Source organism: Mesoplodon mirus (assembly GCF_964341445.2).
Source record: "Mesoplodon mirus genome assembly, chromosome: 7".
In the NCBI taxonomy this organism is placed as follows: Eukaryota; Metazoa; Chordata; class Mammalia; order Artiodactyla; family Ziphiidae; genus Mesoplodon; species Mesoplodon mirus.
The window spans coordinates 8,308,835-8,587,355 of NC_138983.1; the positions used below are offsets into that span (position 1 = coordinate 8,308,835).

A 278,521-nucleotide genomic window follows, 5' to 3' on the forward strand; every position below is an offset into this window, starting at 1 on the left:
TGCTATTTTGGTGCTGCTGCTCTTTAGGTGGGGAGCAAAATGTCAAGGGCTGCATTTGGAGTCAACTCTGAGGCTGTAAATCCTGCAGCAGATGAGAGACTGAAGGGGTCACCACGTGCAACCAGATTCTCTGCAGAACAAATTCCCAGTTTTAAAGTTCTCCCAGGAGTTCCCTAGTGTCCAAGTGGTTAGAATTCCGGGCTTTCACTGCCGTGGCTCGGTTTCAATCCTTGGTCAGTTGGGGAACTGAGATCCCTCAAGCTTGGCCAAAAAAAAAAAAAAAAAAAAAAAAAGTTCTCCCAATATCAGAAAAAAGAAAACAGCTGGAACTCAGGAAGCTTAGCATGGGAGTGAGGAGTTAGGAGTGGGGGTTAGGGGAAGGTTGCAGCTCAGAATTCTGGCATCTGCAGAACATGGAATTTTTGTTTTTATAAGAACTTTCAGTGTTGGAGTGGGAACTTAAGACAACCTGAGTTTCCTTCTCCATGTGAGAGTGAAGTTCCATTCCATGTTCCGAGAAATCCCTAAAGAATATTTTCATTTCCCACTTAACTGAGTGATTCCAACTTTGAGCTACCTGTTACCACAGAGTCTGAGTCCTGATTAGCAGGAAAAGTGTGTGTGGGGGGAAATAAAGTGCCATAGAGTTCTGCTCAATTCAGTGAACTCGTACAGAGCCAGGAACTGTGCCAGATACTTCAAGGAATAAAACGATGGTAATTATTATCCAATAATTACTTATCAGAGAGCCCAGAGCCCAGTCCGGGAGCTCGCCATCCACAGGCCCTCCCGGGGTGCTCTCAGCCAGTCTCGTGGCTATAAACACAATCCCGGATGACTCCCACATTAGCTTCGGCTCAGATCTCACTCCCAAGTTCCAGACTTGTCTACCCAGCTGCCTCCTCGATATCTCCATTTGGATGGCAAATGGACTTCCCAACGTGTTCGAATCAGAGCTGATAATCTCCCCTGAAGCTGTTTCTCCCTTGACTTCCCTCTCATCAGTGGCCTCGCTATTCTTGGGCTGGTTCAGGCTGAAAACTTTGGAGGCATCCTTGACTTTCACAGCCACATCCAGTTCATCAGCAAATTTTGTCAGCTGGACACGGGCCCTTCTGCAAGTCCCCAGCCATTTCTTGGCTTTGGGAAGGGGAATGGAGTGTTGGCTCCCTGAGCTGGTAGGTGGCCAGAGGCAGAAGGGACCCCCGGCCTGGGCTCCCAGGCCATATCGAGGCCTCCCACGCTACATACCGCTTCCAGAGGGCAGGGCCTGTGATTTGTTCACTGCCATGTGCACTCAGGGCCTGGGACCTAGTCCATGCTTGTAAGAGTTTGGTGAATGAGCCAATGGATCTGATCATCCTTCTACTCCCCCATGGGACCTGCAGCCCCTCCCAGGGAGGCTCTCTGGCCTTCTTCCCTCCAGGCTTCCTTGGTCCCTATTCTCCTTACCCTTCTCTGGGCCAAACGGTTGAGTCCCTTCAGATTCAAACATCTCAATCCCACTGTTTCTAATATCTGTTTCTTGAGAAATACCAAGTAGTGCAAAGTGTGAGCATGGGGAAACAGGCCCTCTCACGTCCTATTGATGGGAAGTTACACTTAGTAACATCTATTTAAAATACAAAAAGCAATTCCACGCTTACAGGTTTATCCCACCTGGGTCCAGCCTGGTGGCACAAGGATGTATACTGCAGCCCTGTCTGTGACAGCAAAAGGAATAGCACCCAACTACATGTGCATCCATGGAGGATCCTGGGAAACACGATGTTGCTGCCAGAGGACAATATTAGTGAGTGTTCAAAAGAACCCGGTAGAGGGCTTCCCTGGTGGCGCAGTGGTTGAGAATCTGCCTGCCAATGCAGGGGACACGGGTTCGAGCCCTGGTCTGGGAAGATCCCACATGCGGCGGAGCAACTAGGCCTGTGAGCCACAACTACTGAGCCTGCGCATCTGGAGCTTGTGCTCCGCAACAAGAGAGGCTGCGACAGTGAGTGGCCCGCGCACCGCGATGAGGAGTGGCCCCCGCTCGCCGCAACTAGAGAAAGCCCACACACAGAAATGAAGACCCAACACAGCCCAAAATATAAATAAATAAATAAATAAAATTTAAAAAAAGAAAGCAAGGATGTTTAAAAAAAAAAAAAAAAAAAAGAACCCGGTAGATACTGACATGGAAACATGCCCACGATAGACTGCAGAATGACGAAAGTCACGCGGCAGTGTGTATGGCGAACCTTACTTTTGGCAAACAAATGTGTGTATCTTTCTATATGATTCTATATATGCATGGGAAAAGTCTAGACAGATATATAGCTAACTGCTAAAGTTGTTGCTTCTGTGGTTTGGGAATGGGGAGGGGTGCTGCATTCATTTGCTGGGGTTGCCATAACTAAGTACCACAGATTTGATCCGGTGACTTGCACCACAGAAATGAATTTTCCCACAGTTCTGGAAGTCCAAGATTAAGGTGATGGTAGATCTGGTTTCTTCTGAGGGCTCTCCCCTTGGCCTGCAGATGGCTACCTTCTCACTGTTTCCTCACATGGTCTTTCCTCTATGCAAGCACTCATCCCCAGTGTCTGTGTATCCAACTTTCCTCTTCTTTTTTTTTTTTTTTTGGTGTGGCCACACCACGTGGCTTGCGGGATCTCGGTTCCCTGACCAAGGATTGAACATGGGCCACGGCAGTGAAAGCCCGGCGTCCTAACCACTAGGCCACCAGGGACCTCCCAAACTTTCCTCTTCTTATAAGGACACCAATCAGATTGGATCAGGGCCCACACTGAGGGCCTCGCTTTAATTTCATCACCCCTTTAAAGACTCTGTCTCCAAATACTGTCCCATTCTGAGGTATTGAGGGTTGGGAATTTAACATATGAATTTTGGGGGGGGAACATGATTCAGCCCATAACAGAGGCATTCACTTTCTATTATGTTGTTAAAATATGTTACAATGGGGACGTCCCTGGTGGTCCAGTGGTTAACACTCTGTGCTTCCACTGCAGGGGGCATGGGTTTGATCCCTGGTCAGGGAACTAAGATCCCACAGGCTGCACGGTGTGGTGTTGGGTGGGTGAGGGGGCAAAAAAATTTCTTGCACTGAACACTACATTTATTCGAGCTAAATGTCCCCAGAGCATCCACCTCCTTCCCAGGCTTTCTCTGAAGTCAGAGGAGGGGCAGCTAGTGACCTCTGCCAGCCCAGCCAGCTCCAGGGCCCTCTGAGGCCCTTCCCCTGAGGAAGCCAGTATGAGGCCCTCTGGATCACTGGCCAGGTCCTCAGACCCACCCTGAGAGGAAGCAGATGGAGGGGCCTCTACCATGCAGGCCTATGATTTATAGCTACATGTTCTGGACATTTAGTACCTTGTAACCCATCCTTCCCCTTCACACCTCTCAGTATAACAGCAATATGATATTAGCCAATGAAACAGATAGTAAAATGAAACAGGTAGGTGATAAAATATGAAGAGAGCGCTACAACCTGGGTGAAGGGAGGTGCAAAATTGTGATCACACAGCAAAGATGTTAGGGGGACCTGGGAGGTGCAGGGATTCCTCTACCTGAATGAGGCAGTAAAAAGAAGAAAGATGGCCAGGTAAAATGGGGTAGGGCTAAAACTTGAACGACTCAGGAAACAGTAATGCACTGGGCTTTAAAATCAAGCTCCTGAGGAGAGGAGTGCACTGCCTTGTGGGTCTCTTTAGATCTGGCAGTTATCCTGGGTCCTGCTCTGGTCTTAAAGACCAGAAGCTGGAAACCCTCACTGTACTGTGGTCCCGCACCTCACTGCATGTTCAGTCTTGCTGAGATGATGAATCTGCTCCTCTGCAGATTCTTTTGCAACCCTAAAAGGTGTGGAAGCCAGAAAAGCAAACCCAGAATCTTGCTACCAGTTTAGGAAGTTTTGTAATCATTGTGCTAATACCTGCATGTTTATTAAATATTTTGAAACATGCATCAATCCACCCTATTTGATTTGCAGTTTTAATTAGAAAGGAATGAACGGGGCTTCCCTGGTGGCGCAGTGGTTGGGAGTCCGCCTGCCGATGCAGGGGACGCGGGTTCGTGACCTGGTCCGGGAGGATCCCACATGCCGCGGAGCGGCTGGGCCCGTGAGCCATGGCCGCTGGGCCTGCGCGTGCGGAGCCTGTGCTCCGCAACGGGGGAGGCCGCGGCAGTGAGGTGCCCGCGTACCACAAAAAAAAAAAAAAAAAAAAAAGGAATGAATGGGAGACAGCCTGCCGTGATGACTGTAATAATGCCTCCCATCCCTGTATGCCTGCCCTTTGCCATGGGATTTGGCTGCTTCTATGAAGAAATAGAGTCTATTTCTCCACTTCTTGGATTCTGGGCTGGCCTTGTGACTTGCATTGAATGCCGTGACTGTGTGAATTCTGTGCAACACAATGTGGTGAAAGTGATGTAGTGTGACTTCCAAGTCAGGCCTCGAGGCATTTTGAAGCCTCTGCTGACATCCTCTTGGAGCAGGGCTTGAGAGCAGCATGCTGTGAAGATGCCCAGTCTGGCGCAGTGGAGGCCACATGGGGCAGAACCGAGGGGCCTCGCTGACAGCTAGCGCCAATTGCCAGCCACATGAGTAAGGCCGTCCTGGGCCCCCGCCCCAGTTGGTTTGTCAGATGGCTGTGGCCACAGGAGTGACCCAGGCAAGACCAGCAGATGAAACTTCCAGCTCATCCCAGCCTGAACTGCTGATGCAGAGGCCTGGTTGTTATTTTAAGCCAATGAGTTTTCAGTGGTTTATGAGGCAGCAAAAGATAACTGAGACACTATAAAAGGATCTAAGTTTGTAAACGGCGTTTGAATATTTAAGAGAACTGATTTACCATGTTTATAAGTTTATTAGTGTATAACAATTGCTAACTGATTAGAAAAAAATATGCTTGGCTTGGGAGGGGAGAATAAGGTGGGAGATGAAGGCATCTTTACCCCCTACTCCCTCCCTGCTTGTAAAGGAAAAAAACAAAAAAAGAAAAAAATATGCTTGTTATATGTGTAAGTCTCTTCTGCTGAGAGTTTGAGGCATTTAAGAGGACCAGCTATTTCAACTCTGTAAAATGTAGTTTAAAATCTATTAGGGAATTTAATTACCTAAGTTTGCAATTGGCATTCATTTTCAGAATTTAATCTGTTGAACCTGTGATTTAATTAAATATTCATCAAAGACTTAGTGAGAGTAATTGTTCTTATTTTTACACAAAAAATAGATTTATAAATAGAAAACTAGATTTGCAAGTTGCATTTGGATGTTTAAGAAAAGCTAGTTCTTTTAATTTATAAGTTTAATAAATACAGTATTAATTTAAATACGAGCAGCAGTAGGTAACTTTTCGCTGCATGAGAAAAACCCCTCTCCAACATTAAAAATCCTCAACAGAAAACAGCGGGTGTTACAGCCCCACCAGAAGATTTGGCATTCCACAGACTTCCATGCCTTTGCTTCTGCGGGTCCCTCGGCCTGGAATGCTCCTGACACACATAGACATCTGTGGTATCTGGCAAGATTTTACCTTTTCTAAAAGGTCCAGCTGAAACTCTGTGAAGAGGTCCTGCCTTGCCAAGTCAGAATCACACTTCTCTGCCTAGACCCATCCGTGTGTGGGGCCCAGGCCTCTCTTAGACCAGACCCTGGTAGGCTATTGTCTGGGACCTTCTCTATCCTGGCTGCCATGTGAGAACAGAGCTGAATCCCAGCAAAAAGAAACAGAAGGACTAGATCAGATGCTGAGGGTGTCCAGGGTGCTTCCATGGCCTGGCTCTGGGGGACATGGATTTCAGGCTCTGTGCAGAAGGCAGCCTCCTGATAGGCACTGATACTTTCTATGGCTGGGTCCCCTGCCTCTCCTTGTTTCTCCTCCCCAGACTTTGCCAGGAATGGTGTAATAAGCAGAATAATGCCCCCCAAAGGTGTCCACATCCTAGTCCTTGGAGCCTGTGCATATGTTACCTTACATGGCAAAGGGGAATTAAGGTTGATAATCAGCAGACTGTAAATGGGATCATCCTGGATCATCACCGGTGAGTTCAAGGTAATCACAAGGGGCCTTGAAAATGGAAGAGAGTCAGAGGGAAAGACCATCAGGGAAGACTGGTCAGTGAGATGGAACATTGCTGGCTTTGAAGATGGAGGAAGGGGCCCACAAGCCAAGGAATGTGGGTGGTGTCTGGAAGCTGGTGCTGACACCTTGATTTTTAGCCTAGTGAGACCGATGTCTGACTTGTATCCTACAGAACTTTAAGAAAATGAATTTTGTTTATTTATTTAAATTTATTTATTTATTTATTTTTTGGCTGCGTTGGGTCTCTGTTGCTGCGCATGGGCTTTTCTCTCGTTGCGGCGAGCGGGGGCTACTCTACGGTGCAGTGCGCGGCCTTCTCATTGGGTGGCTTCTCCTGTTGCAGAGCACAGGCTCTAGGCATGCGGGCTTCAGTAGTTGTGGCACTCAGGCTCAGTAGTTGTGGCTCACAGGCTCAGTAGTTGTGGCTTGCAGGCTCTAGAGCGCAGGGTCAGTAGTTGTGGCGCACAGGATTAGTTGCTCTGCGGCATGTGGAATCTTCCTGGACCAGGGCTCGAACCCATGTCCCCTGCATTGGCAGGCGGATTCTTAACCACTGTGCCACCAGGGAAGCCCTTGTTTATTCTTTAAGCTGCTATATTTATGGGGATTTGTTATAGCAACAACAGGAAGCTAATACACAGTGTCACCCACATACTTCATTGCCTGAATCAGTGACATCTGTGTAATCACTTACCAGACCACAGATAGGAACCAAACAACCTTGACCCAAGCCTGGACTCTGACCCCCATAGGCCATGTTGACCTCGGGCCAGTCCAGGCTTCTCATCTGTGCCCTGGGGCAGTGCTGCCTCACCAGGCTGTGGGGAGCACATAGTGAGTTAATGGAAGTAGAGCAAATGGGTGTAGAGGGCTTAGCTCAGCGCCAGCTGGTACCTAGTCCCCTGTGAATGGTTGCTGTCCTGGATGCAGTTGGCAAGGCCCTTCTTGCCCTGGTAAGTTATTGGAGAAGCGGCAAATGGTGAGGTGACCTTAGGCCTGGGGGCCTGACTACTGCATCCTGAACTCATCTCGCTGACCTTTTCGGGGAAAGGCGCAGGCCTCGTCGTTGGTGGTCCTGGAGTGTTGGGGGCCCTTGGCCCTTCCTTCCTGTCCCCTGGCTTCTGATCTACCCTCTCTGCCCAAAGGTCTCCCACTGATCCTCTCTTGGGCACCACAGTGGTGCCAGCTGCATCCACAGGAGGGTTCTGTGATCCTCCTCACAGCTCTGTGAAGAGTTATCACCACACTCAGCGCCAGAGAGGCCTGGAGCACAAGGCAGGTGTGCAACCAGTCAGACCTGAGAGCTGTCTTCCTAACATACAGCTCAAGAAGCAAGGTACAAGGGGCCAGTGTACCCGAGTAAGAACGAGCAAAGCTGGCGCTAAAACCTTCTCTGGAACCCTGGCTTCTTGTCCCAAGTTAAAAAAATATCCACTATGGCGAGTTCCCTGGCCGTCCAGTGGTTACGACTCTGCGCTTCACTGCTGTGGGCCTGGGGTTCAATCCCTGGTCGGGGAACTAAGATCCCGCAAGCCACGGGAGGCAGCCAAAAACAAACAAAATATCCAGTATCATATTTATCAAATAATGAAATGGTATAGAAAGACATTAAAATATTTATATTAAAATCCATCCTTATAGTCCTTGTAAAAAATTAGGAAAAATATAAAGAAAAAAATCACCCCAATTCTTCCACCGAGAAGGCCACTTGGAACTCTAATTTTCTGCCTTCAAATTACACGATTTCCACCTTTGCCTCCCTAGCTGCTCTAGATTCGGTTCCTGCCGCCGCCGGCTAAGAAGGAGCAGCGCAGCGGTCTGGGGAAAGTCGCCCAACCGGACGTACCCGTTCGCGCCACTCGTCACCTCCCCGCCGCCGGCGGGGACGCGCGGCTCCCGGGGACTGGGGGCGGGGTGGGTCCCGGGTGACCCGCAGGGAGCCGCGCTCGGCTCAGTACGCCCGGCCAGAGGGGCAGAGGCGGGGCCGGGGGCGGGAGGCACCTCCCACCAGGAAGTTGGCGGCGGCCGAGCCAGCCCCAAGAGGAGGCGCACGGCGGCCGCGCGACCCTGCGAGAGCTGGGCTCAGGCGCAGCGCGACCCCGCTGGCCGGGCGGGGCGCGCACGTGTGTATACGAGTGCGGGGGCCCGTCAGCGGGCCGGACTACAAGTTCCAGGGTGCCCAGCGGCGCGCCTGGGTTTTCTGGCCGCGCGGCCCGCTGGTTCCTGAGCAGGTCGCCGCGGGTTGGCACGCGTCACCTGGTTCCCGAGTAAATAAGGGAGAGACTCCCCGAGCACCGTAAATAGAGTCCAAGTGGGCGGGGAGCCGCCCCGCGCCGCCCGCTCATGTCTCTGCGGAGCCGAGTGTCCGGCCGCCTGGCACAGCTGCGCGCGGCGGGGCAGCTGCTCGGCGCCCGGCGCCCCTGGCCCGGCCCCTCGGCGGGTGCCAAGCGGACCCGCAGCACTGCGTGCGGTCCCCCGGCGTCCCTGGGCGCGTACGACCCGCGCGGGCGGACCCCAGCGGGAGTTGGGGCTTGGGGGGCGGCGGCGGTGGGGCGGAGAGCCGGGGTGCGCACCTGGGCCCCCCTGGCCATGGCGGCGAAGGTGGACCTGAGCACCTCCACCGACTGGAAGGAGGCAAAATGTAAGTGTAAGCAGAAGGGGGGCGCGAGGGGCGAGGGCGGCCCTACGTGGGCCTTCTCCGGCTGGACAGCACCCCACCAGCAGCCTCGTCCACCCCAGAGAAGTGGGGAAGTTAAGGTCCTGTGCCCCGGTATGGACCCTCATTAACAGCCACGCCCCCTATGTGCCCAGCCCCATAAACTACTTCACTGCCCCGACCAGGTTCAGGTCCCCAGTGGGGGGCAGTGTGAGGAGGGTGGCCTCACGCCATTGAAATGTGTTGCTGGGCACCCCCAGGGAGCATCCAAGACCTAGTACCTTAATCTGTTGTGCACGAGGGAAACTGAGGCCCAGTGCCAGAGCCAGTAGGCCAAGGTCACTTGGAGTTTGCTTCAGGATCTGACAGTAGGCTCTGAACTCCCCGGGTTTTGCATAGTGTGGTTTCTCAAGGGGTGGCATTTTATGCAGAGTGGCAGGGAATGGGCTGAGGGGACAGCTCTGGGGCTGGCATCCCACCTGGTGGGATCAGATAGCCACAAGGAGTGGCTTCCCTGAGCGGGCCGGTTCCACCTCCCCCCACGCCTACGGGGGGGGGCCTGCATCTCTAGGCACGTGGTTTGGTGCCCTTTTGCCCTTAACGTTGGCCTCTGGACACTTGTGAGCACTCTCTGCCTTATTCCTGGGGGACACAGGACAGAGGAGCTGCGGGGCAGGGCAGAGATGGGGCGTTGTGCCTATGAGAACAGTGACCCCCCACCGCCCCCTCCGCCCTCCCCCCACCCCCCATACACAGGAGTCAAGCCATTTCCTCCCGCTCTGGGGCAGAGCATGAGTCCTGGTGGGCATGAATCCCAGGGCTGGACTCTGGGCCCGAATAGAGCAGGGAAGGCAGGCAACCTGACCTGCAGAGCCCCAAATAGACCCGGCTGCCTGTCCAGCTGCCCCTGCCCTTCAGGACCTGCTCCCTGGGCTCTTGCGACCGTTCGGGCTGGATCCCCGTTCAAAAGAACAGGGATAGCAGCTCATTGGCTGGGCCCTTGTGGTTAAGTGGGTTCAGCCAATGGGGTTGGGAAGGCAGGCCTAGGGCTGGCTGTGGTTGGGGGCAAGGGGAAAGCATCCTCTTGGGGTTGGAGGTAGAGTTCAAGATGACTTAACCACTGTCATGAATTGCATTGCCTTCACTGGGATCTTAAAGCACCAGCAGGAAGCACTTGACTTTGCTCCGGGAACACAAGGAGTGCTTGTCAGCCCTTCAGCCCTGGCCCCAGAACACCGTTCAGGGTGGGGAGTGGGGGGCAGGCCCCCTGGTACGGGGACTGTCCCCACAGGGAGCCCTGCTTTCCCTTCTCTGTCAGAGAACAGTAACCCAGGGTGGTGGGAAAGAGAGCTGGGGAGGCCAGGGGCCCAGGCACCTGTGCTGGAGCTGCCACTTTTTCTAGGACCCAGCTCTCCGCCCCTCCCATTCCTGGGTGCCACTGAAAACTTCCAGACCTCATGAAGCTGATGGGTCAGGAATTCCCAGGCTGCTCTCTGCTAGGAGCTGGGATTTCCATTCATTCAGTTCATGTTTATCGAGTGCCTTCTATGTAGCCAGCACTGTTGTGCTGGGGAGACAGGCAAGGACCCTGCCCTCATGGAGCTTAGGGGGAAGAAAGAGTAGAGGATGTGATCAAGGCAATGAGACAATGCCAGGTAGAGGTCAGTGCTGCAAAGAAGCCGTGGCTGATGGGGCCGCCTGAGTGCCAGTGTCCAGTCAGGGGGCAGTGTGAGGAGGGTGGGCTTGCCCCAGGAACCCCAGCAGTAGGTGTGAAGCTGCCCGCCCCCCAGCAGCCGTTAGGTGGTAGTTTGTGGGGGTGAGACACAGAGACATCTCTGTGTCTTAGTTACCTATTGCTGCATAATAACAGATTACGCAGACACTTGGTGGCTTAAAACAGCAAACATTTATATTATCTCACAGTCTCTGAGGCTCAGGAAGCTGGGAGTAGCTTAGCTGGGTGGTCAGGCTCAGGGTTTCTCAGGAGGTTGGCGGGGACTTGGTTAGGGGTGGGGTGAGCCCTTCCCAGATGGCTCACTCCTGTGAGATGGCTGTTGCCCAAATGCCTCATCTGGCCCACATTCAAGGGGAGGGAAATTAGTTTCCACCTTTGTGAGGGAAGAGGATCAAAGAATTTGGGGCATATTTTTAAAACCGCCACACTAAGGAACTGCCTCAACTGGATTCTGCCTCTGATTGGGGTCCAAGCTTTGATCCTTTATTTATTTATTTATTTGGCCACGCTGCTCGGCTTGCAGGATCTCAGTTCTCCGACCAGGGATTGAACACGGGCCCCTAGCAGTGAAAGCGCCGAGTCCTAACCACTGGACGGCCAGGGAATTCCTACAATCAGTGTTCATTTACCTAAGTATACTGCTGTGTAACCACTACTTTGATCAATAGGTAGAACATTGCCATTGCCCCATGAGGTTCCTTTGAGCCCCTTTCCAATCAGTACCCCTTACTGCTAATCATTTTTCTATCTATTCATTTTGTTTCTTCTTGAACTTCATATCACCAGAGGCATACGCCGTGTCTGGTTCTTTTTACTAATGTCTCTGTGATTCGCCCACATTATTGGGTGTAACGACAGTTTGCTCTTTTTTATTGCTGTGTAATAGTCCATGGTGTGGATGTACTAGAGTTTAGTCTCCTGTTGATGGGCATTTGGTTTCCAGTTTGGGACTGTTGGGAATAAAGCTGTTGTGAATATCCTTGTACATGTCTTTGATGGACATGTGCTCATCTTTCTGTTGGGGGTATACCTACATAGGCCTCTAAATGCTTGTCTATGCCTGAGATGATCCTCTCTCAAAGACTGGCACATAGTAACCAAACTCACAAGAGACTGATGTATAGTTCAGAGGGTTGAAGTGCAGTTCACACTGGGGAAATGTAATAGCTCTGGGTCTGGAAACTCATGTGAACATGGGCAGGGCCTCCTCTCCCTGTGGAAAAGCCATATGGAAGCCAATTCATAGTCTTAAGTTTGTTCACCAGCAGGTGTTCTCAACTAGGGAGCTGGTTGAATGATTTTGGAAGCTGATCCCACTGCCCTGGGCAGGCTGGGCAAGCTTCCCTGCCAGGGGTGCGCCTACCCACTGAGGATGCCCTTCCCTGGGCGGTTGCTCAGTGTTCCAGTACAAATTCAGTGTTGAGTGCCTGCTCTGGGCCCCAGGTGCAGATGCCTCAGTCCATGGCCCAGCGAGTCCTCTGGACAGATAGCCAAATTCTGCCTGGGTTCTTTTTCCTGGGTTCAAGCTGACTGCCCACTTCTGTGGACCTGTTCTTTCTGTGGACCTATTCTTTCTCTAGGTAAGTAAATACCATCAGGCTGATCTTCCTGGCTAGGAGACATTCAGTCTTTTTGAGAGACCTCTGCAGTATTTGATTTCACTGGCCAGGGGTTAATTTCTATAATTTAATTCCCTCAGTTCTGGAGTGTCTCATTACCACCCACCCCCGCCAGGTTGTGCCTTTTCATCAGAAGATCGTGGAAACAGTCCTACTGTAAGGCAGTTGGGTGTGAGGGGACTTAAGTTCAGGCACTGGGGTATTTGGGGGCTTTGCCACCACAGGAGGGGCCTGGCCTCCAGGAGAAGGGCACAGATCCTCCTTCTGACCTGCGGTAGGGGCAGAGCTGTGTGCTGAAAAAGAGAACAGGCATTGGTGTCATCAGACGTGGCCAGCCCTGGCACCACTGCTTCCATGCTCCCTGAGCCTCAGTTTCCTCATCTGTAAGATGGTACCAACAGCACCCGATTTTGTAGGTTGTGCTGGGATCACATTAGAAACCATTCTGTACACAGTGGCCAAAGGGTCCCCAGCGCCCCCTCCCTTGTCACCCCCCAATGCCCCCCATCCCTTGTCGCCCCTCGGGTCTATCTCCTCTCTCTGCCCTGTGCTGGCCATGGGGACACTGGGCTTATATAAACTTGTCTTCCCCATGGTCTCAAATGCTAGAACCCTGACCCTCAGGTCCTGAGCCCTGTTTCCTCTCCCTTGTGGCTCAGGATACGGCTCATGTGTTCCAGCCTGTTTGCATGGGGCAGGGCAAAGACAGATTTCAACCCCTGTGGGATTTCATGCAGAGCGGATGATTTATCTGATTCGACTGCCGAACCAGAAAATTTCCCAGGCACACCTGGGAATTGGGTGGGCTTCTCCCACCTGTCTTCTGGGAAGCAGCCTTGGCACGTCCCGGTGCGGCCAGAAGCGAGGGGGTCTGGGAGAGCAGAAAAGCTCCAACGTGCCTCCTGCCGTCTCCCCTTTGCTCGTGTCAGAGGCTTTAGCGAGCCCGTGCTCTTGGGGGACAGTGAGAAGTGATTAATGCCCCCACCGCCATGTTCCCAGAGCCCAGCTGTTATCAGCCCTGCCCACCCACCCTTCTTCAGAAGAGGAGCCTCCCTCCGTGCCAGCCTGCCCTCACCTTTCCGAACACCGTCTTGTGAAGTGCCATAAAGACACTTCTTTAAACACATCATTGAATTCCCGTTCGCCCGGTGCACTTTATGGTTCTGACACAGCCTGCTTCCTCCAGCTCGGCTTTCGTGCCCGGGAGCCGCTGAAAGCTTCATCTGGGGTCAGACCTCTCCATCAAAATTTACTGCAAACATCCTTTTACAGCACCTGTCTCACTGAGCTGTGAAATACTCTCGCCTCTCCAAAAAGGAAAGAAAATTAAAACGTATGTTGTACATCTTTTATAAGAAAAATAAAACTCACTTGTGCTTTAAGTCGGCACCTGTCCTTCTGGCAGAGGGAGGTAGCGTGTGTTATAAATGCGTGGGGCATATGCCCACCGTAAGGGTCCTGCTTCTCCTCCTCCCAGAGCGAGTGAGGAGGGTCTGGGGCGGCCCCGCTGATGATAAAGCTGAGGCTGTGAAGAGAGCCCTCCGGTCCTCAGCTGGCTTCTCCTTCCCATAAATCAGAGAGCAGTGCAGCCTGTAGCTCCTTGGGGTCAGTCAGGCTGCAGCCTTGTTCTGGAGATGAGTGAGGACACGGCACCCCACACACTGGCCTCGAGAGGTGTGCGCTTGGGGACCACAGGCCGGAAGGGCAGGCCGACAGGTGTCCTCAAGGTTGGCACCTCGTCAACCGGTAGCTGAGCTGGAAGCTCTGATGGTCTTTCTTTGCCGTCTCCGGGAAGCAGAGTCGTGTTTTGGTCTTTGCTGGAGAGAGAGGACTGCGCGGGCTGTGGGTCACTCAGAGCAGACTTCGGGTACTGGGGAGGACAGTGCAGAACAGAGCCCTGGGCTGCGTCCCGCCCTGGCTTCCTTTTGCTTGCCTGTGGCCAGGGCGATTGCTCTACTGATTTTGTAAAGCAAGGTGGTGGCATCTGCCAGGTGGTGTCTGCTCGGGGACCTGAGCCATCTCTGGGCATCCCAGATTAGTTCCGTGGGGTGCCTGGGGCCTGCCCCAGCCAGAGGGACTCCGGTCTTGGGAGTCCTATGGGGTTGGTCTGGGCTCTGGCTGACCAGCCCCTCCAGTGTCACAGTATGGGCCTGCACTCTGGCCACAGGTCCAGCCAGCTCTGAGTACCGGCACTTGGACATGCCAAGGCCTTGGAGGGGGGCCTTTGGTCACAGTTGTGCAAGATGATAAATATGGGGACCCAAATAACTTAAAAAGCTCCTGAGCCTGCTTTGCCCCAAGTTGGAAAAATAATGTTTCCCCTCCCAAATTTTGTCTTGTTTTCGTTTGCTCTCTTTGGGCCTTCTTATTTCACACACAGGAAGGAGTGAGTATATCTGATGTGTATATTGCACTCGACAGCTTCCTCTGTGTTTTCGCAGCCAATCTTCTTGTTCACAGCAAGCTTGGGTGCCACGGAAGGCTGGCCTTGTCCTTATTCTAGAGATGAGAAAACTGAGGCTGAGAGGGTGAGCACCTTGCCCATGAACATGATGGTGGGAGGTCATGAGCCCAAACCTGGGGGGACCAAGGAGCAAGAGCGGAATCAAAACCCCAGCAGCGGCCGGGCCGTGGGCCAGCAAACGCCTCAGACAAGCCGGGGGAGGCTGCCAGAGCCTTGCTTTTGCTCTCCCATCCAGCTGTTCTAGATTTCTCTCCATTTCCCCACCCGAATGCTCTCTCCGACCTCAGGGCTTTTGCACGCGTTGTTCCCTCCTCCCGGAAGACCCTGTTCTGTTAGCAAACTTGCCCGCAACCTTCAGGTCTCAGCTCCTTGGTTCATTGAGTCATCCCACAGATGCCCAGGGACACTCACACATGCTTTATGCTGTGCCAGGTGCTGGGACTCCAACATAAACGTGACATATCCCCATATGGCCAAGGTCAAGCAAAGCACAGATGGTAGGGGAGGCAGCTGCTCTGGGAGGGGGAGGGCAGTGAGGAGGGAACTGTAAAGGAAGACCAGGCAGGAGGCACAGCAGGTACAAGGGCCCTGAGGCGGGAAACAGCTTGGCTGCTGGGGGAACTGAAAGGCTGAGGGGCTGTGGGCAGGGTGAAGTGCAGTGGGGAGGGTAGCACGGGAGGAGGTTGGGAAAGAGGCAGGCTCTCCAAGCCCTGGCAAGGACTTGGAGTTTGAACTGAGCTTCACACAGAGAGACAGCTTCTATCTGACTTCTGTCCCGAATATCTCTGGGCTGCTGTGTTAGGAACAGACCACAGGGTGGACACAGGGAGTCAGCTGGCGGGGGGGGGTGGGGGGAGGCGCTTCCACAGGGGTCTAGGGAGCAATCAATGACGGAGGCTTAGCCCTGGTGGGAGTAGCAGAAGGCATGGTGTCTGTGGTGTTGGGGGGATAAATCTAACAGCCTGCAGATGGATGGAAGAGGGAAGAAGAGGAAGGAAAGACCCTTGGTTTGGGGCCCCAGCAAAGTCTGGGGCCGTTCACTGAGAAGGAGGAAGGATAGAGAGGTCAGAAGTTCAGCTCTGCACACAGAGGATTTGGGGATGAGAGCAGGCTGTGGGCCTTGGGGAGCAGATGCTCGGAAGAGGTGAGGGGCTGGAGGTGCAGCCTTGGGATCATGAGCGTTTTCGAATGATGTGAAAACCCAGGGAGAGGGTGTAGATTAAGGAAAAGGGGAGGCAGCAAGGAGGCTGAAAAGGGGGGCCAGTGAGCAGCCTGGGATCGGAAGTTGGGGGTCCTGAGAAGAAAGAAGGGGTTGGGGGTGCTGAGCGTACAGGGGAAGCCAGGAAGGGCCACTGCATAAGGACAGGTGGCCAGTGTGGTGCCTCTGACCTTGGCCTTGATGGAGAGGTGGGGTCGGGGGGAGGAGGAAGTGGAGACAGCGCGTGTAGACAGTGGAGTGAGGCAGAGAAACTTGGCCACAGCTACAGCGTGTGGAATGCATGGTTGAGGGAGGGTTTTGTTTTAAAAGCCGGGGTACACCAGAAGGTGTTTGAGGGCAGGCAGGACAGTCCAGTGGAGGGGGAGCCTCAGGAGTGAGCCCTTGGGGAGGTGAGCTGGGCGGCCTCGGCTGGGAGGAAGGACCTTCGTGCCCAGTGACCTGAGGGAGGGAGAACGAGATATGGGCAGGTGTGGGGGGTGCTCCCGCCCTGGTGGGAGGGGGAGGCAGCCTCCACTGGATGGATGGCCGGGAGGACAAACAGAGGAGCCTTGGGAGAGGGAGAAGGGGGAGGGGGCACCCACTTCCAAAGGAGCAGCTGGAGTGGCCACCTGGGGAAGATGAAGAATTCAGAGGGAGCCTCTGCTTGGTTGGTAGGAGTTTCTTGAGCGATTTGCAGCTCCTGGGGCAGACCAGAGAAACTGGGGGTACCTCTTCCAGGAAGCTGTCCCAGACCTCACCTCGCCTCCCAGGTGTGGTGCATGGTGGGTGCTCAGTAAATATCTGTTAACTGACTGATCTGTATTCAGACTGCCAGGGAGAGGCAGACTCTGGATGGAGCCGAGCCTGTTCTTTGCTTGGTGGTACCGTCTGCCGGCAGCTGAGTGCTTTGTTTTGTGCCCAACTAAGCCTGTTCTGCTTCTTATTTAACGCGAGGGAGCTTTCTGTGCCCCCATTTTACAGAAGAAGACAAGCAAGGCTTGGAGAAGCGCTTCAGTTCCTTCAAATACCAGCACCATCCCCCCACCGCCACCCCCCCAACACACAAAGAAAGGAGCATTTAAAGTAGGAGCTCTTGGCCTGTTTCTCAGATCATGGGGAGGGCAGACCCTTGAGAAGGAGGCTGAGAAATGGGTTGAGCATCCAGGGACTCTAGTGACAGAGGGGACTATCCATGCTGGGTACCATCCACACTGCATACCCTTGCCTCTTAGAAAGAATGAGAATGGCACTGCTATGGGGGAATTCTTAATCTCTACCTGGTGGAAGCATTTTTAATCTGATTTGGGTGCCCCTGGGACGAGGTGCCCCTGTCTCCCCTCAGCATTGTTCTCCCCCTGTGCTTGCCGCCTGCCCCACACCCTGGATTGCACCCACCCAGAACCTCGAACATGCTGTTCCGGATGGTGGAACACCCTTCCCTACTCTGGCTACCTCTCAGTCCTCTTCCCAGTCTCTGCTAAGCCCCCCTGGACTGGGGTTCCGGCTACCTCCTCTCCCAGTCCCCGAGCGTCCCTTCCATAGCACTTGGAATTTGGATTGCTTGCTTGATTGGGTGAAGCCTGGTCAGCTTCTGTCTCCCCTGCTGCATTATAAATTCACGAGGGCCAGGACCACGTCTGCATTGCTGGGGGTTGGATCCCCAGCACCACGTGTAGGACCTGCGTGTGATGGGTGTTTAGGGAAGGGGGAGGGAAGTGGCTGCCGGAGAGTGTGGTTCTATCTTGATCTGGAGTTGATGTAAGCAGATTCAAGGTGTAACGAGCTTTTGGTAATAATTCCCTACAGTGTTGAGCTGGACTGTGAACGGGGCCCTTTCCAGGCTCCTCGGGCATCTTGAGGAGCAGAGGCTTGGATGGACTGACTTTGGCGGGGCAAAGGCACATGTGGGGGACCCACCTGTCTCTTGAATATCTGTCTGTCTCTGCCTTTCCACAGAAGGCTCCAGCAGGCGGACCCTACCTCTCCCCCTACCCCCTCTAATTGCCCTCCTACCTCTGCACATTTTCTGATGCTTTTTGGGTTCCTTGACTGTGGTCTTTCCTCTTTGTTGTCTCCCCCTCCCCTGGTGGTCACTGGGGGCTGCTCCATCTGGGGAGTGTGTGGTGGAGGAGGACAAGGCCGGGCTGAGAGCCAGGCTGCCCTGGTGGTCTCAGGCCGGCAGGGGGAGCCCACGAGCCGCGAGCCTGGACTGCTGCTCTGGAGAGAGGCTTCCCTGCCTGGGGCCACCCAAAGGGAAGACCAGGCCCAGCAGGGGAACCAGCCTGGGTGGACCCAGAATCTGTGAGTGGATGGGGGCCTGGCTTCCCACTCACTAGCTGTATGACCACGGGTGGCTTCCTGACCTTCCTGAGCCTGTTTCTTTATCTGTAAAATGGGGACAATTCCAGCCACTCCCTTGATTCATGACTCACCCCAGCGGGCATCTCTCCGCGGGGAGCCCTCTGCCAATGCAGGGGGTTTGTCACAAATGGGCACCAGACCCGCTTGGTCCTGTGGCTCTTTGAGGAGCATGGGTGTCCTGGTTCCCTGTGTCCTGCTGCCTACAAATAACGACGATGATGATGTAACTGATCGATGATGTAACTGATTCAGTGCCGCCGACCTGCCTGGTCTTAGCATGTATGAGTAAGCTTGAAATTAGTCTACAAGGGCTGTCTTGAAGATATTTGGGACCCAGAGGTGTGGACGCAACTGGAAAGTGGCAGAGTTGAATTCTGAACTCAGGTCTGTGGTGCCTGCAAGACACCCTCCACCTCCATGGGCCTCAATTTCCCCTCCTAGCAAAGAGGGCACAGCAAGATCTTCTAGGGGACCCTCCTTCCGTGCCCCTCCCCATGTGCTTGCGGGAAGGATGGGCATGCAGAGCTTCTTTGGATGAGGCGAGCATCCCCGTGAGGACAGGAGACCCGTGGGCGGTGGGGAGGCCCCCCGGACTGCTCCTCTCCCTGCCCGCCTGACTCTCGTGCCCACCCCCCACCCCCCGCCCCTGCAGCGTTTCTGAAGGGCCTGAGTGACAAGCAGCGGGAGGAGCATTACTTCTGCCGGGACTTCGTCCGGCTGAAGAAGATCCCGACGTGGAAGGAGGCGGCAAAAGGTAGGCCCTGCGCTGGGCGGCCCAGCTGTCTGGGTGGTGTGTGGCCCTTTCAGGCCCATATCTTGGGAGAATCATAAAGACAAGGCCAAGAGGGAGAATGGCGGCAGCATTTATGAGCGCTTGCTATGTGTGGGGCCCTTTGCAGTGTCACCTCATTTAATTACTAACACAGCCTGAGGCAGGTTCGGTTTTTATCCCCATTATACCGTTGGGAAACTGAGCCTTAGACCTGCAATCCCATGGCCGCTGGAGCTGGTATTTGCTGCTTGGTGTAGCGGCCTGCAGTGCGGCGTCCTGGTGAGCACGTAGGCCCTGCGAATTTCAGGCCTGGTAACCGGGAACCCAGGCCAAGTTACTTAACCCTCCTAGGCCTCAGTTACCTAGTGTGTAAAATGGGGATGGATGGCATTGATATTCTAGCTGTGTGCAACGTTGTGAAGATTCAAGGAGATGAGTGTGTGCTGCACACAGTAGGTGCTTAGTCAGTGTGGGCTGTCATTACCGTGTCATCAGTCCTCGCATGGCACATTGCCTCTGGAGGTGGAGGGCAGTTGATGGCGGCTTGCCTGACTGGTGGCCACTGGTGGGTCACTCTGCAGTGGGGACCTCTCTGTGACCCCACCCCCGGCCTCTGCTTGTTCCAGGGGTGACCGTGAAGGTGGAGGAGCCCAAGTACAAGAAGGACAAGCAGCTCAACGAGAAGATCTCCCTGTTCCGAGGCGATATCACCAAGCTGGAGGTGGACGCCATCGTCAACGCCGGTGAGTGAGGGCTTCTGGCCAGCCTGAGCCAGAGACCTGGGTGGCCACCTTGTCACTGTGCCAGGCACGCGTGGATGCCACCTGGCTCCAGTGAGGCTCGGGTGGCTGGGTGAGGGTGGCCTGCTGGCGCCACGGGAGCCCAGCGTGTCGGCAGCGTGGACTCCTCTGCCCTTGAAACCCTGACCTGCTGTGTCAGGGGCGCCTTGGATGAGCTGCCTTGAAGCTCTGAGACCCGTTAGCGGCTGGTAAGGGAGAGAGCTCTGCTGGAATTGCGCCGTACTGCCCTGCCAGGAAGGCGGTGGCCAGATGGGGTGGTCCGACCTTGGGGGCTGCAGATGCCCCTGACCACTGCTTTCCTTCCTCCGCCTCCTGTCCTCCCAGCCCCCCTTCTAACTGGGGTGGGCGAGGGAGCATGTTGGGGAGCATGTCAGAAGAAGGGTGGGGGCAGAGGCCCCTGCACCCCTGTCAGCTTCCTGCAACGGCTCTTGCTGGCTGGGCAGTTTATTGTGATGAGTTGAGGAGTCTGCTGTGTCTCTCCCCTCTTGGCAGAGGGAGGAAGGTGGCAGCTCTCCTCCCAGGCGGTGTTTGTCTGGCTGAGGTCAGGAGTGGTGTGTCAAGGGGTGGTCAAGCCCAGCAGGTGCTCAGGTGGTTCACAGGACAAGGGCGAGTGGGGGCCGAGTCCCCCACTGTGGTTGCCAAGTGTCACAGGACGGAGCCTCCTCCTTGGAGGAAGGTTCGCAGGCCTGGGCAGACCCCCTTGTCTTGGGTTCCGACTCACAGGGAAACTCCACTGTGCTAGCCCCTCCCCACCTGCGCAGTCTCAGGTGCTCCCAGGAGCGTCTCAAATCTCCTTCATCGCACCCTTGGGCTTGCAGCCATTGGCTGACCCCAGTGCTGGCCAGGGCGTGGAGTGGCCAAGTGACTCTGGGTCTTGGTGGTGCCCATGCTGGTCTTGCTAAGCGACTGGGCTTGAGAGACCAGGGGAGGGGTGGCCGCTCATCCGCTCTGGGCCCGCTTGTCTGTGATCTGGGTTGCATTTCCGGCAGTGGCATTGCTCTGCACGTCTCCCCACTGATGTTCGCAGAACTGTGTGGTCACAGGGGTGTTCCCTCCCCCCTCATTGCCTATTTCAGCGCACAGGTGACCAGTCACAGGTAAGGCAGGAGTTCTGACTCAGAGCAGGGGGTGGTGGGGTCCCCTTTGGATTTCTGCTGGTGCTTCCTCTGATGTGTTTCTCTTGGGCCACTAGGATGGTGGGTAGCAGCGAGGTCCCCATCTGGGGAGACACAGGACTAAGACAAGTCAAGTCACAGTGGCCCAGGAGAGAAGGGTATTCTTGCTGCCTGGACCCCAGAGGGATGGCCTGGGGTGGAAGGACCAAGCCTTGGGGCCCCGGCTGAGGGGACATTGCCACAGGCCTGCGAGGCTGCCCTACCTAGTGCCCTTGGCCCTGTCAGTCACTGGCAAGGGTGTGGGAGGCGCCCCGCTGGTACTTTTTTTTTTTCAATAAATTTATTTATTTTATTTATTTATTTTTGGCTGTGTTGGGTCTTCGTTGCTGCGCGCGGGCTTCCTCTAGTTGTGGCGAGCGGGGGCTACTCTTGTTGCAGTGAGCGTGCTTCTCATTGCAGTGGCTTCTCTTGTTGCGGAGCACAGGCTCTAGGCACGAGGGCTTCAGTAGTTGTGGTGCACGGGCTTAGTTGCTCCGTGGCATGTGGGATCCTCCCGGACCAGGGCTCGAACCTGTGTGCCCTGCATTGGCAGGTGGATTCTTAACCACTGTGCCACCAGGGAAGTCCCCCCGCTGGTACTTTTCTTCCTGAGCTGCAAAGTGGCCAGAGGGAAAAGTGGGGCATCTTATCACCTCCTTCACAGCCAGGTTGATGGTTGGCGGCCAGGAGGGGGGTGTGGGGACCGAGGCAGGGTGTGGGCAGGATGCAGATGGAGTGGTGTGGGGGCTCTGGAGCCTGCGCGCGGGGCTGCAGGCATGATTAATGGCTCTTCCTAAGTGCCCTTGTGCCCGGCCAGACTCTGAGTGCAGCAGCCCTGTCAGCCTCTCATGCTCTCAGGGAAGCCCTTTGGTCCTGGCTTCATTTGATTCGCCAGGGCTGGGCGTGGCAGTGTTTGCTGTGTCTTTCTAGGGACTCCCCTTCTCCATGTACCTGCCTGGGCTTGCATGATGGGAATGGTGGGAAACCCACCCACTGGATAGTTGGGGATATTAGGGTCTGATGCCCATGAACAGTGATGATCACGCAGCACCTGGCATGAACAGAGCCCTCGGCACCTACCGCTGTTGCCGGTGCTAGAACTGATGCCCGCAGAGCCACTGGACGTCAACCCTGGCCCAGGGATGCCAAAAGATCCTGGTACCTCCTACAGATGCGCAGCTATGCCTCCCCCTGCCTGCCTCAGTTTACTAAATACCTCCTGGTGTGTCTCCCCTGGATCTCCTTTGTTTCTAGAAAGAGTCTCATAGCAGGGAGGACCCAGAACCTGCCTGGAACCCCAAAAAACAGCTGAGGCGGGCCCTGGATCCAGAGCTCCCACACAGAGCCTGCATCCCCTGCGGACCCTCCCTGCAGGTTTTCCCAGCCCGGTGTTTGGGTGGCCTTGGCACTAATCAGACCTCGGGGGTCTTTGGTGGTTTTGGTACCCTTCAGCATCCTCCCTGGGCCCTCCCAACCATGGCCTGGGGCCTCCGCCCACCAGGGGGCAGCAGAGATTGCGGTTCCTGCGCGCAGCAGAGCCCGTAAATCAGCCTGTTTATTAGCGGAATAAAAGTCGCGGCCACGCGGGGCTTTTCAGGGCTGCATAAATCTGGTCTGTGCCTCGTGAAACCCACATGTGCTTAATTCATATGTAAAGTTTCAAGCAGGAAGAGAATACGTGTCCATTAAATTCTATTTGACTTGATTATAATCATTAGCCCTGAATAATTGCTTCTCAGCGCCGACCGGGGAGCCACCACAATGAGGAAAAGGAGCGAGCAATTATCTCGGGGTGGGAATTTTTTAATTTTTATTTTTGAAGTCAGGGGCAGTGTTGGTCCCGCCAGGGTCTGTGGCCCATGGGGAGTCGTGTGGGTCGGACAGGGCTGGGGGCTTGAGGTCCACTGTGGAGCTTCTGGATTTTCTCAGGACGGGGCGGGGGGCGGGGAGTCTCTCTTTGTCCCTGAGGCCAGATGGGGAAGGGTAGGGAAGATGCCATCGCTGCCTGGGCCTTGCTCCAGCTGCAGGGACCATGGAGGGGGAGGCCTGCAGGGGGCTGGGAAGGGCCTGTGCGAGAAAGGGATCAGCACCCCAGAACCCCTCCATCCTGAAGAGCTGTGGCTCGGGGGTGTCTCCAGCCACGCAGGCGCTCTTCCCATCCCTAGGGAGGACCCCGGGGGTCCTTGGAGAGGGCAGGGGCCGGGTGTCCTCCCTTCCTGCCCCCTTCACTTCTCCCCTCCCCGCAGAGTGACTCCACCCACAGCCTCGCTCAGGACTTTGGAAAATCAGACTCAGTTTCCCAACTGTTCCCCTGACATTTGAAGTCCAGGGCTGGTTTTTACCCCACTCTGTTGATATTTGATATGTGATTGGGGTGTATGTGCTATTATGTGCCTGTAATAGTGGATATGTGTGTGATTTGTTGTGTGTATAATATGATGTATGTTCTATGGTATGTGGAGGGGGGCTGGAACAGAGTAGAAGGATGTTTTCCTGGCCAGTGGCAGGGCATGAGGTCACAGGGGACAGGACCAAATCCCCTCAAACCCCCAGGGGCAGTGCAGGCCTCCCCGGGCCATCCTTGGTCTTGCCCCAGTGGCTGCCAGCCGAGGCCACTTGCTTGGGCAGAGTCTGGAGAGTCTCAGGCTCCTGCCATCTGTGCTGGCCGCGGCTCCTGCCCACGGGGGCACACTGCATCCATCTTAATTAAACTGGGCTGCCACGCTGGTGAGATAAGCCAGGAAGCCCCTGCAGCCCCCATTCTGGAGCAGGAGATTCTTTGGGGCAGCGCCTGCCTCTCCAGCTTGGCCCCACGTCTCCCAGGCTGTGTCTAGGGAGAGCCAGGCCTAGCATCTCCTCCAGAGAAACCTTGGGTCTGGGGAGGTGCCTCAGCTTCTGGAGTGTTTATGTCTTCTCTTTGCCACGGAATGGTGGGGACTATGGGGAGAGGCAGCATGACCTTGACAGGGTCCCTTCCATGCCCTTGAGTTTGCCAGCTTACCAAGCCTGTGCTTGTGGGCCCCTAGTTCCTGACAGACAGCTGAATCCCAGGCAGGAAAGGTCCTGGCACAAAGAAGGACCCCCATTCTTGGCCAGTCCAGGGTCCGGCTGCTGGCTTTGGCCTTCAGGGCATAACGGGACAGAGCAGGGATGAATGTGATGCTTTGTGCAAAGACAGAAGGAATATTAAACTGCAAAGCTGTCCCAGGCCACTGAGTCAAGGCCATGGGCATGCTGTGGCCTCCGGTCAGGCATCTCCAAACCTCTATTTCCCCATCTGAAAAATGGAGCATCGTTGGCCCCACCCCAGGGTTGGCACATAGTAAGCTCCTGTAAATTAGTATTGGAAAGTCAGCATGAGAGAAACTAAGTAGAATATAATGTGACAAAGCACTGGAAGTGAGGTCTGAACAGAGTGCCACGCGTTGCCTCAGGGACCAATTAATTCTGCAAGGAGGGCGCGGGAGGCGAGGAGGGTCAGGGGAGCCTTTGAGGGGACCCGGCATGCGGGCCGGGCCGTGCAGAACAGGTGGGGAGCCATGTTTCACAGCGACAAGCTGGCCTCACTGGGAGTTTTTCTAAGTTGCTTATTTATTTAAAATAAAGCATGAAGTGGTGCTCTGTTTCCTTAAGTCTTGGGGCTTTGAGTTGTGAAAATCTGCCAGCTGCTTCTATCACCCTCGTCTCCGCAAGCCAGCCAAAGCCCTTGCTTCATCCCTTCTGCTGCCAGGAGCCTGGCCCCCTGGCTGTCCCTGGGCCACCACTTGGAGTCAGTGATTTAGAGACCGCCTTGATGGACTAGCAAGCAGGGGGGCCGAGGGGCGCCGACTGCTTTGTGGGAAGTGATCTGACGCTGAACTGTCTCCGTAAATCGCTTTACCTGTCACTTCAGATTTAAAGGTGTTTACTGAGGCCGGGCCTCCACAGCTACCTTCAGCAGCAGCCTCTTCGCAGTGGGCAAGGAGGGTGGGCGGGAACCCGTGAGCCACGGAAGACTCCCTGGGCCCTGGCCCCTGGGGAGCACAGGCGAGACCGGCCACTCCCTCCATGCCGACCACTTGGCATCCCTGCAAAGCAGGCAGGACTCTGATCCCCATTTTCAGTGATCAAACTGAGGCTCAAGAAGGAGATAACATGCCCCAGCTCGGCAGGTGACTGAGTCAGAATTCAAACTCATGTGTAGCCTTTCATTCATTCGATCAGCAGGCGTACATGGCAGGCCTGCTGTGCACCAGGCATTGAGGTAGGTCCTGGGCTACGGAAGACTCAATCTCAACTCCCAAATGCAGAGTGAAAAATATGAATGGAAGGGACAGCAAAGTGCATGGGGGATGGGAAGCACACCTGCAAGGGTGGGAGGCAATCTGGAGGGCTGCTTGGAGGAGGCAGTACTTGAGCTGAGAAGTAAGGATCTGAGTTAGAAGTTGGACAAGGACATTCTAAGGGGAGAGAGGGAGAGCACTGGCAGGGAGGGTGAGGCGGGTGGGACTCAGGGGAAGCTCTGGGGGGCTTGGAATGAGCCGTGGTGGGTCCTGAGCTAAGGGTCTCCCTCTAGGTCTAGGCTGTATCCACACCCCATGCTACCTCTCCTAGCCTCCTGGTGTTATTATATCAGCCCCACGGTGTCAATGGGAAACTGAGGTTCAGAGACTTGAAGCAACTTACCTAAGGCCACACAGCTGAGAAGTAGTGGCACAGGTAGGGAAGGTTTGCCAGACTAAAGAGCCTCCAGGAAATCCCCACCCCCACGTTTTTTGTGGGTAGCTGGGAACACCTTCTCTTTGTTCCCTTTTCTTTTCTGGTTTAAAATTTTGGGTCCCCAGAGTGGGTCTGCTGTCATCTGTCCTCACTACAGGGAAACAGAGAAGCGGGATGGGGACTGGGTGGTCAGTGCAGAAAAGATGGGTCTGGGTTCATTGGCCCCATGAGGCCTTGTGGTGGGCTCCTGCTCCCGTGGCTGCTTGGTCGTCCTGTGCCCCAGTCCCTGCCCTGAGCACCCCACCAAGCCCTGCTTCTGGGTGGGGATAGTGTGTTACTGTGTGTTCCCTCTGGGCCAGGGGCTGCCCCCACACTGGACTTATCACCTCACTTCTGAGGCAGGCAATAATATTCCCCCAGTTTACAGATGAGGAGACTGAGGAACGTATGGGACCACCGTGCTGGGTACAAGGCCGAGCCAGGAATCAAACCCTCATCTTTCAAACCTGGGTTTGAGAGGGATGCCGTCACGTTTGCTTTTTCAGAAGTTCCCTCTGGGTCCAGTCTAGGGGTGGGGGGCTGAGTGGATTCGAGGCCAACAGGGAGGCCTGGGGTACAGGGTGGCTCCCTCCCCACATTAGAAAGCCTGGGACACCAAAGACTATGCCAAGGCCTGATTTCCACCACTGCAGGAGGAGGGAGGCTCATTTCCACAAGGTCAAGAAGCGGTTACATAAATTCATAAATGATGGATCCCTCCTGAATTATTGAGATTCCCTCAAGGGCTCACAGGGCCTGGGCCAGTGAGCCGAGCTCTGGCCGATGGGCAGGACTCGAGGATCCTGGAAGGTCCTTCTGCCCCAAGGTCTTCTCCCAAGTTTCCCTTTATTAGCCAGATTGTTCCTGTCCTTCCAGAGGGAACGTTGACAGTGGGCAATGGACCTTGGACCCAATGATCTTTTGTCCTGAGACTCAGTAAATGTTTGTTGAATGAATGAGTGATCAGATGTCCTTGAGAGTCGGTCAGACAGCAGGAAGGACTGGATGAACCAGTGATCGCCTCTGGGCTCCCTCCTTGTGCCCCAGCCCAGACCCCACGCGGGACTAAAGCATCATGCAGGAGAGGACAGTGGCAGACTGCTCCTTGTGTGGGCTGCTTGTGAGGTTCCTGGCTCAGTGTGAGGCTCAATGACCCAGTGCCTGCCGCCAAGGCATTTACAGTCTCGTAGGGAAGACAGGGGAGCATCTGAAGCCCAGAGAGGGACGGTGACCTGCTCAGGGTCACATAGCAGGGAAGTGGCAAAGCAGGCCTTCCTATCTCCCGGCACTGCCCTTTCTCCTGGGCCTTTTTCTCCCCATCACAACACACAAATGGTCAGGAAACGCAGGTAGGGCTCCGCTGCCCGCCACCCCCTGCTGAGGGGCCCTGAGCCCTTTCTGTCCAGCTCATCTCGTCCTTGAGGCTGCCAGCCTTCAGCACCCACACCAGTGTGCCGGCCTGTGTCCCTGACGTGCTCTCCACCCCAAGCACTGAGCTGAGGAGCCTGGAGCTTGTGGGAATGTGTGTGTTTTGAAATTAATGGGGACCATTAAATTGGCCAAGCATGAAAAGGGCTGGATCTGCAGCCCTTGGATCGCTCTCCAGTGCCTTGGCAAAGGGCTGCCCAGCCAGCTTCGGGCCTCCCCAGGAGGCTGTGTCTTGCTCGCCGTTTAATGCATGGGTACCCTGTGTCCCTAGGAGGTGAAGGGGGTCCGGCGCAGCATGTGAAAGCCATGGATGCCCCCCAGGAAATGGGGTCCCCTTCCCTCCCTCTCAACACAAAGCTCTGTGCAGACAGTGCCGTTTGTGGGGGTGTTGAGATGAATCTGCTCTCTCCAGACCCCTAGGGTGGGCTTACACACACACCAGAGCCTGGCTCTGGGGATTCCTGGGTGGGACCTGCCCTGGTCCCAACTTGGGGTGGCCTCTAAGACATAACATGACCTAAAAGAGAGTGAAAGTATCCAGCCCCCGCTTCCTCACCTCCCAATCTCCAGACAGCCCCACCCACTCTGGAGTCTCCATTACAGAACATTGAAATTGGGAGTTAGAGTCCTGGGTATGAGTCCTGGCTCCACTGTGCACCAGCTGTGTGGCCTCAGGCAAGCCCCTTCACCTTTCTGAGCCTCGGTTTTCTCGTCTCTAAAACGGGGATAAAAGTGCATTAGGGGGCTTCCCTGGTGGCGCAGTGGTTAAGAATCTGCTTGCCAATGCAGGGGACACAGGTTTGATCCCTGGTCCGGGAAGATCCCACATGCCGCAGAGCAACTAAGCCCGTGCACCACAACTACTGAGCCTGCACTCTGGAGCCCGTGAGCCACAACTACTGAGCCCACACACCGCAACTACTGAAGCCCGCGCACCTAGAGCCCATGCTCTGCAACAAGAGAAGCCACCGCAATGAGAAGCCCGCGCACCGCAATGAAGAGTAGCCCCTTTTCGCCGCAACTAGAGAGAGACTGCGCGCAGCAACGAAGACCCAGTGCAGCCAAAAAAAACAAAAGTGTGCATTAGGACCCATGTCCTGGGTCATTGTGAGTTTGTTTGTTTTTTAAATATTTATTTATTTATTTTGGCTGAAGTGCAGCACGCAGGATCTTCGTTGCTACATGTGGGAGATCTAGCTGCGGCGTGCGGGCTCTAGTTCCCTGACCAGGGATGGAACCCGGGCCCCCTGCATTGGGAGTATAGTCTTATTAATCACTGGACCACCGGGAACTCCCTCATCGTGAGTTTGAAAGGAGACGATTCGCTCAGCACGGCGACGTCTGGGATAGAGGAAACCCAAGAAATGCCAGCTCTGGGCCTCCTGCTGTTGCTGCTTCCCTGGGAGGGCAGCTCAGACCCGTGGAACCAGGACTGCTGTGCACCAGCCCTCAGTAGGGCTGGGTCAGGGGTTGTCGAGGGCACCGCCTTCCTGTCCTCCCTGTTGTGAGCTGAGCACTTGCTGGGCCCAGGGGAGGCCCTTCCTGACCCCTAGTCTTTTGGATTTGGGGTCTCTTGACCATGAGCATGCAGGGCAGGAGGGCTAGCCCCCCTCCCCTCTGTGGCAGGGCTGTCAGTGTCTGCTCTGCCTTCTGTCCGGAAAGGTGTGTGTATCACATGGGAACAGCCCAAGACAGGGGATGTTCCCTCTCCCCAGGGGGCCAGGAGGTGGGTGTTGACTGAAGCTCTCCTTCAGAGCTTGGCTGCCTCGCCTCAGCCTGAGCTGGCAGACCTGAAGCCACCTGTAGCCTCCAGCCCTCCCTTCCTCTCCCCTCCTCGGGGTCTTCTTGCATTTCAGAAGCTCACCTTTGGGGCTCATTTATTTATTTTGCAAATTATTTCTACTCATGTTTCCTCAGGCCCTGCTGGCAGCCGTGTTTCATGTGGATGCAGTGACTGCATCACGGGTTCCCTATCCCTGCAATCTTTTTTTTTTTTTTTTTGGCCACGCTGTGCAGCTTGTGGGATCTTGGTTCCCCATCCAGGGATCGAACCCACACCCTCGTCAGTGAACGTGAGGAGTCCTAACCACTGGACTACCACGGAATCTCCCCCCTGTAATCTTGACTGATGACTTATGGCAGGGGTGCAGCTGTCCTGGGGGGTCCTGGAGCCAGGCCTGGGCTGGAAGCCCCCCATGGGTGTGGCACAGGCTGGCCTCAGAGCCAGCTCACAAAACATTGATAGATTGATTGGGGTAAAATCCGGTTCCACTAGCTGCTTCTCTGGGCCTCAGTTTCCACACGTGCACCTTATGGGAGGATTAAGAGGAAAAAATGAGTTAGTGCCTGTAATGCCTTGCGCACTGGAGGGGCTCAGTAAATGATAAGTACTGTTCTTATTAGTGAAATGTCTCACTGCACCACCCACTAGACCGGAGCCCCTAGAGGGCAGGGGCAGGGTCCACTGACCCCTGGTCTCCATCCCTAGACAGGGCTGGCACATGGCCGGTGCCCATCCGTGGCGGGGGCCGTCCAAGAATGTCTGCACAGCAGTTCCCCAGGAGGGACACAAAAGGACAGGAACTAACAACTCATCTCTGCCGAGGACTGCTGGGTGAAATCAGGCTGCCCGGTGGGCACAGTGGCGGGAACTCCTGCTGCCTGCACATCGGGCAGGGGAGGGACCACAAATATTTATGTCCTTGTGGGAGTGTCAGGAGCCAGTGAGGACTTGGGAACGAGGAGCTTGGGCTGCAGCCTCCGGGGAGGACAGGTACTGGGTGTGGACCCGGGTTTGACAGTGAGCCCGGATGGCCCTGAGAGGGTGGCAGCGGGGGGTGGACATAGCTGGCTGGCATCACCTGCTTTGGTTCATTAAAACCCCATCAGCCGAACCCCACACCCAGCGGCAACAAGTGGTCCTGTACAGCGGTACCCACCCTCCTCCTTCCCCTCGCTCCCCTCTTCGGACATTGTAATTGCCATAAAAATAGGAGCTTAGCTGCGGTGGCTGCGTAGCATGTGGGAAGAGAGAGGCCCGGCTGTCAGCCATCCCCCTACCAGCAGGGCTCGAGTCTGTTTTATTATTGCCGCCTGGCTGTATTTCACGTAGGTTTAAACATCATCAAACGCCACATCCCTTTTGAAAAGCAAGAGCTACCTTGCTGAGGATGTTGAGGAGAAACAGGAACATTAAAATCTACGAAACAAATGGCCCAGAATTGACATTTGTGATGGGAGCCTTACAGCTCTGTCAAAGGAGCTAAGGCCTGCTTGGCAGCTGGCGGGGAACTTTCTGGTGAGGCTCACAGGTCATGCGAAGGTGGGGGCAGGTTGTGGCTGAAGCTTTGGGGTTTGGCAGGGAGGGGACCAGAGTGTTGGTGATGGAATTCTGTGGGTCACCTGACCACCTCTTGGCCTCCCCGGCCTTGACCTTGACTCAGCCTCATCTCCCTCCTAACAAGGCAGATGGGAGCCCCCTCTGGTGCGTAGAATAGGGTGCTGGGCTCTGGGGCTCAGGGGGTGGGAGTGGGGGCATGTTAGGGGCCAGGGCTGCTGTGGCCACTTAGGAGCTCTGTGACCTTGACCAGGATACACCTCCCCTCTGAGCCTCGGTTTTCTCTTCTGTAAACCTGGGAGAGTGCTGCCCCCTCCGAAGGTGGTTTGGAGGACGGAGATGCATGCAAATGCCTGGCAAGTCACTGGAACTCAATAAATGGTGACTGTTATCACTGAGCAAGTGGGCATTTGAGCTGGAATTGATTTTTTAAAAATGTTTAACCTACCTGTTTCCATTGAAAAACAGATATAATAAAACCGGGGAAGGATTAAAACAGGAATAAAAAGAAACAAGTGACAAGGAGGACGCTGACCTGGGCATCCAACAAGAATATGCCCAGTGCTCTTGGCCACACCTGGAACCCTTTGGCCTGGATGCTCTTTGCACATGCTTTCTGACCTGCTGGCCTCTTGCCTGGTTCCTGGGTCTGCTCAGACCTACCTCCTGCCTTGGGATGCTGGTGTCTGGCCTACTGAGGGACCATACCCTTGTATTTTATGCTCTTGGCGGCTGCTTGGGCAGCTTGGCTCCTGGCACTTACCTTGGCCCCACCCAGAAGACACCTCAAAGCGAGGCTATTGTAACAAGTCTATTGCAACTGAATATGACAAGTGGCCTTGAGCTTCCTGGCAGCCATAGCAAAAAGGGAAACAAGATTTTAGGTTCTGTACTCTACACTTGGAAATCCATTTATATTTCAGCTTAATGCCTCTTTCTCTTTCTTTCTACTCTGTGCCTTTTCCCTCCATTGTCTCCCTCTGTCACCCTTACCAGCTCTTCTTTATTACCCCTACAGATGCTTCATCCCTTGCTCCAGAGTGCCATCTCTAAGTGCTTTGCTCCGGGTGTGGGAGGCCCCTCTGCCCTCTCTTTTGTTGCTGTCCATTCCCTTGTCAGCGGCCTGGCCTCTGGGCCTCTTGCCTTGTGCAGGCCCACTGGGTCCGCCACTGTGATTTCTCTCAGATGAGCCAGTGACTAATAAGGGTTGCCCCCGGGGTGGGGGGCGGCAAAATCTCTCCCTTCTTAATATCGGAGTTTAAAAATGTGTCACCATCAATTTGAAGAAAAGACTTGTTCCTGCTGAGAAAAGCGGCCTAGAGATTCGTCTCGCCTTAGGCAGCTGCATAAATTCCAGAGTCACAGAGGCTCTCCATGCAAATGCCGCCTCTTAGCGCCACAGCCAGCCTGGAGAGGCCCTTGGAACCCACCCCAAGCTCCCATGGGCTGGCACCCCACCTCCCCACCTCTCGTGCTCCCACAGAGACTCTGGGGGCCCCTTTGTGGGGGGCGTCCTTGGTTAGAAGATACTTACTTCTCTCCACCTCTTTGTGGTTAAGCCGGAGGCTGAGCTTGCAGCTAATTCCATGTCGCGATGTGCTTTGATCCTGGAGGAGAAGGAGGAGGAAGGAGTGACTTCTGAGAGGGGGTCCCCACAGTCCCCAGGGGGAGGGGGTCCCTCCCTTATCCTTGTCTGTGGATCTGTTGGCTGCACAATGGATTTGCCCTGAGGGTGGGATTTTTAGGGCCTGGATGCCCTGTCCTCCGACCCTGTTTCATCCTTGTCTGGAAGTGACTGTTGGGGTCATTTTGACTATCCCCCTGTCTTCAGACAGGCCCCCTCCCCTCTGGCTGGCAGGCCTGCCCCTGGCACTTTGCCCTCAGACCTGGCCCAGCCTCCTGCCCCACAGACCCAGACCTTGGTCCCCTCCTCTTCCAGCAGTTCTCTGAGCCCAGGATAATCATCATAACAATGACCTGAGAGCTGGCTTTCAGTGTTCCTGCTTTTCAGGTTAGGAGCCGTGGTGCTGGGATATTAAGTGACTTGTCTCCAGACAGTCTGGAAGCTTGAACCAGATCCTGGGTACTTTCCCCTATGTCACATCACCTTTGAATGAATGAGTGAGTGAATGAATGAATGAATGAGGGGCAGTGGGCTCATGGCAACCACTCGTAGTTCTAGGTGTCTGGTGAGTGGGCATGGTGTCAGCCCAGGATGGGGGTATTTGGAGAGCTTGGGGAAGGTCAGGGAACCCCCCTTCTGTCATGCAGAGGTCATTGTGGCCACCTTTGTGGCGGCGTTGTTTGTCCTCCCGGGAGGTTCACCCAAGCATGGCGCAGAGCAGGGGGGTGACCTTGGCCGGCACCAGGTGGCCTGCAATCTGCAGTCTGACTCTTCTGCCAGGAGCTTAGTGGCGGGTGGGAGAGGGGTGGTCACAGGGTGCCAGTGAGCCCTCCCTGGTTTTGGGGAGCCAGTGCAGCTGGGCTCAGGGTAGTCGGAAGAGATAAGCGGGAAGTTTGCAGCCTCCCTGGCTGCCGCGGCCCTGTCAGAACACGTGCTGAGCGGTCATTTACCACCTGGTGCAGGGAGTTCTGTGGGCTGGTCCCCGCGTCTGCCACCCCAGCTTCTGAAAGGGCCCCACGAGGACTCTCGACAGCTATTACTCCGAGAAAGGAGGGTTGTTTTTTTGTTCCTGGCTCCCTAAATGTTATTGCCTTTATAAGCTTTGGAAATCAGTTTTATGGCCTGCACTCTTTGTCTGCTGAAATGTGGAAAGCACTGGAGGGGAATGAACCACAGGTTTGCTTCTAGCCCTGAAAGGTCAGATGGCTGAGGGTGAAGGGGCAGGGCTCACATGTGTCCTCCATGCCTGGGTCACTGTCATAGCTGGAAGGGGGACTGTCATAGCTGGAAAGGGGGGGCAGGGATGGTGCGCACCAGAGGGGGCCCTGGAATTCTGTTGGGAGGGTCAGCCTGAGGCTTTGGGACTTGCCTCTTTTGTCGGCTGGGTCCCGCTGAACTGGGCTGGGATGGTCATCCCTTCTTCCTGGATGCCCAGCTATACCAGCTGGCTCCCCTCAGGTGCCATCCGGGGCACCCTGCCAGCTACTGGCAGTGTAGACTTCTCAGTGCAGTAAAAAATAAGCCTGGGTTTTGCCAGCTGAGATGCAGGCCTGGCAGGGGCTCCCACCTGCAGAAGGTGCTTCATCTTTGAGCAGAGTTGGCCCCCTGGGAGCTGGGCAGGGTGTAGAGATGCAGTGGGAGCATTCAGAGGCCCACGCAAATCCTCCCCCCTTTCCTGGGCCTGAGGACCCTCAAGGGAGGCCCTGAAGGTCTGCCCCAGGCAAAGGCTGCTTCTCTACTTCTCTCTTGATATGCAAAGTACTCCTACAAATCAGTAAGAAAAGTGGGCAAAAGATATGGACAGGCAATTCCCGGTGGGAGAAAAACAAATGGCCAGTAAACAAGTGAAAAGACGCAGAACTTCGCCAGCAATCAGAAAAAGCCTAATCAAAATAAGAGACATCATTCCCATGGCTGGAGAAGAGGCAAAGGCTGGAAGTATTGATATGCACAGGCGTGGTGCTGGAAACAGGCCTTTGCTGGGCTCACCATTGCATTGCAGATCACACCAACCGGCACACAGTAGGTGCTTGGAAATACTTGCTTTATCCCAGAAAACACAAAGAACTCCTCCTTGCTCACAGGGAGTCTCCGCAGGGCCACTGCTGCCTTTGTGGCCCCTGGTTTGCCACACCCTCCGCTGGGGGTGCTCCTGGGGGGTTTGGCCTCATTCCCACCCTCAGCTCCCTGGCCCCAGGGATCCACACGCTTCCTTGGCTGTGGTCTTTCTGGGCCTGGCCTCTTGTGGGGTGGATGCCATTTCCTGCTGCTGGACAGTGCCTCTGGGTTTCAGCTGTCTCTGCAACCTCATGGCTGGTGCCTGGGCTGCACTGCACAACGGGAGTGGGGGGTGGTATTCATAGAGGCCACAATGGAAATGGGGGCCCCCAGAGTTGGGCAGCCCTGGCTGATATCATGGCCTCTTGCAGCACCCCAGGGAATCCTCGATTTAGGGAAGGTCTTGCCCTAATAGTGACCTTGGCTCCCCAGGCATCGTGACTGGCTCACCCTCATCGTCCAGCCCCAGAACCTCTCCTGCTGTTTCTGGTTCCCTCTCCTACCCTCTCCCATTCCAGCCCAACTAAATGATTTTGGGTCTCATAACTGCGTGTTCTCTCTCACCTCCTGGCCTTCGCTTGGGCTCTGCCCGCTGCCTGGAGCACCTTCTCCTCCCATTTCCACTTGGCTGACTCTGGTCAGGCGCCAGGCCCCGGCTTAGATGTCATTTCCTCCAGGCACCTGCCCTGACCTGGGTTAGGCATCCCTCCCACATGCCCCAGAGCACAGCCATTCATTCATTCAGCAGGTGCTGGGTGCTGAGGCTGCAAGGGCGGGCAAGGAAGATGTGGTCCAGGCAGCCAGGACACCCTGGGGAGCGACATGGTCACCTGCAGCACTTGGTCCTGGAGGCAGACCTGTCTGGAGGGTCAGGAAGGGGGAGCCCAGGGGAGCATCCCAGACAGGGGCCTGAGGTGGCGCCCTGGGGATGGCTCAGCTTCTTGCCCCGGGAGCAGGGAAGCCAGAGGGAGGCTGGGGTGGGTGGTGGCTGCTCGCGGAAGCCCAGTCGCCTTCTGCTGCCTGCCCCAAGAGGGCAGCCCTTATCTGTAGAGCCTAGCGTGGCCCGTCCACAGCAGAGCTGCCTTTGATGCAGAGCTCAAGGGGGAGAGTACAAGTCCTGCTTCAAAGGGCTTCAGTCCCGAGGAATCTGGGTCTCCAAGTCCTGGAATCATCCTGCCCCTCATGTGCCTTCCTAGGCAAAGCCGGCCAGCAGGAGAGCCCAGGCCTGGGGGAGACCTCAGCCTGGAACTTGGCTCCTGGGATCCCTGGCAGCCTCCTCTCTTGGCTCTGTCCTCCCTGTCCTTCTACTCCCAAGACCCAGCCTCCTGCCCACCTTCTCTTTCTGGACGCCCCCAGACTGAGGAGGACACAGTCTTCCTTCCTCCATTCAGAGAGTATGACATGACGAAGGCCTAATCCCTGCCTCTGAAAGACACTCAGTGTAGAGTGGGACTAGTGGGTACAGCACAGGGTGTAAGTGCCTAGTAGAGGAATCCAAGGTGCTGTGGGCCGGTCTGGGAAGGCTTCCTGGAGGAGACCTGCCTGGGGAGGCTTACTTCCCTGCAGCGATTTCTGGTGGGGGTGTACCTGTGCCGTTCCCTTCCGGTTCACAGACCCCAATCAGGCTGTCTCACTGGCCAGGACCTAGCTCCCATACTAACCTCTGTCACTGTGGCCTTGGGCAAGCGCCTTAGTCCTGGGCCTCAGTTTACTTGCTTGAAAACAGGGATGAGTGAGGATGGAATGCAGTGACAGGTGTCTGGTGCCTGGCACCATCGGGCTGCACTACCTCGCCTCTCACAGACGGGTGCCCCTTTAGGAAATCCCCCCTAATTATGAAGCACCAGATCTGGGCCATCACGTGAGAAGGAGGCACATTCATTAGTAGACTCAGGCACACAGCCCGGCCATGCCAAGCGTCTCTCCGTGCCAGCTTCCCGGGGATGAAGGCCTCACTGAGAGCACATCTCCTGTGTCTTCCTGGTGACAGGTTCCATCTGCTAGCCCCTGGGGAGCCACCATCCCTGGTGACGGCCCCTCAGCCCTTCACCCGGGCTTGTAATCTCAGCTCTAAGGGACTGCAATCCCTTTCTCTAGCCCACCACAACTAATCCATTTGCCAGGGCCCCCATCCAAGAGAAAGCTAATTAAAGAATTTCTGCTTTTGGCTCAGCCTGGACTTTGAAGACTCCCTTTGGTCTTCCTGGAGTATCTGAAAACAGGTGGAGAAAGGGGGCCTCAGAAATGGTGTCGGAGAAGCCCCTGGAGCCTCAGTAACAGGCTGAATCCCCCCAAAGCCAGCAGGCGTCAAACAGTCCTCCGCCCAGCGCTGCTGAGAAGGGGCTCAAGGCTTGTGACCCTGTGGGCCCCAGACCGCACGGCTCCCTGTCCCTGGCTTTCTGTGAATGTGAGGCTGTGCATCCCCCAAGAGGGTCAAGGCCGTGGAAGGTCAGGGCACGGGTCCCTCACTGCACGATCTGCAAAGCAGTGAGAAGCACTGTGGCGCCGAACCTTCTCGTCTGTGACGTGGAGGCCCTGCTTCAAGGGTGGCTGCAGTGGCTGGCATGGATCAGATGCCCAGTTGGGTGGGCTCACTTCCTCCCTGCCCCTCCCTCCAGTGCCCCCCATGCCAGCACTGTTTCTTTCAAGAGCTTGTTTGCCTTTTAGAGATTTTAATCAACCAACCGCAAATATTTATTCGACACTTACCAGCAATGTGTGCAGTCCATAGGGCAGGGTTCTTTGGGGTCTCGCTCACTGCTGTGTCGGGACCTGGCACACAGTAGGTGCTCAGTAAAGACTTGTTGATTGTGTGGTTGGTGGACAGGTCCTGAAAGAGGTAGCCTCTGCTCTCACAGAGCTTACACTATTGCTGCCTTCAGAAAACACCCGCAGGGTCTTTGGGGGATCACCGAGCCCCTAAATATGGGGTCGTGGGGGAATCTTAGAGCCGGTCCTCCTTGTCACTCTGAGCCAAGCCTGGTGTAACCCGGGAGAGAATCAGGGCATCTGCTGCCATGCCAGCCTCCACCCTCACCCCCTCCCAGGCCCCTGCTCCCCCATTTTCATCACAGTACTGGGGGTGCAGGGAGCATTTAGACCCGTAGTTCCCTGTGCAGGGACATCGGGCCTGCATCACGGAAATAAAAATGATAAAAACCTGCCACTGAATTCTGGGTGGCGGTAAATTACTTAACACCTGAAACAGGTTGAAATGTGGCCACTGTGGCTTTTAATAAGTCCAGCTCTGATGCCACGGCTTCCACAGGGAGCCGGCTGGTCTCTCCCCGAGGCATCATTTCATTGCATCCCAGGCTTGGCAGCAGTGCAAATAAGATTTCACTTCCTCTGTAAGTCTCCGAAGGGGGAGTGCCAGGTTTTCACTTGTGCTGTCAGTTAGCGGCTTGAGGGATCCTACTTCCTCTGCCTCTGGAGGAGAGGGTCCCTTGGAGGTGCCGGTACCGGACCTGGGGGTGGCAGGCCGTGCAAGAAGCAGGTGCTGACAAGAGGCCAAGGGGTGTGGAGGAGGGGAGGGGAGGCATCCAGTAGGTGGGCTGGGGGCGCCTGAGAGTGATGAGCAAGCTCCAACCACCCTTCTTTTTTTTTTTTAATTTATTTGGTTGCACTGGGTCTTAGTTGTGGCAGGCGGGCTCCTTAGTTGCAGCTCGCCAGCTCCTTAGTTGTGGCATGCAAACTCTTAGTTGCGGCATGCCTGTGGGATCTAGTTTCCCAACCAGGGATCGAATCCTGGCCCCCTGCATTGGGAGCGCCACCAGGGAAGTCCCCACCCAGCCCTTCTGAGGCAGCATTTTGGGGCTGGCTGGGGACCTCAGATCCCACCAGGGCTTTGTATGCAGGGTGCTAAGAACTGGCCTCGGAATTTGGGTGTGGGGTGGGACTTGGGGTGTTAGACCCTTCCCGGGTTTGATCGCTTCTTCAGGATGCTTGATGAGGGCAGGGACCCCTCCTAGGAAGCGGGGGCAGGAGGAGGGAAGCTTCTGGAACCTGGTGGTAGCCAGGTAAGAGCAGTGTCCAGGGACAGGGATGGCGGCCACCCACTCTTCATCCCACTTGAACTGGAACTTTTAGTCCTGAGCCTGACCGAACAGCAGGAGTTGGACACATGAATCAGGGGCGCTGGACTTTGGCGTGCTGCTTGTCTGCTGAGCAGCTATTCAGGGGACTTGCCCCATATATATCCGTAACCTCAGCAATATGTGGGTCCTGAGATTTCTTTGGGAAGGAAAGGGCTGGAAACTGCTTGGCTGGAGTGGAGGCTGTAGCAGGAAGAGTCCCGGGTGGGTGGGGAGACCACCCTGTCCCCCAGGGTCCATCTGAAGACATGCTAGGGAGACAGGGGCTCTTCATTGTCAGCCTGTTGCCTCCACCACCCAGAACTTGCACCCCCTTGAGGGGCCGGCCAGCTCTGCTTGCTCTCCTGTGAGGCTGGGCCTCACTACCGCTCAGATGGAGGGTCTTCTTTCCATTGACCTGAAATACAGGTCCTGGAACCTCCCCCGTGGTTCCTGGTGATTTCCTCCTGTGCGGCCCAACCCTGTCTGGGCCTCCAGCCCCCCGGGCCACTTATTAAAACCTAAGATGCCCCCATCCCCAGCCCTGTTCTCCAGAAGCCGAAAGCTCGGGTCAGCCTGAGAGCCCGTCTAGCAGGTTTCCGGAGCAGGCCGCAGACCTTGGGTGTGGTCACGGTGGCTTGGAGAACAGGCCCTGTTCTGACGTCTCTCCTCTCTGCAGACCTGGGGGCACTTGGCTGTTGCGGAGACACCTGGGCCTCCTTGGGAGAACTGCCCGCCAGCTCAGCACCTGTACCTGGGGGCTAGGGATGCTGGGTAAACCCTGGGGGCACCAGGGATGGGGCCTGCACTCCCCGGACGAGTGGGGGGGGGAAGCAGCGCTCTCACGGAGGCCCCGGCACACATCAGCAGCGTCAGTGCTGTCGCGGTGGGAAAAATGAGAGCGGTGAGCTGTCATCATGCATACGCTTCACAGAGGCACAGGGAGTGGGCGGTGGAGCCTGTGGGTCTCACCCAGTTCTGAGGGGCTCCAAGGCCCTGCCCGAGGAGCCCCCAGGACAGGCGCTAATCCAGTGGTTCCCAAATGCATGTGACCACGAACCCTTCCTGGGCAGAACTTCTGTTAGCTCTCGGGGCTCAGGAACACAGTCTGGGAAGCCAGCCCCCCCGCTCCGGCTTGAAGAGAGCGGCCGGGGCACCTGGTCTGTGGTGCTGCTGCTGCCAGTGTGTGGAGGGTCAGGTGAGCTGGGTCAGCCCCGTCCGAGGCTCCCCCTGCCTGGAGGGGTGGGAGGAGAAGTAGAGACTGCCTCACACCTGGGACGCCAGGGCTGCTGCTCTTGCAAAGTCGTCCTCCTTGGGCCCCGCATTGATAGATTGACCTGTTGGTTGATTGATTTGCTGGTGTTTATTGACTCACTCCCTCCATTCACGTTTCCGGTGCCTCCTGCGTGCCAGGCCGGTGCCCTCTGGGATCTGAAGGGGTGGAAGGCAAGACCTGCTGGCCAGGGGCCCTTAGTGAGCGAGGTGCTGGAACCAGTTACCTGTCCAGGTGAGAACCAGCAGGTGTGGCCCGGAGAGGGCAGCCTCTCCAGAGACAATGCCTGAGTTGAACCTTCAAGGGCCCTCAAGGGCACCCGGTGGAGAAGTCAGCACAGACCCAGAGCCCGCTTGGGTAGGCAGGGCCTGCTTGGGGAGTGAACTGTACTCGGTGTGGCCAGAGGTGGGGCCAGATGGGTCCTGTGCTTATGGGGGAAGCGGAGTCTTCCAGAGGGGGACAGAATCAGACTCGCCTTCGTGCCCCCTGCCTCAGAGCTTCTGGCAGGCCCTCTCCCTTTCTCTCCAAGTCCTTCTCATCTGAGGAAACACCCTCAGTGGAGACCTGGCTCCCAGAGTGCCTCCCCACCCTGATCTCGTCCATGAGCATCCTTCCTTCTCCCTCCATGAGGCTGGAAGGGTGCCCCAGGCCCAGCCCCAGCACATAGTAGGCCCTCAGTAAATATCTACTGACTGGCTGGCTGATCAGGTTCTAGAAAGGTGAGTGTCAGGTGAGGAAGAGCAGGCAGCCCTCCTGAGCACCCACTGTGCGCTGGGCCCTAGGAAGAGTTTGGGGAAACAGACTCGGTCCTTTCCCCGAAGCCTATGTGGCGAGCCGCCCTTTGGAATGATCTCTGGGCTGCTCCTGCCTCCAGGGGGCCGGCAGTGAGGACCAAGAGAAGATGGGAGTGCGAGGGGCACCTGTGGGGTCAGAGCACCCCGTGTCACCCCAGCCAGGCCACCTGCCACCAAGGCACATCCAGAAATAACTTTGCTTCCTTGGGATATAAGGAAAAGCTCATTAACTCGTATCCAGATGTGAAATCAGATCTAAGGCAGAAGTAATGAGCTCTTATTTTATATGTTAAATTTGGCAGAAACTGCTATTGTTCTCACGGAAAATAATTTTTTTCCTTTTCCCCCTCTTTGGAGTGTGAGATATCAAGCTAGGCCTGGAGAGTTGTGAATGTGGTGGGTGCGTCTAGGGGATGAGGGGTGTCAGAGGTGGCGGGACCCAGGCAAGCGGAGGAAGAGCCGTGTCCCCAGCACCCGTATGGTGCCAGTCTTATCTGGGTGCCCACATGGTTGCCGGAGCCTCTTATGAGATAATCCATGGCTCTGATTAATACATCTCCACATGGAAACCCTCTTGGAGTCTGCCTTTAGCTGGCAGGCGCCTTCCCCGGGGCCCGTGGGATGGGGCCAGAAGTCCCTTCTCCATCATGCAGCAGAATCATTATTTTGGTTCCCATGGTGCCCAGGGAATATACTAACCCAGAGCTTCCATCCCTCCCAGCCACCACCTCTGTGCCAGTGGACCCTGACAGCGGGGCTGACCCTCAGGGCAAAGCCTGGGGAGGGGGTGTGGGCAGCCAAGACCACGTGGGTGACAGACACCGGCCCCTGGCACGCTGGGCCGCCGAGCTGAGAGTCAGCAGCCGAGAGGACTGTAAAAGTTAAATCTTTCTATTTATTTCAAGAAAGGACAAGGAAAGTGGACTTGGACATTTCATATGAAAACAGACAAACAGAAAATAGGACCAAATAGTTCATCACATTCATCTCAACACTGAAGTTTCAAGGCACCTACAAGAAGGAGGCCCAAGGGCAGTTCTCAGTGCACTTTGGTTTGTGTTGTTGTCGTGGTGGGTGTCTGTGTGTCTGGTGCTGAGATTGGGAGGGAAGCGGGCAGGCCTGGGGCCAGGCCAAGTCAACCAGCCAGGTGTCAGATGGCAGCAGCGGAACTCCCATCACTCAGACCCCCGAGGTTGCTTTGCCCTTCAGAGAAAAAGGAAGAAGACAAGGAGCGGGTGGCCAGATGGCCCCACTGGGCAGATTCTGCAGGTAGGAAAGGGCAGGGGCTCAAGGAAAACCAGGGGTGCCCCTAGCAAGGGTCCCTCCGTTGGCAGAAGGGACCTTGTTCACAGCCCCGTCCTCCCCATGCCATTGGCTGGCCAGGCATCCACCTTCTGCAGCAGACCTTCCATTCACCAGGGTCTGGCTCAGGACCCCTCCCTGCTCTCTTCCTCCCCAGGCGCCAGGGATGGACTCTGCTGAGCACAGCACTGGGTGGCCCCTGAGCGAGTGAGCGCTTTAGCACTCCACGCCTCACCAGATACAGTAACCTTTGAACACTGGGAAGGGGAGTTGCTGTTGGTGGCTGTTAAAAACATTTGCTCCGCAGGGCTTACGCATGGGGTTTCTTCTAGTTTACTTTTCTCTTTTGCCTCTCCGTTCACACCCGCCTTGTGACATTCATAATTAGGGGGCGTCCGCTCCAGCCAGCAGAGTCACACAACTGCACTGTCTCTCTGGCTCGCAGCCCCGCAGCTGTCCCCAACCTTCAACCCCGTCTGCCCGTTTCTCTCCCTCTCAGATGGCAAACCTCTAAACACTGGGAGCTTCTGCTTCCTCCCCACGGCTCTCAGCATCTCTTCAGGAGCTGGATGCCAGGTGGGCATCTCAGCTGAGGCCGCTGGCCTGCAGGCAGGTGGTGTTCTGGGTCGGGTAAAAATATCTAAGCCAGTTTCAGAGTTTTGTGTGTGTCTTCCTCCTGGGTACGCAGAACCTTTTGAAAACGGGACCAGCCAGAGGTGAGTGGTTTCTGGGACCCTCTGCAAGCATGTCCTTTGCACAGGGCAGGTGAGAGGCGCCCTGGACATTGGCTCCTGGGAGATGAGCAAGTGGCAGTCCCATGTCTGCTGTGGCTTTGATTGTTGGCTCGTGTGGCATTTGTTTTCCTCCGTCTTGAGGAGAAAGCCTGGTTAGTTCCTCCAGGTGGGCGGCTCGGGTGCGAGGACTCTCAACAGAAGCGTCAGACACGGGGGGGTGGGGCACCCAGTTCTCTGCCCGCCTCGTCACCCACCTGAGGCTTGGCTCGGAGAGGGGGAACCGGGTCACCCCCGCTGGCGGCCAGATCTCACCAAGTGGCTGGATTTCCCCATCAGGCTCACAGCTGGTGATCGCGGGTCCGAGGGAGGGTGGAGTGAGATGCTTCAGGGAGAAGGAGCCCCTCGTGGGGCCAGGCTGCCAGCGGGGTGGGTGCAGGATGAGAGGAAGGCCGCTGCCAACATACCCGCCTGGGCCCTTTGCACTGAGCCCCAGGGACAAGAGAGGAGGGAGGAAGAGATGAGTGACACCCCTGTGTGCCCCACGCCATGCTGGGCCTCAGTGACCCGGCGCGGAGGAGCGCAGGGACCTGGCATCTTGCCCGAGTGGCCGTCAACCCTGACTGCTGTAAAAGAGATTTAGGGGCGGTGACAGCAAAGACGTTCCTGCAAGGACTCTCCGGGCTTGGACTTTTGGGCCTTCAGGTGGGGGGTAGCGTGGGTGGGAGTGGGAAGGACAGGGGCCATGGCACCATGGTGGCTCCGATGGCCACAGTGCCTCAGGGACTGGCTTTGCCAGGAAGTGGGGGCCGGGTCAGTCCCCCACAGGACCCTTTGTGCCCTCAGTATGCCCACACTGCCCTCCCAGCACAAGTGGGAAGGGCAGTGACAGTGGTCTCAGAAAGCCCCTGTCCTGCCAGCCTCTCCAGCGGGGAGCAGGGCAGCAGCTGCCCACCCACCGGCTGAAGATCTGCCCCGGGCATGATGTCCCCAGGGGAGACATGGGGAAAGGTGGGCTTTGCCCCTGCAGCATGGGAGGTGGGGTGGGGTCTTGGGCAATCCTGGAAATCATATTAATGTGAGAAAAATGGGCCTGACCCCAGTGATAATAGAATTTCCAAAACTAGAGAAAAACAGTGTGCTAAAAATGCAAAGGGGGGCTTCCCTGTGGCGCAGTGGTTGAGAGTCCGCCCGCCGATGCAGGGGACACGGGTTCGTGCCCCGGGCCGGAGGATCCCACATGCTGCGGAGTGGCTGGGCCCGTGAGCCATGGCCGCTGAGCCTGTGCATCCGGAGCCTGTGCTCCACAACAGTGAGAGGCCCGCGTACCGCAAAAAAAAAAAAAAAAAAAAAAAAAGCAAAGGGAGGGAGGAAGTAAAGGGAGGGGGAATGAAGAGCCAAGGGAATCTTCTTGAGTGTTTTTAAAGAAGCAAATGTGGATATTTCAGGAAACTACTTGGAACATTTCAAAAGAAATGGTAAATGCTTAAAAATGTAGAGTGAAAAGTGCCCCAGGCAGCTGTCACCCTGGCTGGGATGGGTGCATTGAGCCGGCAGCTGTGAGCATGCTGTTGGGAGAACAGCCAGTGGGATGGTGGTGGGAGCTCAGGGGGCGCAGGTCCGGGCACTGAGGATGGCCAGGAGGCAGCCTGGGACGGGGAGCTGCAGTGCCTGGTAGATGGCCCCCTAGCGGCCCCAAGAGAGCCAGCGCAGGTGGTGGGTCACCTCTGTGCTCCCTGCCTGTCCAGACTCCTAGATGGGGCGGCGCGCGTCTGAACTTCCTCTCCCGGTGCCTCTTAGACACTGAGGATGGGGATTTTGCAGGCTGTCTGGTGGCAAAAGCGACACTTTGACGGGGCTGGGTGGCCTGGCTGTGAGATGGCCCTGACCTGCTATTTTCAGGGAACACTGGTCGTTTTGAGCAATCTCTCGATATCTTCCTTAAAGGGTCCTCAGGGATGGTAAAGTGAGAGTGGGAACCAGGATCTTCTCCTCAAAGAACCAGGCGTTGGCTTAGGCAGGAAAATATCCGCCACCTCCCCATCAAGTGCTTGAATGCAGCCAGTGACAAAGAGCTCACTGCCTGATTGTTTTTGCTGGGCCAGATTTTTCTTCCCTGACTTCAGTTTTCCCTTTACCGTTGGCCCCATTTCCCTTTCACTGGCTGCAGGGAATGGATCAGAGACAGACCCACCCTGGAACAGAAAGGAAGCAGAAGGACTCATGGCTTTAGAGTCCTACTCACGAAGGGACTAGCCCGGCCACTTCCCCTAGTTTTTCACCCCGAAGGCAGATGGAATCTGGAGGGCAGGAGCAGAGTCTCTGCCTGGGGGCCAGGGCAGCTTCTGAGTGACCTGTGTGGGCCACGTAACCCCCCCAACTCGTCCCAGGGGCTGCGCACGGCACTCGATGGAGGCAGAACTGCTTCCCCACCCGCCCCACCCCGAGCTCGAGCCCAGGCTCCGTCCAACCAGCATATCCGGAGCCAGCGCTGGGGCACGCGTGGTGTCAGCCTTCAGAGACCCCAGCTCCTCACCAGCCAGGCCCAGAAAAATCCCTGCTTTGCCTTTGGCCACTGGGGACAGGTTCAAAAAATGCGAAATATCCCCCTTTCCCTTCACCTCCAAGGAGTTTAATCTCTCCTAATCAATTTAGCAGACTCACTTGCTTGTAAACGGTAATGATTTTCATTTTTGAGCCTTTTTATTCCTCCTTAAGAAAAAAGATGCCTCCTCTGTCTGCATTCTAGAAGGCCTGTGCAGGGCTGTGAATTGCTTGTTAGCATTCACCCTGGCGCAGATCCAGAGCCAGGCATCCGCTGCCTGTCACCTGCACTGATCTGAGTGATGGGGACATGGGCGCAGGGGACACCCCCAGCTGACCCCGCCTGAGCCCTGGCCCTGAGAGTGTGGTCTGGCCCTTGGGGCTCAGGCTGCCATGCGCCCTGAGGCCCCTCCTTCCGGAAAGTGCCCCAGCTCCCTCCTGGTTGCCTTCCCAGCTCCATTGCTCCCTGTCTGCCGCATCCAATTTTCCTTGTTGTATTTTTCATAAGTGCGAGGCTCAGAAGCCCCGTCCTCCCTGGCACGTTCAGCTGGAAGCAGATTTCTGGAGTGGGCTGGCTTTGGGACTTGAGCTGCCATTGGAGGGGGTGGCGGTGTCCTCCCCTTGCTCCACAGCTCTGAGGGGGTGAAGGAGGGAGGCTCGGATGCAGTCCTGGCACATTGCCCAGTCAGCTCCCTCAGATCCCCAGGATCCCTCACCTGGCCTGTCCCTCTCACTCTGGGCTTCCGTCACCTGCCTTGGGCCAACCAGAACCTTCCAGAATCAGCAGATGGTGGGGGAGCCCCCATTTGGCTTCTGGAGCCCCTATCTTTTCTGGGTGAAGCTAGACCCGGCCTCAGCCCACCTCTATATTACAGAAGGGGAAACAGAGGCAGAGGCTGTGGATTCGCAAAACCTGCTTTCCCTGCATCTCCCTGGAAGGTCTCCCTGACCTTTCTTACTCTACTCCTTGCTGGGGCTGGTGGGCTTCCCTGGACCCCTAGGGGAGGGGGGAGGAGGCCCGGTGCCCATTGAGGAAGGAAGAGGCACAGGCAGGCGTAAGCTTCGGACTTCGGGTGGGGAAGCCTGGGTCCCCCAGCCACTGTCACCTCCACTGCCGGCGTCACCCAGAGCGGGAAGGAGCCGGTGCCCCAGCTCCTACCCCCAAACCCCAGAGGCCCCCTAGTTGGCCACGCAGCCGCCATGTTAATGAGAGGTGGTCCAGGAAGCAGGAGCCAATTTAGAGAACATGGAGGCTTCTGTGGGAGGCCGCAGGAAGAGGGAAGGAGAAAAAGGAAGAAAAGAAGCTTTTGATGCACATCATGTCTGCGGAATTGAGTATGACTAATTAATAGATTTTATTCTTAGTAATCTCTTAAGCATTCCATACGTTGGGCCCCACGCCTGAGCTGAGCTTACAAGAGGCCTCATTCGCAAAATGCAAATGACTCGCCTGGCCCTGCTGCCTTCTTTCCTTTTTTTTTTTTCTAGGGGAAATTTAAAGGAAAATTGCCATGTAATAGAAAAGAGATTCCCATCACTATATCTAATTACCACAAAGGGTAAACCACTTAACCAAAGAAGGGTCATGAGTTTTTTTTTTTTTAACTTGAAACCTGCCTTAAATGCCACAAAATACACTCATCAAGGCTGAGGTCAATGAGGTTGTTCTGGCTAGTTAGAGGCTGCAAGGGTCACAGGTCGGCCGCCCACAGGAGGGAGGTTCTAGACAGAAGTGGTGACCCAAGCCCTGTGTCCTCACGTGCTTCTAGGGGGTGGAGGAGGCTCGGTGCCCTGGAACATCCTCTCTCATTATGTTGCATGGCTGGCTCAGAGGGGCTGGACCGGGAAGGGAAGGGGTTTCAGAGTGGACCTGGCTTCAGGCCCCATCCCTGGCTTGGGGGGCAGTGAAGCAGCAGGCATTTGGAGGCTTGTTCTTAGAAAGGATGCTGGAAAGATGTTGGGATGCTGAGGGCAGGAAAGACGAGAGGGGGGCCCCCGGGCCCTGGCTGGGCTGAGTCTCCACTATCTTCAGCACTTACACTGGCAGGAGGATGCCTGCAGCAAGGCAGGCAGGGCCCGGTTTCCCCCTGGTGTGAGGTGGGGCCCAAGCGCCATTAGCACAAGAGGTGGGAGCAGGAGACTGATGTGTCCTCAGGCCAAGGCAGGCCTGGGCCTGCTTTGTGCTACGGGGCAGAAAAGTTCATCACCCAGGCCTGGCCTGGAGGGTGCTGCTGGCACAGGCAGGCTCTCAGAGCTGCAAGGTCTCCCCTGTAGCCCTCCCTGTATAGGGCCACCTGCTGTTCCCCAAATGCCTTCTTAGCCTCTAAGGGGATGATCTGACCTCCCGCCTGGCTCGGGGAGAAGAGAAAGGAGGATGAAGTGTGAGAGCAGGGGACCAAGCATGTTGGCAGCAGGGGTTGGGGGTTGGAAGTGGCGAGGCTGGGACCGATTTTCCTGGAACGCTGGCCAAAGACAGAGGTGGTGCCTTGGGGAGGAAACTGCATTTCAGAACCAGCAGAGACCTTGAACTTCTGACCCCCAGCCAGTGCCCCACACCCTCGTGCACCCTCTCCTCCTGGATGCTGCTAGCGAGGCCCCTGTGCTCCTCCCTGGGCCGCGGGGAACGTGCCTGTGTCGGGGGGGTGCCAAAGGGAGGGCGAACTTTACACGGATGTGACCTTTACACTGTCCCAGCCCTGGAAACATGGTCCCAGCCTTGGAAACGTTTCTCTCCTGACCTCATTGTATGAGAAAATGCTTCAGGTGGGAAAAGGGAAAAAGCTTGAGTCTAGGATGAAATGTGTCCATGACCCTCGGCCTCTCCCTGGAGCTGGGGATTGGGGTTCCCGCCTTGGTGAGACCATCCATCCAGCCTGGCAATGAGAGCTGCGCCTCTTCTCCACCTCGCTCACGCGGTTGTTGTGTCCATTTCTTTCAAGCCCAGCCTCTTCACTGAGGGGCCAGCAGCATCTTTTCAGGTCCAGCAAATGGCTGGACCCTGGGCCTGTCACAGCAGCCCTGTGACTGCTGTTCATCTTTCTCTTCCTGTCTTTGGCTTTTGTCAAAGCAGTCAAGGCCTTTTGAAAACACCAAGGCCAGGAGCTGGACCCCTTCTCATCCTCCCTGCCCTCAGAACAGCATCTCTCCTTTGACATCGCCCTTCCTGGGCGCAGGACAACTGGCACCTTGACAGATGGTGACCCGAGTTCCCCAAGTGCTGGAATGTGGGAGATATCAGAACCCCAGGCACCACTCCTCTCTTCTCCTCAGATTTGCTGTCATTATTTCATCATCGTTTTAATCTCATGGCTCGCCAAACAGCACTGTCAGTTGATAAATGATGGCAACATTGATTCCAGAGGGAGGGAAAAAAGATCTTAACTCTTCTGAGGGCTCCAGTCACTACCTTTTGGAGGCTGGCATTTTTAGAGAGGTCTGGTCTTCCCTCTTCAGAGCAGCGTCCTGGGGGTGGGCACAGTGTGGTGTTCTGCATTCTGGGGTTGGGGGGCGTGCTGTCTCCTAGGGCTTTTCTGAGAATTTTCATGTCTTTTTCTGGGCTTTGTTTGAGCAGCCATGGAAACCATTAGGTCTAATCAGCTGATATTAAAAAAAAAAAAAGTCTCTGCACCAATTACCTGTCTCTGGAGGAAGCACATTGCACACAGTAAATGCTCAGGAAGTAGCTGTTGAGGTGATTTCATTTGTGGGGGTGTAGGGGGAGAGAGATGAGGACACCGGAAGTCAAAGAAAGCTCTTCTCTATATCAGAAAGGAGCTTGGCCCAGCTCTGGCCAACCTGAGATAGGACTGACTGAACTGAAAACACCCCTTGCCCAGGGTCTCCCAGCCACCCAGCCAGGACAGACATGCCTCCGCCTTTAGGAACAGCATTATCCCCCACCCCACTCCCATCCCCAACACACTTTGTCTACTTACTCAATGATTTCTAGGAGAAAGCAACATTTTCGTGACTCTATTGTCTCAAGAAATTGTACGAACTGACCCAAGAAGTACTGTAAGGACTGTATATGTGGCTCTATCTACCCATCTGTAGATAGAGACACGACATAAAGATAAACAGGTAGATAGATGCACCTCCGAGTGCTGGAAAAGCCACAGCTTCCATGGTGCTTCCATGGACTATGGTGCATGGAATTGAGGAGGGCTTCAGTATAGGAAAAAGAAAGATTGTTTTTTAATCAACTACATCGTCGTTCAAAGAATGCAGTGAAAGACGCGCTATTTCTGCAAATCTGTAAGGGAAATAGCATGGAAAGAACCAGGGAAGAGATTTCAGGACAACATCTCCACAGCAAAATATCTTTTCTTCCCCTCTCCTTTGTGAGGAGCCTGAAAACCTTCCATCATGTCGTCTCCAGTGAGCAGCCGGCAGCGAGAGCTGCATGGGGTTTGCGCGTGTTGGCTGCTTCTCTAATGGTTCCTTTGTGACGGCCCTGCACAGAGCATGAGGCATACACAGACGGTGCACAGGTAGTATCTTTCCAGTTCAGGAAAAATAAAAAGTCCCAACCCAACCCTTCCTGCGATATTATTTTTAGTCTTTTCCTCCCCACCTGGCATAATTTGGTATAAATTATGTCTTCATCAATGTCAAATCCCCCTCCTGCCTTCTATTCTTTTAAAAAAATTATTTTCTTCACTGTTGTGTTCTACAAAATTGTCAACCCTCCCCAAACTCTGCTTTCTGATGGGAAAGTCATCGTGGAATTTCTTTTCCTTGTTCTGTCAGATGGCAGCAGGCTGGTCAAAGCCACACAGTCGCCACACCAGGAGGAGGCAGGAGCCGGGTGCTGGCATCATGTGTAGGAGTAGTCTATGTCGGGGATGCCACCGTCCCGGTAGCCCCGCGTGGCGCCGTAGCCGATGGTGTGTGTGCCCTTGCAGAGGCTGCTGCCGTTGGAGGGGAAGATGGTGTGGACCACATACTCGTCCTTGCTGTGGTAAGGGTTGACGGGCAGCATCTGCAGCCCGGGACCGCGGATTTCCAGGATGGAGTTATCCTTCTTGGTCCCCGACTCCAGATAGTCGTCCTTTTTCCGGTTGCCCCGGTTGTAGGCCCGCTCCCGGGTCAGCAGCTCGCTGGCCCGGTGCACGTACCAGCAGATGGCCCCCAGGACCAGGAAGAGGAAGACGAGGGCCACGGCGCCACCGATGATGCCCGCCACGGGCAGGCCCGCCATGGAGTCGGCATTCTGCTCCTGGTTGAGTGTGGTGGTGGGGCCGTAGCTGTCGGCCGTCTCCGCCTTGGCACACACGGGCGTCTCGTCGGCCACATAGGTGTTGCCGGTCTCCATGGTGACCATGCAGATGATATAGGTGGACTTGGGCTCCAGGGCCGTCAGCAGGTACTCTGTCTTGTCCCCCTGGACCAGAGTCTCTGTGATGGAGCCCACGGCTGGGCTGTGGCCCAGGCGCAGCCAGCTGAGCCGGAAGGAGGAGGCGGGGAGCGTGGCCTTCCACGTGATGCGGATGGAGTCCGCCGTCAGGGGCTTCACGTGGATGACCAGGGTCTTGGCACTATCGCCCGTGGCCATGGGGTAGTCGAGGCTGGAGTCAGGGAGGCGCAGCCCCGGCCTCTTAGCCTTGAGGGTGAAGAGTGAGCCCTGGGGTGTGGTGGCAGAGGCGTGGTCACTGGCCGTGGTCTTGGCGGCGGCGTTGGCTGCTCCGCCCTGCACCCCCGCCTCGAAACATTCGTCCATCTCGCTGGTGATGTCCTTGATGGCCATGCCCCGGACCTTCTCGGGGCCCTGGCACATGAGGCCTCGCACATTGACCACAGCCGCCCGTGCCTTCACCCAGTCCCGCAGCCACAGGAGGTTACAGCCGCAGAACCAGGGGTTGTTCCGGAGCAGCAGCTGGGCCAGGTTCTGCAGGTCATCGAACAGGCCGCGGGGCAGCGTGGTCAGGTTGTTGTTGGACAGGTCCAGGCGCTCCAGCTCACGCATCTTGGCCAGCGTGTTGTAGGGCACATGGCTGATGGCGTTGTCCTGCAGGTAGAGCTTCTGCAGGCGGGCGCTGGGCAGGTTGAGGGGCGGGGCAGCCAGCGAGTTGCGCACCAGCGAGAGCTCGGTCAAGTTCTGCAGGCGGCTGAAGGTGTCGTCGGCAATGCGCTGGTTGGCCAGCAGGTTGCCATCTAGCACCAGGCGCCGCAGGCTGCTGAGGCCCTTGAAGGCGTGCAGCGGGATGGTGGAGATACGGTTGTCATCCAGCCGCAGCTCCTCCAGTGTGCGGGGCAGCCCCGAGGGGATGCTGCTCAGGTGGTTCCTGCTCAGGAAGAGCAGCTTGAGCTGCCTGCTGTCGGCGAAGGCATCCTCCTCTATGCTGACGGTGGACACGGAGTTGTCATCCAGGTGCAGCTTCTCCAGCAGCGGGATGCGGGCCAGCGAGTCCCGGGCGATGGTGCGCACGTTGTTGTCCTGCAGGTGCAGCTCCCGCAGGGAGCGGGGCAGGTTGACGGGGAACTCATCCAGGTCGTTCTCGTAGAGGTAGATGACCTGCACGTTGACCTTGGTCTTGAGGTCCTGGGGGATGCCAGCATTGTTGATCTGGTTGTTCTGCAGGTAGAGGGTGGTGGCATCGTCGGGGATGTCGGCGGGGATGGAGGTGAGCCCCCGGTCGTTGCAGTAGATGAAGCCGTTGTCGCAGCGGCACACGGAGGGGCACGTGGTGCTGTCGATGACCTCCGTCAGGAAGGCGATGAGCCCATAGCAGAGGAGAAGCCAGTCCCGCAGGTCCATGGTGGCTGTGGTCATCACGACGGTGGCCGTGACGGTGGCAGTGGGCGTGGTGGTGGCGGTGGCAGTGGGGTGTGCCACCACCATGGTGGACGGCTGGGGGAGGCAGGCCCCACTGGACTTGCAGCCTCTACACCTGCAAGGAGCACAAGACATGTGCGGTGAGAGCGAGTCGGGTGTCCACCCACCTGCCGCTGAGGGGTGGCTGCCGTCGAGGCCACGGGCAGAGGTCAGGCCTCGAGGTGCATGCCCCGTGGCCCTTCCAAATGTCAAGTTTACATCACAGGTGATAGCTCGGGCTGAAGTCAGCCTCTAATGACATTGGCTAACGTTAATCTCAGCGGGAGCAAAGATGCTGCCCGTGAACAAGACAGACGTGGCCTTGGCCCTCCTGGACTGTGACCGTGGGCTTCGTGACGTTAATTTACTGGGAGCCGGGCTGCAGTTTCAGTCTCTTCTTTCAGGATCCCACACTAAACCAGTCTTTATGGCTGATGCTGAAAGTGGCTGCTCAGTGTTGATGGGATGGATTTAGAGCCACCATTTCTCATTGGAACAGGGATCTCGTATCCCTCTCTGGCTCGGAACCAGGGACTGAAGGGAAAGCTTGTTTCTGCGAGGCCTGTGAGCTCAAGGTGGGGGAGGGGCGTCACCAGAACCTGTAAAAAGAATCTGCCAGCGTCCTCACTGGCGAGCAGGGGAAAGTGGGGCGCTTCATCGTCTGGTGTTAAAACAACATGTCACTTGTGCATCTTATAGACAGAAGAATGAGGTGTCAACAGAACTGCTTTCCCACGGCTTTACAGAAATCTCTTTCTATCAGCGGTGCCCTTCCTACTGTGTTCCATGTAATGTGAGAAGTTATTCCATACTTTGCCCCCTTCCTAAATCACGAAATTTTCAGCTATTTTGAAAAAAATATGTATCTGTTTTCTTGCATTTAAAGACAGGAAACAAATAAAAGGAGGGAGGGGTCCACACTCTGAGGGAATTGTCTGCAAGGTGTAATTTTGGTTTTCACAAATGGAAAAATTGCAATGTAGATTTTTCTCATATTACGTTACTGTTCATAGTGGTAAAAAAAATCAATTAAAGAGAAATTATCTTTCAACCTCAGTGGGGAAGTGGTGTTCATGCAGCCGGCAAAGGTCTGCTTTATAACTCCAGGTTCACAAACGCTTTTCAGTGTGAGACACAATGGCCTCTGGGAGCCTGAGCTGAGGCTGCAGCCTGGAGGGCAGCCCTGGTGTGCAGAGCAGAATTGGGACCCACTCACTGGATGAGATGGTGGGGCCCCCACTCCCATGACCCAGGGAGCCTGTGTCTCCATGTCTCAACCATGTCAAACCCTTCTTCCTTCTGTCCCTCTCTATTCCTGGACTGCTCGTCACCCTTCAGGACCATGCTCAAACGTCTCCTCCTCTGCTAGGTCTTCCTCATGCCATATAGAGCTTCCCTCTGCTCCATCCATCCATCTATCCACCCATCCACCTACTTACCCATCCATCTATCCCTCCACCCAGCTCTACATCTATCTACCCACTCATCCATCCATCCATCCACCCATCTACTCATCCATCCATCCATCCACCTACCCATCCACTCATCCATCCATCCATCCACCCACCCATCCACCCACCCTCTCACCTATTTACCTATCTATCCATCCATCTACTCACCCATCCACCCACTCACCCATCCATCCATCCATCCATCCATCCATCCACCCATCCACTCATCCATCCATCCATCCACCCACCCATCCACCCACCCTCTCACCTATTTACCTATCTATCCATCCATCTACTCACCCATCCACCCACTCACCCATCCATCCATCCATCCACCCACCCACCCGCTTATCCATTCATGCATCTGTCCATCCAGTGAGGGGCCCTTTTGCGGTCACAGCCAGCCCAGGTTTCCAGCTGCACATCTGTCCCTTCCTCTGCACAAAGCCAGAGCCACAAAGGTTATGGAGCCTGGAGGTCCTGTCTCAAGATGCTTATGAGCAAAGAGGCAGGGCCAGGGCAGGTGCTGGGGACAGGAAGGCTCAGGCCTGCTCAAGGCCACCTTGCCTCGGTCTCAGGAGTCAGGTCTGAGCTCAGGAGCACCTCTGCCCAGGCCCCCAGCATCTGGCCAGAGGACGCACACCCTCCTCTGAGTCCTGGCACAAGGGATGCTGTTGGCCCCTGAGCTCATAGATTCCGGAGCAGTGCCCTGAGCAGGGGTCAGACTTGTTAAGGCCAAAGACGAGGCCAGACCGCCTTCTCTGGCATGAACATCAGTTCCCAGTGCCCACTCAGTTCATGGCCATAGCCCTCAGCCTCCAGATGCCCTGGCATCATAATAGAGTCTAAATTACACCTTTCAGAGATGCCTGATGGATAACCAAGAAGCATTTGGGAGGCAGGGACCCAAGGCCTTTCTCTTCCCCTGTCTGCGGCCCTCATCCATCTTGGCTGAGTCTCCCCTGCCGCCCCCTTCCCCAAGGCCTCGCGATGCTGAGCCCTGGCTCCAGGAAGGCAGGGAGGGGCCTGGGGTGGGGAGGAAGACAGCGTGCCTTGCCTGAGGAGCCCTTTAATTGCCCGGGTGCCACGAGGCCCTTTTATTCCCTTGTTTTGTGTTTGATGGTTTATGTGGCCATCAAATTAAACCCGGTAAATCGCCCGTCTTTTATGGGGTCACTTTTCATTGTTGCAAGAATCCCTCAGACTTCAGCATGGTGTGAGTTATGACTTGCCAGCTCCATGACTGACAGCTGGATCCTTGGCGTGCGATGGAAGTGGGGGAGGGGAGCAGTGAGATGGCTCAGACTAGAGGTATCCAGACCCCCACTAGCCGAGAGGTGACCTGGGGCATCATTCTTGGCATTTTCTATCAGTCGCTAGCTCCTGTCATCTAGGACAGAGACACCTGGGTTTGAGTACTGCCTCTCCCTCTTCCAGGCTGTGAGATCTTGAGCAAGTTACTTGCCCTCTCTGAGCTTTAGTTTCCTTGTCTATAAATGTAGCCATCAAGTTCCCCTTAGAGGGGAGTTCACTACTGAGCATTCAGTGAGGTAATACCTGCAAAGTACACCCTTGTAAGTGCATAAGGTTTAAAAGCTGCTGTAATTCTCTGACTGCTCCAGGCATACCGGTCTAGCCTCTGTGTTAACTGCTTGTCTCTCTCCTCTGCAATCCAGAGGCCCTTTCTTTACTCCCTGCTGTGCCTCCAGGGTAGACTGGGAGGCTGTAGGCCAAGCTGCTTCCTGGCAGAGACTCCCTGTCATTGCTGTGATGCTGGGTCTCCCCAACCTCAAACTGCATCCTCAGTCCTGTCCCCTCAAGCTAGGGTAGAAGCACTGACCCTAAGCCTGCTCTCCCTTGTGCTGCCTCTGGGCCTTTGCACGTGCTGTTCCTGCTTCTTGAACACCAACACACCTTCCCCGCTCAAGCTTCGCCAGGCCAGCTTCTGCTCACCCCCCAGCCTCAGCTTGGACGCCCCCTCCATGAAGCCTCCCAAGTTGTGTCTGGCTCTGCTTCCCATACCCACTTGACTGGTGGTAGTCGGACCTGAGTAATATCTGTAAATACCTGCCAACAGGATGGAGGTGCCTCCCTGTTGGAAATGCCTGGCCTCCCGGCGCTCTGACCCGTTGTCTTTCTCAAATCCCATCAAGCTGGGGCTGCCAGAGACCCACGGCCCTCTGGGGGGGGTCTTCTTGGGGAGTCAGAGTGACGGCAGGGGGCAGCTGCAGGACCCCAGGCCCAGCACAGGCCCTGGCACGCTGGATAGGAGAGGGCATCTACCACCACAGGCTCTGGGGATGGGGGCACATTTAGACATGACACACCAGGGGCTGAGCAGGGGTGGGGGCATGTGGCAGGAGGGAGCTAGGCATCCCAGGCAGTAGAGGGAAGTCTGGATAGGCCTCCCCCTGCCTCCCAGTCCCGGCCTTCCTCCCCATTTGCCAATGAAGGCAGCTCATGTGAGGATGTCCTGATGCTGCGTCCCCCGAAGTACCAGGTACAGTCTCCGTCCCCACTATGGGAATCAGAGAATTCCAGGTGGCACTGACCCTGAGAAGGAGGCATGTAGACTAGGAGCGGGGAGAGGACACCAGGGCTAGGTTTGAATCTGACCTCACCAGTCCTCAGCCGTGTGACCTCCAGTGACGCTCTCTGGGCCTCAGTTTCCTCATCTGTAACGTGTTGCTGAGAACCCCACTCTTCTGGGAAGATGACAAGGGAGGGGTTGTGTAAAGTGCCCGGCACAGGCCTGGAGGTTTTGGAAAGAAGGACTGCCCCACCCTATCCCTGGGAGGGACCCCAAGGTCCTCCTATGACCCACTCAGGGCGGCCACCCACCTGTCTTGGCTGAACTTCAGAAAGAGGGAGGGCAGACACGAGTGGGCAAGGGGGCCCCAGCTCAGAGAGAGGGAAGCCCCTCCCCCTCCCCCTTTCTGTGCACCCTCCCAGTCCCTCCCTTCAGCAAGGAGAATTCATTGTGTTTTCCCTAAACTTTGCCAGGTCCTCGGGTCCTTACTGGCAGAGCAGGGCCCGAGGTAGGAGGGAGGTGTGCAGGGCAGACTGGGGGCGAGAAGCAGTTTCTCAGCTCCAGAAGGACCCCTGCCCCACAGGAAGCAGTAACCTCCCCACCAGGCTGAGAGCTCCACCAGAGCAGGGTCACCTCCATACTTGTGATGGGTCCTCAGCAAACCTTTGTTTAAAGCAATGAGGGACCCCGCGTTTTTCTCCTCCACCAGCTGACACTAATCTCTCGGGGCTCAGCTACAAGCAACATGGAGAGAGGAGGGCCTAGAGGCAGGGGGGCCAGGCTCTACCTCCTGGTGCTCACAGGGGCCTGGGGAGAGCTCCCCTCTAGGAAGCCTCTTCCCTGAGAAGGCCTGCCTGGGATCAGTTCAGCTGCTCCACAAACCAAGGGTGGCCTTAAATCTCAGGCCTTCATCTGTAAAATGGGACCATAAACTATCTACTGCCCTGGGTGTTGAGCAGAGGGCCTGCTGCAGGTCCAGGAGATGTGAACTGCAGGCAGGAGGGGGACTTGCGACTTTTGTGTGAGTGGGGATTTTCCGAGCCCACCCTCGTTCAGGCAGAAGCCCCGGGCCTGCTCCTGCCCAGCCCGGTCTAGGCCCACTGGAGGCCCCTTCTTCAGGCAGGATGCCATGACCTCAAGGCCCTTCCAACCCTGCGTGGCACAACTTTGCTCCTGATCTCGGCTACTGGTGCCATTGAGAACTTGTAATGCATTCGGGAAGGGGGTGGGATTCTTTTAAAACCTAAAGTTAATTATTTTTCTAATTTCATGCCGCATGCATTATGCATCAGCTGTTATCACTGGCGGTAATTACAGACAGGTACGCAAATCCACTAAAAATGTACCTGGAGTTCACCTCACTGCGTAGGCCGTCTGGGCTGTGCCGGGCGGCAGGTTGTCCTGAACTTCAGAGAATGCAAATTGCTTTAAAAAACAAGACTTTAAAATTGTGTCTTAGGAGGTTAATTATATTGATAACAGTGTTCGATATTAAACTATTCAGGGCCAGGAGGGGTTGGGGGGGGCTGAAAGGAGACACATGTAATTTTGTTTCTTTCTTTCTCTGTATTATTTAATAAGATGTTCCTGCACCTATATTTCTGTCTGTCTGTGTGCATTTTTAGTAAAGCTGCCTAGACTGAGGCTTAATCCCATCTGGGAAGGAAAAAGGAAAGGTCAGGAGTTTTTCAGAAGGTAGGAGGAGGGCCTAAGGGCTGTTATTCTGGGTGGGGGGCAGCCCAGAGAACAGGGCGGGGGCCCTAGCTCTGCACTGCTGTTTCTCAGCAGCCAACGGGATCCTGACAGCCAGGGGCTGGGAGAGGAGCCGGGTGATCAGGAAAGACTGGGAATGGTGATGCTTATTGAGCATAAGACAGAGGCTTGGGTGGGGCTGGGGCTCCCCCTAGGAGCTGTGTGGCGTCCCCCACATGCAGGCCCTGTTCTTGGGGTGATCCCTCCCCTCCCCCAGTTGTTTATCACAAGTTGATTGTCAAGCCCTCCCACTAGGATGTAAACTTCTACGAGTCAGAATATGTTCTATCTTGTTCACTGGCCTAGTATAGAGCCTGGCATCAGAGGTGTTCATAAACACCTGTTGCATGAATGAATGAATGAATGAATGAGGATGCCAAAAGGGAGGCCCCAGAATCTGAAAGCCAGGACAGGGCAGTGGGAGAGAAGGGGGAGGCTGGCCCTCTGTCAGCCCCACGCTGGGAGGTAATAATGACAGGTGCCCTCACCACGGCCTCCCAGAGAGGCAAAGAGGTAGGTCTGAATTGTGCAGCAGGTGGCGGAGGAGCTGGACGGAGACCCAGGCTTTCCTTTCCCAGGTGTCTTACCTGCCCTCCTCAGCTGCCCAGTGGGGCCACCCCAGGCCCCGAGGGAGCAAACCCAGGGAAAACCCCTGGGTTTGCTCTTGTCTGCTCTGACATGGGCTGGCCAACCAGGCCTTGTCCAACTGCAGGTCTGCTTCCAGGCACAGAGGCTGGCCCAGCTTTCTTAGAGATGGCCCCTTCCCTCCCACCCCTGCAGATACGCACAAGCATGGAACTCACCCTCAGGACCCTGGAATCAGGGAGGTAGAGGACCCTGGAAAAACTGAGGCCCAGAGAGGAGAAGGAATGGCTCCAGGGCAGAGAGGACCCTCTAGCAGCCATGAACAGCCCTCTCCCTTGCCTACCTCCTCTGGCCCTGGCACTGAACTCTCAAACCCTTTCCCAAAGGGTTGGCATGGAGAGGATGATGGTGGACAGTATCCAACTCAAGCAGGATCTAATGGGGGCGACCCACCAGCAGGTCTGCAGACCCCTCTAGCCCTGTGGGGTCTGTCCCACTAGTAGCAGTAGCTGGCAAAGCTGAGCACCTGCTGCATGCTCAGCCCTGCACAAACGCCTCTCCTTTCCAGCTGGCCACAGCCCTGCGGAGCCTGTGTCCCCAGTGCACAAAGGGGAGCACACTCAGGGGAGGGAAGGGACGTCCCCAAGGTCACACTGCTCACAGCTGGAGGGCCAGGGTGCTAACCAACCTCTGTCTGGCCCCAGAGCCCAGTAAGCTGGTCTTTGTTTTCCTGCCTCGGAATGGAGGGAAGCTTGGGATGGAGGGAAGCTCAGCAGAGGCAGAGCCCAGCACCGAGCAGATGCTCCATAAATATCTGGGGTGCAGGCCTGCTGCTGCCCACCTCTGGCTTGGCCTCAGCCCCGGGAATTACCCACCAGTCTCTCCTAGGAGATGGGAGGAGAATAGGAGCAAGTGATGGGGCGGTAGGTAGGGATGGGGGAAGGGAGGCCGGCTGGGCAGGGGCCGAGCTCGGGCTCCAGAGAGCTCACAACGCCTCACGGCCCTGCTGCCAGGCTGGTGCGCCGTTATAATAAATAACAGTAAATAGCCGATCCGCAGGGCATCTTTCACGCTGGTGGCTAATAACATGGCTATTAATGCCCCCTCAGACGGCGTGCGGGCAGTGCGGCGCTGACAAATGTCCCAGGCCCTGGCGCCGTCATAAATCAGCCCCTCTCCTGGGGAAGAGTGCGGGGGAATTGTCATTTTCCATCTTGGTAATGAATTGGGGCTTCCCTGCCCTGCCCAGGGCGCTGCCGATAGAGGTGGCCTGAGGTTTCTGGGATTTGTGTTTGGGGAGGCATGAACCCTCCCTCCTGGCCTCTGGGAAGCCAGAAGAAGTAGGTCCCACCCCCCCACCCCCCACAAACAGCCAGACCACGCCACCGCTGCCACCGCCTGCTGTGTGACCTTAGGGCAATAACTGCCCATCTCTGGGCCCCATCAAGCCACTCTCACCAACAAAAGGGCTGAACTGGAGGCCAGAGCAGATGATGCCTAATGGCCGGCAGGTGCAAGGCCTTGGATGGTGGCTTTGGATCAACCCCACCCTGGGTTCTCCTGGCCAGGGCAGGGGAAGGCCTTGGATGGAGGGGACTTGTGGACCCTTTCCAGTTGGAGGGCAGCAGGTGCCATGGCCAGTGGCTAGTTCACCAAAGGTCCTGCCTCTCCAAGGCCTCACGGCTGCCCCCTCTGGTCAGAACTCAGAAGGGCTCAAAGTGAGACCTCCCCCAAGGGGCAACGGCTGGGAGGGGCGGGAATTTCCTCCAGGAAAGGTCACCCCCTTACATCCTGGGTCCACCTACCCTGGGGCAGAGCCCAGCAGCACAGGGGCCACCAGGTAGCAAAGGACCCCTCCCCTGGCAAGCAGATGCCACCAGTTGCTTCAGCTGCATGTGTGGGGTCGGTGGGGTGGAGCTGCAGATCTCCAACCCAGCCCGAAGAGGAGAGGCCCCATGTGTCCTGTGCCCTCCCTGGGCACGAGGAGCCCCTGGGCCTTCCTGGGCTACCGGAGCCCATCTGCATCCGCCTTACCTCCTTCGCTGCAGCCTGGCAGCCTGCAGCTCTGGATGCTGCGCTTCCGTCGAGGTGGGCCTGGGCCGTGCTTACATTCCAGCCCACCAGCCTTGGCACTCAGGGTGCAGACCACAGACCTGGGGTGTTGGGTGGTGCTGGGGGTGCCCGGGGCTCAGGGAGGAGACCCTGTGCTTCGCTCTGCTGGGCTCCTCGTGTTCAGACGTGGCTGCGGGTCTGGAGCAGCATCTCCCGCGCCCTAGGCTGCCAGCACTGCTGGCTTCTCCTCCTGGAATGAGGGGTTTGCGTGAGGGGCCTGCAGGGGTGCCCCCCGCAGCCCCGGGGCTCCCGTGCGCAACCTGAGGGTGTTCTGGGCCCCTGCTCTCCAGGCATGCCCTAGGGCCGGGCGCGCATCCTTGGGGAGGGTGGCCTCCCTGCCCTCTTTCAACTTCTGCCCTTTTGTCTGTTGGCCGCCACCTCTTCTGAAAGGCTTCTGTGTGGCTTTTACCCCTTCTTCTTTACCAAGTTTTGTTTTGTTTTGTTTTTAATCCCTTTAAGTCACTTGGCAGAATGGGCTCTGGTGCAGAGAGCGTTCTTGCGTGACAGAGCTGAGAGGGAGTCACTCTCCAAAGGATCGGTATTCCTGCCACTCAGGCTGTGTCTCCGGGGGAAGGAGGGGGTCCATTACCCCGCTGAGGAGTTCAGATGTTCACCGCGGGGCTGGAGCTGCTGACATGCGCTGCTGAGCTGTCAGGCCCCACATGCCCCTCTTTGGGAAGATGTTTGGGTGGGGCAGGGGGGGTGCATTCAGTCTTGCTTGGCTGCTCCTGTTTGTAGGAAGGCTTTCTTGCTGGGGAGATGGAGGGACGGGTTATTCCTGCTTCAGCCCTGGTCTCGTCTGTCCAGAGAAGAGTCCTTCTCACCCACTCCCTGCCTCCTCACCTGCCAAAAAGCAATACAAGTGATCAAGCCCAGGGAAATTAGGAGCCGCACGGGGACCGGCAGCCTGGGCTGCAGCCCCCTCTCCTCCCATCCCTCAGGAACCTGTTTTCTTTCTTTTTTTTTTTTTTTTTTGCGGTACGGGGGCCTCTCACTGTTGTGGCCTCTCCCATTGTGGAGCACAGGCTCCGGACGCGCAGGCTCAGCGGCCGTGGCTCACGGGCCTAGCAGCTCCACGGCATGTGGGATCTTCCCAGAGCGGGGCACGAACCCGTGTCCCCTGCATCGGCAGGCGGACTCTCAATCACTGCGCCACCAGGGAAGCCCAGGAACCTGTTTTCTTGAATGCCACTTTCCCATGATCTGGGATTTCTCCCTTCTCTTTCCAAATCCAGATAACAAACAGCCGGCCATGCCAAGCACCCTTCCTCGCAGCTCCCTGCTTTCCCTTTTCCTGGGGGTGGGAGAACTGGAAAGAGAAAAATGAAGTTCTGAGAGCTCCCAGCCATGCAGGGGCCGCCCGCCTGGCCCAGAGCCAGCTCTGCTTCCCCCAGCACCTGCTTCTCTTGCTATATGTCATTCAAAGGATCCAACTGGGCCACCATGGCCTTGGCTTCCCGAACAAGTGCTGCCTTTCCCCACCATGGGAAGCAGGAGCATCAGGGAAATGGGGAAGCTGGATCCCTGGCCTCCCCACCAAGGCCGGGGTCAGTGCTTCACATCCCGGCTGCCCTCCACGGCCACCTTCCCCTTCCCCAGAGACCTGGGAGCAGGGTTGGCTGTTCCTCAGAATCCAAAACAACCTGAGCTCTCTGGATCGCCTCTCATTAGCATGGCGTGTTGAAGGCCCACAGTGCCCTGGTGTCCATATTCCCCCTGCAGGAGCCCCTCTTTGGAAAAGGGCTTTTATTACACATCTGAGAGTGTTAGCTCTGGTTTGAAATTGGATCCAGATGGGCTCGGCTGCATCTGGGCACTTTTCTTTGTAGGGCCGAAGGTGGCTGATTTGAGAAATGCATGTTGTCCGAGGCTGTCACAAATAAAAACAAGGATATTTAGGGTGCACGTTATAACAAATCTAGAGCACAGACCGGGGGGTCACCGCTCACTGGGCGCCCAGCCCGGCAGGGAGTGCATGTAGGAAGAGGGGCAGGTGCTGGCCAGGTGGAGGTCAGGTGGAGGCTGATGGGTTGACGGGAGAAGGGGGGAGGTCTTGGGACAAGCTTCCCCAGGAGCAAGGAGGGTTAAGAAACAGCAAGGTTTAAGAGCCCACGGGACATCCCCCCTGAATGGCCAGGGTCTGGTACACACTCAAGGTGTGAGCAGGCAGGTGGGGTGCAGCTCCCTGGGAAGGGGCAGGCGGGGGTTGGGCAGGAGGGAAGATAAGGACAGAGTCCCCACAGGAGAGGTGAAGGCTGGGCTGCAGCACGGCTCTTATTGCTATTACACCCGCGTGATTTCATCCAATTATAAATTGTAATTTCTCTGTGAAAGGGAGAGATGGAAAGCATCCAATGAGGTCATCCGCCTCCCTGGCCGGGGCAAAGAAATTGTTTTATACCTTGGAGGGTGGGGGCAGAGGCTGCTGGGCCTCCGTATTTAGAGAGGATGGTGGCAGTGTCCTCAGAGCCAAGGCTCCAGCTGGCCATGGCCGGCTGATCCCCCATTACACAGCTCTGCTTTCGAAATTATGAATCCAGGAAGGCAGCTGCATCCTGCTGGCGTCAGGCCCTTCCCACAGCCCTCAGGATGAAGGCGACACTCCTATGGCAGCCTCCAAGGCCCCACAAGACCTGGCCCTGCCTGACGCCTCCCCCACCGCCCCGCCTCAACTCCCACCACCTCCCCCTAACTAACTCCCTGAGTTGGCCCCTGCCCTTCCCCATGCTGTTCCCCCTCCTGCAAGTGTCCATCCAACATCACCCCTCACCTCCTCTCTGTCTGCAGGGTTGCACAAACCGTGAGGGCCATGACATAATGTCTTGGAAGGGAATTATCTTGCTGGTTCAAGGAAGAGACCACATCCGCTCACCTGAGGCTGACCCCCTAGTGCCTGAGTCAGTGCCTTGCACACAGCAGGTGCTTAATAAATGCACCCAGTGAACTCCCCACTCTGCTTTCTCATTTAGAAAATCAAGGGTCCAAGCAAGGCTCTCAGTGGGCCTGTCCAGCCTTGTGTGTTCTGGGTAAGCCTCCCCTGCATCCCCCTTCCCTGAGTGTGGGAATCAGGCAGCACTGCACGCCCCAGGCCCCACTGAGGATATGGGCTCCTTGAGTGCTTCTGGGTGAGCGGGTGCCTCTCGGGTGTCTGGGGGGGTGTGTGCTCCAAGGGCAGCCTGGCCACAGTGCTTGTGAGGTGAGAGCACTTTCCCCGCATGGGTGCCTGATTATGATTGTTGTAGCCACCTGCACGCGCCGGGCCCAGGAATACCTCCTAAATGAGCCCTCCTGGCACACACCTATCATCAGGGCCATGCAGTCCCCAGTGGGCACAGTATTGGATCGAGTAAGCCTGGGCCACACAGTGCAAGCAAAGTCCTCAGTCAAGTTGACCAAGGACAAAGTGAATCTTCATGGCCCCAGGGTCTCAGTAAGCGGGAGCCACTCCTTGGCCAGTTCTGGGCACTCTGACCACAGGACAGCCTCTGCTCACCCTCCTTGCCTCGGCTCTCCCCTGTTCCCATAGGTCTGGTCCCTGCATTCCAGTGCCAAAGAACAATTTTTTGGGTCAACATAATAAAAGCTTCCATCTGTAAGTACTTGAGATGCTTACACAATTTTACTTTTTGTTATAAATAACAACATCTTAACTGTATTAAAAGAAATTTGAAAGGGGGGAAAGAAAGCCAAGTGCACAATCCCACGTCTCTATAGCACTCTCTGCATTTTGGCCAGATCTGTCTGCCTGTACATATACGCCATTTACAAGGGGACAATGTCCCTTATCCTTTTCCAGGTCATTTCTAATTTGCCATTTCCCCTGAGCCTCAGGACAACCCAGCACAGCTGGCGGGGCAGGGAGGACTGTCCGCACTGTGCAGGTGCAGTGACACTGAGAAGGGGGGGACTTGTCTAAGTTCGTATGACTTACATGACAGTGAGGACCTTGAACAATGGGCCAGTTTCCTTCTCCCTGCAGGATGCCAAGTCTCAGTGCAACAGAAACACAAGGTGGCCCTTAGGCCCATGCACCCAGGGACCTTGGGTTTCTCCTGAGTCCCTGTTATGCAATTATCCATCCATTCATCCATCTTTCTATCCATCCATCAACCATCTATCTCTCCATTCATCCATCCACCTGTCCATCTTTCCATCTGTCCGTCTGTTTTTCCATCTCTACATCCATCCATCCATCCATCCATCTATCTGGCAAATGTGTATTGAGACCCATCACGCTCCCGCCATTGTGCAGGACACATGGACCTAAAGAGGAGCCCCTGTCCTCTAGGAGCTCATGGTCCACTGGGGGAGGCCACTGGTTTGCAGAAGACCACAGTGTGAGATACACATAGGGCATTAGCAGAGCCAAAAGCCACTCCTTGCCCAGCCTGGGTGTGTGTTGGGGGGTGCCTGGATCATAGGGGGCTTTCTGGGGAAGGTGACACGGTACTGTGGTTCTGGGGTCCTCTAGACTCCCACATCACAATAGTCACGTGGGTTCAATGGCAAGCTAGAGTGGCGCAGGTGTCGCCGGGGTCCCCCCATCCATCTTTCAGGGTGGCCACCCCAACTTTGGGCCCCAGGGCCTCCACCTGAAGTGGAAACGCTCTGCAGCTTTACAGTTCCCACCTGCCTTGAAGATCAGTACTCACTGATATTAATTCCTATATTAGCAATTAGCCTTCCTGCTTCTTTCCAACCTATGGCTCTTTGGGATGGATTTTATGTGTGTGTCATTAATCAGATTCCTGTATGTGCTGCTGGAAACCCAGGTGGGCTTTATGGCTGGTGACTTAGCCGAGTGGCGTTTTAAATGAACAACATGCCTGCCCCCCTCCCTGGGCAGAGCTGCCCCGTGGCAAAGAGGGCAGAGTTTAGATCATTGTAAGCAGGTCAAAGCTGGCGCGAGCTAGGAGACCAAAGGTGTTCTTTCATTTTAGACATCCAGGCTGAGGTCAACATCTGTATCTGACCTCTAGAGATGAAAAGGCTCTTTGTGACTCAAACCTGGAGTTTGTTCCGTGGCTGCTGACTTCCTGCCGTGAGGACGGCCATCCACAGGGCCTGTCCCTTCTCCTGCACTGCAGTGTGTGTGTCACTCACTCCTCGCTGTGCCAGCGTGGACCCGGGTGCTGCCACAGTCATGTGCCCTCTCTCCCGGATGCAGAGGGCTGGGGGCCAGGGCCATGGGTCAGGGAGAGCTTTTCCTTTTGGGAGTGTGGACTGCTCCTGTAACATAGTCAGCATGGTAGGGGGTTAGGCAGGAAAGGCGTTTCAGGCTGAGGGAACAGCATATGCAAAGGCTCAGAGGTGAGAGGGCTTGGTGCAGTGAGAAGGTTGGTGTCCCAAAGCTCTGAGTTAGTGGAGGGCAATGATCTAAGCTGAAGTGGGAGATGGGATTCTTGGGGGGAGTTTCAAATGCTCTGCTGAGGGGCCTGGTCTTCATTTTGAGGGCAGTGGGCAGCCAGCGAGGGTGCCCAGGCAGGAAGGGGCATGACCAGATCTTCGTGGAGAATTGGAGGGTACGAGGGTGCATGGGAGGGGACCAGCGAGAGGCTGGGACAATGTCCTCAGGAGGAGGGGTGGGGAGCAGGGGGCTTGAGGGGAAGGGACTGACTTGGAGGCCTCCCTGAAGACAAGCCCAGGGGCTGAGTGGGTTCCCTCCACCTTCTCCTCCTCGCTGGAGGGTGGCTGAGGGTGGCTCCCGTGACCACATGAAGCAGCACCATGGGTGGCTGGCCCGCCGGGGGCTCTGAGCCTGCCCGAGGGGGGTGTTAGTTCTAGGTGCCCTGGGCAGGGCAGCAGGGAGGCCTCTGGAGGGGGCGTGCTGGAGGCTCCAGCCCCTCCCTCTGCATGTGATTCGGCCCCCCTGCCCCCTTCTCACTCGCTTTGGCCCCAAGGCTTGGCATGGCAGCATGGCACCCACACAGCATTGTGGGTGAGAAGGGGAGGAGGTGAGGGAGCCTGCATTCGGGCGTGAACCCTCCCAGCCTCCACTCTGCTAATTAAACCATTTCCTAACAAAACCCAGACTTTCAGGGATGGGCGTGCAAGCGTGTGAGCCGGCGGGCAGTGCCCAGAGCAGAGAAGCCGCCGGCTCCAGGGTCCCAGGCTCTTCCAGGCATGGCTTGTACCAGTTTAGGGTGCTGCCCCCACAATGTGGCCGAGCAGTGGGCACCTAGAAAGGCCATCAAGTGGGCACTGTCATCCCTGGGCAGCGGTGAGACAGAAGAGCAGCCAGGTGCCTGCAGAGGCCTCCCGCACCTGGAGTGGTCTCGTGCCTTTGAAATCTCCTCCGAGCCAGCAGGCTGCGGGAGGGACTCGGTGCTGCGGGAGCTGCGAGAGCGGGCGAGGGCGCTGGCTGGCCAAGGGCACTGGCACTCAGCTGGGCTCATGACCACTGCTCTCAGCCAGAGGGCGGGAAGGCCCTCGACGGGGACTGCAGGTGGTCCTGCTGTTCGGGAGGGGCGGAGGAGGGTGAGGGCACAAGGACCTCCAAGGCCCGCCCCTCTGCCCGCGTAGAGGGAAGCAGCGGTGGGGCCAGCCTGTGCATGACACGGGGCATTCGTGGCCTTTGCCCGCTGCCCGCGGCTCCCAGGAAGGGGCTGCCTGCTGGCCAGGTCTACCCCGCAGGGCTTGTCGTAACCGGCTGTGTCCAGCCCGTGGGAGCCCGGGGAGGATGAGTCTGGCGTAGCGCAGCGAAGGCCAGGCCTTTCTCAGGAAATTGGGCTTTGCCGACTGAACAGTGGCTGTGCATTTCCCACCGCACCCCACTGTGAGCTCTTAGCGGGGTTGGCCCTCGGTGGATGCAGGTGGTGGGAGCCCCAGGCAGAAGACCCGGTCCCCTCCCGGCCACCAGCCTCTGTGTGCTCTTACCCGGGCCCCTGGCCACCCTGGCCACAAGATGGGCCCTGCAGAGTCTACATGACATAACTCTCGAGCAGATGTTTGAAGCAGGACTTTGCTGGCGTGTCTGGTAGGCTTGGGGTCATGGGGGTCACAGTTAGCGGCCTCCCAGGGAGCAGGATGAGGAGCTTTCAGAACCCAGGCTCTGCTCGTGGGGTCTTAGCTCCCCTCCTCCACAACCCCTTCCCTCAGCCCCCTCCCCAGCCTCAGATTCCTTCAGGAGCCCTACACCCTATGGGCACAGGCAGGTCCTTGGGGTTTAGCATGCACCCGGGGGACCTCAGCACCCCTCCAGCTGCTGCATTCACAATGCCACTCCTCCTTAGACCTCCACCCCTGACCACACTCAAAGCCATGAGCTGGGGATTCCAGACCACGCACCTACATCCTCCAAGTTACTCAGGTGCAGCTGGTGGAAGCTGCCTTTTCTTCCAGAAGTATCTACTTCGCTCTCGTCAGCTGTGCCGACCCCCAGCCCCCAGGGACAGGCACCCTCCCGCCTGGCTCCCCCCCGCCTGGCTCCCCGGCTCTTCAGATTCCCTGCACCAGCAGAAGCCTGTGCCAAGGGATTTTTGCCTCTGCGTTGGAAATCTCTCGCCCCTCCCCTCCTTCCCGTAAACTCTCTCTCCAGCTGGGAGCAACGCGCGCCGCCCAGGCCAGGCGGCCAGGCTTTGTTAATATTTACAGCCAGTGGCTCAGGAAGCTATTAGCTTCCTTTTCTTGTTGTTAATTGAAAGAGGAGAAAATGGTTGTAACACTTCAAAAGGACTTAAAGCGCAGCCTGAGAGACCAGCTGAATTGGGAGGAAGGGAAGAGGGAGGGACTATTTTAAATAAAGAAAGGAAGCCCACACCCCACGCGAGGGTGGATTGATGCTCCTTCCCGGCTCTGCAGCCGCTTGGCTTTCCTCTGAGGTTTCCTCATTGCCACTCATGTATATTTTCCTTTTCATTTGGGAATCTGCCTTAAGGATAGAAAGAGGAAGAAAAGGGATTCATGGCGTATTTTGTTAATAATGGGGCTCTTTGAAGCTGCGGCTAACGAGGCCCCTGGCACCTTCACTCCTGGAGCACATGGGCCGGCCTCGCCTGGCAGCTGCTTCCCTGTCCTGTGGCCACCAAAAAACCGGCGCTCACCTTCCAGGATACAGGCCCAGACAGGGGCCATTGGGCTAAAGGGATTCCCTGGCCTCAGAATCCCCCCACCCCCGTGGACCCCATGGACAGCCAGGGATGCCATGGTCATGATGGGTGGGGGGACTTTCTGAATCCTGGTAGACAAGGAGCTGGGGATCCAGCATTGCCGGGTCTCTGGCCTCTGTGGTTGGCCTCCCCGAACCCCATTTCCTCAAGATAAATGATCCCTCCTATAACACCTGAAGAGTTAGCTCCTGGAGTCCGACCTATGATGTAAGCAACCAAACGGCTCTGCCAGTCTCCCTGTGGTCAGATAGGGCGGATTGGGTGACTCAGAAGGTCTTTGCTCTGGGAGCCTGCCATTTGGTTCTGGCTGATAAGTGCCGCTGCCTCCTCCAGGAAGCCTTCCCTGACCCTCCCTTGTCCCCAGCCTCCTTTAGAATGGCCTCTCAGGCTCCCCTGGCACCCTGCTCTCTATTAGACTGGCTTTCTCTGTGTCTGCAGAGCAAGGTGACCGACTGCTCCAGACACGGAGGGCCCCGGCTCCTAGTTCTGGATGGGCTGTGCTGAAAGGAGGGACAGACTGCACCCTGCTCCCTGCCTGCTTCTGCCTGGGTCAGACTAAACAGGAGCCCTGTTCAGTCTGAGCTCCACGAGATGCACAGCCACACTGCAGGGCAGGAGACCCAGAGGAGTGCGAGGCAGCTAGGGCAGTGACGGAGGGAGGATGGGACGGTTCGGGGAAGAGAGCTGGTCCCCTGTCCTCCGTTTTCTGGACAGCTGACCTAGAGAAGGAAGACCAGCCTACTGTGGGGAGGCCCAAGAACTAGAAGGACCAGGAGAGATTCAGTTAAGGAAGAAATCTGTAACAGGCAGAGATGCCCAAAGATGGGCCAGACTTCCACTGCCGCGGGTGCCAAGGCCCAGGCTGGATGGCCGCTTAGCAGTGAGGCTGGACCAGGATGACCATGTCAGGTGGGGGCCTAGCCAATCCCCTGAGGTCCGCTCTTGCAGCCATGCTGTGGTTCCTTCTGGCTACCTCCACAAAGCCCCAGCCCTGTACTCTCCACCCTGGATTCTAATTGTCTTTAACCCCCTGGCTGTGACCTCTTAAGGGCAAGGACTGTGTCAGCAGCCGTGACGACAAGCGTCGCTAAACTGATTGAGTTCTGACTATAGCCCAGGCACACAGAGCTACGTGGATAATAATAATACGACAATGACAACGACAGTAGCTACCGTATTAAGTCTGAGGCGGGCACTATTCTTACATCACCTCACCGAACCCGCAGGCACTATGATTACCCTTTCAGTTTTCCACCTGAGGAAACAGAGATTTTCAGGAGCCTGCCCAAGGTCACACAGTGGGTCCACCGCGGAGCCCGAACACAAACCCACTCTCGACTCAGCTCTGTGCCCACGGCACATTTCCTGTGTGGCCGGGACTAGAGGGCTGCGCTCAGACGGGCAGGAGGCGGCAGGCCAGCGCTCCCCCACCCGGTACACAGGGCGCATCAGCGTGTTAAAAGCTCTGAGAAGTCCCGTCTCAGAGATACCAATTTAGGGCTTCCCTGGTGGCGCAGTGGTTGAGAGTCCGCCTGCCGATGCAGGGGACACGGGTTCGTGCCCCGGTCCGGGAGGATCCCGCATGCCGTGGAGCGGCTGGGCCCGTGAGCCATGGCCACTGAGGAGCCTGTGCTCCGCGACGGGAGAGGCCACGACAGTGAGAGGCCCGCGTACCGCAAAAAAAAAAAAAAAAAAAAAAGATACCAATTTAACCCTGTTCGCTCCAGCGGTTACCTGTTACCCTCTGTTAACCTGTTAGCACGTTCTTCAGATCACGCTTTGGGAGACGCAGTATGATGTTTGGTGAGTGTCTGCTGTGTGCCAGGCAGTGGTGAGGACAGGCCTGTCTCTGCCCTTAACACCCCCCCACCCAGCTCGCTGCCTAGCCCGTGCCTAGCACATGAGAGGCACACGCATCAGCAAATGCAGGCCAAATGAGGGAGGGGATGGATGTGTAGATAAGCTGATCTGGGGCCACGGGAAGCCACAGGTCCTGGCCAGACGCAATCTCTGTCCTGAGCTGCCCCCATCGCCTCCTCCTCCAGCCCTGGACGGATGCTGCCCCCTCCGGCCACACCCAGCCTCGTCCTTACCCCTGGAGGCCAGGTCAGGCCAGGTGGACTGGAAGCAGGCTGCCCCTCGCAGGCCCTACCGTGCTTTCTGGGCAGGTTGCAGCCCTCTGCCCCGACCCCAGGGCCCCTCTTCCCTTCCCTTCCAGCTCTGTGACTCTGGCCTTGACATTCCAATCACATCCCCCAGCCCTGCCTAGAATACTAATTCTCCCAAGATGAAACCATCCATGTTTAATTTTTGTAAGTGCCAGGCAGAAAGAAAAGACAAGAAAAGGGAAGCATCCGTGGTGGAAGTTGGGGCCCTCCTTGAGGCTGTGTTCAGAGCTTTTCTGGGCAGCTGGCCTTGAGAAGGTACAGTGCCACCTCCCTCCCCCTCCCCGCCCCCACCATGGTCACACTGCCCCGATGAGGGCCAGGAGGGGGTCGGCCATGTGCGGTGCTACCAGCTATCCCAGGACCAACTTGCTGTCCCTAAAACAGGCCAAGCAGGGGGGCAGCAGCAGGGGCCCAGTCTGGCCTTCTGAACACACCAGGGCATGCTGCTGGCCCTGGCTTGGGAGGGTTGTTTTTTGAGGCCTTCAGGGGGGAGCCCCCTTAATTAAGAGTGGGCAGCCAGGCTGCCTCTCCCCTGTCCATTGTTTGCAAATTAGGTTTCTGCCCAGCTCCTGCCAGAAAATGGAGCCTGGGGCCTCCCCAGATGGGCTGGGGTCACAGTGGGGATAGAGGGAGGGCTGGGAGGCAGGGGCAACCTGGGAGTGCCCACAGTGGGCACAGGGAGAGTGCTTCAGTGCTAGATGACCTTGGATGAGTCCTTGACCTGTTGGGGCCTCAGCTGCCTCCTTGGGGCACTGGGATGTGGCTACAGGGTTAGGAGGGCTGTTAATAGGTGGTTAACAGCCTGGAGTCAGAGGTCAGAGTTGAACTCCTTGTGTAGCTTCAACAGCTGTGTTACTTGGGGCCAGTGTGTTATGTCTCTGAGTGTCCGGTTTCTGTATGTATGAGCTGGAGTAATGAGGGAAGCACCTCACAGCACCTCATGGGCCTGTGGTGACGATCCAAGGAGGTACCGTGTGGATGCCCTAAGGACCAGTCTTGCACTCTAGGCACATATGGAAGCCAGCGATTATTATTATCATAACCCCTGAGACAAGTGCTCTTCCCTCGGCGTCCTGTCGGACTGCCTGGGAAACCCACCTCCCTCCTGCAGCCCCTCTGCCCCAGCCTCAGCCTGTGGCCCCAGACCAGCAGACTCTTGCTGCGTCTGACTCTCCCTCGCACCAGCCTGGCCCTGGGACAGGAGCTTAGCTCGGTGCCACCTCCGCCCTGCATCCCAGTTTAACGCCCTCGTGTCCCCAGAGGGAAGAATGAAATTGTCATGGCAGGAAACATGACAGAACATGAAACGTGATGAAATCATCTATGTAAATTATGAAATACAAATCACAGCCCTTTCCTTCTGCAGCAGGGTAAACGCTGGCAAAGGCTCTGTGGGCTGGAGACCCTGTAGTGGAGGCCTCCGGGCCCCCGAACCCCTAGACCAGGTACTGTGACTGGCGGCTGCTGGCGGCTCCAGCCTCCCCGCCAGCCACTCACACCCTCTCCCTCCTCCTCCAGCAAGCAGGGTCCCGGAGACCACTGGCTGGCCCCGAGGCCTCAGCGAGACACCACTCTGTGCAATTTCTGCTCTGTAGCCCCCGTGAATTAGATCCGGGCCAGGACCACTGCTACGCTCCTCCCTTCCCCTCCTCTCCCAGTTCACGTCCTCCCTTAGGTTTTTCCCACGAGCTCAGGCACAGGACCCCTGTCTCAGGCCCTGCTCCCCTCGGCTCCCACCTGAGACAAACCCCAAACTGCTCCGTGGAGAGACCCACTGCTGTTCCCTTGCCCCATTTTAGTCTTGCGATACCTCTGGCTCAGAATGTGGGCCTGATTGGTGGTCAGGGACACGCCTGGGGCCGGTCAGCACTTCAGCTGCCTGCTCCCCTCTGCTCTTCTCCAGGGGCACCCCTGCAGCGGCGCCCAGGCTTCCCCCTTCTGCTTCCTCCCTTGTGCACTGGGCCGCTGGTCTCCCTCCCCAGCCCCGACCCCAGCCATCACAGCCACCTGTGAGCACAGAGCTGGTACAGGGAGGGTGACCCCAACCTACCATGGTTTTTTGGCCACCTCCCCTCTCTTGCAGGGGATGCATCACAATTTTTTTTAAAATAAATTTTATCTATTTATTTATTTATTTTTGGCTGCGTTGGGTGTCCGTTGCTGCACGCGGGCTCTCTCTAGTTGCGGCGAGCGGGAACTACTCTTCGTTGCAGTGCGCGTGCTTCTCACTGCGGTGGCTTCTCTTGTTGTGGAGCACGGGCTCTAGGCACTCGGGCTCCAGTAGTTGTGGTACACGGGCTCAGTAGTTGTGGCTCACAGGCTCTAGAGCGCAGGCTCAGTAGTTGTGGCACACAGGATTAGTTGCTCCGTGGCATGTGGGATCTTCCCTGACCAGGGCTCGAACCCGTGTCCCCTGCACTGGCAGGAGGATTCTTAACCACTGTGCCACCAGGGAAGCCCTGCATCGTAAATTATTATTGACCGAAAGCCGGCCCGGGCTGGAGACGAGATGGGGAAATAAAGCACTGGGCTCAATAATTGTGCCCTGCTGCCTGAATTTACTTATTTGTGGCTTTCCTACCCACTAGGAAACTTGACGATAAATAACTGCTGACTATTAGGCTCCTGGTCTGGAAAAACACCCTTGGATCCATTTCCTGAGGACAGGCAAGGGCTGGAGACCCACACGCCCATCCCATCCACCGTCTGGGTCTGATTTGATTTTCCCAGGCCTGCTCGCCCAGGCAGAGGGCTCCTTCTCCATGTTACAGACGAGAAAACTGAGGCTCAGAGGCGTGAGGTACCTTGGCCCAGGTCCAGGATGACCCACAGGTCCTGTTTCGCCTGGGACTTTCCCAGTTTTAGCACAAATCCTGGGCAACCCGGGACAGCTGGTCACCCTACCCTGGTCTCACAGCAGAGTCAAGGTCAGGACCCTGCTCTTTCTGACCCAGAGCCTGTGGGTGCTCTTAGCCTACGTGAAATGTCTTCACCATCACCTGCCTGCATCCTGTTGCAGGGCCCGTGGGACTTTGAGAGGCTGTGCATGCTGTCCCGTCAGATCACTCTCCAGCCTGCTCTAGGCCCAAGAGGCTGTGGTCACCAGCGAGCTCCTGGAGCTCTGGCTTCTGGCTGAGCTCGGCCATGGGGAGCCCCAGCAGCAACGCAGAGGGAGGGAGGGGAGCCGGGTGCAGCACAGACTCCCGGGCCACGTCCCTCTCTTGTTCAGGGACCTGCTGACGGCTCTGGCTACTCTCTCAGGCTACCACTGCCTCCCCTCCCCCTCAGACCTGCGTGGTGACTCTCCCTACTGTCCCCAGCCCAGAGAGCCTCCCCTTCCCGTGCGGGTTTCCCTAACCATGTCCATGGCTGTGTGAACAACCCCTCCAGTACGCTCTGATCCCCTGCGAAGTGACAACAGAATAGCCGCTTCCACCTCCTGAGGGCCTACTGTGTGCCATGTACATTCAAAGTCTTCTACTGTCTGCATTGACTCGTTTCATACTCTTAACGACCCTGTGAGGAAGCATACTGTCCCCTTTTCACAGATGAGACAACTGAGACCCAGAGAGTTTAAGTGACTTAAGTGCAGGACAAAACTGTAAAGGGCTGTGCACCCTGGAGCCACAAAGATGAGAGGCGGTGCCATCGGGGGCTGCCAGGCAGACAGCAGCCCCTCACAGGCGTCCCGGTGTGTGTGACATGGTGCCAGAAGGGACCCTGTGAGTACCTGCAAGAGGGATGCTGGGGCTGGGGTGCGGAGACCGGGGAGCTGAAGGGGGACGCAGATACCTCACAGGGAGCCCTGAGCTGGGCGCTCTGCCCAGGAGAGCACAGGGACTAAGGCCATCACATGGCTGCACTGCAGATGGCCACAGTCCCGGCTGCCACGTGCAGGGGACAAGCAGGGGAGCGCGAGGCTGGCGGTTACCGAGCACCCGCCTTCTCTGCGGAGGCTCACCTTCACAGCAGTGGCCCTACAAGGAGCATGGTGGTGCCTCCTTTTCACAGGTGAGGAACCTGAGGCTTCCAGAGCAGCCTGTCTGAGGTCTCACAGCTTCAGAGGGGCAGAGCTGGGGCTGGACCCGGCCTCCCTGCCCCCAAGTCCCTGCTTCCCGTCCCCAGCCCTGCCTGGCAGCTGAGCCTCTAGACACACAGGCCCCTCCATCTCCTGGTTATGGCTCCCCAGGGTGCCCTCCTGTCTCTCCCCAGGGGACACAGCGGCTTTAATCGACTCACCTGGAGGAGTCCCCAGGTGGCTCAACTTTATTTTTGCAAGCACTGTCTGAATAATAGAGTCCCCGAGGCCCTGGGGTGGGGGCAGGAGACTCACAGGGGCCCACGTGTCTATGGGAAGAGCCAGAGGAGGAGGCCAGGAGAGGCAGATGGTGATGGGGGGCAGTGATAATGTGGGAACCTGTCTGTATATCCACGCTGGACTGGGTGACCTGGGGCAGAGCCCCCCCTGGGCCCTCAAACAGCTGAGGAGGCCTGGACTCCCCTCCTGACACAATCTGGGCCTCTCTGGCCTCTCCCTCACCCCAGAAGCTAAGGGGAGCTAAGCTATCACCCGCCCTCACCCACAAGGAAAGTGGTCGATGGACCCCGGAGTGCAGAGATGCTGGGCCAGGCATCCCGCCCTCCAGCCATCCACATCTGGGCTGTGGGGAGTGAGGCTGGCAGGACACTGGCTCTAGCTGTGCCCATTCTACAGGCCACCATCACCTCGGGGCATCCTTGGCAATGCCCGGCAGCTTGGGACCTGGGTCCCTGTCTCCTAGCCCAGAGCTCCTTCAGGGGGTGGTGAGGCTTACACCCAGCTTGACCCTGCCCGTTCTAGGGCCTAGAGAACACAGCCTGCTCGGTGAGAGCCACATGCCCCACGCCCCTCCCTCGGCATGGGTTCTCCTGTTGCCCTGAGCAAGGGGCTTGGGTTGTGGGGAGCCGGCCTGACCTACAGCCCCGGGGCAGGGGGCATGTGTGGAAGAGGGGGGAGGTCTGAGTGGTGAGACCGTGAAGGAGCTCCCCTGCCCTGATCTGCCCACATGTTCCCTCCCTGGGCAGCAGAAGCAGGATCCCCCGTCTGGCCTGCTTTCAGAGGGGGACAGCAGCCGGCTTGTTTCCCTCCTTAGGTCCTGGGGGCCTACCAGAAGGCCCAGTTCTGGGCACCAACGTGGGGCTGGAGCCCCAGGGCAGCAGGAGGCCAGCACAGGTGCGCTTCTGCCAGACCTGCAACTCCCGGGCCTCACTTGACCGCGCCATCATTTATTTTAATGCCTTTGTGGTCTACGTTTGGGTGCAGGTGAAATATGGCCCCGCGTCGCTCGTTTACTGGTAGGGCTGTTAACTGTGCACCGCTGATGCAGGACGAACGTGCATCTGGGGGCACAGAGGAGGTGGCCGCCACCCGGGAGGTGGCCGCGTGGCCACTGTGTGGGGAAAGGTCAGCCTTTCTCCCGCCACCCGGGAGGTGGGCCGAGGGCCTGGGGGTCCTGAAGGGTGGGGAACCAGGCACCCTGCGTGTGTCAGGACCCAGTGTGTTCTGGCAGCGTCGGCCAGGAGATGTGGGGGCCAAGGAAGGGGTCTCTACGTGGAAAAGGCTTCTCTGGTTTTCCTCTCTGTACCCGTGCAGTGGAGGAGAGGGGGGCAGCATTAGCCCTGCTTCTCCTGCCACTGTTTCCAGGGTGGCTGCAGAAGTCACAGGGCGGGGGAGGAAGGAGGGCGAAGGTACAGTCCCACAGACCTCGGCTCTGCCAGCACCTGCCTGGGGACCCGGGCGAGTCACAAATCCCTCAGTGCTGTCACCTGAGCTGTGGGCATGATAACCCTCCCTCCTTCCTTCTCTCCTCCTTTCTTCCCTAAACGTGAGCCAACATGGACAATATGATGCCTGGAGCAGGGCGGGAGTCAGCAGCAGGGAGAAGGCTGGCTCGGGGAGGTAATGAGAGAAGCCCACCTGGGCCGGGGCGGGGCCGGGGGGCGGTCAGTCAGCTGGGGGTGCCCGGGGAATGGGTCTGCACTTCATCCTGAGGGCAGCGGGGTACCCGGGGAGGGCGGAGCGGAGGGGGAGGGGCAGGTTGAGACTTGAGAGTAGAAAACAGGGGAGGGGAGGTCTGGGGCAGGCACAGGAATGTTTTGTCCTCTGAGCTGGGGCTGGTGCGTACAAGATAAAATTCCCCGAGCTGGCGCTTCAGCTGGTTTGTGGCTGGCCGTGCGCCTTGCACCTCCATAAACAACAAATTGACAGCTAAGGGAAGCTTCTCTTGGCCCTGCACAGAGGGCCTTGGGCAGGGTGGCCAAGCTCCCCACCCCAGCCCTAGGGCTCCCATCACATCCCAGGGTGCAGCCCCCAGTGTTCCGGGGGAGGGGGCAAAGGAAGGAGGCCTGTGGGCTTCCCAGATTGCTCCTGCAGTGGCCACCCCTGATCTTCCCCTTTGGGCGCCAGGCCACTCGCTGTCTGCCGGGGGCAGGGGCTGTGGGGAGAGGAAGGGGCACCCAGCCCACCTCTCTGACAGCTCAGGTTGGTGGTGGCCCCCAGAGGAGCCCACTTCCGTTCCAGGGCATTATCTACATCACCTTCCTTATTCCCCCTACATCCTCCAGGGGACGCTATGATTCCCCCACCGCAAAGCTGAGCAAACTGAGGCCTAGAGAAGTTAGGAAACCCACCTCCTGTCCAGGAAGAGGGGAAGCTGTGATTTGAACCCAGACCTTTCTGACAGCAGAGCCAGCCACAGCCCCACTGGGACCCTGGCCCAGGCCTTTAGGGCCCCCAGCTGATGACACCAAGCTTCCGCTTGGGACAGACAGGCTGGGCCCTTGGTCAACCGCAGTAGCCAGTGCCTGGCAGGACGTCCAGGCCTGTCCGTGCATGCCTGTCCCTTCTCCCCAAGGCAGGCAGACCCCCTGCCCTGCAGCCACACAGAACATTGAACGAAGCTGTCCCTGTGCCGGCCCAAGCTGAAGCCTGTGCTGGACCTGGCGGGTGGCAGGGGACGGACTTGGAAGATCTATGAGCTGGGTTAAAATTTAATTTGGGTGGAAGATCCCGGCCAGCCAAGCCGGCTGCCCCAGACAAATGGCCTCATCCCCGTGGTTGGGCCTGGCCCCTGTGCCAGCCTCCCCCACACTCCCTCCCCGGAAGGCAGGCCGCCGCCCACATTGAAATCATAGCACCGAATTTGATTTGGCGTGGGGTGGGGGGGCGGCAGCAGGCACTGAGCCTTGTTGGCACTTCAGCTCAAAACTGAATGGGACAGAATGGGCTTTGGGTGGGAACTGCCTCTGCCAGGGCCTCCCTTGGGACCTAGGGTCAGCACTGCCTCCAGAAGGGCCCCGCCATGCCCACCAGCCTCCTCGCTGGGGGAGGTGGCCCTGGGCACCCCACCTGTCCACTCTGTGTGCCACCCAGCTGCCCTCTGTCCCCAAGCCCTGTCTTTTGCCCAGTACCCTGATCCTCCCTGGGCCCTGACTACCTGGGCTGGAATCCCAGATAGGCTAGGAGATCTTGTGCAAGCGACTAAACCTCCTGGGATCTGTTTCTTCATCTGTAAAATGGGACAGTCTGTAAAAGAGGACCTATTGTTATTAGCTGATGTAATAACATAACCATGGCCCTGCAGGTGGAACCCCTTCATTGTCACAGCGCAGCGCCTGGGCTGTGAAGGGGAGGGAGCAGGGGGTTTGCAAAGCCGAGGAGGGTCTTTGACTTCCCAAGAGTCTTGTGGTCTCGCTCCCCACCAGGGCCAGGGGGTCATCTCTTTGGACCTCGGGGTGCTATTTTGGGTTTGCGCAGTCTGATCGGATAAGGAGCAGTGCTGGGGTCCCCAAGGCTGAGCTGTGGCAGCACAAGCACAACCCTGCTCGCTCCGGGCTGATCCCCTGCCTGAGCGGCCCCATCACTGTTCTCACCCCACTGCCATGTTGGGCCCCTCTTAGGTGCTTTCCTGAGTGGGCACTGTCCACCCATTTTACAGATAAGGAAAGTGAGGCTCAGAGAGGTGAAGAAACTGCCCCCTGCAATTTCTCTGCTGCCTCCCAGCTCCTGTCCAAGGTGGGGGGTTATGGAGAGATGAGGGGGAGCTGGGCCGGCTCAGGGAAGGCGGGGCAGAAGCATCTCCCTCTTTGGAACTCACATACACACTCACGCACGCTCGTGCTGCCACTGGCAGGAACCCAGGCCCGGAAATAGCCATGTCACCTTCCGAGGCTGAGTCCCCGACGTTGCTCTGCCTATAGGACTGGGGAGGAGGTGACAGGAGGGGGCTGCAGTAGCCAGGATTGTACAAGGCACGTGTGCGTGCACACGCCCTCCCACATGCTCCCGCTCACATATGCAGAAACCCACACATGCACATAGGATGAGAGGGACAAGCTTCAGATGTCACCGTCCTGGCCTCCTGAGGGACCAGTAACAGTTGGGCCTGATCCCGGCACCTTTCTTCTCCAGTTGTGCAATGAGACCCTTCACCTGGCCCCGCAGGAGTGCCGGTGGGTGTGTGGTGGGGGCGGTGTCTGCACTGAAGAGTGGGTGGCCGCCAGCTCCTGGCGATCGCTGGACCTTAACCAGGGCTGCCCAGCACCCTCGCACACAGAGCTCGGGCCAAGGTGTTGAGGGGGGACCCTTGGGGGTCTCTTTTATCCTTTAGCCCCCCGCCAGGAATCCAAGGTCCTTCTTTCAGACACCCGGGGATCTGGGAGCCTGGGCTCGGCCTCCTCCAACTGCAGCAGCCATTCCCACCCTCTGCTCCAGCCTGGGCTGGAGGACCCTGCGTCCTCTTGCTTGGGAACTCAGCTCTGTCCCTTGCAAGTGCTGGGTTAATCCTCCCAGTGTGCTCCCAAGGGTGGAGGGATTAACGTGTCAACATATTTGCATGACAACAGGAGCGTCAGGGGCTTGGCTCCAAGAAGCAGCGTGGTGAGGAGCCAGACACTGCTGCTGCTGCATCTCCCAAACCCCATGCGTGCACGCCCCTTCCAACGCACCCAGCACCCTCCCCAGGCTGGTGCCCCACCGCCCCCCGTGGGTGCTGCATGTCAGCCCCGACTCACCCTTGACCTTGGGAGACCCAGCCTTGGGGCTGGTGCACCTCAGGAGACACACACACACACACACACACACACACACACACAGAGAAGGGACCGGAAATAGCCCTGTCCATGCTGTCTCCCACTCCCAGCTCTGACCTGGGGTCTCCACCCCCCTGCAGCCTCTCATTATTTACTTATGTATTTATTTATTTATTCCCGCCTCGTCCTAAAGGATTTGCAGCAGCTTACAACCTCGTAGGAGAGGATCAAGAGGAGGGAGTGGAGTCCTGTGGGAAAACCCAGCCTCCGAAGCAGACAGGCTTGGGTTCAAGTCCTGCTCTTTATTTACTTATTTTGCTCTGGGGTCACCTTGCCTCTCTGAGCCTCAGTTTCCTCACCTGGGAAATGCAGATAATAATGCCCACCCAGGGGGATGTTAAGGGGGTGAAATGAGAAAACGCCAGGGGAGATTGAGTGAGTAGGTACTTGGCACACAGGAGGTGCAAACAGCTCGTGGGTGCTGTCGTGGTTAGGAGAAGGTGAAGGAAGTCAGGGCAGGACAGGTGGGGGTGAAGAGCTGCAGCAGGCACAGCACAGCCCATCTCCGAATCCTGGGGCCTTCCGGGTCCTGAACTGCAGGAAAGCGGTCTGGGCAGGAGTCTCAAACTTCTCAAATGCCAAGGTCCAGTAATTTCCCACAGATTCCTCTCAGAGGGCAACACCACCATCACCCCACCTGCCTCTCTTGGGGTGCCTAGAGCCTGCAGGGTGGAGAGGTCTGGGGTTCCAGGTTGGAGACTCCACCCTCACACCTAGTACCTGCACCCGGAGGTGGGGTCTTCCGCTCCTGGCCCCTGAGCCTCACCCCAAATCCGATCCCCACTTCAGCCTTGAGCTCTGACTCCCGTGGCCCTGGTTCACTCTCCAGGCTCTTGGCCCCAGCCTGACCTTCAGCCCCTTGGCCCAGCCCCCAATTGCCCCCAACCCCTTCACCTTCATCATCACCTCCTCCAGGGGGGCTTCCCAGCCTGCCCTGAGTATGCTCTGGCTTCTCCCAAGCCATCAACTGCTCCAGGCCCCCCCCGTCCTGTCTTCTGTGGTTCCCCCAAATCCTCCTCCTCCTGGGGGCTCCAGGCCTGGCAGCCAGGAGGGGCCCGGGGAGCCAGGCCCAGGCCCCCTGGTCCACAGGCCAGCCAAGCCACTCTAGGCATGCACAGAGCAGGCAGAGATTCCCCCCTGGCCCAGCCCAGGATGCTGGCGCTCACATATTTTGTAATCCTGCCCTGGGAGGCCGCTGCCTACTCTTCGAGTGGCGAATTTGTTGACACAGCTGTGGGGACTGAATGCCTATTAGAAACACCCGGTGGGAAGCAGCACCCGGGAGAGAGCCTGGGGAGTCCAGTGCAGAACCCCCCACCCCTGAACCCTCAGCTCCACCACCCAGCAGCTGCCGTTGGGAGTTGGGAGGATGGACCCATTCTCTCCCTGGCTCCTTAGCTACTCTTGAAGGAGGCAGATTGGGAGAGGCATATGCCTGCCCAGCTCAGCTTGGGACCTCAAGGCGGGGTGGTGGTGCTGGGCGGCCAACTGCCTGTAGGAACAGGCTTCCACCACCCCCTCACCGACCGGGTTCAAGTGGAGAAGGCTTTATGGGCCCAGAACAAACACTAGACACAGTCCATATCCTGAACAGTCCAGGCTCCAGGACCACCATGCTGTGATGCCGAGTGTGCCCGACAAGCGGGGATAAACTCAGGATAAACTGGTTCACGGTAACTGATGTTAAAAGAATTACAAAGTGTAGGCCTTTCAGAGGAAGTTGGCAGAGGGTCCCCTCGTTAAATAGACTCCAGTAATGTCAGTGTGGGGACTTCAGGAGAATCGGGGATTACCCCCCAAATTCTCCCCTGCAGGCTGCGTGCTGTGGTTGCCAGCGATGGCCGTAGGATGCCTCTTCACTTCCCTGCTCTGAGAGTTCTCCTGTCACTGTCTCCCTTAGGGCCACACCAGGGCTTCGTGAGCTCACCTAGCTGTAAAGCAACCCTAGGATCCACCGGACAGCCTCTGTGCCCTCTCCTGTTTCCTATTTGCTCTCTCTTGGTTCTGAGTGGTCCTCAGTAGTCTGGGTCTGTGCAGTGGATGCGTGGAGGAAGGAAGTCCTACAGGGAAGGGTGAAACGGGGACACAGGAAAGGGCCCTTTTCTGTATCATAAATGTAACCCTTCCTTATCAAACAGGCACTGTACACTGTCTCCTATTCAACCCTCACCACCTCCCTTTGACTCAGGTGCTTATTTGTGTCCCCATTTTACAGATGACAAACCTGAAGCTTCTTTTTGGGGTGATGAAAATGTTCTGGAATTAGATAGAAGCAATGGTTGCACAACTTTGTAAATATACGAAAACCCACTGAATGCTACATGTTAAAAGGAGAATTTTTCTGTTTTTTAAGGCTCTAGGTGTGCGGGCTTCAGTAGTTGTGGTGCGTGGGCTCAGTAGTTGTGGTGCGTGGGCTCAGTAGTTGTGGCACACGGGCTTAGTTGCTCTGCGGCATGTGGGATCTTCCCAGACCAGGGCTCGAACCCCTGTCCCCTGCACTGGCAGGTGGATTCTTAACCACTGAGCCACCAGGGAAGCCCCTAAAAGGAGAATTTTATCTTACGTGAATTATATATATATATATATTTTTAAAGTGAGTTTGGACCTTATAAAGAAGAAAGAAAAAAAAAAACAGGCTCAGAGAGGGGAAGGAACTTGCTCAAGGTCTCAGGTGAACAAATAACACAGCTGAGGTTGGAACCCAGGTCATTTTAACACTTCCCACAATACATCCCTGCTTCCCTCATTTATGACTGAAGACAAGCTTTCATCTTACTACTCCCTCACTCAAGAACTTTCACTGGCTCCCTATTGCTCCTTTCATAGGCCCAAGAGCTCCTCCAGGCCTGGCTACACCTCCAGATAGAAGTGCCTTCTTCTTCCTCCTCACCCCACTCCACATTCCCCCCTCCCCCATCCACTGCCCACTCCTGCCTGTGCCCAGCCCACCCACTCCGCCTGTCCCTTTCCTCCAGGGGTCTCGGCTCCCATAGGCTTTGTTCAGGCCTGGGCCCTGACTCTGCCTCTCTGTCCAGCCCATCTCCCACCCCAGACCTGTCCATCTCTCTGTCCCCAGCCTCGCTGGACTGCTCTCCGTTCCATGACAGCTGAAATTTCTCCCACCACCAGCCTTGGCACTTGCTGGTCCCTCTGCTTGGGACACTGCTCATGCGCGACTTCCCCCAGCTACCCTGGCTGACTCGTGCTCATCCCTTGGGTCTTGGCTCTGACACCCGCTGCTCCCTGCACGTGCCCGCATAGCTACCCCTCCTGCCTGTAAGTTCTTACTCCAAATCTGTCTCTCCCTTTAACCACAACCTCTCGGAGGGCAGACCCGGCTCTGTCTAATTCCCAGAGGCACCCACAGCGCCAGTGCTGGGGAGCACACAGCAAAGGTGGGAGAGCTCCTGCAATCCTAAAGCACCACATGGGCAGCTCTTCGGGCGGGAGCAGGGAGAGGCCACAGGGCCTCCCCTGGACCCCCTCACCCCCCCTCACAGTGTCAGCAAGTCCTTTCAGAACCGACGGAATCCAACCACTTCTCTCTCGTCTATCTGTCCACCCGCTCGCTCCCACCCTGCTCTAAGCTCCGCCTCTGCTTGGAGCCCACGATGGCCTCCTCCTGCCCGCCCCCCGCACAGCTGTCTGTCCACCGGCAGCCAGAGTGAGCCCCTCGGAAGCTAAATCCCATTGCAACTCTCCCCTTAGAACAAATCCAAGTTCTTTACCAGGGTCCACAAGGCCTCCACCTCCCCGCTCACCACACTCCGACACACTGGCTGCCTTTAGGCCCTGGATCCGGCCCAATCCTTCCCCACTCTGGGCTCTGCAGTTCCCTCCCCGGGCCTGCCTCCCATGCCCGCCTGTGCCGCAGCGTGTCCTCCTCGGCGGGGCCTTCCTCCCCGCCATCGCCCACCTGAAACCAGCTTTCCGATTTACCTGTGGCCTGTCTCCACAGCTCGGTTACCTCCCTGAGGGCAGAGCCCCGCTCTCCCTTCTCTGCGGGGTCCCCCTGCCCAGATCAGGCCCCTCGAAGCTCTGTGTTCAGTAAATATCTGTAGGAGGATGGGTGACGGGCTCTCCCGCCGGGCTGTGGGCCGAGAAGCCTCCACAGCCTCGTGGCTTCCCCACCAGCAGGAGCCTCAGGAGCCAAGTGCGCCAGGCACATAGCCCCGGAGATGGGCAGTCCATCCCGCGGCCACCCAATGGGACCCTGTGGGGCACAGGGCCGCGCTCAGGCTGCTGCCCACCCAGACAGCTGCCCCTCCTGGGCATCCCTCCGACGCTGCCGTGGGAGGCCGAGGCAGAATAACCAGATTAGCCTAAGCGGCCCCTCTTGTTTCCTGGTGTAATTGGATTGAGGCCATGTTTCGGTGCAGCTGCATTTAATATCGTAACTCCGAGGCCACCTCACCCCCGAGAGCATCGGCGGATGGACACAGACGGGACTGGGTGGGGACTTCGGCCTAGAGGAGAAGCCAGGGGCAGGGGTCTCCCGTCTCCCACCTGTGCAGAGGGCGAGCATGCTGATCTCCGGTGTGGGGGGAGGGGGGCAATGTCCTTCTGAGCAAGGGACACGGCCTGCTCTTCTAGCTTTTCTGGGCTGGGCAGGGGGCTGCGCACGAGGGAGGAAGCACTGGGTTGTCGCCAGCACCCACGGTGGGGGGGGTGCTCTGTACATACCTCTGGACTGAGGGCAAGACTCTCAAAGGGGCAGGCCACTCCCAGACCTGATGCCAGATGGCCCAGGCCTGGGGTGTCGGGAGAGCCCCTGGGTCCCCGGCTCTGAAGGACTGGGGAAGGAGGCCAGGCTGGGCCAGCATGGTCTCCTGAAGCCCACCCATCACCGTGGGAGGCCCTTGGCCCAAGTGGCCAAGCAGCAGCCTTTCCAGGCTCCTAGGTGGCCAGAGACCCAGGCCAGCAGTGGGTTGGGGGGATCCTCTGTAAAAAATGTCAGCCCAATGCTAGGTGACCTTGAGATAATGGGCAGTGACACCAGCTGGACGCCCCTCCAGACCTGGGCTTAAATGTTAGTGCCTCCAGAGACCAAGGGGGGAGAGGTGGGTGTGTGCATGCCAGTGTGTCTGTCTTTGAGTCTGTGTGTGCCCATCAGTGTGTCCGGGCCGAGCACGTGTGTATGTGTGTTGGGGGCAAGGAGCCCCTGTGCCCCCCACCTTCCCATCTGCAGCCTGAAGCCCAGCCATGTCTCCACAAATGCCCATCAGCACCTGGATCCTGAGGCCAGGCTGATGGGTGTTTAAAAACCAAGAAGCTAAACGACACAATTGAGAACAGGGCATAGCTGGGGAGAGAGGGCAGGGCGGCCTTGTCACAGGGTCCTTGATTCCCAGACACCCCTGCCCCAGGCACAGCCCCAGTCCCACCTGATGTGGACACTTCCAGCTTCCCAGCGGGGGCACCTGTTGGGCAGATGAATCACTTGGCCTGGTGTGGCTGGTGCCTGTCCAGCTGGTTCCTCCTGGAGGCTCAGGCCCATCTCTGAAGACCTCAGGCACAGAGCAGCTTCCCCCTCATCAATGAGAGGGGGCTGAAGCCCACCAGGGGCTGGGGAGTCACCCCAGGGTCGAGGGCACTGGCTGGGGTCTGTGGACCCCTCACTGGGCCCCATCTCACTCCCACCACTGCTCCCCACAGCTGGAGGGCCTGGCAACAGCTCCCATCCATCACTCAGCCCTATTTTGAGGAGGTGATAACCCAGCTGTGAAAATTCACTCCATGCAGATCCCTTCCACGTGAGGGAGTCTTAGCCCCAAGCCGAGGAGATGAGTGAGGGCGGGAGTATAAGAAGAAGAGGGATGGTGGAAGGGGAAGTTGGAGAGGAGACCCTCTGGCTGGTTTGTGGTTTGTGGCTTGCATCAGGCACCTGGCAGAGGGCACGGGGCAGCTCTACCAAGCGGTGGGGCTGGGGGGGGGGTGTTCCTGGCCTGGTCTCCTGGGGCAGCCCACTGAGTACAAGGGCTGGGAGTCCAGAGCCTGGGTCCTATCTTGGCTTTCTCAATAACAAGAGCCTGCTGCTTTGAAACTCACTTTCCCCTCTGTAAAGTGGCTGTAATCTCACATTACAACCTGGCTCTCACGGCCTCCCAGGGTCCTTTCTACCTCTTCTTTGTAGGGCTGGCAGATAAAATATAGGAAACCCACTTAAACGTGTATTTCAGACAAACAACCAATACTTTTTTTGGTATAAGTAAGTCCCAAAGATCACTTGGGGTATACTTAATAGTACAAAAATTATTAGTTATTTCTCCAAAATTCAAATTTAATTGGGCATCTGGTTGTTTTTTAAAAAATTTATTTATTTTTGACTGTGTTGCGTCTTCGTTGCTGTGCGCGGGCTTTAGTTGCAGTGAGTGGGTCTTCATTGCGGTGCGTGGGCTTCTTATTGTGGTGGCTTCTCTTGTTGCGGAGCATGGGCTCTAGGCGCGTGGGCTTCAGTAGTTGTGGTGCCTGGGCTCAGTAGTTGTGGCTCGCGGGCTCTAGAGCACAGGCTCAGTAGTTGTGGCACACGGGCTTAGTTGCTCCATGGCATGTGGGATCTTCCCGGACCAGGACCTGAACCCATGTTCCCTGCATTGGCAGGTGGATTCCTAACCACTGACCCACCAGGGAAGCCCCGGGCGTCTGGCTTTTTTTTTTTTTTTGCGGTACGCAGGCCTCTCACTGTTGTGGCCTCTCCCATTGCGGAGCACAGGCTCCGGACGCGCAGGCTCAGCAGCCATGGCTCACGGGCCCAGCCGCTCCGCGGCATGTGGGATCTTCCCAGACCGGGGCACGAACCCATGTCCCCTGCATCGGCAGGCGGACTCTCAACCACTGCGCCACCAGGGAAGCCCCCGTCTGGCATTTTTATTTGCTAAATCTGAACTCTGTTTCGTTGGATCAAGTCTCTCTCCACCCCTCTGCCTGAGCCAGTCCAGCTGCTAAAGGGGGAGTGGCCAATAGGTATTTGCTCCATCCTGGCTGCACTGCACCCCTGGGTCCTGCCCCCTCTCACCGCTTGGGTGCTCTGGTGCCACAAACCACCCAAGTCATCCCAGTGTTTGCTGGGACCAGACCTCCAGCTCCTGAAGTCGGGGTGGGGGGCCCGCATTCTCCTGGCTGTGTGACCTTGGGTGGTTTCACATCCCTCCCTGTGCCTCAGCTTCCTCCTCTGGAAAATGGGGATAATAGTGCCCACCATAAAAGGCTGTTGTGAGGATTAAATGAGCTGATACTGGCTGAAAGTTTAGAGCGGCAACATGAAAGTCAGCCATCTCTAGATTCTAAGTGCCCGCATGGAGCCCAGCGCAGAGGACATTCATTCATTCATTCATTCACCCAGAGCATAAGGCCGACCTGTGATATGCCAGGCACTGTTCTGGGCGCTGGAGACAGATCAGGGATCTGAGCACTAGGCTGCTCTGGGCACCCAGGGAGCCTCCAGACCTGTCCTGACCTCAGAGCTGCTGAACCAGGGTGCAGTGAGGGGGGTGTTTGACCCAGGAGGTGGGAGGTCTAGAGGTACCTCAGTGGGGAGGCCTATGAGGGGTCAGAGGGCTTTGCTTAAGAAGTAGAAACCTGCAGGGTGATATGCAGCGGGGCACAGAGCATGGGGCATGGCTCATTTGAAGAGCAAAGGGAGAGAGGGGAAGGGGGGGCAGGGTGGGGGAGAGCTGGGAAGGTTGCTGGGGCCAGAGGTAGAGGCCCTCCATGGTCTCACCAGGACCCAGGCCCAGGCAGGTGACTGGCAGGGTAATAAGACTGTGTTTTAGGGAGATGCCTCTGGTTGTGGGGAGCGGAGGCATCAGTGAGGAGGCAGCAGAAAGGAGTGAGAACAATGTGGAGCAGCACCTCTGGGCTGTTCCCTCCAGCTTCCCTTCACCCCAGGGCCAGGTTCGGGGTCTCCCCTCCCTCTCCTCAGGAGCTGTGTAGATTATCACTTCAAATGAGGAGGGAACAGGACAAGAATCTAGCCAACAAGGTGAGGGTCAGGAGGGCCAGGTAATCTGTCCACCTCTGCCTGAGCCTCGGTTTGAGACTGTATGGGGTTGGGCCACCTACCAGCTGGGTGGCTTTGGACAAGTTACTTAGCCTCTCTAAGCCTCAGTTTCCCCATCTGTAAAATGGGAATAATAGTGGATTGTGATAAGGCTCCAAAGAAGCTAAGCGTTTAAAGTGCCAGGCTTTAGATGGTGCCCAGGGAGTGGTTCAGACTCAGGAGGGCCACCCCCCGGCAGGGCCAGTTCTATCCAGATGGGGTGATGACAGGTCATCAGGAGAGAGGGGCCAGGTAGGTCCCAGCCTGTCTAGATGTGGCCCAGGATTCCCGGGGAAGGTCCTCATAAGCCACCCTGTGGGGTCAGCCTCACCTCCCATCTTCTCCAAGTAGAAGAAAGAGGCCCAGAGAAGATAAAGTGCTTCCTGGGGCCATAATGGAGACCAGCCCTCCTCAAGTCCAACATGCCCGGGTCCTCACATCCTTCCTGTCCTGCGGGTGGCTGGGGCAGGGTCTTGGATCCCAGACCTCCCTTTTCAGCCTGGCAAGTCAGGAGGCCAACAGATTTGATAGGGAACAACCCCTTTGGCCCCAGAGTGGCATCTCCTTGACCGAGCAGGAGACTCCCAGATGGAAAGGGTATGCTCAGGATCCCAAAATGAGGTCAGAGATCACTGGGGCAACCAGAGCCTTCCCCACCCCAAGCTCCAAGAGCTTGGAACTTGGAGATTTGATCATCTGCTTGCTGCAAGTAAAGCGCTGAGCTCAAGAACCCCGGGCAGCAGCTCAGGGGCCCACAGGGCTGATTAATGGTGTCTGGCTCCTGGGAAAAAGGGGGTCTATCTGGATGTGCTGGAAAGGTGTGGGTTGTCCCTCGAGGAGAGCCTGGTTCAGTGATGGGAGAAGGGCTACAATGGAGGGCACGCAGAGAAGGAGGCTGAAGGCACAGAGGGGGATTGCTTGTCCACCCTGTATTTGCTGTGTGACCTTGGATCAGAAACTCAACCTCTCTGAGCTTGCTTCCTCCTCTGTAGCATAAAGACAAGTCCTCCCTCCCAAGGTTGCTCTGAGAGTCACATGGGATCCAGGGTGGGGGGACCCACTAGGGCTCAGCACAGAAAGCTGTAGTCACAAACCTCAGAGGTAAGAGGGCAGGGGTCAGGAAAGTTCTCCCAGAGCTGGGGCCTTGAAAGATGCATAGGAATTCAGGAGGTAGAAAAGGTGAGGGAACCTCCTTCATAAGCCTTACCCCCCTGGTAGAAACAGGAAAGAACCCCACAAACAGGCTTCAGAGGCCTTGGGGAAGCCCATCCTTTCTCTGTGCCTCAGTTTCCCCATCATAAAAGGAGACCATTTCCCTGAGCCAGACTCATGTCTAGTTGTGACATTCTAGATGACTCTTCCCTGGGAGAAGGCAGGACTGGAGTGAGGAGGGTGTACCCCCCCCAACATCCCTCTGACCGGCTAGGCTGACAGGTCACCCGTGGTGCCTGGGCCTCCACGGCACCCCCAGTGGCCAGGGCCCCAGCCTCCCTCCCCTGCACTCTTGGTCCAGCCAGGCCTCCAGCTGCACAGCCCGGAGTCCCAGCTGCAGCTCTGGCCCCTGCAAGGCTCCTGGGGCTGTGGGGCCTTCCGGCCCTGAGCCCAGCCGGACACCGGCTTCTCCGCCGGAAGCTGCACTGTTTACCCTGCAGAGGCTCAGCCTTTACTCTCCGAGGAGTGCGTTTAGGAGGCGACAACCCACGCGCACATGCACACTCCCACACCATCTGATGCGCCAGACCACACAGGCTCCCGGCCCAGCTGCAGATGTGCAGCCCCAGCGCCGTCTACGGGCTGCGCCTCCTGAACTGGGGCCGGAGCTGGGCGGCCTCGGGACAGCAGGAAACTGGCACTAACTTTGAATTAATAAGTTAACAAGTGCCACATATGACCTCAGTCAGTCCTTCCCTAAACCTCCCAGCTTCATTCTGTCCATCTTACGGATGCCCAGACTGAGGCTCTGGGTGGCTAAGTAACCTGTCCAGAGCAGAAGCTGGAAAGTGGCAAGTGGGGTTCAAAGGCAGACCTGTGGAACCTGGAGTCTGGTGCTGGCTGCGTCAGAAAGGAGGGAGGTGGGCATAGGGCAGCAGGGATCTACAGAGACCACAGGACAACGGCGGGGGGACAGCACGTTGGTCACAACCAGACACCCTGTGCACAGCATTAGGCAGCCCTGGGGGTCTAAGCGTGGTGCCCCATGGCCCTCAGGACCTTGCAGTGGGGGGGGTGTCTCTGGCCCCCTCCCCTGCATATGGCCCAGCATCCTCTGAGCCGTCAGCATCCTCTGACCTGCCAGCTCCACCTCTAGCTGACCACGGGTGGGGCTCTACACCTCCCTGGGCCACAGGACCCCTCATAAAATGGGGCAGTTGGAGCAGATCAGGGGTCTTCACTTTCAGAGGGCTCACCTTGAGAATCTGATCCTGTTCCTGGAATATGAACCTCCTCCCCAAGACATTCAGGTTTACAAGGGATTCTTAGGGTTCACAGACCCTCAGAAGGCCAGGTAAGGGGCTTCCCTGGTGGCGCAGCGGTTGAGAGTCCACCTGCCGATGCAGGGGACATGGGTTCGTGTCTGGGTCCAGGAAGATCCCACATGCCACGGAGCGGCTGGGCCCGTGAGCCATGGCCGCTGAGCCTGCGCGTCCAGAGCCTGTGCTCCGCAACGGGAGAGGTCACAACAGTGAGAGGCCCGCGTACGGCAAAAAAAAAAAAAAAAAAAAAAAAGGCCAGGTGAGGGACCCCGGGGCCTCACGTGGGGTGAAGCTGCAACGGGAAGCAAGGGAGAAAGAAATCCCAGATTCCGCCGGGAGCAGTTACCTCTTCCTAGTGCTTTAGAAATCCGAACTCATTTCATCCTCAGGACAACCCTATAACCAGGAAGGGGGTGCTCTTATTAGCCCCATCTTATGGTTGTGGAGACTAAGGCACAGAAAGGTGAAGCAACATGTCCAGGGCCACACAGCGGGAAGCGGCACAGCTGTTATTTTAACCCAGCAGTCTGGGCGTTTAACCACTGGGCTTAATTTGCATGGTGGGTTCAGAGTGTGATTTATCATTATGCTTCATGACTTACAGAGATGCCACATGTGTTTTTTGTATTTATCTGATGTTATGTCATTATTTTAATTAAAAACAAAAGAGCTGGATCAGCTGACCTCCTAATTTTAGCTTCTGGGATTCCTGCACTTTCGGCTTCCAAAGCCTCCTCCCAATGCAGCCCCCAAAAGGCGACTGTCCTAGGCCCGCCTCCCCGGGGCCCAGCCCAGCAATGGGGGCGGGATCAGCCTCTCCATCCCAGGGCAGCGTGAGGATGTTGTGAGGCCCTGCGCCCCATCCCTGCCCCACCGGGGCCCCAGCCGCCTGACCCCTCCTCTGGCTCCCAGTGGCGGGGCAGGGCCACGCAGGTTATGAGTTCAGCAGTCGATTCAGGCTCACATCATCTTGTCTGCCGGGAGGATTTAGGGCGCTGTCGGTCAATAGTGAGCTTGTTTTGTTATCGACCTGCCGGCACAGCGCAGGAGACGGCTCGTGTCCCCCTCGGCCGCTTAGGCCTCTCCAGGCTGCGGAGCCTGGAGCTGGAAGCCCCACTGGGCAGGTTGGGGGGCTCCTTGTGACCCCCTCCTAGGCCTCCTGCCACTCCCAGCCCCTGTGCACAGCCTGGCCTGGTGAGTCCTGACTCAGGGTCCCTCACAGGCCCAGTCTCCTGCCTCACCTGATGCTGGGGGCCTCCTGCTTGACAAAGGGCCCTGGTCTCGTGCAGACCCCACAACCACTTCACAGATGGGGAAGCTGAGGCCCAGAGAGGTGCAATGGCACAAGCATACCTGGAGGAGGAGGTTCCAGGAACAGGTCCCCTCATCTAGGGAAGGCCCCAGGTTGGTCCCAGCCCAGCCCAGGAGCAGGGGCCGCCTGGCAAGCTGGCAAACGGACTCTGTCCTTGGCCTCAGCCCGGCCCCGGCTGTACCAGGTTACAAGGAAAGGTAGACACTGGGTCTCTGTCCATGACCTTCACTCATGCATTCATTCAACACATATTGCCAGATTGCTGCTCTGTGCGGGGCCCCAGGAACCCCGGGCCCCCCGCACAGCCCCGCACTGGGCAGAAATTGAGGGCTGGTGCTAACAGCGGGCTCAGGAGGGCTGGAAGGCTGCTTTCAGCAGAGCAAAGGCCTGGTGTCCCACATGGGAGCACAGGGAGAACAGAGAGATGAGTATGGCCAGCACGGGAAATGTGAAAGTTTGATGAACTGTATGCACTGCTCCTTGGAAGCAAAGAATAAAGACAGCCCCTCCTCGGTTTACTTAACCAACCCCCCGAGGATGCGGACCCCCGAGCATCCCCTTCCCCGATAGCGTCCCAGACGGGCCCCTGGCCTCACCCTTCCTTCCTTCTCTCCCCGCTTCCAAAATGGGAAAGAGCAAAAAAACTATTATTGTTCACGCCTCATCTCCCACCAAAGTTATTAAATTTCATCCCACGAACAAAAAAATCCATTTTTATTGCAGCGGGAGGAGCGGGTAGTGGTTTGCTGTTTTACGTTTTTATTTTTCAAAGTCCTGTTAAATCTGCCCCAATCAGCTGGGCGGCCCCATGGCCCCAGCACGCCCGGGTTAGTTATGGTGTTTCCTGCTCCACCACTGTGGCAGCAGCTGTTCCCTGGAGTGGCAGGCGGGGCTGGATCCCGCTGGACCTGCCCCTGCCTCTCAGGTGACCCTCCATTCACCTGCAAGGAGTGTGGGGAAGCTTCCCGACAGCCTCTTGTTTATCTGGCATTTTATAGTTTTCCAGACACTTCCCGCACATTTCCTCCCAAGGCCCAGCCCCACCATTTCACAGGAGAGGAAACTCAAGCTCAGAAAGGCTCCGGGGCTTGCCCAAGGCCAGGAGAATCCTAACCCTTAGTTGCAGCTCTGTGGGCCTGGCCTGGCCTCCTTGGAGGGGATGCGCTGGGCTCTGATCATGGGTCCCGGTCACCTCACTTGGTTCAGCAGGAATTCAGTTCCCACCTCTGTTACCCACCAGCTGTGTGGCCCTGAGCACATGACCTGGCATCTCGGGCCCTCCGCTGCCACATCTGCAGAAGGGATATCATAATAGCATCTCCTGCCTAAGGCTGCCATGAAGACTGAGATGCAGGGAGCACTTGGCACAGAGCTTGGTACCTGCCAACACCTCTCATTTCCACACTCCCCCAGCCCCCCAGCTTCCAACAGGTCTGCTGGACCCCCTGTTCTGCTCCCCTGCAGAGGGACACGGAGCCGGCGCCCGGGGGTCAGGGAAACACATGCCTTCATAGCTGAGGTCTGAGATGGGCGCCCAAGATAAATCGTCATCATGGCTATTTTTTCTCCCGAAACCATTTGCTAAAGACTTAATGACTGTCAATAAGTAGCCTGTTGCGTCAGCAGCACTGCCCACTCGCAGAGGTTTCCCTGTGAAGCATTTAGGTGACGCAGCTGCCCAGGCCAGGCTCAGGAGTGTCACTGCGCCCCCTCCCACGTGAACACGCCGCTCTGCATGTGTCCCTGCAGGGAGGGGACTGCCTCCCCCTGCCCAGGATGGGGTCCAGCCATTGCAGGGCAGAGCCAGCAGCCCCACCCCCACCAACTGGCCCCACATCTGGGAGGACTGCTGGGCGGGGAGAGCCCCCCATCCCCCCTCCCAGGCTTCCAGTGGCCGGGCTGACCTGAGAACCATCCCCTCCTCGAGCTGGCCCAGGAGGCCAACCGCCCCACCAGGCACAGACAGCTGACAGGCTGCACCTCTGCCAGGCCTGGCAGTGCTTTTCCCCTCCTGGTTCAGAGCTGTCTCGGGTGTCAGATGGGCTGTGATTCCAGGTGAAGACATCCCCCGTGCCCCCCTCAACACACACACACACACACACACACACACACACACCAGTGCCTTCCTGCTCTCCCTCCCTCCACCTCTCTCCACCACCCTGCCATCAAAAGCTGGGGGATGGGGTCGCCCGCATTCTCACGCTCCCCCCCACCTCCCTTCTCCTAGGCTCATCTCCTGCCCCATCCTTCCTCACCCCCCCCCCCCCCGCTGCTGTTCCCTGGGGATTCCCTCTTCTTTTCCCTCCCAGACTGATTAGCTCGTGGCACTATCAAGAAAGGCAGCTCCAGATAATGTCCCCAGTGCTGCCTGTCGGCACCTGGGGCCGCTCCAGCCTGGGAAAAGGGGGTGGTTACGTGGGTGCCCATCTCCCGCCAAGTCCCCTACAGTCCTGACAACCTCCAGCTAAGCCCAGAGGCTGACCCTGGCCAGGCTGGGAGGGCTGCTTGGGAGCATAGGCCCACAGTGGGGGTGGGCATGCCCACAGGGCTGCAGCCGGGACCTGAGCACCGGGCTAGCAGCCAGCCCAGCCCCAGCTTCTCTGCCCTCAGCAGGGAGAGAAAGAGACACAGAGAAGTGAAATCAGGACCCTGCATGCTGGCTGGAAGAGATGGAGGCAAAAGCCCCTCAGCGTGTGGAGCCCTTCCCATTTCTGCCTGTGCCTCCCTGGCCTCAGTTTACTTGCCAGTCAAATGGGAATGCTGGCCTTGCCGGCTTTGCTGGGTGCTCTGAGATTCACTCAGCAGTAAATATGTGTGACAGTGATAACAACCATCATCATCCTAGACCTCATGCTTATGGCAGGCTCCACTCTGCACCAGGCCTTAACATGCCCAATCTCCCTAATTAATTTTCCTTTTTAAATCATTTTTGGCTGTTTTGGGTCTTCGTTGCTGCACGCAGGCTTTCTCTAGTTGCGGCGAGCGGGGGCTACTCTTTGTTGCGGTGCGCGGGCTTCTCATTGCGGTGGCTTCTCTTGTTGCAGAGCACGGGCTCTAGGCGTGCGGCCTTCCGTAGTTGTGGCACACGGGCTTCAGTAGTTGCGGCGCACGGGCTTAGCTGCTCCGCGGCGTGTGGGACCTTCCCGGACCGGGGCTCGAACCCGTGTCCCCTGCATTGGCAGGCGGATTCTTAACCACTGCACCACCAGGGAAGCCCCTCTCTTATTTCTTGATGCCAGCTGGCAACACAGATGTGGTGGGCACCTCCATTTTATAACAGCTGGGGCATGCCAAAAGCTGGGCCAGAGGCAGGGAGCAAGCCAGCCAAAGTCCCTGCCAGGGCTGGTAGGTGTGAAGTGTCCTCCAGGATGGAAGGGTGGGCCAGGCGGGTGCTGGGTGTGGTTGGGGCCACCTTGCCCCCAGCTCCCCAGTGCCTGGTACAGAAGGGGTTTCTGGCACTGCCTGGAGGTGCCACGTCACCTGAACAGAAGGCGGAGCCCTTGCCAACGCTCCCCTCACATGACTCCTGCCAATTCAAACACTGTATCTCAGTGCCATTAATTTATATTTTGATTCGACTTTCTTAATTTTACTTTAACTTCGCACGACTGTGGTTTCAGAATCATTTTAATGTATTTATCTGTGAGGCAATTTGTTAAATAACCCCCAGGACTCGGTGGTTTTCCGTTCTGAGCTTTTATGGCAAGGATGTTTTAAATTAAATTAGTTGTCAGGGTCCCTGAGTGCATTGTAACAGGGATGAGTTCACTGCCAGCCCACTGAAAGTCAAGGGAACGTCGGCTAAATGGACGGGAGCAGGAAGTGCACCCCTCAGCTCCTCCCGGACCCCCTTGGTGCCCATTTTGGGAGTGCGGGAGTGGCAAGCCACCTGTAGGCTGGAAGGCCAACAGCTCTGGATCCAGCCCCGATTCCCAAGCGGGGCCATGCCTGCCAGGCCCCTGAGGGCCGACTGAGTCTGACGCCTCCGATGCCACAGGCTGGGGCAGCTCCTTCCCTGGGCTCCCTGCTCTGGGGACACCAGGTGGTGTGCGTGCAGGAGCCACAGGCCCGTCTGTGCCGTCACCCCCTGAGGGCAGCAGGGAGCCAGAGCCTGGTCTCTGCTTTGGGTCCATGAGTCCCAGGGAGAACTGCTGGGGATTTGGGGTGGGGGGGTTGAGGTCGGTCCTCCCGCGTTCTGTAATATGAACCGGCGTCTGTGCTGGCTGTCACCTGGCCTGGGGGCATGATTTGTGAGCCGAAAGGTACAGGTATTGAATCTATATTTCATTTTCACATCAGTAGCTGCTATTTGCCTGATAATGGACTCTCCCTCATGGCTGTCCCAGGGGAGACTGAAGCAGCGGGGAGGAGGCCAAGTGCCCTGCGTGCAACGCTGCTGTGCCATCGGGCCGGCGGGTGCCCTGAGCAAGGCTCTCCCCTCCCACCTCCTGGAACTACATGCTCCTATGGGTGGGCATGCTGGCCTCCTACCCCCGCCGTCCCGCCCGCCTGACCCCCAGCAGCCCTCAACCAAGCCAGTCCCTGCTTGTGAGGAAACGAGACACTTCCTTCTGCCCTTTAAACCTCACATACCCTGGGGAGCTGCCAGCCCCTGACAAATGGACTGGGACACTGGTCACTGAGAGTCACTGGAAACCTCACTGGTCTCCCCAGGGTCTGCCCAGCCCGGGGGAGGAGGGCCGGGACGCTGGTGATGCTTTGGCACCTCCTCCGCAGCAGCTGGCAGGGGCCTGGCACAGCAGGTGTTCAGCACAGAGCCGTCCTGTGCATGGGGACAGCAGGGCACCCTGGTTATCAGTGTGGGCACTGCCGGTGGATGCCTGGGTCCAAACCCTGGCTCTGCTGCTTTCCCGCTGTGTGATCTTAGGCCGTTCGCTTGCCCGTCAAGCAGCCCTTCTGTAAGACGGGTCCTCAGAGGAGCACTGTGAGGATGAAGTGGGTCAGAGTGCTCGGGAGCACCTGGAAGCAGTAAGCCTCACCATGTGCCCACCCTGGAGGCAGACATCTCCTCAGAAGAGTAACTCTTTAAATACACCTTTATAGCCACTTGGCAAGCTCCGATTCATCGATCAAGCCCCCCCTGCCCCGCCAGAGGTCGCCTCCTTTGGGCAGCCTTCCTGAGGCAGGGTGAGTTGTGCTCTCGCAGGGCTGGGGTGAACCTTGCTGCGTCCTCTCCAGCCCAGCTGGCTGTGCACCAAGGGATGGTGGACTCTTTTTCATCTTTTAAACCTTCTCTAGCTCAGGACAAGCACACACCCTGCCACATTCACCGCGGCCCCCATGAATGTTCGGTTTTGGAGGGGAGGAAGGAGAGAGGGAGGGAAATCCTAAAAGGCAGATCGGACCGTGTCAGGCCCTGGGTTGCAGCCCTCCAAGACCCCAGCCACCTCTGAACAAAGCTCAGCCTCCCGCCCCTGCCTGCCGCCATCCTGCCCAGCCTGCCGCCCTCTGCCTCACCTCGCACGCTTCGTGCTGCCCCCACTCTTGACCTCTGTGTCGTCACTCCTCGGCCTCTCCTAACCCGGCCCTTCTCCTGAAATGCCGTCCTGCACCCCTTTCCTTGGCCACCACCGTACCTCCAGACACATGTCCAGCTCATTTTTCCTCTGGGAAGCCTTTCCGAGGCCCCCAAGTCAGGGTCAGGTGCCTCTCCTGGTTTCCTTCATCACAGCTCATGTCCCCAGCACCATCACTGCCCCATGTCTGGCCTGTCCTCCTACTAGACTCTGCTGGGGTGCTGGGGACAGGACCAGAGTGTCTCAGCGACCATGGTGTCCCTCCTGCCTGGCTGGTGTGTCCTAGGTGGGCTCTGGAGGCACTTGGTGAATGAATGAATGAACAAATGATTGATTAAGGTCTTTGTGAAACTCTGGGCTCCTGGCCACTGAGTGCCCAAGGTGTTGTGTGGCAGCCCCCTCTCTGCCAACCTTCACTGGGCAGTGGGTGCCAGGCCTGGCTGCCTTCTGGGAGGCAGGGGAGAGGGGAGGGGAGAGCTGAGAGAGCTCTGTACTGTTTAATGTCTGGCCAGAGGCCCTACCCTCTGCACCCTGCTGCTCTATCGCTGTCAGGACACGCTCTGGGTTTTAATAGGGCTGGAGAGGAGGAAGCCACAGCCAGCAGGCAGGTCTCAGGCGAGGACCGTGTGTCACGCACACACACACCCGGCCCCACGTGCCCAGCCAGGGCAGGGCCTGAGGGCCCTGGCTCTTTGGCCCAGAGAAAACAGAGACTGCTTGTTCCAGTGCCAGGTCCTGAAGAGTCGGGACCCCGGGGCCCCAGCCCCAGTGTGGACATTGATCAGCCTCCCAGACCTCACGTCCCCCTCCCTGTGGAGCCCGAGCCATTGGACGGGTCTACCCCCGAACAAGCAGGCCCTCCCTGGGTGAGACAGCCACCCCCAGCACCCGAAGGGCTGCACGTGGAGCTGGGAATGTCGCTTGCTTGCTTTCTGTCCTCAAGCCCGGGCTGTGCAGTTTGGGATACTTCCCCCCTTTGCTGATGTTTATTCATGGAAACCCAGCCTGCATCTGTCCTCAGATGACGAGAGAGAAGATGCAGGACAGAGAGGGAGAGATGGCGGGCGGGGGTGGGGGGGAGGGGGCGGAACTCATAGAGACTGAGGGGCTCGGAGAGAAGGAGACCTCAGGTATGTGTGGGTGTCCCTGTTCAAAGCCAGATAACCTACAAAGATCCACCAAAGATGCACTCTCTCCCCGCAGCTGCCTGACAACAAGAGGAGCCATCACTCAGATGCGATTCGTCACCTCTTCCTCTATCGCTGGTTCCTTTTCAAACCTCTCCACAGCTCTCTAGGGAGGGCCCGGCCCGTCCCCTGCCCTCTGCCACCCTTTCTGGAGCCGGGGAGGAAGAGGGAGGCTCTGTCTGTGCTAATTGCATTGTTAGACTGAGGGTGCTTGCGCTTGGCTGTCTAATTTGGGGCCTTTATTAAACATGACTGCTGGCTGACAGGCGGGCGAGAACCAGCTGCGCTGCTGCCCACGTAGGTGTAGGGAGAGCCCGGCTTCAGCACACGCTGAGGCCTGTCCCAGCTGCCCCCCACTTCCCACCCCCTCCAGCACACACACCCGGCTAACCCAAACATCACTGCCCTCAAGGTGGTTTTATTCCCATATGAGCTTCAGCGAGCAGAGGGGAAGGAGCTGCTGGGAGGGTTGCTGGGCAGTAATGGGGGCTTCTTGGGGCCCTGGGACTGCCCTCCCCCCAGCCCCTGACGAACTCCTGTTCATCCTTCAAGAAAAGCACAATGTCGCTTCCCCCGGAAGTCTTCCTCCTCTCCTTCCTTCATTCCTTGGGCTTCCGTGACACCTGGTATACATGTGGGCTGTGTTTTCAGTTGACGCACGAGTGGCACTTCCGATGAACAGGCAATCTTCGAGGTGTTTTATGACTGTGAACTCCTGCAGCCAGTGTTAACCCGAGGAGGAGCGTACTAGTATCACTCTCCACACTGCTCAGATGAGGAAACTGAGGCACAGAGAGGTTAAGCGATCAGTCTGAGGGCACACAGAGCCCGAGTTCACCCTGCTCCTGTGTCTGTGCCCTTGACCACTCTACAGTGGCCTTTTCACTGACCACGTTGCTCCCTGAAAGGCTTCATTCGAATGGAGACTGCACTACAGCAACTGAGCCCTCACACCACCTTAATCCCCTCATAGCCGGGAGGTGCGGCAGGAGCCCTGTCCCCCTGCAGCTGTGGTGTCCCTGTCCCAGCATATGTCAGTCTCATCAAATGTCAGTTTGTCAGTGTGGCTCCACCCCCAGTGCCTGGAACAGTGCCTGCACAGGGTGGGTGTTCAGTAAATGCTGACCGAGTTGTTACAAGAACCTCACACTCACCCCAGTTTGGGTGCCAGAGTGCAGGAGGAGGCTAGGCTCAACTGGGCTGAAATCTGTGACATTTCCTTTGGCCTCGTATGTGGTGGGATGTGCCCCCTCCACATCCAGAATGCCCAGGTGGTCCCAGGGTATGGGCAGAGGACTTAGCAGATATAAGACCAGGATTTGGGAAGACCTCTGCATAAGCCCAGCCCGAGTCAGCCCACAAACCCAGGGCTCCCTCCGGGAGGCAGCCAAGGCTCATCACTTGTTCATTGGTTCACACACCTCACGCTGATTGAGCACCTACTGCGTGCCAGGCACCGTGCAAGGTGCAGGGGGCTGCTCAAAGAAGCAAAGGGGAGGTGCAGCCCTCACAGTGTGGCGGGACCAGGCACTTGAGTAGAAAGACAACTGTATGCCCAGCCAGAGGACTGAAGAGGAGGGACCCCTGTCTAGGGAAGTTCGAGAAGGCTTCATGGAAGAGGGGGCATTTGAGCAAGGCCACGTGGACATCCAGGCAGAGAAGGGGCCAAGGCATGCCAGACAGAGGCTTGGACAAAGTCTCAGAGGCATGAACAAGGCCATATTTGTTTGGAAAATTAGCCAACAGAAGGAATGGAAATGGGGGGGGCAGGGTGGTGGTGGAGCGGGTGGCCAAGTGTAAGAGTGTCTCATTTACTCCTTAGAAAAGTAAAGTTGGAACTTGACATTCCACCGAGGGATGCTCTCAAAAGTGCCCTGGCTGCCTAAATTGGGGCAGAGGGAGGTGTTTTAAAATGCAGATTCGGGACCCCACCCACAGATAATCCACTCCTGCAAGTTAGGGGTAGCACCCAGGACCATGCAGTTTGAACAAGGCCCTGGCTACGGGGTCAGAGGCAGGTGACTCAGAAAGCCCATGCCGGCACAAGGAGGGACCCGAGGCCCCGGAGGCTGGACTGGGGTCCGAGCAGGCGGGGCCTTACTCCTCTCCCCTAGCAGAGAGTCCTCACCTCCAGCTGGGGGCGGGACGGAGGCCTAGCGTGAAGGAAGGACAGACAGTGGCAAAGTCAGCGCGCGGCGCATCCATCTGCCTTGACAGCCAGCAATTACACCGCGTGATCGCCAGATTACTCCAAATGCATTTATTACAGGGGTTAGAAGCGGGGGACTTATTTACTGGCAAATCCATACTCATTACAAGACTCAGCCTAGCCTAGACTGAAAACAGCTCAACTGAAACAGATAATTACCAAAGCCCTTCCAGCGCGAGGCTCTCAGGTGGTTGGGGAGGGAGGTGGAGGAGCGCCGGGCACTTCCCATGAAGAAAAGGCAGGAACAGGCCGCCGGTTGAGGATGCCCCACCGCCCGCCCAAGGCGATGCGATGCGCATGCCCGCCCAGGTTATGAATATGCGAATAGGCCCCGCAGAGGTAGGGTGGGGCTGTCACGCTTGGCCCAGAGGGCTCGGCCCACTTCCCACACCTACCGAGGCCGAGAGAGGCGTGGGGAAGGGGAGCGACGTGGGGCCTGCAGGGTTCCCAGACTGGGTCTTCGAGAGGCAGCGCAAGTCCTGCATTTTCCAAGGAAAGAAACACTGGACCTGGCACAGAGCACAAGCCCCCAAGTTGTTGAATGAAGGAAAGGATGAAGTATAGCCCAGACAGTCCTTGCCGGGATCTCACAGGCCTGAGGGCCCACTCTCGGTCCTCAGGCTGGGGGGCCGTGGAGGGGCCACCTCCCAGAGTATCGCTGGGCTGGGGTCTTCTCCAGGCACCCCTTCACAGGCTCACACAGCTGACAGACACTGGGCATCCCTGGGGGCGTAGACTTGGCGGGGCAGCACACTGGGCTCTCAGGCTCCAAATGCCTTCCACACCCACTTGGGACTCTGGGGTCTCAGAAAAAAAATCAATCCAAGGATTTTTTAAAGACTGACAGAGCTCGCCTGGACTCCTGCTCCCATTAGACAGATGAGAAAATTGAGGCCAAGACGGGGCAGGGCCGGCCGCAGTCTGCCTGCGCAGGGATGGAGAGCTCCTGGGTGGCGGTGGTGACAATCAATGCCTGTGTGGGGAGCTGTTAGGTCAACTGAAATGTGGGCACGGCCTCTCTGCCCGCTGGGCAGATGCTGGCACCGCCACCCCGCGCCTTAAATATTCATTCACTTGACAGAACACTAATTAAACAAAGTAAGGTGCATTATTACTTGATTAAATTTTTTATTGGCAGCTTAATTGGTCTGTTAGTTGCCCCTTAGGGAGTTGGTCACCCGCTTCCCCCTACCCACGCCGTGTGGGAGGGGGCCCCTAGCCATCCCTGCGCCTCCCGCGCCGCCCACCCCTTCCCTGCCTGTGCGGCCACCTGGGCGCCCGCCCCTGCCCCCCCAGAGCCCCAGTGCCAGTCTGGGTGCCAGGGGTCTCGAGCCCCGCCCCAGGGCCAGTGGGAGAGGCAACCAATCAGCGCCTAGGGGTGGGCCTCTCGCCGTCAAGCTCGGGTCCACCTAAAAATGCGCTTCTGAAACACTTTGGCGAGGGAATGGACCCCAACTTGGAGGGGAAGGCCTCGGTTTGATCCGCCTGGAGTGGCTGGGTGATCCACCCCTGTCTGGGCCTGGGCTTCGGTTTCCGTATCTGTGCCACGGCAGGGCTGCCCCCATAGGCCCTCTATCCAGGTACAGACACCTCCGTGCCCACTGCCTCTGTGCTACCTGTTCCCCCAATCAGAGTGGGGTTCCCCCAGTCAGGTATGGCCTGAGGGACCCAGAGCCCGCACGGTCCAGCCGTGGAAGGCCCTGGGAATGCCCCCTTGGAACAAGGTCCAGCCTCCCACCACCCCTACAAGTAGCCCGCTCTGCGGTACCCCTCTTGGGTGCTCACCACCTCCCAAGTCTGTGGCTGGACACGCCCACCCTAAGAGGAGCTGGAACCTGCATGTTCCCTCTTCACAGCCCACACCTCCTATGTGCTTCTTCCATCCCCTTGGGGTGATGGGAGACTGAAGCCAACCTTTGCCCCTTTCAGACAGGCTGCCCTTCCTCCTCTCTTCCCCCAAGTCTATCCCTCTGGGGAGTTGCAGCAGAGGAGAAGGGCCAGGGGCCATTTCGTTGCTTCAGCGCTAGCCAAACCCCTGTGTGAGCCTCAGTTTACCCCAGTGCAAAATGGGTGCCCATCCTCATCCTATGGGCATGGTTTGAGTGTGGGGCGCTGAAGCACACACTCTGAGAGCTCGCCCTCTCCACTCTGAGATCTCATCTCACCCGCTGCAAGGGCACTGCCTCCATCACCCCGCTTTACAGATAAGGCAATGGGTGCCCAGGGACTCAGTGACATGTCCAGGGTCTTCTGGAGGGCCCAGGAGAGAGAGGAAGCAGGCAGAGTGGAGGTAGCAAGGCCAGGGAATGCTACTGGAAAACCAGAGGTGGGCGAAGCTTTGTCTGTTCTGTTCACATGCCCACTCGCCAGCTCCGCAGCCCAGTCAGCAAACGGTGAACCTGCTCTGGGGGTGCGGGCAGGAAAGAAATGGGCCCTTCCCAGATGGCCTGAGTCTGTGTGTCACACCCCTACCTCCAGCCGGGCCCAGTATGACCCCCCACCGCTGCCCTCTCCATACCCTCCCACTCTCCAGAGAGGATCCAGGCCTGGCCGATGACAGAGGAATCATCTGGCAGCCTCAGAAGCCGCCGCTGGCGAGCAGGAGGTGAGGTAATTGGGATCGCCGGCTGTGGGAGCAGGAAATGAACGGCCGCAGGCCGCGTGGAGCGGGAAGCTGTTCAGTGTCATCAGCCTTATCTGGGAACAGGCTGCCCAATTACAGGGCCATGCCTGCTACTCCGACAGCTGCCGGCTCCGCTGCTGCCCCCTCCCCAGTGTCCTCACAGCACCTCTGGGCCTGGGGCATCTGCTGCCCCTTCCAGAAAGCACCAGGCAGCTGCCCAGAGAGAGGCCTGCCCTGATACTCCCCTGTCCAGGTGTGCAACACACGTGACCCCCAGCCAGGCCCGGCGTACAGGGGAGCAGCTGCCAGGTCCCACCTCCCGGGCGCTCCTCACTTACAGGTGACAGTCCAGGCCGAGCCCTGCCCTGGGCTGCCTCTTCTCCTACCGATCAGGAGTATTCAGGCCAGGAGCTGAGATGAGAAGCGAGGAGCACACAGTTGGGCTGGCAGGTCCCCAGCTGCCCCATCTCAGGGTTCCCTCGGGGAGAAGGAGCAGGTCACCCTTCTCAGATGCCTCGCCCCGTCTCCCAGCCACCGAATGAGACGATTAATAATTCCGTGGGTGGACAGTGCTCAGAAGCGCAGCACCACTGGAAGCTCTGACAGTCTTTCATGTGTTAGGAGAACAGGACTGTGACGGGTTTGCAGTTGTGCATAACGCAGCCCGATACTAGCAGACCATGCTGTGGCTCACAGATCAGGGAGGGGATGGCTGTCCCAGGAGGGCTGAGCCGAGGGTGACACTGGGCCGCCCTTCCAGGCTGGCGATGGGGAGGCGCCCGGCATTGCTGTGTGCGCAGCCACGGCCCAGGAGTGGCCTGGGGGAACAAGAACGGCTTTGGGATTGGACCCACCTGAGCTCAAATCCTGTGACTTCACCAATTCATGCCTCCATTTCCGCATCTGTAAAGTGGGGGCGCTGCTGCCTGCTCCCAGGGTGGTTTCTGAGAACTCAGTGGGCTCGTGGACAGAATGCTTGGCGCAGTGCTGAGCACAGAGTAAGTGCCCAACAAGTAACCGTCCCCTTCCCCTCCCACAAGAGTGCCAGTGTCCCCCGCCTGTCAGACCCTCCTTTCTGGGAAGTTCTCCGTCAGACCTGCAGACAGAAAGGAGCACCCTGCATGAGGGACACGTTTCTGCAGCCCCCTATCCTAATCTGGCCCCTGGGGTGATGGGTGCTGGCGCGGGGCTGCCCTCCCCACCTCCCCACCATACACACTTATGTGCCCTCTGGGGCCCACAGAGTCCTGCAAGAGTCCCCTTCCTGTTTTTGTCTTTGTTTTTTTACTTGCTGACAGTTTGCTTTATTTATTTATTTATTTATTTATTTATTTATTTATGGCTGTGTTGGGTCTTCGTTTCTGTGCGCGGGCTTTCTCTAGTTGTGGCAAGCGGGGGCCACTCTTCATCGCGGTGCGCGGGCCTCTCACTATCGCGGCCTCTCTTGTTGCGGAGCACAGGCTCCAGACGCGCAGGCTCAGTAATTGTGGCTCACGGGCCTAGTTGCTCCGCGGCATGTGGGATCTTCCCAGACCAGGGCTCGAACCCGTGTCCCCTGCATTGGCAGGCAGATTCTCAACCACTGCGCCACCAGGGAAGCCCTCCTCTTCCTGTTTGAAGACGCCCTTTTCTAGGCAGAGAGGAGCCAGATGGCCTCAGGATCTCCACCCCTCTGCCTCTCTCTCTTTGTCTAAAAAGGGGCCATGATGGTCTGTTTGGCCTTGGAGAGCACTCCATGCCCGGCACCCTTGCTAGCTGGGAGCTTCCCCAGGGCTGGGACTGGGTCTGTCTGGCTTCTCTCTGTCCTGGAGCTGGCACTGAGCCTGGCACCAAGTGGTCACTTCCCACGAGGTACTGAGTCCACCTCGGCAGGTGAAACTGCTTATCAAGCAGGAGCTGTGCACAAACAGGGCAGACAAGGGTCCTGACATCTCTCTGGCCTGAGCACAGGGACCCGACCTGCTGTCAGTCCACAGGTGGGGGGGACCGGAAGGAACCGCAGTAGGCTGTCCCCTCCCCTAAACCCAGCCTCTGGCCAACTCACCTCAGAGACCTGGTTCCTGCCCTCTCACTCAGCCTTATAAACTAGCAGCTAACTGAGGCCAAGAGTGGTGTAGGGGCCACCCAGGGCCACCAGGTGGGCATACTGAGATCCCTGTTTAGGGGTAACCAGTGTGGTGCAGACTGGCCTGCAGGGAGAGGCCTGGTGGCCAGGGTGGCCTAGGGGGGCTTCTTGGGGGACGTAGCACGGGAGCAGAGGCCAAAAGGAAGGCCAGGAAAGGCCTTGAGCTGGGCAGGGATGCTGGGGTGGGAAGGAGGACTCACTGTCCTTGTGGCAGTGAGTCTGGAAGGTAGACCAGCCCCGAGCCTGGCGCCTTGAGTCTGAAGAGCATAGACGTGATTTGTAAGACAGACTGGGAGCCTTCCCAGGGGGGTGGGACAGGCCCCTCACCCAGTGCCTCAGACCCCTGACTTCAGCCCGAGGTTCATACCGTCCCAGCCCCAAATCATGGAGACCCCAGGATTGGCCTAGCGCCCCTACTGCGTCCTCAGCTGTCCCCAGTGAGCGCCACTAGTGGGCAGAGCCCCCGGGATCCCCTCTGTCCCACAACCTGTTGGCCACGCATCTTCATCACAACCAGCCCTGCCTGCTGCCACCAGACTCAGGCCCCACCGCCCAGGCCCCATCCCTCTGGGCCATGAGGGCTGGCGGCCCACCTGGCCCCCGGCTGTCACTTACAGATGGAGGTCTGGGTTCTGTCTCCCCTTCCGTCTGTCCACTCTCTCGTAGAGCCTCCTGTTCCCGCAGCTGCTCCCCCTTCCTCACCACCCTGCTCTCTGCAGACAGCTTGGATGGGCTGTGAGTAAGAATTTCCACTAGGAGGGAGGGCCTGTTCCTCCTGTTAGGGAAGCTGAGCCTGGGGAGGGAGCAGGAAGCGGTTGGGTGGATGGGTGGGGCTGGGGAGGGGGACTGGGTTTCCCCAGGGGCCCTGCAGACCAGAGCTGAGGTCTGGCTCCCTCGGCCCCTCCTGTGGCTCACCTGCCATAGCTCCTACGAAGCCAAACAGGCAAGGACATCCAGGCCCGGATGGCCCGGAGGCTGAGAGACAAGCGGGCTGTGGTCCCACCTGCCTTGGCTCCATACTGGGGGCTCAGAGCAGATTCCTGAGCATCCTTTCCCCCTCCTCCTCTACCCTTCCCCACAGGGAGAACAAGCTGTGCTCCCATTTTGTGGATGGGAGGCCCGAGACCCTGAGGATTGACACTGTCTCCTGGGGACCCACTGCTCACAGAGCTCCCCAAGCGCCTGGCCCATGTGGCTCTCGGCAGGAGCCAGCGTGGCCTCTGTCCCCACTCTGCTGTGCCCTGCGTGCTCCAGCAGCCCCTAAGGGACAAGAGCACACCCAGTAGTCACAAGCCAGGCCTGGTGCTAAGAACTGTACCCGGACCAGGGCTCTCTGTACGGAGGGGGCACCGAGGCAGTGCAGAGCAGCAAGGAATAGACCTGGCACTCCACCCACGGCCCACCCTCCATCCATCCGTGGATATTTACTGCTTGTCTAACGTGCCAGGCCCTGGGGAACAGGAGAGAGCTGAGGTTCCTGCCTCTGCAGCGCTCACTGCCTGGTGGGGGCAGACGATGGCGAGGAGTTACGCTATAGACAGAAAATGTCACGTTGTACCCTGTGCTGGGAAAGGACACAGGTGAGATGCTCCCCAGCTCCTCCTAGACCCTATGGCGGGGAGCCATGTGGGAAGGCCACAGGCAGACCCTGAGCTGCCTGCTCCCACCCCCAGCTCTGGCTTTGCCTCCCCTCCCCACCCCCGGGGGGCTCTGCAGAGCTCCTGTCCCCTGTGGTTCGTGCTAGTGCAGGGCAACTCCACACCCACCCAGAAACCGGGCTGCTTCCAGCTGGTATTTAAAGAGGTGTCTCTGAGCGTGATGATGGCGTTCGTTCCCATTCCTGTCTTGTGCCCGCCCCACAGTGTCCCTCTCACGGTAAACTGGAGAGAGAGCTACTGGCTGCCCCTCGCCCCTGCTCTGGCACCAGAGGAGTGCCTCATCCAGGCTGGGCTCCCTGCCAGGCCCTGTGCGGGGCACGGCAGATTCAGGGACAACTAAGGCCTAGGGCTGCTCTCAGGTCACCCCAACTGGCTGTGAATGAGGGTCAACTTCTGGATCAGGGTGGGGGAAGCAGGGAAGGCTTCCTGGAGGAGGCAGTGTCAGCACAGAAAAGAAAAGGCAGGCAAGAGCCGGACTTCAGTGCATTCGGTTCATCAACTGTTCTGAGAAATTTGGCTGTGAAGGGGAAGAGAGAGAGAGGGCAGGAGCTGGAGGGAAAAGGGAGCTCCAGGGAGGGTGTTTTTAATAGGAGACAGTAAACCTCCTTAAAAGCTGCCTGGAAAATGCTATCTGAGAAGGGATGTCCACTCAAGAAAAGAGAAGATGAGTTTCAAAGGGAGGAACCCTCAAGGCAGGAAGGGGCTGGCCGGGGTGGGTGGAGGCCTGGAGCAAGGAAGTTTACAGGTTGGGTAGGTAGCAAGAAGAGGGGACTTTCTGTCTTCTCTGAGAAGTGAGAGACGAGGTCATCTTTCTCCCCAGGAAGGACTCACCCATTTAAAAGATGAGGAAACTGAGGCCCAGGAAGGTTCCATGGCTTGCCCTGGCTCGTGGACCGTCTGGGGCCCACTGGCTAGCTGCAGGCCTGCGCTCTGTCAGGCAACTCTGGGCTGAGAGCGGATGAAAGGGGTGAGGGCCCGAGGGCATCCTACGGGGAGCCCAGTGCCCACTTTGTTGATACCTGCTGGAAATGCCGCCTGCATATGTAGGGCAGCGTGTTTTCCGAAGCTCTCAGATCAAGCCTGCTGCCGAGCATGGTCTTCTGGGGAAGCAGCTGCTGCCTTCTTTGCAAACTTGTTAATAATCCCTGATGTCAGGCAGTCCTTCCTCTGTCTAACCTAAATCTCTCCTGTCATGGCTGAGCCAGCAGTCTCTGCGGGGCTCGGCTGTCCTGGAGCAGGCTGCCATGTGCCCCGCAGGGGAGGCCCGCCCTGCTCCCACGCCCTTGGCTATGGGCACTAAGGGCAGAAGTGCGTTGAGACCTCACCCTTTCCACACCAGTGGGTGCTCATTTCACAAAGACGTCTCCAGGGAGCTAGGGCCCCCTTGGTCTCTTCCCAAAGCTCCTCTCTGAACTGGGGGTTGCCTCTCTGGCTCTGGCTAGCATCCGGCTCCTCTCTCCTACCTGGTGGGAGAAGCCTGGGCCATTCACAGACTAGGGCACCTCCTGCCACCCCAGGCCAGGCCTCTATTCCTGAACTGGGCTGGAGACAGGAGTCAGTGGCATCACCTGGGTGGGGCACTCAACACAGTGCCCAGTACGTAGGAAGCCGACCCCAGGCCATCGAGGTGGTGATCAGGATGGTGTGGAAGGAACCCGGGACATGGCCTCGCATCTCAGCCCCGTCACTAGCAGCCGGGTGACCCTGAGCAGACCCCTTCCGCTCTCCAAGTCTCTTTTCCCACCTGCAGGCGAATGAGGGGCTCTGGAGCTGGTGGCTGTGCCACCAGGCTGGGAGCAGCCAGAGAGGGGAGGGCAAGGTGGGCAGGGACTCCAGCTCCCCCCAAGCCCCTGCCCCCAGGCAATCATACCTGCTGAGGACCCCACTGAGCAAACATCCCTCGTGGGTCCCCAAGGCAGAATCCCTGTGTCCCTCCCGCTCCAACCTTGGGCTGTTGGTGCTGAGGCATCTGGGTCCAGAGGTTCCTGTGGCCTCAGACCAGCCCTGCCTGCCCTCCTCCAGGCCTGGGTTCCTGGCTACACTCCCACGGGGGACACAGACATCCCTGGCCCAGCCTGACCCAGCACGTCAGCCCGCCAGGACTGCAGGCCTGGCCTAGCAGCCACCTCCAAATCCCAACCTGCAGGAAACCGTGGGCTGCGACAGCCCCATTTGCAGAGCCCAGCCTGATTAATCTGCTTCATTAAAGGCACTGATTAATTGGCTTAATTAAAAGGGTAACCTGGAAGCCAACAGAACTACCTCCTAACAAGGCACGAGGCGGTGCAGAGGCATTGCTGGCACCGAAGAGGGGAGCCCCCCGCCCTGCCTGCCAGCACGCCCCTCCTAGGGCCCAGCCCAGCCCTCAGCTTCTGGCAGCTCCCAGCCTACATCAGCCTGGTGACTGCTGACCAGCCCCCCAGCCCCACACACCCCTCAGTCAGGCTCAGCGTGCTGGCGGGAGTTGGAAGTCCCACATTCATACGCACCACTTGGCTGCAGTTAAGAGCCTGGAATGTAAGTGGCCATAATTAGACAGCACAGACAGGCTGCAGCTGATAAAGGTTAGCAGGCCTAGAGGGAGGGATGGCCGTGGTAGAGAGGATGAGCCTGGCCACACTGTGCCTGTCCCACAGGGAGCTGGGTGGGCTCTAGCAAGGGCACTATTTGGCACTGTGGCAGAACTCCATCTGGGCAAGGAGCCGCTGAACCACCAGCTTCCATGATCACAAAGCTCTGGGGTCAAGAGAACCAGGTGTAGATCCCACCTCCACCTCTAGAGACGTGGTGGTTGTGGTCAGCTACTTTGCCTCTCTGAGCCCCCATTCTTCATTTGCAAAACAACTGCCAGAGATGCCTGACAACTTCCCTTCCCAGGCAGGCCCTCCCCGGCTCAGCAGAGGAGAGTGCTGGGATTGATTAGTCACGTCTGCCCAGGGCAGTGGGTAAGGAGTGTAGGCGTGTAGGCTCCTGTGCCACTCTCACCCCAACCATCCTGCCAGCCTCTGAAGAGGCTAATCTCTGTGTCAATATTTCAAACCTTTCCCACAGTCAGAGGAAAACAATTTTCACAACTCCTCGAACATAAGGCCTCACTGCTGAAAAAGGTTTTTAACAGACAATATTCATTTGCACTTCCCGCCACCCTTCAAGATTTGGAACTGAGCAACCCTGGTTCAGAACTGAGGCTCTGGGGTGGCCTGTCCGGAGCCATCCCCTGGCCCTGAGGGTATTCCTTCTCACTGGAAGGAGGAGGGTGGGGGCATCCTTCAAGGAAAGAATTCGCACTGGCTTGGAGACCCTGCCCTCCTCCTCCCATGAACACTGCCCAAGATGCCAGCCAAGTTCACGAATAGCCCCCACCTCTTTCTCAAGCAGAAATGGCATAAACACGTAACGTGGTGCGTCAGGATCAAGTGGCCTTGGAATAGTCACTAGCTGCCCTTCTTGAAGCGCCCCCCCAGGAGAGGAAAGACAGGACCTGGGGATGGGGTGGGGGTGGCCCCCAAGATCCAAAGGAGCCCGCTTAGGCCCCAGAGTCCCTGGGGGATGGGCAGGGAGTGAGATTAGAGGCCGCGGGTGCTCTGTCCATCAGTTTAGGATGTAGAAAAGTTCCTGGGGGTAGGAGGGAGCCCCTGAGGGTCTGAGCCCCAGCCCTGCTCATCTTGTGGACAAGGCCTAAGGGCAGTCTGGCCAGCCCACTGTGCAGGGAGGAAATCACCGACCTTGGCCCCCTGCCCCCACGTGCTCAGGGACCCTGGGCTCAGAGAAGAGAGTCGTCTAGGCCCAGGTCCCGAGTACACACGGCTGTCAGCTCGCAGCCCTCTCCCACACTGAAACTGCAGGGTGGAGGCTCAAGGCCCGTCTGTCAGACCCGGACAGATTTAGTCTCCGTGCAAACAGCTGTTAGCCTGCTCAGCTGACAGCGCTGCCACCAGCCCGGGAGCCAGAAGCGAGGTTCTGGGAGGGTGCCCCCCTCCGCCCTGTAATGATAAGACTCAGAGCCAGGCCCCGGAGTCCCCCGCCCCTCCCCAGCTTGAAGGCGCACACACCTACCCTGTCACCCACTTGGGCGCCCAGAAGGCTGTCAGTGCTGGTATCTTTCCAGAGCGGCTTCACCTGGAGGGACCAGCCCCTTCCCTCCCCTGACCAGGCATCCACGAGAGGTGAGCTTCTGCCCACATCATCCTGTCTTGGCATCCCTGGCCCCATGCTACAGATGAGGAGGCTGAGGCCTAGTGAGGAGGCCAGGTGAGTGGCTAGGGCACTCAAACCTAGGGCTCTGGAGCTGCACCCAGAGGGAGGCTTCCATGGAGCCAACCCCCCAGGTGGGCACAATACCTGGGCCCAAAGCCCTGCAGTGCACGACTGGGGACAACTGGCTGTTCCCTGGCGAGGCTGAGTGAGGAGGCCTTAGAAGTGGGGGCTGAGGGGACAGTCAAGGCCACTTACAGCAGGAAGGCCTTGGAGGCTGGACAAGAGTCAGGCTGTGGGTGCCGAAGGCCCGGCTCAGACATCCGGGCAAAGGAGAGTCGGCCTCAGCTCTCAGGACCCTCTGGTTCCCCCTATGAGTCAGAACCCGGCCTGGGGCCAGGGACCCGGGACCCTTCTGCACACCGAGCCACAGCCCTGCCCTCACTCCCGCCCCAGCACGCGCGTGTGTGGTTTGCCCAGGACCACGCGAATCTTTCCCTCCCCCATGAGAATCCTCAGGTTCAGGGCGGGGGCTGAACCACCTGGAACCCAGCACAGTTCGGCCGAAAGGAACGTGCTCAGTCTGCTGGCTGGGTGACACCCATCAACCGCTGTGTGGCCCTCACTGTGCCAGGCTTGCACACAGCCCTGGGAGGGGGACTGTCCTCCCCTGGAGACCAGTGGGAACTGAAGCACAGAGTGGGTGCAGGCCCAGAAGCATCCACAGCTACACAGTCAGGAAGGAGTGGGGCTGGGACCACCGTGTCCTCCCAAGGGCTGCATAAGGCTCTGCCCACGGGACAGCAGCCGCCCTGGGCAGCAGGCAGGCCATGGTGCTGGCCTTGTCCAGCTCCCCTTGGGCAGCCTGCACATTTCCAGAAGGGCAGGTAGGGAGAGCGCTGGACTCAGAGTCAAGTCCTGGGACCGAGCCCTGGCTGGGCCTCTTGGAAGCTGAGAGTCCTCTGGGACTGCTTCTCTCTCTGGGACTCAGGTCCCTCGCGTGGGAAACGGAGCTGTCAGCCCCCACCCACCCCCTCAGGCTGGTGTGAGGGTCCTGGAACAAGCCAGCAGGGTTGAACAGGGGACTTGGAGCCTGGCACCTGGCTCCCCTGCGGGGGTCACCTGCGCCCACCCAGGAGGTGCTGGGGCATAAGGGCCCGAGAGCCTGATTTCCCACCCTTGGGAGAGAGCCCAAGGGAAGAGCAGACGGTCACCCTCATCATCTCACCAGCCCACTCATCATGAATATTAATAGCATTAATTATTTCTAATCTAGCATCCAGGCCTCGGCTGGCTGTGAGTCATCCCCAGGCCACCAGGCTCTGAGGGAGGCTCAGCCTCCTCCCCAGGGCTGTGGGGTCTGGGTCTGGGGCAGAACCTTTCAAAGGCAGAGCTGGGGGAGGGGAGGGGAGGGGAGGCCCGGCCCCAGCAATGAGGGGGTCTACAGACAGGATTTCACCTGTGGGTCCCCTAGGAAAGGGCTGCGCAGGCTCGGCACCCATTTCACAGGTGGGGAAACCACCCAGCTCAGAATGAGAAGGAGGCAAGTTCAGCAACAGGACACTGTCCTGCAGAAGGTCACTGAGGTGTCCATCTGGCCCCACCCGAAGTCCCATCCCCCCCTCAGCAGGCACCTCCGACCCTGAACCATCAGGGTGTCTGCCAGAGGTCAGGGTCCTGGGGGAGGGGAGAGGCTATCCAACCAGCTGAGCTAGGAGACCTCCAGGGTGTGGCCTGGGAACAGTGGCCTCGGTTCCCTCATTTGTATCATGGAGATTTTAACAGTACAGCCCTTATAAGGTCCTTGTGAGGGTTAATTAGTTACCCAGGTCAATGCTTAGAACTGGGCCTGGGACATGGAAAGTGCTCAGAGTTTGCTGTTCCCCCACCCCACCCCAGGTCAGCGGTGGTGTCCTAGTGGACAGCACAGCCTTTGGGAGCTCACGTTCAATCCCCAAGGCTGTGGGGCCTGGGCCAGGCCCTTTCCCCCTCTCTGTGCCTCAGTCTCCCTGACTACACTGTGTGGATGTAACACATGGTCTCTGAGGGTCCTCCCAGGAGGGACTGTCTGTGTCGGAGGAGGCTCAGTCTCAAAATCCCTCAGTCTCTTGCTGGGACTCCGTCACCTCCTCCACTACCCCCTGCTGTGGGACCTTGGAGCCCAGCCACAAAGTTTGGGCAACTGTCCCACCTACCCCAAAGGGCAAGCCCGAGGAAGGACCCAGGTGGGGAAGCCACATGTAGATGCAGTCTGCCCCTCACCAGCCAGGCACCCAGACAGCTCCCAGAGCATGTTTCCTGGGCCCTAAAATGGGGTGACGGGGCCTCCCTCACAAGGGACTGCAGTGCAGATCAAGCCCAGTGGTTCTGAACTCTGCGGGGCAGGGAAGGTGGCTCTGTGCCTGTGCACCGTGGTGGCCATCTGGGTGCTTAGCAGGGATGGCACTTAAGAATGGGCTTTGGATCGGGTCCCAATGCTCCCCTAGAGCTCTGTGACGGGAGGTGAATGTCTAACCTCACAGAACCTCAGTTTCCTCATCTCTAAAATGGGGCAAATAACTGTCTACAACCTGTAGGGCTGCTTTGAGGAATCAATGAAATAACACACACACACGCCTCTCAGCAGACACACAGTAAGAGCTCCACGAACGGCAGTAGCCATCGTCATTATTGCTGTTATTATTATTATTTTAAATTAACCCTCCAGCTTCCACACCTTCTCCTCAAGCCTGAGCCAGACCAAGAGCCAGCCCACTCCAAGGCCAGACCTGTGCACTGGGAAGAGTTTCTGGGTCTTGGCAACACAGACCACACCCATCCTAGGCCATCTGAGGGTCCAGAGCGGCTCCTCCCCGGGGAGGCCCCCAGCCTCCCTCAGACAAGAGCCTCTGTCCTGCTGACCCCGGGTCAGGGCAGGGGCAGTGTGCTGGCACAAAGGCTGGGCTCTGCCGGTGCCTGAGGCGGGGGCAGCTGCCCGTGGAGGACCCTCCTGCCACAATGAGGCCTTTGAGCAGCTGCCAGTGGGAGCCGAGCTCTCCTTGAAGGCCCCCGGCTCTCACAAGCCCTGTCTGTCTGTGAGGCCACCGGGCCAGGCAGGCAGCTGCCGTGGGGGCAGGGCCCACGCCCACACTGCTGCTGGGCACACCGCCTCCCCAGCCTCCTCTCACCCAGAGGATGCCTGGCCAGGGCAGGCTGCAGGCCTGAGAGCCAGGTTGGGCCTCAGGGGGTGGAGGGGAGGGCTTGCCCACATCCCTGCTCTGAAGTGACAGTTCCAGGCCTGGCACACAGAACATGGGAAAAGCCCCTATCCCTCCCACCCAGGGCTCTCAGGAAGTCACTGCGGGGCTGGGGCTCTGCCTCCAGGCTTCCCTTCCTCTCTTAGCCTCAGTTTTCTCATCTGTAGAATGGAGCCTCCAAGGACATTCCCCACCCCCACCCCCAGAGCATCTGTGAGAATCAAATGATTCCTGCATTTAATTCTCTACCTGGTGCCAGGCAGGCATGAGGACTCAGGGATTTGTCGACCTTATCATGACCCCATCACTACTCCTACCTGGGACCTGGCTTCAACCCCAGCTCCGCCTGGGTGACCTTGGCCTGGCGACCGAACCTCCCTGCGTCTTTGGTTTCTCCTTTATAAAATGGGCTAATGCGGGCGTTCCCCAGCGGTCCAGCGGTCAGGACTCTGTGCTTTCACTGCTGAGGGCCCGGGTTCAATCCTCCGTCGGGGAACTAAGATCCCACAAGCTCTGCGGTGCGGCCAAAAAAAAAATTTTTTTTGAATAAAATTAAATGGGCTAATGCCACCCACTCCCAGGGCTGCTGTAAAGAGAAAGCCATTTATCAACACGCCTCAGGCTCAGGAAGCCTTGGCTGGATGAATTAATGCATCCCAGATTTGACTCCAGAGATAAGTAGCACCTTGCAGGGGCCTGGGGAGGGGAAGGAGGATTCGTAAAGGTGGGTGGAGGTGGGGCAGATGTGTAAACGCAGCCACCTACCCCATCACAGGGAGGCCGGCCAAGTGCTCCGAGGACGAGAGGCAGGAAGGGCTGGTTCCTGCAGTCGGTCAGGGACGGCTTCACGCAGGAGGCAGCGGTCACCCGGTGTGGGGATTGAGGGTGGCCTTTTGGACACAAGGAACAGCAGAGGTGTGAGCCGTGTCATCCACAGGCCTAGTTGGGGAGGGTCTGGAGGAGAGGCTGGTGGGCCAGCCAGGGCTGGGCTGGGGAGGTCTGACATGCCAGGCCAAGGGCTTTGGTCAGTGTTTCAGGAAATAGGGAGCCACTGATGATCTCAAAGCCAGTGAGTGACTGGAGTAGGTATGAACTCTGTAACTGTCTGGCAGTGTCTGTGCTACAGGGGCAGGGATGGGGGACATTTCCACGTGACATCCTCTTTCCCACCGCTGCAGTTTAGAGCGGGACGGTCAGGGCTGTGTATGTGAAGGGGACTTCGGGCCACGCACAGCCGTCCAGAGCCTGACCCTCTGTGGGGTCCTAGTCCCAAAGCCAGCGCTGCCCAGGGCTACCGTGACGCGCCCCTGCGGGCAGCCTTGCACCCAGCACAGGGGATACTTTGAGAACCCAGAGCCAGCCTGGGTTCAAATCCGGCCCTGCCCTGACTCGGTACAAATGACACCACCTCTCTGAGCCTCTGTTGCCACGTCTGTGAGGAGGATAAGGATGCCTGAGCCCCACAGTGCCCCTGGGACGATTAAGCTCAACCCTTGAAGGTGCCTGCAGGAGGGGACCCCTGTTCCCTACTCTGGGCCTTCCTCACCTTGGAAGAGGGGGGCTGGGGACCAAGGGGAAGCCGGGTCTCTGTGGAGCCCTGACCAGAGTCAGTAACTGTGCTGAGAGAGGCCAGCGTTCAAATCCCACCCCTGCCTCTTCGAAGCTGTGTGGTCATGACCCTCTGTGCCTCAGTTTCCTCACGCGTAATAAGACACTAGACATTCCATCACACAGGGATGCTGTGAGGACTGCGTGAGACGCTGCCCGTGAAGCACTCAGCGCGTGTGAGAACTCTGTAAATGGGCTAGCGTCGCTGTTGTTTCCGTGTTGTTAGCTCTGAATCCCTTCCCGTCCCCCAGAGAGGCCGAGGCCTCTTCCTGTTTTAAGGCGTCCAGGGGTACAGGGACTTCTGTAATCACACAGCTGGCAGCTGCAGGGGTGTGGGCCCCCCAGTCACCACCTCCCAGCAACCGGCTTCCCCTCCCCACCCTGGAGACCCCAGGAGCCATCTCTCGACGCTGCATCCTCAGGACCCCACGAGCTTGCCCCGGCCCCTACCCATGCCAGAATCAGGAGAGCAAGAGGCCCCAGCCACACCCCGGTCCACACCAGAGTCTGAACGAAGCTGCTGGGAGAACCCCCTCCGCTGCAGGTGTGGGTTTGGGGCCTCTGACTGTCAGGGCCCCAGAGGATGCAGCCTTCACCTCCCCCAGGCCTCCCTCCTCCCCCGGCCCAGGCCACCCCAGCTGCACCCTCGAAGAGCCTTGTTCCCCCAACCTCCAGAATCGGGGGGAGGATGGGGCGCCCCCACTGGAGCTGCCAACACCGGCTGAGCAAATAATGACATTTCCTCCTCTCTCCTGAGCTCTTCGCCCCTTTCCCTTCCACAAATAAATTATCAACATGCCCAGGTCCCGGCGGAGCGGAGCGTATCGCAGGGAACAATGAAAAAGCTTTTAATAGGATTCCAGGAGCTGCAGCCACTCGTTCTGGGCCCTAATGGAGATTGCTCCGTGACCGCAGGCCGCAGGCCGCCCGCGACCCCGAGCCGCCAGCTCCTCCCGGCCCCGTGGGCCGCCTGCTGACGTCTCGGGCAGCGTCTGGCTGTAGAGCAGCGGGAGGAAGGGGAAGCACGTGCCGCCACCCAGCCTGCCCACTGCCAGCTAGCAGCCCGACCCTGCAGCCCGGGAAGCTGACCCGGCCCGGAGGGGCCCCAACCTGGCTCTCCCTCCAGGCTCCTGGCACCTCCACCAGAGCCCTCCCCTCATCCTCCCACCCCATGCGGGTTAAAGGGCGGCACCGAGCCTGCACACAGTGGGGCCTCAGGGAGGGCGGGCTGAGTGGGGGCCCCTCCAGGAGGCTCGAGGCTCTGAGATGGGAGGAGACAGCACGGGAGGGGCAAGGGGGAGGAGGAAGCTTGAGAGATGAACCTCTGTGCTTGGGTTTCGTCTTCAAGAGCATTGTATGGACCAAGGGTGCCTTGATGGCCGCCCTTCCTTGGTGTGACCTTGGGCAAGTCACTTCAGCTGTGTCTGTTTCCTGGGGTAAAATCAGGATAATAACAGTCTACCTCAGAGGCTTGTTGTGGGGGATAAATCCAGTTAATACTGCCGGGTCCGTAGCAAGTGCAATCTGTCGGCTACTACCTCTAGGACAATGACCACCATTTCCTTATGTGTTGGGGGGTAAGGGGTAAGATGCCCTGTCCTGGCTGTGCAACCTTAGTCCGGTCACGTTAATCTGTCTGTGCCTCAGTTTTCTCTTCTGTAAAATGGGTTGTTCTGAAGCCTCAAGGAGTCCTGCATGGGAAGAGTCCCTAGCATGGTTGCCGCGTAGACAGTAAGCAGTCAATAAAGGCAGCAGTAATGGCCTCTCTGCTGCCCTCACGGGAGGAATCTAGTCACTGGTCCCTGTGCCTGGGTTCCACCCCGAGGCCTGGCACACAGGAGGTGCCCAGTAAGTAAATACCCAAGGGAGACCCGCCTGACCCCATACCAGGGGACTCACCCTGGGCAGAAGGTGACATTTGAGCCCCACACTCTCCCTTTTCTTCCTTGGCCCCTAACCCCTCCACTCCTCCCCCCCGCAACCCTACTGCTTCCCGGAGACCTCAGGGGCTCCGTTCCCCCCAGTTTCCCCAGAGTTACCCACATTCCAACACGCTCCTCATCACAGCTGAGTGGTATAGGGTCCCTTCCCCTCCCCATCTATCCACCTGCTACCCACCTGGGCCATAGACCTCAGACACCAACCTCTGCCCCATGAGGAGCTCAGCAGATGCTCCATGAGCCTTCCGGCCAGGAAGGACAAGAGGCCAGCGTGTGCAGCCCTTCTCAGGCCCTGAGCTCCTCAGAACCCCAAGCAGGGCCAGCATCCCAGCCCTGCGTCTGGCAGGACCTGGCCTATTTGCTGAAGTACAGTAACTGCTGGTTCCTACAGAGCCCTTCTGTGGACACTGTCACATTGAATCTTCACAGTGACCCTGGGAAGTGCACTCTGTCGGTCCCTTTCACAGGTGCGGAGACTGAGGCACACGGAGGGAAAGTGAGGCATCCAGGGGCACCCAGCTGATAAGTAACAGAGGTAGGATTGGAACGCAGGTCCACCAGACTCCAGAGCCTGGGCACTTTCATTCCACAGTCCGCTGCAAGGCTGACAATCTCCAGGCCTCTTCAGCTGGAGCAGGGCTTGGGGAGGGGGCTCTCACCCCAGCTTCTCACTCCTTTGCAGCCACCCCTTCCCCAGAGAGGGGCCCAGGGAAAGCACATGGGCGACAGACGGCCCTATCTGCGGGGTTGGGATGGGCAGGGGCTGCACAGGAGGAGGCCCTGGGCTGGGTGGGTGGCAGCCACTCAAGGCTCTTCTTAGCAGCGGGGCCCTGGGGGTCAGACGGGCTGTGGGGTCATTCACCAGAGCCCGGCTCAGGGAAGGCAGGTTAAGAGGGGTGGGTGTGAGCCTCTGTATGCAGGAGTGTGAGTGTGTGTGGGCATGCGGGAGGTGTGAGCACGGTGCACACCTGTCTCCTGTCCTGACCTGGCTCTGCCACGACTAGGACTGTGCATAACTCATCTGTGGCAGGCTCCAGGCCTGGCCCATCCTGGGCAGCTTCTCTGAGGGAGATAGTGAGCTCCCCCCGGCCACTGAACCTAAGCCCCTTACCCAGGGCAGGGGCAGCCCAGCCCAGTCTAGGAGCCCAGTGGGCCTGCTGGCAGCCAGATTCCCTGAGCCTGAACCAGGTCCCTCAGGTCTGACCACAGAGGAGCATGTTTTAAATCAAGGCCATCCCAGGAAAGCCAGCGTGCAGCTCCTGGGCAGGGCCTGCAGGGACCCTCGTCCAAGTTTGATCCAGGACCCAGGGGGGCATGTCCCTTGAAGGGCAGCTCAGTCCAGCAGATTTCATCCCCAGGAGTCCCAGCTGGCATGTTGGACCCTCCACTGCCCCCCACACCAGCTCCTGAGGTGGTTCAGCCATGGCTTCATCTTTCACTCAGCCGTTCATCCACCCTGCACCACACTGAGCACCTACCATGTGCCAGGCCCCCTACCAGGACCTAGGGATGCAGGACCTGGGGATACACCTACCATGTGCCGCGCCCCCTACCAGGACCTGGGGCTGCACCAGTGAGCAAGACAGACACAACCCCTGCTGTCAGCCATCCCTGCCACACAGGCCCTCTGACCCCTTGTCCCCGGCCCCCCACTACTCAGGACCAGCCAGCCGGGCACTCCCCCCACCGAGAGCAGCCCTGGACGCCCCCCATGGCCCCCTGAAAACTCGGCTCTCCCCTCTGCTCCAGCAGGCAGCCCTTGGCAGCCCGCCCCCAGGGAAAGCCCATCCTGGCACCAGCGCCCAGCGGCGTTTGAGAGGACATGTTCCCGCAGCACTTCCCAGGCAGGCATCTTGCGGTGGAGGCTGGGGGGGCACCAGGGCGACAAGAGCAATTTGCTTCTGTAGATAAACGCCGTTGTCCTCTCCTCCGAAGTGAATCCCCCTTTCTCTTCTCTCTTCCTCGCTCGCATGCGCTCTCTCTTTTTTTTTTTACAGTTTGCTAAATCTGTTGTAATCTGGTGCCAACGATTAATTCAGGCAGAGGGAGGGAATGGGGAGCAAAAGACGTGCTGTCACAGAGCTGCTTCTCGGGAGCAGTGCAGACGGGAGCGGCCAGGACCAGTGCCTCGGCCACCCCGGTTTTAAGCCCAGTTTTAATTAAGTACAAAGCCATTCCCCAAAGGCCCAGCCGCTGCCTCCCTGACAGTGAGGCCCACCCCCACCCCCACCCTGTGAGCAGAGCCTGCAGCACCCGGGCCCAGCCACCCTCCGGAAGCCTGGGTCCCGCGCTCTGCCTGGGAGGCAGTGTCCCCTAGTGGTTAGCTGAGCCCCATACAGCTGGGTCCTGGTGCCTCCAGGAGACCCGGCCTTCACTGCCTTCTTCCCCAGCCCCTGTCTGAGGGACACTCAAAGCCAGGATGGCTGGGGGATGTCTAAGGAACACCCTTCGTCACCAGCAGCCCTCCATCTACACCGGGGCCACTGCCCCCATCACAAACCAGCCCAAATATTCTCCCTCCTGGCCCATCAGAGGCTGGGTCAGGCTGCCCACGCAGGCGGACACACAGCTCTCAGGAACAGGGGCCCACCCAGGAGGACTAGGCAGCCAGTCGTTGAGGCAGGCCTGGCAGTCCCGAGAGATGGAGATGGACAGGCCAGCAGAGACCCAGGGAGACAGACCACAGGCTCTGAACAAACCCGCCGTCCAGATGCCTCCCCGACCCCCCGACGCTCCTCACACCTGCCAAGGGGTCCCTACGCAGCCCCTTCTGTTGGTTCTGTCCTCCGGGCTCCTATTCCCGTCCCTTCTCCTCACCGACGCCTGTTCCACCTTCACGTCCTCGGCTCGAGCACCCCGTTCCCTGATCCCAGGCCCCAGCAGGCTCCCTGGTCACCCCACCTCAGAGGGCGCCTTCCTGCCTTCAGAGCCCAAGGCTCCGAGGTGGGAGGGAAAGCATCTGATTGCAGTCTGACCCCCATTCCCAACTGTAGCTCCCCGAGAGCAAGACTTCACAGCGGCTCCCCAGAGCTGCACCGGGCCCACAACCGGTGCTCAACACGAGTGAATGAACGTATGAATGAATGGGCAGGAAAGGAGGGAGGGAGGGAAAGACAGAAGAGCCAGGGAGCCAGGGGTGCCCAGCAGGACACCTTGTGAGCCAACACCCCATCCCCACAGCAATGCCTGTGGCCGACCTCCCCTCCCCCACTCTCACTGCCCCCCCACGCCCCGCCCCCCAGCTCTGCGGGGTGGGAGGCAGCACGAGCAAGGCCAGGGTGGGAGTTTCAAAGCCCAGGGCTGCAGTGAACCCAGCAAACAACTTCCACAAGGCGAGTCGAGGCCCCCGAATGCTGACATCATCCGCAGAGCCGCTGACCCCAGGGAGCGGCTGAGCTCTGGGGGCCGCAGGCGGCGGTAAACAGACATCCACCCGCCGCTCAGGCAAACAGGCCTTGCACAAACACGGCCCTCTGCATGGAGCCTTCTCCGCTCCAGCTGCTTCTAGGGGATGCCAGGCCGGCGGGCAGGGGGGGCGTGAGGTGGAGCATGGCAGGAGCACCCTGGGGTCACACTGTCCATTCCCCTGTCTTTTCCTCCAGCCATGCCCCCACCCTGGCCGTCTTGGGGTGACTGCCTCGTGGCAGAGGAAAGCATACAGCTGCCTCATGTCAGGTACACGCCGGAGCAGGCCTGAACTTTGTCTCAGGGAGAACGACCCAGGTTCTAGGGAGGCGACCCCCCAAACACACACATCAAGGGCAGCAAGTAGGCCTGAGGCCCGCACCAGCCCCACCCTTCCAGAGCTATTGCGGCCTCTCCAGATGGTAAGCACCCTGGGGCAGCCACCACCCACCCCACTGCTGGCATTTAAGACCCCCAGCCACGCCCACACGCCTCACACCCCTCCTGGTCCATACGCTCACAGCCCACACAGCCCACACACCCCATCCCGTGAGGGACCCAAGACAAAACCCCTCAGCCTCACCCCTGTTGCTCCTGGACACACCCACTGTCACTGGAGCTGACACCCCAGCCAGCTGGCACGTGAGATCCCACCCAGAATGGACTTTGGTGGCTGTGGCGGGGTGCCGAGGCATCCTTCCTGCTACTCCAAGGCCTGAAGAAGCTGAAAGCCCTCAGCCCAGCGTGAGCCAGGGGTGGGGACCCCAGGGGGCAACTCATTGCTAGGCATAGACTCTGCTAGAAGCTTCATATGCATCATCTCATAGTGGGTACCCCAAGGTGGGAACTGCTATTACCCCACTTTACAGATGAAGATATTGAGGCCCAAGGAGATCCAGTCACTGGCTCGAGGTCAGCAGGCCAGGCAGAGAATCCTCCCCAGGAAGCACAAGTCCCTAGGACCCTGGGGCAGAAGGGCTGGCCCAGCCAGATCCCCCCCCCCACCCCCGCACAGCCCCAGACAGGCCCCATCTCTGAAAGGAGGCCATTTCTCAGCCCTGACTCCAGGGCAGCCTGGCTGGCCGGGGAGGTGGCTGCCAGCAGGTCCCCAGTTCCCCGAGGACACACAGTGGGGCCATCTACATCTCAGGGCAGGGCCTTCACCCACTCACCGCAACTCCTTCCCCGGGCAGGGGGGGCAACCTGCCCTGCCCCGCCCAGCCCTACCTCCCTGCCTCTGTCCCACCTGACTGGGCAGAGGGAGCTGTGCCCAGCGGGCCCCAGGGGCCTCATCCTCCCCTGCACCAGGGCAGCCGCTTCCTGACAACTGCCCCTGTACTGGGCCTCTGCAGGCAGTCAGCCGGTTCCGGGCCTGCCTCGCTGTCCCTCGACACCCGCACTCAGGGTGCCCACCCATTCTCACGGAGTGGGAGAGCCGTTATATCCCCCTGTGCAGGCAAGGAAGTGGGTCCCCAGAGGTACAGGCCTGGGGTCACCCAGTGGGTGACACAGGCTTAGCCACCAGGCCTCGGTCTGTGCAGAGCTGAGTCTTGCAGGCCAACGCCCTCCCCGCAGAGCCCTGGCAGCAGGTGATGCGATGGGGCAGCAGCAGCCCTCCCACCCACCGTCTCCTTAGAGACCAGCTGGGTGGACCTCCCAGGGGCTCACGATGACGGGAGGCCTCAGAGGAGGTACAAGGGGGGACACCAAGAAGGGTGCTGCTGCTGAGGGTCACCGTCAGGCTGATGTCTACCAACAGGCCACTGGCTGGGGGGAATCTGACCCCCCCAGCCCTCCGGGTGCCCTCAGCCCTCGGGGACCCCTTCAACAGGAGCAGGGCATCTGTCCACCTCACCCCATTTTATAATGCATCCTGTCCCCGCCAAACTCAGCCTCAGGAGGTGAGTACACTCAACAAGGCGAACTGAGGCTCAGAGAGGCAGGGACTTTCAACCAGTAAGTGGTAGAGCGAAGGCACACAGACCGGGGCTTAGGGGACATGCTACAGGCTACAGCAGCCCCGGGGCGTCATGCCGGGGAGGCTTTTTACTGAAGAGTGTCCAGCCCTGTATCTATGTGAGGTCAAGGGGCCAGGGACGTGCACAGAGGCCACCCCCCGCCTCCATACACAGACACTGTCTGCCCTCCTCTCTCCTGCTCTCAAACTGGCCCATGTCTGACCCTTCAGCCAGGATGTGACAGCCCCTCGGCTCTTCCTGTCCCTCACACTTACCAGGGCCCCCTCTCTGCCTGCTCAGCTGGGCAGTACTCCCTCCCGGGCATGGGCCCTGGCAGCTCAGGCCATTTCCATTTAAACCTCTGAGGAAGCCCTGAACAGTCGCCCACGGAGTCGGCACCAGCTGACAGGTGATGTTTGCGCCTCTCCTCCTGGGGCTGGCAGGAAGAGATGCAGTTGGCTTTCACTCCAGAAACCTGAGCCTGGAGCCCTTGAGCGTAACCAGCTTCCCCACGGCTGCTGAGCAGAGAGGGGCATGCCCCAGCCCACATCCCTCTGCCAGGGGCATCCTGCGTTCTGTGGGGCTCTGAGCCCCACACAGGCAGCCTCCTCCCCGACTCCTGAGCCACCTGGGGAGGGAGACAAGAGAGACTGGTCTCTGTCCTCCCTGAGGATGCAGGGGCCAGGGTGGGGCAGGGCAGGACCCAGATGCCCCCCACCTCTGCCCCCAGCCTAGGCTTTATTTATTCACATTAGGTCTCTGGCTTGGGCTACAAGGGCCTCGCACAGCCCAGCTGGGCTGTGTTGTCTGAAAACCACACGCCCCAGGGAGCCTCACAGCCCTCGGGGCCGCCGGGAAGCCTGGGGCAGCTCCCTGATGTCGATGCTCCACAACTTTCTCCTCCTCGGAGAGCTCTGATCAGCCAAGGCTCCCTGCAGCTGGGCAACAACACTCCCCAGCCTTCCGTCCCTGGGCCTCCAGTCCCCCGGGAGGAGGGGCATGCGCCCGGCCCCTGGCTTCCCCGGCCTCCAGCCCAGAGGTCCCACCGTTCTAGCCGCCAGGTGCACCGCCCTGGTCTCCTGCCCCGCACAGGGCTGACAGTCTACCGCGCGCACAGGGAGGGAAGTTGGAGGCTGCTTATGCCCCCCTTGAAGTCGTTTTAAAAATAAAACCTCGCTCCAACCGTGACTCACGCGGCTGGTGGGGACGGGAGCGCGGCGCCCGGGCCGGCGGGCTGCCTCTCTTCGCGTGCGCCAAGCCCTCCGGTTCCCGGGTACTAGCCCGGAGCCGGAACAGTCCAGCCCAGCTAGGCGACCCCCGCGGGCGGGGCCGTCTCCCTGGGGGCGCAGCGAGGTCTCGGGCCGGGGCTCCCGCCGAGCCCCCGCCCTTTCCAGCCTCTGCTGGGGAGAGTGGAGCCGCCGGCCGCGCACCCCGCGCCTCCCCGCGGCGGAGCCAGCGCCATGGGTACTCGGCTGTCGACTGGGGGGGCCCCCCTCCCGAAATCCCAAAGGCTGCGCGGTCCCCGCGGCCGCCGGGCAAAGCCAGGCAGCCGGATCCTGCGGCGCCTCCCTGCACTCTCCCACCCCGCCCCGCTGGCCCCGGCGTCCCGTCCCGCACGCTCGGACCCCGGCCCCCGCCCCATGCATCCACCCTTACCTGCTCAACGGCCGGGGAGGCGGGTCTCCTCGGGAAACTTTGCGGCGACGGCTGGAGCCTCAGGGGTTATTCCAAGGGGCGGGCGGGAACTGGAGCCGGAGGGCGCCCACGAGGGCCCGGGAGAGAAGCCCCTGGCGCGCGGCGGGGCGCGGTGGCGGGCCCGGGGCTGGGGGCGCGCGGCGGCGCATCTGCCCGGCTCCGGCGCCCGGCGGAGCCGCGGGGGGCGTGCGCGGGGGTGCGCCCGGCGGCCGGGGTGCGTGTGCCCGGGTGGGTGCGCTCGGCGGGGCGAAGGCCAGCAGCAGGGCTTGCGCGAGCGGCGGCGGCGAGCAGGGCGCGGGGAACCAGGCTGTGCGGCCGCCTCTCCCCTCGCGGCGGCGGCGGCGGCGGCGGGGGCCGTGCGTGCAGGCGCGGAGCGGGGAGGGAGGGAGGAGAGGGGAGGCAGCGGGCGGGGAGGAGGTGACGGGGGCGGGGGCGCCGCTCTGCGCACTGGCCGGCGGGACCGGGCGCGAGAGGCTGCGCCGCCGCGCGGGGACTCGGGCCCAGCCTGGGAGAATCGGCCTCCGCGTCCCCCTCCTCCTGCCCTCGGCTAAAATGGATGGGGAGGGCGGGGAGGTTGGGGTGCCGGTCCTCAGTGCGGCGGGGGCTGAGGAGGGAGGCTCCCAGAGCCAGCCTCCAGCGCGGGGGCGGGGAGAGAGAAAAGCGTTCTCCCTCACGTGCGCCTCCCCTTACACCCCTCCTCTCTGCACTCATTCATTCATCCTTCCAACCATCCGTCCATTCATTCATTCACAAACAGTTACCCACCATCCACTCTGTGCGTGCCAAGGTAACCCCTTCCTCCCTGCCTGGCTCGCCTTCCCCACGGGGACCCCCTCGTTTGCCTTGCTTGCCTTGCTCCACCAAGCTGCCTGAGCAGGCAGTGCCCCGGGTCAGGTCCCAGCCCCGCCTTTCCCTTCACTAGCTGACCGTGACCTTGAGCAAGTTACTTAATCTCTCTAAATCTCAGTGTCCCCTGTTGTAAAATGGGAGCATTAACAACCTACTTGCAAGGGTTAACAGGAGGGTTGAAGGAGACCTTGAACAGAAGGGTGGCTACGGCCATGCCTGGCACACACTGGGGACTAAGGAGATGTCTGCACCTGTTGTGTGGGGTCTGGTGCGGGGGTGAGGGTGCGGGTGGACCAGACCTCCCTCCTCTGAGCCTGGAGAGTCCCCATGCTCTTGGCCTTTTCTGGGGTACTAAGCAGCTCTCTGTCTGCCTGGCCTCCCCCTGGCCAGACTTTCTTACCGAGCTCAGTCATCGGGCCCTGCAACCCTTTCCCTGGAGGGCTGCTCTGAGCGAGTCCTTGCCTCTACCTAGAACCCCACCGCCTCCACCTAGGCCCCACTGTTTGCCGGTCCACACCCAGAATGCCCACAATCTGGCTGGGACGCCTGCCCCCAGACCCATCCCAGCACCTCCCACCCACTGTCCCAACTGCAAGCCCGTGTTAGACGCTTCCTGGAGCCCAGCACTCCCTGCTCTTTGCTGTCCTTCAATGCCTGGCCAGGCCACCCCTCCCCTGGGATGCCCTCCCGGGCTTCTCCCTGGGAGAAGGTCACCATAAGGGGTACTGGCCCCTCCCCCCACCCCCACCCCAGTCCTGTGCTCTCCTGCCCTCTCGCCCCAGCCTGGGAGCAGGCTGAGCCCTTACCTGAGGCTGCTGCTTCTCCTCACTGTGCGCACCCCTGCCTTGGCCCTTCTTGCCTCTCCCTCCTCACCCCTCCCTTCCCATTTCCTCCTCTTATCTCCCTCTCTTTCTTCCCCTGCTTTATACTCAATTCACCAAACAGCTATTTTTTTCCTCCCAACTTTTATTTATTGTCCAAAGAGCACTATACCAACAATAAAGGAAAGAAAAATCTCCCACACCGCCACCATCCTGTGGCATCAACAGCCTCCATGCCTCCGCTCCCTTCCAGGCTTGTCCGTGCACTGTCAACTGTAATTTTTGCAGAGCTATGGTCTCCGTCCCGCCTCCCCAGACCCCCAGATGGACGTGGGGGCCCTGGGGCTCCATCTTCCCTCCATCGTGGCACTTGGCGTGTTGCTCAGGAATTATGCGTGTCTTTCTCCTCTTCTAAACTGAATCCCTTGAAGGAGGGACCCCTTTCCATCCCTGCCACCCCCATGCCAAGCACAGGGCTGGCACAAAGCAGGCACTCACAGCCTCGGAGGGGAGTGGATGGCATGGATATAGCGGTTTGACAGGTTGCACTTAGATATCAAAATATCTTCTTCATAATAGTGGTTTTAATGGCTGCATGATATTCCATTGAGCTGCTGTACCTGGTGGCTACACACTGTTCAGGAAATATGGAGGTCCACCGTGCCAGGTGGTTTTTGGGTACCAAAGACCAAAGGGAATCAGGCCTTACTGTACCCTGCCCTGGCAAAGCTGGAAATCCAGCCAGGGGACGGCCACCTACATAGCTTTGGCTTAGCAGGATCTTGCTGAAACAGACATCATTACCACGTGACCCCTGGACACAGGGGCCAAGTCAACTACAAGATGCAAGGATGTCTTCCCAGGGGAGGTGGCTGTTGAGCTGGTCTTGGAAAGTAGGGAGGAATGTTCTTGGCAGACACTAGAAGTTCATTTCAGCTTGTGCTCAGGGGCTGTGATGTGAAAGAGCCTGGGGTTTGGAGATCTGGAATTCTTGGTTGGAGCTGGGGTTTAGGAGTCAACGGGGACCATGGTGGAAGATGAGGTAACTGATGTCAGCCAGGCCAGGTATACAGGGCCTTGGACAAGCCTGGAGAGTCTGGCCTTTTATCTTGGAAGGAGTAGGGTGCCAGGGGGGGTAAGTACGGCAGAGGCACTATTGGCTATGAGATTCAGAAAGATCCCTCGTTCATTCAACAAACACTTGCTGAGCCCCTGTGTGCTGTGGGGCTCCCTGAGGGCATGGGTTGGTGGGGCCCTGGCCCAGGAAGACTGAGCTAGTCTTCGAGCCAGGCAGTCACAGAGATGCTCTCAGCACGAGGCAGCACATGTCACGCAGGGACAATTTGTGGCTTCAGCCGTGGGCTCGCCAAGCCCCAGCTCCCCAGCTCCCAGGGCAGCAGTAACCCAGGCAGTGTCTGGCATCCAGGTGCAGTGGGCCCTATGCTGGGCAGCCAAGGTCACGCTGGCCCTGCCTGCAGCACCCCTGCCTCCCCACCATCTGCCCACCTTCTTGGGAGTCCTCGGATGTGGATTCTGCTCACCACCTCACCACTTACCCACTGCTGACCCCGGGCACTATCTCAGCCTCCCTGTTCCTTATCTTAGTGGGGCCATCACAGACCTCCTAAGGCTGCTGTGACAGTCTGATGAGGCCCCAAGAGGAAAAGTGCTTTGTATACTGTGAAGTGCGGCAACAACACAACTCACGATGATTAGACTGTTGTCAGCCAAGGTTGTGCCACCCTTGGCCCTGCTTGGGCTTGTTCTGGGCTGGGGGCAGCAGAAGGGACTACCTGACTCAAGAGAGGCGTAGGGTCTGCCCCACTGGATGGTCAGTGGGCATCACCAGGGACCCCTTTGCCCCAGGCTCGGTGCTGGGCATCCAGGAATGAAGCCCTCTGAGGGGGTGGTCAGGGATCAGTACCACTGAAAAGGTCAAGAGCTGCTGTTCAGAGGGCATGACCTTGGACTCCAGCCAGCTGCCCAAGAGTCAGAGGCTCAGCCTGCCCCACAGGCCCCAGCTTGGACATCATCTCCAGGGAGGATAGATATCAAGCCCCTCACCTGGGTCCAGAGAGCCTCCTAATGGACTTTCTGCCCCATCTGTGGGTTCTTGGTCTTGAAGACCACTGCCCTCCAAGATCCCCAGGGACCACTGCATCTGGGGGGACCTGACTGGGGGGGACCCAGAGAATGGCAGTCACTGAATACCTGGCCATCCCAGACTGTGGTCTCCTGGTGACGCCCAGGGGCGCCCTGATATGTTTCCATGAATCGTGGGCGTGTGGCCTGTGGGTAGGCTGGCTGTGCACACCTGGCTGGGAACAACAGTTCTCACCAGAAAGTCCCAGCAGCTTCTCTGATCCAAGTCCTAACACCACCACGCTCTCTCTTCTGCCACTGTGCACTAAACCTTCCCATCCTGCACAGCACAGAGGGTTGGGGCTTCTCCCCATAATCACAGAGTCAGGGTACAGGAGAGGCAGGGGTGGGCCCCAGGGCAGAATTTCAGGGACAGCAAGGCCCCAGCCCAGGCGGAAGCCCCAGAGAGGGTGCTCCAGGGAACAGGCACAGCAGGGACAAAGTTAGGTAGGACAAAGCCAGCAACTCCCGAGGACAGGTGCTGGGAGCAGTGGGGAATGGTGGCCTGGGGCAGCTGGCCTGGGAAGCCGCTGGCCTTGTCCAGGCGCTGAATCAGGGGTCCCGCTTCCCTGCACTCTCCCGCCTCTCCGGACCAAGCCAGCTCCTACTCACCTCTCAGCCCAGGGCTTGACCATCCTGTCCTTTGAGAGGCCTTCCTGAACACATTTTTCCCAGTTGGGTCACCTTGTTCTCTCTGACCCCTCAGCTTCTCCTTGGTAGCACTTAGCTCAGTCTGTGATTATGCATGATTTGTGTGACTCCTTTTCTCATCTACTAGACCAAACTTTCACATCTCTGCAATCGGGGCACGGCTGGTAGTGTGTTTTCTTCCTCAGTTGTACATGAAGCCATGGTGAGACTCAGAATCGATGGAGCCCGTGTTCAGTGTCATGTGTTTTGTTAGTGCCTGTCTCTCCCAGTAGACTGTGAGCCCCTTGGGGGCACATCCTGGGCCTCTTGTGGTCCCCACGTGTCCCCAGCACCTGCTGCAGTGCCGGGCACGGGGAGAACAATCAGGCGTTGCTGAGTGTCAGGTTGGAACAGCCCTGCAGGCAACGGTGACAGAGCTGCCCAAGGCCAATCATGATTCCTAAAAATGCCCCAAGATGATGGTTCCAGGGGTCCAGAGGGGCGCCAGACACACTTCCAGCTACTGGAGTATGGCAGGGTAGGGTCCTGGTGTGTTTGTATGAGTTGGGGGTGACGGGAGGTGAAGGATGGAGATCAGAATGGACAGATACCACTCCAGGCCCCTGGGTGGGTGGGGAGAAGTACGCCAGAGAGAGTTAGAACCAGGCCTGGGGAGAGGCCGGACCATGCCACCCCAGGGGCAAGGGTTCCCCACCAGCCCACCCTCCCCTGCCCTGGCAGGACTGAGGCTGCTGTTCAGGCTTGTCTCTGATGGGCCCTCCTGTCCCTTGGGAACCTCCTCTTTCCCCCACAAATGACATCACCACCACCCCATCCCCCATCTCCTCCAGGCACCTGGGGCTGCCTCTTGCTCCCTCCCGCCCTCACCCACTCACTCCTAGGCCATTATTCCCAGAAGTAATGCTTCTGATGGTGATTTAAGCATTTCTTGACTCTGGCTATCATTCACCTGATACACACATCCCAAGTCAAGTTCAGGAAGGGAGACCTACCTGAATTGTGTCTTAAAGGACAGTCCAGGACTTCCCTGGTGGCGCAGTGGTTAAGAATCCGCCTGCCAATGCAGGGGATACGGGTTTGGGCCCTGGTCCGGGAAGATCCCACACGCCGCGGGGCAACTAAGCCCGTGCGCCACAACTACTGAGCCCATGCACCACAACTACTGAAGCCCGCGAGCCTAGAGCCCATGCTCCGCAACAAGAGAAGCCACCGCAATGAGAAGCCCGCGCACCGCAACGAAGAGTAGCCCCCACTCGCCGCAACTAGAGAAAACCCGCGCGCAGCAACAAAGACCCAACGCGGCCAAAACTTAATTAATTAATTAATTAATTATTTTTTAAAAAAGGACAGTCCAAGTGGAGGGACCAGCCTGTGCCGACGGGGAGCAGCTTGTGGGCAGAGGGCTGTGGGAAGGAGAGTCAGAGGCGAGGCCAGAAGTACAGGCGTGATCGGGAAGGAAGTTGGAAGGAGGAAAACATCCCCAAGATGCTGGGGAGCCCGAGAGCACTGTCTGCCTGATTGCCCAAGGAGGCAGAAGCGGGGGCAGGGTGGAGGATGGTGGGGTGGAAAATTCGGGGTTTTGAGGTTGGAGGCTCAGAAACTTCTGCTGGAGCCTGGCTTCCCCCGACAACCCCTCCACCCCCCCACTGCCTCTCTGAGCCCCTGCAGACCTTCTTCTCAGGGCTCAGAACCCCACCCTCCTCCTCAGCTCCCCTCTCTCCCACCCCTGCCCCCGTCGGAGTTTAATGCCTTGGTCTCCACCACCACCCAGGGGCTCTTGAGGCCCGATGCCCTGTGTAGGCCACCTCCCCGGGGACTCAGGCAGTTCCTGGGCCCTTCCCCTTCGGTCCTCTCTGTCCCCGCAACAGGCTCCAACACCTCAGGGCAGCTGAAGCCACTGAAGATGGGGGTGGAGCAATGGGAATCTGTACACGGCGTGTCCCGAGCCTGGGGTCCCCCTCCTGAGTCCTGGTGGAACAGAGCTGGGGTCCAGGGCTGGGGTTGGGCGGGGTCACCAAGGCCTCTCGCCTGCCTGGCACAGGTGCAGCCAGGCCTGGCAGGTTCTGAGCTGAGGACACTTCTGAGACTGGGTTCTGGGAGGAGCCACAGATGAGGGGTGGGGAAGGAGGGGGAGGGCTCCAGTGACGGTGGGGGGATGGGGTTGCCCAGCAACCACCACGCTGCCTCTGCGAGGAGGGATCCTTAAAGAGCTGAGCAGAAAAGGCTGGGCTTGGAGGGGCACAGGCACGGCCTCGCATACCAATGGCTGCCTGCCACCCGGCCTCCCCTCCTCCTCCCTCCAGGAGTGGAGCTCCAGCTGGGAGGGTGGCTGGACTGGGAGGACGGGTGCCCACCCCACGGGGACCTGAGGCAGCTGGGCCTGGAACCACACTGGGGTCCTATCTTGTCCGCACAGGACACAACCTGGGAGGGGGCAAGAAGGCCGCCCTGAGGCCCTCAGGACAGGAGACACCCTGGGCTCCCAGACGGCAGGGCCTGGGACAGGAGGGAACTGGGACTCCTCAGCACCACCCCTGGCCCTGCCGCCTAAGGAGCTCTAGTTTTAGACCCAGGTGAAACCGCCTCTTCCCAGCTGAGTGACCTTGAGTGGGCCACCTCCCCAACCGCGTGTCCTGAGAGTCCCAGGGGGCCAGTTGCAGGACTGTCAGCCAGGGGCTGCCCAGAGAAGGCGGGCCTGACAAGGCTGTGTCTGGTGGGTGGGGTTTCTAAGGAAGTCCTTCCTGGTGTCTAACTTAAATTCCCTGCACAGCAAAGGCTGGCCTCCTTTCCTCTGTCTTTTTTTTTTTTTTAATAAATTTATTTATTTATTTTATATTTTTAGCTGCATTGGATCTTTGTTGCTGTGCGCGGTCTTTCTCTAGTTGTGGCGAGCAGGGACTGCTCTTCATTGTGGCGCAAAGGTTTCTCATTGCGGTGGCTTCTCTTGTTGCGGAGCACGGCTCTAGGCACGCGGGCTTCAGTAGTTGTGGCACGTGGACCCAGTAGTTGTGGCTCACGGGCTGTAGAGTGCAGGCTCAGTAGTTGTGGCGCACTGGCTTAGTTGCTCCGTGGCATGTGGGATCTTCCCGGACCAGGGCTTGAACCTGTGCCCTCTGCATTGGCAGCCGGATTCTTAACCACTGCGCCCCAGGGAAGCCCCTTTCCTCTGTCTTTATCGGAAGAAGGGAATGTCTGTTTGGTCTCAGTACCACACCTCATGTTCCAAAAGCAACAACTAGCGTGAGGATTCAGCTGTCTGGTCTTCTTCTAGTTCCTTTCCTTTTAGGGCCTCGGTTTCCCTGTCTATACACAGAGGGGCTGGACTAGATCAAGGTTTGCCTCCCTGGGGTCCAAGGAGGCACCTCTGGACTTCTGCCGCCCTCTCAAAATCACTGGGAGAGCTCCCTCCCAGCTCCTGCAGTGGTGGAAGACGGTGGTGGGGGGCATCAGTGGTGGAAGGCGGTGGGGCGGGGCATCAAGGGGGCCAGAGCCCTGTCATTTCCTCACACCAAGGTGCTCCTTCCGTCGACTGGACTGAGCCACATTTGGAAGCCAGTCCTATGCCCGATCCAATCCTGTCTCCCATGGTCCTCTAATTGGTCCCTGTGGGTTTAGCATCACGTCTCTTCCTGGCCCTCCATCAACCCATCCTCGGCCACCTCCAGCCCCTACTTCCAGGTCCACTCCCTTCAATTTGCTCCCCCTCAGCTCTGAGGAGCTGCCTTCTAAAGTGCAAGCCTGACCCTGCCACTCCCTCACTCTAGCACCTGCCATAGTTCCCCATGGCCGTGGGAGAAGACTCAAGGCCCCATGGGCCTGGCTACCCCTCTGCCCTCAACTCGGGCTCACTCCCCTCTGGACATTTCAACCAGATGGGGCTTAATCCACATCTGTTGAATGAATGAATGTCACTGAGAGCAGAGCTTCCGTGCCGGCCGTGCTGGCCTCCGGAGCAGAGGAATGACCAAAGCAGACCAGGCCCTCTTCCACGGGCTGCCATGCTGGTAATAAACCAGCAAATAAATTAGAGGACGAGATCACTACAGGACCATGACGTGGCCTCTGAAGGAAATAAACAGGGTGAGGAGGAACAGGGTGGAAGGCACTTCAGGGGAGGACTTTCAGTGGAGGTGACATTTTCATTGAAGACCTGAAGGATGAGCAGGAGACAGTTTGGAAAGAGATGGAAGAAGAGTGTGCCAGGCAGAGGGAGCAGTATGTGCAAAGGCCCTGAGGCATGAAAGAGCCAGACCTATCCAAGGAAGAGAAAGAAGTCCAGGAAATTGGGGAGAATGGAGCGTGGCATGCAGCCATGCATTTGTGGAGGAGAGTATGGATTTTATTCTAAGTGTAATAGGAAGCTATTTGAGAGTTTTAGGCAGGGAAGTGACATGATTTAATTTATATTTTAAAACGATCATCTGAACAACCACTTTGGAGAACAGTTTGGCAATAACTAGTAGAGTTAAAGATGTGCGTATACCACAACCAGCAGTCCCACTGCCAGGCGTATAGGAGACAAATTCCAGCACATGGGTTCACGGGCTGCGTGCAAGATGCTACTGCAGCTGAGTTTGCAAGAGACAAAACTGGGCACGCTTGACTGGTGGTCAGTGGGAGGACGGGTGGAAGAGTGTGGGACAGTCCCAGCCTGGAATATTACATAGCGGTGAAAGCAGACCGACCAGAGCAGCCTGGGCCTGCCGGGATAAGCCTCCCAAGCCTCACTGCAAAGGGTAGCAGCCAATCCCAGGAGTTCCACTTTATATAAAACTAAGACACGATGGACTTCCCTGGTGGCACAGTGGTTGAGAGTCCACCTGCCAAATGCAGGAGACACGGGTTCGAGCCCTGGTCCGGGAAGATCCCACATGCCGCGGAGCAACTAAGCCCGTGCGCCACAACTACTAAGCCTGTGCTCTAGAGCCCACGAGCCACAACTACCGAGCCCGCGAGCCACAACTACTGAAGCCCACACGCCTAGAGCCTGTGCTCCGCAGCAAGAGAAGCCACCACAATGAGAAGCCTGCTCACCGCAACAAAGAGTAGCCCTGCTCACCGCAGCTAGAGAAAGCCCGTGCGCAACAACGAAGACCCAATGCAGCCAAAAATAAATAAATTAATTTAAAAAAAATTAAAACACGAATACCTGGGTAATAGCCTGTTGAGGGGTATACATAGTAAAACTCTAAAGAAAATACATGCCCGATTCAGGGTGGTCGGTTCCTCTGTGGGGGAGGGGAGGGGAGGGGAGGGGAGGGCTTCAGCTCTTCTAGGACATTTTATTTGTTGGGCTGTTGGTGGGTCAAGGGGCCGTGTGTGTGTGTGTGTGTGTGTGTGTGTGTGTGTGTGTGTGTGTGTGTTCAATAGAAAAGGAGCCCCGGTTGCAGAGTGGAGGGTGAGGGCCAGCAGAGGAGCTGCCCAGGTGGGAGGAGACGGTGGTTGGACCTCATGGGGAAGTTAGAAATGCAGCCCCAGACCTGCCCTGCTGTTCAGACCCTGCACTCTTTCCTCCTCCCAGGCCGTCATTTGTTTTCTGCTCCATTAGCCCCGGTTCTCTCCTTTCAGGAAGAAAACTGAAGCTCAGAGAGGGCAAGGGGCTGCCTGGGATCACCCAGCAAGCTGGGGGTAGAGGAACCTGTGACCCTTCCTTAGGGGTAGGGGGGCCTCTCCAGCTGGGGCTGAGCAGGGGGTCAAGGCTGCCTGCAGGACACACCCACACCGCCCTGGGGAGCAGTGGACAAGCAGCCTCTCCAGGCCCCTCCCCCAGAACATATTCCCCTCGTCGTCCACTCTTCCACCCGCCAGGGCTCCCTTGGGCCCCAGCCCCTTGTGCCTGCCCGGCTGGCTGGGGCCCAAGTCATCTCTTGGTAATTGGGTTTCAGGGATGTTTGTGGTTATGCTAATGGTGGGACGCTGAGCGCTGGGACCCCTGGCTCCTGGGGGAGGGGAGGCCCAGGCAGCAGCCAGGGTCCCACAGCACTGCAGACTCAGTACTCCCTCAGAAATCAGACTGCCTGATTCAAAGCCTGGCTCCCTTGAGCAAGTCATGCAACCTCTCTGAGCCTCTATTTCCTCATCTGTAAAGTGAGAAAAATAATAGTACCCTCTCATTAGGCTCTCCAGGGAGGAAAGAGTAAAATGAAAGAATCCACTGAAAATACTTGGCCCAATGCCTGACACAAAGAATTTGCTCGATAAATGTGTTATTAGCTATTTTTTGTTTTTGTTTAAAGTCTAAAAGTTCCTCCAGGAAAATGTGAACGGGGGCTAGCCAAATCTGTGCAATGAGCTAATGGGTGACTCACTTTTCTTTTGCTTTTTATGTATATTATCCAATTTGGGGCAATGAACATGAATTTCTTGCAAAACAAAATACCAATATGTGGAAGGTGTCCACGGGGCTTGGAGAATGGGTGTTGAGGGAAGAGTGGGATCCAAGAGTTTGGGGTCCAGCTTGGGGACCGCCAGCTGGGAGGTTGGGTCTCCAGGGGCAGAGCCCAAGGAACCCAGGCAGGAGGGGACAAAAGAGGGGCCTAGGCCAGCAGGAACCGCAGCCAAGTCACCTGCTTTGAGCTTAAATGGCTGACTGGGCAGCTTTTGTAGGGAGAGGCATGGGGGTGGGATGCCCGGGGTAGACCAGGGAGGGGACTGCAGAACCAGAATGGACATGGGTGAAGGGGCAAGAGCGAGGGAGGCCCATCTGAGGTTCAGGAGAGCAGAGGAAGGGGGGGCCTGGCACAGGGCCAGTGGGAAGGAGGAGGCTGAGGGGGAGACTCTGGAAGAGGGAGCCCAGCTGGGTACAACGCCCAACAGATTTGGAGAATCTCAGGGCTCTGCTCAGAGAAGATGGAGTGAGGAGCTCGGTCCTGGAGGCAAAAAAGCCAAATCGGGCTGAGCAGGATGCTGAGTGGTCTAGGCTACAGAGTCAGATCAATGGGATTGAAATTCTATCTCCACCACCCTCACTGTGTGGCACTCGGGCCAGGCACTTATCTGAGCCTCAGTATTCCCATCTGTAAAATGGAGCGGTGCATCCAGTAAGGTCCCCATGGCTCTCCCTAGGAGGCTGGTGAACAAACCTTGATGAGAAGAAGCTGCTGCCATTATTATTGTTGTTATTATTATTAATGCAGCCTGTCAGCAGGCTGATCTCACCCTTCTCCCTGGCTGATGGGGAAGAGCTGGGGACCCCAGCTCCTGCACCCAATGCCATCACGAAGCTCTATGACGCCGTAACAGTTTTAGAGGCATTTTAAAACTTTATCATCCATGCCCCAAAGGCCTTCACTTAACTGACCTCCCCACCCCACAGATGAGGAAACTCAGGCCCCAGGGAGTGGAGCAACTGGCCCAAGGTCACAGCTGAGGGTTACGGGACCAGACCTTGCAAAGCAGAGGACGTTGGCTCCTCCGATAAGGGCTGTGGCCTTGGGCAAGTCACTTTGCCTCTCTGGGCCTCAGTTTCCCCGTCTGTAAACAGGGCGGGAAGGGGTGTGTATACACATGTACACACATGTTGAGCGGATCAGCAGAGGTCCAATAGCCTGGTGCCGATAAGTGTGGGCCCCTTGCCCCCTCTGAGGGCCCCCCAAGCCTGGGGAATGTCCAGTTAAGCCTCCCCCTTTCCACCAGGCAGCCTCACCTCACAGGACAGTGACCTTGGCCTGGGGGACAGAGCTTGTCAAACACGGCAACTGCTCCTGCAGCTTGAGATGCCTTTGAAGTCTCTTGTTTTCTCTTCAGAAATTAAGCACATTTCACATTTTATTCCATCTGTGGGATGTTTCTAATCTAAAACATGTTTTAAACGGCTCGCCCTCAAGTGATGTGGACACCCACTGCAGGCCTGTGGGAACTCGGGGAGGAAACGGAGAGGACTTCATGGGAACAAAGCCCACTCCCCCAAACCCCCCGTGGGACTGGGGCCACCATTCCATTCCATCGCGCGGGCCCTCAGTCAATCGTCCCCTCATAGGTGCCGGCCGCTGTGCTAGACTCTGGGACACAGGGGAGCAGTGGGGGCTCGGCCAGGCAGAGGCAGGCCAGGAATGGGGCAGGTGCAGTAGAATGGTAGGGGCTGTTCAGGGACGCACAGACACTGGGGGAGAACCAAGGAGGAGGTCTGGGAAGGGATCACCTGGAAAGTGCAGTAGCCCCCTGGTCCCTCTCCTGCCCCCTTTGCCCTCTGACCTTCTCTCCTGCTTCTCTCCCCGACTCACTCTGCCTCAGCCACAGTGGCTCCTGGCTGTGCTTCAAACCCACCAGGCGGGCTCCTGCCTCAGGGCCTTTGCACAGGCCAGCCCCTGCCTGGCCTGTGCCCCTCACAAGTAGCTTCCTTTTCAGCGGGTCCTCAACTCCTTCTAGGTGAGCCCCTACCCACCTGCCTGCCACTCTCTCCTCCCTTCTATCCACTTCACAACCTCTGGTGCTAATGGTAATTCTTGTTCAAGTTTATCTGGTTGTTTCTGGACTGTCTCCCTGCCTGATGATGAGATCTGTGCCAGCAGGGCCTTGCTGGTCTGTGTCCCAGAGCCTGGCACATACAGAGGTTGGATGCGCCTATGTCAAATGATAGAAAGCTGAGATCTGGCCTTACAGGGGAGGGTGGAGGAAACGGGCCAGGGAGAGGGGCTGGGTGATTTGGGGGAGCAGTTCCCCCACCCCAAGCCTGGCCAGCAGCCCCTCAGGCCTTGGAGGCCAGGATGAGGCCACGTTGCACCCGCAGCCTCCGGAAACACCCGCAGGGGCTGTGCCTGCTGCAAAGTCACTGCTGTGCCCGCTCACCCAGCTTCTCCCTGGCCCAGTAACCTGCTCAGCGCTTTCCTCGGGTCACCGAGTCTCCTCTGTGGTGGCCCACACGGCCCACCGCCCCCTCCTTGGCACTCCCCCACCCGGGCTGGAGGAGTTAGTCCCTGCCAGGGACAAGCCTAGGCAGCTCCTACAACACCTCCTGTTACTGCCCTTGAACCATTCCTGTCACCTGCAAGGCCCCCACCCCAGATCCTGCCTCTTAGGGCCCCCCCAGGTGGGCTCTTCTGTGAGGCCTAGTGGATGAGAGCCTCTCCTTCAGAGCCAGGGGACCCCATGCAGCCTGGCTGAGTGACTCTGGGCACAATCGTAACCTGTCAGGTTTGTTCAGTGTATTAGTGGGTGCCTGCTGTGCACTGGGCTCTGTGCTGGGCGCTGGAGATGCACTGTGGACGAGACACTCAGGGCTGGGGGGGTAGGGTAGCAAAGTAGACGCTCACCTGGGAGGTGAGGATGCTGGAGGCAGTGGTTCATGGCCCGTGGGAGGGTGTAGCCGGAGACCAGCTCCAGTCACTGCCGGCTCTCAGGGCCGGATATGGTGAGGGTCTCCTCCAGGCAGGGGACCAGCCCATGCAAAGGCCCTGGGGCTGGAGGAAATGGGGCAAGTCTGAGGACCTGGAGTGTGGCTGAGGGATAGATGGCGGGGGAGAGAGGACAGAGATAAGGTGATGAGTCAGCAGGGTCATGGGCCTGGGGTATGGGGGCAGCTTGTTCTTTATCCTGAGAGCAAATGGGGGCTTTGGACCTTTAACCAGGAAGCTGTGGGTAACATAGGAGATGCTCATATTTTCATAGTGAGAAGATCCTTCTCCATGGCTCGGCTCTCTCATCTGTAAAATGGGTTAGAAATAGTGTCTTCCACACAAGGTCAGGATTAAATGAGCTCATGCAAGTACAGGGCTTACCTGGCCCAGGCCCAGGCCCTTCTGCCACTGTGGGCCCTTCCTCTACAACAATAAAAGTTAATTGTATGACTTTGTTGGCATAAAGACGAATTTATTAACATTTTATATATATTATATATTTGATCTATACTTAATATTATATATAACTTTTGTTTTCAACCTAAAAGTTCACTTTTTCTTCTGATTTTAAAAGAAATTAGGGACTTCCCTGGTGGCACAGTGGTTAAGACTCCACGCTCCCCATTCAGGGGGCCGAGGTTCAATCCCTGGTCAGGGAACTAGATCCCACATGTATGCCGCAACTAAGAGTTTGCATGCCTCAACTAAGAGTCTGCATGCTGCAACTAAGAAGTCCACATGCCGCAACTATGAGTTCACACGCCTCTACTAAGGAGTCCATGTGCCGCAACAAAGGAGTGGGTGAGCCACAACTAAGGAGCCCACCTGCCGCAACTAAGACCTGGCACAACCAAATAAATAAATCAATATAAAAACTAAAATAAAATAGAAAGTGCAAAAATACATACATACATAAAAAGAAATAAAAGAAATTACGTTTTCATGGTCCCTAAAAGTATTATGGGCCCCAGGTACATGCCTACTACTCCCTGCCTGGGCCCTCAAAGTGGGGGCCACTCTTCTGTTTAGGTGCTGCCTGGCAGGGCAGGAGGGGGGGTGCAGTGGGGAGCAACCAGAAGAGGAAGAGGAGGGAATTCCCCGGCGGTCCAGTGGTTAGGACTCAGCACTCTCACCGCCAACGGCCTGGGTTCGATCCCTGGTCGGGAACTAAGATCCCGCATGCTGCAAGGGGGTGGCCCCAAAAGAAAAGAAGAGGAAGATGTACCTGTGTGTCCCCCTCCCCTCCGCCCTCTCCCCTCGCCTCCCCCGCCCTCCATCCCTGTTCTGCTGCTGCTCTGGTTCAACCACATTCTGGCCCCTTTGATCCTCCCTGGGCCTGTGGAGAGTCAGGCAAAGCCGACCTTGTCCTTCCCCAGCATAGGCGCCCCTGTGGCTCCCCGTCAGACCAGGGAACTGCTCAGGCTCGTTTCCTTGCACGTCCTTCCTTCCCTCCAAGGTGTGCTGCCGCCTCCTCTGTGAAGCCCCCAGACTCCAGGCTGCTCCAGCTCTGGTACCTTCCTCACCTGGACATTTACACACTCCCCTCGACTCCACTTGGGTACCCTTGGTGGCCCCTGGCACACAGTTGGCACCCAAGTAAAATGTTTTTTTTTTTTATCATGTTGTATATTACATCCCTAGTACTTATTTTTATTTAACCAATTTTTCTTTTAACTTATTTATTTTTGGCTGCGTTGTGTCTTCATTGTTGTGTGTGGGCTTTCTCTAGTTGCAGTGAGCGGGGCTACTCTTCATTGCAGTGCTCGGGCTTCTCATTGCAGTGGCTTCTCTTGTTGCAGAGCATGGGCTTTAGGCGTGCGGGCTTCAGTAGTTGTGGCAGGTGGGCTCAGTAGTTGTGGCTGGTGGGCTCTAGAGCGCAGGCTCAGTAGTTGTGGTGCAGGGGCTTAGTTGCTCCACAGCATGTGGGATCTTCCCGGAACAGGGCTCGAACCCGTGTCCCCTGCATTGGCAGGCGGATTCTTATCCATTGCACCACCAGGGAAGTCCCTCTAGTACTTATTTCTCTTCCTTCCTTTCTTTCTTTCTTTCTTTCTTTCTTTCTTTCTTTATGGCTGCATTGGGTCTTTGTTGCAGTGCGCAGGCTTCTCATTGTGGTGGCTTCTCTTGTTGCGGAGCACGGGCTCTAGGGTGCATGGGCTTCAGTAGTTGTGGCATGTGGACTCAGTAGTTATGGCGCATAGGCTTAGTTTCTCCACGGCGTGTGGGATCTTCCCGTACCAGGGATCAAACCCATGTCCCCTGCATTGGCAGGCAGATTCTTAACCACTGAGCCACCAGGGGAGTCCCCAGTTAAAATGTTTAGTGCAGAGAGTGACTGAGGGGCCGCTGGGTCCCCTGAAGTGACAGTGGCCAAGCACTCCGGGTCTGGCCCTCTCCCTTTCACCAGGCAGTGGCCACATTCCAGCCCCTGAAATGGGCCGGGAGCTGGGGCACAAACCGGGAAGCGGCTCTCCCCCACCCACAGGACAACAGGTACTGGGAGTCAGGGGATGGGCTTCCCCCTCAGGTGCCCCGGGCCTGAAAAGGTGCGGAGTAGGCAAGGGAGAAATGGGGGTCGGGGGACTGCACTGAATGAGCAGCAGTGCGGGGGCAGGGAAGGGCTGGCAGAATGTGTGAGAGGCGGGGAGCGATGCCCCCAGCACACCCCAGCCCCAGCCCCTGGCCTGGTGGGCCGCTGTCAGTGGACAGAGGATTTGGCAGTGACTGGGGTGGACCTCATTTCCACCCCAAGGTCACAGGCGCAGCACTGAGGCTCCTAGCCAGTTAATCGTGTCCAACAGAGCACGGCACAGGCACGTCCACAGGCAGGGGCCGCAGCAGGGCTGGACCACCTCGCCCCGCATGGAGGCCGACAAGCCAACTTGGATGGCAGGCGTCGGACCAGGCATCTCACAGCCCCGGAGGCGCACACTCTGGCCCAGGAGCCTATGCCCGCCACAAAGCCAGAACAAGCCTCAAGCCCCGCTCAAACCCTAGGGCCAGGCGTGGGTACCCCCCCACAGTCTTGATGACCCTGCTTTGCTGGGGCAGGTTTGGGTCCTTTGGGTGGGGCTGTGTTACAGACTCTGGTTTGGACCTGAGGTCCAGTGATCGTCCACGTCTTGCTCGCCCATCACCCCGCCTCAGCAAGGAGGCCCTTTCCGACAGAGGGAGGGTGCAGGGGTTAAGAAAATGGGTGTAACAACCAGCCATCCTGGTTCAAACCCCTTTCCTCCCCTCACCAGTCAGGCCGTGAGCCTCAGGTTCCTCGTCGGAAAAATGGACTAATGACCAGTTGTGATTTAGAGCCTCAAACCAAACTGAGGGGAGCGTGGGGGTGGTGGGGGCAGAAAGGGGAGGAGCTGGAGACTCAAGGCCAGCGTGTGGGTGAGGTGAGGTGGGAGGGGCCAGCGCGGGCCGGGGAGCAGGAAGGCCTGAAACTGCCCTGCTTTGGGTGGGAGGCTGGGCAGTACACCCAGGGGACCGCCTGTGGTATCTTTGGTACTGCTCCCCATTTTCTGTGTTCCCCCCAAGCCTCCAGGCCCTCCTCCCAACTGTGAGTGCCTCGGGCAGCCCTATAGGGGCACCATGTGACCAGGCGTCCAGGCCCTTGGGGAGAGGGCCAGACAGGGGCCTAAGGGAAAGAGGAGCAGGAGAACGGGCTCTAGACCATCAGATTGCAGCGCTTCCCCCTGAGCCCTGCCAGGGGACTGCCGGGCATGGTGGGCCGGGGGAAGCGGACACTGCAGACCGGCCTCCTGGGATACCTGCTGAACTTGGGGACAGGCTGGTGATCAGGTCCTCTGTGCAGCTTGAGTCTGAGCCCCCAGTGCTGGGGCACACCTCCCTCTCCCACCTGTGGCAGGTAATGCCACCTGGCTACCTGGTCCCCCCTTCCCCCAGCTCAGCCTCTGCACCAGGTTCACCTCCCTCCTCAGTCCCTGGATGAGACATCGGGCCAATCCACCCCAGTCCCCTCACCCGGGCAGGGCCACACTCGGTGGGGTTTAGGGGGTGCAGGGCAGGTAGATGTTGGCATCTCCTTCCAAAGGGGCCTGAAAAACAGCAGGTCGGAGCCCCTTGCCTCCCGCCCCTTTGAGGCTCGCTGCCGGGTGCATTTGACACTGAGCTCTCCACCAGCGGGAGGCAGCTCATTTGCCGCCAGTGTTAATTAAGAGAGAGAGGTGATGGGGGGAGGCAGGGAAGGGCCGTGGAGGGCAGCTTCCGACAGCCGCCCTGGGAGCCAAGGGGGCTGGGAGCTGGACCCGCGCCGACCTAAGATGCCTGGGTCTCCCGCGCTGGCTCCAGGGCAGAGCTCTCCAGATGTCCGACCCCTCATCTTTGCAGCCAACCTGCTGGGGTGGGAGGCGGGTCAAGAGTGCATCCGAGGGGACTACTGTGTGCTCTGCCTGATGTGGAGGAGGCAGGCCCCAGCCCTGGGGGGCGGGGTGGGGGCAGGGGGGGCAGGGGAAGCCTCCCTCCAACAGTCCCTCAGCAGTCTGCTTCGAGGTTGGCCTGCTTTGTGGCTTGGCTTTGGAGTCAGACAGACCCCGTTCCAATCCTGCTGCCACGCAACTCAACCTCTGAGCTTTGGTTTTCTTATCTGTAAAATGGGAGCAATAGCACTGCCCTTGTGGCTTTGTTATGACAGCAAATGGGGTCAGTCTGTGCCTGGCAAACAGCCCTCGCTCGGTCATTGGTGACGTGCATTCCTGGGGCAGAGGCCACATTCCAAGCCTTTGCGGGCCCAGCCCCCAGCGGCCTGCCAAGTCTGCCTGGGGGTCCCGCGTGGTCCATGTCCTGCTCGCGCTCTCCCTCCGCTCCGGCTCTGGCTGCCTCACCCGCCTGCTCAGCCCGCCTCTGCCCACATTCCCTGCGGCCCCCCAGCGCTGCTCTGGGAGCGCCCAGCCTCTCCTCGCCTCTCCATCTTAATTAGCTGCTTGTATTAATCTTGCAAGTAACGTGGCAACTTGCAGCCCTGGGTTTCGGGCTGTGGAATTAATTATTCCCCAAGCGAAGAGCTGTCAGCTCTGGGAGACCAGCCACTCAGAGCCACCTGACACCGCTTAGCAGCGTCCACAGCTTCCGCAGAGCACCCTGGGCCTACAGCCGGGCCAGCTCGGAAATGGCCCCCATTCCTGGCCTGGGCTGTCCCCCTCTTACAGAGGGGCTGCAACAGGACCTGGGAAGGCAGGGAGGGATGCCACAGCAGTGTCAGAGCTGAAGGCCCCGCCTGGGAGCCAGGACCCCTGGGGCCAGAGGGGCTGAGGCACAGCTGACCCATCTCCCCACCGGGCAACACCTGGGCCTGGGGAACGCACCTGCCCTGTCTCCCCATCACTTGCACTCATTAGCATCAGTGCTTCACACAGAGGCAGCTGTGTGGCCGGAAGCTGGAGCCCAGGCTGGGAGGGGGCGCTGACCCGTACAGCCCTCACATTCTGATGGAGAGGCTGCCAGCCTCACTTTGCCCCTGCGTCGGCCCCGTGGGGAGGCCAGAGAGGGCAGCTGGCCAGGCAGAGTGAGATGGACAGGGCAGCCGCGGCAGCTGGCGTCCGGCTCTGGTCGAGGGTGTGGGGGGCCAGGGGCCGGTGCAGCCGAGGAGCCCTCTCTCTTCCTTAACCTTCATAAGTCACCCATCTCTTCCAGTCCGGTTCCAGTCCCAGTGCCCTGGGCCCTCCCTGAGCTGCCCCGGGTGGGGTCCTGACCTCGCACATGAGTGCTGTCGTCCATGAGGCTCCCAGCCCTGGTTCACAGTCCTCATCCCCTGAGCGGCACTTACCACGGCTGCAGCGATGCAGTTTGTTCCTAGTGGCTGCAGCTGTGTCTCCCACAGTCTGTGAGCTCCGCATCTCTGCACCAGGCCTGGCACAGAGGGGCTCGGGAGACCCTGTGGGAAGAAAGAATGAGTGAGGGACTTCCCTGGCGGTCCAGTGGTTAAGACTCCGCGCTCCCAATGCAGGGGACGCGGGTTCGATCCCTGGTCGGGGAACTTAGACCCCGCATGCTGCACTGTGCAGCCAAAAAGAAAGAAAGAAAGCACGAGTGAGTGAAGGATACGCGCGGCCGAGGGTCGTCTGCCCTCTAGACCTCACACACAGCCGCTTCTGGGGCGAGCGGACCGGCCCTGCTGCCTCCCAATCCCACCTCCGTCCCAACCCCAGGCCCAATGGGAGCCTCAGCGGGAGAGGAAGTCCCAGCCCCCTCCGCCTCCTGGTTATCTGCCCCTGCTTCAGGGACCCTGTGCCCAGGGACCCGGGCTGGCCCTCGGGCCTGGCTGGCAGCCCCCCATCGCCCCCTCCACGCAGCTGCATGCCCCACCAACCTCTCCCTGACTGACCGCCTTCGTCTTTCTCTCTTGCAGCCAACAGCTCCCTGCTCGGAGGCGGCGGTGGTGAGTACACCCTTCCTGCGGCCTGGGGGTTGGCTGGGGGTCTGCTTCTCTCCTCCTGGCCCCTTCACCCGTGGAGCCCAGCTGGCTGCCATGCGCCGTCCCCGCAGCCTTCCCCCTCGTCCCCGTAGCCTTCCCCCTCGTCCCCGTGGTGCGCCGTTCCCATTTCTCCATCTCTGCCCTTTTTTACCACCTCCCACCCCATCGGCCTTGCCCGGCCTTGCCCTCACTGTGGATGAAGCCAGACACCTGGCTGGCAGGCCCAGCTGCTTCAGCACTGGGTGACTGGGGTAGGTCCCCACCCTCTGAGCAGAGGCCTCCTGGTCTGTAAATGGGGGCTGGAGGGCCCCCCTGAGGTTTCAAAGGGACTGGGCCTGGGACCGGGACGTTGCGGGGCCGGGGCACAGGTGTGGTGGGGAAAGCCCAGCCCTGCCCCTGACGCCCACGGGCCCTCGGCCAGCCCTGTGCCCCTTTGGCCTCAGTCTCGCCACCTGTGAAGGCAAAGTTAGCGTCTCCGCTCTGCCCTGCAACCTTGCCGCCAGGACAAGTTCTCATCAAGTCAGGGGGAGCTCCGCCAACGGTTAAGCCCACGAGAATGTGTGTGTGTTCACTGTTGTCAAAGACCACCAGGAAGCAGGGGTTCCGGCAGGCCAGGTGGGCGGGGCGTTGGAAGTCAGCATGGGCCCGGCCCCCAGGGACGCAGGGCAAGGTCAGCAGGTGCCTGCGGGGAGGGGCGGGGCGACAGTCCCCATGGCCCCGGTGCCCGGCCAGCCCAGCACAGGCTGGCCACACCAGCCGCTCGGCCCCAGCCCCTCACCCCCCGGCTGGCGGGGCCGCCCGCTGTCTGTGCAGGCAGCAGTAGGATTGGTGAGCTAGGGTCAGGGGTTAATGCGCCGTCGGATAAATCCCAGGGTGTGCTTACGGCAGTGGTGGCGGGGCCCAGGCCAGGTTTTAAAAGGGGAAAAATAAAAGGGGCATAGAAGGTCAGAAATAAATAAGAACAGCGTTAAGAGCTGTTGATGACCAGCCAGGATGCAGGATGGGGGGGGGCGCGGGGAGCCTGTTTGTGTTTAGAGATGCTTTCCCTCCCTCCCTCGCTCCCTCCCTCCGTCCCCTGCTTCTCCTCCGGCTGTCCCTGTGGAGGTCACAGCTACCCTGGCGGCCTCACAGAATGAGGTGGCTTCACTGGGGACTGGGGGTCCACAGACAGGCCCATCTAGGACCCTCTTCTGAGCCAAGTGCCTGGACAGATCTGCCGGGCACCAAAGGAGCCTGGTCCCTGCTTCCTCAAGCTCACAGTCCAGACAGGAGCACCACCACGACACAGGGTGGTCTGTGCAATAGCGGGGGCTGGGGGTGGGGGCTCAAGGAGGAGTACAGGCTCAGTGTCCAGGCTTGGGGACCAGGGAGGCTCCTGCAGGAGGTGGTGCTTCCACTGGGACCCAAGGGATGGGTAGAAGGCAGCCGGTGAAGGGCAATGGGAAGGGTGTGCTGGGCAGAGGGAACGGCACAGGTGAAGCCTGGAGTGAGGGAGAGCGTGGGGCGTTCGGAGACTCCGAGGACTGGAGTGGTCGGAGCCCAGCCAGGAGGAGGGGAGGTGGGAGAGGACTCAGGGGCCTCAGAGAGCACGTGAGGAGCTGGATTTTTAGCCGTTCAGTTAGGAAGACAAAGGATCACAGAAAGGTGTGGGACTTGTAAGTCTTAAGTCAGGTCATCACCCTTCTTCTGCTCAAAGTTCCGCCAGGGCTCTCACCTCACCTCCTTCCTACGGCCCACAGGGTCTCCAGGCGCCTGTCAGACTGCCTGGCCCTCTCCACTCTGTGCCAGCCACACTGACCTCCCTGCAGTTCCTGGAACAGACCTGGCCCACTCCTGCCTCAGGGCCTTTGCACTGGCTCTTCCCTCTGCCCCGAATGCTCTTCCGCAGAGAGCCATGTGGCTGCTCCCTTCACCTCTTACAAGTGTTTACTGGCGTGCCATCTACTCAGTGAGGCCCGCTCTGACCCCTCGAAATTGCAGCTCCCTGCCACTGCCCCACCTCCCCAGGCCCCTCACACTGCTCTAGTTTTTATTTTCCTCTAAGCACCTCTCTCCTAATGTGCTATATAATTTACTTGTTTATTAGGTTCATTGTTTATTGTCTGTCTCCCCACTGAGAACGATAGCTCCAGAAGGCATGACTGTATCTCCAGCGCTTAGGACTGGGGCTGGTGCATACAGTCGGTGCTCAATAAATGGTTGATAAATAAATGAATGAATGAACTACAGGTAAAGGCAGGGACGGCCTTACATGTCAAGCAAAGGACTTGCTGATGAGGGCAGTGGGAGCCACTGAGGTTTCAGGCAGGGCAGGGAGTGGCTCATAGATGGCCTGGTGACCTCACTCTGGGAGGTCAAAGGACAGCTGCTCTGGCCACATTGAGGAGGGGGGCCCAGTGGGGTCCCTCTAGCTCCCTTTCCTGCAGCACTGAGGGTGAGAGGAGGCTGGAGCAGGCCCCAAGCGCAGCCTGTCCGACGCAGAGATGGATGGGGTGGGCCAGGACCCAGGAGGAAGTGGGCCCGGAGTCCAGCCTTTTAACGCCAGCCGAGATTTATGGAGCCGCCGCCAGTGCTCACTGGGACTGTCACTCTGCTAATGTGATTGGAACAAGGCGGAGGTGGCAGGGAGGGGACAGGGGATAGGGAGAGGCTGGGGCTTGTGGGGGCCTGGCGCCCACCTGGGATGGGAATGGAAACAGGCGCTGGGCCCCCGGGATGTTCTCTGCTCTCACATCTGCCACCTGTACCCTCTTCCGCCCCCTGGTCCATCCAGCCTTAATGCCACGACCTGCCAGGAGGGAGGGCACAGGCAGGGGCAGCCTGGGACTGGGGGGTCTGGGTCCCCATCTAACTCCGCCCAGACAGACCCTGGTCTTCCCAGGTGCCCTCTTCTCCCAAGTCCAGCCCTGCAGGGGTTCAGGCCTCTACCCACCCCCAACTTCCCATCACCACCTATCCAACCACCACCCATGCGTTTAACAAGCACTGGTCCTGTTCAGCCTGCCCTGGCCACTCTGTTGAAAACTCCCCCAGCCAGCCCAGCCCTCCATGCTGATCCTCTACCCTGTCCTGTGCCTGTTCCCAGAGCATGGATGCCCTTTCAACATGCTTGTGTTTTATGTTTATTTTTATTGCCTTTCTCCCCACTAGAACATACTCTCCCCAGGAACAGGGTTCAGGGGATTCCAAGCCCCTAGATCAGCCTTTATGGGGTGGTTAGTTGCACCCCTGTGTGCTGGGTGTGCCCTAGGAGCTGGGGACTAGCAGCCTGCCCCGGGCTTCTCATACAGTCCTGTTGGGGGAGGGCAGTTCAGAAAGTTCAGAAAGGAGCTCTTAAAAGGGGGGCTGAGGCTGGCCTGCAGGGCTTTGGTGCAGGGAACCGCAGTGTTTACAGCAAGTATGTAGGGGAGTCTTCTGTCACCCTAAACCTCAGGGTCCAGGGCCCCTGGGCCTGCCTCACTGGGGTTGGGCACCCACCAGGCCCTGAGGCCAAGGTAGGTGGTCTGATAACACAGTGAAGGCCCCCCACTCCCCATTCCTTCCCAGCACTCTTTCTGAGTGTGTGTGTATATGTAGCCGGGGAGGACACCTGTGTCAAACCCTGGGACACAGGACCCTGCCCTCAAAGAGATCCATTTTGGTAGAAGTCTTCCCAACAGAGGGGGTATTTGACTTGGGCCCCGAAGACTGCATAGGAGTTCGTCAGGTACAGAGGGATGGAGAGGCCCACCAGGTAGAGAGCCCAGTGTCTGCGGTGGGGAGACCTGACCGGGCTGGGGCAGCTACCCAGCCAGACCCTCAGGCCTGGTGACTGCCAGGCCCACTCCTGCTCCCGCCTCCTTCCTGGAGAGCCTTTTACTGGCTCGATAAAAAATTTTTGTGAACAAACACTCTCCTATTGTATGGTAGGAAGGGAGGCGGGCCCTAAATCAGGATGGGAATCGACAGGGCCCTGACGCGTGTCTCTCCTGTTTATGAGGACTGAAATGTTTACTCGGCGATAAGGAGCCAGCCTTCTGGTGGAGATTTGTGCACTCTTTTTCAATTACCCCTCGTCTTTCTCTGCCACTTTCTCACTAAAGGGATAATAAATGTATCGGAGCGTTTCAATTATTCATCTAAATCATGACTGCGCCTGCCACGGCCAAGCTTTAGTGACAGATTAATTCAGGGCCGCCTTCCTCTGCTTGCAGCGGCCATCTCTGCTCCCGCCTGTCCAGAGCTCCGGGGGCCAGCCCAAGGGGTGGGCGGCTGGGGTCAGGCAGGTCCCCGGCAGGAGCCGGGCAGGATGGAGCCCCGTCCACACACAGCCACTGCCAAGGACCCTCCCTTCTGGAGGTCAGCGGGCCCACCCAAACCTGCAGGCCTGTGAGGGTGCAGCCACCCTGCCCTCCTGCTTATCGGCTCTGCACGCCCGCCTCCCTGTGCTCACACTGCAAGTCCATGTGTGTGTCCCTTACACTGCAGGGTCCCAGGCATCTCACACCAGGGAGAAGCCAGAGGTGGCTCGGCTCCCGGCATAGCCCTCTCCTGGCACAGGGCCTTTGCACATGCTACTCCAGTGCCCGCCCACCATACCTTCCCACCTAGTTATCTCCATGTCAGGGCAGCCCCTCCCACCAGCAGCCCCCCAACACACACACACACACACACACACACTGCTCTATTTACTGAGGGGCTGCCACGTTCCTGGCACTGTCCTCAGTGCTGGAACACAGCAGGCACTGGGACACAGCAGACACTGCCCCTCTTGGGCCAGTATTCTGTCACCCTTGAAAATCAGACTCTTGTTTGTGTGATTAAGTACCAACTGCTCCCCATCAGACTCCCCCACTAAGGGGCATGCACAGGGCGTCTGTCTGTCCACCTCCTGGAAAACAGTAGGTGCTCAGTGGGGCCGGTGGTGGCCCCGGCCATGCCCAGGGGCGCCTCCCCCCAGCCCAGGTATCTGGGTGCATCCCTCCCCCACCCACCATGCAGGCACATGGCTCGGGGCAGAACCTGCCACCCGGGGCCCAGCCTCTCCTCTCTCCACACAGGGACCCATGAGTCCGGGGGGCGGGGCGCACCCTCTTTCCTCTCTCTGTCTCCGTCTGAGTCTCTCTCGCCCCCACTCGGTCTGTCTCCTGCCGTCTCACTCTCGCCCCATCTCTCTGTCTCGCTCCTCCACGCGGCTTCTCCAGCACGTGCACTCTCTCCACCTCTCGCTCTCTCCTGCTCACTCACCCTCAGGATTCAGGCCTCGACTTCTGCCCAGCTCACTTGCCATCCAGCGCACCTCCACTTGGCACTATCTCCATCGCCCAGCGCCGCTGACCTGTGATTGCTTCCTGGCTCTGCCCCTATTGGCTGGGGCCTGGCACAGCAGGCAGACAGGGGGCCCCCGTGGCCCTCTCCAGGCCAGGCTGTGTGGACCTGACCAGCCAATCCTGAGCACGGCTCCGTGCCAGGCTGCGGCGGGTGGGTGCATGGGGCGGGTGTGACCAGAAGTTGCCTGGGGCAGGGGGCCGTGCCGCAGCAGAGAGGGGAAGGGCATTCCTGGATGAGGGCACAGCAAAGGGCCCCAGGGGCCCTCTCAGACCACGCTCCTGCCCCGCTGGCACCTTCCCACTGCGATGGGTGCTGCGGATGCAGCCCTGCCCTCCCACCTCTCCCCCTGTTGCCCTGCTGAGCTCTCTGCCTGGACCCCTCCTCCCCTGACCTCCCCAAAGCCTTTCTTCTCATCACTCAGGGCTCTGCTCAGATGCCACCTCCTCAGAGGCACCTTCCCAACCCTGAACCGCACCCATGCCTGCCCATCTCCCTTCCCTCTCCTCTGGCTCTGGAGTCTGTTCCCTTCTGCTGTTTCACCGCGGTGATATTAGAGCCGCACTTCGCCTCCCTCGCCCAGGGCCTGGCGCCTGGCGGGTCCGGAGCCCCAGCCTTGCTCAGCGTTGATGATTTTATTTCATGGACTTGTGGGAGCCATGGGAGGTTTCATGAGCAGGGGAGTGACACGGTCCCCCAAGTAAAGGCCCCAGCTGAGGAGGAGGAGGAGGAGCTCTAACAGCTGCCAGACGTATGGAGTGCTCCCTGCCCAGATGCCAGGGCCTTGCTGAGCTCTCCCTGCAGAATCTCAGCCCCGTCACAGCACTATGGGACCCACGTACCGTTAGCATCTCCATTTTGCAGATGAGGAAACTGAGGCACCAAGTCCCTGGAGCTGAACCGCGCTCCCCACCCCCACCCCTCATCCAGCCCTCCCTGGGTGGGAGAGAGAAGGGCAGGGACTCCAGCTTCAGCCTCTGGGGCCCGTGCCCCGCCCCCAGCGGGCAAGATGCCTCCAAGCCCCTGCCTGCAGCTGCCAGGGGGATTTTTAATAACGGGAGTGATTTTTGCATGATGAATGAGGTGCTGCCGTTGTGTACATAATGAAGCCCTAATGTTTTCAAATCCCCATTTAAGGAGCTGATCTCACCCCATAATGAATTTCAGATCGCATCGCGAACTGTCGTTCATCCATTTTCTCCCTGGGGCACCCACCCGCCTCGGCCCCTTGAGGGTGGGTCCTGGCGAGGGTGGGCTCTGCATCCCGCCCCCCACAGTGGGCTGAGCCCAAGGCTAGCACAGAGCAGGGGCTGGCACGGGTTTGCTGACTGAATGAGTGACCAGGAGGGTGTAGGCAGAGGCCGAGGCAGTTCTGGCAATGGGGTATCGTGTGGGGCTGAGGATCCCAAGTCTCGGCCTGGGCCTGGGAGGAAAATGGAGGCCAGAGATGAAGAGGGTAGGAGGGGCCAGAGAGAAGGGGGCCCGAGGCCCTGGGCTGGGTCACTTGGCCAGGCTTTATGGCTGGGCCTGCCCCCTGCAGGTTAGGGGCCTGGGGGTGCAGCGGCTCAGGCTTCTGCCCCCTTTCAGCCCTGGCATTCGGCGTTTGTGCAGCTGGCTGGGTTGGGCGGCAGCTGCTGGCTGCACCAGCGTGGTTGGGGCGGGAGGGCTCTCAGGCCGGGTGCCCAGCCCCTGGGGCCTGCGGGGTGAGACGTCTAAGTGGGAGGTGGTCCCGAGGGCCCAGACCCAGGTGCCTTCCCGGGCTCGAGAGGTGCACCCCTCCCCTGGCCCCGTGGGCCTCAAGTTCACCCCTCTGCCTCCCCAGCCCTCTCTCTGCCAGGGTTTTCTGGGTGACATTTCCACCTTGCAGTGTGTCCCATCCCTTGGGCAAAGGGGACCCCAAGAGCATGAGGGACAGAGGAGTCTTCTGCCTACGGAGTCTGTGGCTGTGCCTCAGTCTCCCCATCTGTAAAATGGGGCGACATGTGATAACGTGCAGGGCCCTTTGGTACCATCTCGCACTGAACGCTCACACCAAATGCAGAGGGAGGTGCTGTTACTGAGCTTGTACAGATGAAACTGAGGCGCAGGGAGGTGAAGGGACCCGGCGGAGGAGTAGGAGAGCTGGGGGGAAGAGGCCTTGGGTCTCTCAGGGCCAGGTCTGCTCTGCTACCAAGAACCGTGGCCCATACAGCCCCAGAGAGCTCCTTTCAGAGGCTCTGAGACTTGGCACCCTTGGCGGGCACTGCCCAGGCCCATCCTCTCCCTCCGCTACCCTGGGGACCCACAGGAGCCCACAGGGCAGGGCTGGGGGCTGCCCAGGCAAGGCCTTACAACCCCCACCTGGCTGAGAGTGGCTTTGCCTCCATAAGCTTTTGTCCCTGTTCCTGTGAGATGGAGGCTGGGGAAGTGACTCTGAGCCTCTCCTCTCCTGTAACTGAGATACTGGACGAGTTGCTTCATCATTCTGGCCTTTAGTCTCCCACCACCCCCCGGCCAGGCCACCTCTCAGCAAACCTCAGTCATCCCCACAAACGTTCTGAGGCTCAGAGAGGTTAAGTGACTGGCCCAAAGCTACTAGCAAGCTTGTGGGCAGGATTTCTGGAAAGAGAAATCCCAGAAGGAGGCGAGCAGGGGGGCCAGACCCACAGGACAGTGGAGGGGAATGCGGGGGAGATGGAGGGGTAGGCCCAGGGCCAGCCAGGGTCTCCTGCCCTCTGTCAGGGGCACAGCTGCCCTCCTCTCCCCCAGGCCACAGGCCTCCTTGTGTTCCTGTAAATAATTAATTAGCCCCTGCTCGCTTGTTTGTTTAGCATGAGGAATGCTCCCCCACTGAGATGCATTTATTGCTGAATAAATTTAAATATCTAATCTTCCCTTCATGAATATTACAGCACTCTAAATAGCGGCCAAAATATCCTAAGCGCCTTGGCAAATGGCCCCCATGGGAGCCTGTCTGCTTCACCTCCACTGGCTCTGAGGAGGGCCTTGCTCCTGGCCCTGCCCTCTCCCAGCGCCTTCCCGGCCCTGGACTTGCGAGGCAGGGGCTGAGTCTGAGCTGATGCTCCTGAAGTCTCAGTGCAGGGCTGTGGAGGCCACACCAATGACAGGAGGCTGGGGTGGGCTTCCAAGCAGGGGCGGCTGGCTTCTCTGGGGGGTGTGCCTGGACCAGGGTGGAGAGTCAGGGCTGGAACAGAGAGAGGGCAGACAGGGCCCCCAGACAGAAGAGATCAGGGAGGCCGGAGGATGGAGGACGGGGAGAGCAGGTCTCCAAGGCAGCCTTGCTGGATCGGATGGAGACAGTTAGTGGTCAGCCTGTGGGTGCAGCTGAACAAGTCGTGCAAGAAGAGTGGCCCCAGACCACTCAGCAACCAAAGGTCCCCAAAGCAGTCCCTCTGTTAGGAGGGGGATATGTAGATGTGGGGAGGGGACAGGAGACAGGCTGCAGGGGCCAGCAGTGAGGAGACAGCAGCCGTAGACAAAACGTCTTCCCAAAGTGTTTGGGTGAGGAGGGCAAACAGTAGACAGACAGCCAGGGTGGGAGGGAGGCTCAGGATGGGAACGGAGAGACAGGTCCTTTCATGGTCCTAGAGGAAGTAGAGCAGTCCAGCTGTGTCACCTTGGGCAAGTCTCTCACCCTCTCTGTGCCTCAATTTCTTCTTCTCTAAAGCAGGAAAAATAATAGCACAGCCAGGCTGTGAGGCCCAAATAAGACAGTGGATGTACATGGCTCAGCGCCTTGCTCACCAAGTAACTGTAGAGGGACTTCCCTGGTGGCGCAGTGGTTGAGAGTCCGCCTGCCGATGCGGGGGACGCGGGTTTGTGACCCGGTCCAGGAGGATCCCACGTGCCGCGGAGTGGCTGGGCCCGTGGGCCATGGCCACTGAGCCTGTGCGTCCGGAGCCTGTGCTCCGCAACGGGAGAGGCCACAGCAGTGAGAGGCCCGCGTACCGCAGAAAAAAAAAAAGAATCCACCTGCCAGTGCAGGGGAAACGGGTTCAAGCCCTGGTCCGGGAAGATCCCACATGCCACGGAGCAACTAAGCCCGTGCGCCACAACTACTGAGCCTGCGCTCTAGAGCCCACAAGCCACAACTACTGAACCCGAGGGCCACAACTACTGAAGCCCATGGGCCTAGAGCCCATGCTCAGCAACAAGAGAAGCCACCCAACGAGAAGCCCATGAACTGCAACGAAGAGTAGCCCCCACTCGCCGCAACTAGAGAAAAGCCTGCGTGCAGCAACAAAGACCCAAGGCAGACAAAAATAAAAATAAATAATTTTTTTTTTTTTTTTTTTTTTTTTTTTTGCGGTACGCGGGCCTCTCACTGCTGTGGCCTCTCCCATTGTGGAGCACAGGCTCCAGACCTGCAGGCTCAGCGGCCATGGCTCACGGGCCCAGCTGCTCCGTGGCATGTGGGATCTTCCCGGACCGGGGCACGAACCCGCGTCCCCTGCATCAGCAGGAGGACTCCCAACCACTGCGCCACCAGGGAAGCCCAAAATAAATATATATTTTTTTAATTTATAAAAAAAAAAAAAGAAGCTGTTGATGCGGAAATTAAGGAGCCAGACCTAGGACCTTAAAGATGGAGGAGCGAGGGGGAGGCTGAGGGGGGAGGCAGAGTGGCCTTAGGGCCATCTTCCGGGAGAGGAAGGGTTCAGCCTTGACCTTAGTGGAGGGACATCTGAGGAAGGCCCTACCACCCGTGTGGGCTCAGTCTCCCCACGAGAGACCCCAGGTTTTCTGCTGACTCGGAGTGACGTGGGGGTCAAGTTGGAGCTTTGAGGGATTTTTGTTTTTGTTTCTTTTAATTTTTTTGGAGTATAGTTGCTTTAGAGGGTTTTTGGATGTGGCTGACCAGGGAGAGGACCGAGGGTCAATTGGTATGAACTGGGGCACCCCCTAACCAGGCAGGCCCAAGGGCCAGCTGCCCCAGGGTCAGGTAGGGAGTTGGGAGGAAGGACATTGTCTTTGGATGGGACCCCAGGAAACCTCCTCCTTCCGGTCTCCAGGGCTCAGCTTAGCCCAAGGAAGAGCTGGGACCGGGCCTGGGGGTCAGAGCCAGGGGAGGTGCAGGTCATGGTGGGAGACATGGGAAGGGGCAGCCCTTTGGGCTGGGAGCCTCCTCTGGCACTCAAGGATGGGAGAGCCACAGGCTGCTGTGTGGACAGGGAGCCAGGGCAGGAGGGGGCCTGGCTGCTGAAACCCTGAGTCCAGGGCCAGTCTGGGCGCTGGCTTCTTGGGGAAGGGTGAGCAGGGGTGGAACCCCGGGCCTGTGCCTCAGCTCTGCTTTGGGAGAACTGCTCCCTGGGCACCTGCACACGGCCCCGGCCCTGTTCTGCATGCTGCTCGGGGGACTCCAGCCCGAGGGCTCTGCCAGCGCCAATTCCTCCCTCCTCCTACCCCCTCATGCCCCCAGGTCAGCCCCAAAGGCTTGGCTGCAGGCCTGTCCGCTTCTGCAGGAAAAAATAAGTCCCTCAAACACAGATCTCGCTGAGCGCCACTTCCACACGGCCCCCACAGTGGGCCAAGGTCGCCTGCAGGGTGGACAGCACGGGGAGATGGCAGGCAACCAGGTGCCAAGTGGATGAGACCACTGGGGCAGGGCTGGGAGGTCCCCAGGTGAGCCGGCTCCGGCAGGTCCCTGTGCTAACCCTGTATGCCCTGGACGCTACCTCCCGCCCCGCTCCCTGGTATACACGTTGGGCACCCGCCCATATAGTCTCACTGACTTAGTAATAGACAACACTGGCGTCGCCTTCACTCATGCCTTAAGCACGTTACAGGAATTAACTTAATCCTTCCAATACTCCTATGAGGTGGGTACTACTATTATCCCATTTTACAGATGGGGCAATCGAGGTCCAGAGAGGTTAAGTGCCCTGCGTCACACAAATGTGACCGGCAGAGCTGGCATCTGAACCCAGGCTGCACAGCTCCACAGCCCCTGCTGTGGCACACCTTGCTGGGTGGGTCGCCTGGCACCCCCACCCGGAACAGACACACTGCACGTGGACGCTGTACACCCACTGTGCCCCGCCTTGGACACACAGCCCAGGGCCCCACTCTCTGCCCCCTCCCATTGGGTGCCGCCATCCTCATCCCTGCCCAAGAGGAGGAGACGGGGGACCCAGTCCCAGATTCCGTCCCCGGGTTCCCCCAACTCCTCTACCCCACCTGCCCACCCCCACTCCTTGGATGCCCTGGGAAATCGCCTGGTGCCATCCATGAGTGAAGTCGCAAAATTAGGTTTAATTGGGCTCACAGGGCATAAAAGAAAACAGAAGAAAAGGGAGTGGTCCAGTTGGTGTCCCTGGTCCTGTGCCAAGATGTTGAGGGTGGGGCTGTGATGAAGGAGCTAGGGCCTCGGTTTGCGCATCTGTAAAATGAGGAAATTATAGTCCTTTCCTGCTGCAGAGCATCGAGCTCTGTGTCCAAGAAGCCTGGCACAGGCCTAGGGTGCAATCTGAGCTGGGGACCTGCCAGAGGTGGGTCATGTTCTCCTGACCAGGATGTTAACGCCTCCCCTGAGGCCGGGGTGGGGGGGCGGGGGGCGGCGCGGTCACTGTGCCTAATTTTCAGATGAGGCAGTGGACGATCTGAGAGCGGGGAAAGGGCTTAACAAGGTGCGGCAGCCAATGAGGGGCAAGGCCGAACCCCGCCTGTCCCTCGGCGCCGCGGGAGGGAGCGAGGTCGGACAGGAGAAGAGTCTCTTCCGCCTGTGCCCAAGTTGTTTATCTGGGTCCAGGTCCCCAAGGTCGCTAGCGAAGCACCAGAGCCGCCCTCGGATAAATAAGCGCAGGCCCGGTCCCAATTAAGCCGGATGCACTAACGAGGCGGCTCGTTAACGAGCTGAGGTGCACTCCCGGAGACACCTGCGCGGCCCGGATCACCTTCCCTGCGTGGCGCAGGGAAGAAGCTGGAAGACCTAGCTCAAGGCCGGGATCGGATCTGACTCTTGTAACTAGGTGGCCTCAGTTTCCGCGTCTGTAAAGTGGGTCTTAGAGTTTGTAAAGTAGGTCCGAGGGGCCTCGCCTTGAGAGGTCGACCTTGGGACTCTGGGCTCCTGGCGCGGAGACGGCGACTGGTAGCGGGCTCCGCGGCGCGTCCGGGCCGGAGCCGGGAGGGCGGACTTACCCCTAGCCCGGCTCGGGCTGCGGTTCCTGCTGTCCCGGACCCTGCCTCCCGGAGCCACCTCGGCCCGGAGAGACCCCAACCCCTCCCGCGTCCCTGCCAAAAGCCCAGGAAAGAGCAGGGCGGGCCGGGCGCGCCCCCTGCCGGCCGGTCTGCGCCGGCTCCCGCCGGGGCCCGCTTTGGCCCCTGTCTCCGCCTCGATTTCCCTAGACGTGAAACAAGTGTGGGACCAGGGGTGGGGGTAGGGGGTGAGGGAGCGTCTGGAGGCCGCGGGAGAAAGGCGAGGTGCCCTGTGAGTCCCAGCACAGCCAGGGGATCGGGAGTATTCGGCCTGTGGGCCTCGGCCTTCTCTGTAAAACGGGCTCAGGCGTGCGGCAGGGAACCCCAAGGCTCACTGCCCCGTCCCCTGCAGTGGACGGCTGCATCCACCGGGCCGCCGGACCCCTCCTCACCGACGAGTGCAGGACCCTTCAGAGCTGCGAGACCGGCAAGGCCAAGATCACCTGCGGCTACCGGCTGCCGGCCAAGTGTGAGTCCCCGACACTCCCACCCCGGTGGGGCGCAGACAGGGCGCCTGTGTGAGTGCTGTAACTGGGGATTAGGGGTGCACCCCCCCACACACAGAATTGCTGGAGGCCTCCTCCGGGGCCCTTCTGAAGTGCCAGGACCTGGCCCCCCCTCGCCTTCTCCAGGAAGCCGGTGGCGGGAGGGGATGCGTGGAGGCTGGGGAGGGGCCAGGACTTGAAGGGAGGGTAAGAGCTAAGGAGGCAACGCCCCATTGCCTCAGCCGGGTGCCTACAGATGTGGGGAAGGGCCCAGCGTGGGCCTGCCTGTGCCTGTGGAGGCGTGAACTGAGGCTCGAGGGTACACCTGCGTGCCGACCTGGGTGGGGTCCTCCCCCGGGGAGCCTCAGAACCTGGGGAGGAGAGGGCTTGTTTCCTGTCCGCTCCAGGGCCCAGGCCGGCAGGAGGGAAAGCCGAGGACCGCACGGAGCCCCCGGCCGGTCTGATCTCGTCGCCTCCCACAGATGTCATCCACACGGTGGGACCCATCGCCCACGGAGAGCCCAGCGCCAGCCAGGCTGCCGAGCTCCGCAGCTGCTACTTGAGCAGCCTTGACCTGCTGCTAGAGCACCGGCTCCGCTCGGTGGTGAGGGGCGCCAGGCGGCGGCGGGGTGGTGGTGGGGGGGGCGACGTGAAGCCGGGGGCGGGGCACGGCCTGGCGGGAGGCGGAGCGGAGAGTGACGCGGTCCCCAATCCCTTCTCACCCCCCCACCCCAGGCGTTCCCCTGTATCTCCACAGGAGTGTTTGGTGAGTGGGGTCTAGAGGAGGAAGGGCGCGGGTGGGCAGCGGGTGGGCCCAGACGCAGGGAGGGGCCAGGGAGGGCGGGGAAGGGGGAGGGGCCCGGTCGGGGGTGGGTGGGAGCCCAGGCGAAGCGGCGAGGGACGGGTGGGAGCTTGGGACTCACTCCCGCCCCACCGGGTCCGGCCCGCAGGCTACCCCAACGAGGCGGCGGCCGAGGTTGTGCTGACCACGTTGCGCGAGTGGCTGGAGCAGCACAAGGACAAGGTGAGGCCTGGGTCCAGCCAAGAGGACCAGACCGGGGTGGGTGGCGGGGCGCACCCCGGCCCCGCTGACCAGCCCCACCAGCCACGTACAGAGCGCTGGGCACATGGGGTTCAGGCCTTGCCATTGCTCTCTGCGTCCCCTCTCCTTTCCTCGGGGCTGTTTCCTCCCCGGCAACCAGGGCGCAGGGTAGTGCGAGAAGGCAATAGCACACCACACCATGAGCCCCTTCTGCAGCCTGAGCTCTAAACTCAGGTCGAAGAGCGCCCCAAGGGCGAGGCAGGTGCAAACCTGCTGGGGCGGGCGGCGTTAAGACCGGGGAGCCGGGGAGCCGGGGTGTGGGTGGTTTCCCCCCAGGCTGAACAGGCCCTGACGCAGGTGGACCGGCTGATCATATGCGTGTTCCTGGAGAAGGACGAAAACATCTACCGGCAACGCCTCCCCCACTACTTCCCCGTCGGTACGTACCCCGTGGTGCGCGCCCCGGCCAGCCCCTGCCCCGCCCCCATCCACCCCGGGCGGGCTCTCACTGTCCTCTGCCTTCCAGCGTGATGGCAGCCTGCCGCCTACCCTGACCAGGACTGGTAAGCAGGGCCTGGCCCTCCGTGTGGCTGCCCACTAACCTCGTGCCCACTAACACACCCGCTCACCCCGCGCTCCGCTCACCCCCACGCAGGGAAGCCAGGGAGGCAAGCCTGGGAAGCTAGGGGAGGCCCACGGCCCACATGCTCTGACCTACTGGCTTTGCCCACAGACTCGTCTGGGCCTACCGGACCGCGCTCCCAGCTCTAAGAAATCGCGGAAGCCTGCAGCAGGGCCTGGCTTGGCCACCCTGTTCTTTCCCTCCACCCCCGCCCCCTCAGCAGCCTCTATTCTAATAAAGACCACTACTGTTGCAGCTCCTACTGTCCCAGTCCTGGCTGGGGACGGGTGAGGGAAGCAGCCCAGGTATGGACAGGTGCTTTGGCTTAAAGGGGCTGGCGAGAGCTCTCGGTGAGCCAGGCAGGTGGAGGCACGGGCCGGACAGCAGGAGTGGGCAGCAGCACTTCACGTTTATTGAGGGCCTGCCCCCAAGGAGCTCACAGCCTGGGGGCCGAGACCCCACATGTGCCGGAGGGAAGAGAAGAGGTGAAGGCAAAAAGGAAGGCGATGCAGACACCGCGGCCCAAGCAGTGGGGGTGCAAAGCAGGCACAGGCAGCAGGCCGAGGGGAGGGGTGGGAAGAGAATGGTGGCCTGGCAAGCCCCACTAGGCCTGGGCATGGAGGACCAAGCACAGGCTTGAGGACTGCCCCTCCCCCACCTGGTTGGCACCACCTGGGGTGCTCTGGGGTGCCCCCGCTCCTCCACCTGCGCTGAGCCAGGCCCCACCATCACGCCGGCCCTCTCCACCCGGGACTCCTCCACCAGGCAGACCCCTGATGGAGGGCAGGCAACCCAGGCCCTGGCCAGGACAGCAGGGTGGAGGCGGGGCCTATGAGGGAGCAGCTTGAAGCTTTGGTGGTCCTGGGTCCCTGGGCTAGTCTCTGAGGAACTTCCACATCCCCATGGAAGCCCCTGGCCAGCTAAAGAGGGAAGGGGCGGAGGCCTGAAGGGAAGGAATCAGAACCCCAGTAAGCAGGAGGGCTCCCCAAGAGGCCTAGCCCCCTCAAAACTGCTCCTGGCGGGGAAGCTTGGGGGTGGACAGGTGGAAGGCTGAGAGGAACCCACCTGAGGGGAAGGGGGGCAGCCAGACACAGAGCAGCCAGGTGGGCAGCAGCAGAGCAGGGACACGCACACACGTGGCTCACCACCAGCGTCCCCTTTAATAAAACACGGAAGGTCGTATGACAGGGAAGGGGGTGGGGGAGTGAAGTATGACCATTTACAACCACAAAAAAACCTCTGTACATGTCTAGCGCCTGGCAGAGGGGAGGGCAGGCAGGGCAGCGGCAGGCCGGGGCCGGCCCTATTTGTAGAGGATATCGTAGTGTCCAGGCCGGTAGAGAAGGTACACCTTGGGCTCAGAGCCCTCGGGGAAGACGTGGGGGTTGGTGGTGCCGCCCTCGCCGCGGTCCATGTACTCCACCTGGATGGAGACGCTGAGCGCCTGGGCCAGAGCGATGATGTGGATGTGGTCGCTCTCCTTGCACATGGGCTCCACCTCCTGAGGCACAGGGGCGGCTCAGGGCCCGCATCTCGGGACCTCTCCCCCGCCCCCTTCCCCGGCCCGGGGCTCCCCACCCAAGGCACCCGAGTCTGAGGAGTAGGGAGGGGGCAGCACCTGCTGGCAGAACTCCTTGACGGTCCGGCCACCCTCGATGAAGTGCTCAAAGAACTTGCTCTCGCGCTGCAGGTAGCCCGAGGTGAGCAGCCGCAGGTAGACCACCAGGTAGTCTGAGGTGCTCTGGTCGTTGAAGGAGGCCAGCAGGTCGGCCACTGAGGTCTGCTTCTCCACCTGCTCGATCAGGTCCATGAACTGCCACCCGAGGGGGACAGAGGGCAAGATGAGGGAGGAGATGGGTCAACCCTGCCACAGCCAGGCCACCCCCACCTCCACTCTGGCTGACCGGGTGACCGGGTGGCTGGGCTCACCGTGTTATGGAAATCCTCAATTGTGAACTCAGTGAAGCCCTGGGACACCAGGTCCTCTTTGCTCTTGGCGGACACGGCCTTGAACCTGTGGATGGAAGGGAAAAAGAGGCTGGCATGAGCTCCTAGGCCAGCAGAGCAGGGGCCCAGAGACACCAGCCCTGGGGTGGGGGACTGGCCACTGACGGAAGCCCCAAGCAGAGGCCCAGCCCGTCATTGGGCCTCAGGTGGAACCACACCTCCCAGTCATCAAGAGGGAGGAGGGGGCCCACAAGCCCTTCATGGAACCCTCCTTCCCCTACCTGCTTCCATTGTGCCCAAGTGGCCACCCTCCTCACCGCTGCAATTCCTTGCTGTCATCCAGCAATGCCTCCAAGTGGGAGAATCCGAAAGCTCGATAGAAGCAGTTTCCATCAGGCCTGGTCTTGCGGATGTATGAGTACTTTTTGTGGAGGTCCTGCGGAGAGGCAGCCCCCAGCCCACCCCGTGCCCGTCAACATCAGGCCAGAACCATGGCGGGCCAAGGAAACCCCCCCAAGAAAGGTCACACCAGAGCGGGTGGCAACTGAGCTCCAAGCAGCCACCTGGCAGCCTTGCCTGCTGACTCTGGGGTGGGGGCTCACTTAGCAACCCACTGCCAGGAGCCCCCAAAGCCTCAGGAAACTGAGTTATGGACACATTGGGTGCACGGGTCGCCGAAGTGGTCACCAGCCAATGCGTATGCCACTCTGCTGGGCCCGAAGGGCTGCTGTTTCATAAAAACAGGCAAGAGAATGGGTCCCTGACCGACACAGCTTTTCCAGTGAACAGCCTTTCAAACCCTGAGAGCTCTAGGGCAAACAAGTTAGGGTATGGGGCATATTGCCACACCTGAGGCCCCTACCACACAGCCCCAGGGCGGGAAACGGCCTCCCTCGCCCGCCCTGTCTAGTCTCCACCCTGCCCGCTCACAGGGCCTGGTTTGCTCTTTTCCAGTTCCCTCTGCAGCTCAATGGAACTTCTTCCGCCTGCTGAACCTCCGCTATGAGCGGGGTGGGGGGGGTGGGGGGGATGGGTGTGTCTGGCCCTCAGTGCTGTCTGGCAAGCAGGCCTCACTCCCCTGGCCTGGGCCGCTCCCCTCCTCCTATCTCATACCTTCTCCGTTCTCCTGAAGCGCCCCCCAGTCACCTTCCCAATGACCCTGCTTCCTCTGCGACTGAGGCCCCTAGGCCCCCGCAGCACACCCACCCACGGCCTCTCTCTCTATCCTCGGAGGGTCTGAGGCGGCCACCAGAGCCTCCCTCTCTTGGATTCAGGTCACTGTTCCAGGAAGTCTCCCCTCTCCTCCCGCATCATCAACTTCTCTCTCCCGACCCGTTTAGACCCATCAGCATATAAACCCAAGACCAGTTCTCCCTTCGAAAAAAACGCTCTGCTTCCCGTGAATTCCTTTCCAGCTACCACCCAATTTCTCTGCTTTCCTGTAGGGCTTCTAGTGAAGCCATCTGTGCCCACTGTCGCCATTTCTCTTCTGCTGTGAACTCCATCCCAGCAGGCTTTTACTCTAGTGAAGGTCACGGAGGGCCTCCTAAGCCCTAAGGTCGAACCCATCCTCCCCAGACCAGCCGCTCGGCAGCGTCTACCTGCATCCACTGTGCGGTGACGCACCCGCCCCACTTCCGTCCTCCCTTCACGTGCTGCCGGGCCCATCCTCTCCATGTCCTCCAACCTCACTGCTGCCCCTCCTCATCTAACCTGTGGCGGTCACGGCCGCCACCAAACCACAGAGCACCCTTCCTCAAGAGCCCACGTGTCACCTGCCAGAAGACAACCACGCCACAGGCCATCCACAGCCCCTGCCATGTGAACAGCACAACCTGCTCAGACCTGGGGCAGCTTCAGCGTCAGCTCTACTTGCTCTCCTGACCTCACGGCTCATGGGATTTAAACGTAACTCTTCACCCGCCCCCTTCTTGGCCCTCAACTCCAACTTTGACTCACACCCAACTGCCTCGCCTCCACCGCCTCAGACCAACGCAGCCAACAGGCGGCTCCTGACCTCCTCCCGGCCTCCCCTCAACTGCCCGCCCTCCACCTTTCAGCTGCGGAGCCAAAACCTCCCAGCCACTGCCGACTCCACCCTCACACCCCATCCAACCCAGCAGCAGACCCTTTCGGCTGTGCCCGCATCCAACCGCTTCTCACCTGGACCACTCAGCTGCCCTGGCCGTCCCTCCATCTCTGGCCGGTTTTATTGCACAAGCCTCCGCACAGGTCTCCCTGCCTCCACCTCACTGCTCAGTCTATCCCCACCCAGGCCACCAGCGACCAGAGAAACCCATTAAATACTCAGCTCCCTCCAAGTCCTTTCTCGGCTCCAACCCCCGTGTCTCCTACCCGCTCTGCTCCGGCCACACTGGCTCCCACCCAGCTCTGCCCAGCCGGCCACGCCAGCTTGCTCCCTTGCCTCTCAGTTCATTACTCACACACCCCCATGCTTAAAACTACAAACCCGGGGACTTCCCTGGTGGCGCAGTGCTTAAGAATCCGCCTGCCAATGCAGGGGACGTGGGTTCGAGCCCTGGTCCGGGAAGCTCCCACATGCCACTGAGCAAATGAGCCCGCCCGCGAGCCACAACTACTGAGCCCATGCCCACAACTACTGAAGCCCACGTGCCTAGAGCCCATGCTCTGCAACGAGAAGCCACCGCAATGAGAAGCAAATGTACTGCAACAAAGAGTAGCCCCCACTTGCAGCAACTAGAGAAAGCCTGCGCACAGCAACAAAGACCCAACACAGCAATAAATAAATAAATAAGTTTATTTAAAAAAAAAAAAAAACCGCAAACCCTCCCACTCCTGATCTCCTTGTCCCGCGTCACTTTTCTCCACAGCACCTACCACCTCTGACATACATTAGGGTTCCCCCTCATTTAATGGCCGCCTTTCCACTATGAACCATCACCTTGAGGGCGGGAGTTGACAGCTGCAGTCATCACTCTATCTCCAGCACCTAAAACAGTGCCTGGCCCACAGTATGTACTCAGAAATGTTAAATGAACGGGACAAAATGTGTACAAAGAGCCCAAATCACTGCCGCTACCAGAACAGCTACCAGAATCAACCTGAGCGCTCACTCTTTGCCAGGCCCTCTGCCACGGGCTAATAATACCCATTCTCCTCCTCCTCCTCCTCCTCCCAGGGTGCTGCCCAAGACCACACAGAAGGGGTGAAGCCAGGACTCAAACCCAGGTCTACCAGGCCCCAGAGCCCGTGCTTTCCTCTCTCTACAGGCCTCTTGGGTAAACCATAAACACCCTGAGCAAGGGGTCAGAGGGGACCACAGGCCACACAGAGCTGATCTGTGTGCACTGTTTGGCCCACACATTTTAAATCTGAATAAGCTGCCAACTATTAGGAGTCTGGAGATTTTACCACAAAATAACCTCTGGCTTGTCTTGGAAGCACCGATGGAGTGACAGGCATGGACACTCCCATCCGCCCCATGAGCTTCCACTGCCTGCTACTGGCTGACCCGAGCTGTGGCGTGGCTGTTCACCACCTGACCCGGCCACCTTCAATCACCTGGGTTACCTGACTGGCCCCTGAAATGGCTAACCCCAAAGGTCCCTCCTTTCAGGTGGAAGGTTCTAAGCATCTCTGATCTTTGGGGGAGAGTGGGGAGGAATAATATTTACTAAACCTGGGACTTCCCTGGTGGTGCAGTGGTTAAGAATCCGCCTGCCAATGCAGGGGACACAGTCCGGGAAGATCCCACATGCCGCGGAGCAACTAAACCCGTGCGCCACAACTACTGAGCCTGCGCTCTAGAGCCCACGAGCCACAACTACTGAGCCCGTGTGCCACAACTACTGAAGTCCGCGCGCCTAGAGCCCACACTCCGCAACAAGAGAAGCCACCACAGTGAGAAGCCCGCGCACCGCAACGAAGAGTAGCCCTCACTCGCCGCAACTAGAGAAAGCCCGTGCGCAGCAATGAAGATCCAACGCAGCCCAAAATAAATAAATAAGTAAATAAAATTTAAAAAAAAAATTTACTAAACCCTTAGGCTGTGCCGATTAGACAGTCTACACATACTCACTGTCGCGTTTCAAACTCCCAGCTCACAGAGAAGGAAGTGAGTGGTTAAAGGACTTACCTGTTTGTAAGTGATGCAGCAGGGCCTTGCACAAAGGTCTGTAGGCCCCTTTTCCCCAATGCTGCCTACCTCTCCACACATCCCGGAAGCAGGATGCAGGACTGTGTCCCCGCTGCCACCGTCGTCCCGCAGCCGGCCCCAGCCCTCTCAGCCCCACTGTAAGCACTGAAAGCATCAGCTCCCCGCAGCCTGCACCAGGCCCCACAGGCATCATCTCCCTCAACCTCACAACCACCCTGTAGGCAGATGCTTTCATCATCCTGATTTCACAGATGAAGACCGCACAACTCAGAGACCCCACGCTCAGAGACATCGAAGGAGTGGCTGAGGATACAGCTGCTGTGTGGTGGTCAGGATCTGAATCGAGGTCTTTGTGGTTCCAGAGTCTGCATGCTTATGAACCAGAGGGCTCCCCCAACATCCCACCCTCTCTGTGGCCAGACCCAGCACGGAGCAGGTCTAAAGCAGGCACGCTCCTGCCCTGTCCCTACCCGAGAGCTCTCCCTGCCCCCTCAGCCAGGCTCCCACCTTGATCTTCTGTTGATAGATGCTGTCATCCTCAGCATACTCTTTGTAGAGGACAGAGAGCTCCAGCCGCTCTGAGACCAGAGGGTTCTGCACAGCGATCTGCAGAGGGCAGGAAATCCATCATGTTCTGCCAGGTGAACGGAGTGACCCACACCTATCAGCCCGAACACCTAAATGAGAGCTGCTGAGCCCAGTGGCACAGTGACCACCGCCCCATAAAGGCATCTAGTACCCAGCTCAGCCTGGAGAGGAGACGGCTTCCAAAGTGGAGATAAACATAGGCCTTAGGTCCACCCTATGCATCCCCAAAGTAGGGCCGCTGGCCGCAGCCCCTCACCTCTTGCTGAATTCGGTCCTGCTGAGCCATGATGGCTTCATCGTAGGCAAGACAGTTAACACCTGGAAGAAGGAAGACGGCCAAGGATTACAGTGGGCCCTGGCTATCCCCACTCCAGGCAGCTGGGCGGAGGACAAGAGCAGGCGAGGAAAGCAGACTTGGAATCTGGAAGCCTGCGTCACACCCTGCTCCACCCCAACTGTGTGATCCTGACAAAGTCCTTTCCTTTCCTGGGCCTTAGTTTTCTCATCTTTAAAGTGAGGAGGCCAAGGTGATCAGCCCCAAGGTACACTCTTAAAGCTCTAACAAACCCTTTCCCCTGCTTTCTAACATCACTTCCCAGCAGCCCGGGAATGCTCTGGAGCCAGGCAGGGTCTCTTGAGGAAAGAAAGATGAGGAGGCAGAGTCTTGGGCTGGATGAGAGCTTCCTGTGAGCCTGCACTTTGCTCAATCACACCCTTCCTCCACCTGCCATCCTGGGTATTCTTTTTTTTTTTTTTTTTTGCGGTATGCGGGCCTCTCACTGTTGTGGCCTCTCTCGTTGCGGAGCACAGGCTCCGGACGCGCAGGCTCAGCGGCCATGGCTCACGGGCCCAGCCGCTCCGCGGCATATGGGATCCTCCCGGACCGGGGCACGAACCCGTATCCCCTGCATCGGCAGGCGGACTCTCAACCACTGCGCCACCAGGGAGGCCCTGGGTATTCTTAATGGTGCCCATTTTACAGATAAACAAATGCAGACGGGTGAAGTAATCTGCCCAAGGTCTAAGACCTGTGGTCAAACCCAGGTTTGTCTAATTTCAAAGCCTGCACTCTTCACCACAATAGCCCTCCTCTGCTACCTCACCGCAGAGGCTTATCCTCAGCTGTGAATAGGGACTAATACCACCACCTTCCCCCCTCACTGAAGTGTCATGAGGAGGTGCTACCTTAGAGGCATAGTGTTAAACACTCATCAGTGAGTTGGGCAGGTCCACCCTGTGGGTCCCGCTCTGAGCAGCCACTGGTAAGGGGCCAGGAGATCTGAATCCTGGCCCTGGCTCCTTCTTAACTTACATGATCCTGAACAAGTCCCTTCTAGGGGGCTGGGTCTCCGAAAGCTCAGTCCCTCGAGTGTGCGATTAGAATGGGAGGTGGGTGCTGAATGATTTTTAAGGCCAATCCTTCGGAGCTTGAGCATCCCGGATCCTCAGCTGGGCCTCCACCCATCCCCTACGCTGCCCTGCAACAGGGCTGTCCCTCCCACCCTAGTGACCTACTCAGTCCCCGCGTCTAACTCAGGGGTGAAAAGAAGAGGGTGGGATCTTTCTGAAAGGCCCAACTCTTCAGGGGTCTAAGAAAACAATGCCTAGACAGGCGGAAAGAGGCTGCAAAGCCAGAAGAGGGGGCTCTACCGGAAACGAAGGCTGCTGCCCTCAGGGGCACACACCTGCGGCCGCTCACAACCCCGGGCCGCCCGCAGCATCCCCAGCGGCCCACCCAGTCCTTTGTGCTCCGCAGCTCGGCGTAATTCGACGCCCCTCCGGGCTCGGGCTGCTCTGGAGAAGGCGGACAGCCGGGCCCGGAGGACGCCCGGGGCTGACTGCAAGGACCGGGGCGGGAGAGCTGGGGACCCGGGAGCCTGGCGCCCGGCCCCGGCACGGAGGGGGCTGGGCGCTGGGCGGGGCGGCCTAGGCCCCGCCCCGGGAGCGAGCGAGGGAGAAGAGCCGAGGCTGTGGGCCCGCCCCGCTCGCTCGCCCGCCAGCCCGCCCGCCCGGCCGGGGGTCGCGACAAGGCTCCTTCCATTGTGAGGGGGAGGGGGGGAGGCGGCGGAGGAAGGGGCCGTCCGCGCGCTTCGCCACCGGCCGCCCCACCCGTGGCCTCTCCTCGGGAACCGGCCATCCAGCATCGCCCCCGCTAGCCCAGGCCGGACGGCCCTCCCCCGGTCGGTACCTTCCGAGTCGCTGCCAAGCGGCTCCTGCTTCTGCTGCTGAGGTTCCTCCGCCGCCATCTTTAAACAGCGCCGCACTGCCGACCGCTTCCGGGTTACCAGCTGCCCTCCTCCCGGAAGAGAGCCCCTCCTCGTGGCTCCTCCTTGGTAACGCCCCTAGCAACGGGATACCTTCGGGCGCCGTCACCTGAGGGGCTCACACAGTCCGGTGGGGCCGCCGCGGAAGCAGGTTAAAGGGAAAGTAGTCCCCGCCCACCCTCCACCCGCACACTCGCTCGGCTCCATCTTCCCAGGCTCCCACGGTGCTGGGTGGTGATAAGAGCCTCCTGGGGCCACTTCAGTTTTCTTCTCACTGGAGTTTGAAGCGCGGATTGTGTTATTGAGATAAGCAGGAAGATGAAATTAAAATCACGCAAGGCAACATTCCTGCTTAGGCCTCCAGAACTCATGGCAGGCGATTGAGGATCACCTGGTGGAGGAGACCAGGAATCGTGCTAATATCAGAGCCCTGGGCTTCACCGCCCCTCTCCACTGAGCCCCGGTTCTGAGCGGGCTTTGGTGTCCCGCTTACGACAGGGAGAGCATGTCCCTTGGGGTCAAGGACCTAACTTTGGACTCCCTGCCCTTCTGGTTATGAGAAAATAAGGGTGTTTGGATTTTGGGGGTTTTTTAAGAGAGGAGTTGATAAGAATGGAAAACAGATTAGTGGTTGCCAAGGGCTAGGGAGGAGTAGGGGGCAGCAGGGAAGTGGGTGTGATTGTAAAAAGGCAATAGGAGAGAATCCTTGTGGAGATGGAAATGTTCTTTATCTTGATTATATATAAGTATCCTGGCATATTCTGTACTATAGTTTCAAATGCAAGATGTTACCCAGAGGGGAAAAGCCGGTAAAAGGTAGACAGGATCTTTCTGTGTATTCTATTAAAATTGTCTGTGAATTATCTAAAACTAAAACTTAAAAAGTAGCAAGGCCTTGGATGCTAAAGATGCTGTTATTTAGAGAGGTTACAGTCTGGGGCTCTGGTTGTCAGCTTTTCACTATGGAGGGCCTTTTTTCATGAAGCGACGGTGGTCTGTTAGCACTTGAGAAGGCCGTGCCAGAGCTCCAATCAAATCCCTCGGTTCGTGACAATACAGGAGCGGAAAGTGATCTAATGTCTTTATCAGCTACATCCAGCCCTGAAGCGGGGGCATTTGGTGCCCAGGCTCACCACACAGCCCACAGTGGCTCTCTCACAGCAACGCTACAAATGCCAAGTCTGTGTCCCAGCCACATTGCAAATTATTATTTATTGGGTCACTGAGCCTTGGGGTTGCTTCCAAACTCAAGGAAGCAAAGGGCCACCCTGTTTGGATTCCGCGCCCACCAAAGTGTTCATTCCTTCCCCAGTTTTAACACTGCAGCCTGTAACTGCCGATCAGATCTTCAGTCAGTAGCACCGGTATTATCGAATCAACTAAGATAGTTGATGACAAAAACACGATTTGTATTTGGCTTTACAAAATCTTGAAAATAACTATAAGACAACTCCACCCTTACCCCCACTCCTTACTTTGACTAGGGAGTCTGAGGGGTGGGGGGCATTCAGGGGGAGTTGGGATTGGGATTAATGGCGGGGACAGAGAACACAGTTGCTCTGGAGAGTGAGAAGGAATCCATTTGTGGCCCAGTGCTGGACTGCAGGCAGGCTGCCAACACCAAGTAAATGCCTCCCTCCCACACAAGGGTCTGGGGCTTGAGGAATAGACCTGCACCCTCAATCTATGCAGGGTGTGTAAATGAGGGGTCCTCCTACCTGCTGCCCACTCTCCCCCTCTTGTCAGGCAGAATGGGAAGGAAATGCCCAGGGGAAAACTTTGGCTCTTAATCCAGCCCAGGATGGGCTTTTGCCCCACTCTTTTCCATGCCAATTTATTTAGTAGTTAATAACTGTTCTCTTACCCTCATTCCCTCTCTGCTGGTACTTTTTACCATTTTCGGGTTTTGATTCTCTATCCTGAAGCGTCTAAAACCCAGTAGCATATTTGCCAGGAATCACCAGCGTAACTCCAGACGTTTATCTCTGCCTCCCAATCTGCAAACCCAGGAATGGTCCAGCACTGCTGGTCCTGCCTGCTGAGGCCTATCATGAAACAGGCAGCACTGGTGCTTGGGTTCAGGCTGCTGTTGGAAACAGTCACAAAGGTGACAGGCATCAGCTCAGGACTTTTTCCATAGAACCGACAAGGCACAGATGCCTCCTCACAGGCTTGGCATGTGTCCAGACCCCACATCCCTGTCCCTGGGATTCTGTCAGGTGGAGGGAAAGGAGACCCCGTACCAGGACCCAGGGACTTTGAAACCTCAGCCACAGAGGAAGAGTTTATGGAACGGCACAGAGGCCCTAGAGAGCCACAAGGCTTCCAGGCCCACCCAACCTCTCAGGGGAAGGGGCCAGGCAACAGGACGTGGTATGGGCCTTGGGAAAGCTACAGTCCTCACAGGGGGGTCATGGCCAGGAGAAAGGCTCAAGGTGCGCCAAAGATGAGGCCCCGGTGATCCTTCCCAAGACAGGCTGGGGAGTCAGGCAGCTGCCCAAGTGGGAAGAGTGGGGGCGTGCCCAGCCTGGAAACGGACCTCTGGAAATGCCCCTGCAGGAATGCACAACGGTCCACAGGCAGCCAGCTCCAAAATCATGGTCTAAGGAGGCTTTCATGGTGCACCCAGGCTGATGAAGCTGAGCAGGGGCTGTACTTCAGGGCCACTGGCTGGGTTGATACTTGCCTGCAGGGTTCACACCACCTAAGGCAGGAAGCAAGCAGAGGAGGGGCAGAGGCGGCAAAGGGAGAGCCCCGCCACCCCCCGACACACACCACCCACGCTCCTTGGGGCACCTTCCTCCTGCAAATGCCTCACATTGCAATTCACCTCAAGTCTGTTGAGGATACAGCCACTGGTGCCAGCCTCTCCTCTGAGAGCCTCACAGCACCAGGAGAATGATACATTTGTCACCTTATTGCTGTCGTAACAAATCACCACAAACTTAGTGGTTTAGAACAATACAAATGTATAATTTTCAGTTTTAGAGGTCAGAGGTCTGGAATAGGTTTCATCAGACTAAAATCAAGGTATCTGTAGGCTATGTTCCCTTTCAGGGGCTCTGAGGGAGAATCTGCTTCCCACTCATGCAGATTCTATTAGCAGAATTCAGTTTCTTGCAGCTCTGGGGCTGAGGTCCTCATGTCCTTGCTGGCTGTAAACTGAGAGCTGTTCCCAGCTTCTAGAGGCCACTGCATCCCTTGGAACACGGCCAACTTTCTCCATCTTCAAAGCCCCAAGGCAGGCAGAGTCCTCAGGTGGCATCTCTGAGATGCGAATTATCTGCCTTCCCCGTCCACCTTAAGGACCCATATGATTACACTGGGCCCAGGGGATAACCTCCCATTTCAACATGCCTAATTTTAATCACATCTGCAAAGTCCCCTTTGCCATGAAGGTAACATATTCACCAGGTTCCAGGGATTAGGGGAGCACGGATATCTCGGGGAAGACATTATTCTTCCTGCCACGTCACCACCTTCATTTTACAATCATGAAAACTGAGACCCGGAGAGGTTAAATGACTTGCTCAAGGTCATATAGTAAACGGCCAAGCCAGGCCTCAAACCCAGGCCTCCTCCCAGTCCACTATTCTTGACATTATATCCTCTGCCATGACTGTAACCACCCCCGCACCCCTCCACCCCGCCCGGTGTGCACATCAGGACAGAACTGCACCCCTCCGGACTCAGGATCTGATAAGACACCCTCAGATAGACAGAAAAGGCTCTTTGGGAGCACAAGGAGCCTTGCTTTTGCCACAAAGAATGGCCCCTCGGCCTCTGACTTGGTTAGGGATAAGAGAGGGACACAGAAAGGTGACCAGATTTAAGCTTAGTGGCTCCACTGAGAACAAGGGGAAGATGTGGTCCAAGCATGACGGCTCACTCACATCCAAAACTCTCCCACCCACCCGCAAGTCTACGACCCTGCCCGCCTTCAGCACACTGCAGCACCCAGCAGGTGTGGGAGCACAGTGGCTGGGGGTGCTACTGGGCTTCCTAAGGGCTTTCTCAGACCGGGTCCTAAAGATCTGGCCTGTAACCACTGGCTTCCCATCAGTCTCAGACGTGGCTCAAGATGCACAGCTTCGGGCTAAGGTAGCCCTCCTGGGCCAAGGGGACCACTGTGTCCCTTTGGGATCCAGGGGTGCAAAAATGGGGGACACCGAAGCAAACCCTTGGCAGGGCAGTGGAGCTACCACAGAAACTCAAGACAGCTCACAGCCTAATCTGTGCCCACAGCAACCAGGCGTCACTGGACACCACACAAAAAGGCCAGGAAAGACTAGACAAGGGAGGGAGAGCAGGGTCCCCCTTCAGCTCCTGTCAACATAAAGCGAGCCCTGCAAAAGGGGCTGGCGAGACGCATGTTCTGACACCCAGGGCCTAAAGCACCCACAACCTAGAGCCCCTCAGCTCTCACCTGGCGTCTTTGCCCACCATCCAGCAGCTCCACAGGGGACGCTGAACCTGTGTCTGCTCAGAAATCATTCATGTCACCCCAGCAAAGAGGATGCAGAGAACTAAAGCCATGTCCTCCTCCAGGGGTGGGTCCAGCAGGTCAGAGCCTTCCTTGCAGACACTGGCAGTCAGAATTCCAGCGCAGTGGGGAGCGCTTCACATGCCTGTCCCAGCTAAGAGGCGCCCCCAGGAAGAATCACTGAGGAAGGGCCCTTGGGATGGATGGAGGAGCAGCAAACTCTCCAAGCCGAGTAGGGGAGGATACAGGGAAGCAGGCAGGAAGAGAACAAGGAAGCCAGTCAGTGCATAAGCGTTCACAGATATGGTGCTAAAAGGAAAGGGGCCCCAGGCTGACATAAAAATGCAAGATACTGTAACGCTGCCCACCTGCAACTAGGAAGGGCAACAAGCACCTGAGAAATGGCTGGAGCCCGCCGACCAAGGAGGACAGGGAAGGCTGGCCCCACAGAGGACGGGCTTCCAGCTGCAGAGCCGGCCCCACTGGGAGAGGGCAGACACAGACACAGAGCCCCGAGCTTGGCACAACCAAGAGGACTAGAGGGGGAGCAAGAAAGGCTGCTGAACCGACAACAGGATTTGTTTTCCACAGAAGCCAGAAAACATTTAAACAGAGGAAAGCACGCAATGGAAGCACCCCTTGCAGGTATTGAGGAGCACGGCTGAGCACACTGGACCTCCCACCGGGCAGTAAGCCGGCAGGGCCAGGCAGCCAGCCAGGCCCTCGTCTCCACACCCCACCCAACACCATCCTCAGCTCAAGTGAGGAGGCAGGAGCCCAGGCCAAAGGCATGATGAGTGTCTGAAGCGGGGTTTATTTATTTATTTATTTTTGGTCACGCCACACAGCTTGCAGGATCTTAGTTCCCTGACCAGGGATTGACCCCGGGCCCTCAGCAGTGAAAGAGCGGAGTCCTAACCACTGGACCGCCAGGGAATTCCCTCTGAAGCAGGGTTTAAAGAGACTTTATTGTTACAAGGGAGGCCCTACCGAGCAGGGCCTTCTAAACGGATACATGTGGTCCCAGGATGTCAACATGGAGAAATGAAGAGGTCACGATTGCAGAAGAGGTCCCTGTAACTGAAGGACAGGCTCCAGGGGAGGCCGGCCAGGAATGCAGCAGAGGTGATCAGGACAGGCCGGGTGCTCAGGTCACAGGCTGAGGGAGAGGACAGCTCCTGTCACTCCCGCTTCTTGTAGTTCTCCAGGTGTGACAGGACCCAGCCCGACGGCAGGAGGAAACACAGGAAGCAGGAGGTGAGCCCAATGGCGATATCCTACACAGAGCACAAGAAAAAAGGAACCCTCAGAGTCAGGATTCCCCCAGGCTTCTCGTAGTCCGAGCAGTCTGCCCAGACAGCCCCCTCCAGGAGTCAAGAGTCCGGCTCCAGAGGAGGGCCAGAGCATCCATGGCCCACTCTAGGCCTTAAGGTAAAGGGTCAGATATGGGGTGGGGGTCAGCCTGGGTTAGGGGAAACCCACCACCAGATGATAAAGTGAAAGGACAGGAACAAAGCTGGTCTGTTGGGACCCAGGGACCTCGCACAGACCAATAACTCTAAAAAAATGCACCTCCCCTTCCTTGTCTTAAAAAGCCCTCCCTTCCCAAACCTTTGGGGCTAGAGGTGAGCGTTTTTAAAGCCACTTCCATATTCCCGATAGCAGTTAAGATCACAGCGCAACTTAGAGTCAGACTGGAGTTCAAATTCCTTCCTTGCCACTGAAGGTGTGACTCTGCCAAGTCAATACACTGCTCCTAAACTTCCGCTCCCTCAGCCACGAAATGGAGAAAATGGCCCTTTCTTGGGGTGACAGGGAGGACCGCATGAGGCCAGCACAGCAGTCTTAGCACGGTGCCTGGCACCCAGCAGGCACTCAGCGGCAGTTACCGTCACTATTATTTCCTCCGCCGCAGCGCTCTCCGGGCTCTGCTCCTAACCCACTAACCTGGACACTGAAGACTCGTACTCAAAGGCCGAGTTCTGCCACTGAGGCAAATGTAGAAATGCGCCAAACAGGTGAAAGTCACTAAGGGTTAAACTCTCCCAAGTTTCTGGGAATTACTAAAGCCTGTTGGGGTCCTCTTCCCCACCCCAAATAAATAAAAGCGGTAACAATGACAGCGCTGACAGCCGTCAGGCATCCCCAAATGAACCGACGGGTAAACAGGTTCAGAGAGGGCTAAGGAAGCTTGCTCGAGACCGCACAGCGAAGAAGCGACAGGGCTGCACTGACAAGGTCTGACCCGAGAACCTGGGGCTGACTGAACACCGACTGTCGCCTGGGCACCATCCCCTCGTTCGCGCCCTCCAGACCCAAACCAGCACTGCCGCTCCCCGTTACGCTGCGGGCCGCGAGGTGCAGCGCACCAGACCCAGCGGGCCCCCAACCTGCCGCGGGACCCCAGGTGCGGCCGGCGGCATCTCTCATGCCCTTCCCGGCCCGCTTCTCACCATGGTCCTGAGCTGCTCCCGCGGCGGCTTGGAATGGATCTGGGCCCGCGGCACGGGGAGCCGCCGGGCCGGGCCTATCAGGCCCCTCAGCAGCAGTGGAGTCAGCACGGACATGACCGCACCGAGGAGACTGCAGGTACCCGGTATCCGGAACCCAAGGTCGCGAAGTCAAGATGGCGACCCCAGCCGGAAGTTCCGCAGCTGTGGGGCCGGGAAAAGAGGGGCCCGGATGTCCCTAGGAAGTGACGTAAGGATACACCTCTCTCCCGCCCTTGTCAGTTTTTGGCGCCTTCCTCGAAACAGCCAATCGACGCCATCCTACCACCGATGGGCGGGGCAAAGAGGGGGCGTTCCTTTCGGTTATGCCCCGCCTCCAAAGCCGCCTATCTTCGTGAGTGACATCCGTGGTCCACCCAATCACATAAGCCAGAAACCTAGGCGGCACTCTTGACTCCTCCCTCCATTCATACTCAAATCTCTACTCAGAAATCCCCTCTCCCTGACGGGACTCCATTATTTCTGGTCCGACCGCCTGACACTAACCTCCTAAATGAACTCTCCCCCTTTACTATTACCCTCTCCAATTCCAGTCTCCATGCAGTAGCAGCCGACCTTCCTCCCTCCCTTCCTCCCTTCTCTTTAAACATAAATCTAACCAAGTCATACACCTAATCTGAAATCTCCTCATTGCTTACCAAAGTCCCAATTCCCGGACGCCACTCTCCAGCCTCATCTCTAAGTATTCCACACCTTTCTCTTTGCTCTCTGGTCCCTCCCCCCACCCCCAAGCCTTTTGCTTCTTTGTATCTTATGTTCTACAGAACACTTTTTCCGCTCTTACCTACATAGCCTTCCTTTTTCACCACTCCAGCTCCTACTCCCAGGCCTCCACTAACTGTTACAGCTTACTTTATTCATCAAATGTTTCCTAGCCCCTACCGTCTGCCAGGAACTGTTATAGACACACAGTGAACAAGGTGAACAAGGATTCCCTTATCACAGAACTGACATTCCAGAAGCAAGAGACAGACAAGAGACGAACACTTAATGAGAAGCTATTGAAAGGATATGATAGGAAGTAACAGGGGTGGCACTGCCTCAGGAAGCCTTCCCTGGCCACCCCAGGCCTGTGCCGCCTCTGTGCTCAGCAGCCCCTGCCCACAGGAGTGATCTCTGTCTCTAGGCTGGGGGCCATGTGAGGGCAGAGCCTGTATCTGGTTCACCACTGTCTCCAAAGGGCCTGGCACACACTCAGACACTCAGAGAACGTTTATTAATTGCAGGAGACTGAACAATAGGTAGAGGAGAACAGGAAAGGGGGTGAGGGGCCAGCCACTGAGCCAGGCCTTACCTATATAATCTCACTCCACCTTCACTACAATGTCACAAGGGAGATGCTGTTATTATTTCAAATGTTTTACAAATGAGGAAATAAGCCTGGAGAACTGGGTGACCTGCTCAAGGTCACGCAGCTCCAAGGCTGCCTAGCCAGGATTCCAGGGCAGGTCTATCCACTCCAAAACCCATGCTTTTAACCACCACAAAAGTTACTGCCAAGAGGGAGAAGTTCCAGCAGTTCCAGTTTTGATATTGTGGTGGATAGCATCAAAGGCTACTAAAGGGGATGGGCATGAGGTGAGGCAGCCAGGGCCCCGGAAAACAGGGGCTTTGGAGGAGAAGCCTTGGCCCCATGGGAGAAAGAGGGTATTCACAGAAAGGTGGGAATGGACCCAGAGTGCCCCAAAGGGCGGTCTGTGTCTGAGCTTCTTCTGGAGAGATGGGCTCCCAGGTCCTGAGCCATCCAGGGCCCTTCTCCACCCCTCCCCATCTCCCCCACCCTATTTGTGGGTATTGTTAATGTCCAGCAGTCTTGGTCCAGCCTCACCACCAGCTACCAGGCCCCCTGCCCTCACCCTGCCCTGGGCCCTGGCAAACAGCCCAGGACAGATGCAAACAGCCCAGGACAGATGCTTCTAAGCACCTCCCCCCACATCCCAAGGGGCATAGCCTAGGCACACAGGGCTGGGAGGCCCAGACCCCAGCTGCCTGCCCCTGGGAGAATGAAGGGACAGGGACCTCCCTGCAGCCTTACAGGGGCTTTGTCAGGCTTTTGTCCTGTGAACAAAGTAAGAATGCCCAAATTAGAGCACTGCCAGGCAAGAGCCCTGGAGAGGCTTTGGGAAGGGATGGACTTTCTGTGGTTCCCTGGGTTACTCCCTTGAGGAATCTCATGTTCCTCTCCTCCGCCTGCGTCTGGAGGAAAAAGAGTGAATGTATGTTGAGCAGGTACCCCTGTGCTCTGTTCCAGGGCTTTCCTCGTGGTCCCTGTGATGCGACTTCTTTCAGAACTCCTGTCAGAGAGGAGGAAGGAGGCTTGCAGAGGTTAAATAAGGCAGTTGGATTAATACCAACTTCTCTGCTCTCTCCCCAGGCCCGCAGCAGCCCATCCCTCCCCAAAACTAGGGACAGTCCATCAATAAGAAAGAAGTGAACCCAGGTGGTATTTTATATAATGAAACACTATACGGCAGTGAAAATGAACAAACTACAGCTGCAACGTGGATGGTTCCCACAAACATAATGTTGAGCAGAAGAGGTCAGATGTCCAAGAGCACAGACTGTGTGGTCCTGTTTATATAAAGTGCAACTGCAGGCAGGACTAAGCCATTGTGGTGGGCGGGGAGTCAGGTGGTGGGGATCCTGGGGGAAGAGGGAGGGCATAGGATCGGGAGAGGCACGAGGGGGCTTCTGGGGGCTGGTTACAAGAATGCGCCCACCCGTGATAATTCCATCATGAGTGCCTGGACATTCACGACTTGTGCTCTTTTCTGTATGCCTGTTACACTTCAGTTAAAAAAGTTTTAAAACAGATAAGAAAAAAGCAAGGAAAACATAATGTGTGATAGGATCTTGTTTTTCTAAAACAAAGAAAACATCCCTAGGGAAATAGATATGCAGAGATAAAAGTTTGGGAGGACACACACAAGTTGTGAACAGTAGTGCTCTCTAGATGATGGCAGGAAAATGGTCTTTTTCTGCTGCATTTTCCAATATTACACATTGGGCACTTTTTTTTTTTTTTTTGGCCACGCCCTGCAGCATGCAGGATCTTCCTGCCCCAACTAGGGATCGAACCTGCTCCCCCTGCAGTGGAAATGCGGAGTCTTAACCACTGGATCATGAGGGCAGTCCCTTGGGCACTTCCTTTGGCATTAGAATAAGCAAGCATTGGGACTTCCCTGGTGGTGCAGTGGTTAAGAATCCACCTGACAATGCAGGAGACACGGGTTCGAGCCCTGGTCCAGGAGGATCCCACATGCCTTTGCGCCACAACTACTGAGCCTGCGCTCTAGAACCCATGAGCCACAACTACTGAAGCCCGCGCGCCTAGAGCCTGTGCTCTGCAACAAGAGAAGCCACTGCAATGAGAAGGCTAAGCACCACGATGAAGAGTAGCCCCTGCTCACCGCAACTAGAAAGAGCCCACGTGCAGCAACAAAGACCCAACGCAGCCAAAAATAAACAAATAAAATAAATAAATGTATTTTTAAAAAAAGAGAATAAGCAAGCATGGAGAAGGGGGCTCACTGGTCCAGGGAGGGAAGTTTGCCCTGTGGGTGACAGATTCTCTGGGAGGCAGGGATCTCTTCTAACACCCTGGCAACTGCTGTGCTGTCCGCAAGGATGGGGACCTCATTCTCCTACCCCAGGACTGCCCACTACGCTCGCATTGCTGGGAGTCTCTCCTGTGTCATGATGAGGCCTAGAGATCCCAGCCTGGGTCCTGGCTCTGATCCAAGGGCCCAAGCTGTCCCCCCACCCCACCCCCTTCCCTGAATGGAGCCGTAGGAATAGATCCCAAGCCTTGGGGATGGGTGGAGGAGCTGGTCCTTGCTCCTGAGACCAGTGTCACAATCCAGGCCCCCAGTCCCTGATGGTCATATATGGACTGGGAAGATCCCAGGTGCCCCATCCCAGGGCTGACCCCCAGAACCTACTGGCCATACATGGGTTAGAGAAACAGCGGGTGACCCCCACCCCTGGCTTGGTCCCCGTCCATTAAAGGCTCTGGCTCAACCGTTGCTCTCTCCAAATATGGAGCTGTGAGACCTAGGGAGGGGGTCAGACCTGACCCCCAACCCCAAACACACACACCTTCTGGAGTTTGCTACCTCACAGAGCATCTGACACAGAGCTGGTCTGAACCTGAGCTAGGGGTCTCCAGTCTCCCCACTGGCCTGAACTCCCCTCCTGGCACGTCAAGTGACTGCTGGGCACTGAGCCCCAGGGCTATAGGGTGAAGAGACCCCTCCCAGGCCTCTGAGGGCAGCTGCTGCCTCTCTATAGGCTGGTGGGGACTGTCTCCCTACGGTGGGGGTAGCAGCAGGACGCCCCGTAGAGCCTCAGGAAGAGCCCAGTGTTCAACGAGGAGGGTTCAAGAAGAGGGAGGGGATTTATTTTAATCTTTGCAATAACTCAGCAAGGAATGCCTGCCTACTTCTTTGATGAGGAAACAGGCCCAGAGAGATTAGATAACGTTCAGGGTCACAGAGCCCGTGAACAGGATTCTCAGAGGTCTTCTGGCCACCCTCTCCCTCCACTCCCACCAGCCTGTACACTCCATGAGGTGAAGGAGAGGTCACATCTGCTTTATTTGCCGATGTACACCCGGTGCTCAGCAAACAGCAGGTACGCAGTTCATACCTGTCGAATGAATCCTCCAAGATTCAAATCCAGGTCTGAACCCCAAAGTCCACGCTCCTTCCACTACATCAGTGAAATGTAACTGACACTTGTTATAAAGTGTGACATAAATGTTGCTTTCACACGCAGCTGCGAAACTGCTCCCCTTGCTATTCCTACCAAGGTAGTATCTCTGTTACTGCCAGTCACAATAGCGGTTCCATAACTGCTAGGGGTGGCAAGGAGAAATTAAAAATGGGGGCTTTCACGCAAAAAAAGGGGAGAAGGGGTTAGGAAGAGCCGGGCCTGTTCTGGGTTCTCCTCAACAAGGAGCAGAGAGCCCCCAGGGCGGGGGTGGAACGGAGCAGGGTCCCATCTGCCCTTCCTGGGGCACAGCTGTCACCGGGAGCCAGACATCCAGGGCAGGCCAGGACACAGCTGTCGGGGGCGGAGCAACATGGGAGGGTGAGGGCAGGGGGCAGGGCCCGGGGTGCTGCCCTCCCCAGGGGGACTCCGCTGTCCTGGCCTAGGCATCCCGCAGCTGGCTGGAAAGGTGCAGCTGCCAAGGCACAAGGAGGCTGTGGGCTGGGGTGGGGGGTGCCCGCCTGGAGCCAGGCGGTAGTTAACCCCTTTCTGCCTGCAGCCCACAGCCAGCGGCCAAGTGTGACGAGCCAGCTCGGGTGTGACTAGGGTGCTGGCTTGGTGAAGGTCCCCCACACCTGTGCAGTCACGGCACTCAGGTCTCCAAGTCTGCCTGACACTGCCCCTACTCCATAGTACAGATGGGTAAACTGGAGACCCACAGAAGGCGAGGGCTGCTGGGCTGGATGACCCCCCCACAAAGAACACCCAAGGTCTCCTTCCCCAGCTCCCCAGAGCATCACGATGGGCTTGGACCAGGACTCATATGTGGGCAAGAGGTCCAGAGCAAGTGCAGCATTCTTTTGCTCAAGTATCCCACGGAGCATGGCATCCTCACCAACTAGGAGGACACGGAGATCTGCACCACAGCTTCTACGACAAGCTGTGTGTGGCCTGGGAGGGGCACTGGGCACTGCTCATCAAGGCCCCACTCAACTCGAAGGCCAACAGCAAGATGAGGACCACTCAGGTCATGTTCAAGACATTGAACCTTCCTGCCACATGGGTGACATCCAAGCCTGTGCTGAGGCTATATGCCTCTGGCCGCACCGGTGAGGACCAGGCCCCCAGTCTCACCCCTACTGTGCCACAACCTCGTGTCCAGAGCCCTCTGACTTCTGGGCCCCCAGCCTGGACTCACTACTCCAAACCCTGGGCCCCCTCTCCACCTCTGGACTCCTGACGTCTGATCTCCAGCCCTGGGCGAGCACCCATAACTTTTCATTGCTCTCCACACCCCATGTCACAGCCAGGCCCCCAGAGGGCCCTAAGGCCCTGCACCTGAGAGCCCCATCCCTGATCCCCACACCTCTCCTGCCACGTCCCCGCCCCTCCTGTTCCTTGTATCCAGCATTCAGGACACGGGTTGTCCCAGGAGTACAGGCCACATCCTGGCGCCCCCTCCCCACCTCTGCCTGAAGCCCCTGTGTAACGCACCCCCCACGCATCATGCTGGACCCCGGGGGCGGCAGCACCCCCATCTGAGGGCTGTGTGCTGCCCCTTGCTGCCCAGCGCCTGGGCCGGGAGGGCCGGGACCTCACTGACGACCTCATAAAGACCCTCACTGAGTGCGGCTACTTCTTTGTCACCACTGATGAGGGGCTGGGGTGGATGAGACACCCCCCCGGCCCACTCCCCGCGACAGCGCCCTCCTGTGCCAGGCCAGGACCACCCAGTAGCACAGGGCCTGGCGCACCAACCTTCTCCTGGGCTCTGGTGAGGAGGAGGGCAGGTGGCACCCGCGGGCAGCTGCAGACACCTCCAGGTTGGCTCTCACACCTTGGCTCATGGCTGCACCCCCCAATCCCATTCTGCCGGCAGCTCCAAGCCCTCTCACCTGGTCCCTTTCCTTCAGGGCCTCCTCCCTCCAACCTTGGGGTGGCCTACGCTGAGCACAGGGCAGCCCTTCCCTGCCAGCCTCTAGCAGACGTTCATCTTCTCAGAGCAGGGATCCCGAAGGCCCCAGGACAGGCTTCCATTTCACCTTGTCCACTTCTGCACAGGTAGGATCCAGGCAACGCAGAAACCATGTGCATGCGCACGTAGCAGCAGGGCCCCCGCGGGTGCTGCTCTCCCACCCTGGGCAGGGATGGGATTCAGAGGGCCCGGGTCAGAGGGGGCTAAGCTGGGCTGCAGGCTTTGGAGCCAGGGCTCTGGCAGGAGATCATGCCGGGACATGCAGGGAAAGCTGGGGTCTGTGGCCCTGGACTTTGAGCATGAGATGACTGTGGCTGCTCCTCCCTTGGAGAAGGCAGGTCATCACCATTGGCCCTACCCCTGTCCTAAGACCCTCTTCCAGCCCTCCACTGTGGGTGAGTCTCTGCTCCCACAGGGTGGACATTCCTTGATATTGACCTTCTCAACTCCAGCCCCTGTGTTTCTGGGCAGCCCCCTGCATGGGAGAGAAGGCAGGCCTCTCTCAGGAGAAAGCGCCCTTACTGGCCAGGCCCTGAGAGGGAAGACAGGACCTCAAGACCAGGCATGGATACCACCAGGACCAACGAGACAACCCACGACTGCATCGTGAAGGGTGACATCAACATCCACAAGGACCTGGACGTCAACGACGTGCCGTCCGGGGGCATGGCCACGTGCCAGGGCACTGCAGGCGGATGCAGATCCTGTCCTGGCGCCCAGCACCATGAAGTTCAAGTGTGAGCGGTCGCTGGCGGAGCAGGGAATCACCAAATGCCAGTTTCCTTCCTCGCCGCAGCCAAGTAACAAGGCGCCTGCACGGGGCTGTCCAGCCTCCCAGCCACCTCTGCAGCACCTCCCCTACAGTCCCAGACCCTTGACCTCGGGCGGTAGAGAAACGATCTCTGCTGCACTTGGAGAAGGAAAAGCAGAAAAAACGAGAATAAGCCTGCTGTGTTTGAACTGACCACTTTCAAAGCCTGGCAGTAGAAACGTCTGGTGGCCAGGTTTCTCACGCTGGGGAAACGCAGTCCCTTTCAGACCACCTCAGGCTCTGACCGAAACTGAGGCCCTCTCTGTCCGGCAACTGTGCCTCTGGTTCCATCCGCCCACCGAAGGGGTGGCCCTCCAGTCAGTGCTGCTTGAGTGACAAAGTCTGAGCTGCAGGTGGAGGGAGGGGTGGGAACAGCCACCTCAGAGGGCCAAAGAGGGAGCCCGCCACGTGGGAAGGTGGTGTGGAGGGCACAGAAGGGGCCCGCAGCGGGGAAGGGGAAGGAAGGGCCCCCAATCCTTCCGCCTCTGGCTGTTCACCCTGCGGCAAGGGGGTGGTCATTCCAAGGAATTCCTGCCTGGAATTAAGACAGCCTTCAAGGAACAAAGAGCTCCGGGGTGGGGAGGGGGCGGAATTCCCTCACACGAGAAGTCTGTTGAATGATTCTGATTCAACAGCATTTGAAATGCTCTCTCCTTTCCCAAGGACTGGGAGGCCTTTCTTCACGCCTCCAAGGTAAGGCAGCTGCACAAACCATGCCCTGGCTGTGTCCCCACCCACGGGGCTGAGGCCACAACATGCTGGCACCCACGAGACAGTTGTTATCCCTACTCCTCTCTCCCCGGATCACTGCCCCACCAGAGCGCGCAGACTCAGTAGGGCTTGGGTCTCCATCCCAGCCGCCCTCTCTGCCTTCCGGCAGATGTGAGCACCAAGCAGGAGCACCAGGAGGCTGGCCCCTCCAGTGTCCACAGGAAGCGCTCTGAGCCCTGGCTCCTGGCCCACTTCCTGCCTCTGCTCCCGGCTTCCCCAGGCCAGGCATGGGCCTGGGAGAGAAGTGCACAGCTCCATCTGTCACACTCGAGGGGCCAGAGCCTCCCCCAAGCTCATAACTTTCCTGCCCTGTCAGGCCTGACGTGAGTTACCCTTCCTTTGAGCCTTCGTCTTTCGTGAGTGGAGGGAAGAGGGGACTGGAGTCTTTTTAAGAGACACAGAATATCCTGAGTAACCCAATAAAGTAAAAGGGAGGAAAGAAACACCAACACTCTCGTCTGTGCAACTCCCACAAGTGTTCTGGAATTCACCTTCACCCACATATGTCCAATGTCACGCCTGGCCTGGGACTCTCTCCAGCAGCAGAGCAGGTGCCCCTCAGGAGAAGACTTTTGACCTCTACCCAGGGCTTTTGGGAAGTGGCACAAACACATGCATTCGGTCTCAGTTCCCACGTCTGGCTCCTCGCTCCAGACACCCTGAGGTTTTCTCAGCCCAAAGCTTCCTTCACAGGAAGAGGTGTGGGGCGTCACAGCTACATGCCCCCCAGGGTCTAGGCCCAACGCTGGGATGGTCTGAGCCCACGCTGCCAACGGCACCCCAGCAGCAGGAAGCTGTCCCAGCAGCTGAACAAAGTGTCTTTTATTTGTGACATACAAATACAACCAATGCAAAAAGAGATCACTTTTTCCCTTTGATTCCAGTGATAACAAGTTGCTAAAGGAAAAAAAAAAAAAAATATATATATATATATATATATCAAGGAGTTTACCTTCAAAGTTTCCTCTAAAAAAAAAAACAAAGAAAACACACCAGGAAGGGTTAAAAAGAACCATACACATGTCATATACACATCTGACATCAATGAAAATAACCTGAAATAGGGTGGATACAACTAAAAAACAAATCTCAAAATTAATATTTTAACATATCCCAAACAAACCAAAAAGCCTAGTACAAAAGGCCTGCTATGTTTCTTAGAACCAAGACCTTGGGGAAATGGAGAGACTGGTGGTTGAGAACTGACAGGGTGACCCGCGGGTCTCAGGCAGCACCTCCCCACCCAGCCCGAGCCCCCAGCAGCCCTTGGGAAGTGGCACAGGCGGCTGGACAAGCAGGGCCCAACACCAAGTGCCCATCTACCAATGGGGCTCGGTGCCAGGTGTCCAATGAGGGGAGACACGCACGCTTAACTCCCTTTATGTGGGATTTACGCTGGGGTCCTCTTGGTCCCCTTGAGTGGGAGGTATCAGAAATCCATGGTCTAAGACAATAAATATTTATCATTCTCTGTCCTGTGACAGAAAGCAGGGATCACAGAAGCTCTTCCTAAATATGATTCTGTCATTCCATGATTCTTGGAAGGAGCCCTCCAATGCCCTTCCAGCAATGAAAACTCTCCCCCTTGGGTAAAATCTCCTGGGAGTCAGCAGGGTAGGGGCAAAGGTGGGCTTATTCCAGTGTAAAGCTGCAAGGCCCTCTCCAAGGGAGTGCCACGTCCACTGCTGGCAGGTCAAGAGCAACACGGGGCGCTCAGCAGAGGCTGTGCGCACAGGCGGGACCCTGGGCGAGAGGCGAGAACGGCCCCGGGGAGATCGGGGAGATGGCCGGCACAGGCAGCCCGAGTCAGGGCAGAGGGTGGGGCGTGAGCAGACCGGGGTCGGAAGGACGGACAGACCTCCTCCGGAACAACCTCGCAAAGGCAGAACCTTTGAGACGCTCCCTAAGGCAGAGCTCAAGGTTGCCCAAGGGGAGGCGGTAGGTGCTTCTTCCTGGATAAGGATTTGGTCATTTTCTTCCCTGGAAGGGGATAACGGTCTGGGGATGAGGGCAAGTCTGAGCTCTGACCCTGCGCCCTCTCTATCCCAGGAGGGGAGAGGAAGCTTCTCCCGCCCCCCGCCCGCCCGCCGCAGGGGACACCAGAGAGAAGAGCAGTGTCCAGCCAGGCTGGGGAGTGCAGGAAGGGGCTGCTGCTGGCTGGGGGCTCTCCAAAGGGGGCAGTGGCGGTGGGGGGTGCCCACCCTGAGAGCTAAGAGCACCAAGATATGAGAGGAAACGGCACTAAATAGGGCAGGAGCCAGGGGCCTTCGGGGGGAGACAAGGGGCTCCTGATGCTATTCCCCCTTGAGAGTAAGAACAGGGCTATCGAGTCGGGTGAGAGGTGACGGAGAAGAGCAGGCAGGGCTCCAGCTCTTTTCTGTGAGTAAAAATCTCGAGTCACTGCCATGAGATCAAGAGGTTAAGCTCAGGGTGCAGCCGGGTGCCAAAGCCCAGAGAAGCCCCAGTCCCCACGGCAGGCCCCATTCACACCTGCTCCTGGTCCTCTCGGCCCCTCGCTGACAGCAATGGGGAGAGGGGGCAGCCTTTCTCCCAGAGTCGGCTGGCCCCCTGGGACAACTCCACTCCAACTGGATCCGCGAAGGCACAGCCAGAAAGAGCTCCCTCGATTCCCTGTGTCATGGCACAAGACACCTTCCTGAGGTCTCCACTGGAGCATCCCATCCACGAAACAGGAGTCTCTCTACGCCCAGATCTTACACTGAGCCCATTCCTCTTTGGGAACCAGCCAGACCCTGACCCAGGGCTCCAGGACTTTCATGAAGGTGGGAATAAACACTCCATTTGCCCAGCAGTGTCTGTGGCGGGGAGGGGGACTTGTCAGGAATCCAGCTGTAGGGAAGTCAGAGAACCCACGCTCAGGGCCGAGAGCTGAGTGAGAAGGCAGCCACCGTGAGAGGATGCGCCTCGTGCCCCGGCCTCCGCCGGCTCTTCCGGCAGCCTCCTCTCCTCTCTGCTCCCTCCGGCACCCTGCTCTTCTAGGAGAGAGCAGGAGGGGCGGCGCGGACCACTCCTCCCCAGGGTTGGGGCTGAGGAGGCCACAGCTCTGAGGGCACCTGGCAAGCGGCTTGAAACCGGGGAGAGAACAGGCCTTGGAGAGAGCTTGGGAGTTCAGTGGCAGCAGCCACCACAGGGCCCGCCCGAATGGGAGTGCTGGCTGTCCCCAAACTTGGTCCTCCGGCTCAGGATCTCATAGGAGCAGTCCTCCCCACAGCAACCCGACATGCTTGGGGAAGAGTCGTCGATTTCAAATCTGCAGGCAGGCAGGAGGAAAGGGTTGGCTGTGGGCAGCTGATCGCCTTCCTCCCCAGGAGTCAGGGCTCAGGAGCAGGGCAGGGGACCAAGCCACAGGCGCTCCCACACCATCTCCCCAGTTGCCAACCCCAAGGACCTCAGAACTGAGAGCTCAGTGTCAGGACGAATGGGGCCAGGATGGGGGAAAGGACACTGGGGCAGGCAGCTGCTACCACCCAGAGGATCCCACGCCGGGGCCCAGCTCCTTACTGCAGCGCTTCTCTGAAGAACTGGTAGGCACCATGATTGTGCTTAAATACCGTTAACATAACTTTCTTCATCTGTGTGCTGAGAAGGAAGCAGAGAGAACCTTCCAGAAAGAGAAACAGGTGCTAAATCCCGCTTGCTCTCTCGTGTCTCTGCCTGCTGTCTCCTGTTTGCTCCTAAGAAGTATTCCTGAGGCCCGACTCTAACCTGTCTTGGGCACCCACAGCACTGGGTGCCGCCTTCTGTGACAGGGCTGATCAGTCCCCCACCTGACTGGCTTCTCCTCCAGGTCCTCTCTGCACCCCATTACGCAGGCGCGGAACAGGCGCTCAGAGGTGTTTGCCTCCTAGAGCCCAGTGTACAAAACCTGGAGTCATGGCAGGGCAGGGAGAAGCTTACTGAGAGGGTTCTAGACACCTATCTTCCAGAACAGTCCCATGAGCCCTGTCCCCACGGGGACGCCCCAGAGGCAGCTCCCTCCAACTGAGCGGTGCACGGACGGCCCTCACCTGTTGGCCACGAGCTGCAGGATCTGTATGAGGAACTTCCCCAGGCCTTTCCGCCGCACCTTGCTCTCCAGCTGCACTTCGTAGCTGGGGGAGGAAAGCAGGGTGAGTGTGGAGCGGCCGCAAGGCCTGCCACAGACCCAGATGGGCGTGCTGGGTTTTGCCACTGGCTGGGGTGCCTCCTCCCCTCGCGCCCACCCCCAGGCCAGGGCCCCTACCAGTACAGGACTTCATCCCCGCACTCCACGTCAAACCGGAAGTGAGAAAAGGCTACGGGAACCGAACTGTTTTCCCAAGCGATGAGGTACCAGGCTCGGTCATCTGTCATTTCCTCGCGTTTCTCTCTGTCCTTCCAGCCCCACTCGCTCTGCTCATACCTGGGAGACGGGGGTGGGGGTGGGGGTGGGGGGCAGTCAGGACAGGGACTCTGGAGCGGAGGGCCAGGCTCCCTGCCCGGGAGGGCGTGCTTACATGGTCTGCATATTGGTCTTGGTCAGGTCGAAGGCCCAGTCCACGGTGGCCGGCTCCAGGCCAGACACTCGCTTACATTCAATGGACACATTTAACCTGAGAAGAGGAAAAGGAGGCGTCTGGAGCCGGCTACAGGCCCGGCACCACCCGCTGCCCTGACAGCCTGACAACGAGGCCCGCCTGGTCTCAGTTAATCTACAGAGAAAAGCCGAGCCCGGACGTGACTACAGAAGGTGCCTGTGAAGGAACTAGGCCGTTCAAGCCGAGATTAACAACTGTCATCACCAGCCCACCACCCTGACCACAAGCCCCGTTTCCTGCCTTCCCTGCACAGCCCGTATCAGACTCAGCACTTTGTAAACTTCTGTCCCCCTCTGCTAGCTCTTAGCTCTCTCCGCCCTCTCTTCTGTACTTTGTTATAAACACCGGAGTCCTCTCTGTTCCCTCAATTCCTGCCCTTAGGCGTTTTTCCAGTGGCTTTCATTTGGAATCAAGTCTTCACTGGGCTCCCAGGGGACCTCTTCCTTCTTATCTACCCATCTTGCCTGCAAAAGCAGCTGGATGACCTCAGGCCCTTCAAGACGACTATGGCCCACATCCCCCTGAGGAGTCCTGCCCACTGCTTCCTCTGAGGACACAGTGGGTGCTCTCAGCTGATCAAACAGGGTAGATGGGGACTCACCCCATGCTCTGTTTTCCTAAACTGACGAATGATACAGGTGTTAAGGTATCGACCCTTTTTTTTTTTTTGGCTGCGCCACGTGGCTTGCGGGATCCTAGCTCCCTGACCAGGGACCGAACCTGAGCTGCGGCAGGGAAAGTGCCAAGTCTCAACCACCGGACCGCCAGGGAGCTCCCTCAATCTGCTCTTTAGGTCTAAATGAATTAAATAAATTACAGTTAAACTCCTTGGCCAAACCGTGAAATCATATTCCCCAGGTAGTGCCACATTCTGAAAGGACCGACTCGACTCCTCAGAGGACATCATCGCTGGAATCCACGGTCACCTCTGCTGTCTGGTGTGCCTTGTGAATTCAGACCTTCCTGGCTCTGAACAGCCTCCCTTTCCTTCCAAGAACTGACCATGTCGTGGCCAGGAGTGCCCCACACAGCGCTGCAACTGTCTTAGCTATAAGTTTTCTCAAGGCTGGTTTGCAAGTATAAATTCTCCACTAATCTGAGCTCCTTAAGTACATGAAAGTAGGATCACAGCCACACAAATCGCACACAATTCCAGGCACCAAATGAGCCCAGAGTCAGCTGGCAATGCCTGCTTCAGAGCTGGTCCACATTTCTGGAAGTCAGTGGGAATGTGGGTTAGGGAACATTGAGAGAGATCACAGCAAGGAATCTCTAAACTGTGTCAAAGGGCTTCCCAGAGGTGGAATGATGACAAAGCTTCTAGAGGAACCATAATGCATCTGATCACAGACAGAAAGAATAAATTAATATGATACTGTGAAATTCAGACACAGCTATGAAAGGCAAATGTAGTATCACCTACGATAGTCTTTCCTTCATAATTCATGCGTTTACATTTGTCTTATCTTGTTCATTAAAATACTCACACCAGCTGCAACTTACAGAGCTGGATACAGTTTCTGTCCTCCTTAAAACAACCCTGCAAGTTTGCCATCATCGTTCCATTTAACAGATAAAAAATGAGGCTTGAAGAATATGTTGACTTAACCAAATACAGTTAATAAAAGGCACTGTTATGATTCAGACCCATATAGCAATGATTCTGTAAAATCACAGCCCCTGTTTTTCCCTCAGCCAACAGCATCTCGGGTAAGACAGATAATGCTACCTATTTTACAAACCAAAGGAACAGAAAGTGGAAGGGGGCTTTAGTCTAGATTCTGCAGTGAACTGGATTAGTAAAAAGAACAGTAGAAATAACAACTAACGCTGACCTAGCCTTTCGTATGTTCCAGGCACTAACACTTTACATCTAATCCTCCTGACAACTCTATGAGGAAGGTACCCATTTCTGATTCGAAAACTGAGACACAGAGAAGTTAAGTAATTTGTCCAGGGTCACAAAGCCAGTAAGTGGCTTTTAACAGTTATACTATAGACCCAGGGAAAGAACACTGGACTGGGAATTAAAAGCTCCCCCCCACCTCCCCGTGGCCAGGGAGAAACTCCATAAGCTCAGACATCTCATTCAGCTTCTCGGAGCTTCGGTTTCCCTCTGCATAAAATGAGGGAGTCGGCCTAGATGATTTTTCAAGTTTGTTTCAGCTCTATGGTTCTTCGTCGGAGAGAATAACAAGTCCCACAGAGACATCAGTCTGAGATTAGGCAATCTTTGCACATTTGCAGATTCCTTTGTCTCCCTAACTGGGGGATTTTATACCAACAGGGTACTAGCCATCTTTTCTGCTTTTTCATTAATGAAGAATGAAACAATTTGGGTCTGAGGAAGCCTACTCTGGAAAGGTGAATTCCTGAAGAGACTCAAGGAGACAAGTTAGGAATGCTGAACACTCACCCATTCCGATCATATTTCTTGAACACTGGGAAAGCCTCTAATGGGTCTCCAAGCTGTGGAGGGAAAGAAAAGAGGAGTAGCACAAACACTCACCTAGCAGAGTCACAGGCTCCACCCTGAAGTACCACGCTGTGTGGACCCAAGTGGAGGCTCAGCTCCCAGGGCCAGGAGCCGCCCTTATATACAGACCCTCCATCTGCCTTAGCTCTGAAATCAAATGTAGGAGGGAGGCTCTGAGAAGAAGGCCCAACAGGGTTTTAGCTTCATTTGACGGGGTAAGAAGAGACTTTACTGCCTAATTCTAATACCGGCCTCTGGGCATAAAACCTACTCAGCACCCACCTGACCCAAGAGAGAAGACAGGTCCCTTGCTCCACTCATGTAATTGTTTTTTTAAATGATATATTTTCTTCTGATTTTAGTTTTGGCTACATGCGATAAGATTTTTTTAAAAAATTAATTTATTTATTTTTGGCTGCTTTGGGTCTTTGTTGCTGCACGCAGGCTTTCTCTAGCTGCGGCGAGCTGGGGCCACTCTTCGTTGTGGTGTGTGGGCTTCTCATTGCGGTGGCTTCTCTTGTTGCGGAGCACGGGCTCTAGGGTGCGCGGGCTCCAGTAGTTGTGGCTCACGACTCTAGAGCGCAGGCTCAGTAGTTGTGGCGCACGGGCTTAGTTGCTCTGCGGCATGTGGGATCTTCCCAGACCAGGGCTCGAACCTGTGCCCCCTGCCCTGGCAGAAGGATTCTTAACCACTGTGCCACTAGGGAAGCCCCACTCACATACTTTTGAGAGGCCCCCAACTAACCTCCCCTGGTCAAAACCCAAAATGAAAAATCATGTCCCTGCGCCACATCCTTTTAAGTGTGAATGTTTACTGAGTGGACTAAAAGAATAACAAAAACTGGGACATGAACCAGGGCAGGAAGGGTGACTAGAATCTCTCTGGTTCCACTGGAAAGCTGAGCCACTCCCAGTCAGGCCCACCGGGTGCTCAGAATCTCAGCTACTCCTCCCCCGACTGCAGCCCCTCGAAACCAGGCTGCTGCATCCCTGGCACAACCTATGGTACCTCATGGGCAAGCAATAAATGTTTGAAGGAAAGAATAAGAAAACTATACCACATTTTACCAGGGGCGTTTCCTCCCCAAAACCCTAGGAAAAATTTCTGCAGACCCTCTTCTAGTGTTAAGGAAGGAGACCCACAGAGAGAAGACGCCACTTCCACTTCAATCCACACTTCCCTGCACGCCCGGGCCAATCACTGGCCCTCCTCGCAGCTCCCTGCCAGCCAGGCTAGTTTTCCCCGGCAGCAAGGAGGCAGCAGAGGTATGGACGCGTAGTAACACAATTCTGCCACAGGGTGGCGCCAAAAGAAATCAAATTAAAAACCAAGTTGCAGTTCCAGGAGGAAGGGACTAGGACGGAGGGGAGAGTCACCCTGTTGGCGGCGTCCACTTTGGCACAGACAGCATCCATGGCTGCTCGCTCCTCCAACCGCTTCTGTTTCTTCTCCTTTGCTTTGCTCGACTTCCTCTGCAACAGGGAAAAGCAAAGTGGGCTGGAAGGCTGTGACCAACCAAAGACTTGACTTTGACTTTCCCTTTGGAGACCCTAAGGGTCAGTCTCCAATCCACAGCAGAAACTCCGGATCCTGGCTGCCGGATCCTGCTTGGTAGGGTAGGAAAGACCCAAGCGCGTCCCAGTCATGAGACCCTGGGACTGTCACTAGACTTCTCAGCTTCCCTATCAGGAAGGGTACTGACCCTTGGGACCACTGGGTCACTGTGAGGACCCAGTGAGAGCACGTGACAACGCCTGAAGCAGAGCCTGGCCCCCCAGCAGCGGCCTAATAAATATTCACTCATTCATTCCCTCCTAAGGTAGGAACAAGTAATTTTAGACACATTCAGGGCAGGTTTCAGGGAGGTGATGGCATCTGAGGTAGCGGCTGACAGCTGTTTCTAAGTATAAATTCATTCAGTAAGCCTGTTCAGTGTCTTCTGGATTCAGAAAACAAAGATCTGGTCTGGGGGCAGCCTCTTTGGGAGCTGAGTCTCCTTTCTAAGTTAGGGCTGGGCACTCTGGCTTAAGGCGACGGAGCTGTTCCCAGAAACGGCTGCTCAGCCAAGGCCAATGAGTGGGAGACACACGGAGCACCTAGTAGTGACAGGGCAGAGTGAAGGGCCCCAAGGGGTTCACCTGGGGACAGAGGCCATACTGACACGTGGCCAGCAAAGCCAAGTTGCAGGACACATAGGCAGCAGAGGAGGAGCAAAGGGAGGCTGTCCTTACACAGAGAAGCAAACTGCAAACCGCCCATAACTCCAAACGGAGCAGACCCTGTTTGGAGGCTCACGTGAGGTTTTCTCAAATCTAAATGGACCCTCTTACCCTCTTGTAAAGACTGGTAACACAGGGAAAAGAGCCCAAGCTCTGGGGTCCAACAGACCTTGTCCAAAGCCTCCTCCTGCCCTTTGCTCCCTTCGGGTCTTAGGACAAGACACAACCATTCTTTGAGCCTCCTTCCCTCATCTGATGAGCAGGGCCCTTAAAACCTCCTTTGAAGTATTAAGCCCATGAGGGTTACTGTGGCCTGTGCTCAATAAATGACACTTCATTCTCACTCCCAAGGAGGAACAGAGCAGCACAGGCATCCGGAGGTGCCTGCCCACCCAGCCCGAGTCGTGAAGGTACCCCAAAGGCACTGGGGAGGTGGCTCTGCTTTTTACCAGCCGCACTGCCTCTTCCGCCCCCACCCCTCACTTCCCAGACCTCACCGGAGAGAGGTTTTGCCACCTCCGATCCCACAGGAGCCCTGACACTGATTGGCCCAGGAAACGGTGAGTTGAATACCCAGCTGCTGGATAAATTCTACCCTCGGTTCCTCAAGGAATGACACTGCTTAACTCCTATTTCAAGCAACCAGAAGGCAAGAGCTCAGATACCAGGAACTCACAGGGATGGCTCTTCTAGGCATAGACTCGCCCAGCACCAGCTGTTTACTATCTGCAGGCTGAGCGCTGTGTAGAAAGCCGAGAACTAGCGCCCATTTCTTACCTCCCTAGAGGAACAAACAGGAGAGAATAGGCTGTCTTCATAACACTGGGATCTCGCGACAGAACTAGCCCCTCTCCACCACAAAGAGGTTTTAGATCATCCACCCTTTTTCCTCTGGGAATGTGGGTTTCAAGACAACACTGAGAGATACACTCATCTTGCAAAACACCTTCACCAACATTATCTGGTTCAATTCTCAGGGCAGAAACCATCACCTCCCTTTACACAAGAAACTGAGGCTCAAAGGGCTGGCGCGACTTGTTCGAAGTTCCCCAGAGAGTAAGTGGCAGAGGGGAGACTCAACCCCAGCGCTGGGTGCAGATTCAGTGTTTGTCCCACCAGCCACTCTGCCTCCCTCCGGGAGAGCCTACACCAGCGTCCAAGGCCTTCTCAGCTCCGCCAAGGTAAGTAAGGTCAAGACAAGACCTCAGGAGCCTCAAGGCAGCCACTTGGTGATTCACCTCTCCTTACCCTTCTGGCTCGGTAACAGCCGACGTGACACGCCTGCACAGCGCCACCCCCAGACCCTACGTCCACAATGAGGTAGGGGTAAGGGACAGGGAAACTTGAAACGGAAGGTCGCCAGGGCTGTGCAATGGGGCAGAAAGAATATGAGCTTTGGCATCAAACAGGCCAGGCCACTGTTCCTCCTGCCACCCCCCGGGTGTGAAAGGAACTCCACCTCCAGGAAAATGGGAACACAACTGCTGGCCTCACAGAACAGCCAAGGACAGGTCAGAAGCCAGCACACAATCCCAGTCGGTGCCAGCTGCCTGCCTCCTCCCTGCACGTTAGCTCTATGGCGCAGAGCTGAGGGATCAGAGGTGCTGGAAGGAAAGAGTAACTCCCAGGACCCAGAAAGCACTGAAGTGTAGGTTCCCTCCATAGCCTCTCATTTCTAAGCACCAGAAGTCATTCCTAAGCACAAGCAGCAGGAGGGCCAAGCCCGGGACTCCAGGAGATTCATGGGCTCATTCATGCAGGGGAACAGGTGAGTCAGGCAACTCTCAGTGACGCTTGGGGCCGCCATGGCCAGAGACTGCGATAATGAAAGAGCCCCTTAAGCGCTTCACTGCCTGCACGCGGGGTATGAGGCAGGCTGCGGCAGGCGGGGCCAGACAGGCAGGGGCCCTCCCTCAAACCCAGCACACGCTAGGAAAAGCAGTCTCCTACTGTTCCAATTAGCTTTGTCCTGCCTTGCGGAGGTAAGACTATCCTGCAGGGACACAGGAAAATTCTCCTAATTAAAATGGGAAATAAGCACAGTGAACAGTAAAGCTCATTGTGGTTAAGTGTCTTTCCCAAGGGAGCTTTATATAATAAAGAGTGTGGGATTCTGAGTCAGGAAACCCACATTTGATTCTCAGCTCTTCCACTTAATAGCTGTGTGACTTTGAGCAAGTTATTTACTCTCTCCAACAAGTTACTCAGTTTCTCTGAACCTTAATTTCCCCATCCATAAAATGGGGCTAACAATGCCTATACCTCACAAGACTGTTGTAAGGACAAAATGATACAATGTACTAGATATAAAAATTCCTTAATGTAAGGACTTCTGTTTACGAGGACCTACCAACGATAAACACTCTGCTAGTGCTTTAAAAAAGATGATTTATTTCAATCTTTGCAATAACTCAGCAAGGAATGCCTGCCTACTTCTTTGATGAGGAAACAGGCCCAGAGAGATTAGATAACGTTCAGGGTCACAGAGCCCGTGAACAGGATTCTCAGAGGTCTTCTGGCCACCCTCTCCCTCCACTCCCACCAGCCTGTACACTCCATGAGGTAGAGGAGAGGTCACATCTGCTTTATTTGCCGATGTACACCCGGTGCTCAGCAAACAGCAGGTACGCAGTTCATACCTGTCGAATGAATCCTCCAAGATTCAAATCCAGGTCTGAACCCCAAAGTCCATGCTCCTTCCACTACATCAGTGAAATGTGTATGACACTTGTTGTTACAAAGTGTGACATAAATGTTGTTTTCACACGCAGCTGTCAAACTCCTCCCCTTGCTATTCCTATCAAGGTAGTATCTCTCTCTTTTTTTTTTTTTGGCCGCACCTCATAGCTTGTGGAATCTTAGTTCCCCGACCAGGGATTGAACCCGCACCATCGGCAGTGAGAGCGTGGAGTCCTAACCACTGGACCGCCAGGAATTCCCTCAAAGGAGTATCTCTTTGACTGCTGGTCATAACAGTAGTTCCATGACTGCTAGGAGTCACACATAGAAATTAAAAAATAAAAAACGCCCAGATGGGGGCAGGAGGCACCTTTCAGAAAAAGGATTTGGCAACCCTTAGGTTTTCAGTATCAATGCCTCCATCCCACAAAGAATCCAGAATCCAGGGGAAAAACCCTCAGTTTCTGGCAAAGGGAGACAGAGCTCTAAATTCTAATTCCTAAAACACATGTGGCAGCAAGGGTGAAAGAACTGTGAACAGTGCTCCAGCTGATGCCGCTCTCTCAGCCCGCGGCCAGGCTGTCAAATGGAGCAAGGCCCTCTTCTGGAGGGTAATCATTAGGAACCATGACGCTCCTGACACTGAGGTGGGGAGACCACGGCCCCCACCCATAAGGAATGAGTATGATGAGAGGGTTCCAGCTCTGCTTCAGGGAGGAAAGGTCAACTTCTCTTTTGCAGAGACTAGGTAGGGGCTGTTCTGAGAAACCCATCTGTGAAGTATGAGTAATAAGATCAGGGACCTTAAGGGAGCAGCAAGGATCGCAGGATCTCTGAGGCCTGCTATTTCAACTCAACCAATGAGGAAGTGTTGAATGAGAATGGCATGTTATGCTTCTTGTGTTCTGCTCAGTCTGGAGTGGCTGATGCTGGGTAGACGTTTACCAAGTAATACCAGGGACGCAATATTTTATTTAGTTTCAACCAGACCTGGGGTCTGGGACCTTTCACTAAAATCTAGGTTAAATATGCCTAAGGTTTCCAGACTTGATTTTCTATACATGAAGTACACAGTATCCAAAAGTCCTTGTTGAAACATGATGAATGTGTTTTGACATGGATTACATAAAGTGCTTTGACATGGATAAGACAACTATTTTTGTCTAACAAGTTGATTTATTCAGTCAATAACTATTTGAGTGGAGAGGAAAAAAATCTAGATTAATAATAGGAGGGGCAAACCCAATGAGTTAAAAATAGCACAAATCTATTTTAGATGACTAAAGGCTGAGAATACAGGCAAAAATAACAGCCACTATTTAAGAGGCACCTATGTAGCTATTTACATCCACTATCTGATTTTATCCTCACATCTGTCCTAAAGGGGAGGTATCATCATTCTCATTACATCGATGAGGAAATTCAAATCCACAAAGGCCAAGTCACTGGCACAATATCATGCCGCTAGCCAGGGAAGGTGGGGCTGGAACTGAGATCTCTCTGGCTCCAAAGTCAGGACTCCCTAAAGGTGGTGGAAATTTCATGTAAAAACTAAGATACAGGGCTTCCCTGGTGGTGCAGTGGTTGAGAGTCCGCCTGCCGATGCAGGGGACACGGGTTCGTGCCCCGGTCCGGGAAGATCCCACATGCCGCGGAGCGGCTGGGCCCGTGAGCCATGGCCGCTGAGCCTGCGCGTCCGGAGCCTGTGCTCCGCAACGGGAGAGGCCACAACAGTGAGAGGCCCGCGTACCGAAAAACAAAAACAAAAACAAAAAAAAACAAAAAAAAACGAAGATACATGGTACCAGGGAGGGCCAGTTATATTTTTAGGAGAGTGACTGGTGCTACTCTAATTGGGACTTAGGAAGGTGATCTCACTGAAACATGCGAATAACTTCTGCTCGACCCTCTATCAGCACATGCCAGGAAGGGCATAAAACGCACCTCCAGGCTGCCTTGTGCAAAACAGGTGGTCACTATCCATCCCCGGCTGGGGCCGTCACCAGTACTCCTCCATCGTCCCCCTGCTCACCTTCTGCACAGCTTCCCCACCCAAAGCCACCTGAAGTAGGAAGACTACTAACAACCCAAGTAATAAGACCCACTTCGGTGCATCTGGGAGGCCTTGAAGGCAGGCCTCTGTAGAAAAGGAAGAGAATGTTTTTGGAGCAGAAGGAACCTGGTGGAAAGATTTCGAAAGAAACTGGGGAAATCAGCTTCGCTGAGAAGCCGAGTAGCGGGAAGCAGGCGGCCGGGGATTCGAGAGCCCTGCGTCGGGGTTTGGCGCCCAGTCACTGCCCGTGTGACCTTGGCTGGGTGCCTTCTTTTCTCTGGGCCTCGGTTCCCTCCAACCCAGTGTAGGCCTAGGATATGGGAAGCCGCGAAGCCGGTGACAGCGGGGTGATGGGTGACCCCTGGGGGCGGGGGGGATACCCAGGGACCGCGCGGGGGTAGAGGGGAGGCCAAGAAGATAACACGTCCTAGAGGAAGGCAAGGGCGGGCACGACGCGAGAGGCGGGGGGCACCAGAGGGGGTGGGGCCCGGAGACGGGGCTCCCCAGGAGATTCCCGGGCTGGGCCGGGCGTCGGGACACTAGACTGGGGGAGTCGAGTCATGTGGGGGCTGGGGGTCACGTGAGGCCGGAGGGGTTCGGGGTCACGTGAGAGGGGGTTCAAGGAACAATGGGGGCGCAGGGGACAGGGTAAGCGGGGGGCCCTCCCGGCCCTCGCGTCTCCTCTCCCTCCCTCACTCACCCCCATGGCGGCAACGGCGGCGGTGGCCCTCAGCTCCTCCTTCTCACACTTGCCAGCAGGGAGGCGGCAACGGCGGCAACGGCTGCGGCAGCGATACCAGAGCGGCGGCGGTCCCCGCACGGCGCATGCGCCTCGCGGGCTCCCCCTCGAGCACTGGCGGGCACCGCGCCGGCGCAGAGCCCGGGGAGGGGACGGGGAGTTGGGGGAGGGAAGGCGCGCAGGTGGAGAGCCGGGGAGGCGGGCGGAGGGTCTCGCACCCGAAAGAGGCGGGAGGCGAGGAGCAGCGTCGCTCTAGGAATGACGTAGCCCGGGCCCGCCCCCTCCTCGGTTGGCTGTGTCTGTAGCTATGGCAACGGCCGCGCCGCCCCGAGAGAAGTGCGCCGTTGGGCAGCTGGGTGGGTGGCAGCGCCGCCTCTGCGCTCTGTTCCGCTTCTTCCCCGCCCGCCTGGGTCAGCCTGCGCAGCAGCCACCTTCCCAGACAACCAAACGCGTCACGACCTCTGAAATACCAGTCCCTCCTACAACCCTCTGGCCCAGGGGAAGTCTTTGGAAAATTCCCACCTTCTAGATCGTGAACTCTTGAAATTCCTTTTCTAACCAGAGTCATTCATCCTTCTTCTAACCATTCATTCACCCTCCATTCATTCGCTCTCTCAAACACGGACTAGCACTGACACCTACGCTGTGCAGAGCCCAGGGGGCACAGAAAGGAGCAACATGCCATCCCAGTCCAAAACTTACTGTTTAGAGGTGAGACAAGCATGTAACAACTGTTTACTGGAGAGTGGAAGGTGCGCTGTGAAAATGAGACATTAGGCGTCCTGAACAATATTAACTTCAGTCGATCCCAGCAGAGCAGTGTGACCCCCACTTGACCCGCATCAGAATCACCTGGGGAGCCTGTGCACTGTGCACACCCCGGGACCTCCCCTAGAATCTCCAGGGGTGGAGCCAGAGTCTTCTCTTCTAGGACTTCCCAGATAGGGTCGTACTCATGAAAATCGGAAAACCGCTGCCCAAGACAAGCTTCACAGGCTTTGTCAGGTTTTGCTCATTATCCCATCATCAGTGTTCAGCACAGGGGTGGCCCCCAAACAGCCACTCAAGCAACAATGGCACTAACCATATGCTGGGCGCTGTTGCAGGCGGCAAAGAAAATGCCAAACAGAAAAGGCACTGCCGTCACAGAACTTGTATTCTAGAAGGAAGAGGCAGATAATAAACTAAATGAATGAACCGGTAAAATACGTAACACGTTAGATGATATAGGTTCTATGGAGGAAATAAAGCAGGGAAGGCAGATGGGGAAAGTCAGGTTTATAGTTTTAAACTAAGATGTTCAGGGAAGGCAAACAAAAGGTGACATTTGAGTCAAGATCTGAAGGAGGTGAGGCTACCTGGGGGAAGGGCACTGCAGGCTGGGGGTACAGCTAGCGCAATACTCCCCAGCAGGTGCATGATTGGAATGTTTGAAGAACTACACGTAGCACAATGTGGCTGAAGCAGCGTGGGCCGGTGGGAGAAGGGTGGGAGGTGAAATCAGACAAGGCAGGAGAGAATCATTTAGGGCTTGTATGTTTTAAAAGACTTTGGCCAGGGCACTTCCCTGGTGGCGCAGTGGTTAAGAATCTACCTGCCAATGCAGGGGACACGGGTTCAAGCCCTGGTCGGGGAAGATCCCACATGCCACGGAGCAACTAAGCCCGCGTGCCACAAATACTGAAGCCCACATGCCACAACTACTGAAGCCCGCATGCCTAGAGCCCGTGCTCCGCAACAAGAGAAGCCACCGCAATGAGAAGTCCTGCGCACTGCAACGAAGACCCAACACAGCCAAAATAAATAAATAAATAAATATATTAAAAAAAATAAAGACTTTGGCCAGGACTAGAGCAAGCTGGGATGCCATTAGAGAGTTTGGAAGGAGTATTAGGACTGGCTTATGTGCTCATAGGACCTCCTGGCTGCTGGGTTGAGAAAAGAGTGTAGGGGCAAGGTCCAAGGAGAGGCAGTGCAGAGGCCACTGCTACAATCCAGGCGAGAGTGATGGTGCTTGCAGCAGCTGGTTGGCAGCGGAGGTGGGAGAAAGGTTCAGGATGTGGATGGATGCTTGTTGAAGGTAGAGCCAACAGGACGTGCCTATGGACTGGATGTGGGGTGTGAGGGAAAGAGGAGAGTCAAGATAACTTCAAGGTATCTTGTGCTACTGGAAAAATGGAGTGACTTCAACTGAGATGTGAACAACTTTGGAAGGAGCAAGGTGGGTGGGGGAGGGGAAGATCAGGACTTCAGTGTTGGCCCCGTCGGGTATGAGACTTCACACAGTTCCCCGACCAGGGATCAAACCCATGCCCCCTGCAGTGGAAGTGCGGCAGTCTTAACCCCTGGACCACCAGGCAAGTCCCTTGAGATGTCTCTTTAGATATTCACATGGAGATGTGGAGTAATCAGAGTCTGGAACTCAGTGGAGAGGTTCAGGCTGGAGTTACAAATTTCAGCGCCATCAGGTCTGGATGGTATTTAAAGCTGGATGAGACTGGGTGAGACCGTGGAGGGAATGTAGGTGGACTAGAATGAATGACTCTTTGGCCTACATCCCATTCCTGGTTCAGAAAATCTGGTTGCTAGCATGCCGGGGGCCAGAAGAGGGAGCTAAGGGTGGGAGGAGGGTGGCCCAGGTAGAAAGAGGGGGCTTCTGAGCTTGCCCTTGTAGGAGGAGGAGGAGGGGAAGGAGGCAAGCAGATCCCAGGGGAGGAAAAGGTATTTGCCAGCCAAGGAAGCATGAAAGGGTGGGGCAAGGGGATTCACAGAGGGAGGAGGGGCAAAGTGCAACTCCCCACCCTATTTTGGCTTCTTTTGTCTCTTCACCCACAATGAACTTCATGGTCAGCTGTTTCAGGGAACAGATGCCCACCACTGTGATGCCCTGTGCCCTGTCTCTTCTGCCACTCCTCACTCTTGGGTCCATCCTCCCCAGGCTGCAGGGATTTGCTGGACACCAGACAAGGCCCGGGAGGTGAGCCCAGTAGGCCCTTGGGGAGGTGACATCACCTAGGCCCCCAAGAGGCCTGAGAAGGCCCAATGCCCTATTCCTGCCCCACAGCAGTGTCCTTCTCCCTGGGGGGCTGCCCCCAATTCTGGACTCTCTCCTGCTCAGGGCTTCCTTGGTCTCATGGGGTGGAGGACAGAGCCTGCTTTGGAGTCAGACCAGCCTGGGTTTAAATGTCCTTTGTGCTACTTCCGTCCTCTGTGACTTTAGTCAAGGTGCCTCGAGTTTCCTTATTTATAAAGTGAGACCACCAATAGCAGTCATCTTCATCATCGGCATCATCTTCCAGGCGAGGTGGTGAGAATTCATGAGATTAAATGAGATGAGGGAATTCCCCAGTGGTCCAGTGGTTAAGACTCCGTGCTCCCAATGCAGGGAGCCCAGGTTCGACCCATGATCAGGAAAGTAGATCCCACATGCATGCCGCAACTAAGAGCCTGCATGCTGCAACTAAAGATTCCGCACACTGCAACGAAGATCCCATGTGCCGCAACTAAGACCCGGCACAGCCAAATAAATAAATATTTAAAAATAAATAAATAAATGAGATGATGTTGCAAGGCACCTGGCATGGCCTGGGGCAGGAAAGGAACCCCTTCCCTGGGACAAAAGTACATCTCCCACCCCTACACACCCCCCACCCACCCCCACACACCCCACACACACCCCCACCCACGCCCCACACACCCCCACACACCCCACACACCCCCCACACGCCCCACACCCACCCACCCACCCCCACACACCCCCCACCCACCCCTACACACCCCCCACCCACCCCCACACACCCCACACACACACCCTTCACCACCCTCCGTCCCTTCTCTGCCAAACCTCTGCCCCTAGTGCCCAGGCTGTTGTCTAGGCCGGACTCATTAGCTACGCCCTCCAGCTCCTGTGCATGCAGGGAACCCAGGCGACCTTCTCCACCCTCCTCTGACCTCTCAGGATGGGGACACTGTCTCCCCTCTCTCCCAGGCCCTGCACCCCTCCCATCTCCTTCCTGGACTCCCCTTCCTTCCACGACAGCCGCTCCCCCAAACACCGTGCTTTGCCTTCCTCACTCCACAGCTCTCAACTGCTCCGGACTATTTATTCACTCACACGCTAGGCGGAGGCCCGGGGGCTGCCTTACACTGTAGTCTTGCGTGCTGGGGAACAGCCTTGGGAGATAGCCCTGCCCAGCAGGTGGCCTGTCCCGGCACTCACAGCACAGTGGGGGACGGATGGGCAGACTTTGCACCCTGTGATCAGCTGGCCAAGGAGAGTCCTTCCATTTCCCAAAAAGGAGAAAAGACAAAAAGACCAGAAAAGAATCTGAATGCACTTCACCCTCCCCTCCCTGCCACCTGCAGAGCTGCTGAGCCTCCTCCCCTCAGGGTCCTTCCCTTCAGTTGCCCCGCCCTCCCCCAGCCTTCCTCAACCCTGCTCTCCTGCTCTGCACCTCGCTCCACCCAAAAACCTTTGGAGAAAGCAGCCTTCCCTGTCTCTACCTCCTCCTCGCTTCTGACGCGGCCGCTCTCAAGCCGCTGCAGCCTCGCTTCTGTTCCCACCACCGCCCCAAGGAAGCCTCTCCCGAGGCCTGCAGCAGCCTTGCTACCTGCAAGGGACACGTCCCAGTCCTGATCCTTCGGGGCCTCCTTGCCACATCTGGCCTGTTCTTCTCTCCCCTTTGCTTGAAACACTCTTTTTCTTTGGCACTTGTGACCGCATACGTTGCCCTTTTTCTAACATGCGCATCTGGTGGGCCGGTTACAGCCCTCGAGGCTGCAGGCTCTGTTCAGGGTTAGGGACTGCATGCTTGGTGTTGCCCGCTTGGCAAGGGCCGCATCTCCCCGCCTTTGGACACTCTTTTTCCTCCTCACCCCTGGGGTCCCAGCTTAGATGAAAGAAGCCTCCTCTCACTCCCCTCACTCCTGCTGGCCCGGGCGCACTGCCTGGGTCTCCTGACGCCTTGTTCTCCCCTGCTGCACCCTGCCATCTCCCCCACAAGACTGTAGGCTTCCTTCAGTTGAAGGCTGCGCTCCTCTCCCCCGCTGCTGTTAGCGTTCCTAGATACAATACACAACACGGGGGCAAACTGAAACTCACTCTGCACCTGAACTTCAGATTTCACTGGGTGTTCGTGTTTTTGTGTGCTAAATCTGGCAACCTGAACTTCTGAACTCCCGGGACCCAGCTCAGTGCCTGATATAGAGCAGGTGCTCAGGAAATGTTCATTGAAGGAATAACGGTGCAGTGGTGGTACCAGGCACCGGTGCTGTGGGGCGCAAAGGAGAGGTAGCCGGCTCCCTAGAGGAGGTGACACCCGAGCCAAAGCAGATGGAGATACTAGGTCATGGCATCAACCAGCCCCTCCGTGGGGATGCCTCCTGTAGTGGGTTGAATAGTGTCCCCAAGTCCAACCCCTGGTGCCTGTGAATGTGACCTTATCTGGAAATAGGATCTTTTCAGATGTAATTAAGTTAAAGATCTCAGGATGAAATCATCCTGGATTCAGGGTTGGCTTCTAAATCCAAGGACCAGCGTTCTTATTACAGAAAACAGAGGAAGATTTGAGACGCACATCCAGGGGGAAGATGGCCATATGAAGACAGAAGCAGAGATTGCAGGGAAGCAGCTGCAAGCCAAGGAATGCCAAGGGTTTCTGGGAGTCATCAGAAGCTAGAAGAGAGGCACGGAATGGAGGCTGTCTCAGAGCCTCTAAAAGGAACCAACCCAGCTAATAACTTGGTTTGGACTTTTGGCCCAAATTAATTGTTGTTGTTTTAAGCCATTCAGTTTGTGGTAATTTGTTATGGCAGCCCTGGGACACTAATAGACTCCCAAGGCTCCATCTTTCCCAAGTTCAATGCGTGAGACTCTTCCTTCATGACCCTTTGCCCCATAGTCCCTTCTGGTACCAGATCTCTTATCCGGCCTGCGGTAGCCAGCCACCCAAATGGCCCCAGTGACTTTCTGGTATTCATGTCCTTACATAGTCCCCTCCAACACTGAGTAGGGCTGACGTATGTGACAATAAAATAATTCTGAAGTGACAGGGTGTGATTCCCAAGGTCAGGTTATCAAAACTTAAGACCAAGCTTCTGCCTTGGTCTCTTGCATTGCTCCCTCTGGGGAAAGCCAGCCGCTATGCCGTCAGGATGCGCAAGCAGCACCATGGAGGTGAGGAACTGAGGCTTCTCACCAACAGCCAGTCCCCACTTGCTGGCCAAGTGAGTGAGCCACCTTAGAAGATGATTGTCCCACACTAGTCAAACCTTCAGAGGACTGAAGCCCAGCCAACACCTTGGTAGCAACCCCACGGGAGACCCCGAGTCACAGCCACGCAGTGAAGTCATTCCTGAGATTCTGACTCCCAGAAGCTTTGGGTCCTTTGTTACACAGCACTATTGTGGCATCACTAATACAAGGCAGTTAAACGTCATACTTGTTACTCTCAACTTCAAGACCCACAGGCCCCACCCTTGGCATTAGAAGTCAACAGAAGGCAACAACTGGTGTCTGGGTTTAACAGTGACAGCTGGCCTCATCAGCCTCAGGGCTTGTTAGGAGGCCAGGTAGTCATCTAGTCTATCCCTCCTTGACAGTCAAGGCCGCCAAGGCCAGAGAGGGGCCCAAAAGTGGGAAGGGGGTGAGATGTCCTGACTTGGAGGCCCACGGCCTCTTAAGGTCTTGGTCCAGGTAAGTCGTGCCCAATCTGAACACACACACCCCTGAGCCCAGAGGCTGTTGCCCCATGTAGTAGTTTTGCAGGGCTGCTGTAACAAGGCACCCCAGGCTGGGTGGCTTAAACAACAGAAGTTTATTGTCTCACAGTTCTGGAGGCCAGAAGTCCAAAATCAAGGTGTTGGTAAGGTTGGTTCCTTCTGAGGGCTGTGTGAGAAGGAGCTGTCCCAGGCCTCTCCCCCTGGCTTGTAAATGGCTGTCCTCATGATCACGTGCTGTTCCCCGTATATAGCTGTCTGTTCCAAATTTCACATCGTAATAAGGACACCAGTCAAACTGGACGAGGGCCCACCTATTGACCTCACTTTGATTATCTCTGTAAAGATCCTATCTCCAAATAAAGTCGCATTCCGAGGTACTGGGGGTTGGGCCTTCAACATATGAATTTGGGGGAGGACACAAGTTAACCTATAACACTCTGGGGTCCCCTCTTTACGGTCCTAGTCATTCCATAATTTGTTGTTTCCTGGCCTCTCTCCTTCTCTCTGCCTCTTCGCCACTCATTCTGTGCCCATGACAGGCATTACTATCCCTCCTGGCATCCTTACTGCTGAAGCAAGGTGCAGACTCAGCGTCCTCATCAGCAGTCTCCAGGCAACCTGTCCACCAATATCAGCTGGTTAAGACTTTGTAGAGGAGAGGGAGGAGTCAGAGGAGATGATGGACAATAAACGCTTGTTGAATGAATGACTGCATACATCTAACCTGCAAAATCCATCCACTTGTCTGTCTGTTCCAGGTTATCTGTCTCTGCACTGGACCACTAGGTCCAGTGAGCCTGCTTTCCACCAGGAACTGCAGCCCTCTTTGCTTGTTTTCATCCTCGGAAATGTGGGCACCTGGAGGCTGTGACTTCAGGGCTATAACCCAAGTCTGCCGGGGAAGAGAACCTCCCTACCTGCTTCTTCTGTTTGTAGTTCAGCCAACAAATATCTTTGAATACTCTAGTGCACAGAGGGTGCCAGGGGGATGGGGAGGGCAGCAGAGGGCAGGGTTGCCTGTCTACCCAACAGCCATATTTCCTTCTTCCTTGCTAACAAAGCCCCAACTGCTCAGGTGATGGGTGGAGATCCCTGTATGTCATGGCAGGGGACTGGCTTAAGGGGCACAGGCCTGCTCAAGAATTCCTGAAAAAGGTTTTTCTCTTTGATGAAAGAGACATGCCAAGGAGAAAGCCCCTGCTCTATGTCCCTTCCCTCACACTCTGGAAACTGTCCTCCGAGGGTGGGATGCTCGGAGCAGCTGCAGCCATCTGGGGACCATGAGGGGGAACCTTCTGATGCATGGAAGAAGCAGAGCTGAGAGATGAGAAGCACCTGAGGCCTCGGTGACCACTGAGCCATGTCAGTGGTGACACTGACCTCCACACTTCTTAGGAGAAACAATAAAATGTCCACTTTGCTCAAAGCACCATCAAATGATGGTGCCTCTTGGAGCAGCCAAATGCATCTTAACTGGAAGGATATGGACACAGGGATATAAAAAACAGACTCTGGCATCAGCTGGCTTGAAACCAGTCCCAGTTCTGCCACTTCCAAGCTTTATGATCTTAGGCAGATCATCTTCCGAAGCCTCAGCTCCTCATCTGCAAAATGAAGATAATTAGAATACCTACCTCACAGGGCTACTGCGGAGGAAAATGAGATAATTTCGGCAAGCATTTTGCACACTGTGGTTGGAACCTATGAGCATTCAATTTGTTTGTTACTCATCCACTAATTTATTCAACAATAGTTATTGAGCATTCACTATGTACTTGTGCTAATCTAGGGTCTGGGGAATATAGCTGTGAAAAAAGAAATAATAGGCACTCACAGAAGTTGGCATTCTCTATTATTATTGTAAATCTTTGCCTACAAGGAGATCCTAATACGTTGGTAAAATCAGGGGAGATTTGGCAGAAGTGATTTCCTGGGACGTGGCAGTGTAGGTACCTGTGGAGTGAGAGGGGCTGGGGGTGCACAGGTGAGTAAGACAGATGCCCTGCCCTCTCAGGACTCACAGCCTCAAGGAGGAGACAGACAGGTAAACAGGTATGTGGTCACATTAGAGTGTGATCAGTGCTGAGATGGGGAGGAGCAGAGGTCCTAGACAGGGTGAAACTGAGTTTCATTTTGTGAGGCAAGTGGGAATTAGTCAACAAGGAAGGTGGGCATCCCAGGTATCAGGAATCGCATCTACAGACTCCAAGAGAACTGCAGGTTGTTGGGCATGGCTAAAGCCTAAGTTCAAGTGGGGTAATGTTGAGAGATGTCTTATTTCAGAGGCTGTGGTTGCAAGTGACAGAAAACTGAAATCAACCAGGCTCCAGCAATCAAAGGAAGGTACTGGCTCACGTGACTAAAAAGTTCAGAGGTTCAGTGGCTTCAGGTAAAGTTGATGTCACTGGGAAACCAGTTTTTTCCCATCTCTTTGTGGTGCCCTCCAGGCTCAGCTTCCTGGCCTTCATCCCATATGTGTAACATGCTGATTGGGCCAGCTTAGGTCTCTAGTCCACTTCTGAACCAATCATGATCTCCAGGGCCTTGGGAAAGGCTGACATTGGGGTGGGATCAACTCCACAGCACCACATGGATCCCCGAAGGAGAAAGGCAAAGGGGGAAGGGATATCAGGAGGCCAGATTTTGAAGGAGATTATCAAAGGATAATGAAAAGCAGCGGATTGACTTGATTAGATTGGATGTGAGAAAGATTGCCCTGGCTGCTGAATAAAGAATAGATTAGAGGGGGCCAAGAGAGAAGGCAGGAGGGCCTGCTGGGAGGCTGTTTCATTCACCGGGTGAGAGGGAGTGGCCGTGGGGGAAGAGACTGACACAAATTGGAGGCTGCTGGACTCGGAAGTGCAGCAGAAGGAGGAGTCCAGGGCGTTTCCTAAGTTTCTGTACTTTGTCCGGGACTGGTGGGAAGAGGTGGGCAGGCAGAGCAAACGGGTAGTCAAGAGGCGGAGCTCCATTTCGGACAGGCCGAGCTTGTGGTATCTGACAGAAAACTGAGCACAGACGTCCAGAAGGCAGTTGGTTGGGTATGGGGGTCCAGAGCCAGGGGCAGGGGTCGGGGCTGGAGATGGAGGTTGCAGTGTCCACAGCCCAGGGAGTTAAGGATGTAGCCTGGGACTGAAGGATCTACAGCAAGGGTTTGGAGACAGAGAGGATGGGCGCCAGGTGGGAGCTTATGTCCAGGAACAGGGGTAGCCCTCTCTGTCCGTCCTGCCCAGAGGTGGATTGAGTCCAGGTCCGTCAAAAGTCCTTTGGGGGCTTCCCTGGTGGTGCAGTGGTTGAGAGTCCGCCTGCCGATGCAGGGGACACAGGTTCGCGCCCCGGTCCGGGAAGATCCCACATGCTGCAGAGCGGCTAGGCCTGTGAGCCGTGGCCACTGAGCCTGCGCGTCTGGAGCCTGTGCTCTGCAACGGGAGAGGCCACAACAGTGAGAGGCCCGCGTACCGCAAAAAAAAAAAAAAAAAAAAAGTCCTTTGGGTTTAGAGATGACAGCCACTAGTGACCTTGGCAACAGCAGTCTCCGTGGAGTGGCAGAGGGTGACACAACACTGCAGTGGGTTGCAGAGTGAGTGGGAGGTGAGGACAAGGATGAAGGGGTGTGAACAACTCTTTTAAGAAGCCCAGCTTTATCTTTATTTTTTAATTTTTTTTTTGGCTGCACTGTGCGGCTTGAAGGATCTTAGTTCCCCGACCAGGGATTGAACCCATGCCCCCTGCAGTGGAAGCCCAGAGTCCTAACCACTGGACCACCAGGGAATTCCCTAAGAAGCTCAGCTTTTTAAAAAAAAAAAAAGAGAGAGAGAGAAAAGGTAGCACTAGCTTTCAGTAGCCGTAGCTGAAAGGAGTAGCTAAAGGTGAAACTTGGGATGGAGGAAGGGGTGTGTGTGTGTGTTGGTGTACATGGGGGATGGGAGTGTCTTGGGATGGAGGGCCTTAGGCAGGTTGACATGCCGAAGGGGAGAGAATAATGAGGGAGGAGAGGTAAATGAGGACCAAACGTGTGTGTGTGTGTGTGTGTGTGTGTGTGTCTCTCTCTGAGAGATGCAGAGCCTGGGAGGGAGGTTGGCCTTGAAGGGGGATGGTACACCTACAACTGGAGGTGCGAGGGAAGGAGTGAATCTCTGGGTGCAGGAGCAGGCCTTAGAGGGGTTTCCTCCCAGAGGCCTCTATTCTCTCTGGAAGCGGAAGGCAAGGTCATAGGCTAAGAGCCATGCAGCAGATGGGGTGGTGGAGGAGGAGCATGAGGGGGGCAGGTTGGGGGAAGCAGGAAGGGTGATTGTAGCCAAGCCAGGAACCCTGGATGTGCGCCCTGTCACAGCAGAGCTGGCCAGCGGAAGCCAGCAGTCCCAAGGGACTGGCCAGGTATGGGGCATGCAAATAGGTGGGCCGGGCCAGGGTCTGCAGGGTGGATGGGGTATTCTGGGGCACCAGGTAGGGCTCAGCAAGTAGTGAGCAGACCTGTTCAGCTGGATCAGATACAGGCTCGAAAGGCCTTGAGTACTGGGCTGGGAGAGGAGAAGCTCCAACTTTGTCTGGAAGGTAACAGTGAACCATGGAAGGTTATTGAGCAGGAGTGAGACCTGATCAAAGCAGTATTTGAGAATCTGTATCCAGCTATGTTTGTGTGTTGGATTGGCGAGATCAGACCAAAGGCAGGAACTTGAAGCGGTAGACAAGTCAGAGGGAGGCTGTCAAGTGTCAAATGTCTCAGAGGAAGAGTTTTAGCTCCAGAGGCCAGAACCAGGAGCTTCAGGTGGCAATGGCCTTCAGCTGGTCCACAGAGCATGGGCAGCCTCACAGATAAGTGAAGGGTGGTTTTCTAGCCTAGCTAGGGATGTTCAAGAGGGGACCCCTGCTTCAAAAGGAAACCAGCATTGATGGAGACTCCAATTACATTCCATGTGAGATGATGTTGGATCCTCCCAACAATCAGATGAGGTCAGCGTCATGGTTCCCTTTGAGAGAGGGAGGGGCTAAGCCTCGGAGAGGCCAAGTGACTCACCTCAGGCCACACAGCAAGCAAGAAGCAGAGCCAGGACTCACTCCAGGTCTGAGCTCCTTGACCTGCAGTGCTCCTGCACTTTCCCTGCGGTTCCCCTCTCCTCTGCCATTTCTCTAGGGGTTTCCACTCCACCCGACTTTGTTCTGGGAGGTTCTGGGTGGCTCTGGGCCCAGGAGACGTGCTGGGGATTGGATCTAAAGCTCAGTTGGCCCCAGATGATCTTGACTGCATGCACTTGCCCCAGGAGCATGGGCTCCTCAGGGTGCCGTGCTCAGACTCCCTGGGAGGACATTTGTGGCCAAGCTGAGGTGGGACCCCTTGGTCCACACTGTCACCACTAGAGGGCGCCAGCTATTGCCCAGGTGAGCGTGAGGGGAGGTTCCTTTCCTGGCTTCCGGAGAAACAGAGGGGACTCCCAGGTCGTGAAGCTGCCCCCTCGTGGCTCCAGGGAGCCCCTGTCACCTTCTCGTGTCTCCCTGACCCTTCCGCCCTAGCTCCTGCTCCGCTCAGGGAGTCAGCTTTCGTCGGCGTGGGTGACAGGAAGCCTGGGGTCTCCTTGCTGACCTCCCGCCTGCTTCTGCTCTGCCCGCCCCCAGCGCCACTCACAGATGTGCTGGCCTGGGCTCCTTTAGCGCCCCACCCCCCACCTCACGTAGCCACAGTGCTGAGGCGATGCCAAGCACCGGATCGTCACCTCTGTCACCTTCTCTCAGCCTCTTCACAGCCCCGGGTGGGAGGGTGGGCCAGTTCAGGAGATAACTAACTGGGCCCAGGAGGTCAGTGCCCTGGGCCACACAGCCTGCCAGTGAGCCCCAGGGGCCTGGGAGGAGTTGAAGTGCTCTCTGGGCAGGCTGAGGGCGTGAGGGAGCGCCCCCATGCTCCTTTCACACTGTATCCCACCTTCTCCATTTCTCCAGCTTCATGTCCCCCTGGCCTCCAGTCCGACTCCCCCGCTGCTCAGCCAGGTTTCTCCTTAGATCCTGCCACCCTCCCTCCCCCACCCAAGGGCCCGCCTGCCTGCCACCCTCCCCAAGCTGAGCCCCTTGGCTCTGGCCACTGAGGGCCTGGCCGGGGTCCCAGGCACCACACCGCAGCGGCCAGCCTTGCCTGGCCAGAGCTCAGGACAGTCCCAGTCTGTCTGGCAGGGCTACGGGTTCAGGATTGGCTGGAGCTGCCCCCGCCTTTGGGAGGAGGGAGAGGGGAGGCTGGTGGCCTGTTCAAGGTCACCCTCCTTTTCTCTCCCAGCATCCCTGTTCGACCTTCGTCCCCTCTGCCTCACCTCGAGGAGTCAGGAGGCAGGATGCCCAACACGCAGAGGACAGAGGAGCCCAGCGAAGAGGAAGGCTTTTGGGGCTTCTGGCATTTATTTATTCAGGAAATTTTGAGTGGCTCCTACACGCCAGGCACTGAGCACACAGCAGTGAACACAGTGGAGCCAATCCCTGCCACGCCGCCCTGCAGGGAGACAGTCGAGAAATAAACAATCACACAAATAACGTAAACTGGTGTCCCCAGCAGTGTGGCAAAGGCTCTGAGCGCCTTGGTCTGGCTTCCCGGGGGATCTCAGGGGTGAGGAGACCTGTCTGGCCCAGGGGTGGGGGGTGGGGGGAGTGGGGGGCGGTAGGAAGGCTGCAGACACAGCCGGGGGCGTTGGCTTTGTGGAGGCCCGTGCGGGGCCTCGGCCAAGCCTCAGTTTCCTCAACTGGAAAACGCAGGAAGTAAATGTGCCCGGATCACGGGGTTGCTGCCCAGCGGCCTGCAGCCCTCAAAAGGCAGGCACTGGCATCCTCCCTGAGGAAGGCCGAGGGGGAGCTCCTCAGTGAGAACGGCGGGGAGGGCACTCCCGGAGGCCGGCAGCAGCTCACAAAGCTCAGAGGTGGCCTCAGGGAGGTGAGGGACCTCAGTACTAGCGCTGTACTACTGAGCTTCCCTGGCCCCTCGGCCTAAGGCAGGAGGGGAGGGGCTGGTCCCTGGCTGCCTCCTTTCTCTCCCCTCCCACGCCTCCTGTTCTGGGCCACGTGGCACCTCGGTGCCCCTGGCCTGGGGGAGAATGATTCCCGACCTGGGGCTGGGGGAGCGAGGGAAAAGTGGGTGGCACGTGGGGTACCGCTGAGACCAGGTCCTGTGGCGCACCCGGTCCATCCCGCCCCACAGCCCCAGGGCAGGGAGGGGGTGCTGTCTCTTTAAGAGCCTTCAGGCTGCTGGGAGCAGATGGCCAGGCCGGCCGGGGCCCCTTGTCCTTTGTGTGGCTTTGCACAAAAGAGGGGGCCAGCTGGGGAGGGGGCGGCTGCAGCAGGTGGGAGGGTGGGGCCTTGCCCCTCCCCCTCCTAACCCTGCGCCGTTGCCCCTTGGGGAGGAGGCTGCTCACTAGGAATGTGCCTCCCCTCTCTCTCTGGACACTGTGGACCCCAGAGTCATCCCCAAATTCCTAGGATACCCCTCCCATGTCGCGTCCCACCTCCTAGGCGGAAGCCTCATCACACCAGGGCCTAGGGACTCCCCCCCTCCTCTCTACGCCAAGGAATAAGCCTCCCCTCCCTGCCCCCTCCTCCAGAGCAGAATCTTCCTCTGGCCCTGAGCTCCAGGCCCTAGGGAGAAGCGAGAACAGAATTAGGTTCTTATTGGGGGGAGGGGTGCTAAGGAAGGAGGGACGCCTGTGGCTGGGGGTACCTGGGGCAGCCCAGGAGGAGGCTGGGGAGGCCAGAATAAGCGTGATGCTGAGGCCTGGGGGTGGGGTGAGGTGCTGGGCCCTGGACCCTAAGCATGAGGATGGAAAAGTGGCAAGGGGGAAACGGGGGACCCAGCTGAGGCCCTGCCTCAAGAGGGGCTGGTGTGGGCAAAATGGAAGACTCCATCATAGGAGAGGGCTGTGAGCAGCGATGGCTGCCTGCCAGGCAGGAGGGGACAGAGATGAGAGGCTCCCTAAAGACTGGAGGTGCTGGGGGCAGGGTGGCCACTCAGGAGGAGTAAGGCTGCGGAGTCTCTTTTCCATTTGTAGCAGAGCCCTTAGCTCAGACCTGCCCTTGGCCCACTCGTTCTCCTCTATCCAGACCTCCCCACCCTGGGGCTTGGTGCCCAATCCATGATTTAAGAGGAGGAAAAAGGCCCCATAGCTGTGACCGGAGGTGTGGCGGGCAACGTGGCTGCCGGCTGGGTGGCCCCAGTGTGGCCCCATGTGGCCCGACAGCACCGCAGCCGGGTGGGGTTGTGCCTGACTTTGCCCGGCCGCCCGCAGGAGCCCCCAGGACCAGGAGGCCCCAGCCGGGTCGTGGCCCGACCGCAGGACCCCGGCCGGCTGGCCGCAGGCAGCGGGTGGGGGCGGGGATCCATCCCTGGCTGGGCCCTGGGTTGCTTCTAAATTTAGGAATCTGATTACTGAGTGGCCGAGGAAGGGAAGGGAGAGGAGGGTGCGAGTGCAGGCTCGGCTCAGTCTGGGCACAGCGGGGCGTGCCCGGGTGGAGGTGTGTCTAGAAGTCTGGGGCTCGGGTGGGAGGGGCGACGGGTGGGAGGGGGCTTCGGCCTGTGTGCGCGGCAGCACGTGCCTGCGGCGGCGGGGACGGGCACCGGCGCAGCTTGTCGCCGGTGTGTGTGTGTGTGTGCTGGCTCTTTGTGTGCCTGGCAGGGTGGCTGGGTCTGGCTTTGAAAGTCTCTGCCCACCCCCCTCCCCCACCTCCGTCTGTGCCGCTCTACCCGCTTCCCGGTCTGTCACTCTGCCCGTGCTCGTCCTGGGGGAGGGGGATGCTGGTCCCAGCTGGGGTGACAGTGAACCCAGTAGGGAGGACACCCAGCTCCTCCCTCACCCTGCAGTCCAGATCTTTCCCTACACTTCCCACTCCCCATCCCGCAACCCCTTGTGCCACTGTTTTGGGGTGCGCGCTGCAGCAGTTAAAGGGAACTGAGGTGACCCCTGGGGACCCACAGATGCACCAGAAGCCAGGCTTTGGCCCGGTAGCTCTTGGAGGAATTCATTCCTCGCCTGTCCGGCCTCCCATCCGCTCTGGCCCCCAAGGGCGCATGAAGGGGGGGGTCCCCCCTGCGGAAGGGGGGCGGGGAGTTCCTTGGCAGGAAGGGAAATGGAAGGAAAAGCTGGGCTCCACCCGGGCGGGCGGGCAGGCGGCCTCAGGGCCCCCGGGGCAGGCGGCGGTAACCCGAGCCCACTGGTGTGTGGGGCTGGTGTGCGCCTGGGTGGGGCTGACCCTCGGCTACTCCTCGGGGGTAGGGGGTGGTCTCCCCCAGGGGCAAGTCTGGGAGCTCGGGGGGCCCGCAGAGGAAAGCGCTCTCCACCCGGGTCCTGACCCCACCCCCTGGAGGTCTAGCCCCGGCCCCCAGGCCCCGCCCCCCGGGCCCTCCCTTCCACCCCAGGGCCAGATGTTCAGCTGGCGGAGGCATCGGCTGGGGGAGGGGTGCTGAGGCCGCAGCCGGCACTACTTCCCTGCCAGCAGCTTCATTGTGTGCGCGAGGAGCGAGCGGCGGCGGAGAGCGGGCGAGCGAGCAGCAGCCCGAGCGCGCCGTGGAGAGCGAGCGCGCCGGGGAGGGTGCGAGGCGGCGCCCGCGGCTGCGCTCCCCCGCCTCCCGGCAACTCTGCCCCAGCACCGCGCGCCGTGCGCGCCGTCCCGCCGCCGCCGCCGCCGCCAGCGCCGGGGCCCCGCCGACTGCCGTCGCAGGCAGGGGTCTGGTCCGGGCAGGGGTCCCCTCCCGGGGACTGGGGCATCCTGGTGCAGCCGAGAGGCGCGGAGCCCGCCGGGGGCGGCAGTCGCGCCGCAGCGCCCGCTCGCTGAACTGCGTGGGCAGGCGGGCATTGGGGCTCCAGGGCGCTCCGAGGGCAGAGTGCCCAGACTTCTCCGGGGAGCCCCAATTCCGGGGAGCGTCCAGAGCGAGCGCGCCCCAGCCCCACCGGACCTTGCGCTCATCCCCCGCGTACCCCACTTCTACACAAACTTTTCTGACACCCTCACCCGGGGGGGTCGCGGAGAGCGCTGGGCTGCCCGCTGGGCTCCTGCCCCGCCGGACCCTAGCCACGCTTGACCTCCTGCCTCTCGTAGCCTCGGTGGCGACCTCTCCAGGCCGGGCCGGGCACGGCACCCCAGGCGAGCGCGGCAACGACCGCTGCTCTCCGAAGGCTCCCGCGCCCCCCGGGGCAGCTGGGCGGGGTAATGCCCTCGGTGATGGAGAAGCCGAGCGCGGGCTCCGGGATCCTGTCCCGCAGCCGGGCCAAGACGGCGCCCAACGGCGGACAACCCCACTCGGAGGATGACAGCAGCGAGGAGGAGCACTCGCACGGTGAGCCCGGAGGCCTAGGGTTAAAGGCGCACCGGCCCGGGTGGGGCGCGGAGCAGGGCGTGGGGGAGAGTTGCCGACCACGGGGGTATTATACGGATGGTTCCTGCCTTGCCTGGATTGGAGCCTGTGCCTTGCTTCTCCCCCAAGCCGGCACAGGGAATCTGGAGGCTGGGCCCCTAGCTGCCGAGGAGGCGGTCCTGCCTGCCCCCTCCCTGCCCTCAGTCCCCGAGGGACTCAGGCATCCCTCCCTTTCACAGCTTGGGCTCCTCGTACCTTGCCACCTTGCAGGGGACTGAGGTCTGACTGGGGCAGGAACTGGAAAGACACCTCCACACCGAGCTGTGGGGCTCCTGTGGTGGGGAGGAGCCTTGGATTCTCTGCAGGAGGGCTGTGGTCCAGGTCTAGGGGCAGCCCTCCAACCCCCCCAACTCCCCCCCCCCGTCAGAACAAAGGGCTCTGCTGGGCCTGGGCTTGAAAACCGGCCCCTGTCCTCTCCCCCACCCCCCATGGCTATGGCTAGGCAGGTCTCTCCCTTTTCCAGTTCCTTCTGTGGCTGAGGGTAACTGAGGGGAAGATCAGGGAAAAGTGAGCCTCCTGGAAGATGGGGGCCCTGGGTGGTCAGGAAGGAGAACTCCAGGCCAGCCACCTCCCCCGCCACATCCTCCCGTCCTCCCTCCCTCCCTGGAGTCCTGACTGCCTCCCCCCGCCCCCCACCGGCTCCACAGACAGCATGATCCGCGTTGGAACCAATTACCAGGCCGTAATTCCGGAGTGCAAGCCTGGTGAGTGGCAGGACAGGCTGTGAAGGGGAGGGGACTGGAGGGCCCATGGCTTGGCCCTGAGCCCCACCTGGGGGAACCCTTGGCTGGCGCCCACTGTAAGGACAGGCGGGGGTGGGTGGCCGGCCCTGTGGCATGGTTAGTTTTCCTGCTCTGCCTTCCTGTCTGGGTCTCTGTCCCTCCTTCCCCTCTGGGCCTCACCTCGCGGGCCCCACTCCTCCGCTGCCCTCTGGCCGTGGGTCCAGGCCAGCGCCACCAGGCTGATGATGGCTTCCCTCCTCTGCTCCGTTGCCTTTCAGAGAGCCCCGCACGCTACAGTAACAAGGAGCTGAAGGGGATGTTGGTGTGGTCGCCCAATCACTGTGTGTCAGATGCCAAGCGTGAGTGGGGTGGGACCCTGGGCTCATGCATACCCTTGGGACCTGGGGCCTGGGGTTCATGACAGCTGGCAGCCAGCTCTTCTCAGAAGTGGGCTGGAGGCTGAGGTATGTGGGTTCAGCCCCTGCCCTGGGGCTCAGGCTCAGGGGCCTAGCCCCTGGGGGCATACCCCTTTCCGGGCAGGCCTGGCTTAGGGGTTGTAACCCCTCCTCCAAGACCTGGCTCCTCCCGCCCCTGCAGTTGACAAGTACATTGCGATGGCCAAGGAGAAGCATGGTTACAACATCGAGCAGGTGAGCCTTGGCCCCACAGGGATTTGGGGTGGAGACGGGACAGTGTTGCAGGCAGCTGAGCCTGAGTTGTCCCCTCTCCTGGGCCAGGCACTGGGCATGCTCCTGTGGCATAAGCACGACGTAGAGAAGTCGCTGGCTGACCTGGCCAACTTCACCCCGTTCCCAGACGAGTGGACGGTAGAGGACAAGGTGCTGTTTGAACAGGCCTTTGGCTTCCATGGCAAATGTTTCCAGCGGATCCAGCAGATGGTAAAGCCCTCCACCCCCACCAGTGCTCCTTGGCCCCTTCTTTCTGTTAAGCCTGCCCGAGGCCCAGAGTCTTAGGTGGGCCCCAGCCTCTGGCGTTGCCCCTCCAGCTGCCTGACAAGCTGATTCCCAGCCTGGTGAAGTATTACTACTCTTGGAAGAAGACCCGCAGCCGGACCAGTGTGATGGACAGACAGGCTCGGCGGCTGGGGGGCCGAAAGGACAAAGAAGACAGGTGGGGGGCTCGGGGAGGCTCTGGGTGGGGGTAAACTGAGCTCCTGGGGGCCCTGGCCCCTGCCTTACCCGGCCTTGGCCCCCGTGTAAGCAGTGATGAGCTTGAAGAGGGACGAGGAGCCGTGAGTGAGGGGGAGCCGGACGCTGGAGACCCCAAGAGAGAGGTGAGGTCCCAGAGCTTCTCTGGCCCTGCCCGCCTGCCCGCCCTCTCCTTGGGCTCTGCACCACCCACCTCCTCTCCTTTCCCTGGCAGCCTCTGCCCTCTCGGCCCCTGAATGCCCGCCCAGGTCCAGGAAAGAAGGAGGCCCAGGGGTCTCAGTACCGCCACCATCCGCTGCGAACTCGGCGGCGCCCTCCCAAGGGCATGTACCTGAGCCCTGAGGGCCTCACTGCCGTGTCAGGGAGCCCGGACCTTGCCAACCTCACACTTCGAGGCCTCGACTCCCAGCTCATCTCCCTCAAGCGCCAGGTGGGGGGGCCCGAGGAAAGAAGGGGCCAGGCAAAGGGGACAGTCGGCAGCTGGGAACTATGACTGGGGGCAGCTGAGGCGTAAGGGAGGTTGTGTGGATGCCAAGCCTGCATCTGCCCCACCCTCTGGGCTTCTGGGTAACGTGGCGTTCTTTTCTGGACATTAGAAAAACAAACAAACAAGCCTGGTCTTTGAAAAGGGCCAAACCCCAGTGTCTCCCCTACTGAATGGTTGTGAGGGAGAGATGAGGTAGATGATGGGTGGCAAAGAGCTTTGTTGGGAAGTAGGGCCCTGGTGAGGGTTGGTATTGATGGCCTCCCTGGCTTGGAATTTGATGTCCCTTCCTTGCCTTGCCTTCCCAGGTGCAAAGCATGAAGCAGACCAACAGCAGCCTCCGCCAAGCCCTGGAGGGGGGCATCGATCCACTCCGCCCCCCTGAGGTGAGGCTGCTCTTCAAGTCTGGGTGCAGGAGGGGGTTCTTTCTGGTGGCACAGCAGAAAGGGGAGTTTTTCTTGGGTAGCAGGGCCTCTGTTCCCATAGTTCTGAGTCTCAAGGATATATTACTTGCTCTCCAGGCCAACACCAAGTTCAACTCCCGCTGGACCACGGATGAGCAGCTTTTGGCAGTACAAGGTGGGTGAGACTCGGGAGAATAGAGGGCCCCAGGAGTCTCTCCTGCCCTCCAAGGAGCTGGGGCGGAGGGGAAGGATCAGGGAAGTAACTCGTTCTAAAGGGGGTATTCACACCTGCTGCCCTTTTGACCCTTGCAGCCATCCGTAGGTACGGCAAAGACTTTGGGGCTATTGCAGAGGTGATTGGGAACAAGACCCTGACCCAGGTGAAGACCTTCTTTGTGAGCTACCGCCGCCGCTTCAATCTGGAGGAGGTGCTGCAGGAATGGGAGGCCGAGCAGGATGGGGCCCCTGGAGCCCCCCCGGTCCCCATGGAGGAGGCTAGGAGAGGGGCTCCCTTGCCAGCCCCAGCCCTGGAGGAAGACGATGAGGTGAGAAGGGGAGAGGGAGCAAAACACTTCAGAGAACAGAGGAGAGGAACTGCCTCCGCCCTTAGACTGGGCTGAGGGTGTGCTTGAGCCTGGTTTCTCACTCTTCTCTCGCCCCTCTCAGGTCCAGATTACATCTGTGTCGACATCAGGACCCCGATCGGGGCCCCCTGCGCCACCCCCTCCTCCGCCTCCCACCTCACTGTCCCAGCCGCCGCCACTGCTGAGGCCACCTTTGCCCACGGCTCCCACCCTGCTCCGCCAGCCACCCCCACTCCAGCAGGGCCGCTTCCTCCAGCCCCGGCTGGCCCCCAACCAGCCCCCACCACCTCTCATCCGCCCTGCCCTGGCTGCCTCCCGCCACCACGGTGCCCGCCCCGGCCCTCAGCCCGCACCCACCCTGGCTGGAGCCCCCCTGGAGCCTCCAGCACCCTCGCTCTGAGCCCCGAGGCCCTCCGCCAACCGGAGGCTCCAGAACCCCTTTGCCGGACGTCCTCGGGGACCTCCAGCTTCACTGAGGACAGAAAAGACTACAGCTCTCGCCAGGTCTTTCGAAGACCCAATGCTGCCGATGGGGGCACAGCCTGGACCCCCGCGGGTTCTGCACGTCTTTCTGGCAGCCAGCCTGTCTCCACCCCACCCCAGCCAGGGTCTGGGGCCTTCTGAGCTGGCCCGAGGGTACTTTTCCTGGCTGGGACTGGAATGGCTGCCTCCTAGTCTGCCAGGGCCTGGCCTAGGGGGTCCTGCCCTTCGAGTGTAGGGGGTAGTGACCATAGCCTGGGGGTGGGGGACAGGACAGTTGAGTGTGTTGGCTGTTCTTCCTCTTCCCCTTCTTTTAGCAATAAGTCTGGGGTGAGGTGGGGAGGGAGCTGGAGGGGGGAAGTGGGCAGAGAGGTTCCTTGGGGCCTGACAGCAGCAGAGGCTGAAGAGGTAGCTCTCAGGTCTTCAGGGGGCCGGGTGGAAAGTGCTGAGGAGCCCTGAGGGTGCCCGCTGTGCCCACTGCCCAAAAGCTTAGAGAAAGGAGGGTTGGGAACATATGCAGACATGGGTTTATTTTTCAATGTTTTTAAAAAATAAATAAAACCTTCAAGCTCACTGAATCCTCTTTCCCTTTTGGTTTAAGGGTCTTGGGCTTCGCTTCCTGTCTGTGCCATGAGGGTGGGGAGGGATCCCGCCCAGCACCGGCCTTTCCCCAGGCCCCAGACAGGAATCAGTTCTCCCCTGCGAGGCAGGCAGGCTGGGCCACATCTTGCCCATGGGGACTGGGTCCCTGCCCGGTAGGAAGAAACAGGAGGAGGCAGCTCAGATTCCAAACATTCTCTTTATTACGTGTTTGATCCAGAGGAGAAACTAAGTGCAGGAAGGGGGGCTGGGTGGGGAGGGGCCACCTTGCCTGGGAGCCGCCCCCCGCCCCCAGCCACCACCCCCTTTGGGAGCCAAGCCTTGCCCTCCCGGCCCCTCGGAGCACCCGGGCTGTTCCATAGGGCAGGAGGCCGGAGGGGAGAAGGGAGGGGGAGCCCTTGGTGGGAGCCGGAGCCCGCATTCAGGGCTTGGGGCAAGAGGGCTGAGGTTGGCGAGGCCCCTTCCTGGGAACCAAGGGCTCGACTTGCCACGGAGCCAGGCCTGGGAGTGGGGTGATGAGTAGGAGTGGAGTCATCATAAATCAAAAAAAAAATAAAATAAAATAAAATAATAAAATAAAAAATAAAACCCATCACAAAAAATGTACAACTCAGGTGAGGGTAGAGGCAGCCTCTGTTCAGGACCCCCTCCCCCAATTTCTCAAGAACAGAAACAGCAGAGAAATAAATTAAGGGATGCAGCGGCTGCCACCAGCCAAGCGCCCATAACCAGCCACTCCCACGCTGGCTGCAGAGGTTAGCAAGCTGGGAGTCACTTGGCCTATCTGTCCCCCCACCCTGTGGAGGGCAGAGGCTCCCGGCCCTGCTGCCCTGTCCAGCCTCCCGCCAGGCGGCCGGCCCCGGGGGCCCCGGGCAGTGTCTCCTGAGAGGAGGGGCGACAGTGTGAGGAAGAAAAGGCAAGGCCGAGAGATGAGTGGTGAGGGAAGTCACTGCTATGGAACTAGCTGGTGCCCAGATTAATGCCAATGAAGGGGAGCAGTGGGGAGAGGGACGGTGAGGGGGGCTGTGCTTTCAGACAAAGGCTCTCCCAGAACGGAGAATGCCCAGCGTCCCTGTTCCGGAGACTAGCAGCCCAGGCGGCCCCCTGGGGGCCGAAGAGCCCATCTGCCCTGCGGTCCCCTCCCCTCTCCCAGCCCTGGGGTCAGCCCCGCCTTCTACCCAGGAGGGGGTGGGAGAAGATGGCACAGACTTTTTGAGGAGGGGAACAAAAGTCCCCACAGCAGCTTGTGGAAGGAAATGCCCAGCCTCTGGGGAAGGAGGGGCAGAGGATACAGTGTGGAGGGAGGCCGAGCCCCGCGCGCCTAGCCTGCCGGCCCCAGAGCAGCCGCCAGTCCCACCGCTTCAGGGCTGTGCGGCACCCCTGCCCCCAGCCCCCAGCCGCCCAGGCCTCCAGCCCAGGGGCCTGAGGTCAGGGGAAGGCCACCTCTGGTGGTTTGCTTGGAGGGGAAGGAGGAGAGGAGAGGGGAGAAGCCCGCAGTGGGCCTGGCGGAGGGCCTGACAGGGAACTCCACCACTCTTGCCTGAGAGTGTTCCAGCCCTGAGCCACCCTCCCGGGAAACCCCACAGATCCAGTCTCGACTGTCCCAATGGGGCAGGGAGGAAAGGTGGCCGCTGGGATTTTTTTTTTCTTTTTTCTTTTTGGTAATAAAAAATTTCTTGGTTTAGGCGAAATACTCTGTGCAACCGCAGTACCGAGGGGGAGCCCTGCCCCCCACCCCTCCCTCCCCTTCCTTTGCCTCCTGTGGGAGAGAGGGGGGAAGGGGGAATATCTGGGCAGGGGTAAATGTGGGGGGGAGAGAACCATCTCCCAACCCCCACAAACATGGAAGAAAAAACTGAGAAGGGCGGGGAGGGGAGAAGTGCCAGCAGGGGAGACACACCAATCCACCTCTGCAGTCTCGCCCGGGCAGGCGGAGCGCCGGCCCCAGCAGCTAAGTCCAGCTGGCCGCCTCCGTCGCCCCCCACTCCTGGCAGCCTGTTAAAGCTTCAGCTCGTTGGCTATTTTGGAGGCAATGTTTTTGAAGGCCATGGAGGTGCCCGATATCCGCTTAAATCGAACACCGTTGAGAGACAGCCGCGGCAGTTTGCACACCTCCATCTCCCACTGCACGAAGTTCTCGTGGCCTGGCGTGCCATGCATGCACAACAGCATGTACTTCTCGTGCAGCTCGCTCTGGCAGCTGTTTGCGTCCAGCACCTTGCGGATCTCCCGCATCATCTCGTTGGGCTCCATGGAGCTCGTGGTCTTCATGCTCCACGTGAAGCGTAGCGAGCGGGGCTTGGCCTCCCGAAACTCCTCCTTTTCCTTGTCACTGCCGCCGCTGCCCACCACGTGAGGTCTGCGGAGAGGGCAGAGGCGGGCGTCAGGCGCCCCACCCACAGGACAGCCCCCATGGCAGATGGACCCCGAGACCAGAGAGGAGAGCGGGAGGGTGCCCGGGAGGCGGCAGTGCTGGAAGAGGGAGCATTAGACCTGGCCCAGGGAGCAGAGGGAGGGCCAGAGGGGTGGGCGGTCTCATCTCTCAGGGCAGAGAAGGCGAGAAGCCAGCCCCTGGCAGGGGGTGACAAGGTGACAGCCCCATGCTTTCCTGGGAAGAGGGCAGGGTCAGGGAAGAAAGGGGAGCATGCGCTCAGTAGCCCTGAGCAGTTCACAAACTGGACAGAAAGAAGTGCCTGATTCACAGGAAAGTGAGCTTGTCGAGGGGTAGGAGTCTAGAGTCCCAACCACACGGCCCAGGGCTCCCGCTTCCAGAACACACCAGACCTGAGGAGAAGGGCCCACACCCACTGCAGCGGGGCTGTGGCGGTCCTCTGAGGAAAGGGAGACCCCAAGAGGGGGAGGACAGGGCGCAAGCATGGGAGGAAGAGCCGGGTGGCAGAAGGAAGAGAGGAGCAGGAGGCTCGTGGCAAGGCCGGCGGCCCGGGCAGGGCTGGCGCTGGCTCCGGCCCTCTCTCACCTGAGCGTCTCCACTCGGTCTTTGCTTTCAGGTTCATTCAGGTTCCTCAAAAAACAGAGCGAGGGAGAGTTTAGTGCTGAGACCTCTGTGAGGGCGGGTCCGGGGAGGTGCCGCCCGGCGGGTGGGCGGGACCCAAGCCCAAAGGCCACTTGCCCATCACCTAGCAGGCCAACATGGCGCCTCACACTGGCAGCTCAACCGTCCCTCTCCAACAGGGAGCCCAGCACGCGGGGCCTGCCCCTCCCCACACTCTCAACGATGGGTGCCGGGAGGAGCCGGGGGAGGAGGAGGGTGTGGACGTGCGGGCACACGCATGGAGCACACAGCCCACAGCCAGGGCTCGCGCGGAGGGCGGCTTCTGCCCTAGCGCCCCCTGAGTGGGTCTCAGAACTGTAGTCCTCTTGGAGGGAAGGGGCGGGGTGGGGGGGAAATAGAGGTCTCTCTCAGGAGGCTCAAACGGCCAAGGGCCGGACCTGCTTTGAGTAGGCCTGGGGCTCAGTACCTGGGACTGGGTGGGGAGGAGATGGGCCCTGAGGCCGGCTGTAGACAAGCCCACCTCCCCCATTCTTTTATAACTCCCCTGCCTGCCAGGCCATCTGCAGATACAGAAGGGAGGACAGAGGGCAGAGCAGGGCAGACACCTTGGGAGGAGGGGTGGGGAAGAGGTCTGGCCCCGCTGAGCGGCTTCTCCAGCTCCTGGCTGGAAGATGGGTGCCTGGAGCTGGGAAATTGGGGAGTGCAGAGGAGGGCAAGGATGTAAGGAGGAGTGAGAGAGAGCAGCGGCAGCACATGTAAAAGGAACACAAAGACACAACAGACACACGAATGCAAACAAGTGCACTGCGAGCAGGGAACCTGGGCTGTGCAGGGGAAGGAGCCTGGCTGCTCTCTCCCGCCCCACCTGGCTCCTGCCCTGTGGGTGGAGGTACCCTGCAGGGCAGGCCCCCACTGGGGCCCCATGAGTCAACAGCCAGCCATGCAGTGAAGAGCTGGGTGGCTGAGCGGCGAGCGGCTGGAAGGGGGAAAGCCTGAACACCTTGCCTTGGCCGCCGTTCTGTCAGCTGGGGCACGAAAGGGGCTGGGCCGACGGCCTTGGGGAACCAGGGCTCCCAACCTGGCCCTTGGTCCTCAGCTTGGTATTTGGCCCACCCAGGCCACCAGAGAGGATGAAGACAGGGCCAGGGGTGGCAGAGCCAGGAGCTGGCCTAGGAAGGGGGACACCTGAGGGAGGGGGGATCTCCCACTGTTTTGCCAGGGCTTAGGGGCAGACGGCCCCTGCCCTAGAATGTCCCAGCTTCTGGCTCTTCGAAAGTCACAGGCCATAACTGGAGAACACAGCCCAGAGAGGACGCAGCTTGATTCATCCAGAAACGGCTGGAGGCAGGAGGTATGCTGGGGTGGGGGTGGGGTCGGCCTAGTTCTGCAGGAGCTGCCAGAAGGGGGTGCTGTGCCCCACTCGTGAGGCAAAGGCTCCTTGGGCCTGGAGGTGTCAGGCTGAAGTCTTGAGACCCCAGTGTCCCTGTAGTACCTCCAAAGTCCTGCCATCCCATAGGACAGGGGCAAGAGGCCACAGAGCCCTGAAGTTCAGGGCACCAGGGAAGGGGACGCCCAGGAGACCCAGAATGAGAGACCATCCCAGATGCACTTTCGACCCCGGGGGAGCTTCCTCAGAGCGCATGCACAGACACGAGAAAGGGCTGGAAAAGGAACCCAACGTACTTGTGACCAAAACCCAGGGTAGGGGATTGGGGGGAAGGAGACAATCTTAAAGGGAGAATTCCCTGAGAAGGTCCCCCTTGCTTGGGGACAGGCCCGATGTTTTCAGAGTCATTTGCCCTGAGTGGGCAAACGTGGCCTTGTGGGCCGCCCAGGCAGAGGCAGTCTTCATCCCTTTAAGATGGCAGAGAGAGGACCCCACAGACGTGGTTAGCAGATGCAGGAGGGAGCAAGAGCCAGAAAAGGGGAGTTAGTGATGGAGGCAGGACACAGGACACAGACGCACACACAGCGGGCTCAACGCCTACCTTCTGGCAAACCTGAAAGACAGATTTCTAAAAAAACAAACAAAAAAAGACAAAATAAAAAAAGAAATAAAAAAAAAAAAAACCAACAAGACGGTATGTGGATAAGCAGGTGGGGAGTGGGCTTTACAGGTTCAAGGGTCACCCCACTTGTGGAAGAGCCGCTCAGCGAGACTAGAGTCCCAGATGTCCCAACCTGCTCACGCCCCACCCTGCAGCCCTACACCTGCATTCCGGGGCTGGAAAGGGGCAGGCTTGGCTACTCTAGCTGAGTGGAATGAAGTGCAGGAGGAAGGGCAGGCAAACCTGTTCTCTCCAGGGCTCCTGCTGCGTCCTGAGCTACACTAAGATGGTTGAAAGAGGGGTGGGATGGAGACAGGGAGCAGCCCGAGAGGCCAGATTACTGGATGCACCTCAAGAGTCAACGCTGTCCTTTTGGGTCATCAGGGGCCAGGTGTGAGAAACCTCATGAAGAGAACCTTCACCCTGGTTCCCACGTAGGAAAGCGTCAGAGTGCCTCAGGCAGCAAGGGAGTCATCCTAGGCCCCCACCAGCTGTTTCACTTATGGCCTTCATCCTGGCAACCCCCAGCCCCCCAGCAGAGGAACGTGGCAGAGGGGAGTGGCTGCAGCCAGACAAAACCAACTGGGTGGGGAGAAAGGAGGTCAAAGGGGGCAAGACAAGAGACCAGGAGAAACTCTCCTTGCCAGCCCAGCCTAGCTCAGGCCTCATGACTTTGCAGCTGCGTCACCAAATATAAGTTTCCATGGGAACCCAGGAGAGACGAGGGGGGCTTTTATTTTAGCATCTGAGTTCACACTCTCCTAGAGAGGAGGCGGCATCGGCCATCTGCTCGGGCCAGAGAACAGGGAGCTGGGGAGGCCTGAGAGGGACGGATGGGTCTGGGCATCTCAGGTGCCAACAAAGACTCAATTTCTTAGGCTTCCTGAGGTTTCTAACCCTGGGACCTAATCCCAGTTCTAACCCCCAGGTGTCCTCATCCCCACCCCCAGGCAAGGTGGGAAGCCTGGCCTCAGCCTCTCTGTCGTCCTAGGCACCCCCTACTCACCTGCGTACAAACTTGGAAGTGAATTTGCTGAAGATGCTCCCCGACGCCCCCCGCCGGCCCTGGCTGTTGCCAGAGGGAGAGGCTGGGGTCACACCGTAGGGCAAATTCTGCTGGTCCCGCACCTGCCGGAGCTGCCCAGCGTGGAAGGTGCTTCGACTGGACACACCCCGGGGAAAATTAGTTCGGTCTGGGGCTCCACCACTGCTGCTGATGTTGTGGGCGGAGGGGGAGGCGACAGGGACACGCTGGGGGGCTGTGCTGTGAGAAAAGAGGTGGGGGGCGGGGAAATGCATCAGGGCATGAGAAAGCCATCACCACCGAGCAGCTGGAGCACCCTGGCGTGGGAAAGGGAAGGGGGATGCTAGGGCAGAGGCAGCCATCACAGAGGACACAGAAGGAAGGGGTGTGACCACTGAGGACACCGATAAGGAAGATGTTTGGGTGGAGGGGGAAGGAGATGGTTTGGGGGAGCGAGGGGAGGCAGGGAAGGATACGTGTGTGGAGAGCAGTACAGGATGAAGAGAAGAGGCTCCTTGGGAGCTAGGCAGACTGGAACCTCAAGGGGACAATGTTGACCAACCCTCAAGGATTGAGTCCCTGTGATGCTGACTGTCCCCGGGGTCCCAAGGAAGTCCAGGAAGGCTCAGAACAAAAAGGCTTCCTTCTGGAGCCTCGGGACGGCTTCTTGCATATCTGTTCTGAGAGGGAGAACTGGAGGAAAAGAGGGGCATTAAGCTATTTTTTGTGTCCTCTACTTCCGGGCTGCAGGGGACAGCCATCTCTTGTGGCTAAGATGCCAAGAACAGAGCAGGACCCCCAGGTGGGAAGAAATTGTGGGGGGCGGGGGTGGGTGGGCTGAGGGCAGCAGGTGCATCAGCTGCCCCAGCACACTTGCCTGGGCCGCGGCACCTCACAGTTACTGTCCGTGGGGGGCAGCCCAGTGGCCTTGTTGGGGTGCACGGAGGCCGACATGGATTTCTGGTGCTGGCGGGGCCGGGCCGCAGAGACCGCGGCGGAAGCAGAAGCCGTGGAGGCCCGGGACCCTGGCATGGTTAGGCTAGGAGACAAAAGCAGTGGAGAGGCCTGGGTTAGGGGTGGGTGGGGGCAGGAGGCTCCGGTTAGGAAGCACAAGCAGGGCGGGAAGGGCCAGAGCTGGGGAGCCTCGGCAGGATGCAGGTCAGGCCCAGGAGCAGCAACGGGGCACAAGTCAGAGCCGAGGGAGGCAGGGCTGGGAAGTGGAGGGCACAGTAAGGAAGGCGAGGCAGGCCAGAGCCGAGGGAAGGAAACCCAAAGGGCAGGAAAGCCAACAGGAGGCAACTGTCTCCGGGCTGCACTGGTCTCCTAGAAATTCTAAGAACAAGGATGTGTCGTCGCCAGAAAGAGCAGCGTGTTGCTAAGGGGAATTTTCATTAAGCTCAGAAGACAAGGAGCCAGGAACTCAACATGACGGTCAAGGTTAAGGGGGCTCTGCTCTCATGGGCACAGCTAGAGTCACCCTCAATGTGTACACGCTCCAGGTGGGCATCTCTCGGTTCTGCCCTGAGCCGGGGCCCCTCAGGCACTGATGCCCAGAAGAGTGCAGTTGCCACGCCCTGGCTGCAGTCAAGAAGCAAGAAGGCAGCTGAGATGACCATGGAGTCACACTCGATACACCGCAAGAAGCGGTCACAGGAGCAGAGGGAAGAGGAGGAGGGGGGTGGGGAGAGCAGGGAGGAGGTGCCGGCGTGTGGAAAGCTGGACTGGACAGAGCCAGGATGGGACTCCAGGGGGCAGGAAGGGAGACGGTGCTGCTGACAGACGTCACCGCTGGGAGAGGTGGCTCCCGGGAACTATGGCAGGCAGGGCCCAGGCCTGCTCACCTGTCTTTGCCATTCTGGATGGAGGCCTGGCCAAGGCTGGCCCTCTCCAAAAGTGGGGAATTCCTGCTTCGATTTGTGCTGGTGGAGAGGACGCTGTTCTGTGGAGAATAAAGAGCAGAGTGGTATCACAGAAAACCAAAGTGTTCTACTGGCAGGTTCACAAAACCTGCTCCCCCTCCCCTTCCACCACGAGCAGTCAGCAGTCAGGCTGGGAAAAGAACCGGATTTTGCTTTTACTCTGTGGGGCAGGGTTTTCTACAGTAAGCAGAAGTGGCCCCGGGGCGGAAGGTCAGGTAGGCAGCCAAAGGGAGCTGAGTCTGGATTAAGGAAAGAGCTGCCTGGAGAGGGCAGGCCCCAGAGCAGGAGCACGGAGGATGGGAAGGAGAGGTGGGGCTGGCCAGGAGGAGAGAGGGGGGTGGGCGTGGCTCACCGTGGAGGGGGTGGGGGTGGTCTTCTTCCTCTCCAGCCCGGGCAGGGGGCTGGCAGGCACTTTGGCTGTGCTGCTGGCCTTCCGCCCTGACTCCCGGTCCTCCTCAGGCCGCTTGTTTTCTGCGTTGTTACTCTGAGTCTTCTTAGAGTAGGAATTAGAAGTGGGAATGGCAGGACCAGCTGCTGGGCCAGAGGACAGTGGGAATGGGTAAGGGCAAGCTGGAGGGAAGTTAAGTGACTTGCCCAAGGACATGCTACTAATGAGGGCTGAACAGGGACGGAAACTCAGCTGTGTCATCCAAAGCCCCAAGAACCCATCAGGAGAGGGGTGAGCCCCCCACCTGCAGCTCCCAGAAGTACTTACCCTGGTCGCTAAAGCGCCGCTGCTTGGGGTTGGCTGAGACGCTGCGCTGTACCTTGTGGGAGGGGGAAGGGGCACTGCTATTGGTCAGATCAGCTGAAGGCCGGGGCTTCAAGGTGATGGTGTCGCCCTCCAGCTGCAAGAACACAAAAGGGAGGGCAGAAGTCATGAAGAGCTGCCCATGGATGATCCCAGTTACACATTCCTGCCTGACACAAATCCACCCCAGGCTCCCATGAGACATACCCCTGCAAGACCAACGTGCATCTAAATAAACACTCATGGAGACAAGTCCCAACACAGACCCTGACAAACACAGTCAAAGACACACCAACCTCCCCACAAAGAACCCCGCCCTCAGAGTGGGACACACACACCACACACATAAGAATGCACATTCAGACTCAGAGACACCCCCCAATACCTCCTGAGCAGGCTAAGTCAAGAATCAAGAAAGAGAGTCCAGCACCACCAGGCGGAGAGCAGGACGGGGAGGCCACGAGTGGATGTGGGGACACACAGATGGTGAACGAGACCCTACTCCCACAGAGACCCAGGGATTCAGGCGCAGACATGGGTACCCATACGAGCAGAACAATAATCACAAAGCCTCCAGATGCACAGACGGGAGGATGGACGTACATGCACACAGATACATATACCTAGGCAGAAGCAACACACAGGCTCAAGATTCCTATAAGACAGACACAGAGCACCCAGGAACCCAGACTTCCAGATACAGAGAGACACAAACATACTGAAACAGTCAGAGACTCCTAGAGCCAACACAGAACTGACCCAGCCAGAATGACCTAGACCTAGTCTAACCAACACAGAATGAGCCAGATCTACTCACCCGTATGGAAACCCAGACCCAGGCCCAGACCCCACCAGCTTCCCTATTGAACTACTGATGGAAATTAGTGAAAGCAAAAGCCAGGGGACCTTAGCACCACCAGGACTGAGGCTTAAAACTAGTCAGCAGAGAGCACACCTACTCAGAGATGAGCTTCTGCCCTCGAGAGCTGCCAGAAGCATGGGGACACTACTGACAGAGAGGCTGGCTAGACAGGGGATGGAGCCAGGGGCACACACCTCGGAGTTCTTGTAGCCCAGGAGCAGATAGGTGGCCATCACCTCGTTGTACCTCTGGCCCACCAGCGAGTCCTGGATCTCTTCCCTTGTGTAACCCATGGACACCATCAACTCTGCGTGGGGGGGGGACATACAGTTAAGGCTGGTCCTGAGTCCTAGGCAGGCTCAGCCTCATGGCCCAGCACAGCCTCACCTGTCCGCCGGGGGTCCTTGTAGTCAGGGAGTGGCTCCACATAAGGCTTTAATTCATCATCTTCGTGACCCACATTCATCCATCGATCTTTCATGATTTGCTGGGGAGTAAAGGGAACGGGAAGGGCAGAGAGGGAGACTCAGCTTGGAGGTTTCCTTGGGAACCCAGGACCTCCTACCAGCTGGGCTCAGGCTGCTCACCTCTAAAGTGCCTCTCTTGCTGGGATTGAGAATGAGAAATTTCTTAAGCAGGTTTTCACAGTCTGTGGACATGTAGAACGGAATACGGTATTTCCCCCTCAGTACCCGCTCCCGCAGCTCCTGTAGGAGGGAAATTTAAGTCACCCAAGGCCAAGGGAAGGAACCTAATATCCAGGCTCCTGACAGCTTAAGACTGGCCAGGCAGATATAAATGAAATATGGTAAGAGGCAGAGAGCCTGGGACAAGGCACCTCACTAGAGAGGCGGTGATGTCAAATACCCCACGCCCTCTCGCTTGATCAGCCCGAGGCTTGCAATCCTGAGTACCTTGGAGGGGTGAACAGACAAACAATTTATCCCAGCCCTCAAGAGAGGAACTCAGGTTATTTTGCTGGGTGCAGAGGGCTTTTAATAGCTGCTACCTTTTGCAAGCCCTTCTTTGAAGCTCTGGCTCAGGAAAAATGTAGAAAAGCAGCAAAGGTGAGAGGTCAGGGACAAGACCAGAGGCCAAGAGAAGAAATGAGAATACAGATGATCTAAGCCTGCACTTCACTCCACCTTGAGGTTCTGTCCATCAAAAGGCAGGGATCCGCTGACCAGTGTATATAGAATAACTCCCAGGCTCCACACATCCACCTCGGGTCCGTCGTATTTTTTGCCCTGGAAGAGCTCTGGGGCAGCATAAGGGGGACTGCCACAGAAGGTATCCAGCTTGTTCCCAAAGGTGAATTCGTTGCTGAAGCCGAAGTCTGCAATCTTGATGTTCATATCAGCATCCAAGAGCAGGTTTTCTGCCTGGGAGGCAAGAAGGGAAATGTCAGGGAACCAAGTGGATCACACTACGGCACCGGGCAGGAAGGAGCTGAGGGGAATGGAAGGACAAACAGGAAGTCATCTTCAATGTCAGAACTTCTCCCACCAACTCCAGGGCAGGCCTCCAATCAGTGTGCAGAGGCTGGGCTGGGCTGGAGGCAGGCCGCACGGGCCGCTGCTCACACAGGCAGCCACGTGAGAGCTGGGCTCTGAAGGCTCAGAGACGCTGTGAGCTGTGCAAAGCTTCCCTGTCAGGCCTGGGTTAATCGTGGTCACGTCTGCGAGGACTCAGGGGCCAGGAAGGCTCACAGGTGGTCTCACATGCTAACAAGTCAGTGAGGAGATGTGCTGCACATCTGCAGAGCAGCTGTGACGCAGCTGTGGAACAGTCAACACTGTTTCCTCGGTCAGCCGCCACGCTGCCTGCAGCCCTCCTGCCATGCCTGGCTGCACCGGAAGGTGAAGGGCTGAGAGGTGAAATGGCAGAGACCCTCTCCTCGCTAGCTGGAATGGGATCCTAAGTCCCGTCATAAGGCCTGTGTCAGAAGCAGCCCTAAGGGCTTCCTCATCATCTCCAAAAAATTAAAGGCTGGTGTTTCCTTGAACACTCAGGGTGTAATGGTTATGTCACAGCTAACAGAGGGTGGACGACCCAGCCCTGACTCAAAGACACTGGGGATGAGCGCACGCCTTACCTTTAAGTCTCTGTGAACAATAAACTTCTGGTGACAGTACTGCACAGCAGACACTATCTGAAAGGGAGGAAGAGGGGTCAGCTCAGGGGCACCTGAAGGTGGGCTACAGGGGCTGGTGGACCTGTGATCCTGTGACCGAGTTGGCAGCTGCCACATAGATAAGCAAAGCCCAAAGGACCCTCCAGAGGCCGCTTACAGACAGGCAGCCCCTCCTTGTAGCTAAACCCCCCAGAGCAGAGGTCGGGCCCACACTCCATGGAGGCAGTCACACCCACCTGGCGGAATTTGGCTCGAGCCTCTTTTTCTTTCATCCTGCCATGAGCCACTAGGTAATCAAACACCTCTCCTGCAAGTGACAGGGGCAGGGTCTACATCAGAGCTTGCCGGGGCTGGGGAAGGTGGGGACACAGCAGGAAGAGGCAATTCCATACCTACCTCCACTAGCGTACTCCATGACAAGGTAGAGAGTTTTCTCAGTTTCGATCACTTCAAATAACTTAACTACGAGAGAAAAGGCCAAGCTATGAGTCAGAGAAGCAGCAGGGGCCACACATCGAGCCCCAACATGTACAGGGGCATCCTAGGAATCAAAGTTTCCTCCTCTCCCATTCCTACTCTCCCAAAGACAGGTTCCTCTCGAGGCAGCCACACCACTAAGGACAGCCCTGTGCTCCAGAGGCAGAGCTGGATCTTGAGCTGGGCTCCCCAGAGGCACCCTTGAAAACTACAGACTCCAGAAGGCCATGTGCCTCAGGGAGAAGGGCCACATGCTGGGAAGTGGAGCCTTGCTGTGGGCAAAGAGGAAAGGAATGATGACTGGTTCTCACCTATGTTGGGATGATTCAAAACCTTCATTATTCTTACTTCACGGAACAGCTGGAAAATAAAATACCAGGGGTCATGCTTGCTCAGCTTGCTCCCCTCAGGTCCCCTCCAAACAGAGCCACTGCTAGGATGCTTTTTCCAAAAGAGAAAACTGGCAGGGAAAAGAAACAGAGTAGCTGTCCAGATCCTCCATGCCCGTCCCCAGTGGCTGAGAAGGACATGCGGGGAAGGAGAGCAAGAAGGGTCAGTGCGAGGAAATCTGGGCTCTCAAGACTTGTACCCTCAGGGGCAGCATCTGGACGAGCCACCTGCACCCTTGGGTGTTGTCTCCCCAAATCCAGCCCCCAAACAGCAGACGGGTTTTGGCTGCGTGCCTCTGAAAGAGGGAGCGTGAGCCCACGTACATGGAACATTTAGAACCTGAGCGGCTTCTACAGGTCACTGACAAAGCAGACTCTAGCCTGGTCTGTGTGAAGAGGTAGGGGAGCTCTGAAGGGGCCCCTCTGAAGGGGCCACCTTGTGACTTACAGAAGTCAGAGGGCTCTGCACTAGTGGGTACGCCTTTCTCTCCTGGGCCTCGGGGTGGTGACAGAAGAAGCCACTCCTATATATAGCTGATGCCAATTTTAATCAAATCCACCTCCACACACTCACGCTCTCTTTGTGAAACAGAATCAGGGACTCCAAACCATACGTTTCCATAAAGAAAGATGACAGAAACGAACTCCATCCCCTCTGCGGGGGCCAGAGAACTGGAGGTGGGGTTTTCTGCAACTTCTAGGCCTCACCGTTTGCACAAGGAGCTGAACGAGTTGTGTTCTGTTGTGTGCTTGTTGTTAAGGAGAGGGGAGGTATGGAGACCTAATTTAGGCTATAGTTTACGGGGAAAAGTGAACACATCTTCCTTTTTTTTCCTTTAATGAGATCCCAGAGCTTTCGTGAGCTGGAAAGGAAAAGATGAGACAGGTTTTCTAATCTTCGAGAACTGATTCTGACCTTGGCTCCCTTTTCTTGTTAGAGCCCAGGTTTTTCTTGCTTTCTTCCCAGGCCCAATAGTTATCTTGGATGAAGAGGCAAAAAATCCTGGATGCCACCTCGGGGGCAATAATGGGCCTGGAAAGGGTGTTCTCCTAGGAGAGCGTGGAGTTTTCTGGGCTTGTCTAGAACCCCAAAGAGGTCAGCGTCTTCAGCGTTTGTCCTTTAGGGATCATTGCTGGGATCAAATTTAAACAGAGTGATTTGGCCAGAATCAGATTGGCCTTGGCAGTGGAGTGTGTTTAAAGGCTTTAAAAATGGCTACATTTGTCTGGTGCTGGTGCTTCCAGCCAGTCAGGAAGAGGCAGGGAGAAAAAAGAGGTGGGAAGTAAGATGGCCTAGCTGACTCTGGCAGGCTAAACTGCTCCGAAGACCAAATGGCCCACACCGAGCTGGCTTCTCCTCTGTGGGGTCTGAGCCAACATGTCAAGAGTAGCCCTCTTTCCCTGCCTTCCGGAAAGCTCCCAGCAGCAGGGAAGCCCTGGTGATGACAGCCATGTTTCCTTTGAGTCAAAGAACTTTGAGGGGATCCCAGGGGTAACAAAAAATAGGAAACACCTTGGTTTTGGCTGTCAGCATGTCAGGGCACCTCAGCTCACACTAATTCTGTTGAGTGTCTCTCTCAGTCACAGCTCCCAACCTCTAGTCCCAAGCTTCCCAACCTCACTGTAGTTGGCTGTTAGCATCAGGTTATGCCCTCTCCCAACTCAAGTAACAAATGTGCTCATGAAAAGAAAAACTCAATCTGCCAGAAGATGCAAGGAACTAGGTAGGTTAATCAAGGTCAGAAAATCTGAGCCAGGGTCAGCTGGAGTATGAGGAAATCCGACTGACCTGAATAGGGGCAGCTTTTTGGGAGCCCGACGGGAGATTTCTTCCTTCCCCTAACTGACGGAGCCCAGGGTGGGGGCAGAGGGCAGACAGTTTCCAGTTCTACACCAACCAGGCACTGGTAAGCTGTCCCTCTTCTGCAGATGAAAGCCTTCTTTTCTCACTCCTACATATGTGGTCTCACCTGGAGGGTTCCCTGACCAGCTAAGTAAGACCTCAGTTTTCCACTGTAAGTCAAGAAGGGAAGGAAAAGTTCAACCTCATCTAGCAAAGACTACATGCCAAGGACTCTGCAACTGTTAGTCAAAAGAAGCCTAGAAGTGAGAAGGAAAACTGGGAGGACCTGTCATTAATCTGCACGTACTGTAAGAGGCTTGAAACTGGAGTTTAGTTTTGAAAAACCCCAGCCTTCCATACCCATTCTCTGAAATGTAGCTGGCACAGAATCCAGGGGCAGGTTCTTTGCCTCCTCTTATCCCTGTACTTCTAGAGCCACTCCCCTGGATCATTCAGATCTTACAGTTAACTGCATATGTTTCTAGTAATGGCTATATACATGTGTTTTTGCATAGGGCTGGTCACAGGCCAGAAGAAAACAAGATGCAGGAAGTAGGTCAGACAGGTAGGCCAAGGGGCAGGAAAGGGGCAGAAAGACTTCTAAAAGAGCCAGTGTCTGTGGCCAGGAAGCTCAATCAGGAGAAGCCAACACAGGTGATCCAACCAAAACCCTAAAGATAGCAGAGCCATGGAAAGGGATGGTGGGAACAGTGAAACGACCAGAGATTCTGAATTAGGGGTTCAAGAGGAGGTCCAAATGGGGTCAGCAGATCATTAACTCCTGACAGAGGTTTAGAAAGGGACAGGAGGTACTGTGTGCTTACTTTCTGGAGGCTGGAGGAATTCAGTTGAGTCTTGTCAATGATCTTCACAGCTACCTGAACAAGAGATAAAAAGCCCAAGATTACCTCTTTGACCAGGGTAAACTCAGGACTCGCATCTACTTCCTCCTTTATATTTCTGCCTCCTTTTGGCCCTATCCCTCTTAGTACCCCTATCTGTTCAGATCTCATTTCTGCCTGATAAACAAAAGGCCGGCTGTGGTAGAAGTCCCACTACTACCTGCTGGGGTATCAAGAGTTGGGAGATGCTGCCATGTCCCCAACCCCAGAGCTCACCTCTTTCCCAGTAAGGATGTGCCGAGCCAGCTTCACCTTGGCGAAGTTACCCTTGCCGATGGTCTTGAGGAGTCGGTAGTTGCCAATGTGGGGCTGCTCGTCAGCAGAAGTGGCTGAGTTGCGGCCCCGCAGCATGTTGGACTTACTGCTGGGCTTGGAGTCGAGGTGTCCCAAGGTGGGCTGCAGGGTAGAAACATGTACACCTTTGAGTACGCTGCCCTTCCGGTTCCCCGTACCACTGCCCTTAGCTCTCTGCAAAAAACGCAAGAGGCTGGGGTATGGGGGCCGACTCCAGGAGGCTGGTAGGCACGCAAAGGAAGAATCATAAGGCAGGGGGGTAAAAGGTGATGGGAAGGGCGCCCACCTTCGCTCCAAAAGAGCACAGCCTAAGGTCCAGCGTCAACACCCTGTGGGCGCTGGAGCTTAGGACCTAAGCTGTCCCATCACTGGCTCCACTGCCTGGCAATACATCCCCTGTAACAACCCAACAGTTCCTCCACCTCATGTGGGAGAGCGCCGTCTACCGTCCTCCCTGTCGCCTGTTCACACTTTGATAAGGCTACATCTCCAAGTCGCAGGAGCATGATCAGAATTACTGCAAAGCACTCACTGCCACCCAACACTTTACATTTCTCTTTATTATGTATCACTTTACATTGATCTGTTGTCTATCCAGCAAGAATGGAAGCTCATGAAGGCAGGCATGTATCATTTATTCACTGATACATCCCTGCACCTAGACAGACTGCATTATGGTAGATGCTCAATGAATACTTGTGCAATGAAAAAATGGAATGACAGGGTCTGCGCAAGGCCACCCTCTGCCCTCCTTAGATATCCCATAGCTCAAATAAGGGTGTGAGGAAGCAGAAATGACAACGACTGGCACCAACAGGTATATAAACCTAACACAAAAAAGGTACGGTCCAGATGAAAACATACATCTGCAGGAAGACCTGTACAGTCCTCAGAGGGCTAAATGTAGAGTTCCATGTGATCCAGCAATTCCACTCCTAGCTACATACCCAAGAGCAACGTGCACATTAAGGTACATTTGTAGCATCACACATTCCTAATAGCCAAGAAGTGGAAACAACACAAATGTCTGTCAATTGACAAGTGGATATACAAATTGTGAAACATCCACATAGTGGAATATTCGTTGGCAATTAAAAAGAAAAAGAAGGGACTTAAAAAAAAAAAAAAAAAAAAAAAAAGAAGGGACTTCCCTGGTGGCGCAGTGGTTAAGAATCCGCCTGCCAGTGCTAGGGGACATGGGTTCCACCCCTGATCCGGGAAGATCCCACATGCCGCGGAGCAACTAAGCCCGTACGCCACAACTACTGAGCCTGCGCTCTAGAGCTCGCGAGCCATAATTACTGAGCCCACACGCCGCAAATACCAAAGCCCGCGCGCCTAAAGCCGGAGCTCCGCAACAAGAGAAGCCACCGCAATGAGAAGCCCATACACCGCAACAAAGAGTAGCCTCTGCCTACTGCAACTAGAGAAAGCCCGTGCGCAGCAACGAAGGCCCAACGCAGCGCGCCCCCCAAAAAAAGAAAATAACTTAAAAAAAAAAAAGTACTGACATATGCTACAACATGGATGAACCTTGAAAGCATTATGCTAAGTGAACAAAGCTGTTCACAAAGGACCACAGGTTATATGATTACATTTATTTGAAATGTCCAGAGTAGGTAAATCCATAGAGACAAGAAAGAGATTACTCTAGGGCTGAGGAGAGCTGAAGAGGGTGAGGGGACTTAGGGGTAACAACTAAGGGCTGTGAGGTTTCTTTCTGCAGTAATGAAAATACTCTAATGAAATGTTGACTGTGGTGATGGATACACAGCTCTGAGAATTTACTAAAAGCCACTGAATTGTACACTTTAATGGGTGAACTGTATGGGATGTGAATTATATCTCAGTCAAACTGTTAAGAGTCTGGTCTAGCTCTGGTCAAGAGCACTGATTTGCCTCTTCCAGAATACCTGATGCCATTGCTCCAGCATAATGGGGATAAAGTGCTGCCAGAGTCTCATCCCAGAACCATCCAGAGCTGCCTTGAAACTTCAAGGAAACAATCTGGGGGAGCAGGGTGACCAGAGAAGTGTGACTCAAAATTCTTTCTTTCACGGTCCTTTTCTGGCTCTAAGTGAAGCCCTCAAAAACCACAGAGAAAAGAAATGACTTGCTACCACCCAAGGAACTGTCCAGGGTTCCTTGGCAAGCAGCGTGCTTCCCCAACCTGTTGCTTTTCAGCCCTCAGGGGCTACGAATAGGAAAACACTTCCCTCTGCCCCAGCTTCCAAGATAGGAAGATGAGTGAAAAGTTTCCTTGGCAACCTCTAAATCACCTCCTAAATTTCTTGTCACTCTCCTGTTTTCTGAGGATATGAGCCAAAGGCAGCAGGGTCTTGACAGTCCCCAAGTCCTCAAAGTTTGCAATGAGAATTTAGTGTCTACCTGAGGCTGTGGGTCCTTTGCTCCCTGAAGCCAAATCTGGGAACCCTGCTGCCTATCCTGAGCTCTGCTCTGCCCATCCCTCGCAACGTTTCCCGCTCCAGGGGCTGCTCTGTGCTGTGCAGCAGGACAGCATCCTCCCCCCACCCCGAGGCTCAGCTGCACACAGAACTTCAAGGAACAGCAACGACCCTCCTCCCTACTGGGACAGAGAGGGGTGCTTAAGAGTAGAGATGCAGAGACAAACCGCCAGGGTTCAAGTCCCGAATCTGCCACTTGCTCAGCACATGTTAACTTTATTATTATCACAACATCCTCATGAGGCAGATGAGATTATTACAAAGCAGGAAGGAAACCACCTAAAAGATGACCGACGTGCCACGTGGGACGATCCCACACACGGGTGTCAGGAGACGGCCTAGTGGGTGCTGAGGAGCTCTGTCCAACAGAACGAGGTTCCAGTCCTGGCTCCCCCACTTACTAGCATTAGTTTCCTTATCTGTAAAGCGGTGATAAAGCAGTCCCTATTTCACATTCATTAGGTGACAGAAAATATGTAAAAATGCCTTATCCAATGCTCAAAAAAGAACCACCGTGAATGCCATTATTTTTAGTTCCTAAATACTACAAAGCCTATTTGCAAAGCCAGAAGTCTCATTGTCAGCAAGACTTCTGCATCTAAGTCAAGCCCTCCTAAGCCAGCTGCAGGCTAGCTGGAGGCCGAGAGATGCTATGTATGGGCCCTCCCGGCTGGGGAGAGGTCCCGGCTGAGCATCAGCCACCTGGCCTACACCAGCACCTTTAGCCTTCACAGGAGGGGACTCGACAGGGCAGCTGTGAAGGGTTGATTCCAAGCTAGGTATCCAGGACAGTCAAAGAGAGGGTTCTGCTTGTCCGGGACCCAGAGAAGCAGAGAACTGGTGCGTGCTCTTTGATCCCCTGCTCTAAAAGTCACACATTCCCCTCTCAGGGCCGAACTACCCAACTCTCAGGACTCAAAGGACACAGTCCTTCTCTTACCCCCTTCTGCCTCTGCTATGTTGTGAGATATTTCCCACAGCAGGGATGTGGGACAGGGTGAGGAAGCAGAGAAAGGAGAAAGTCTCTAGTAGGAAATGTTCCTTGGACCAAGGCCCCGTGAGAGGCAGCTTCTTTGAAGGCTGAAGAGGAGGTAGGGGTGTGGGTGGCTATCATGGAGAGAGGGTCCCATCCCTGGTTCTCGACTAGGCCCTTGTAACCTGGACCCAGATCTCACCAACAGGGTGGGGGGCTGAAGACTAGCTGCCCTTCTGGGCCAACTAAGCAGGATCTAGCTAGAGCCATGCTCTGCCCCCCACCCCCATCCTCCTTGCACACAGGAAGACATGGAACACCAGACATCCTCAAAGCTCTGGCTGACATCACACCATAGGCAGGCCCCAAAGCTCTGAGGCCAGTCTGCTGAAAGCAGACACCACGGCTGTCAGGCAGCTTTCAGAAAGAACAAGGGGTCACCCTGTGAGGCAGTATTTGGAACCAAATGGCAGAACACGCAGGTTACTAAGCAGGCCTGATTCAGAATTAGGGCCTAAACAGCTTTGAGGTCCTCAACCGAGAGGAGAGAAGGCAGGAGGACATGAGGATGAAAAAAAAAAGTCTTATATCCAATGGGCCCTTCAACCTGGATCTCAGAACCCAGCCTAGGCGTGTTGCCACGTCTGCCCGGAAGACTGCCTCCACCCCGAGAGGCCCGGCGCTGACTCAGGTAGGCAGGGCCCCTTCCCTAATGCTGGAGGCCCTGACCAACAGTTCTCCCCTAGAAAAGCTCACGCTTTGGGGCTCTGCACTCAGGTTTGGCCTCGAGTGTCCCGAGACTTCCCTGGGGCCGGGAGGGGGCCAAGCTGGGAAGGGGGATAGGCAGGTACTCCCTGGCCAGAGGCAGAGTGCGCCTGGGCACTGTGGAATGGAGGAAAAGTGTCCCTTGGGCATCGGCCCTGGGTGGCCGCCCCAGATCCGTCTCCCCTCACTGTAGCACTCGTGCGCCCTCCCTGGGCCTCTGCCTGCCATCAGCCTGTTCCCTTCACTCGGGCTGGGCCTGCTCACTCCACCTAAGGGGAGAGTCTTCTCTGGGTATTTGCCCCCTCTTCCTTTCTCAGCCAATGCCTCTTCCCAGGAGGAGCACTTCCCTGTGCTAGTTGCTGCCTGGCTCCATTTAGCAACTCTTCAAAGATCCTGTGTTTGGGGTGAGACGGATGAAAGAGGAGGGGGCAATTCCACAGCAAAAAAAAAAAGGGGGGAAACATACCCGGCTGGAGAAAGGGACAAGGACTACCAGCGACTTCCATTCAGCAGAGCCCACGGCAGAATCTGTCAGGCAGTGAGGGCAAAGTACAGAGGCCGGGAAGAGCCAGGCCCAGGGCGGGGGCTCCTGGCTCCGTCAGCCACCCTTACTCAGCTGAAGCAGGCGACACCTTCCACCACCTCGTCAGTGAAAAGGAGCGAAGCAGCCAGGCCAAGCGGCTCCTGCCTGGGAACCTGGACTGTGTCGCAACCGAAACCACCACTAGTAGAGAGAGCCCAGGCTTGGCAAGAGAGCAACGGGGACAAAGCCCTGCGGCTTCTTGTGGGCCAGGGTCTGGTAGCCAGAAAATGCATGCAGTCCTCGGACACTACCCAGGAGAAAGGTGGGAGGAAAGGGGCAGGAGGCTAACGGGAAGGAAGGGAGACAGAGAGAGAAAGAGGCGGGTTTAGATCAACTTCCTTCTCCCTTCCCCTCCCCCTCTCCGGAAGTGGGCTGCCCCACCCTCCCCAAGGTGCTTTGCTGGGTAACAGCTGGGAGAGGGTGAGGAGGAGACTTACTCCAGCCCAGGTTGTCATAAAGCCATTATCTCACCTGCAGCAGGTGGGACCTGGGTAGGGGCTCACATCTGCGGGAGGAGGAGTACGTGTGAATCAGACATGCTGACCCAGAGAGCGCCAGCAAAACACCCATGGGGCGGGGTGGGAGCAGAAACCAGCCATCCAACAGTGGCAGATGGACCTCCTACTTCACAAAAAGCAGTGTTTAACCTTAGAAAAATGCACACTCCACTTATACAGATAGTATTCTGGACATAGTATCAGGAGATTCATGAACCCTGTGAAGCCCCTTAGGTCCATGGGTTCTAGACTAAGAACCTTTGTCACTGACAGAGAATGAGATGCTTTATCCTAAATTTTGCCCAAAGGCTGGGAACAAACCAAATGCTTCTCTAAATCCGTTCCAGCCCTGATTCTGGGAGTCTATCTCCAGGTTCCCACCCACCTCCAAGTCTCCATCACCCCCCCCCAATACTGCTTTCCTTGGGCCTTGAGGGCCTGGGGGCAGCAGGGGAAGCCATTTCCTCACACCTGCCTCCAGCCAAGCCCCTGCCGTCTAGGCATCTGCTGTCCTTGTGGCAAACTGGAGCCCTCCCCGTTTGTGTTCTGGTCTCGGCCTTTCTTCTGGCTGCCAGATCAACTTCACATTCACTCCACTACTTGAGGCTAGGGTCTTTCCCACTAGGCAACTCTTTAAAGATCTCATGCTGGGAGGCCATAAACCCCTCTAGGGAAGGGCAAAGCCTCCCACTGACCTCACAGCACCTGAGCACAGACACCTGGGAGACCATGCTACTCAGTGTTCACCTTATGTATGAACCCTGGTCAACAGATTCGGCATTTCTGGTACTACCATCTGCTGGCACGTACTTCCCATGTTCTCCACACCGTAAACCTACAGGGTAGGGAGCGTCTTCATCTTACAGATGAGAAATTTGAGCGCAGAAGTTAAGAGACTTGCCCAAGGTCAGCCTCCCAGTGCAGAGCTGGGACTGGAGCCCAGGGCTTTCGTGCCCACTCCAGCACTCTGCTGTTCCTCACGGTCCCCTTCACCAGCTCCTCTTCAATGCTTCTGAAGCCTAATCTGCTCTTACTTCTCCCAAAAGAAGAATGAGTCCCTCGCTCTTCCTCCACAGACTAGGAAGAGGGGAAAGATGTGAAGATTCCGGAAAGGTGCCTGGGACAGCAGGAAGGCCAACAGCCGGGTTAAGGCCAGTGGGGGGCAGAGGCTGTTTTAAAGGCCTACCCAGGTGGTCCCACAGCACCCCCTGCTCTCACTCCTTCCCAAAGTGGGCCCTCATCTCAGTGGAAGAGGTCAGGCTTTATTCTGGACCCTGGGCTCAGGCTTGCCCCTCCACTCAGACGCCAGAGCGGGATCAAATGGCTTCATTTTCCAGTCTCCAGGATTTTGCAATGTGACAGGAGGATTGTTTCCTCAATCTTATTTGGGGGGGTGGGCAGTAAGGGGCTTTGCAAACTGAGCAAGTACCAAGCAGTGACCTCAGAGAGGCTGGGGAGAGACAGGATGGGACTGAGCTGAAACGTCACACGGCAAATCACTAGTTCTTTAACCCTTCCGCCTTCATTTCATCCATGAGCCTTCTTTGCATCCTCTGATCCTGAGCAACTGTCACTCTCAACTGCCAAGAGTCAATACACCAGCGGAGCATTCTGGGTAGGAGAGCTCTGGTAAAGCTCAGTAAGCAGTGACCAGTGGAGAGTCTGGATGTACACCCCCAGCCCCAGAATGAACTGTGATGTCTCCACCTGGGGAACCCCCACCATCCCTTAATACTCCGTCGCAGAGCGGAGCTGGGCTTGTGTAAAACTGCCAAAGGGCTGCTCCCTTTTTCCAACCAGGGTAGGTGCCTTCCTGACAAAGGAGGCCAGCAGAGCCTGTGACTGAAGCAAAGCCAAAAGCAAGGTGGTTCGCTGCCCTCCAGCTCTCTAAGCTGCAAGTCTCACCCCAAGGCTGGGAGACCAGCACTGCAGCCTGGGCCATGCAGGGAGCCCGAGTGCCTCAAAGCAGCCACAGCAGAGCCAGTGCCTGCCTGGGAAGTCCGGCAGGCGAGAACTGACCTGGAGTGAGGTCCGAGCTGAGCCACCTACAGCCCCTTCACGCATGGAAGCTGCGGTGCAAGGAGCACCCCTCAAATCTCCTGTCTTCTGAGCCACTTGAAATGCTGGGCTCCTCTTCAAAAATGGTGGATTCTACTGAGCAACCACGGCTTCACAAGCTTCCACACCACTTTATCCCTGAGAATCTGCTCACTGGGGCCTGGTCTCTATCTCAGTCCCCAATTACTGTTGCCCTGTTCAGCAAACTTTCATTGAGCGCCCACCTCTGGAGCCTGTTGCAAAGTACGGAGAGATCTGGTTCCTGCCTTCTAGAGACTGAGAGGAGGGGAACCATACACGAGACTCACGACGGTATCTCTGCTTACTTGTTAGGCAGGCAGGATAGCACAGCAGAGCTCTGGAAGCAGCCGGAGGCAGTGGGGGCCCTGCCTTCGCTCCTTACCAGCTCACCGAACACCACCAGCAAGATCACTTGGCACCTCCAGGTCTCAGTTTCCTCACCTGGGACATGAGGACACTAGCTGTTCCCACTTCACAGGATAAGTGTGAAGATGAAATGAGAAAATCCACGCCAGCGCTGACCACGGTCACTGGTGCGCAGTAAGGTCCCGACCATGTTTTCTACGATCTCTCTTCACTTTCAGGTAGGGACCTTTGTTTCCCATCTACAGGGGTTCTCTGAGCCCTGGCAAGAGCTATAATCTCCAAGAACTTGACTACAAGTACCAGTGTAGCAAAGCTGGTATTCCTTCTAGAATGAGGAAAGTCAAATTTCTACCATGGCCGGGCTGTCAGACAAAAAGGACCCTCCTTCCTAACACCACTCCTGCCAAGAGAAGTGGGTGAATGAGAAGGCAGCCACGCCTCTGCCCGTGAGCAGCCCAGAGCGGGAGGAAGGTGTGCCCACTCTTCCCTTTCTCATCATTTCCTTAACTCCTTCCTCTCAGAAAAGGTCCAAGAAACGGCCAACATACCAGTACCACATGGTGCCAAGGGCTGGGGGAAGCTCACATTGCCAGCCTCGCACTCCATTCGGCTCCTCCCTACCAGTGGGTTACCGTAACCATGGAGACCAACAAGTTCCTCCATATCACAGGAGAGCCTGCCTGCCAGCAGCCCAGGGCTCTGGGGGAGGCAGAAGGCAGCCTGCAGCAGGAAGGTCTGGCTCGCTTTACAGAGGACTGTGGGGAGCTGATGGGAGACTAACCAGTGAAGCTGAGGTGCCTGGGCCTCCCTCCAACTTCCTTTTCTTTGCCCAGTAGTTTGTTTTTAGCACATTCATTGTCTGGCTGTATGTGGTGTGGTAGTGAAGGGTGTCACTCTGGAGTCAGACAGACCCGCGGTGGGACCCCAGCTCCACCACTCTGGCTGCTGCGTAGGGAATGGACTGGAACTGTGGTATGAAGAGCTACACAGATCCACACACACGAAAAGGCTCCAGATCTCATATAATACCTTTTTTTAAGTGATCCAGGTAAGTAAACGCTCTTATCCCTTGTTTATCCCAAATCCCTTTGTTCAAATAGTTATCCAGACCCCTTCTTAGCTGAGAGTGACCTCTCCCTTCTCTGACTCTCCCCGCACCCTCTCTGTATCCATTCAGCTCTTCTGCCTTTGTGCCTCTATGCCTTCACCCCCCTTTGAGCTCTGAGAAGTCAGAGGTCACCGCTGTATGCCCTTAGGGCCTAACAGTGCCCCACGTTACAATACTTCCGGAATATTTACAGAATAAAAGTGGTAAAACTTCTTCATCCCTAAAGTTGCTCCCTCCTCCCCCAAGGAGATAAGCAAGGGCAGAGGAAGGAAGATCAAAACCTCTGGCCAGAAGACCCCTTTCCCCTCTTTCAGGGCATTTACTGCCCTCTGAAGTTGGCTGGTTACTGTCTGTCCCTCCCACTAGACTACACCATAAAGGGAAGGCCCTGGTCTGTCTGATTCATGGCTCACAACAATGTCTATAACACAGAGCGGAAGTATTCAGTAAGGTAATGAATGAATAAATGTGAATGAATGAATAAATAAGAAAACATGTCGGGGCATCTTCGTGACGGTCTCTGGGATACACGCCAATAACCCGTATCAGTGGACTCTGCACACAACATCCATGTGGGCAGTGGGTCATGAGATCCTCTCTCCCAAAAATGGATGACATCCATGGAGCGTCAGTTCTACTAACAAGCTTTCTCTCAGGTGGTGACAAGCCCCTTGGAACTCTCATCTGTCACAAAGCTTGAGGCAAAGGTGGTCACCGAGGAGAACTGAGGCAGGCTCAGAATATAGGCACAGCTGAGGGCCAGCGGCCCCCACCCCCATCCCTGGCTCCCCTCAATCAAGCCTAAGCCCTCCTTTCATCACAGAGGGGGATCCCTGTCCTCGAACTTCCTGCTGCCCAACGACCCCCACGCCCCCCCACTTCACACAGGTCTGCCTCCCCACATTCAACCCCTCCACAGCTCTACTACCAAAACTACTGTGTCTTGCTGTGACAATGCAATGCAGCTTGAGCCATTCTAGGAGCTACTGATTTGGGGAAGTGACAGTGACTTTAGGAGACATTTACTTACTGTTTGCCACACTGAGAGCTGCTCTAGTATTTCCCCTTTGAACCAATGTACTGATTGCAAGGCCCTGTCAACCCTGGAGAGCCAAAAAATTCACCCATATACACCTGCCTTCTGTCCACTGCACAAACAGCGTTCCCACCCAGCCGCCACCCTCCCCAAACTGCCTCCTGTTCCAGAAAAGCAGAGGGACTAAAAACGGCAGCTGGGGAGCTCAGGTGACTCACCCAGCATAATCACCTCCTCCCAGAATCTCCCATCTTCTCCTGGGGTTTTTGCCAACACAAAATAAAAAAGAAGCACGAGATCTAAAAACAACAACAACAAAAAACCCCTCTCTCAGCGTTTATGCAACAGCCTTTCTACCTGGGTGCAGATTTAACCCTTGGTCTCTGCGCCTTCCAATGAAGTTTCCTTAAAATGTTCTTATGCTGAGGCTGGGAAACAGGCCTTCCGGGTCTTATGTGGTTCCAGCTCTACACTGGAAGGTGCTGAGTAAGACATGTGCCTCTTTCCACTGCATCTTCCTCTGGAAGTGGAAAAACTACTACCTTCCTACTCCTCCAGTTTCAAAAGAGGGAGTTGAAGAAGGAGGAGGAAATATCAGAAAAAAGATTGGGATAAAGTTTGCTGCCCCAGAAGTCACCATGGTCAGAGATCAGAGCTCAAGCAGGACAAGAAGTAATAGAAACCACCTAAGGCCGGCACCACCACTCTCAGAACCTGTCTCCACCTGGCCGGGCTGCAACGTGGCTCTTCCACTTACGTGACCACTCAAACTCCAACTGGCTGCTCTTTCCATGAGCAAACCCCCATTGAGCTGTTCCTGCTCACAGGGAGAGGTGTTATCTTCCTCCTACAACAGATCATTAAAAACCCAAGCAGGTGAGGACACATGAGCTGTGGAATGAGGGACACCCCTGTTTCCGGTGCTACCTGACAATGGGTCGATCAGTCAAAATTGAGAATTCAGTCTCACCTGTTCCTAGAACAATCACAGGAGCTGCACATAGCTCTCTAGCAAACTTTCTGGGTAGGAAGTGGTGTGTGCGTGTTTATCTTTGGCATTTGGCATCTAGAAAGACAACTTATTTTTGTGATAGCTGGTGCTATGACTACAAAGTAATGAGAATGCTCCCACAAGGCACATGCAAATCTGCTGCAGCATATTAGTCAAGAAATCCCCAACTTGGGACTTCCCTGGTGGTCCAGTGGCAAAGAATCTACCTTACAATGCAGGGGACACAGGTTCGATCCCTGGTCAGGGAACTAAGATCCCACATGCCATGGGGCAACTAAGCCCGCACGCACCACAACTACTGAGCTCGCACACTTCAACTAGACAGCCTGCGTGCTGCAAACTACAGAGGCCACGCGCTCTGGAACCCGCGCACCATAACTATGAGCCCAGGCGCCCTGGAGTCCATGCACCACAACTAGAGCGAAGCCCGTGCACCGCAAGGAAGAGCCCGCACTCTGCAACAAAAGATCCAGCATGCCTCAACAAAGATCCCGTGAGCCGCAACTAAGACCCAATGCAGCCAAAAATAAATAAATAAATACATAAAAAATCTTTAAAAAAACAAAACAGGCAAAAGACAAAAAAAAAAGAAAAAAGAAAAAAAAAAAAGAAATCCCCAACTTACCAAAAGTTCTGTTCTGAGAAGGAACTATTTTTCCATAGAGACATGTTACAAATGATGGCTGCGTTCTCAGGCCAGCCCACCCCATCAGGGCCCACCACTGTAACTGAAGTAGTGTATTAACCATACTTAACACTTAAACCAGAGTTCAGAATAGGAAAATGAATTCAGTGTTCCAACATGGGACCTAGGAACGTATCTTTGCTCTCCAAGGAGCATGGGCCGTAGAAACTGGGGTTTCTTAACCTTCAAACTTGAAATAAAAGGGCATGAAATAAAAGGACTTGAGCATCTGGGGGTGGCTGGGTAGGAGGGAGGGCCTAAGGAGATATGAACCTAGGTGGAGATGAAGAATAAGGCTGGAGGAAAGGAATTCTGAATGGATACTGCCTTACAGGAGAGAAGGGCTAATTAAAGGAAGACCAAGTAGAACTTCCAGAGAGAAGGGAGCCTGGGACAGTCCCCTGACATATCAGGGGAAACACTCTTTAGAACTGTCTTCCCTGCTGGGTACCTCCTTTCTACCTCACTGGGCCCACCGCTACCACTGCAGTCTCAACCCTCGGCCAAGGGCAGAGACTGCTGAATCCTGTTACTAAGTGGCCATGACCTGGGCAGGTGCCTTGGCTAGCTTGTCGGATAAACAGAGGAGGGCTCATTTGTCAGAAGCCGGGTGGAGAAGATTGGAACGCACAAGTTTCTCACTGGGACTGAGTAGATGGCAGCTTGACTTGAGGCTTAGGTTGCCCCTGAAGCCAAACACTGTTCGTTTTCTGGTAGCAACGACAGTTCTCCTCCCTAGCTGTTTGTGTGCATGACTTAGGAGCAGAGAATATGGTAAATGAGATAACAGCTATTTTCCATTATAAGTGCCTTCTTAAAAAACACTTTTATAGTTAATTCATCTTCTCAGAGACACAGTCCAAGGAAGAGAGTCTGACTGTACTGGTTTCTAAGAGAAAGGAGTGGTCCAGAAAAGGCCAGTTCAGCCCTGGCTAAGGCAACGGGGAGATGTGGGTTCAGACTTCATTGCTGGAGGTTCTGAGCTTTCTAACGTCTGTGATTTGAACACGGGAGCAGGGCCCTTTGGTACAGATTAACTCATGTGCTGATGGAAGCCCTCAGGAACTAGATCCACCAACTGACCGGTGGTGCTGGGGAGGAAGGGGGCCACTTTGGGGCATTGTTAGATGCACTATTTATTACACAGACTGCAGACAAGAGAATGCTGGTTGTTTTGAAGGAGGCAAGCAGCCAAGTTTCTAGCTCTCCACCTCCGAATTCACTCAGAGAGAGCAGGGAAGAAAGGATGCCTGCAAAAGGAATACAGATCCTCCCCAACAAATCCTGAAGGGCAGCTCTAATTGCCAGCAGGCATGGTGGCTTAAATAAAGACCGGAAGATGGAGAGAAAAAAACCCACCCAGGATACCTCCGGTCAGAAGAATCTGGCTGCGTAGCAGGAGGTCACTGCTACCCATCCTGTTGTTCTATCTAGTCCATGCAAACACTGAGTACAAGGACAAAGACCCCATAGTCATAAAGGGGTTTCTATCACGAGAAAACAAAGGGGTAAAGTCAGAAATTATCCAACACCATCCAAAACACTTAGAACAATGCCTGGCATATATTAAATGCTCATGACATGCTAGCTATTATTACTATAATTCCATACACTTTCCCAACTTATTCTGTAGGTTGCTAGAAAAAGATACGGCTTTTGCTTAAGTTTTTATATTTTTTAATATGATTTTTAAAAATTAATTAATTATTATTTATTTTTGGTTGCATTGGGTCTGTTGCTGCGCGTGGGCTTTCTCTAGTTGCGGCGAGCGGGGTCTACTCTTCCTTGCGGTGCACGGGCTTCTCATTGTGGTGGCTTCTCTTGTTGTGGAGCACGGGCTCTAGGCACGCGAACTTCAGTAGTTGTGGCTCAGGGACTCTAGAGCACAGGCTCGGTAGTTGTGGCGCCTCGGCTTACCTGCTCTGAGGCATGTGGGATAGTCCTGGACCAGGGCTCAAACCCGTGTCCCCTGCATTGGCAGGTGGGTTCTTAACCACTGCGCCACCAGGGAAGCCCAGATATGGCTTTTGGCTTTAACTTCTTTACCTACTGCTTACCACTAATTCTCTCTTCTCCAAAAAGAGGTGGATCTTTCAAACCGGCCTAGGACAGCGCTAGAGTCGAAGACCAAGTTCTGGTCACCTATTTGCACAGCTCAGACTTGGACGTGGGTTTCTGGCAGAGCCAGAAAGGGCTCCAGCAGCTCAACTGTTCTATCCCTTCCATAAAAGGCCACTCTACTTGTCCCTGATAAAAAGCACTTTAAACACACACATCCAACCCTAGGAAAATCCAGAGTACACACCACAGCTCCTGAGACACACAATGTCAATAATCTTGCCAAGATTTTCTAGGTATATGGAACTGGAAACTTTGCAAATTAATAGTCACAATGGGAAATGTGACCGGTATTTAAGAAACACACACACACTCACACAGTGTGGCTAGAGTCCCTGATTGTTATGTACTGAAGAGCACTGCCTCTTCCGTAGTGAGACGAGGGAAACTCAGAGCCAGGGTAGTGGGGGCGAGTGTGGTGGTGAAAACTTAGCTGCACTCCCAGCTCCTGAATGTCTCTGGCTTGGAGACTCAGCAGCCTTCGTGGCAGTCAGGCTCCCACCACCAGCTGTCTTTCACACAACATAACAAGATCACTGTTTGGGAAGATGGGATTTTCGGTGTTGGGTTTTGTATCCCATAAGCTGGCATGCATCTGTCTCAGGGGCAGTTTCCTGAAACAGCTGCATGTCATGGGCCCTGGCAGACAGGATTTGAGATACAGGAGAAAGATAAATGAGATACCAGAAGTAGGAATTCAGGGATGATAAAGGTAAGAAGGAATGAAACTGTCTAGCTGTCCTTTTCTCACTTCTGTCCCACAAGAGCTGACTTTTCCTACCTGGTCCTCACTAAGGAATCATAAACACTCCTGTTTCCCTTTCTTGACAGATCCAGGCTTCCTCCTGGCACCTCCACATTTTTGCCCTGACAGCTCTAACACATCAAGTGACTGTGGTATCTAAAACTGATGCTGGGGCTTCACTGGTGGCGCAGTGGTTAAGAATCCGCCTGTCAATGCAGGGGACACGCGTTTGAGCCCTGGTCCGGTAAGATCCCACATGCTGCGGAGCAACTAAGCCCGTGCACCACAACTACTGAGCCTGCGCTCTAGAGCCCGCGAGCCACAACTACTGAAGCCCACGCGCCCAGAGCCTGTGCTCCGCAACAAGAGAAGCCACCACAATAAGAAGCCCACACACCGCAACAAAGAGTAGCCCCCACTCGTCGCAACTAGAGAAAGCCTGTGAGCAGCAACGAAGCCCCAGCACAGCTAAAAATAAATAAATTAATTAATTTTAAAAAATAATTAAAAAAATAAAGCTGATGCTGGCTACCCCATTAAGAGATAACCAAGGTCATGTGAGCTGGCCCGACATGTTCTGCTGCACTTGTTTATGGGCAAGAGGATTAAAACAACCTGTCAGGGGAGGGAAGGGGGCAAACCCTGTACACAGGGCCAGCACTGGGAACACCACACAGAGGCCTCCTGCCAAGAGATCTTTTGCTCAAATATAAAGCAGAAATCTCTCACCAAACACCAAACCAGCTAACTAAGCCAAATACCACTTACGATCCAGTGACTTTGAGGCACTGCTCCATTTTTCCAAAGTTCTTCGTATAAAAGGTTTGGGTTTTTTTGGAGGGGGTCCAGGAGATTAGAAGGATGAGCAACATAGGGCCCCATTAAGAGTCCCAAATTAAAATAATACTCAAGCAAAGGCTCTCTGTCTCACCAAGAAATATATGTGGCATAGGGCTTAAGAAAGAGGGGTGTTTCCAGGGTACTTTTGCATAAAGAAAGCACTCAGGGGTTTCCCTGGTGGTGCAGTGGTTGAGAATCTGCCTGCCAATGCAGGACACAGGTTCGAGCCCTGGTCCGGGAAGATCCCACATACCATGGAGCAACTAAGCCCGTGCGCCACAACTACTGAGCCTGCGCTCTAGAGCCCGCGAGCCACAACTACTGAGCCTGCGAGCCACAACTACTGAAGCCCACACGCCTAGAGCCCGTGCTCTGCAACGAGAAGCTGCCTCAATGAGAAGCCCTCGCACCGCAATGAAGAGTAGCCCCCGCTTTCCACAACTGGAGAAAAGCCCCCGTGCAGCAACAAAGACCCAACGCAGCCAAAACTAAAATAAATAATAAAATAAATAAAGTTAAAAAAGATCTGTGCATTAAAAAAAAAAAAAAAAAGAATCTTCCTGCCAATGCAGGGGACACAGGTTCAAACCCTGGTCCAGGAAGATCCCCCATGCCGCAGAGCAACTAAGCCCGTGTGCCACAACTACTGAGCCTGCGCTCTAGAGCCCGCGAGCCACAACTACTGAAGCCCACACGCCTAGAGCCTGTGCTCCGCAATAAGAGAAGCCACCGCAATGAGAAGCCCACGCACCGCAACGAAGAGTAGCCCCTGCTCACTGCAACCAGAGAAAGCCTGCGCGCAGCAACAAAGACCCAAAGCAGCCAAAAATAAATAAATAAATAAATTTATTTTCTAAAAAAAGAAAGAAAGCACTCAGTTCTCAGATGGCTAAATGCCCAATCAGAAGTCAAACTATCAAAACAAAACTTCCTATGACCATTTCTTGCCCTATACAAAGTCAGAACTGGGAGGCCATTTAGGTACAGCTCCAGGGCAGAAGGGCTCAGGCAGCAGGGAGTCAGGGTCATCCTCTCTGACCAGAGGGTTAACCTCACAATGACATCACTAGCCACCAGTCACAGGAAGGAAGGGAGAAGGCAGTCAGCACCTGAGCCTGTTGCCCTGTGGTTCCAGGCCGTCTGGGCTCTCCACAGGGTTACTGTAGAAATTGGCCCCTGGCTTTGCTAAATTAGATCCTTTCTCCCCTGCTCTTCTGCAAAACCATTTGTCACAGCCCCTAAATAACCAATCTTCCCCTCTTAGCAGGCCTGAGCTGCTACCATCTGGTCTCTGCCTCAGGCACTCAAGCCTCGGCAGAAAGAGGATGTTTCCATTTGGGTGCTCCCTTGGCTGTCTGGAGAGGTCGGCAGACGGGAACTAGGGTGGCACCCTTCTCCAGCCAGCCAGAGGGGGATGCGAAATACCTGCTGGCAACCTGTGCTCCCTCTCCAAGCTCCCCTTCTAGCAAAGGAGCAGCTACCCCTTCCTAACCTTCCACCCACAGTCTCACCCCGGCCAGGGAGATGCACTCATCCTACAAGAAGTGAAGGTAGTTAAGTCCAGCTTAGGAGCTGAAGAACCTGGCTTAGGGAAGAAAGGGATATTGTGCTGCAAAGGATTCCAAGAACAAACTCCCCGAACCGCCCACCAAGCTCTTCCGAAGAGCAGGGGTATTTAGAAGCGCTTTCCATTTCCCCACGTGTTAGAGAGGAGGGTGGCCTCAGGCAGACACACACCTGGCTGGGTCATCATCTCCCCTCAGGAGCCCTGGTCTCCCTAACACCAGAATAAGTCCACACCTGCCAACGAGGACCAGCCTGAGATGGTAACGTGCTCCGGGGTTCACATACTCACGCGTCCATTAATCTTCCTCCAGATCGCTGCTGTCGTGCAGAGCAGTGAGGCGGGCTGAGTCCCGCTCTGAGCCCCTGAGCCGGTCACTCCAGTTTGCTTGGTGTATTGTGGGGGGAGGAGGGGGGCAGGAGAAGGAGGAGGAAGGGAGATTATGATTCTCTAGTTTCAAGCCCTGCCCCTAAAACCGAGGAGGGAAGCAGCTGGGCTCCCGCTGCAGGAGAGCTCCGATCTCTGGGCACTACAGCTGCATATGGAGAACTCTGGGGAACATGCACATCCAACACGCTGGGAAAAGGAGGGGAAACCAACCCGGAGAGAAGTGAGCTGGTCTCCTGCCAAGAACTCTGAATGGTACTCCTATCAGAACTAGAACATAACAGGAGGTAGGCAGGTTTATGGTCTCTGGGGAAAGGCAGGAGGGGAAACAGTAAAAGCCGGACTAGCATGGGAACAAAACTTGCTCCCTGGCAGGAGAGCGGACAGCCCAGCTGTCTGCAAGGCAGCAGCCACATACAGTCAAGTGAGACACTGTCCCCGTTACACCTTTTGGAGGCAGACAGTCTACACTCTAACCTCAGGTCGGTTTTCACATGCTTTGGTTTTGCCGGCTGTGCCCTGAGCCCTGCAGTTTGGAGCATGGTCATTTCTATGACCCTGTAAGTTAAGGTCCACCACTTAAGGACCTGTGCCCCTGACTGCCAGTGGCAGGAGGGAAGGGGGACTCTCGCTGGTGTGCTGTATAGGGTCGAGCAGAAGCCACAGATGGCCCCTCTCACGGAGAGGAAATGCTCCTCCTTGGCCAGAGCAGAGCCCAAGGCTGCCACAGAGAGGTGCTATTTAGCGACAGAAATGTCTGTCAGGAGTGGCAGGAGAAATGGTCACCAAGTACTTCTTTCTCACCAACTGCTACCATCAGCCGCCACAGGCTGCCTCTGAAAAGCCTGCAGAACCTCCGGTGGCAGTAACGGCCTGTGAGTCACTCCCCCCATGAGAAGAGGGAAATCGGTCCTGTCCCTGGGCCTGAAGAAGCCCCACAGTGTCCTCAGCCAGCTCTGCCCCAAAGCTAAAACCAGTCCCACCTGCCAGGACGAAAACCTCGGACAACCTACCCTCCACCCACACCTGCATGTAGAGAAACCAGTCCTCTTACTCTGCCACATGTAGGGGGCATCCACAGTCACCTCAGCACTGGGAACAGGAAGTGATGGCTTCATATTCAAAGCTCCCCTTAAACACATACACACACACACGATTTATATGTATACGTACCCATACTTGGGGTAAATGTCTATATACATATATATATATACACACACTGTAAAACTGATTTGCAGACCCAAATCGTTTCTGGATTTTTCTTTCAGCGGGCAGCTAGCTCCCTTTCCCTGCCTGCAGCTCCAGCCTTGCCCTCGTCCCTCCCTAGAGTCGCACTCTGGGCTCCTGCCACCTGTCTTCAGGTGTTCTCTCAGACCTCCAGGCCTTCGCCACGGCCTCCTGCTGTCTGGAACGCTTTGCCTCCATCCTCCGTTCCCATTCTTCTTCCTGGTTAGCCTCAGCTCAGACATCACGTCCTCCAGGAATTTCTCCCTGCTCCACCTCTCTGACTCCGCAGGGTCCCTGACACGTCCCTCCAGGTGTCCCAAAGACAGCTGTCTTCTTGCACTAGGACTTCGCTCTTGCGGAACGGCCTGCCTCCTTCCCAACTCTCGGTGGCTGTCTTGTCCGCCACTGCACAGGAGTGGGAGCGATCGAAGAGGAATTTCCAGGGCTTAAGTCAACTCTGTGCCCTCAGTGCCCAGGCACAGTACCTGGCACCTAACAGGCTTTCAAGCAATGCTTTCCTAATTCATGAGAGAAGGTCAGGGTCTTCCTGCTTTTTTCGGAGTGACTCTTTACCCAATAGCTCTTAGCACATCGCTGCTCCACGTGACTACTTCACCCTGGGCCAGGGCTAGAATGCTGGTGCCCACTGCTTTTAATCCATTCTCGAGGGCCTTCTGGTGTCTCTATGGACGCAGACTCTGGCAGGATTTCAGAGCTCATGGCCAGTGTGTGGAGCTCGGGCCTACTGCCCTTTCACCTGTCCTTCCCCAGCCTCCCCTCTGCCATGAGGGCTGCAGGTAGCCCCCACACAGGTCTTCTAAGCAAGAGGACTGCTTCTGAAGTGGAAGCAATGGGGGATACAGCTCCAAGTCCTCAAGAGAGAGCAAATCTAGATCCAGCTCCACCCAAACAAGTTACATATCCTGAGCCAGTCATTCACCCTCTTGCGACCTGTGTTTCCCCACTTGTATAATGAGGGGCTGGAGATGAGCTCTGAGGGTCTGTCCTAGGTGGATGTGAGGGCTCTCAGTGCCTCTGTGCTCATAAGCCTTCCAGCCCTGTCCCTGAGACCACAGTAGGAAGTGAGCATGGTCTGCACATCCTGAAGACCACATCCTGACCTTGTCTTATATTGAGTCAGCCTGCCAGAAGTCTGGCTCCATAAGTAAACCTCACCTAACATGTCTTGGACACCAAGCTCGCACACTGGAAAATCTCTTCCACCTAGGGCTGAGAAAATTAAAGTTAAGCTAGGTGACAACTCTGGACTTAGAAACATTACAATCCTGAACTCAGTGTGCCCTAGGCAAGAATCCTCTCCCTCTCTAGACTTCATTTACCCACAATTTACAAGTTCCTCACCACTCCCAGCCTCTCTGCATACGACGAATGTGGCCACAAGGTGCAGGAAAAGGTACCGTGACACACAGTCTACTTCCAGCAGGCCCCAGGGCTCTGCAGCCTTAGTCTGAGCAGCTCTTGAGTAGGCACAGCCCCTGGTAGGCTAGGTGGCCTAGCACCTGCCCCCCCCCCCGCCCCCGCAGCATGACTCCCTAGCAGCCTGGCTCCTTGGAGGGCTCCTGGATGGGGAGCTGCCTGCCTGCCTGCCATGGTAGCCGATCCATGAGGAGAAACCAACTTGGCAAAGCCCAGCAAGCAGCAGTTTCAGCCTTGCTGCCCAGAATGGGGGAAGGGGGAGGCGGGTCCAAGCAGACCAGTCCAACAGGTCCTTTTTCCACCATCCTACACAGCTGGTGCCTTCTGCACTGGTTCAAAAACAGGAGCTTCAAAAGTCAGTTGGTGGGCTTCCCTGGTGGCGCAGTGGTTGAGAGTCTGCCTGCCGATGCAGGGGACACGGGTTCGTGCCCCGGTCCGGGAGGATCCCACATGCCGCGGAGTGGCTGGGCCCGTGCGCCATGGCCGCTGAGCCTGCGCGTCCGGAGCCTGTGCTCCGCAACGGGAGAAGCCACAACAGTGAGAGGCCCGCGTACCGCAAAAAAAAAAAAAAAAAAAAAAAAGTCAGTTGGAGCTCTCACACCCTGAGTCACAAAGACCAAGGAATCAAGAGGAAAGTAGAAAATGGTCATCACATTCTTGCCCTACCCATAATGGTCCTGGAAAATGTGGTCCCCGACACCTCACAGCTCTTGGTCAATTCAGAAAAGCACCTGATCTCCCCCGAGATGCTCAAAGAGAAATCTGGGTCCGCACCACCACCAGGTGCTGAGGTGGTGTGAAACCAGTTCTTTCTGTGCCATGCTCCTTAGCTTCTCTCCCACTATAAATAACTCCAGCCTTCTGATATAGACCACATGATCTCTCCAGCTCTGGACAAAATTCCCAACACCCTGTGTACCTCTGTTCACCCATTGCAGAAGCAGGAAAGATGAGGCCAATTTAACCAAAAGCAACAACATAGCCAGAGATGCTGTGTATCAGGGGCAAGAACAGAATTCAGCAAAACCGGGAGGGCCTGACTTTTCCACTCTGTTCTCTACTTCGGGAAGCCAGACAGGGTTTCCTCAGCAGTGCACTCCCCCGCTGTGGCTTCCTCTCTTGAGTTCTTAACACAATCCAGTAATAGGGTAAAACGTCCCCCTTAGGGCTTCCCTGGTGGCGCAGTGGTTGAGAGTCCGCCTGCGGATGCAGGGGACATGGGTTTGTGCCCGGGTCCGGGAAGATCCCACATGCCGCGGAGTGGCTGGGCCCGTGAGCCATGGCCGCTGAGCCTGCGCGTCCGGAGCCTGTGCTCCGCAACGGGAGAGGCCACAACAGTGAGAGGCCTGTGTACCGCAAAAAAAAAAAGTCTCCCTTATCCTCTCATCCTGAAAAAGTTGTTCTTTTTAGTCATTATTGAACCTATTAAGACACCAATTAAGACTTGTGACTTATATGGCCCAAAATTGGATAGACAAATGTCTGATTCACAAATCAATATGGACACACTTCCCCAAGGGTGGTGGTAAATGAAGAATAATACCCATGTTGTAATTTTTCTTATTGTTTTATTTCACAAATAATTCACTGAGAGATGATCATGTGCAAAGCACTCTAATAGACTCTGGGGGAGGAAGGGATACAGAGAAGGATAAAATACAGCCCAGCCTTCAAAAAAGTTGACCACCTAATTGGAGAGATAAGCACAAATCACACTGTCCAACGTGGGACCAAATCCAGGAGCTAACTGAAGTTACAGTCTGCCTATGCTCTCCAATTTACCAGAAGTCTGTAGCTTTTGTTATTTTTCAGAGGAACCATGCGCTGAGAGATTTGAAGATCCCAGGTCTCGCTTCTAGCTACGACCATGAGTTCTACCAGGATCTATCTAAACCCTGAGACTTGGGACTTCCCTGGTGGTCCAGTGGTTAAGACTCTGCGCTCCCAAGGCAGGGGGCCTGGGTTCGATCCCTGGTCAGCAAACTAGATCCCACATGCCACAACTAAAAGATCCCGCATGCCACAACCACGACCCGGAGCAGCCAAATAAATAAATAATAAATATTAAACCCTGAGACTTCAATGAATGGGGATGCCCACCCACTGAGTGGACCATGATGAGAGTTGTGAGATGCTGGTATGAAAGCAAGTCAACCCGGGGAGACTCACTGAAGAATCGATCATTTAGCCTTCCTTGTCTCATCCCCATCTAGAAACCAGAGACAGGCCCAATATACAAGCAAAGATGATACAGGAAGGGCTTAAGCACAAAGTCAGAAAAGTTGCTCAGGGCTAAGGTCATGGAAATGAAGTCAAAAAAAGACCTTAGCATTAGAACAGAAGAGGGTGCTCTTGGGGAAAATCTGGAAGGGCTTCGTAAAGCTCTGCATCCAGAGGCCCATATCTCAGTGCTGGCTTGACTATGGAGGCACCTTAATATACTTTTCCTTTTCTTTCCCAATTATTGGTTGTCAAGCCTGGTCTCCCTCATCAACTCCCATTCAAGCAGTGCTATAGCTTGATGTATACACTAGTACCAGTTTTTAAACTGTACCCTTACTCAGCAGGCTACCAGCATTGTCAGAGTTCTTCTGGAAGGTTTCAAGAAGGAACGAATCCTTATTCCTGAAAGTACTTGGAAAGAAATTCCCTAGACAAACAGAAGATTCTATGCCATCCTAAAAAAAAAAAAAAGGTAATTCAGGGCCTAAGGATAAAGATTAAGGCCCCAGTCTTCCTCTGTTGGGGGAAAAATAATTCTGAAGCTAGTTCTATTTTTTTTTTAATTGAAGTTTAGTTGATTTACAATATTGCAGGTGTACAACAAATTGATTCAATTATATATATATATGTGTGTGTGTGTCTGCACACACATATATACGTATTCTTTTTCAGATTCTTTTCTATTACAGGTTGTTACAAGATACTGAATATAGTTATATTGTTCCCTGTGCTATACAGTAGATCCTTGTTGTTTACATATTTTATATATAGTTCTAGCTTAAAAATGGTAAAGCTAGTGAGACTTGGTCCAAATCACCTCCAAAGAAAATCATTTTCTGAAATTAAAAAAAATAAATAAGTAGGTGAAGGGGAATGTGAACTGTTTTGTTGAAAACCTTTCCTACAGCAGATAGCAGATTAGCTGCACAACATTCTTTTGGAATGGTTTACTATGCAGAATTTTATAATGTAAAGCATTCCAAATGTTAAACTGGGAGTTCAGCACCTAAACATTTATTAATGAGAAAAACCCTCACACCCTAATCATAAGGAAGGTTTAACATCAGTGTCTGATATTTTGTCAGTTAAGGGTTGGTTTTAACAGTGTGGATTTGGCAGCTTGCTCTATCGGCTGTTTCACAAGCAGTTTCTGTGGTTTCAAGAGAGGCAGGGTGTTTGCTTTTAAACACTATCTTAAAAATATATTTCAGAATAGGGTTCAACCACTCCAAGACAGGAGGAGAGAATGAAAACCAAAACAGATAAAGGAATCTGGTGCTACCAAACAGAAAGGAATCACACCAAAGGCGCAGGAGAGGAAAAGACACTGTTTGCCACCGGCACCAAAATGGCAAGAAAAGCCAACTTAGTGCTTCTTACTACCAAGTTAGAAGATAAGGACACAGAAATGGCACTAAAGACAGGAGGTCTGGGACTCCCCTGGTGGCTCAGTGGTTGAGAATCTGCCTGTCAATGCAGGGGACACTGGTTCGAGCCCTGGTCCGGGAAGACCCCACATGCCGCGGAGCAACTAAGCCCGTGCACCACAACTACTGAGCCTGCGCTCTACAGCCCGCGAGCCACAACTACTGAGACCGTGCGCCACAACTACTGAAGGCCACACACCTAGAGCCCGTGCTCCGCAACGAGAGAAGCCACTGCAGTGAGAAGCCCGTGCACCACAACGAAGAGTAGCCCCCGCTCGTTGCAACCAGAGAAAGCCTACATGCAGCAATGAAGACCTAACACAGCCAAAAATTAATTAATTAATTATTCAAAAAAGAAAAAAGACAGTCTGTAAAAAAAAAAAAAAAAAGACACGAGGTTAATAAAGGGAAGTCTTTATCTCTTCAAAATAAACTTACCTGGCTCAAATCTATTTTATTTAAAAACAAAACAACCTCAACAGTTCCACACCAATGCAAAGGACTGTCATCTAATCGATTAGCAGCCACACCTCTCTGCCAGCATAATGTGGTAATTAAGGCAGAGATTTTTCCCCCTAGGAATACAAGTACGGAAGGGCAGAGCCCCTATGGACCTAACCCATTATGACAGCCTTTTCATTAGCAAGAGAACACTGCCATGCACTCTCCAAGGAAGCAGTGGCCTGCATCACCAAAGAACACCTGTATGTGACAGCAGCCACCTCTGAGGAAAGATAAAAATGTGCTGGAGGGACTTCCTTGGTGGCGCAACTGTTAAGAATCCACCTGCTAATGCAGGGGACACGGGTTTGATCCCTGGTCCGGGAAGATCCCACATGCCACGGAGCAACTAAGCCCGTGCGCCACAACTACTGAGCCTGCGCTCTAGAGCCCGTAAGCCACAACTACTGAGACCACGTGCCACAACTACTGAAGCCCAGGCACCTAGAGCCCATGCTCCGCAACAAGAGAAGCCACCGCAATGAGAAGCCCACGCACCACAACGGGAAGAGTAGCCCCCGCTCGCCGCAACCAGAGAAAGCCTGCACATAGCAACGAAGACCCAACGCAGCCAAAAATAAATAAATAAAATTTTAAAAAATGTGCTGGAGGTGGGAAGTGGGGAGGGGGAGAACCACTCATAAGAAACCCAACAGGCTGCGCTTCTCAAAGTAATTCACATGGACCTTGGTTTTTCCACTGTAACAAAAAGATGGATTCTAAAGTAATTTAGAAATGGCATGTAACTGTGATCTTAGAGAAGTGAATCAGGTTTGAACACAAATACAATCATATAAGTTGAATTCCTCCTCTTTTTCTGCTAGGGCAGCAATAGGGGCGCAAGTGGATAAGTGATGCTTGAATCAAGGGCAGCAGCTCACCCCCTTTACCCATGCCCCATGCTGGCATCTTTAAATCAGCTCAAAATTTCAGAATTTTGCTAATAAAATCAAAACCTCTAACAGTATAAAAGAAAAGGCACTATATTGCCAGGGGTAGACAAGCAAGTAAATCAAACCAAAAACTCATAAGCTCAAGTTAACTGAAATTCCACAGAGGTTCACTCTCACGAAGAAACAACTCCAGATGTCTAGGAGGACCACATGCATAGCTTCAGGAGAGAGAAGTGAACCAAAAGAAAGACTGACAAATGCAAACAGGAAGTAGTGGCATATTACACAAGCAATGGGATAAGGAGACACAGCAGGACGGACAGAATTCAGCTCCCAGGACTGGACTGGCAAGTCCCCCCACACACAGAGGCCTGGCACTGCCAGCTGCAGTGCTCTCAGTGTCCTTGGCAGCCAAGGCTAAAAGCAAGTAGCTCTGGGCTTCTGCGTGTGTAAGTGTACATAATGGTATATAAAAAGAAAATATTAGTTTCGTAAGGATAAAACGTACAGAGTTAAGATCCACAAACAAAAGTTTTCTTTTTGGGGGGTAGTGAGGTGCTACTGAGCAGGACAGTCAAATCTAAGAATCCAAACTGTCCTATGCTGTGAGGTATTTACTTGTTGGTTACCAATTTCAGATCTCAAGACTCTGGTTTTTCTAAAGGAGTTCTTGGAATTCCAGAAGGTAAGAAGAGATGAAGAGGGAAACCAGAAGCCAGGATTAAACAATAAGGTCAAAAAACTGTTTCCAACAGCTGTTAAGACCAGGGAGCTAAACCCAAAGAGCTGCATCTCCTGCACTGTGCCACCTTTACAACAGGCCACAGAGGGCAGAAAGAAACAACGTGGGGCAGAGGAGAGCACGCACAACTCTGAAGCCGGCCTGGGAGCCATGTTTTGCCCCACACTGACTGTGAGCTAATCCTAAGGGATCTATCTTCTACTGCCAGGACACAACTGAAGCCAGAGCCAAAGTGCTCTCCACGGTCAAGAAAGTCTTGTTCTGACACCAGCAAACACTCTGAACCACATGAGTTTGTTACCTTAAGTTACTCAACATTTCTGGGCGTCTGTTTCCTCATTTGCAAAGTGGGGAAAATAATAAGACCTACTATCTCGCAAAGATTAAATGAGTTAATGAATGTAAAACAGCTAATTAAACAAGTATCTGGGACAAAGTTAAGTGCTCAATAAATGCTGGCTATTATTATGTCTATAGCTGAAGACACTAGCCTCAGGGAAAACTGTGCCCCGTGAGAATGGGTGTGTGAGAATGGGTGGGGGCACCGTCTTCCCAACCACTGGGAACAGAGTAATGTACTTAGAGGGCCATCCAGGAGGCACTGTTACTGAGTCACTGCCTCAGCTAATAGAGTGAACAAATCTCCTTTGAAAGCAAGTCTATCTTCCATACAGACCAGTGGCCGAAGAGAGAGAAAAAAGCACATCAAGTTGAATTCTGGAAAGAAATATGCTTTGTGTAAAAAGCAGAGGCTTATGGGACTTGCTGAGTGATGGGAAATGGAGCTACAATCCTGCAAGTCTATATGTAGACACAAACTGATATAAGGTAAGCACTTGATTAAACTTTTTTTTTAATGATTCTGATGAAAAGTGATTCTGAGCAAATAAGATGAGTGTAAAAAGATTTGCTTTAAAGCTGGTCTGAGTGACTACTAGAGGAGGCCCAGAGGTCCACTATTAGTGGTACTAAGAAGAGCTTTTAAAAGTATCCCTGGTGGCGCAGTGGTTAAGAATCTGCCTGCCAACTGACATATATACACTAATATGTATAAAATGGATAACTAATAAGAACCTGCTGTATAAAAACATAAATAAAATTAAATTTTAAAAAAAAAGAATCTGCCTGCCGATGCAGGGGACACGGGTTTGAGCCCTGGTCTGGGAACATCTCACATGCCGTGGAGCAACTAAGCCCGTGCGCCACAACTACTGAGCCTGCGCTCTAGAGCCCGCAAGCCACAACTACTGAGCCTGTGTGCCACAACTACCGAAGCCCGGGTGCCTAGAGCCCGTGCTCTGCAACAAGAGAAGCCACCGCAATGAGAAGTCCACGCACCACGACAAAGAGCAGCCCTCGCTCGCCACAACTAGAGAAAAGCCCGCACACAGCAACGAAGACCCAACGCAGCCAAAAATAAATTAAAAAAAAAAAAAAGAGGCGCTACGTTAACTGGAGAATGAATACAAGCAAAAGAACAAGGTGGAAAATAATATAGTAGTTCAGAAATATATTTACTGCAACTGTATCTCTTAAAGACTCTTCAAGCAAAGATAAAGTTCCCACGCTGTTATATACACAACGAATCTGCTTACCTCTTCCAGGAGAAAATAAAGTGCACTTACATAAAAGCGGGATTTGGTAGGTGTGTTTCACTAAGAAACAGGACTAACAAAGAGTTAAGTACAGAAGAAATAGGAACAAAGTGTGTAGGCTCTGCAGCCACCCTGAGAACAGACTGTTGGGTGTTCTGGCCTCAGTGAGTGCCTGGAGCCTACCAGCCTTCAGCTATTATAGGCACCAAGGTTTTTCAAGGATAGAGACTAAGCAAGCTTTGCAGTTTTCAAATTTGGAATTGACCAATAACCTACATATAAGCTTAAAAAAAAATCTACTGTCATAATGAAATCCAAGTAAGCCAAAGGATTTTTTAATGGGGGAAAAAAAAAGCCAGTGCTCTGTATTAGAAGGAGGAAATAAGCCAAATTTTGTTAAAGTCCCTCAGGTCACTGAGAACCAGCTTCCTCATACAGATACACTGCAAACCAAGGCAGCAAGTGCCTTCCTGCAGTTCAGCCAGGACTCTGGGAATTGCAAAACAAAGGCTCATTATGAGGTCACAGCAAGTAACCAGCCAATCAAGGACAGGGATGATCCACAAAAGCAATTCTCACACTCCTGTGTGGACAACCCTTTATGCCTTAATTATTAAGGACCTCAAATAGCTTTTGTTGATGTGGATTATAGCTACTGTTATTATAACTAAAACTGAGGAAAAAAAGGGAAAACGTTAATCTATTAATTCACTTAAAATAATATTACTAAATCCATTAAAACTATGTCTTAATAACTATATTTTCCAACATATCAAGTTAATACATACCATCACAGTAAAATCCAGGTTAACTTTTTTTTTTTTTCTTTTTTTTGCGGTACGCGGGCCTCTCACTGCTGTGGCCTCTCCCATTGCGGAGCACAGGCTCCGGACGTGCAGGCCCAGCGGCCATGGCTCACGGGCCCAGCCGCTCCGCAGCATGTGGGATCTCCCTGGACCAGAGCACGAACCCGTGTCCCCTGCATCGGCAGGCGGACTCTCAACCACTGCGCCACCAGGGAAGCCCCCAGGTTAACTTTTAAAACGTAATTAAAGCTATAACATAGATGAACGTTGAAAACATTACGCTAAGTGAAATGAGCCAGACACAAAAAGACAAATATTGTATGATTCCACTTATATGAGGTGCTCAGAACAAGCAAATTCATAGAGAAAGAAAGTAGAAAAGAAGTTACCAAAGGCTGGGGGAAGGGAATATGGGGAATTATTGTTTAATTGATATAGAGTTTCTATTTGAGATGATGAAAAACTTCTACAAATAGTGACGCTGGCTACATTATGAATGTACTTAATGCCACTGGACTATGCACTTAAAAATTTATTAAAGTATAAGTTTTGTGTTACGTGTATTTGACCACAATGAAAAAATAGAATTAAAGCACAAGGCCGTGAGAAAATTTCAGACTACCACAACTGAGGAACATTCTATAAAAATAACCAGCATTCTTCAAAACTGTCAATGTCGTGAAAGACAAGGAAAGACTAAGGAGACTATAGAGACAGGAGAACTACATGCAATGTGGGCTCCCAGACTGGATCCTCAACAGAAAAAGCACATCAGTGGAAAAACTGATGAAATCTGAAGATGGTTGGTTAACGGTATGATACCAAGATTAATTCTCAGTTTTGATACATGTTCTATGGTTATATAAGATGTTAATATAAGGGGAAGCTGGGTGAAGAATGTACAAAAACTCTTTGGACTATTTTTGCAACTTTTCTAAGTTTAAAATTATCTCAACATTAAAAAAAATCAAATTTAACTGTTTAAAAAGAAAATCACAAGGTCAATGTTATGTATTCAGAGGAGGAAACGAGCCAACTTTGGTCAAAGTCCCTCTGGTCACTGAGAACCAGCTTTCTCAGCTAGAACAACAGCAAACCAAGGTAGCAAGTGCCTTCTTGAGGCCCAGCCAGGACTAAATAGGGGCTGGGAACTGCAAAACTCTTTTTTTTTTTTTTTTTTAAATGAAATTACCAAGAAATCAACCAAACAAAGCCAGGGAGAATTAACCCAGGTTTTGCCTACAGCTGTGGTTCTTATTACACTTTTTGGTTTCAGAAAGCCTTTGCAGTATTAAAAATAACTGAGTTCCCCAAAAGCTTTTGTTTATATGGGTTATATCTATCAGTGTCGCCATTCATTTAAAAGAACATTAATAAACCCATTACATACAAACATAAGTTACTTATTTTTAGTGAAGAAACTATATTTTCCAAACCACAACTTCACACGTACTAAAGGAAGTCCACCTGATGAACTGATTTTCATAATGTAATTAAAACACAATGCCAGACCTCCCCCCCAACCAAAAAAACCTAACAAAGAATAAAAAAAAGAAAAAATGAGAAAAATAAAAGAATAAAGAGAAAGGGAAAATGAGAAAAAGAAGAAAAATTAGGGAATAAAGAGAAAAAACAGGGGAAATAAACCACAGACAAAACAACAACAACAACAAAACCTCACAAGGCCAATGCTATATGTATTAGAAGGAAATAAGCTCACTCGGGTCAAAGTCTCTGAGGCCCAGGCAGGGATTATTACAAGGGCTGGGAACTGCAAACAAGGGCTCCCTATGAAGTCATCACAGGTAACCAGCCCAAGACTGAGGACAATCAACTCAGGTTTTGTCTACAACAAAGGTTTTCTCACTTTTCGGTCTCAAGAACTCTTCACACTCTTAAAAAATTTATCAAGGACTACAAAGATCTTTTGTTTATGTGCGTCATAGATATCAACAGTTACCTTATTAGAAATTGAAACTGATAATTTTTAAAATTATTTTTATTCATTCAAAATAACAATAAACCTATTACCTGTTTACACAACTAACCCATTTTTTAAACGAAGAAACTATTTCCAAAACAAAATGAAATTTGCAACAAGAGTTACATGTTTTATATTCTTGTACATCTCTTTAATGTCTAGCTTAATGGAAGAGGGCCAACTTCTCATATCTGCTTCTGTATTCAGTGTGTTTCCACATGCTGTTCTGGTTGAAAGATATAAAGAAAATCTCATTTCACACAGATGTGTAGTTGGAAAATGGAGTTTAATAGCCTTTCAAATATTGAGGATTTTCTTCTTTGATACTAGACCAAAACTCCACAAGTAGTAGTTCTTAAAGACTAGTTGCAACGTGCAATCTGAAATGTTATCAATGAAACTTTTGTGTACTTTTACATTAAAATCCACTGGTCATCCTGTGCTTTGAATGGCTCTTTTACCCACTGACAATCTAGGAAACATTCCTTCACCAAATTATGCAGAATTTCCAAATACTGGCATTTCATACAACATCAAAAAAATCACATTCCATCAATCTTATCACCGATCTCATCAAAAAAATTCTGACAAATACAAGTTTTCCAAAATTCTAAATTTTGCTTGAAAACTTGAATTTTATCACTGGCAATGGTGACAGGCTTTGTTCAATTTCAATAAAACGTCCACTAAATACTGCAGTATGAACAACTGTAGTTTGTCCATCAACTGTTATTTCAAGTAAAAATGATGATCCATGTAGATGGTTCGGCTCCAACACACAAGTGCATTTTCTCCAGACAGCTGGACTACGGTATACAGCAGCAATGCTCCATGAATGCTTGGCATTTCTTCACTTGGGACATCAAAGACCTTTATTATTGGAGGGTTGAGATTTAATTAAAAACATAATAATTTTTAGTGCTTCATCCAAGGCATTCTTCAGTGAAAGTGGCCTTTTTTTAAACCACAAGTGTGTAGCAGGAAGGTCCATGACTGCGACCACCAGCACTTCCGTGCCGCCGCCCTGACTCATGTTATGGCACCAGCAGTCTTCTCCGTCACCGCTTCTGCACCAACAGTGTGAATGGAAATGCAGTTGTTCCAGGAGAAACCATGAGGAGCCGGAAAAGTTATTCGGGGCCTCCCCGGCGGCGCAGTGGTTGGGAGTCCGCCTGCCGGTGCAGGGGACGCGGGTTCGTGCCCCGGTCTGGGAAGATCCCACATGCCGCGGAGCGGCTGGGCCCGTGAGCCATGGCCGCTGAGCCTGTGCGTCCGGAGCCTGTGCTCCGCAGCGGGAGGGGCCACGGCAGTGAGGGGCCCGCGTACCGCAAAAAAAAAAAAAAAAAAAAAGTTATTCAACCCTATGCGTATTTATCACAACTTGTGTTTGTTGTTGAGCATCCACATAAAAGAAAATATTTTTTGAAGCGTACCTGGTGCTGATACAACTTGAGCCATGTCTATAAATCTGCTCATTTGTAAGGTGAAAGTAAAATTTTATAAATAAGATATTACCTCAGTCTTCATGTTTGCAGCTAAATCTTTAACTTGACAAGTCACGGTAACATGTGAAGTGGCACCACCCTGAACTTTACTGACTGTTCATTCAGTGGGCATTCAGGAACGTCAGCTGTTCAAAACGTCACTAGTCTCTCTATTGAGTGGGCTATTCCAGCCAAAGCAATAACTCATCCTGTAAGAGGCTTCAGTGACTTTGTCATTTCTAGGTGGAAAAGCTGGAAAAAATTTTGGCTTTTAAAGAGACCATGGTGTGTATGCTTAAAACACGTAATTCCTTCTTCTTTAAACTCTGACTGATTGGTCTTGAAATGATGCTTCAACTTAACTGGCACCCTAACACTACATGAAAACACTCTGTTGCATAAGATACAATAAAGTACATTTTTTGCATCTATAAAGCTGAGAAGGTAACTTTCATTATGATTTTCACTTCTTTTTTTTTTTCAGTTCTTGTCTACAGTTTCGCCCAGTTTCTTCAGAGTAGATCCCTCCCTTTCACTTGTTGGTATGTCCAGTTGCAGTAAACAGAGCTGGCAGCTACGTTGAGAAAGCAAGACTTCCAACCTCCCTTTTTTAAGCCAACAATTAATCCTTAAATATAAGAGAAATACTATAAATTTTCTTCTATTTTAGAATAAAACAGAATTAAGTGCTAAAATAAACTATAAATAAAAATTTAAAAATTATTAGTTTTCCCAAAAGTTTTTACAAGTAAGTGTTGCAGGTTGTACTTCTTGTGTTTCTTCAAAGGTGAAGGAAAATGCTGGGATTTAAAAATAACTACTTATTGGGGCTTCCCTGGTGGCGCAGTGGTTGCGAATCTGCCTGCTAATGCAGGGGACACGGGTTTGAGCCCTGGTCTGGGAGGATCCCACATGCCGCGGAGCAACTAGGCCTGTGAGCCACAACTACTGAGCCTGCGTGTCTGGAGCCTGTGCTCCGCAACAAGAGAGGCCATGACAGTGAGAGGCCCGCGCACCGCGATGAAGAGTGGCCCCCGCTCGCCACAACTAGAGAAAGCCCTTGCACAGAAACGAAGACCCAACACAGCCAAAAATAAATTAATTAATAAACTCCTACCCCCAACATCTAAAAAATAAATAAATAAATAAAATAACTACTTATTGTACAACAATGAGGTTTACAGAGATTAGCAGGTATAACCGAAGAAAACTAGTAAGAGTACAGGAGAAGTACTGAGAACAAATCGAGTTCATCACTGAAAACTTCCATATTTTTTTTATAAATTTATTTTTATTTATATTATTTATTTTTGGCTGCATTGGGTCTTTGTTGCTGCACACGGGCTTCCTCTAGTTGTGGCGAGCGGGGGCTACTCTTTGTTGTGGTGCGGGGGCTTCTCATTGCAGTGGCTTCTCTCGTTGCGGAGCATGGGCTCTAGGTGTGTGGGCTTCAGTAGTTGTGGCACACAGGCTCAGTAGTTGTGGCTCTTGGGCTCTAGAGCGCAGGCTCAGTAGTTGTGACACATGGGCTTAGTTGCTCCGCGGCATGTGGGATGTTCCCAGACCAGGGCTCGAACCTGTGTCCCCTGCATTGGCAGGCAGATTCTTAACCACTGCGCCACCAGGGAAGTCCCAGAAAACTTCCATATTTATGCCTTAAAGTACTACCTTAAAAATTCTAGCAAACACAAAAATAAAGAAGTACACATTCCACTGGCCAAGAGTGATGACGTCAACACACATCATTTAGCCTCTGGAAAACTCCACTGTACACTGGTGAGAGAATGAGAGTGAAATAGGCAAATACTGCATTAATGTTACAGTGAAAATTATTTTGACTTTGTATAGCACCAAACAGGTCTTAGGGACCCCAAGGGTCCCCAGACTACACTTTGAGAACCAAGTTCAATATTGTGCTACCAAAATTAGTAAATGCCTCCCCAGATCTCTCCCAAGACAGGATCTAGAGTTATGGCATACCTGATTGGTCAGAGGAAACAGCCTAGAACTAGCTTAGACCCTGTCACCAGGGAAACTGGGATGCCATCCCTAATAAGTTGTCAAGTTGCCAAGCCTGGATTTACTGAGGAACGTGGCTCCAGAGACACAAAAATAAAATGTTTTCTAAAGCAGTGAGTCCTTAACTTTACAGAAATCAGAGGAATAGGAGAAAGAAAGGACTGGGTGGTTCTGGGATTTTATACATGAAGGCGATCTCAGACTAGCAAAATTCCTCTCCTGAGCCATGCCACAAAAGAGGCATACAGGGCTTCCCTGGTGGCGCAGTGGTTAAGAATCCGCCTGCCAACGTAGGGGACACGGGTTCGAGCCCTGGTCCAGGAAGATCCCACACGTCACGGAGCAACTAAGCCCGTGTGCCACAACTACTGAGCCTGTGCCCTAGAGCCCGCAAGCCACAACTACTGGGCCCGCGGGGCTACAGCCCATGCTCCGCAACAAGAGAAGCCACCGCAATGAGAAGCCCGCCCACCACAACAAAGAGTAGCCCTCACTTGACGCAATTTCAGGAAGCCCGCGCGCATCAACGAAGACCCAATGCAGCCAAAAATCAATCAATCAATCAATAATTTTAGAAGTTCCCTTGAAGGAAAAAAAAAAAAAAAAAAAGAGGCATACAGGCGTACAACCAGGTAAGGCAGTGGTACATGGAGATGAAAACCCAAGATGGACAGTGAAAAGGAAGGAACAGAGTTCAAAGAAACCAAACAGAAAAAAAAAAGGAAGTGAGACACAAGTCAGCAGAGGGGTCAAAAGGAAGAGGAAAACGCACTGACAGAAACATTCCCTGATGAGCTCTGCGGCGACACTGTTACCTTTCTCCCTGGCCACAGTGGCAGTGTGAAAAAAACTGAGCAACTTACTTGCTGTTCTGATAAGGCATTCAGGCTCTAGAAGTGGCAAGCAAGGAACATCAACAGGAGCCAACTGAGACTAAAATCTCGGCCCAAGATTCAAAGTCCACAAATCCACAGGAGCTGCTGAGAAATGACTATCACTCTCCCTCCCAGGCCTCACAAAGGGGAGGCTTTCTTTTCACTTCAGAAAAGCCAACAAAGGTAACAAGAATCTGCCCTTGAAGGCCCCTCTGCTAGTGAAAAAGGAACCTAAAATCATCAGCTGCTAAGTTCCCATGTGGTCTTTAAGAGAAACAGGGAGCTTTCTCCTGTTGCCAAAGGGTAAATACTGCACGTGAATAAAGGAACACAATGAAAGAGATCCTGGCACTAGGTGGGGCCTCCTCTAACACCCGGATCCCAGCAGCTCAGAAAAGCCCATGCTCCAGAAACTTTGGATTTGGCCTTCCAGCCAATGAAGAGACTGCACATCCACCACCATCACCACCACCACCATTCACACCACAGAAATAACGGGCAGGCAGAGGGTGGTGTGTGTTTATTTTCCCCTTTAATCAATAAAGTTGCCTAATATTGATATCTTGTAAATAAACGAAGTATCATTTTTTAAAAAGTGCTTTCAAAAGTACATAAACGTCTCCAACAGCATCCTATTTTCTTTTAGGTATCTGATTTAAAAAGAAAACTAAAATAAACAAACAAATTAAAAAACCCAGAAATGCTAGGAAAAGCACCTATGGAACCCCAATGGCTGGAAGAGGCCAAGGTTCTTCCAGTCATTACAGAGACATTCCAAATTATGTCCCTTATACTGACCTGGAGCTGTGTGGCGCTCAGAGAAAATTCACTAAGTGGCTCAACGGAAACAACGATGACGACAATTATCACGTCCTGCCAGCACTATTGTAAGTGTTTATATTCATTAACTCTTTTAATGCTCACAACAACTGTATCTCTAAGATGGGTATTATTATTACTCCTTTTTCTTTACAGGCCTAGAGGGATAAAATAAGCCCAAGGTCACAGCAGGGGCTGACCCAAGATTCCAATACAGGGATCTCCTTTCAACTCTGCCATGAGCTCAACTCAATCAGAATGCTAATGCTAGACCAAGAGGGCCTAAGGGACCCCACTTCCTGTGACTGGAGAACCAGTAATTCAAACTCTTTTGGGCAAAACCAAAGCAACAAGCCAAAAATGCTCCCAGTGCTATGTGCAAAGGCAGTCAGAAGATGGCCATCTGCGGAGAGGAGGTGAGGGAGTGATGGGGTAAGGGAAAACCAGCAGACACTCGGGTCTAAAGAAGGTGAAGGAAAAAGGGGGCCACCCTGCATATAGAATATGAGTAACCAAAACAAAACCTTCAGTAAAATGGTCCTCAGGAGAAGCAACGAGTAAACCATTGTAGCAGCAACAAGGACATAAGCTAGAGCTCTGCCTGCAGGTAGCTGCACTCATTAATCACCAAGCCTTTGGACTTGGGAGCTTTCTGCTTAGTGGGAGACTGAGAAGACAATCCTGGTACATCAGCAGCACCTGCAGTCTAGTCGCAGGGCTCAGGATCCTGCTATGTCCCCTCCCTGAGAAAGATTCCCTACTGTGCTCAGGAAGTGCCAGCACGTGGTGGCCGAAGGCTCCCACCTTTCCTACAGGTACCTTGATCAGGGACCCTCAAACTGTTCCCCATGGCTGAAGTACCTGTTGAACTGCCAAAGATCAGAAACTATTCTCTCTCCTTTTTCTTCTCCAGCGGGTCTGGACAGACAGTACCTATGTACCGATCCAAAAGGTCTGGGGTCTGGTTGGATTTAGCAGCCAGATCACGACAGCCAGGAGTCAGCAGTCCGACTCCCTTCCAGAGCCACACGTGGGGAGCCAAGCACAGACCTCCTGGCCAGGCGAAGGGCCTTTTGCCAAGCTGTGAACTGCAAAGAAAAGGAGCTCTATCTTAGAGCTTCCAGTGAAAGGTGTGTAAGACCAAGCTGCTTTGAGTAGCATGAGGTGTGGAGAAAGCCCACTCACGGGAGAGGCCCAGCTCAGAGACCCATTCAGAATTAGGAGGGAAGGTGGTTGTTTACAGACCTCCTCCAAACTCATGCCTCAATGAGCAGAGCCCCAGAAGAGGCAGACCTTTGTATTGCCAATTTCCCAAAGAGCACAGAGGAAAAGAGGCCGAGGCGGCTCAAAACTAGCTTGACTGGTTCTACAGAGAAGCCGCTGGTCTGCTCCGCCTTCCTTATGTTAAAAAGAAAAAGGTGGCTTGGAGCCAGTCGTTGAAACACCCCCCACCCCCCACCCCCCACCCCCACTTCACTGTCCCACAGGATCCACCTAGCCACCAAGACCAGTGTCCATCTCACCCTCCCTCCTACCTACTTGTGATTCTATGACTTCATAAGCCTAAAATCAACCATTTGCTGCACAAGAGGAAATATATTTGTTTTTTGCCCTTTTCCAATGAGAAGGAATAAATGAAAGTAAGGGGGAATGAGTGCCAACCCAAAGACAGACATCTGTGGAAAGAACTCCCCACAGGGACCAAAAAAACTTCAAACACTCTAGACAAAACGGACATTCAGATGAAGGGATCTAGCCTATTTATACCCGGCAAAGGAGAAGCAGGTCGAGTGGGCCAGAGAAGGCCCTGGGACCCCTCCTCCTCTGAGAGAGAACTGGAAGCCAAGGAGGCCAGATGTTCTCTTGGTGCTTTTTCAGAACCAGATGTACCATCTCAAAGTCTAAGAAACAGCAAAGACATTCAATAGCCCGCACTAAAAGGGCTGTAGCGGGGTAGTGACGCTCTGCTCCGAGAGCTGGAACTTTCAGAGTTAACACGGCGATAGACAGCCTCTTCCCATGCCACAGGTGGGAAATGGGTGGTTTCCTCCCCCACTAGGTTTGTAAAGCCTTACTCTTCCCTTTGCTGAGACAGAAGGGGAAAATGCATATATAACACTTCAGTGACTCACATCTGATGAAGGCTGGGAGAAAGCCTGGAGAATCCAAGCTTCAGGTGCAAAATGTACAAATACTGGAATCTACCATCAAGAAAAGGAAACCCAGCCACCTATCTGGTTTGTCATTTCGCTGAACTTCCGCTGAAGGAGGAAGGGCCAGGTTTAAACTCCACCCACCCTTTCCACAGCCCTCTCGATTTTTGCTTTGACGCAGGAAAGTGGCGAATGTGGCAGCGTCGCCATGGCTAAGAGAGAACCAAACCCTTTCCACGTCTCCTCCTAAAGCAGAGGCCTAGTGGTCAGTCTACAGCTTAACCCAGCTCAAGGAGCTGGGGCTGGACCTGGTTACTACAGGAAAGCCTCATCAGGCAGCCTCAGGGAAGGAAGGATGACCACCCTCCTTGTCCTTTCCATCTGCTGAGGTTACTTCATCCCAATCCATTAATGAGCTTCAAAGTGCTGCTGGGGAGAGTCCATTTAGCAGAGACGCTATCATGGGGCCAAGGGTGGCGCCCAGCCCCCACCTCACTTGTCGATAATGGGCCACAAGGTCCGACGCTTAGCTGCACTCTAGGCATAAAATATTCATTTAAGTCGACATAGTACATATGAAGAAAGTCATGGAAGCTCCTGGGAGAAGAGGAATGCCAGCCAGGTGGCTAAGTGCTCAATGGGAAAGAGTTCATGAAGGCATGGGTTAGTCCTGGTCAAATGCCCACTGAGAATTAGGCTGTTCTGTCCAAAGGGGAAGAAGTCTAGTCTGAGATGTTTTTGACTCCCAAGAGCTCTAACCATGCAAACCTCTCAGAAAATAAATTCTCAGTCTTTTCCTGCCTCACAGGCATCAACTCTATTTAAGACATCTATGCTGAAGAAAACTCAAGCCCAATCATTGGTCGCCATCCGAAAGATTCAGTTATCCCTGTGCAAACTTGATTTTAATCTGAAGCAGGCCGAATTTCAATGACTGCCTTGTATCCATCTGTTTAGCTACTTCCCAAAGTCCACAGACTAGAGAGAAATTATTACAATTTACTAGGTAGCTACCTTTACCAGGTTCAAAGGTTGTAGTATGGCAACTCTATGAACTCCAGGGGCTCCTAGAGCCCTTGGTCTAACAATACCTGTTTCGAGGGTGAAGCAGAAAGTAAGACTATATGGTCTGACATTCACCCACACCCCTGACCAGAAGGCAGAACCACCAAGAAGCCCCTGGCCAGGGTCAAAGGGCAGAGGTCGGAGTCAGCACCCAGAGCATGGGGCTTGCTGCACAGCCTGCAGGACAGGGAGTGAAAGGAGAGCGAACCGAGCTCTCTACAAGACAACACTAAAACCAGATTACTCAGTGAAACATTCAGCCAGAATCAACACTGGGATCCAAGGGATATGTGTGTTTGGAGTGGCTCAGTGGTTCTGTACAGGATTCTAAAAGCTAGATTTGCTCTCTCACCCACACTTCCAAACTCCTCTTCCCAGAATCATCTGAGAGAAGAAACAATGCCACTCACTCCTTGGAAGGACAACAGCAGCCCCCTCCCTTGCCCACTGCAGCAGAGGCAGAGGTGGGTGGGCAGTGAAAGCCTCTTGCTTTCTCTCAGGTGCTTTCCCTCAGGAGCCCTCTCTTGTGGTTCCTGAGGCCCAGAGGTGGGGCAGGTATGAAGCCAATGTAGGCCCTTGACCAGGTGTTACAGGAAGCTTTCGCCAGCGGCAGGTGGACTCTGCAAGTTGGACCCCTCTCCACTTGCCTATTACTGCTGCTGCTGGCTGGAAGACAAACAGTCATCTTGCTGATTGCTTTCACCACTGCCAAGCCTCCAGGCCAACAGAGCCATTTGGAAAAGTGAACAGAAAGCTCAGCTCTCAGATTAAGAATGCCCAAAACTACCAGCCCCAGGTCACAACCCTCTTTCTGCAAAAGGAAGAGTCTATGACTGTGAAAAAGCACATCTGCAATCAGGTGTCACAAAAATCACAATAAAGACAGGGCTTAACTTTCTTTTTATCTCCTACTTTCACTGTTAGAAGCAGAGTCGACAGCAAACAGGCAATCTCTCTGCAACACGAGGTTTATTTTTATGCTTCAACATTTTGTGTGTGTGTATGTCTGTTTAATTCAGATGTGATCAAAGAGCTCCTAGAAACAGCTTCTCATCAGCCACATGTTTTAAAGAAAGGGGGAGAGAAAGAGCAAGAGATTGGAGCTCAAAGACAACCAGCAGAGTTTGTTTACCTATTTTCTTGTGAAACCAATTAAAATAATTTAAATCTAAATAAGATAATAGAGAACCTTTGTTATTTTTTTAAATTTATTTTTGTTTTTTGCGGTACGCGGGCCTCCCACTGCTGTGGCCTCTCCTGTTGCGGAGCGCAGGCTCCAGACGCGCAGGCCCAGCGGCCATGGCTCACGGGCCCAGCCGCTCCGCGGCATGTGGGATCTTCCCGGACCGGGGCACGAACTCACGTCCCCTGCATCGGCAGGCGGACTCTCAACCACTGCGCCACCAGGGAAGCCCAGATAACAGAGGACCTTTGGGGGAAAGAAATCAAACCAACCAAATCCCTTGCTTTTTATTTCACAACATTAAGGCTTATGCAATGACCACTTTAGCTAGAATCGCAACAGGGCCAAGAAGAACTTTCTGGTCTCACCCAGTGGCATGATCTAGCCCAAAGGAGACCAGTGCTTCAGGCCTCTCTAGCCGTATGACCAGAGGAGCTGCTACTTGTCTTTTTTCTTGTTTTAAAAAATACTGCACCTGCCCGTTATGTTTTTCGAAATCCACACTTTTACTGGAATGAGACTTAATATCAAGTCAATGGTGCGGCTACCCTGAGAATGACAGAAGAACCAATGAAGCGGCTCAGGGGAACCTAAATCCATGGAGTGGAAACAGGATGAGTAATTCACAATTTGGAACAGGATGACAATGTATGCAGCCAGTGCTCTGGTCAGAGTTATCAAGGAGCAGCTTACGTTCCCAAACGGCTCACAGAGTTCTGCTATCACAACATCAGGAGGCGTGCACCGAGTTCCTACTATGCGCTCAGCATTATGTGAGGCTTGTAGGGAAGAGAGGAAATCAATGCACACATCACAAGAAAAAGACCAAGGCAAGAATACATTTACATGGAGTAAAGAGCACAAAGAAACCACATTGAGGCACTCTGTTACTCTACTTTGCTGAATACAATGCCCCCCACAGCTTTGCTGAGAGAGTAGGCACTCCACGCCACTCCCCAGACACCTGAGGGTGCCAGTCAGTCACTTGGCCTCCTCCTACCAGCTCAGAATCAACAGTCTGGGAAAGTCCTCTGGTTAAGCAGGGTTTACTTGCTAAACAAAGGCTGTGATAGGAAAAGGAATGGAACAGGCAACCTCAAGAGGGCCTCGAGAAAGTGGTTCCCAGTCAGGAGAGAAACAGCTGGCACTGGAGGGAAAGACTGTGAGATACAGACCGTGCTCCAGTTTCCAAACACCTCAGCCCCATACAGAACCAGCTGCCAAACCCGCTGATGAAATGGAAATCAACCATCACTCCCTCTCAACCCATTTCAACCCCAGAAGCAATCAGGCAATCCATCAGTAATGAAAGGGTCAACCACTGCAGAAAAACTTATCCAGAACTCCTCTTGAGTTCCTGACTGCCCAGATGACAGAGAGTGAGGGGGTAACAAAAGAGAAAAACATCAGAGAAATGAAAAGAGGGTAGATTTTTCAGAGAAAGGTGTTAATATGCAAGAGAATATAACAACAGTTCTACTGCACTAAGGAGAAAGAAGGAAACAAGATGAAAACATAAATAATGTAGTGAGGGAGAAGGATGCAAAAAGCACTTCAAGCCCCACAGGAGAAGAGCTCTTTTTTCAGGTCAAGTTTTTTTGGCCTAGTAAAGTTCTCCACCAAGGTATGACAGGCAAGAGACTCTCCACAGAGCAGGCAGCAAGGGACACTAGAGATGGTGAAAGAAAGGGGAGGGGTGGAAAGTGGACGCCTCTCGGCTAAGAGGTGAGATGACACAGAAAAGGCTAAGGCTTGGGTGACAGATGATAGCAGTGATTGCCAGGATGAGGGGGAAGTGTGTAGCTCAAGAAACTAGCGTGCAAAATTCCTGGCCCGGGGGGTTACGAAGACTAGCCAATCACAAGGGGATGGATAGGGGCATATGCGGGAAAAATAAACATGATGTGAAGAAGGCAGGAAACTAATATGGAGATTAAAGGCAATCCTAATTAAGAGGCATAGTAAGTAAGATGGGGTGAGGGCAGAGAAACCAGAAGGCAACAAGCAAGGGGGAAGAAACTATGTAAAGTGACAGATCCAGGAGTGAAGAAACAAGAAAGCCTCACGGTTTGTGTTGCGGTGTAAGAGGACAGAAAAGCAAGGACGGGGATGCGGCAAGCCCTGGGAAAGGACCGAGCAACAGGTTGTGTAAATGAAGTGGGGCTGAAATACTGAGTGTCTTTCCCTCGGTAGGAAGAGCCCAGGGAGAAGGCTGGTACAGCACTCACAGTGAGAAACAGGAGGCCAAGACTCAGAAACCCAAACCCCAGAGGAAGAGACCGTGAGGGATCCAAAGACTCTGAAGGGAGTGAAGACTGGAACCCCAAAGACAACCTGTGGGAAAACTATGCGCATGACAGCTGTACGGGAAAACACGGAAGCAACAAATGCCAGCGCGAGGCACCAGGGAGCTCCTGGAGAAGAGAAGGGAAAGTGATGAGCAAAGAGTAGGCGAAAGATTTGGAAAGGTGATGAGGGTGGAGCTGGTGGGTTGCAAGCAAGAGGGAGAGCACAATCTGGAAAACTGCAAGAGGCAGGGTATAAAGCCGGGGAACTGGAAGGGGATAGGGATCGAGAACACACTCCGGGGCAAGGACCCTGAGGGTGATAACTGGGACTGGGAGAACCGGTGCGGGCGGAGGGGAGGCGAGGCTGGAGGGATGGAGGAAGAGGTGGACAACGACCTGGGGCAAATCGCAGGGTGCCAGTCGAGGAACAGGAGGGTGGCTGCTTTAAGCGTGGGTGGAGGAAGACCAGAAAGGTCCCCGAGAGAAAAAGGGAAGGGAAGAGGAAGCTGGGGAGGTAACACGGAAGAGCGCAGGAGGGCGGTGAGGGGAGAAGGCGGGGGGGTCGGCAGAAAGACAAGTGTACAGTTTGGAGTCTGGACGAGGTGGGTCCCAGGAGAGGACTCGGAAGGGAGATGTACGGGGCCAGGAGCCAGATGACAGGGCAGCCGAGGCTTACAGGATGGCAGCAGGGGCACGAGGGGAGCTGAGGAGGGAGGAGGCTCTGCAAGGGGCCCAGCCAGAGAATTCGGGGAGCCCTTAGGGCTCCTTACCTGCTCGGTGTCCCTCTCGTTCAGCGTGGGTAGGGGGGTCCGGGCGCTGGACATGGCGCCGGTATCTCAGGGGAGGGAACCGAGAAGCTCGGAGGAAGGGAGGGAAGGGAAGGCGCGGAGCCCGGCCGGGCGGGGCTTCTCACAGCAGGGGCACCCGCCGCATGGGCCCCGGCCGGGGGTGCGGGGAGGCCGGACTGCCGCTCACG

General features: G+C 56.3%; 7 protein-coding genes across 24 annotated transcripts in view; 2 read left to right on the forward strand and 5 right to left on the reverse strand.

The window, feature by feature from the left end:
- The first annotated feature begins 8,133 nt into the window (after window positions 1–8,133).
- MACROD1 (mono-ADP ribosylhydrolase 1) lies at window positions 8,134–159,741 on the forward strand. Of its 2 annotated transcripts, XM_082626425.1 has the most exons (11): window positions 8,137–8,724; window positions 18,769–18,870; window positions 19,515–19,631; window positions 144,754–144,783; window positions 157,673–157,789; window positions 158,288–158,409; window positions 158,541–158,571; window positions 158,756–158,829; window positions 159,205–159,286; window positions 159,374–159,410; window positions 159,581–159,741. In XM_082626425.1, the coding sequence occupies exons 1-10, from the start codon at window positions 8,427–8,429 to the stop codon at window positions 159,376–159,378; spliced, it is 978 nt and encodes a 325-aa protein (XP_082482551.1). In that variant the 5' UTR covers window positions 8,137–8,426; the 3' UTR covers window positions 159,379–159,410; window positions 159,581–159,741. The 2 variants fall into 2 exon arrangements, with proteins under 2 accessions (XP_082482552.1, XP_082482551.1); XM_082626426.1 differs by lacking the exon at window positions 144,754–144,783 and having other exon boundaries at window positions 8,134–8,724.
- On the reverse strand, window positions 48,933–51,599 carry FLRT1 (fibronectin leucine rich transmembrane protein 1). The gene has a single exon (XM_082626861.1). It carries the CDS (start codon window positions 51,582–51,584, stop codon window positions 49,560–49,562), a length of 2,025 nt encoding a protein of 674 aa, XP_082482987.1. The 5' UTR covers window positions 51,585–51,599; the 3' UTR covers window positions 48,933–49,559.
- An 869-nt stretch (window positions 159,742–160,610) lies between the features above and the next one.
- Window positions 160,611–168,411, reverse strand: OTUB1 (OTU deubiquitinase, ubiquitin aldehyde binding 1). The gene is made up of 7 exons (XM_082626435.1): window positions 168,331–168,411; window positions 166,399–166,460; window positions 166,062–166,160; window positions 161,734–161,852; window positions 161,399–161,483; window positions 161,088–161,282; window positions 160,611–160,970 (listed from the first exon to the last, which is right to left on the reverse strand). Exons 1-7 carry the CDS (start codon window positions 168,386–168,388, stop codon window positions 160,773–160,775), a joined length of 816 nt encoding a protein of 271 aa, XP_082482561.1. The 5' UTR covers window positions 168,389–168,411; the 3' UTR covers window positions 160,611–160,772.
- A 5,427-nt stretch (window positions 168,412–173,838) lies between these two features.
- Window positions 173,839–175,540, reverse strand: COX8A (cytochrome c oxidase subunit 8A). Its single transcript, XM_082627778.1, has 2 exons — window positions 175,343–175,540; window positions 173,839–174,166 (listed from the first exon to the last, which is right to left on the reverse strand). Exons 1-2 carry the CDS (start codon window positions 175,454–175,456, stop codon window positions 174,071–174,073), a joined length of 210 nt encoding a protein of 69 aa, XP_082483904.1. The 5' UTR covers window positions 175,457–175,540; the 3' UTR covers window positions 173,839–174,070.
- An 8,933-nt stretch (window positions 175,541–184,473) lies between these two features.
- NAA40 (N-alpha-acetyltransferase 40, NatD catalytic subunit) lies at window positions 184,474–198,632 on the reverse strand. Its single transcript, XM_082626534.1, has 8 exons — window positions 198,372–198,632; window positions 192,097–192,192; window positions 190,660–190,712; window positions 188,163–188,258; window positions 187,910–188,068; window positions 187,695–187,778; window positions 187,189–187,266; window positions 184,474–186,937 (listed from the first exon to the last, which is right to left on the reverse strand). The coding sequence occupies exons 1-8, from the start codon at window positions 198,375–198,377 to the stop codon at window positions 186,796–186,798; spliced, it is 714 nt and encodes a 237-aa protein (XP_082482660.1). The 5' UTR covers window positions 198,378–198,632; the 3' UTR covers window positions 184,474–186,795.
- A 16,166-nt stretch (window positions 198,633–214,798) lies between these two features.
- Window positions 214,799–219,917, forward strand: RCOR2 (REST corepressor 2). Of its 4 annotated transcripts, none has more exons than XM_082626862.1 (12): window positions 214,799–215,427; window positions 216,153–216,209; window positions 216,506–216,586; window positions 216,825–216,877; window positions 216,965–217,126; window positions 217,234–217,358; window positions 217,452–217,521; window positions 217,611–217,826; window positions 218,189–218,266; window positions 218,402–218,459; window positions 218,597–218,829; window positions 218,951–219,388. In XM_082626862.1, the coding sequence occupies exons 1-12, from the start codon at window positions 215,301–215,303 to the stop codon at window positions 219,266–219,268; spliced, it is 1,578 nt and encodes a 525-aa protein (XP_082482988.1). In that variant the 5' UTR covers window positions 214,799–215,300; the 3' UTR covers window positions 219,269–219,388. The 4 variants fall into 4 exon arrangements, with proteins under 4 accessions (XP_082482988.1, XP_082482989.1, XP_082482991.1 ...); XM_082626863.1 differs by having other exon boundaries at window positions 218,597–218,712; XM_082626865.1 differs by lacking the exon at window positions 218,597–218,829 and having other exon boundaries at window positions 218,951–219,917.
- A 211-nt stretch (window positions 219,918–220,128) lies between these two features.
- The window catches only part of MARK2 (microtubule affinity regulating kinase 2), a 58,911-nt gene continuing 518 nt past the window's right edge, over window positions 220,129–278,521 (reverse strand). The window contains exons 1-20 of one of the 14 annotated variants that reach the window (XM_082627055.1): window positions 278,316–278,521; window positions 235,527–235,706; window positions 235,233–235,286; window positions 232,488–232,536; window positions 232,096–232,161; window positions 231,936–232,006; window positions 231,661–231,717; window positions 230,711–230,947; window positions 230,153–230,272; window positions 229,953–230,052; window positions 229,760–229,872; window positions 228,668–228,800; window positions 228,305–228,486; window positions 227,875–227,972; window positions 226,911–227,072; window positions 226,016–226,273; window positions 224,950–224,976; window positions 222,926–222,970; window positions 222,061–222,307; window positions 220,129–220,449 (exon numbers count right to left, since the gene is read on the reverse strand). The exon at window positions 278,316–278,521 is cut by the window's right edge and continues 517 nt beyond it. In XM_082627055.1, the coding sequence (XP_082483181.1) occupies window positions 220,177–220,449; window positions 222,061–222,307; window positions 222,926–222,970; window positions 224,950–224,976; window positions 226,016–226,273; window positions 226,911–227,072; window positions 227,875–227,972; window positions 228,305–228,486; window positions 228,668–228,800; window positions 229,760–229,872; window positions 229,953–230,052; window positions 230,153–230,272; window positions 230,711–230,947; window positions 231,661–231,717; window positions 231,936–232,006; window positions 232,096–232,161; window positions 232,488–232,536; window positions 235,233–235,286; window positions 235,527–235,706; window positions 278,316–278,369 (2,526 nt within the window). In that variant the 5' untranslated portion in view covers window positions 278,370–278,521 and the 3' untranslated portion in view covers window positions 220,129–220,176. Of the gene's footprint in view, window positions 222,308–222,925; window positions 222,971–224,949; window positions 224,977–226,015; window positions 226,274–226,910; window positions 227,073–227,874; window positions 227,973–228,304; window positions 228,487–228,667; window positions 228,801–229,759; window positions 229,873–229,952; window positions 230,053–230,152; window positions 230,273–230,710; window positions 230,948–231,660; window positions 231,718–231,935; window positions 232,007–232,095; window positions 232,162–232,487; window positions 232,537–235,232; window positions 235,287–235,526; window positions 235,707–252,731; window positions 252,848–278,315 lie in introns of those variants that run through there. The other 13 variants (XM_082627061.1, XM_082627057.1, XM_082627063.1 and 10 more) reach the window with 13 other exon arrangements.

Coding starts and splice junctions, on each gene's coding strand:
- NAA40 (XM_082626534.1), bottom strand. Junction 187,267..187,694: donor CTGCAGCTCGTGGCCAACAG/GTGAGGGCCGTC, acceptor CTTCCTTCTCAG/CACACAGATGAAGAAAGTTA. Junction 186,938..187,188: donor TTCTTCAGAGAAGCGCTGCA/GTAAGGAGCTGG, acceptor GCCTGCCTGCAG/ATTTGAAATCGACGACTCTT.
- FLRT1 (XM_082626861.1), bottom strand. CDS start 51,584: ATGGTGGTGGCACACCCCACTGCCACCGCCACCACCACGCCCACTGCC.
- COX8A (XM_082627778.1), bottom strand. CDS start 175,456: ATGTCCGTGCTGACTCCACTGCTGCTGAGGGGCCTGATAGGCCCGGCC. Junction 174,167..175,342: donor GGGAGCAGCTCAGGACCATG/GTGAGAAGCGGG, acceptor TGCTCTGTGTAG/GATATCGCCATTGGGCTCAC.
- OTUB1 (XM_082626435.1), bottom strand. CDS start 168,388: ATGGCGGCGGAGGAACCTCAGCAGCAGAAGCAGGAGCCGCTTGGCAGC. Junction 166,461..168,330: donor GCTTGGCAGCGACTCGGAAG/GTACCGACCGGG, acceptor TCCTTCTTCCAG/GTGTTAACTGTCTTGCCTAC. Junction 160,971..161,087: donor TCAAGGAGTTCTGCCAGCAG/GTGCTGCCCCCT, acceptor CCTGTGCCTCAG/GAGGTGGAGCCCATGTGCAA.
- MACROD1 (XM_082626425.1), top strand. CDS start 8,427: ATGTCTCTGCGGAGCCGAGTGTCCGGCCGCCTGGCACAGCTGCGCGCG. Junction 144,784..157,672: donor CCTGCTCGGAGGCGGCGGTG/GTGAGTACACCC, acceptor CGTCCCCTGCAG/TGGACGGCTGCATCCACCGG. Junction 158,410..158,540: donor AGCACCGGCTCCGCTCGGTG/GTGAGGGGCGCC, acceptor CCCCCACCCCAG/GCGTTCCCCTGTATCTCCAC.
- RCOR2 (XM_082626862.1), top strand. CDS start 215,301: ATGCCCTCGGTGATGGAGAAGCCGAGCGCGGGCTCCGGGATCCTGTCC. Junction 217,359..217,451: donor CGAAAGGACAAAGAAGACAG/GTGGGGGGCTCG, acceptor CCGTGTAAGCAG/TGATGAGCTTGAAGAGGGAC. Junction 217,522..217,610: donor CTGGAGACCCCAAGAGAGAG/GTGAGGTCCCAG, acceptor TTTCCCTGGCAG/CCTCTGCCCTCTCGGCCCCT.